Genomic DNA, 288,358 nt, shown 5'->3' on the forward strand with positions numbered 1-288,358 from the left:
TGGCCCCCATAATGGTAGGCTACTGCGACTGTGAAACAACACAAAGCCCAGTTGTCAAAGAAAGGTGGGAGGTGCTGCTTTTGGCCATGCCCAGTAAAGAGAACATTTCAGTTGACATACATGGCTCAGAGAAAAAGGCTAGAGAGAGAATAACAAATATTTATAAGTACAAAGAAGATAGAAGAAAAGAACGAGTGGCGATGTTCTAGAAAAGGAGAGATGATTGAGAGAAAGAAAGGAGAGTAAATAGAAAATCCAAGAAAGAGAGAATGAGAGACAGGAAAGGGAAGATAGATGCAGCAGCAAACAGAACGGAATAGTGGGGAAAGGGTTGACGAGGCAGTGGGGAGAGGTTGGGGCAGATTAGAGAAAATAAGAGAGAGCCTAAAGGAGCAAAATGAGAGCCAGGTACATGCAGAGAAATGGCAACCAGAGATTATAAGTGGAATTTTTATGTTATCATGTTTTGCCCAATTCACCTCTTTCAATGTGATTTTAAAGGATTTTATTTTCTAGAAGGGATCTTAGTGCCAGATCCAAAAACTCACCTTTGTCTTTAAAATCATAATTAGGTCTAACCATTGTTACTAAATCCATATTTCTGTTTTGCAAATTGATTAACAATGGCACCCCCTTGTTATTTGTTACTCTATGCTCTTCGCGAGAGAGGTTAGGGCACTTTCTCTTTCAATGCATATCAGCCATGCCTACATGTAGTGCTGTAGTCACTGGAAAGGACAACCCAGTTGCTCAGAAGTTCAGGTTTTCTTACTGAGGTGATTTGGCGTTCTGGTGTACATATAAAAATGTCAGTCTCTTCTGTTTTATGACATGAATTTTGACTTTTATCTGCACTTGTAGCAATGTCGAGCAGAAGGAAATATTTTTAATTTCTAGTACAAATGGCAGCTTCCATGTTTTCTACATTCATAACTCAAAAAAGTACATGCTTGTTCAGGCAATCTTAGCCACATACTTGAGGATTCTATGCAGGACACCTTACTGCATGTGAAAGAGTGGAAATTATCATAATTATGCTGCTGACTACTAATCTATAGCTCCTCCAATTGGAGATGAAGCTAATGTCCTCAGTCAGGCCACAGGCCTCAAATGGACCCATCTCAGGCTCATACAATCACCTATCCTTTACCATGCTTACCTGTCTTGCTGGTGGACGTCTAACGAGAGTCTCCTTTTTTACAACACCTTTCTCACAACCTGCCTGGAACAATGAGGGGTGTATGCCAATGTTAGAGACTTCTTCACGTCCATGCAGTTTTGACTGATGCTTTTGATCATATATAATTAAACTATCAATCTTTTGTCACAGTCTTACAGTGAAATCCATTATGGGGCCTTCTCAACATCACCTACGAAATGACATTTAAATTCTACTTAGTTTTCACCGCTGTTGCATCCCTAAAATGTTTGAAACACACTGTTTACGACTAGTTTCCCAAATTGTTCTGGATGGATATGCTCTAAGCTCTCTGTAAAGTTAGTTTAAAGAGTGGAAAGTTGAATTAAAACTTTGCCAGAGAATTTGGTCACAATTATTAACGTCCACACTTTACGACTCAAATGAAATTTCCTATATTTACTTGAGGTAAGGTTTATCCTTTTGGGCCTTCCAGGTGTGATAATTTCCTAAAGTAGAATATCCCGGATAGGACATCCTCCAGCAAACCAATTTTGAGTGTGGTTGCTGGACAACTACCAGCAAGGCCAGAGTAATATTTTTTTTAAAACGGAACTTGATAAGCTTTGTATTGCACAAAGCTTGAACAGTTTAGAAAATATACAAAGTTGTGGGTCAGCCTACTTTACACCCTTCTACTTTAAATTCCATCTAACTGTTAGAATTTAAAGTTGGATAATGAAAAGTTGTTTGAGTGTGCTTTAATATGTAACTTACAAAAAGCCATGTCTTTCCTTCACACAGAATCACAAGGTGTGCCCCAGAATATCGAAGGCACAGAATATCGAGGACAGTCCAATGAATCTAAAATGCTGTCAGGTAGTATAGTTGTTTCAATACCCACCTCTACATATATATGTACCTACGCAATATATATATCTTCAAGGTATGTGGAGTTAGGAGTAGTAAATCTATACTTCCCTATATATACTTACCTTTCAATATTTTGTCATCGATATCCTTGTACCACGATATTCTGAGGGTCGATATTTAGTGGTGCAACCAATATTTGGAAAAGAATGCACCTATAGAACACAGGGGCATATTATCAAGGACAGGCGATACATTATCGCCGCTTTTATCGGCAGGAAACTGCCGATAAAGCGGCGATAATGGCCTTGATAATATGCTCTATGAATTCCAATCGAAGCCCATGTTAATGTATCGCCTGTCCTTGATAATATGCCCTACAGTTTTAATGTTTGTTTATAGCTGTGGGCCATGGCCCTCTAAAAATATATTTTTGCCTATTGGCCTGGCTGGGCCCAGTTACGCTAGCCACCCTGAGCCTTCCTGGGGGAGTGGTTGTCCAAGTTGATCTTTAGGCAGATGTTCCTGATCCAGTTGCCGATGCTCGTTGTGCATTTGTGGAAGTTGGTCCTGGTGGTTGTGGAGTCCTCGGATAGGGAGAGAATGAGCTGTGTGTCCTCGGCGTAAGAGATGATGTTGAGCTCATAGGATATGATGATGTTGGGCAGTGGGGCCATTTAGGTATTGAAGAGGTTAGGGCTAAGCGACGAGTCTCGGGGTACTGCACAGGTAATTTCTTTGGGTTTGGAGGTGAAGGGTGGTAGGTTGGCCTTTCTGTGTTCTTCCGATGAGGAAGGAGTTGATCCATTTGAGGGCAGCTCCTTGAATGCTAATGCTGTGCAGCCTTGTGATGAACATGTGATGGGAGAAGTTCTTGTAGATATTGGTGATCTTGCCATGGAAGAAACTGGTGAGGTTGTCACAGAGTGCCTGGGAGGGTATGATGTCAGTAGCTGCGGTCACGGGGTTGGAGAATTCTCTGCTGATATTGAAAAGTACTTTACTGTTCTTGGAGCTGGTTTCAAAGCACATGGCTAGTGCTGTTTTCTTGTTCTCTCGTAGCTGCCTCTGGTAGATGTTGAGGGCTGCTTTGAAGGAGGTCCTATTGGTGGTGTCCTTGCTAGTGCGTCATCGCCTTTCAAGTTGTTTGCAGCAGCGTTTGGTTGTCCCTAGGTTTTCAGTGTACCAGGTAGCTTGTTTGGTTGCTCTTTTGTGGTTTTTGTTGCAATGGGGGTGATGCTGTCTGGACTGCTTGAGATTCAGTTGTTGAAGTGCCTGACGTTTTGTTCTAGGTTGTTGTACGAGTTGTGGCGGGTGGTGTTAAGGGCGGCGGGTCCAAGTGAACTCCGAGATTTTGCTCCATCAGCAATGTGGGGTACTGGATAATGTCCAGGCAGTGGCCTGGGGACTGGTGACATTGAAGTGGACGATGTAGTGGTCAAACCAGGTCTGTTCGGTGGTATGGCTATTTTTGATGCGGTCACTGGAGGTGAAACTGGGGTCCAGTGTGCGGCCTGTGGTATGTGTGGAGTCACAGACTAGTTAGTAGAGGCCAATATTTTTTATGTCATCGAGGAGGGTGGAGGTGTTGTAGTCCTTGAGTGTATCGAGGTGAAAGTTGAGGTCCCGAGGAGCATGTAGGCATAGGAATTTATGGTAGGGGGCACTTAAATCTGTGATAAAGTTGCAGAAGTTTGATCTCAGTCCCAGTGGTCAGTAGACCTGGGTGCCCCTGGTGTTAGACTTGCAGTCCATATGGATTTTTACCCCCTGATATTCTGGATGGATATCATTTGGTTCAGCTATGGTAAAGGACTCTATGTAATGCTGTGTATTAAAGATATCAATCTTGCCTATAGATATTTACTATGTACCAGAAGATGTCAGCATCTGTAGAGTAGATGTCAGCTTCAAGCACAGTGACGAGCCAGAGTGGAGATATCCAGTGTCTCTGTCTCTCTCTTTATCCCATTTCATTTTCATTGGGCCTGCTGCTAACCAAAATATCGCTGCTGTGTATGGTTGACTATGGATACAGAGAAGTGTAGAAAACTAAATTGCTCCATTTGGATACAGAATTCAGGTTAGTTCATTGTGACACCAGTGGCTAGTTGGATGCCTCATCTTCCCATACTTGTGCCAATTTGAAGTTTGTTTGTTGTCTGGTTATTTGGTTTTGTTTTTTTATCACAAATCAGACCTACTAGGGAAGCCACTATCACTGGTGGGAAGACGTAAGGAGTCTGAGTGGTTGGAGAAGCTTGATGAAATGCATGTATTGTTGTTTGCGAAACTCTCCATGATGAACACAGTTGCTTTGTTGTGCCATTGCTGATTTGTGGCAAGATACCCCTGGCATCCAGAATTGCAGTGCCAATCAAGAAGGTCATGAAGCATTTCGAGTATTTGTGCGTCCCATATCAACCAATAGTTCATGCAATAATTAAGTGAAGCAGTTGAAGAGGGAGGGGTATTTGGGAGGCTTTGTGACTTCCCAATACATACAATCAAAGGTTTGCCTAAGGTGAGGAGAAAGGCACAAATGTCCTCAGAGCCCCTCTATCACTGTGATATATGTAGTAGTGTCAGGGGAAAGATGATGTGCTGAATGTACACAGTGGGGTTCAGGTACATCCTGAACTGCCATTGTGGCTTGCAGGTAGATGGCTGTTATAGGCCAATTACATTTCTGGTGACTCTCTGGAGCGAGCAAATGGTATAGTATTTTTTGCACATTGCAGCATCCTTTTGGCTAATGTGACATACAGCACATTTTTCAGGGAGGAGAAATGGGGCATGAAGCATGTTCATAGCAAAGTACTTTCCTAGTTGAGATCCCATCTGGCCGCTGGAGTCTGTATACTCAAAGACAATTGGACCAGATGTAATAAGCATTTTATCGGTCACAGATGCTCTAATACTGCAATTGTGACCATTTTAGGAGTCTGAAATTTTTTTCGGACTCTTAAATCGGGATTCTGAATGGATACCAATTTGGTGTCTGAAATACGAAGGTTGCAGCCATCCCTTCCAAATTTCCAAATCTGTATCATATGTATCGATGGGCTGTGACCAAAATCTAGTTGCACAACACTGAAATTTCACTGACACCTGAAAGGAGGTGGTAATTAATGCATTTGCAAAAGGGAAAGGGTCCTCTTCCCCTTTGTGACTGTAAAAAAAATGTTTTATTGAAGAGTAGGCAGCGGTACAAGTGACCACTGGCATCTGTGCAGCAAACTGATAATAAATTATTTTAATATGCAGACCCATTTCCTTTATGGAAAACGGGTTCCATTTAAAAAAAACTGTTTGGTTTATCTACAACTGGACTTACACATGATGGTCTGCTAGCACCAACAGGCCACCATCCATTTGGTGGTCTGCAATCACTTCAAGTCACAATCCCAATCATTAATATTCATGAGGTAGGCCAGATTGCGATCCACTGCCACTTTTTTAAGAACCGATCTATTAGGACGTATGCGGTTCTTAAAAATCTTTACTGATCGTGACCATTAAATAGTACATTTGGCTCATTGATTTTTCCACAAACCAGCTATTCCATGAGAAAAAGAGCGAGTTTGAGCTCTCTTGCAAGTGCATCACCAACGTGGTCCATGAAACTTCCGTCGACTGGGAGTCGGTCATTTTGGAAATATTTCATATTGTTCAGCAGGAGAGTGCATGCAGATGTGTATCACCTTGTGGCTTCCCTGGCGATGGTTGTGATGTTGCAGGTGTAATCACTGAGGAGGCATCCATCTCCCTTGATTAGTACTCACATATATGCCATGAGCTGGAGCAGTGTAATTGCAGGTTCCAATTTATACACGTCATTTATATGTAACCTATATATTTAACATGTGCTTACCTTCATTAACTTGTGTGAAATACTCAAACAAAATCATAGAATGTAGTCATTTTAATTGTTGAGTTCACAAATGTGTTGAATTAGGGTGACTAATAAACAAATGTAACTAATCATATTTACTGCAGATTAACACTCCTTTCGTTACCAAAGGCTAATAATATTGAAATAAGCTTTATATTAGGCCTGTTTTAAACGTTGCCAGTATGTGTTTTTCTCTCCTCTTAGGATGCAATAATGGGATTGGCTACTGAGGATGTGGATGAGACATGGAAATTCTGGAACCTTCGGTTGTGTTTTTAATTGGTGTTTTATAGCTAGTTAGAACAGTCTTTATCCTGACACTGAGAGAGAGCAGATCTCTCACCCTGCTAGGTTACCCTGAATGGAGCAAGCTCCATGATTACTCTTACATTTTCTTCAAACTTTTGCTGAAGATCGAAACCATGCTGGCACGGTCTATGCTTCCTCTTCAGAAATCCCCTGCTTATTTGCGAAGTTAAAAACAGAAAGAGAAAGTTTCTTTATGGCATCCCTGAAAGTTTCCTTTATGGCTGTTTCTAAATTCTCTTTTATTATACTGAGACGTAAAATACTGGAACATTTTAACGTTGTCACTGTATTGATATATTTCTTAAATTTGTGCTAAATGTCTTCCCTATGTTTGGCCACATACTTAAATAAACCTTCGGTTGAGAAATGCTTCTTTATCGTTATTGTATGTGCTTCTGCGTCTATTCTCCATTACTTCTTGTGAACTTCTTTGTGGATGTTTATTTTTCTTATAAAACGTGTTTTTTTCTGCAACTGCGATTTTACAGGTATGAGAATAGAAGTATGGTTTTGTGAAGAAGGTGTCTGATTGTATTTTGTTTGTTCTATAGCACCACCTTTCATGACTGGGAGCGATTATAAAAATATGGTTATCTTTGAAGGACTTAATACAGTATTTATTTTGACCCGTTATTCCTTAAATAAAATGCTAAAATACAAATGTTTAATGATTCGTTCCTTTCCACTGCAGCCATTTCCATTGTAAAACACTCTAATCCTTAAACTTGGGGTCAGTGTACCCTGTTTTTTTTTACATTTAAGCTGAAACAGTGCATTACTGCTTTACCCACCAGGGGAGAGGATATGAGGTTAAGAGCCAAAGCTGCTGACAAAGGAACTGGGGAACGAGGTTCGAGTCCTGGCGTCAACTCAACATCTTGTGATTCTGGACAAGTCACATGCAGCCAGATTCATCAAAACAAAATCGGCTCGCAAAGGGTTGCGAGCGCTATTTTTGCATTTGGGATTCATCATCCCAAATGCAAAAATCGCAAATCTAGAAATCGCTAAATTGCGAATAATTGCATTTAAGGAATCTCAATTTGAGATTCCTTAAATGCAATTCATGAACAATATTAAAATTGCGAATTCGCAATCTGGGGCCGCTATTTACCGTGAAGTCTAACTACGTGGTAAATAGCGAAAACATAGAAAAATGCACTTAAGTGCATTTTTCTAAGTTGTATGTTACACACACACATGTCCTTTGGACATGTGTGTGCGCAACACCAGTGTACATGAACATTTCAGGGGTGCTACAGGGTGTCCTTTGGACACCCTGGCACCCTTGAAATCGCTTCCTTATTTGCGATTCGCTAATTGCTAATCGCAAATAAGGAATGACTCCCCATTCATTCTTATGGGCCTTTAGGCCTATAGGAATGAATGGGAAAGCCATTCCTTATTTGCGATTAGCAATTACCGAATCGCAAATAAGGAAGCAGTAGAAATCGCAAAAAATATTGCGATTTCTACATGCATCCCGTTTTGCGAGTCTTTAATAGCGATTCCTTAAAAATCGCTATTAAGGACTCGCAAAACGGGACCTTGATGAATCTTGGGGTTTGTCTCCACTAAAAATGCACAAAAAACATGTATTTGTCCTTGTGTAATCTAACGGGTGCACATATAAAGCACTCCAATACCTTCGGTTCGAGTTTGTGCTTTATAAAAAAAAAAACAATATCCAAATGTTATGGCAGATAACAGGGGCCACTGTCCAGTACACATGGCCATATCTGAATTGATGATGAATAGCTGTGGGTATAACTAGTGACATTGAATTGTTTTTCAGAACTGTATACATTGAGCATCATAGCTGGTGGATAAGAAAAGGAACACAAACAGAGACTATGATTTGACTGGGGAGGAACAGAATGTTCATTTTATAATACTACGGGTGGATGCCCGAAAGAGGAGTCCCTAGCCTGCATCTGAGACTGACAGACTTCGCAGGGTTGGGGCAACAGCTCAGGAACTGTAGACCCGCTGGGCAGGATTGTCACAGGATTCAAGGGAGAGGCTTATAACACAGGATATTAAACACACGCCGAGGTCTTTTAACCTGCGATGGGAACAAACAACTAATCCAGGAGCTGGCAACGCTATAATACAATAGAGTGAGTTACTGTAGCAACTACCATGGAAAGCAAGCAGCATCAGAAAATATTACGGCAGTGGCCTTTTATTGTTGCTATGTCAAGTTACAGATCATTGCCATATCATTTACAAAGGACATGTACATGTACTAGACAGGAGCAGCTGGCTCAGGAACCTTGCATGCACCATAATACTGAAAGTATAGTGCATGTTTCAAATTCTACCAGGGTCATTCCTGGCTATTCAGCTTCCTACCAAATGGTCAAAAGTAAGGGAATTATTTCCTAGTCCCATGCAGAACCCATAAATATAGGTTCATTTTGGCTTTCAGACCCCTGGGATAGATCAGAAGTTAATTCAGAATGGCCCACCCTCTGGGGTGCAGGGGGAATCTAAAAAGGGAGAGCATGGAGGTCCTCAAAGCATGTTGGATGTGTTTGCTCAGCAGATAACCACAGGTTCACGTCATAGACCCACCCATGCTCTTCTATGAGACACCTGGATATTGTGGTTCGAAAAAGATGCTGGATTTCATCTAAGTCTACAATCTTTTTGTTTAGGGGACAGTACTGTGTTGGTGAAGCACTGTGTGCGTCACTATCCATCTGCAGGTTCCCTGTCGCTCAAAAGCAGGCTGATGTGGAATTCAGTTGTTTTATTCCATTTACTCATCTGTAACATAAGGATACCGTAGGCCATTAAAATCTGACTGGCCAAACACAAATCTGTCACTTGTGGCATAATAATGTTGTCACAGACTTGTATGTATGCTAGCTGCAGTGCATTTCGAGCAACTGAAAGTCAGGCCCTTTCATCAGCACCAAATGAGCCATATCAGGGTGCACTCAGAGAAGTATCACTCAAAAAAAAGATTGTTGCCTATTCCACATCACTTTATCACTTGGAGAATACTTAAAACATGCTTATCTCTGCGTACTTCCAAGCGTTTGGTACGGTGGCTGTTGAGATGGAGGTATTGAGGAAATCTTTGAGCAGACAAGCAATTACTTCTACTCCCAGGTTGTACATATGGCCCGGGCAGGGATCGGTTGTGGATTCAATGTGGCTGGAGTTCATGATGGAGGTGGTGTTTTCGAAAAAGTACTGCTTACAAATGGTGATTCAGAGCGAGTACGGGGGCATTGGCTTGGGTGCGTAGGTGGTTGAGGTCCATGAGTTGAGGGAAAAAGTTGCAGTAGATGTTGTCGATCTTGTGGTGGAAGTGGTATACCAGAGAGTCTCAGAAAGCTTAGGAGGTGTGGCTCGTGTTCTCAGTGGCTGAGTGGCAAGAGAATTCACAGACGATACTGAAAAGTTCCTTGGTGTGGGTGGCGCTTTTGACGATGCGGGTGTTGAGGGTTTCTTTCTTGGTCTCTCCTAAAAGGTGGTGATAGCTCTTGAGAGTAGCTTTGTAGGTGTCGAGGTTGGTGGGGGTCTTGTTGGATCACCAGTCTCTCTGGTTTCTTGCAGTTTTTTTTGAGGATCTGTAGTTCAGGGCTGAACCATCACGCTAGTTTGGCGGGTCCCATGTTGGAGTTGTTCGTCAGGGAGGCTAAGGTGTCGGTGACTGAGGAGATCCAGTTGGAAAAGGTAGGGACGTTGAGTGGTTGGAGGCAGGTCTTGATTCTTTGAGGGCGGTGGTTCTGAGGGGTTCAACGACCTCGCCCCAGTTGCGGTGAGGGTAGTTGGGGAGTTTCGTCGGGGTGTCTCGTGAGCCACCGAAGGTGAAGTGGACGATACTGTGGTCTGTCCAGGTCAGCTTAGTATTTTGGGAGAACTCCCGCTATGTGCATGGGGGAGGTGACAAGTTGTGATAGGCCAATGATGCTCATGTTCTCCAGTAGTGTGGTGGAGCTGGTTTCAGGCGAGTCTTCTAGGTGGAAGTTCAGATCCCCCAGGGAGATGTAAAGGTTGGAGTCGATTGCCAGGGAGAGAAGAGGTCCGGAATGGGCTTGCAGAAGCTGGGGTGGGGGCCAGGTCTGTAGGTGAGGGTTCCTCTAATAGTGGTTTTGGTATCTGGTTTGATCTGGAAGTTGAGGTGCTCCATGATCGGTGTCATGTGGGCGTCCGAGGCGATACAGTTGAGGGAGTCCTTGTGGATGATGGCAATGCCTCTGCCCGGCCTGTTCAAGCGGTCGCAGTCGACCATTTTGTACCCGGGGGGAGGAACGTTACAGTTGCGAAGTCGGGACCTGACGAGGGGGTGAGTCAAGTTTTGGTAATGAACATCATGTTGGGGGAGGGTAGTTATGGTGTCCCAGATTTCCGTGGTGTGTTTGCATAGGGTCCGAGGTTGCATAGGTTGCAGTGATCCTGTTGTCTCTGAAGGGGTGACTGCTGCTGGTTGGTGATCGTGATGATGGTTCTTGCATCGCAAACGTGGCAGGTGAAGGGTCCTTCAGTGGAGCGTGGAAGGTGAGCAGCAGTTGTTGTCTCATGGCTTGGTTTTGAGGTGTTGGATTTCTTCAGTGGAGTACCGGTGGCGGGCTGTAGATCCAGGGGTCCTGGCCCTAGGCGCAGTCTAGGCCCGGATGGGTTTGCATCCAGCACGATGCCGGCGCAGCGACCTCCATTAAGTAGCTCTGGGAGGAGCAGTCAGGGAGGCGAGGGAAAGGAGCTGGGCTGGAGCACGATATGGGTGAAGACAGCAGGAACCGGAATGAGTAGGCACAGCCCACGGGCCGAGAACAACACACAGGAGCAAGTAACTAGAAATATGCTGATTCCACGGGGAAGCAAAATAACACAAAGCAGGCAACTAAAATAAGATAACACAAGGAAGCAACTAAAAATACAATTACACCAGGAAGAAACTCAAAATAACATTACACAAGGAAGCAACGAAAATAAAAACTGAGCAAAGAAGGCAAATTATGCTGCACAAGAGGGCACAGAGCCGGGCTTGAACCAGTAGACTCAGTGCTGGCAGGAGGACCAGATGTGCCTCTCTGCTGGGAGGCTATGGTAGGTGGAGTGGGGACCAGCCCAGGAGGTCGCCTATGAAGACATAGGTGACTCTAGCTATTTTTACATCTTTTCTACCAGTTTTCAGTAATAGTTTCAAGATATTTTAAGAGATGATTGGACTAAAGTCGTTTTTTAGGTCTCGCCTGAGCCAGCGCATGCGTTGCTCTGCGAGACATTTAGTAAGCGGGTTTTGAAAGTGCTTCCACAGGCTTTTGGTGGCCTCAAGCTCAGGGCTGGACTGGCCGTAGCGGGCACCGGCAATCCCCCGGTGGGCCGAACGGGTAGCTGCAATATCGGCCCTGTAACATAATCGGCCGAAAACCGGCCCTGGTAAAGAGCTCGGCGGCAGCCCCAACACCCCCAGGGGGCAGGGTGGCGGCCGAGCACTTTGCCAGGGCCGGTTTTGGTTCCCAGTCTGGCCCTGCTCAAGCTTGCGATTACGCGCACGTGCCATCGCGCAGCCGCCATCTTTTTTTCCTCCTCACGGGTCATTAAAATGCGTTGCTCACACTTTCGCTGCGGCGGGCGCTCGCGCGTGCTCCACTTTTGAGGCCGAGCTTGTCTTGTCTTTTACTTTCACGACTGCACGAGCATTCCTCGCATCGCTCGCGGGCTTACTCTCCCAAACGCGCACTTCAAGACAGCCGCTGACCGGACATGACCCCCTCGCTACACATGCGCAACATCCTTAATTTTTCTCATACGAGGGATTGCTAGAAGGGCTTCCAAACACGGCAGAATTAATACTCGGGAGCACTGTCCTGACAAAGCCTGGCCCCGCCTAAGAGAACAAGCTCATTCATTGCAACCATTCATGTGCTGGATCCAACCATTCCAGACGCAGACGGGTGTGGCTTCCTAACTCCTCTACATGGCCTTCCCCCATGCCGTGCTCGAGGCCCACAACTTTGCCTTCCAACCGTAACTGCATGTATTTTTAATGCAGCCGTACTGTAGTATGCAAATGCGAGTCTAGCATTAAACACAAATCGAGCTTGAAGTTGTTATAAAAGCCACCATGCTCAGCCACAATTGTTAAAATGGAAGACCGTCCGCATCCCCCATGGAAGGAAAGCATAGCGCTTGTTACTGCCCAGCTTTAACATGCCGCCCAACTGGTCATCCCCCGCATGCCCTGATCTCATTAATCGAGAAATTCCTCCTTTTGGACCGCCTTATCCCCCCAATCCGGTCCCTCCCTCCTTTACCCTTGAAATCCGACCCGTTGCCCCTCTTCCTAGCCACTTAAATTGGTCCCCCGGTGCGCTTTTGTCGCCTTATAACCCTAGTCAACGTGTATGTGTTTTTGATTTTTTGCATTACCCAGCCTTGCCTACACACTTGTCTCCTACCCTGAGACAGCACTCCCACCCACTGTTACCTGCTACCTCGACCTCTTGCTCCCGACCCCCCTCCCAGCATTCCTTCCCTCCATTGAAATCTCCCGTAGTCTGGGACACAATCCCCCCTATTGGATACCCCCTGTGCCCATCCCCCCTTCCGCCACCTCTCGAGCCATGCGAGTCACCCATCCCTAATTTGCCTCCCAAACCCCACTCCCCCGCTCACTGAAACCTTCCTTCTCAACTCTCCACAACTAGCCCCCCGCTAGCAGGACGAGCCTGGAAACACCTCCATCCTCCTGAATGGCAACCAGACCATGCCACCACCCTCCATGCGCGCCGCTGCAAGGTCCGTCAGGTGGCCCTGGGCCCAGCCTCGGATGCAGCCGCACCCAACTTCCCCTTGGAAAGCGCACACCCTCTGCCCCACTGCCCCCAAGTTCCCTCCAGCCAGGCTCTATTACCTTCCACCTTTGAGCCAGGCTCTATTACCTTCCACCTTTGAGGGTGACAGTATGCCCGGCACCCCAGCACCCATCACCCTCGGCCCTCCCCGCATGCTCCCTTGCAATACACCCCTTCACCCCTCCCATGACCATGCCCGGCCCCCCATGTCTCCCGAGCACCCGCAGAAACTGTAAGCAACCACACAGGGCTCGGAAGTACGTAAGGCTATGGCATGAAGACTACCTAACTCATGCATACGTCCCCTCCCGCAAGCCCCCCCCCATGTTGCTCCTGCGCTCCGCCGCTTTCCCACCCGGCATTCCCAGCGCTCTCCTTAACTTCGCAATGAAACCCCTCGCTGCCCCTTCCCCAGGCTGCCCAATCACGGTGTCCCCTTCTTGCCCCCTTCCAGCTGAGCCCACCGACGAGACCAATCACCTGGCCCAGGAACCCAGGACGTTGAACCACGCCGAGACCCAAACCCAGCCCCCCCCCTCCAAGATCGCCAGCTCCGAGCATAACCCCCACCCGCCCCAGAAACCCCGCCATCCCACTGTCTTGTTACGCCACCCTGTGCTTCCGAGCCCCAACATCTACGCCTCCGCAACCCTCAACTGAGCATCTCACAGCCCGAGACCCACCCCCTTTATCGAGCGCCCTTTCCTGCACCCAAGTATTCCTGTGTGCACCCCGGAGCCCACCCATCCAAAACTTCACCCCCAACTTCACTGTGGTCCTCCTCATCCCTCTGTCGCATTTCATCCCCGAACGATTGCATTCATACGCCACATCCAAGCACCACGACCACACACACCCACGGCCCCCCGCAACCAGATGCTCACACTCCACACCTGACTCCTCCGACCGGCAGAGGCGGCCGCAACTCATCAAAGAGTAAACCACATTGTCGCTAGGAGCCGTGTAATCGTTCATTATTCATTGGTAATACCAAATCTTTCAAAAGCCACTACCAACCGCGAATGGAATGAGGACGCTATTTTTGTATTGTGCTAAGCCGCACCATTGTTCAGCAAGACACGCATCTGTTCCAATCACCGTTTAAGAATGCATTTGTCATAATCAAATGCAAGGTGGCATCAGGGCGCAACCGGGGTTGGATCCCCATTATGCCGCTCCGCCCTGACCATCCGCTCCACCCCCACAAACCACATCCGCCTTCCCCAGCATTATTTCCCTTCCAGTGTTATAAGTGTACACTCATAATTGTTTAACCATGTAACAGTTGATGTTGTTGCACCAAGGCTATTCTGCTGCATAACTAATTACTTATAAGGTCCCAAAAACTAGACCTATTGGCTATGCCTATGCTTGTTCTATTGTTCTTTCTTATAGAATGCAGACTTGCAGAAAACTTGCGGAAACTGACAATGATCCGATGAGGAAGTAAAAAGAGACTACATAGTGCTTAGCTAGCGCAGAAACATATTTAGCTACACCAGCATCTTATGACCGCTCAGGATTTGTCAGCTACAGGTAATCACAACAACAGGGAAAGTCTGGTCACAAAGGTAACACTCTGTGGGCTGAGGAAATAAGATGACTTGAATGCAATAAAGACCTACTCACACACATGCCGGTCTGGGACCACAGTTGCTGTGAGAAGAAAGGGTGCTTTTTTTCGGGTCAAGGTGCAAGTGGTGTGTGGAGAGCAGCTAGGGCTGTTCTGCCACACGTGCAAATAAACAGGCGAAATGGTTGGTGGTGTCCTACCAGCATTGTCATGGGTTGGTAGCAACGCTCCAATCAGGATTCTCAGAGAACGTTAGGTTCTGCCAAAGCTGAAGTAGCTGAAATGGTTCATTCGTCCCGCCCGAAAGAAAATAAATGATGCAACAAACTGAGGTTTTTTCTTCTTCTGAAATCCACCTGCACTCGAATTGGTTTATTTTTATGATAGAGGTGTATGGAAAATATAAAAGGTTTTTATGAGTGGTAGTGGGGCTATACCTCCTTGTTGGCTAATCTTTGCGCAAGGGCGGCTCTTCATTCTGACCCCTATGTACAACAAATGGGGAAGAGTTATTTCAAAATAATTTAGGTAAAAGGGAGGGGAGCTACTATGAATTTTTAAATTGTGGAAACCCTCACTACAACCTGTTGGCAGGCACTACTTGGGCATTTTATGCATTTGATACACACACACACACACACACACCACCCTATCAAACTCTAAGGGTCCAGAAATCATTACAAGGAAGTTCTCTCCCTTCCTTTTTGCTTTGTGGCCATCCAGCTCATTTCCACCAACAGACCTTCAGTCAGTCTGCATATACCAAGGAGAACATAAAAAAAAAAAACCACATCTCTATTTGCGTACACACTCTTCTGTAACTACCTGCAAATCAGACTACCACATCTAAATGTGTTATGTAAAACCGACGATCCAGTACAAATACATTAAGTGTAAGTGCAATAGTGTTACTATTTATTTATTTTATGTATACCTTTTTATAAAGAGTATTTCTATCAAGAAGGGGTGCTGCATACATCAACAACACATTCCAATAAAGATCATTTGACTTGACTTGACTTGACATCAACAACACATTTCCATGCAGGCCAACCCTTACAAGGAAACAGCTGTAACATCAGACCATCAACTTTTAAACAGCAGGGAAATCGAGGTCTTCCTCAATATACTGCATAACACAGGACAATCAGTGGTCATCATCAAGGCGGGAGAAAGAGAAGACTAGGGAAGAGAGGGGCTAAGAGGCTAGATGGTACAGCAGTCAGAGAAGGAAGAAGGGGGGGGTTAACTTGCCAAAATGCAGCACTTGAGAGGGCAAGAGAAGGGTGGTTAATAGGGAAGAGAGAAGAGCAAGTTGGGAGCAACAATATTCAAACTGGTCAAGGAGAAAGAGGAGGTGTGGGAGGACAATGGCAGTAACTGCAAAGAGGCAGCCATAGTGAAAGAGAACAGAGAAGGGGCAAAGGAAAGTAGGCTGACACCAAGGGATGTTTTGGGGCATGGCAATAAAGTTTCCAGCGTCTCAGGGCGACTGGAAGGAATTTCCAGAAGGAGGGGCTGCCCCAGAAAAAGAAAGTGCTGCTACTTCATTGGATTTTTTGTTGTTTGAGGCTGTGTAAGCTTCTCAGCCTTGTGCTGGCTCAAGAGATTTTGAGAGATGTGAAAATGACTCTAGCTGTTGCACGTTTAGTGCTTTAAAAGTAATGCATGACAGCTCGAACTTAAAAACAGATTGAGATCCCTTGAGATCCTTTACAACTAGAGATAAGACGTTAGACCTTCTTGGGCCCAAGATGAACTAGGGCATTAAGTAAATTCTTATGTAATTGAGATTAAAGAGCACATTTGATTGCCTGAAGAAGACACTGTCGATATATACATCAGACAGCCATTCTTTCTAAGCATTTTTGTGGTCTGCAGATAAGATTGAACTCTTGAATTAAACTTAAAAGCTTGAAAAGGTGCGAGGACATTGATTTATACAAGGTTTATGGGCATTGTTTTAGAAAATTGATAACACAAATTGAATATATCTTAAAATTGATCTGTGCATCATACATATCGTTGTATTGCAACACCTGACGGGGGTAAATTCGAGACCACTGTGCCTTTGACTAGGCCGGGTCACCCCTCCTGCTGCCGCCACCTTTCTGCCTGCTGCCGCTGCACCGAGCGACCCAGCCGCCGCTGAGCCGCCCGGCTGTGCAGATTTCCCGCCGCTGCCTCCCTGCGGCCCCGCCCACCAACAGCCCATTGGAAGACCCGCGCCCGCCTCCCAGCTGACCCGCCCTCCCGGCTCCAGATTTAAGGGGACTACAGCGTGAGACCAGGAGTGACCACTGTGCCTTTGACTAGGCCGGGTCACCCCTCCTGCTGCCGCCACCTTTCTGCCTGCTGCCGCTGCACCGAGCGACCCAGCCGCCGCTGAGCCGCCCGGCTGTGCAGATTTCCCGCCGCTGCCTCCCTGCGGCCCCGCCCACCAACAGCCCATTGGAAGACCCGCGCCCGCCTCCCAGCTGACCCGCCCTCCCGGCCCCCCTCTTATGACGCCCCCTCAGCGACCGCACCGATTGAGCGCCGAAGGTGCGCCAAAGGTAAGCCCGTCTGCGCCCGTCCGCGCCTGGACCGCGCCCAGTGCCAGGACCCCTGGCCCCCGCAGACCCCAGCCCACCCACCGGACGTACGACGCCGCCACCCTCAACGCACTCAACGCCGGCCGAACCCCTGGATGCTACCGAGCCACCCCGAGACGCACCCACGGACCCTTCATCTGCCAGGCCTGCAAGTTCTCCTGCACCCGGACCTGCACTGCACCAGCACCCACCAAGCCGAACTCCAGCAGCAGCCACCTGAAGTGCATCCTGCTCAACACCCGCTCCGTCCACAGACACGCCGTCGAGCTCTGGAACCTGCTCGACACCACAGCCCCAGACGTCGCCTTCCTCACGGAAACCTGGATGAACGCCTCCTCAGCGCCTGACATCGCCATCGCCATCCCGGACGGCTACAAGATCATCCGGAGAGACCGCGTCAACCAGACAGGAGGAGGCATCGCCATCATTCACAGGAACACCATCCGCATCACGACCAACACCGACGACACCATCGCACCCGCCGAACACCTGCACTTCCAGATCCACGTCAACCCCAAGACCACCCTCAGAGGCACCCTCATCTACAGACCCCCGGGACCACGCACACAATTCAGCGAGGACATCGCCGACTTCATCAGCCCGCTCGCCCTCCCCTCAGCCGACTACATCCTCCTCGGGGACCTCAACTTCCACCTGGAGAACAACGACGACCGCAACACCACCACCGTGCTGGAAAACCTCGCAAACCTGGGACTCAAGCAACTGGTGACCACCCCCACCCACCTCGCCGGACACACACTCGACGCCGTCTTCTCATCCAGCAAAGACATCGCCTTCAGCCACGCCACAGGACTCCACTGGACGGACCACAGCTGCGTCCACTTCACCTTCAGAAGAACGACGACCCACCACCACCAGCAACAGGTTGCCCGAAGAAGCTGGAACAAGATCACAGCCGACCAGCTCGCCGCTTCCCTGAGTCAGCACCCTCCCGCCAGCTCAGCGAACCCCAGCCAGGCCGCCGACAACCTCACGAAGTGGATCAGCAACTGCGCGGACGAACTCGCCCCTCTGAGGATCCCGCCCAGCAGACCCGGCAGCAAGAAAGCCCCATGGTTCACCGACGAACTCAAGAGCTCCAAGAAGAACTGCCGAGCCCTCGAGAAAGTCTGGAGAAGGGAACCTACACCGGACAACATGACCACCCTCAAGCTTGCCACCCGGAAGCACCACCAACTGATCCGCGCCACCAAGAAAACTGCATTCAAGGACCGACTGGACAACAACGCACACAACTGCAAGGAACTCTTCAACATCGTGAAAGAGCTCTCCAACCCCAACGCCGGAAACAACGACATCACCCCATCGCAAGACCTCTGCAACTCCCTCGCCTCCTACTTCCACAACAAGATCGCGGACATACACAACAGCTTCAGCAGTCAACCATCGCACACAACGACCGCAGCAACGCCACCCACCACCACCCTCCGCGCCTGGACTCCGATCAGCACCGATGACACCGTCCGCATGATGAACTCCATCCACTCCGGATCTCCGACCGACCCCTGCCCTCACCACGTCTTCAACAAGGCCGACGCTGTCATCGCACCCCACCTGCGGGACATCATCAACACCTCCTTCGACACCGCCAACTTCCCGAAGAGATGGAAGCACGCCGAACTCAGCGCTCTACTTAAGAAACCAACAGCAGACCCCACCGAACTCAAGAACTACCGCCCCATCTCGCTCCTCCCGTTTCCAGCCAAAGTCATCGAGAAGACTGTCAACAAACAGCTGGCCGCCTTCCTCGAGACGAATGGATCCCTCGACCCCTCACAGTCTGGCTTCCGAGCCAACCACAGCACCGAGACCGCCCTGATCGCTGCCACCGATGACATCCGAGCCCTGATGGACAACGGAGAAACAGCGGCCCTCATCCTCCTAGACCTCTCCGCGGCATTCGACACTGTCTGCCACCGCACCCTAGTGCAGCGCCTCAGCAACGTCGGAATTCAGGAGAAGGCACTGGAATGGATCGTCTCCTTCCTCGACGGAAGAACACAGAGAGTCCGCCTACCACCGTACAAGTCAGAGGCCACCGAAGTCATCTGCGGCGTCCCTCAAGGATCCTCGCTGAGCCCCACCCTCTTCAACGTCTACATGAGCCCCCTCGCGCCCATCGCACGCCAACACAACCTGAACATCATCTCCTACGCCGATGACACCCAGCTGATCCTCTCACTGACCAACGACCCCGCCGCTTCCAGAGCCAACCTTCACGAAGGGATGAAAGATGTAGCCGAATGGATGACGACCAGCCGCCTGAAACTGAACTCAGACAAGACGGAAGTCCTCATCCTGGGCTCCTCGCCCTCCGCCTGGGACGACTCCTGGTGGCCCCCCGCCCTGGGCACCGCACCCACACCGACAGACCACGCACGCAACCTGGGCTTCATCCTGGACTCCTCCCTCTCCATGACCAGACAAGTCAACGCCGTCTCCTCGTCATGCTTCAACATCCTGCGCATGCTACGAAAGATCTTCCGGTGGATCCCCACCGTGACCAGGAAGACGGTCACCCAGGCCCTCGTCACCAGCCGACTGGACTACGGCAACGCCCTCTACGCCGGAACCACCGCCAAGCTCCAGAAGAGACTCCAGCGGATCCAGAACGCCTCAGCCAGACTCATCCTCGACATCCCCCGACGCAGCCACATCTCCGGACATCTGAGAGACCTGCACTGGCTCCCCGTCAACAAGAGAATCACCTTCCGTCTCCTCACCCACGCACACAAAGCCCTACACGACCAAGGCCCGAGCTACCTCAACAACCGCATCAACTTCTACGCTCCTAAACGCCACCTCCGATCAGCCAGTCACGCCCTCGCCGCCGTCCCCCGCATCCGAAGATCGACAACAGGAGGAAGGTCCTTCTCCCACCTGGCCGCCAAGACCTGGAACTCCCTCCCGACCGACCTGCGCCTGACCCAAGACCACCTCTCCTTCAGGAAGAAGCTCAAGACCTGGCTGTTCGAGCAGTAGCAGCACCTCCCCCCCCCCAAGCGCCTTGAGACCCTCCGGGTAAGTAGTGCGCTATATAAATGTCCATGATTGATTGATTGATTGAGGGTGACGCTACCAAAACTGAGCAGATGCATTTAGTTTGCCAGGGAGGAGAATTAGCTCAGGACTTCCCTCTGTATTAGAGGGTCTGAAGGAGTGGAAGAGTCTATGGTGATTAACATTATCGAAGGCTACTGACAAATCAAGAAGAGACTGGCATCACCATTGTCTAAAATGCTAGTGTATGTCATATAGATCATTTTTTAGATTAATTTGTTTATTGCAAAATTACTTAAAATCATTACAAAAGTTGCACTTCATGATAAAAAAATCTCAGCAATAAAAGTGTTTCAATACACATTTTTAATACATTAGTGAAAGCTGTAAAACAATACCACAATATTTTAAAATCAAGTATTTAAATCAAAGGTCCATACGGGAGTCATATAGGATTTTAGTGTAGCAGTTTCCATGCTGCGGCCTCAAGTATATGCCTGATTGGAAGGTACTAATAAGTTATATTTTGTGAGAGTAGCAAGTGTATTAGCCGCACATTCCAAATACTATGCCTAGCTAAGGTAGATTTGACAGCGGGCGATGGTTAGTTGCCAACAGATACTTTATCAGGGGCTCAATTGACCTGTCTTTGGGGAATCCTGAAGATACCTTCTTTTAGAGAGGCATTTATTCGTTGGCACCACAAACAACATAATAGTTCAAATACTATTTAACCATGGAGACTGGTATAATATCTTAGTGGTAGAAAGCTGTATTTAGTTCTTTAATTGTTTTGGCAAAATGTTCGTCAAAGAGATGTGCAAGAATTGACCAGCACTTTGGAATACAGTGGGAGCAGATGAGTTTCCTGTTGTGGTAGGTCTGTTGTGTAGATGGAATTCCTGATTAAAGTAATCTTGTTATTGAAATACTCCATGCATTGGGCTGTCACATAAATCACTTCAAGCCTGCACTTCGTCGTAGCGGATTTTTAAATTTATAAATAAATGTCATTTTTACTCTACACCTACATATAAATTTTACTTAACCCACAATGTAGTTTACTCTCTTGTTCCACTATACATATTTACGATGAATGTATGACGTTACAACGAATTCCGTTGCAACGCATGCCTTTACCACGCATGCGTTACAACGGAATTCGTTTTCCACGCTTAACCTTTACCTCGAATATTCCTTTACCACGCATACATTTACACCGTTTTTTGTTGTAAATGTATGCATGGTGAGAGCATACTCTTGATAAAGATTAAAACTCTCCCCTTACATTCCCCCAGCCTCATTCCTTATATTTACCCTTAACCCTTAATATATATATATATGTATTTTACTAAAATACCCCTTACCTTTTAACTCGCCTTCCCTCCATCTTCTCTGGTTACGTGGTCGTACGTCGTTAAGAGGAAGCGGAAGTTACTTTCCGTTTCCTCCCTAACGACGTTGATTGCTTCAGCTTCGGCTTTAGCTTCGGCTCCTCAGGTTAGTTTTGTTTTTTTGGGGGGGGGACCCCCCCAGCCCCCCTTTTTATCCCAGCGCTTTATTTTATTTTTTATGGGGGAGACCCCCCAAACCCCCCTTCGCTTTTTTTTTCATTTACCACACATGCCTTTACTACGTATTTCGTAGTAAAGGTATGCGTGGTAAAGCCTTTAGTTGTAACCACGCATGCGTTGTAGTGCATGCGTGGTAAATGATTTCGTGGAAACGGCTTCGTTGTAGAGGCCGTTTCCCATTTACGCTTGTATTGGTTATTTTTTAAACAACTGTTATTGTGCATAATTGACAAATCTATAAGCCCGCGTTACTGTACAGAGAATTGCTACTGTGCACAGAGCTGTTACTGTACAGAATTCTACCATCTTCTCACGTACACAATTTTAATTACATTTGACAATTGCGTTACTGTGCACACAGTAGTTATCCTGTATAAAATGGCTGTCTGGCTGTTGTGTCTATACACTGTGGATCCCACTCATGAGATATGTTCACACGAGAGTGCTGGAAGCCAAAGTTCTCCATGGCAGTGTGACATACCTCACCTTGCCGTCACATGGGCTTCACAGCTGTTCTTATGGGTGAAAGGTAGTTGGGCTGGGACAGTGGCATTTATGCACTGCACAAATATTTACATTTAAGAAAAACACTTTAGGTATGACATTATTACTCATTAAAGTTGGCAAGAGAGACTTTTATTGAAAGCACGTAGCACTTTCATCCATCTTGTGCAAACTCCCCTCATATACAAAGAACATGTACAGCATAGACAGCAGCAGATCAAAACAAACACACAAAAGCAGACATTATTGTTTGCCCACAGAAATGATACAGCATAGGCAACAGCAGTGTAGTATCTGACAAGTAGAAGATGTACGGCATGGGGATTAGAAGTGAAAGCTTCACACACACACACACACACACACACACACGAAGCAGCAGTGCAGACTTTCCTTGCACACGCTTAACATATGCAGAAGGGGCAATAGCAGCATTAGATTCTCTCACACACAGAACAAAGGCATGCATAGAAGCACACAGTCACAGAGGATGACTGCTGCATAGGAACCAAGAGAGTAAGATGTTCTCAAACAAAAGACAACAAAAAAACCAGGCTAGAAGCAGTGGGCGTTCTTTTGCGCAAAGAGAAACAACACAGATATCAGTACTAGCTTCCACCACACACACATATGCACTTACATCACAAGCACAACAGTGAAAGCTTCCCTCACACACTAAGAGGAGATATAATAGTGCACTCTTTCTTCACACATACAAATCAGGTACAGCAATAGTCACACTTATACAAAACAGACATAGCCTGGGAAGCAGCTGCATCCGTTTTCCTGTCAAACACAACCCAGGCACCGGGAGTACAAGCTTCACTCACACACAGACACAGGTGTAACCTACAGAGCTCCAGCGCACTCTTGCACCACAAAACGGCTACAGCATGGGCAAGAGAAATGCAACCTGCCCTCAAACAAATGCAATAAACAGTGACTACGCTGCAACAGTGCCGGCTTCCTCTCACACACAGAAGGGGCAGAGCACGTGCAGCGGTGGCGCAAGCTTCACTTGCTAATACAGGTGCGCATCATTTCAGTCAGCATTAGTCCAAGAGTCACCAGGACAGACAGAATATTTATAACATACGCAACAACAGTACAAAGTCGCCTCACACGTAGAACACATTTATTGCACCCAGAAGCAGTGACACTTCCCACGCGCACGTGACAATGGCAGCAGTTGCACCAGATTCTTCCAAAACGCAGACAAGCTTCCCTCTGGCACAAGACTGGCGTGGGCAACAGAAGCAATGCAAACACCATTCATGGGGTATGCGCAGCATGGATACCCGCACAGCACACGGACAGAGCAGATATTGTAACTCCGTATATATAAAGTTCCTGCGGTGCGTAGAGTTTTGCTAATTGTTAAGTTGTGTCATCTGCAGACTCAACATGGTTTCAAGGGAAACCCCAGTTCAAGCCCAGTTAGCCCTGGCAGGCTCGATTTCTCTGTGGCTTGTCTTTGTTTTCTGCTACCGCCAGCAGTCACTTCCGAAACCCTTCGTCGCCGCTTGCCTGCTACAGCAGTCTCCCGCCCGACAGTTTCCGTGGGAGTGGATTTGGGGCGGGGGGAGCCGCTGTCTAATCACTCCCGGGCTCACCTCTCCTCAGGTGTTCTTCCGAACGAGCTCCAAGTTTGCGCCTGCGCCACCAGCTCTCCAAAAAAAGTGACTAACTGACGGCGAATAGATACTAAGGAAAGGAGCGGAGGAGGAGGAGGGACCCAAGGAGGAGGACGCACGAGCGGATTGGGTAAATGAGAGAGTTGGCGATGAAGGCGGTGTGAGAGCCTGACAGAGAGACTGCGGAGTGCAACCTGTGAGTGCCATGCGTGTCCGCGCGCTTCCTGCCTGAGGAGCGCTGTTTATACAACGCCTCCTGGTCGCAGCCGGCGCTGTGTGTTGAAGACATGAACTCCGCAGAAAGTTCAGGGCTCGGGGAGTGACTTCCGCCTCTGGCTGCTGCCTGCCACCGAAGCGGGGCTCGCTTGTTTATCCCGCAGGTTTCCTGTCCGCCTCGGCCAGAGAGGTCCCCATGGAGGAGGCGGCGGCGGTGGCGGCGCCGGGGCCCGGCTGCCGGATTAGGGCCACGGACAAGAGGCAGGCCTGGGCGCAGAGCAGGGACTCCTGGCAGGCCTCCGAAGACCCGCCCGCCTGCTCGCTGCACCCGCGGGAGCTGGCGGGCCTGGCCGCCGAAGCAGGTCGGTCTGATTCCACCCCCCCCTCCCGGCCCCCCTCAAGCGCTTCCTGTCACTAATGCCCAGCTCTTTCTCTCCAAAGGGCACGTACCCAACGAGAAGATCGCCACCTGGCTGGAGGACTGCAGGTAAGCCCCGACTTTGGAAACTTTTTTGCTGCGCAACCCTGACGCGCCAGGGTATGGGGACAGACATCCTTCCATCAGCATAAAAAGAGGAAGACATGTATTGACACGTGCTTTGCGTGACATGTATGCAAGGAGGAGGGAATGAAATGCAAACCGCCTTCAAAGTTTTGCATAAAAAGAGTGTGTGTGTTTGAAATAAGTTTATAATGCAGTCGAGGTTGTCTTCTTTCTTCGGGCATCCCTATAGGGTGCAATGCGTTTACACGTTTTACCTCCCTGCTCTTTGGGTAATGTCAGGAGCATACTCTAACTTTCCCGTGGGTTACTCACGAACCGCCCTATCTGCTTGCGTAGAGGCTTGCATTGGAAAAAGTAATCTCTCACTAACCTGAGAAGTTACATTGGCTTCCTTTAAAACAGTTAATTTTAGGTTGCAGTCCATAGGCTGGCAGATGTGCCCACTGATGTTTTTTTAACCATTTATGAGTGTCATTTTGTAGAACGTCTTAGCTTCCGGAAACGTGGGCTTTCGAACAGTTATTTCCCCTTATGTTTTGTTTCCATAGATGTGAGGCGAGTGTTGCTGTTATTAGGCCCAGCATAAAAAGACCATGTTACTGTAGATTAACTCGCCCGGGGAAGAACTACCGCGAGCGCATCAGGGGAGGTCGTTTAGATAGGGGTGCGAGGGACCCATTCCACCTCGATTACATTTGTCTATTACTTAAAAGGATGGGAGAGTCCACTTGTTATGCCTACGCCCCCTACTGCGCACCACCTTGTATTATACTTGCGTCACCTCGTTTGGTTTTGTCATAGCTACTTCTTGGGGCAACTTGTCTGGGCATTAGCGGGAGCGTCACCTCCTCCCTCGGTGTCTAATCTAGATGAAAATGCCGATATCTTTAAACCAAAAAAGGTCAAGTCCTGAGAGAGAGATTCCAAGCCAGAACAGCGGTTTTACCTGGGGCAGGAGCGCTTAAAGGCACCCAGTGTTTATTTCTGCATGCCTTGACTGCAGACCAAGATTCCCAGACAGAACATGCACCCTCCCCCCTGAGCCCTGTTTCCGCAGCCCTGCTGTTGGCTCACACACCTGAAAGGCTTCTGTCGACTGTAGGGTTACATTTGTTGCGTTCTAGGGGCTTGGCAGGTGGTTGCAACCAACGCACCGCGTCACACAAGGACGCTCTGAGCTGTTGCTCTGAGACCGATGCCTTTCTAAACGTGCTGGTTTCAGTGTCTAGTTCATTTTGTGGGTCTGTGTACAAGAATCTGCTTGTTATGGTTTTGCTTTCAAAAGCCAAGCTTCGATCTAGCAGCTCTAATTTGGACCATCCCATATATTTATCTGGGATTACAGGTTGATTGAAGTCTGATTTTCAAGGTTACAATCCACCTTCCTTTCCACTGAAGCAAAAGTTTCCTGGTTGGGCGCATCTAAACACAACAAACAAGAAAATGGCCGCCACCTCTCCTTCCTTAGAATTGTTAATGAAGAAAGCAGTCCCCATCCTAGATATACATGGCTTGGTCACCCTTTATCTCAACATTGTGAGGTGCTTTAGGAGTATTCCTTATTAAAGTTGATTTGTAGCGTGTACACTATAGGACACATATTCTCTGAACAGGTGAACAGAATTTTGTAGCAAAACTTATTTTCTTTAAAATTACCGACTGCCTGATTTGTATCGTTTTAATGTGTTTTTACTTTTGATTGATTTCCTTATTTAAACAGTAAAATACAACCGTTTGGATAGCGAATATACAGCTAACAATAAATGTCACGTGATGTACAAGTTATCAGCTCCTCCAGTTATGGTCATTCCATGCGTCAGTACATTTAATTACTGGGCCGGAAGGAGGCCAATTTTGGTAATGTTAGAAGCTTTCATTATTAGCCAGTTATATATATTTTTAATATCTTTATAGAATCCAAATAATCCTAGTTTACAATCATGTTCGCAATCAAAGTCAACACCAAGGTACAATATGCAGTCTTAATGGGCTCTGTATATAAAGCGATATTTATTATACCATTAAATGTAAACAGAAAGGTAGTCGAGGGCTTTATAGGGTTCTTCTCATCCCAGGCTTAATAATAATCAGTGCCACTGGAATCCGGCAGCAAGACAAAACAAATAATGCGTCAGAGTTGAGTAAATTATGCAGCAAGAAAAGGCCAATTATGTGGCAGGATGCGACACATTTGTGATGGTTTTACTTAATTATTTTGACATTTTTTCCCTGTCTGTGCAAGGGTTGCATCTCATTAGTACGAGTTTAAGACCTAAATATAGCAACAAGCAACAGAAAGGTCCTTCGACTGCAAGGCAACATGTATCGCTACATTTTTAGTAACTTTTGAACTGTTTGAGCTAGAAACAATTTGTTTTTGGTAAAATCTGCAGATTATGAGCAGAGGATGGATTGTGTGTCAAATGCAGCAAATCTATAAATATCCAGCGGCCCTAATAGTAATATGCTCTATAGAAAACATTGTGGTATCAGGACAGGAGGACCTCCAGTGCTTGAGGATATGAAGGTTACTGAAAAACCTAGGCCATGCGGTCGCAAATATGTATACACTGTCCAAGCTGCTGTAGTAGGTGATACCGCACCTGTGTTAATTAGAAGTGCCCATACCTTCCACTTCTAACTCAGTCCAGGGAGTAAGTGCGTCCGCTTTATAGTTCTCAACCAAGCGAAAAGGGACATTGACATCTCTCGGATCATTATTCGGGAGCTCAGACCTCGCTGTTCTTGATATTTGCCCATAGTCGTCGAGATCGAACTGCTTTATTACATGAGGGGTGTCTATGGTGCGTGCAGGACAAGAAGTTACCATTGTCTCAAGGTCCTCGTCGGACCTTGTTATCTAAAGCCTTTCCTCATAAGACCCATTCACTTAAGGCTCGATGATGGGAGTTGGACAGGGAGAGGCAGGATGCGTGCACGTTTGTACCTAGAGGAACATGATAGGATTGGAGGGCGGTGTTATTACAACTGACGAGCCAGTTGTTCCTATATACCAGGGTCGGGGTATACATGTGGCGCTGCAGTGCTGTCCATGGCCAGCACATCCTGTTACACAGATAGATTTATCAGTTTCTGAGTGGAGTCCAGAATGGAGTCCTTTTTATAGCCTGATGTCGGACAGATATGCACCTTTTTGTTGACTCTATGCTAAGTATTATCGTCAAGGAAGAGTGTACAAATCTGTAAGTAAGCCTCTACCTGGTCTTATGTGTATAATCCTTTTATAGGAGGCAATCTTGTGCATTTCCGTCAGCACTGTGGATAAGCGGTGACATTTGTGGCTTGTCAGGTCGGTGAGGTCATTGGTATTGTGAAGCTTGCTTGGGTGTCGTGGGAAGGTTATGCAGAAGGTTAGGGATGGACCTGTTAAAAATGGTCCCTGTCGCAGTCCACAGGGCAAGCCTGTCTGGACAATCATGTAGAATGTGGAAAGTATCACACTGTAGTTGACCATAGTGCGAACATTTCGAATGGTGCAACAAGTTCATTTTCCATATCTTCTCAGGGCTCAGTACTATTTATGGATTTATTTAATGAGACTGAAAATCATCTGGGAGTTCCCTCCCCCTGCTCCAGGATCTCTTTTCATTCCTCCTCAGTATAATCTATTTGCAACTGTTCCTACCATTCAGCCTGGCTATTTAGGGTTCAGCGTGGTGGTGTCTTATCAGTAGATTATACAAGTGTGACAATACTCCCTTGTATTGTCCCTGGTTTCAGAGATGACACTGTTGGTGAAGTCTGTAGGTCCCATGACCGTGCCGCCTAGTCGGCTGGGTAGGCTCATTCTCCCTATAGGACGCCACCATATTTGTTCTTTAAGCCCCTTCACCTGACTCTTGAGAATCAGATGTGAATACTGCCTTCGAGAGGCACCTAAGCAGTACAGTATCCTATTCCGAACATTAAAGGCCCAGTTTATCTGCTAGATTTGAACTGTACGAATGCTGCTGCCAAGTTTCCAGACCTGGGGACTATATTGTATTTTTAGCACTGTCTTAAATGTCTAGGAACAAGGCTGCAAGGCAGCTCTTATTGTCGGAGGCCTTGACAAGCAGAAAAGGGGGAAATACATGCAATCTATGACCCCAGATTAAAAGCATGGCACCCACGTGCAGGTTCTAAAAGAAATCGAACCTCTGTGGAGGTGGCCTCTGCTGAGACCTGAAGACCATGCATATAGAAATGTCTGCGTTTAAACTACAGCTGGACACATGGGAAAAGAGGCTAACAGACTTGGAGAATAGGGTGTTAGATGCCCCGGACTGGGGATCTGAGCTATGGAATCTATGTAAAAAAGTTATTCGACTAGAAGATAGGAGTATGGATTGCAATGTACACCTCCATGGCCTAGCAGACACACAAGATGGTGATTCTTACCTTTTGTCACGCTTTACACTTACACTTATAGAAATTGATTTTGGTGATGCTGTTGAATTTCAGAGGGCACTCGGAATGATACGCAGATGCCATGATACCGGTGATGGCCCTGGCCAATAATGCTGTACCTCCTTCTACAGCATGCTAGACTGAATCTTCAAACAGCTTTACATCATGGCCTGTTTGTTTACAAAATGGGAAACTCGCCTTCGCTGCAGATGTTTCATATGATAAACGTACTGTAAAGAGTTTTTATCTTTGATTTCTTTGTAAGCAGACGGGACTCAAATACGGACTCTTGAATCCATCAACAATGTTGATTATGACTGATGGAAGAACAAAAGCACACTATGACCCGCAAGATCTTAAAAGCTTCCTAGAAATGTTCGAAAATTCCCTGATGGATGCAACTTCCCCCAAAGATGGCCTTAACCTTCTTCCAAAAACAACCTGGAATTCAAAGTAAAAAATTTTTTAAGCACCTCATTCTCTGTGTTCTCATTGAGTTTGGGCAATCAAGTGCTTTCATGTCAGAGGCGTTAATATGAAGGCCCCTATAGAAAATATTTTACTGCATATGAACACGAATGTCGTATTATAATCTCTACTAGAATATGAGTCTAGTACAAAATGGTTTCAGTCGGGCAACGTGTACGTTTATTGCACATTTAATGATTTTATGTGGCTTTTAACCCAGTTTGCTGGCACATAAAAGTAACCTGTTGCCTTATTGGTAGGTGACCAAGAATTAAATGAGACTGGCATGTGAACATTCAAAAGTCGTTTTGCAACACTTTTGCTTGTACTTTGAATAAAAGTGCAATTGGTGCAGTTTTGTTGAGCACTATTTGAGGTGAAGTTGGGGAGTGTAATTCTCAATGTGCTGTTCCTTGATACTACTTTGGAATAGTTCTTGTGTCTGCATCAAATTTAGATTTGTTGCAATCGATTGAATACCAACTTGTCTAACAAATTGAGATTTAAGAAAACAAGTGTTCAGGTGTCTTTAGCTTAAAAGCAACGGGAGACATTTCCAGTTGGAACTTTGAGCGAAAAGCGCTCAACAAGCACTGAATGATGAGCAACATTGGAGGGTAATAACTCAAACAAATTAGTACATACCTTTTTCTTCAGCACATTAAGAACAATTTTGCCTATTGGTACAAGACTTTCGAAGCAAATTTGCCGATCCTTATGTTTTGCAGGTACAATGTGAATTTTAGGTGGGCAGGACATTTTTTCCAGCTGAGGTGGCTGGCATAAGGCCTTCTTAAGTATGCCTACTCATTGTAAAACGCAGACTACAAAACAAATTAACTGCAATGTTCTTGTTGCAAGAAGAGCGAGTTTGGTTGCATGTAAACAAATCCCACTCAGTAGTAAATTATTTTATTGCCAATTAATTCAAATCATTGCAATATACACACATTAATAAAATGTATCATTTTGCATATGATAAATAACGACAGTAACTTCATTAAAACATTTACAAAAAACACAGCCAAAGGGGTCGCTGTGAATCAAGTTTAAATCAATTAGTTACATTTAAACTTTCCCATATAGTGTTCATAATACTTTTAAAACGATGAAGGCTGGGAACAATCACCAATTGTTATTTAAGGGGACAGAGCTTGCTGTGTAAACAGCCTTTTTACTTGGAGCAAAAACCAATTGGCCTTGCAAGAAAGCTGTATACTGTGATCATTCAGGAAAGCCATCACTGCTGGGCGGCCAGACCTAATCTTGAGGGCCCTCAAGGCTGGGCATAACAGCTGCTGTCCAAGGTGTAAGATGGCTGGACAGAAGCACAAAAAATGAAGTAGGCTTTCTTCGCTGTGGTCACCTAGGGATATTGAAGATTTGACCAAGACTGCTCCCAAGCGGGAACCAGATCTTTTGATGGAAATCACCCATTCGAAATAGTAATAATGAATGTTGAGTGGGCTCTGCAATATGGGATATTAAATATGGTTGCGGGCTCCAAGAAGTATTGGAGTGCAGAACTGTCCATGCATGATTTTTCCGGGATAAACTCTGCCTTATTGATGGATTGTAGTTTTGCAGCCCTGTTGGTGATGTTTTTAAAGGCAATGAAGTCCAGTTTTGAATTCACAGCATTATCTAGGTTTAGGTTGCTTAAGGCCGGATGAAGGGCCCTTGGTCACGAATTTCTGTGATTAGGCTGCCGCCTCATTTCTGACCAACACAAGGCAGCCAGTGAAGCTTGTGGACTGCTCTAAGCTTTCAACACAGTTTAATGACCGTGCCTCTCCTGACCAGGATTTGATGGAACAGGCCAAACTCCAGCCTCACCTGTGATTGAAATATCTATAGCGGAAGCCGGAAGATGCGTTTAAACAGGGTCAGTTGAAGCTGGTTTATGTTGTTGCATCACCCCCCTTTAACAATTCGGAACCATACACAATGGTGGGAGAAACTTTGCCTTAATGACCTGTAGCAGACAGTGAGTGCTGTGATGTGCTATTGAGCTCTTTTTGCAGTAATTTAAACGCAAACCGTAGTTTGTTAGCAATGTCTCTTTTTGTAGGTGCTCCCTGAACGATAATCGGGCATCCATTACGGCAGCTACGTATTTGTACTTTATAACCAGGTCGAAGGGTTTTCTGACTGCTTTTCACTTGAAACTAGGATAGCAGCATGTGGAGTTAGCTGAAAAGCATATCACTTTTGTTTTTTTAGGACTTAATTCCAGCCCCAACGTTTGGGTGTATTATACCAAGTGGATGATTAAACGCTGGCGCTGATCAGGGTTTGGCTTAATAGAATAATGTCATCTGCTTATTTGAGACATCGAAGTGGCTCATCTGCTAGTTTAGTAGGGTCGCATGCCACTTTCAATAGTTGTCATTCAAGATCGGCCATGTAAATGTTACTTAAGCAGTGGGCTACCCTGCATCCCTGTGGTACGGCCCGTATGGGTGGCAATCTTGCAGGTAGTTCTATGGCCATTACAATTTTAAACTGGACCTAAGTATCTGAGTATAGATTGATCACGTCCTCCAGTAATTTTGGTGGTGCTGGCCATCTTAGCCCAAAGAAAGTCCCTCCGTACCCTGTGAAATGATGTTTTCAGATCCACGAAGCAGGCATACTGTTTTGAGCTTTTGTGCTTGAGCTTTTCAATAAGGAGGCTAACTGCAAGGTGGTTGGTTGTCGTATTCAAACCTTCCCTAAAGCCCGTTTGCATTTTCGGGAGGATGTTTGCTGAAGAGACCCAGGCTTCCAGGTTGAGTAAAAAATTGGAGGCGAAGATCTTTGCTTCAACATCAATAAGAGCAATCGATCTGTAGTTTGCTGGATCGGTCCGCAAGCCTGATTTATAAATGGCATGCAGGATTCTGCCTCGCCAGGATGCCGGTATGAAGTTGGTGAGGAAGACATGATTGAGCAATAGAGTGAGATACACAACCCAGGGTTGTTGGTCATGTTTGAACAAGGCATTTGGAAGTCCAGCTCGGCCTGGAACCCCTTCAAGTCGAAGTTGCTGAAGGGTGCACAGGACCTGCAAGTCATTCAGTCTTTTAGGTGTGTGCGCATGTAGTGAAGTAGCACTTGTTTACTTTTAAATGTTTTTTTTAATTTTATTCTTTTTTATTTCCCTCCGGTTGCATTTTGTTCATTGTCCTAAATTTCAATGCCTGTACTTTATACCATTCCTGACACAGCTTTCACTGTCAATTGAGCTCTTCAGAAGAGTCAAACGAGTGTTACAAGCTTCTTTGTATTCAAAAGTTTAATGCTGACGTACCTGCTCAACAGAGGTTTCTGCAGTGGGCGTTTTTCTTGCAGTCTCAGCCCAGTGTCCCCATTAGACGTCCATGATTGTGAACCTCCTACAAATCAACATTCCTCTTTTTGCATTTATGGTGCTGTCTAAATAGGATAAAACCGTAATTGAAAAGTTACAAAGACTGCTTTACCATAAACCAATAGGAGATATAAAAAAAGGCTATCCAGTCATTGTTTCCAAACCCATTGAAAGAGCATGACTAAATGAGATAGGTAATTGCTTATTTGTTTGACTGTGATCAACCCTCTCAACTTAAGCTGATCACTAAAGTCCATTGTTCTCCTTTTTTGTTTCTTTTATTTTGGTATCCAAAAGAATGAAAGGCTGAGTTGACTCTGCAAAAATATTAATCTGTGCCTGGAAGTTCTATGGGCGGATGCCGTCATATCTAATTTGAGGGGGATAAAGTCCAAATTCTTAACATCAAACAACACTGGGTGAGCTAGTCTGACTGTTTCGGGACTAAGTACTGCAACCCATAGTCCATTTTGAGCTGCATGTGATTTCTAAATTTCTTTAGTCACCTTAACTGATTTTGGTTTAATGTCTATCCACTTGTTATTTTGCCCGTGATTTATGGTGGCCTACATAGTAGTTTGTAAAACGTCCATGAAAGGCATCGTAAAAGAAAATGAAAAACAATCACTTATCCATAGTTAATTAACATTATTAAATACACTTTACATAATAAAACAGGGGTACTATTGATCCCCACTTAAGCATTCTTTCAACAGTTCGACAAAGTGAACAGAATGGGTATGACTATGCAGTCTCCTAAAGATATCCTACTCCGAGGTTATTGCTTCAAAAATTGATCAAATTCCATTGGTTCAGCAATCTTTCCTTAGGAAATGGTATTTCAAGGCTGCTAACCCAGAGCATGCACATTACATTTGTGTAATAACTCAGTGGCCAAAGTATATAGTCAACAGCAATACTTCTGACTAGTCTTGTTCTAGATCTTTAAGCTCTGTGGTTCAGAAAGGGAAGTCTTCAGTCTCAGCTGTGCATTCTGGGCACTTAACTGTTACATGATTTCAGCATCACAAAAAATAATTTAACTGGCGGCAAACTATTCTTTTAAATTCTGGCTGTAGTCTTTGCTTCATAATCAGATTGGGTAACCAGTTGTAAAGGCAAGAAGATGCAAGATTGTTTCTGACCAGCACGTATGTAGATTTATTTATTTACTGACATTTATAAAGCGCGAACGAATACCCGTAGGCGTCTCGGCGCTAGACCACAGTAATGTCCCTCCCCAATGGTGAAGTTCATGCGGGCTGGTGTGCTGTGTTATTGGTTGAATAACCACGTCTTCAGTCTTTTCCGAAACTGTAGGAGTGAGGGACTGGTTTTTACGTGGTATGGCAGAGTATTCCAGATTTTAGGAGCCGCAACTAGAAAGCGGCGGTCGCCTCAGGAGACTGTTCTGCTACGTGGGACCACCAGTTGATTGAGTGATGTGGATCGGAGCTTTCTGACCGGGTTGTAAGGTATTAATTGGTCTTTAAGGAAGCGAGGCCCTTGATCCTGCATCACTTTATAAACCGTGCACAGTGATTTAAACTTTATCCTGTTTTGGATGGTCAACCAATGGTAGGTCCTCAAAGTATCTGAAATGGGTGCGAATTTAGGCTTTTTAGACAGCAAACGTGCAGCCGCGTTCTGTACAGTCTGCAGCTTTTTAGTGACTCTGGTTTGTGCATTCAGAAAGAGTCCATTGCAATAGTCTAATGATGGATTACCAGAATACATATTGGGTTGATACCTGCCATCCCACAACTGGGCAGAGCAGTGGTACAATTTGCGAAGTGTTTGAGCTTAAGAAAATAAAATGTGACAGATTTATCATCTAGCATCCTGGCCACAGCTTGTCCCAGCTCTAATCCAAGTAGAGCCTAGGGGAGGCATCTTCCATCGCATAGAGTCCAATTCAGTGTAATACGCTATAATTAATGAGTTTTCTAGAAATAAGTTTGATATATAGCATGTCTCGTGGTGTGTTTTATTAATTTTGACAAAAGTGTGCTTGCACAGTGACTCGCATACACTGTTACGGCCTCTAATTGGTAGCAGGGCTTTAAAGATGTTTGGCTTGGTTTTCTTGGTGTATGGTGTTTCACACCATGGTATTACTGGTGGCTTATCTCAAAATTGGATTTTGCAATGTTATATCATTGTTATTTTTAACTTGGTCTTTTTATTTTTTTTGCTTTTAGCTACAAGACCCATTGGCTTAATTAAGTGGTCTATAATATGAATTATGTTTGACTCTTTGTCCTGATGATGGTCTCAAGTACTGCTTAGGAGGCCGAAACTTCAACGCATTGGCCACTACATATTCACATGAATGGGCTTAAAAAGCCAACAACTAGGAAAAAGATTCCAAGAGGGCTTCTTAAAAAAACATACTTGAGATTTGTTGAGTGGTCTCCAAATTGTTGAAGGTCAGTACTGGGACTCAAAAATATCACTGTGACCCTTTAAGACAGTGTGCTGGTGCGGTTTCTAGACCCTAAAGAGTCTTGGAATAATAATAAATGTCATATTCATATTTTGCATTTGAAGCACGTCTTGACATCATTGATTAGATTAATTGTGATTGTAATTATTTGAAGACTAGCCACAATTAAGGGTCGGGTTGGATATTGCATTTACCAAGCCATTAACTTTGCGATTTTGTTTTGGTGTAATTCTTCCTTTAGGAGTCCTTGTTTTTCTTGGGTGTGTATATATACAGCAAGTCTCTATAGGGATTATTGGGTTACCTTATTGTGTGTAACTGATATATAGGAACAGCTGACCTTGATTGTTACTGGCCTTCTCTCCCTTTGTTGCTAGTGCTGATAGTTGGGTGTCAAAGAAGTAGCTATAATATTGCTTAGTAAGTGTATTCATTTTTAACCTGCTTGAGTGACTACCCTATGGCCCGCACCTAAAGAAGCACCACCTCAAACAAATTTCATTTCTGTTGTTTTTTGTCTGTTAAAATTGTTTTTGTATTGTGCATGTTCAGGATGATTAAAAGACTGTAAGTGCACATCCGTGTTTGGTGTAAACAGACCAAATAGTCCGTGTACATCAATGAGAGTTAACTCTAACCAAGTGCTTAGGGAAAGCACCTGTTGAGCTTTTAAGTTCGCCCGTATAGTGATGATGATTTGGAGCCAGCATCGCAGCCTTTATTTAGGCCATAATGCTAGAAAATGCTGGTAAAGTTGACCATAGCTGATCTTCATTACTATGTTGTAGTAAGAAGCCATTGTTCACTGGTCTTCTCGGACACTTGGTCGAGCTAGGAAGAAAAGGTTCTCAATTATTTCAAAGTACTTCTTTTCAAGATGCAAATCCTGGACATCGAATAGTTTTTTTTTGTTTGTTTTCTTTGTGTCCAGCACTAAGACGTCCATTTTCAGCCCAGGAATGTTGGCAGTTGATCAATAAACGGTATACCAAGCTAATAAAACAATTTTCAGACAAAGTGGCCTTGTATTCCAAGGACCCTGCTTGTTATCTTTTTGCACATACAAAATCTGTACTATGGCTTGGTGGCTGATGTTTAGATTTTAAACATCTGGCTTCATCTTTGGTGTTAACTTTTTGTAGCTCCTGGTAAGGCCAATTGTTTTGTGCATATTTGTTTTGCTGACTTGTCCCCATTTATGCCGGTTCACATTTACCACGTTGTCCCTCTGTGTTCTCATTCATTTAATTCTGTCAATTTTTCCATTTTTGTTCTCTTATAGGTGGAAAAATGTGCTCTAGTGACTCCATTGTTAGATGTGGAGCTAGCAGACTTGGTTTCCAATCCCTGCTTCACCAGTTACTAAATGATGTGGTTTTAGCTAAATCTGGTTACCCTGGTGTTCCCACCTATCAAAATTCCCTTATTTAAATAACAGGCTTACATCAGCCTTAAGCTCACGCTAAAAAAAGACTTTTACCCTACAAGCTAATTTGTGATACAATCATTCTGAGCTTGTGTGGTACTTCCAAAACTATTTTAAAATCCTTTTAAATGCGTTCTTTGGCTTGTCCAGAACAAATGTTGTAGCTAATGAATGCTTGTCTATTGATTAATGCAAGCACTTTTAATTTGCACCCACCACTTGACTAGCACAGTCCATCCCAAAACAAGTTGAAGCAACCTTTTGTAATCCATGACTAATGAATTTGCTGTCTGTGTTTCTCTTCGTTGGGTGTTTTCCTTTCATAGACTATATATTTGTTATTCCCTCACCTTGCCAATAAAAAATTATTTTGCTGAATGAACCTTTGCTGATAGTAGAAGACGCAACTGTATAAGATTTATTCCAGTATTTTTTTTTATTATTTAAGCCTGTTTGCCTAAGCAAGTGATCGAGTCTGAAAAGGAACGGTAAAATGAGAGCACAGTTAGTGGCTCTCTTATTTTTAATGTCAAGTCACGTCTTTGTTGTGTTTGTTGCCGTCATAGGTGGCTCTTGTTTCTTCGCCCACGGGTGATTGCATTCTTTTCAAGCCGCAGAATTTGCATGCTTGCTCTGTTCTGCGGATCGTTAATGATCCTGTTCAAGGAAAAGTGCAGGCATGGGTTTGAACTAGGCTTGTGTAACCTTTTGGGCAGGAATGTGTGATAAGAGATTGCGTAAAATTGCATGCGAACGATAGTGTTCACACCCTTGTTCGTTTAAATGATTTAAGGGATAAAAGAAAAACGCCCCATTTTCAGCAAACGGCAAAACCTGCTGAACATTTGTACAGCTAGTATTCGTTTAAATTGTCTCTCTTGCCCTGTGTTGTGCATTACATTTTCCAGCTCGTCAGGTGTACACAGAACTATAAAAATGTTTGTTTTCAGCCTCTGTTGGTGTGCTTTGTACTTGACTGGTGTTTACAGTGCCTTTCATTGAACTTCTTTTATTCTATAGCTGCAGAACAAATGTTTTTAGGTGGGTTGGCGCGAGCACCCTCTGTTCATTCCTTGCATGCAGCATGTTGAAGGAGAACGGGTTGTTGCTTGTTCCACTGGAAACTTAAAGAAGCAACTTAAGTTTACTCGTCTTTCTTTGGTTTTAGAACCCCCTTCGGAGCCTCTTTGGATGAGCAGAGTAACCAAAAGGGTAAGACTGTTGTATATGTTTTGGACTCTTTGTTGGGTATACGATGTTTCCTTACCTATATCTTGTAATGGTTTATAGTAAATCTGCAGCTTCTCTGTTGCTAGGAGGATTACACGCAGAATAGTTTTTTGCACAGTGTAGAACTGTAAACTTCATATACTAGTGGAGTACGCCAAGGACTGTTCCACTTCCGTGCATCCCATTTGGTTATACTGTACACTGAATACTGTAGGGCTCCTTCAGTTCTGGCTGGCATCTTGGGAGTGACAATATTTAAAAACAAAATAATTTACCTCAGCCGACGTCATCCACTCCAGACCTCTTCTGAACAGGATCTATTCTGAACTGAATGCTGGAGCATGGGCACCAATCCTAGCCCTGATCTCATGCAGTGGGAGCAGCTCCCTGATTGGACCAGCAACCTCACTCTGCATTCCCCAGCGCCCCTGGTTGCTTGCACTTACTTTAACTCTGCTGTCTTGAGCCAGCGGTGTTAGAAGTTTCGAAGTGCGCATGTCTGGTTGGCTGTCGCAAGACTTCCGACCAAAGGGAAAAAGTGCACTTTGAAAAGTGCTCGAATATCCCACCCTCCTCCCTGCGGCTGTCATTCAGCAGCAGCCCCATCCCCGTCCTGACACAAGGTTCAGGAGAGGAGGATGAAAAATAAAATGGTAATGTATTACCATTATATTTTTTATCTTTGGGGGTAACTAAAGGGGGGCAACGATCCTCCACTCCAACGGAGGAGCCGCCCCTGCTCCTTCATACACTTTGGACCCAGTCATAATGGGGCCAGTTATGCCTTTTAGTAGGTCACTGATGCCACCATTTCCAAAAGTAAATCGTATCAGCAAATAACGCACATTTTCTGTTTGCCCACCTTGGAATAAAGATTAAAAGGTTCTATTTCCGTGTTACGATCTGTTACGAGGTGTGAAACTTTCTCTGGTGCCATTTACTGCTTTGATAATTTGTACACCTTGCTTCAATGCACATTAGCTGAGCATGATTTACATCTGCATTTTGTGCAACCCATCATAATCCTAGACTTTTGCAGGGTTACACAGTACACTAAGGCCCTAATTACGAGTATAGGTGCTATTTATCACATGTGATAAATAACGATGCCACTCAGTACATTATCAGGTGCCATCAATAGCATCTATTGCGAGTTTATGGGGACTATCATGCAGATTTTAGTGTTTAATGCACCAAAATCCACATGAATAGGTAAATACCATATGTTTTTCCTCTGTTAAATTTCAGCAGGTTTGACCTGACGAAATTTGCGGAGCCTTGAGATATTTAATGCATCCATTAATTATCAGATACGTTAAATACCTTTTTTACCTTGCAGTTTTAAACCGTGCATAAACAGGTCTTTACGCACGAGCCGGAATACACCGACCACAGCATAATCGGACCCTAAGGCTTTTTTGCCCCTAAATGTTTAGTAGAAATGTATTCTGTTGTGTCCTACCAGGGCTCTCCAACTTTTTTTGTAACCAGAGCGACTTATGTTAAATAAAATTCATCCTGTACTACTAATATTGTAAGTGTTATAATAGTGAGCAGATCAGACAAGACTACATTAGAAGCCACTCTTGCAAGATTATCAGCAGTGATCACCTCTCTTCATCAGGCAGGATTGCAAGCAGTAATGTAAACTAGCATTGGCATAGGCAGTAGGTCTTGCCTTTGAGACCTTCGAAGTAGTTTGCCATGTAGTACGTAGTTTCACTTTCATTTGTCAGGCTCTTAAAGCCTGTTTATTTCCTCGCAGACTGCTTATTACAACGGCCTCCTAAATATTATTTTATATCGTGGTTTAGTTTAAATACATTTTATTACAACAAACCGATTGGAAGAAATGCCACAATTTAATCCATATACGCACTGGCAGAGAGTGGTGGCGTGGTATTGGTTACCTTTATCGAGGGAGTGAAGGGATTAATAGCCCATTCTGAGATTGGCTTCTTCCGAATCATGTCCGCTCCCCCCACTCGAGAATGATCATAAACTGCATATAACACAGTGAGCATCTTTATATATAATTCTAATTACTGCTCTAGTGCTGAGAATAAAGCTAATTTGGAGCAAATGCAATAAATATATATATTCACAATTGGATCACTAAAGTGGAATCATGTTCTCACTAAAGCAGAGGGTAACTTGCTTCAGAAAGCACCGCTGTGTCCCTTCAGGGTCACACACCAGATGTATCACTGTACAGCAGTGGGGCAGTTAGTGGGGTTATCTCGCTGAAAGCATGGGTTTACCCCGTGTTCGTCTACGGGATAAACACCCTGGTTTACAACTACTGCACATATAGATATGGCACAGTGTAACCCATCCATGCAGGTCAGCAGGGGATAATAAGCTGTTTATTACATTGTCGAGGGAACTGGGTGCGCACAGCCCACACTCGCGTATTGTCACCAATGGCAATAAATGACAATACACGCTGCGTATCTTCATATAACGTATGTTACATATGGACAGACTGACAGAGGGGGGTGTGGGGGGAACTTGGCCTCTTTCGTACTGGGCACCGCTCCTGCACCAGATAGACTTGCAGGTGCAATCTGAAGGGTTTCCTATATTCTCTCCCAAACCCTGCATGTCGTGCGATGTACTCTACTTGTGTGGAAACAAAACAAAAAACATGCAAAAAGACAGGCACATCCGACTGATGTAAAAAGGCAACTGGGATGCACACTGAGACTCCTCTCCTTCTAAAATTTTATATAGACAAAGTCAAACAAGAGGAGCATGTGGGTAGGCTCTTGGGCCGAAGCTTTACATACACAACGGGAGGGAGGGTGGGCAGTGTGAAAAAGGCACCAAAGCACGTCCGCTCACTCCCGCAGGCAAAATGCAGTGAGAGTGAACATTACAGATAGTAACCTGACCCACGAGGAATCCAGCTGCCACCCTGTGCGCCGCTGCTTGCTCCAGAGAGCAAAATGCAGTGGGAGTTAACATTAAGAAAGAGGTGGGACATGCTCCCGCCTTTAGCCATTGGCGTGCTTTCATTATTGAAAGACACACTCAAAAGCCAATCTGTAGTGATTACATCAGACAGGTAAGTGTAAGAGCACATACTTTATTGACTCTTCGTCTCCACAGCTTCCAGGAACTGACAACCTCCTGGGATTCAAACCATAGCATTCCATTGTCATGACCGTGACATCATAAGAATAAGAAACTGGAAGAACAGCATGCTCATAAGCAACTACTACAAAATCTTCTCTCTTTCCATAAATACACAAAGGAAGAGAGAACAAACAAAGGTAGAGGGAAATAAAGAAACTGAGGAGGAAAGCAGGAGAAAATACATCAACGAGCAAAAAGAGGAGAAGGGCAGAGCGTACCTTCTTAGAAAACAAAAAGAATGAAAGATAAAATGAACAAGGCGTCCACTAATGCATTTAAGTAAAGTAGGGCAAATATTAACCCATTACAGAAATAGAATAGACTAATGATTTTAATCATTTCGGCGGGACACTTGTCCTACCACTCCTCCATGGAGGAACATATCTAAAGGAGGATTTTCTGAACTGAGAAGGTTGGGAAGACCTCCGCATACTCTCATGAGCATTAGCCCCTTTTGGAACAGCATCAGACTGAACGGGTTTGCTCGTCTCACGACCCAGTTGCAAAACAACATTCATTGGAATCTTATAAATCCTGGATAGATTCCACCAATTTTTCCCATCGACTCTTACAGCAAACCGAGAGGTAGCATCCACCCTAACAGGAGGACCAAACTTTGACAGACCTTCGGGAACATTGCGAGGGGACATAATCCTGACCCAATCCCCCCACAGAGACGGAGGATTATAGTTGGCCACATCCGGAACAGGCTGTGTCGGGAACATGGTAAGGGATTGTATGTCTCTGTCTTCCTGTGTCTCCTGGCACCTTGACACCAAACCCCACTTCTTCATCCAAGCAGGACACAGGTGGAAAGAAGCTTGTGTACCCCCAAATAAAGCAAAAGGACTAGAACCTATGATGGAACTAGGGGTAGTGCGATGTGCCTACAACATACTTTGGACAGCTTCCTTGATGTCAATTCTGGACGAAACATCCCACCAAACACACTCAACCAGAATGCGGTTGCTGCGCTCAATGAAACCATTGGCCTGTGGATGATATAAAGCCACACGCAGGTGGGTGATACTGCACTGAGACAGAAAAACAGACCACTCCTTGGAAGTAAACTGTACCCCATTGTCGGATACAATCTCCTTGGGGAAGCCTTCTCTGGCAAACAGACTCTGAAGAAACCTGATAACCTCCTGTGAGTTGGGATCTGTCATGAAATGGACCTCCCACCACTTGCTGAAAGAGCAACCACCAGGGCGAACTTGTATTTATTGCCCAGCACATTAAAAGGTCCCACAAAGTCGATGACCAATCTCAACCAGGGACCATCCGGTGCCTTGACCTGTTGTATTAAAAGTGAAACAATTTTTACAACCTTATCACTTGTCGAACAAGTCAGACACATCTCCACACATCATTGATTTGACGGTCCATGGAAGGCCACCAATAAACACTGCGAACCCTTTTCTTAGTGTTCGTCTGCCCAAGATGTCCCTTATGGCCATATTCGATGATGCAACCTCTGAGAGATTCAGGGGGAACAAACTTATCCCCACGCATGATTAGCTCTCCACCCTCCAAAGTAAGTTCATCAGCGACCTTGGCGAAAGCATGAAAATCACTGTCTAGATGCTTTTTCTTGGGCCAGCCTGAAACGATGAATCCCTTCACCTTCTTAAGTAGAGAATCAGACTCCATTCCACAAAACTAATCGCGTTCAGTAAAACAACCCACATCACAGGCATCAACTGTAGCAATCAGGCAATCTTCATCTGCATCGTTGTCATGATCACATTTCCCTGAAGGGTAAAGGAGATCTAGAGAGATAATCAGCTCGTGTATTTCGCCCACTGGGAATATTCGCCACCCCAAAATTGTATTGCAACAACTTTGAACTCAACCTAGCGATTCTAGGAGTGTGGTCTTTGACAATCCTACCCCCTGGATGAGAATGAGAGGCTCATGGTCTGTAAGGAGTGTAAACATTTCCCCCCACAAAAAATGTCTGAAACGCTCAACAGCTTGCAAGCAATTCTTGCTGAATTGTTCAGTCTTGAAATGTGCTGTAATGTAGACCCCTTCCCCGATCCCCCGGTAGGAATAACAGCAGTTCTAAAGTTATTTATTTTGTATGGTTTTTTTTTTTTTATTATATAAGCAATAAAATTTTGAACACAAATAGACGATGGCGAAGATCAATTTTGTTTATCATATCCCTCCGATCATGGAGGGGAAAAATGTTAGTTGCTTTTTACCCATCTTTTATTTTCTCTGACCCACACAATCATCCACCTATTTTTTCAGATGTTGTTCAGGGACCAAGAAGTAATGGGGGAGACATGTATAACATAGCCCCTCCTCCCTGGCCCAAATAAAATAGTCACTTGCCCCAGCACTCTTTGTACCTTCCCTTTCCTCCACCCTCCATGCCTTGTCCTCCCTTCTTGAAGCTGTGCTCTCTGCGCTCTGTAAGAAAGAACGAATGCTTTGCCCACCCTACATTTACAATGGCTTCCATGAGTTGCCACCTTTCCAAAGACAAAATACTGACCATTTGTCAGTTTTAAGCGTCTGCAAAGGCCCAGCCGTATACTTTAAGAGAACTTGAAAAAAATGTATATTTATATGTATCATGATCTTTCTGTTTTTGTTTACTTCTCAGTCAGGCATCATGACAGCAGTTCATGAGCACAATTAAAGTGCTTTTTTAATATTATTTGCTTATTTCATGGGTTGATAAGGGTGAAAAATGTACGTGCTGCACTTTCTCTTCCTTTAATCGCACTGAGGTTTTTTTCTTCATATTCAGCACCAACTCGTCACGAAGGTATTGTAGCGCTTTACATGAGCACCAGTTACATTACAGAAGGTCACAATAAAATGTATTATAATTTTTTTTAGGTACAGGGGAGATTACGCATCTTTTGCAGAGACTACAACCTGGTCCCCCAGTTCCAAATTTGGCAGCTCTGGCCCTAACACCACAGTGCCTCCCCTGCCGTGTTGGTATTTCTAGAATATTGGTACTTTCAAACATTTGTCCTGGGGCCACAAATTATGGTCTGTGGTTTCACTGAGGGCCGCACTGATGCCAGCATGGTGGCTGTAGGGGTTCTGGCTAAATCAGGGATTCTGTAGGGAAATCTATGAAAAATTTAAAGAAAATCATTTATTTACGAAGTCAACTAAAGATAAGTGGTGCATGACAACACCCTAGTTACTTCATAATTTCATTTAACCTGCAAATAAATGCTTGCCTGTTTATTTAAAAATAAATTGTGAATATTAGTTCTCGACAAGGAACAGTTCATGCTGCTGTTCATCAGGAGGGGCCACATATAAAGGTCAAGAGGGCCGCCGGGCATACTTTGAGTGTCACTGTTCTAGAAGAGCATAAACACAATGCTGGTTTTCACAATGCTAAAACCAACATTGTGTCAAAACTGTAAGAAACCCCAACACTGTGCATTGTCTGCTGGTGAGAGGGAGCACGTGTGCATCGCATCGCCTGTTGGACAGGGACCATGCCTCTCAGCTTGTGTTGATTTTCACAGACACACTTCCTAAGTGTAATGGGTCGGACTCTGATAGTGCTGGGCTCTGGGGTCCACGAGGACTCCCAAGCCGGAGACCGGCATTTGGCGTGAGCTAGGCTGGAGCTTTCATGGGCCCTATAAAATATATTATTTGAACGTTCCTATTATGTCTCTATGGAGCCTTCATCCGATACTGGAATATCTATCATTGTGTGCACTAGTCTGTATTGGGTTTAAAAGTGTATGGTGCTTTGTGTGACCTTAGTTATACTGAACGAAATAAGGATGGCTGACCAATCACTCTAGTTAGTCGTGGCAAATATATGATTTCCGTAAAAACCTGCACCCTATATTGCCATATGCAGCTTTGGCTAGAGGTAGCGCTTGCTGCCCTGACACTATGGATATGTGCATTATCATGGTTACAGTGAGAGAGAGTCCCTGTTACTTTGGAGATTTCAATCAAACCCAGAAAAAAACGCCCTGTAATTAAGTTGTACTTCTATTTGCTTATGATTATCTGAAACAACTAAAACGGCTGTTTCTCCTCGAGAAAATACATATTTCTGCCTAAACTTCTATTCTAAACTAAAACCCCTCAAAAAGGTGTCCGGACGCCTTTTTTACAGTTCGTTCAGTTTCACACTTCAGTTGTCATGACCGTGATTGGAGTGCATTAGCAAGGCATGCTTTTTTTTTATTCTTATTAAACTGAGCAGGCTTTTTGTTGTTTGAATCCGAGCTGTTTTTTCCGTTGGTTGCCACACCTGGTAAACGTTCCACCTTCGCTTTTGATAACAGGTTCAAAGTACAGGAAGATTATGCCTGTGCTCCCAGTGCAAAGAATCCACCTTTCTGTGTTTCGCAACCTCAGTTAACATTAAATAAGATGTTTGTTTGACAGCCTGTCACTTTGAATGATGTTTACCTGATTACGCTGCACTAACTTTCTTTGAGCAGTAAGTTTCAAACTTTTTAAGATCTGTGGACTTGTCCTACATTTATATTAAGCACAAGAGGCTTGAGCGATCGCATTACTTTTCTTAAATGTTTTTTTGTCGATTCCTCTGTATTTCTAGGCATGCTTCTGAAAAATGGTGGAAGTTTTGAAGATGACTTATCTTTGGGAGCTGAAGGTAACGCACTTCATCTTGAGTATAACGCTCGTTCTCCTTACTTTGGTTACATTTTTTGTCTGATTTAAATTCTTGATGAATATGTGCACTTTGTGGTATCCCAGTTTTAAACTGCACCTGACATTACATGAATATTATTTTTTTTAAAGAACAGCGTTGTAGTTTTCAGGTGCTATGGATGCTTGATTGTTCGCTTTTTCAGATGACATTTTTGGATTGTTTTGCTCTCTCATTAACATAATAAAACCTTTATTGTTATTTCCCCTCATATCATAGTATTAACGTGAATTCTTAAATAGAGGTTGTAAGCAGCCGTCTACTTTGGTCCGCAGACATTTGTACTCTTTAATGCATTTTCTGTTCCTCTACAACCTCATTCCATAGCAGTTCCTTGTTGGCCTAGTAAAATGTTTCTTCACTCACTTTAATTATTTGTATTTCTGGAGAAGCAACTTCAGGTCCTTCAGGGTGACTGTTACCTGATGAGGTGATTGCTATCCAGCACAAGGTGCTTGCTGCCTGTGCACTTGTTTTGTTATGTGTCAGGTGGTGTGCAATCAGTGTCCGATGGCGTGATTGCAGTAAATCTCTAGGCTGGGTGCACACTGGTGTACGATTGAGTGAGTGTACGTCGTGCTAATTGTGCAGCATGATGTTGTCAGACTGAGTGATGCACACAGCTATATATCGTAGCCAACTGTCTGTGCCTGGTTATTGGTCGGAGTAAAGGAAGTTATTTGGTGTTCTGGTTTATAGAAATAAGATTTTCAACTGTGCCAACTGATTCACCCTCGAGCACACGATGATTTAATTTTTGGTGGAGTTTATTTTCCTGAAAGTTTACTCTGCCCACTTTGCTTTTTTTGTCAGTGATTATATCGATGTTTTTGTGATTTTTTTTCTGCTGAGTTTTTTTTCGAATGTTTCCAAAATGGGTCTATTCTTACCGAGTATTCAGTCTCTTCCTACAGAGATGTAGGAATTTCTTCTCTGATCCATGCCACAGCACTGCACTCAAGCCTTAAATTAAACAAGCCAACAAAAATGGCATTCCTGCGTAGCGACAGATTTTGTGTCCTGAGCCCATAAAGCTGTCTTCAGGCCTTCATGCAAGTTTGATTATGCAACGAAGATAGTTTAGAGAAATGCTTTGTTTAAAAGATTCCCTGTATCTGTTAAAGAAAGACTAAAAGGCTGTGTATTTTAATGGTGCCAGGATGCATCAATGCTAGTACTGACCATAGAGTTTCATGGTGCAACACTTGCTGTTGGAGCAAAAATACAGCTTTAGTCAACGTGGTGTTGCAGTAAACTGAGGAATCCACAGATGAGGTGGGCCTGGTGGTCCATGTTAGTATTCATTATCTAGCTTGCTGTGTATTGCAATCTACAATGGCTTGCATAACCATGCACGTCTAGTCGCCAAAATACCAAACTTCGGCTTCCAGAGACATCAAAGATTTGACCCCTTGTTTACATCCCTAGTCTCGTCCCTCAGCAGCCCCTTAGTTGGTGCGACGAAACAAGGTTTGGAAACTAAAAGTATACAGGGTTCATTGAGGATTTTCTCACTTTGTTTTTGTGCAATTAACTTCCTGAGACCATGGGTAACCAGTGTGGCTTCTGCTACTAACTGATGGACCATGGGTAGTGGCTGCTGCATAACACTGACAACCTCTAAATGCTCTTTATGATAAGAATCCAATCTTGTTATATTATTAATGATACGTTTTTGGCATTGGAGAGTTGCAGTTCTCTACAGCCTTTACAAGCCTGGGCACCTGTGGTTCTTGTCTACTGGAACACTCCTCTCTGTCTCTTTGGACCACTTCATTGATTCAATGCATACTTTGTCTGTGCCCTTTTCAGAGCAAAGCCTTTTCTCTCATATCGCTCTTTTGACCTTGCAGCACATCTCTCCTTACTGTTTCAAGAATGGCAGAAGCTAGAATCTGACGCCTCTGTCTTACTACCATTGGTACTACTGCCACCTTTAAGAGCACTGCCTTGTTAGTACTGCACTCATAAAGGGCTCCGTATTCTCCTGTAAGGCTTTTGGAAACTTTTCCCAGGAGGAAGCCACTCTCTTCCATCCTTATCCCTTGGGGGTCCTGACATTTGACATTGCCAAGCTCTCATGCAGATAAATCCATTGCCAACTGAGGCATGAGTGACTGAGTCTGGGAGGGTTTGCATTCTACATCTTCAGCCACCCTTAGCCCTACTCTAATAGCACATTGCACAATCTGCCCATCACATTGCTGGTATGGGCTTCACCAAAGGCCCCTTAGTCTTTCTCTATACTTACCCCCTTTTTTTCCCCCATTTTTTTATTTCTCATTTTGAGCCAAAACTTGAAGTTCAGGCACCTTGACCGGTGTCCGACAGTAGATGGCCCTCTGATCACTCATGCCAAACTCCTAGTAGTAACCGAATCTCTCGGCTCCAACCTTCAAAAGTCACCCTGTCCTACTGGCCATCTTGCCTTGGATGCTGTATCTCCTTCACTGCAAGAAGGAGATACAGAAGGAGAAACCCTGTGAACATTATCTAACTCTATTTTACAATGACATTTTTTTTGTGGTGACACTGCAGCTGGACAGAGCACTGAGACCCAGAAGAATACATCTTCAACTCCTGTTTCGTGACGCTTAATCCCTCATATGAATTGTGGTCAGGATACTTTAACATTATTATTATTCTCATGCACAATGCATGCTACTCACTAAAAACAGTTATCTTCTTCTCTAAACCAAGCTTTTCACCGACCCCACTTCATTTACAACAAGCCAGCTTGCTATCAGCAAAAAACAAAGCTGTCCCAATGGTCTTCGGGGATTTCAGTGGCAGTGGCCACACTCTATCCTTCCCCACGTCCTCTATCTCACTCACATCCTTACTTAGTATGAGCCCTCCCCAAAAGTTTGATCTATTAATGACCGCTTCCTGGCTGTGGCCAAATCCTCACTCTCCCCCTCACCCTCCCTCCGACCTTCTAGCTTTTTTGGTATGCTTTGCCTCTGTATCTTGGAAGTAATTTCACCCTTTGCCCATTCAAGGCTCCCTTAAACTTTTATCAGATTCAACTTGAAAAAAGCAATAATAAACCGCTCCTTGGTAGCTTGTGTTTATGAAAGGTTTTGTAACATTACCTTTAATATACCAGATCACCCATCTTCTGTAGATAATTATTAATTGTATTTCTGGCATGCAATATCTTCCTTCTTGAGCCATGCCTAGTCGCCACCTTCTAAATGTTTATTTCAGTACCAGATATCTGCTGCTTATGTCTAGACTGGCAAAACCGCCATCAGGGCCGGCTTTAGGCATGTGCAAGCTGTGCACCTGCACAGGGCCACCAAACCCCAGGGGCCACCACTCCAATATATATCCTTAATATATTAATCCTCTGAGGATGGATACATATTTGCGTGGTGGCCCCTGGCAGGGATTTGGCGGCCTCCGGCTCTGTTCCACTTCTAAACACCCTGACCCCCTCCCCTCTTTACTGGCCTGCGCGCTTCGCCCCGCCCGGACCCCCTCTTCCGGGCCCCCTACCTACGCTCCCTGCCCAGGGCCACCATGAGCCTAGAGCCGGCCCTGCCGCCATGCACAAGTCCATCTAAAAGTGCACAGGAACCGGGATGCAAAGTTGCTGTCAGTTGGTTTTAGGTGTGCATAGAAAGTATTGTACTAGGCCTTCTGCTTAACTGTCTTTTCACAAATTATAACCCCATAGTTTTCTGTACTCTAGTATAGCGTGTAGAGCAAGGTAAATTATTGCATTAAGAGAATCCGGAGTTAACCGTGATCTAAAACAGTCGCCAGGTGCAATAGGTAGCGCGTAAGACAATTAAGATGAACATTAATTGAACTTGCAATTATTTGAACCTGCAGTTCAAAAGATATTTTGGAAACCAAATTGTAAGACGGTAGCATTTGCATTAATCAGATTCTGTAGAAGCCTTCACAGATTCAAAGGAAAATATTTGTTTTATTATTTTATTTAGTACGCAGCGGCCCAAGGGACTTTCCGGCAAAATAATAATCATGATTCCCCTTTTTGTTTTCACTTTTTATGCACTACATGGGACATTTGCTAAATACTGTTTGTTAGATACCAGATATTCTACCATTTAACGAAGCAGAAATTGATTTTTGAATCTTGGGTGTTGCCAGGGATACTGCAATTGTAGTGAAGAACCCAGTGCACACAACAGGCGCCATCTCTGGATTAACAACTTCATTTGGAAACTATTATCGCTACAAAGTAAACTTGGATAACATTTAGGCAATAGCTGCAATCTATATAATTTCCTGTCAGTGGCTCAGCAGATGTCCAATATCTACGTTGGGAGGGGGGGGGGATGGGGGGCAGAAATCGCACGATGGCTAGAGGGCTAATTATATGCAAATTCTAGCGAACACTATCTTCGATTTAGAGAAATGGCATAATAGTCTTTCTCGCTCATTGATAGAGTAAATCTGCATTCTTCCAATATTATGTGTTTTTTGTGGGCCAGTCACTGTTTCATTCCCTTTTCTTCTATGGAGTTTGTTTATATGTGAACACAGAAGAGCAATAGTCATTGAGATGGTTGAAGCCTAAACATTCAGTGGGCGGGCTTCTTTTAGATGGTACTAATAGGCATCAGTGCATATGCTCTGCTTCAAACTTTAACCACCGTATTACATCCATTATTTTTCTAAACTATTTTAAAACTGTCTATTCAAATTGAGCGAGCTAACCTTTTACAAAGAAACTCTGGTTTAAGATAAACAAATGAGCATAGACTTACTGATGCAAATGCGCAAAGTATGAAGATACAGGGCATTTCTTTAATTGAACATCTATGTGAATAAAAACAGTATGACAAATTTTGAGGGCATCCAAAAGCAATATCATTTTTCAAAAATGAGGTTTAGGTACTAACAGGAATATTCAGGTTTCTAATAACATTGGTGAGACTTTGAAATCTACGGGTGAACCTCCAGAAGAACTTGCACTGCTAAAATGGCTCTTGGAGGTTGTATTAATTGCTAAAAGCCATCTCCCCAAAAGATGTGGAGCACAGAGTTACAGTGTCTGGTGGCCAACTGCTCCCTATAGCCGTGGCTCATGTACATCAGACAATACCTCTTGCTGACCAAACTCCTACATCAAAACACAATCGGATGATACGTCTGCTTTATTGAACCATGGACACACTTTTGAATTGGGGCAAAAGGCAGGGGAAGGAAGGCATTTTCGAGATCTTGCCCTAGATGTGCGGAGCCGCTGCACAATTTCGAGCACATGTTTAACATGACCAGTATTTTAAAAAAATTGGGAAGTTGTCATAAGATAAAATTGAGGAGATCTAGTGATATTTCTCAAGATCCTCTGAGCAAATACTGTTTTGGGCAGTTGTAGATGAAGAGATCTGTGTTTATCTACAGCTGTGTGTTGGTGGGGCAGTTTATTGCAGTGAAAATTGGGTTGGGGAAAAACGCTTTCACAGTTTATTGAAACTGTGAATAACTATATCATGGAATGGGGTAGTAAGATGGGCACCAAAGGAAAATTGAATGGAGGTGGAAGCCAACTTGAGCTTTTCTTGCTATCAAGTTAGACATAAAATCAGTTCATATTGTATCCACAACTGATTAAAAGTATAAATGCTCAACTATCATGATACTTTCCTTTTTTATTTTTATTTATATTTACCTTTGTCTTTTTTTCCATCCTAAATGCACACTTTAACCCGTTTACTGCTTCGAACGTTCAGCGCCAGTGCTGAACGTTCGAAGAAACGGGTGCGTCCGCGTCGGCCAACGGACGTGCGCAGCACTGGCAAAGGTAGTGCTCGCGACGACCGGTGGCCGACGGCAGCACTAAAGGGGTTAATTCTCTGGGCCTGGCTATGCCTTTATTATGATCTTTTCCTTCTGCAGCTAAACAATAAAATAAAAAACAATCTGCATTAGGAACATACCTAAAATCAGGCGGCCCTAATGTAACAATCAAGTGTCTTATGTAATACTTAAAGTAAGTCAAAGAATAAAATATCCCTTGGGTAAATCAATCAAGCTCCTAGTCATATATACTGAACTCGCACGTTATGAATGTGTGAGTTCAGTATATATGACTAGGATTGATTTACCCAAGGGATATTTTATTCTTTGATATAATCTGGTACCCTGTCCCTTGGATAGCTGGCCATTCCCTTTTATTTCTGCAATACTTAAAGTAAGAACTCTTTTATATTTAGTGTCCATACAAGGCATTACATTTGTAGGTAACCAAGTGGCAGAAGTGTTAAGGCAGACACGTCGAGCACCCAACATAAGAGATGACACTTAGAAATGTGGGCATATTTTAGGACTGCTGTCTGATGGCATGAAACTTAACGCCCCCAGTTTCTTAGGCACACCATTTTTATACGGCATGTTTGTTTTATTTAGAAACAATGTTACTAGATACAAGAATAATCCTACGCTAAGATAAAGAAAAGGCACTGTTTTAGAAAGCCCCATGTATCTGCTCTTCACCTTCATGGATTGCAAATAAAAATAGTTAATAAAAACGTTTAGGAAATAAACCTTTTTTTACATCTAAATTCATCAGTAATCGGCACTTTATTGCTGTAATGTTCTATTTCCTGAACCTCCATGACACCGGTGTATTCTGGGTTGTCATGCTGTGGCTTAATGCGTGATCAATGGCAAAAGGAAACTATGACAACTGTTGTCTCCTAGGAAATGTAATCTTGCAGAGGCACACAGAAAGGCAAATAAAGCTGAGTCAGTGGCATGCCGAGCAAATACAGACATGCAGCTTTTCCTGCCTTTCAGACACACTAGCCTGGAATAAAATATCAATTTCTCTGGAAGTCAATGTGGTTCCATAATCCTTTGTGTTCCCAAAAATTGATATGCACCAGTATCCAATGCATAAATCTCCGTGCAGAGAAATGGAAATCGGGGCTGTGCAAAAACACGCTATAATTGTAAAACCTTCTCAACCGCCACTCGATGAGATGCTTTGTACAACACTAGAGTAATATTTGATGCCAGTGTGGGGACAGGCACACGCGCATGATGTTTTAACATTTGAACTGTGTTGATTGTTAAGATCATGTTTGTATTTTATGCACAAATGGCAACTCCTGGATATTTTTTTTTCCCTTGGGGAGTCGCAAAGTGATGCAAGTGAGTTGTCGGATGCTGGGAGGTGAGGGAGTGTTGGCCGAGAGTGAGAGAGTAAAAAGAGGGTGCGGTATTGTAGGTTAAGTTTTGTGAGTATTGAGAGATATAGAATTGGGTTGACAGTTAATCGGCGTTGAGAGGAGATGAGAACAGACCTTGTGAGTTACTCTGAAATTGTTGACAACTGAAAAAAAAATTGATTGACATTACCACTTTTTGGTTTGGGAGTCCCTGGTTCTTGTAGTGTCACGTTGGTATGGAACCTTGAGCAGTGAGGGAGAACCGAGTCCAGCCCTCGCAATGTAGTTATTAATATGGCAGCCAGGCCTGCACTACTAGCGTGTGTGGGGGGGAGGGCAGCCTAGGTGGACATTGCAGACTTGATGGTATTTGAAAACTTTAGCTGTTCTGAAACCGTATGGATGTTAGGGAGTTGTAAAAGATTGGAAAGGAAATTGCGAAAAAACTATAATTTAGACCCCAAAAGAGAATATAAACAATCACTTAAAGGCCATTATAAGAAAGTCTGAGGCCAAAAAAAACTATTTTACAAACAAAATAAAATCGTCCATATCTAAAAGTAAAGAGTTGTTTAAAATTGTAAAATCTTTAACTAACCCGGCTCTGGAGATGAAGGTCGCACCCTCCACTGCAGATTGGCCGCTACTATTAGCAACTTTTTTTCATGAAAAGATCAGAATGATTCAAGAAACTCTGAGGGCAAAATCGTCTTGGACGGACGAAACCTCATCTAGTCACGTTGTGGAGTCGGGGGATGGTCCTATGTACTTGTTACAGCAGTTTGCCCTGATGCCTCGGGAAACTTCCCTAGCTAGCATCAAAGGCCTGAAGTCGGGCTCCCCTTCCGACCCCTGTCCTGTAAAGGTAGTAGTGTCAATTGCTCAAGTTAATAATCCAGTTGTAAATAAAATCTGCAACGCCTCATTAGAATCTGGCACATGCCAACGAGATGGAAGCAGGCAATAATCCTGCCACTGATTTAAAAACAGACCACAGACCTGAAATTGTCGGATAGTTATAGGCCCATCTCTCTTCTCCCCGCCTTTTCTAAGGTGGCGGAGAAATATGTGAACTCGGTCATTACTACTTACGTGGAAACGACTCCACAATAGTCAGTCGGGGTTTCGACACAATTATAGCACCGAGACCGCCCTCTTAGAAGGATCTGAATACATAAAGGAGACCTTGGACGGGGGTGGGAAGGCCGTTTTGATTTTGTTAAATTTATCAGCGGCCTCGACGCCGTGCCTCATGTTAAACTACTGGACAGGATTCAGGATCTTGGTATCGGAGGCTCTGTATTAAAATGGCTAACCTCCTATTTGAAAGACTGGGATCAGGAGGTTTGGTGTCCTGCCTATTCAGCCAAAATCCCTAAAATGGAGGTTGGAGTCCCTTGGGGCTCCATTCTCAGCCAGACATTATTCAATCACTACATGTCCCCTTTAGCTGGACTGGCTGAGTCTTATGGAGTGAAAATCATCTCATACGCTGATGATACTCCGCTCCTCTTCTCCTGTGACAAAGGGATGAATTTTGAGGGTACCGTGATCAAAACCTGCCTCTAAAGTGTTTACGTTGTTAAGATCTAACCAGCTGAAATGCAAGCCGGGAAAGTCGGAAATCATCTTTTTTGGCACTCAATTGCCAGTTGACTAGAGACTCTACTGACCTGAATATATGTCGCCACCCTCCTTGCCTCAACAAAAAGTTAAGATTTAGGCATTTTGATAGATGATCGCCTATCAATGAAGGCCCAAGTCCATTCAGTGGTAAGAACATGCTTTGGTCTCCTCAGAATGTTGAGGAAATGTTTTCCTCTCCTGTCTCTTGAACACAGGAAATCTGTGGTCCAAGCACTAATCACTTTTTTTTTTTGCAGAGTTTTATATAGCCCGAACTAGACCCGAATCAGGTATCAGAGCGCTTTACATAGCACCAGTTACGTTACATGAGGACGGACACACATTCATTTTAGGGTCGGGGAAATTAAGTGATTTGCCCAGAATCACAGGAGGTTTTGGCGTCGTTACCGAGACTCGAACCCAGATCCCCAGGTCCGAGGTCAAGCGCCCTAGCCGTTAGGCCAACTCCTCTCCCCAAATCACCTCATTCTGGAAGGCCGAGATAAGAGTGTATTCACATAGTCCAATCACTTAAAGATTGGACTATGTGAATACACTGTTATCTCGGCCTTCCAGAATATTATCTCGGCCTTCCAGAATATCTTCTCAAACGTCTGAAGGTGACACAGAATGCCACGGCTAGAACCATTCTCAGGCTTAAGGTGAGGACACACATGTCCCCCTACCTTAGAAAACTTCATTGGCTCCTGGTAACAGAATCTGATTTAAAGCGATAGTACTATTCTTCGAATCTTGGCACGGAACAGGAGCCAAGTATCTGTGTAGTAGGATCTCTCATTATGCCCCTTCCAGATTGCTGAGGTCTTCCTCAATGAAGCTAGCCAAGGTACCCAGAATTTTCTGCGTGCAGTCTGGGGGATCCTGATTTGGGCTTCTAGGCGCTCCGGCCTGGAATGCGCTCCCCGCCTCACAGAGCGGGGACGGATTGTACCATTTTCAGAAAGCGTCTTAAAACCCTGCTTTTTAACCAAAAACCGCGAGGACTTCTTTTTGCGCGTTTTAGGTTTCCTTATCTGTGTCCTTCATGTGCTTGGAGGTCATTGGGCGGTTCTATGCTGGGGGGGCCTATTGATGCGCCCGGACACACGATTGAGTAGCTGTGCGCTATGGAAATGCCTTTATATTCCTATTCAAATTGCTGAAATCGACTGGAACGCTGTTAATTGTCTTGACTGGTGCATAGCTTTCTGTTCCTTTTGATCCTATACATTTTGAGTGATGAATGTTAGAGGTATTTAAAAATCCTCTTTTCTTTGTGTTGAGATCGGTTACTGTTCTGTTTGCTTAATCCAATCTGTAAATCTCTATTACTATTTTGTGGGAGGCATCGGTTTGATGTGGATACAAAAAAGGTCGTCTAATGGATGGGGGGGGTGAGTGTGTGCACCCCCAACCCCCAAATCTGTAAATCTCTATTACTAGTTTGTGGGAGGCATCTGTTTGATTTGGATACAAAAAAAAGGTCTTCTAGTGGTGGTGGGGGGGGGGGGGGGTGATAGTGATGGTTTCAAAGCCTTCTTGGTGGGAAAGCCCTGCCTTGTTTTTCTTTATTTAGCTGATTACCTAACACTTGTGTATTTTGGTAAAAGAGGAACCCCTGTCGTACCTTGTCTTAAGTTACTAGAAGAGTCTAGAATTGATTAGCACTCTAAAGAGTGTGACCTGTCTAGAAGGGAAAGCGTCCCCTATAGAATGCTTTGAGTCCAGCTTTAATCTTTTAATTTTTTTTGTAAAGGTCTGGTTTAGATATGGGTTTCGTTGTCTGAGAATTGCATATTATTTAAATAAATAATAATAATGGTAATACATACATACATACATACATGCATACATACAAGGGCTTTGAGATGACTCTCGTCATCCATTGGTTTAATATACTATCATTCACATTCTGCCCACCACAGCCTACGGCACTGGATCTGTTCACCTTAGCCATCAGCACTCCTGCATTTGAGTGGCAGCATTTGTTCCTGATCACATGTCGGTTGAAAAAGTAGTACTTTTCTGCATCACGTCTGGTTGGCCCATCTTTATTTCAATTTTTGTTTTTTGTTTGCTGCATGTTTTACTTTGTATACATATGCTTGCCATCTTTAGACCGTGGTATTTTTGCTTATTTGGTTTTCATGCTTATATTTGTAATTCTAATTGCATGTGCTAGCAAAATATCATTTAAACAGAATCCCACATATGCTAAAGACAGACCTGTTGGCATTGCCTATAAATATTTACACACATATATATCGAGTCACAGAGGTGGTCCAAGTCTGGGTAATGGCGGCGCACTTGCTGGCGGTGCGTAGCTCTGCGGCAGGACCAAGCCGCTACACATTACAACACTTTCTCCCCCCTTCAAGGAAACGATGAGCCGCGCACGCAACACGGATTTGCGTTGCGTGTGTAACTCATCGTTTCCTTGAAGGGGGAGAAAGTGTTGTAAAAAAAATATATATTAATATATATATATATATATATATATATATATATTATTTACATTATACACACACACTGATGGCGATTGAGCTCACTTGAGCATGTGGCACTGGGATTTCTTTTCCAGGGGATTTAAAGGCCTGGCCGAGCAGGAGGTCCCAATATATTCCTTTGGCAAAGTGGGGAAGCCATAGAGAGTGAGTGTGAGCTTTATATGCATGAATTATATGCGCATAAGTTTAAAGAGAATGATGGGTTAGTTTGCAAGAAGAAGATGGAAGAATGCCGACTGTACGATCCAGAAGCGGAACCAAGAAGCGGAAACCAGAAGCGAAACCCTGTAGCTTAGGGCTTGCGATACCCTGTGGGCAAATAGGGAAGCAAAGCAGTCTGTAATTTTATATCCGCTTGATGTGTTGCAATGCTTAGAGCATATGCAGAAAAATGATTGGGATCATCGCGGAGTGAGGGAGTGACTAAACTGAAAGCGTTTTCCAGGCTAACCTTTAATCTTCATAGGGTCTAATCGGGCAGCCATCCAAATTTTGGCTTAATTATCATTCTGGGTGTGGGCAAATCAACCATCTTACTGGTGCAAGTGAGTTAATTCTTCGAGAAACTGAACAGGGGTAGTGTGATTTCGTTAGCTACTAAAATCAGTTCTTAAGCTGCAAGGAGCTGTTCATACTGATTGTTTAAAAAGTCATACGCGACCTGCGTACGTGGGCGGGTTGCCTCACATTGGGTTAGAGATTGCTTGCTATTGGTAATGCCATTTATAACGAGCGTTCTTGAACTTTTTTTCCAGCTGATCATCTTAATCACAAAAATAAGCAGTTGGACTCAACATGGTAAGTAGTCTTTGTCTCCATGTTGTCAAAATGATCTGATGATTGGGTTGTACAAGATCTACCATCTATCTCTGTGCATTTATGTTTCATAGCAATGGGATGTCGGCTGAGGACCGGAGACTTCTGTTTTTCCAGAAAGGTCGAAGCATGAATTCCACTGGGTCTGGGAAAAGCAGTGGGACAGTTTCAAGGTAAACACGTCTTTCTGTGATATTTAACAGGTCCCATGAATGTTTTGGCTTAAAACTTCAGGAAACTGAGCCACCTTTTTACTTTAACTTGGCTTATCTTCATGTCTTAATATCTAGACAATACATTTTATTTTTGCTTCTGCTACCTGGAAATATGGAAGTTTTTTTACTGCACTTAAAGCCGCTGAGCTAGCCGAAGATCACATTTAGACTTTATAATTTAAGCATTCAGAGCCCTGTTGATATGTACCTGCTTAGTATTGAAACACCACTGCAATTTAATGGCTTGTGTTTAGCGTTTCAGAGTTATTGGAGCTTTATGAAGAAGACCCTGAAGAGATTCTTTACAATCTTGGATTTGGGAGAGATGAGCCGGATATTGCTGCCAAAATACCTCCAAGATTTTTTAACGCCTTTTCATATGCTAGAGGGATTGATATCAAAGTGTACCTGAATGCGCAAATGCAGCGAATGGAGGTGGAAAATCCAAACTTTGCCTTAACAAGTAAGATTTGTTCTTTTACAAGGTGTTTTTGGGGACTTTTGAGAATTGAACTTTGTTCTTGAAATTATGTTTGTGACTTGGATTACTGACTGTTGGATATACTTCCCCTTCACCCAGGGCCAAAATACTATGCTAGTTATGGCCATTTAGTTGTAAAACCTGAGCAGAAGGAGTTCAATCTATTCACTTGGAGAATATCCCTGAGCAAGCCTGCATGTATGGTGATTTGTTAAAATTAGTCCTGTTGTCATCTGTTCAGTTTCTCCTCAATCACACTCTTTCTAGAGACACTCTCCTCTCTCACCCTAACATTACATTGTTCTAGAATAAAGGTTGCTTCCTCTCTATTTCACTTTCCTTTCATTGCTAAGGCATCTGAATAAGAATTATTTTTACAGCTGGTCACATTGAATTGTTTAACCCACCCAAATGTGGGAAATTCCACTGATGTGTAGATGTCACTCTCTTTTTACCGCTTTTCCTCTTTTCCATGAATCCCACCGCTCCCTAGTCCACCACTTCTCCCACCTCCAGCTAGTTATCATCACTATCTTTCTCCGCATTCAAACAGGACCTCTTTTCCATTGTAATCGCTGTACTCCCTCCTTTGCCATTCCTAACCCCTGCATTCTTTCCCACAGTAGGCCTACTTCTGCCTCTGTTGCACCCTATATTTGAAACCATTACATGTGCAGCACACTGTTGCTTTCACACCATTGCTCTGTAAAAGTAGCACACAAAAATGGTTTGCAGTCTTAATGGTTAAGGGTGCAAAAGCGAATAATGTTAACCATGTTCAATCAAAAGCACGTTGTTTAAGTTATATGTTAATTGTGTCTAATATTTTTTTGTTTTGCATTTTTGGTTAACACCAATTCTGTTCAGAGGCTTTATGAAATGTGTATGTAGGACTCTTTAACTGTTTGTCAAAAAAATAATTTGGTGTATTGGGTGGTCGTACAATAAAATACATCAGTTGTGCAGTTCTGAAAGAAAACTGAGGTATTGGGTGATGTTGGATGGCTCTGTAGGGTGTTTTAAGTAGGTGGTGATGTTTGAGAGCCCATTGGAAGGGGATGGAGAGCCCAGGCAGATCTGTGGCTAGTGACGTTTTTGTGGAGGAGTGGCTTGAGGACAATGATTTGAATCTATAGGTGGTACATACATGGGGCTTTAAGGGTGGTAAGACCATGTTTACTATGTGACCAAAGGGGCAAGATACTCTCCCATTGGTCAGGATGTATTTTTTTAATAACTTTTTATTGAAAATATAAGAGACCGCAGCACTGTTGAAGAAATAAACAATACAGTATACCTCAGCAATACACAGATTGCAAATCATCAAAGATATCACACAAAATAGGTAATTCGCATGGACTCGAGGATAGGTCTTCATGCTCAATTGGTACCAAAAGTGCTTCACAGATGTCACCTCTGTAGGAGTTCCATGCCCCCCAAATTGCTGTCCACTTTCTTGGACAACCCCTTGCAGTGTATACAGTCTTTTCTCGAAACATACACCAGTCCATGTTTTGTTTCCACTTGATCAATGTGGAAGATATGTCCGATCCCCAGTGTTGCGTGATATCCCTTTTAGCCGCTGTAAGACCCAGAGTAACCCCGGTCCTCTCGGATGTCGTGAGGTCAGTAGGCTCCCAAATGTTAAGGCTGCAGCGCTTCGCCTCAGGGTGAATGTGTTTGTTCAGGACAGACCTAAAGGTTTGGTGTACTGCTTGCCAAAACCGCGGAATACGGTCCCGGCCCCAGAGTATGTGCATAAATGTGCCCACCTGCCCACACCACTTACGGCACTCAACCCTGCCCTCCCCTTCCCATGTATACCATTTGTGGTCCGGTAATGTAGGCCCTATGGATGATCTTAAGTTGTACTAGCCGTAGTCGAGAAGATATACCCACCTCCCAGGGAAACCCCATTGCCCCCCACCATTCGTAATAGTCTATTTCAAGGCCGTCCGCCATCCATTGCCCCTGAAGTGTTTCGAGGGGGTCAGGGGTATTGTGGAGGAGCTTTTTATAAGTGAGAGAGATTGCCTTTTCCGGCAAGTAGCCATCCAGGAGTCTATCGTCCAGCGGGGAGGAGTCGGGGAGCGGGCTGCCTTTTTGGTATAGCAGAATATAAGGCATAAAGGATTTGCAGATATCGAAAAAACTTTGAGTCCGCCATTTCAAATAGTTGTTGTAGTGTTGAAAACTGCACCACATCTCCCCTGGACCAAAGATCACCTATTCGTGAAATGCAGATTAGCTCCCATCTATCAAACCCTTGGAGGTCCTCATCTGGCCTAATTGTTCGGAGTCCCACAATGGGGTGGCGAGAGTTAGCCTGCCACTCCAACCCATACCTTTATGAACGTCATGCCAAATCCTTACAGCATGCTTGATAAGGCCAGTGAGTGGGAGTTTTTCCCGGGGGGGAGTAAAGTGCAACGCCAAAGGTTCCGCCTGGAAGTAGCCATCTATCCATTGCATATCCTGGATCATGAGGGCAGTGGTAGGTGGCCTGATTGATGGCTGCCAATTGAGCGGCCCTGTAATATTTCTTTATGTCCGGGAGGCTGATGCCTCCGTCAAACCAGTTGAGGACCAATTTCTTGGGCGCTATGCGGGGTCTCCCGTTCCATATCAGTTCCATTTGAAGACTCTCAATTTCCCTAAAATAACTAGCTGGCACCGGGTTGGGCGCGTTTTGCAGTGTATACAGGAAACCGGGTAGGGACATCATTTTAAATAAGGCTGCCCGTCCCAAGAGTGAAAGAGGGAGCGTTGTCCAATTGTCGACATCTTTCCGCAGCCTCTGTAGAGGTGGGCGCAAATTTCTCTCCATATGCAACTTAGGGTCAGGAGCAACAAAAAATTCCCAGGTAGCGAAATCCACCCTGCGCGATGTGAATGGGGCAGTCATCGAATAAACGAGGGGGAGGCCCTAAAACACAAAGTAGGGATTTGTCCCAGTTGATCGAGAGCCTGGAGTACTGCCCAAATACCACAAAGATGTCAAGGATGCTTCTGAGTGATCTACGGAGGGAAGCTAAAAAAAGGAGTATGTCATCGGCGTATAAAGAGATGCCATCCTCTCAGTCCGCGGACCACCTCGGTCTCGAATGACGGGACCCTGTCGGATTCAGCCTGCCAGGGGCTCCAGGGACAATGCAAATAATAATGGTGACAGGGGACACCCCTGGTGGGTGCCCCGCCTGAGTGCAAAGGCCGACGAGCCTTTGTTATTCACTACTACCTGCGCCAGTGGTGCCGCTTATAACAGTCTTACTCAGGAAATAAAAAGGAGGCAGAAACTCAGCTTTTCAAGCACCGCCAGGAGATATGGCCATTCTACGTTGTTGAATGCCATTGAGGCATCCAATGAAAGTACAATGGCGTCTTCCTGTATCGTGTCAATTCTACCCAACACGCCATGCACTCGCTGCAGGTTACGGGCCGTACTCCGCCAGGGCATAAAACCCGACTGATCAGCATGCACCAGACCATTAATGACCTTAATTAATCTAGTTGAAAGTAACTTGGCGAGGATTTTGGGTTCCGCATTGAGAAGGGAAATGGGTCTATAAGCTGAGCAGAGATTCTTAGGTTTGCCTTTTTTGTGAATGACTACCAGCCTGACGCTGGTCCGGTGGGGGAGTGCCTATGCGTCTACTGTCCTCGTACATTGTCTTCAGATGAGGGGAGAGCAAGTCTGGGCACATTTTGTATAATTCGATGGAGAGCCCATTGGGACCCATGGCTTTCCCTGGTTTAAGACTCCAAATGGCCTGCGCTATCTCTGCGGTCGTAATAGGGCTGTCTGAATACAGCCGGTCAGCTGGGGAGAGCACTGGCAATTTGATATCTCGCAGTAGGTCTCTAGAATCCTCCTCTCCCAGGGGTGACATGGAGTTGTAAATTGTATGAAAGTGTTCGGCAAATGTCTCTGCTATTGCCAATGGGTCCCTAATTACGCTGCCTCCATTTCCTGTCAATTTGGTGACTAGTCTGCTAGCTTTTTCCTTCTTGTCAAGCCATGTGATCAGTTTGCCGGCGTTGTCTCCCCACTCGTATATCCAACCCTCTCTTTGCGCACCCCATTCATTGGCTTTATCCGTCACCAAGTGTTTATACTCTTCCCATTTGAGGTGTAGGAGGAGAAGTATATCTGGAGATATAGGTCTGAAAGCCTCTCCGGGTCCAGAATGTCGGATTCTATTTTCTCCAATTCCCTAAGCTTCTCTTTCTTGGTGCCGGCAATAAGAGAAATGGCGTTGCCCCATACCACGGATTTAAAGGCCTCCCATAGTATCTGAGGGGAGTCAACTGAGCCCTGGTTCTCCTGAAAATTCAACCGGATAGATTTCAAGAGTTCTTTCCTGACCTGTGGGTTTCGTAGATACCATGGGTTTATAGGCGCAAATCCCCCAATCTGTGTTTCACCAAACCCCATTTGTACCCACAGGGGAGAATGGTCTGAGATACCCCGGGCTAGGTGTTTGACCTCCCGGATATACGTCGTCTGCGTGGCGGGGATGAGCACATAGTTGATGCGAGAGAAGCCTCCATGTGTCTGTCAGACCAAGGTAGTCCAGGAAATCAGGCGGCCAATGGTTTGAGGAGTTCAAGTAGACTGAAATTAAATTGAGCATGTGTCCCCCCCCCCCCCCCCCCCCCCGCATCTTCCCGTAACTGCTTCGTATCTCTCCCCTCGTCAGTTCATGTGTGTTGCAGGGTGAAGGGACATGTAGTTTTTAGGAGGATACCCACCCCCGTGAGCTGGTGGTAAAGCCCGCGTGAACTATCATTTTGTAGCCCCATCGATTGAAGGCCCTGCAGGTAAGTCCCTTCAAGTGGTTCTCCTGAAGGAGCACCACATCCGAAGAGTGTTGTTTGAGGTACTGTAGGACCAGTGAACGTTTTAGCCTATCTCCGAGTCATTAACATTCCAGCTAAGTAATTTTTGTTGTGTGAGCATGCATGTGTGGAAAATATCCAGCTTCCTTGTCTGAATTAAAAAATAATCTGTGAAAGAAAAAACCTTCGAAACAGTACCACCCCCTCCCTGCTACCCTGCATTCTGAGCCCCCAGCTGCCCAAATACAACAACGGCAGAGCGCCTGTTACCCAACCTGTAAACCATAAAGAAGGTAACTGGTAGGGAGTAATCGCTCCCGCAACCTGCCCAACCTTCAAATTAGTAGGTCTATATCATGTCCTCAGCTGGTTCACTCGCATGTCCCCCAGTGAGAGTACACCCTGACTGGGTTCAGGGAAACAACACTAGAGTCTGGCATCGCGGCAATCTCCCTACACTTCAATTGGTGAAAGGGTCAAACAAGCCTATTACCAGGTCGGTGCAGCTTCTCCTCGGTCGATTTGAACCGCATCCTTACATGACATTATTGTCTCTCGCCTCCCACCACCCCTCCAGCCTGTCCATCGCCTCCTCAGGGCAGTCAAAGAACCAGGCCTTCCCGTTGGCCTCCACACGCAGGCGCGCCGGAAAAAGCATTGAGTACTTTACTGCCCTGTCCCGGCGCTGCTTTTTAACTCTGAGGAAGGAACGCCTGAGCTTCTGAACATTTTTTGTGAAGTCTGGGGGGGGAAAAGGTGATCGTAGCATTATCATACTTGAGTGGCGGGGCTGCCCTGGCGCTCTGCAAGATGCCATCATGGTTCCTCAAGGTCCGTAGCCGGGCCAGGATCTGTCACAGAGAAGCCCCCGGTTTTGGTCTTCTGCCGGGGACCCTATGGGCTCTCACGACCACAAATAGCTGAGACAGGCCTTTGGGGCAAAGGTGGTTTGTGATGAGGTCTTCAACGAACAGGTCCACTGCCTGCCCATCCGCTTTCTCCGGTACCCCAAGAATTAATGCGTTAATTCTCCTAGAGCGCCCTTCAAAATAGTCTAGCTTGTCCTCTGCTTGTTTCTTAAAGGCTTGGGGACCCCAGAGCTCGTTTTGCAGCTGAGACATCATCCACTAGGCTGGATGAAGTAACCACGAGTTGCTTAACTTTGTCACTTATCATGGCGAGGTCCGCTCTGATGATGGTGACCTCCACTGTTATGGTGTCTGTGCGTTGCTCCATAGATGCTCTCACCCCTGCGATGACGTCCATCACATCCTTCAGAGTGTGCTCAGGAGGGTGATTACCAGTCTCTGGATTTGGCCTGTCTTTGTGCGCTGCTTCAGGGAAGTTAGATTTATGGTACTGGAAGCGGTCCAGTCTATGCTGTGAGAGAACCTTGGAACCCTTCGCATTGGACATCCTGTGAGGCCTCCGGATATACACCCCGCGCCGGACTTCTTTTGCTCCCCACACTGTAGTGCCTGGCCAATGATGACGGTGAACTGTGGTAGGCAGTCTGAGCACGCAGGCTGATAAGTTGGTGCGATCACTCCAGGCAGGGCTCTCCCGCTGGTCACTGCATCATCACTGCATCATCAAAGTGGAGCGCCTCGTGAGTTTACTGGGTAGTGGCAACGCAGGGGGTACATGCGCCTTGAGTATTACCGAGTCCCAGTCGGTGGCAGAAGGTAGATACCTGATGCGGATCGACGTCTAAGCGCCAGACGGTAGAGTCTGCTATGACTGGCGCGTGTCGCTACAGGGTCGGTCTGAGGCGGTAATGGCGGCCGCCCCACCCGGCAAGACTATGGAGAGAAGCTGCCCAGGACTGTCCCAAGATCGAGGGAGGGTAGGCGACTAGTAGAGGTGGAAGAGCGCGCGCGCCCCACTCACTGCTCGTTACTGGCTGGAAATACTCCGGTGGGCGTAGGAGCTGCCGCGCGTGTATCCCGGTCGCTCCCACCGGCGCAGCCCTGGCATCCACTGGAGGTCCCGGCTTGCGGTATCCCACATGCCTCTCGTCTGGCGATCCGCGCCCGCTATGCGGTCAGGTGTATGAGGCAGTCCTGTGTGCTCGCCAGGAATAGGGGTTTCTTTCCAGGATGTGTATATATTTTTTTTTTTGCTGAATTTCCTAGTAAAAGACCTGGAATGTAAACCGTTTCAAGCCTTTCAAGTGCATAAAAAGTGTTGTTCACTGGGCTGAAATACGTCATCCTGTGTCTCAGCTATGGATGAGGGCCTCGCCCTACAGAACTTAGTCTATGAATCTACTCTCTGCTTTGACACAAGTCACAATTGGGCGTAGAGTTGAGAGGTTCTGAAGCTGAGATGAGAAATGAACTAGGGTCATTCTCTGCAAGTGGCTCGTTGGTCTCTCACCAGAACTATCTGTCAGGGAAATACTGATTGATATGCTCTGGCAAAGAAAAATCAGACTGAGTGCACTTGTTGGAACCAATGGATGGCAGCTGAAAATAGAGTACCAAACACGTACTTTAGTATCTTTCACCGCCCATTGTTTTTGTGGCATACAAGAGGAAAATGCTTATCTGAGAGAAATATTCGTACTAGTGAAAGTATAATAAGACCTAGGGGATTATTTGGAGTTTGGCTGTTGTCAAACATCTGTCAGAAATCAGTGGATGTCCTTTCAGCCCTCTTTAGAGTGTATACTCATTTTTACCCTTTGAATAAGGCCAAGGGGATATCCGGCATTTTTTGACAGATGTTTGAATCTGCCAAATACCCTATAACACCGCGTCCCTCATTTTCAAAAAAACAGACCCAACTTTTCTTCTGCCACTTAAGATTTTCAGAAGAGGCTGCCCTTTTCAAGGCATTTGTCAATGGCATGAAAAGCCACTGTTAACATCCCAAAAAAGGTCTCAAATAGGATGGTGCGGATCATTAGAGGAAGGAAGGCTCAATAACATAAGTCTATAATAATTTGTGTTCACTGCAGGCATTTTTATTTTCATTTTATTGATTTTATATACATAGTACACGCTTGTTACAGGGGTTTTCTGCAGCAGGTAAATACAAAGTATAAAAGTCAAAAGTACATTTGCGCGGGTCCCCTTTTGCTGGTTATACTTGCACAGTAGGTCTGAGATAGGAAAGAAGAGAAAAGAGATAGGGATAGGTGGAGGTTAAGGATAGGACCGACATCTAGATACACCCTTCTGGTTTGGAGAAACACCCACGCCAGTTGGAAAGAGACACAACACCAATTACATTCTCAGAGTTGAAAACAATCTACCAACTAGAAGATCTAGACCTATATAGATTTCTAAAGATAAAAGCAGCCCTATCGAAATTGGCAAATACCCATCCCTCAATCTTCCAGTGCGTAGCGAGCCTAAACAAAATGGGACACCAAGTCTCACAAATATAGAAAATACTCCGGCCACAAAAGTCCAAGCTCAACACTAATACAGCCCCCATTAAACGAACAAGAGTGGGACAGGGTGTGGGCCACCACCACCAAAAATAAGATCACCCCAGTCCTTGCTCAAACTAAATTATGGCTGCTCCACCAAACATTCTGGACCCCAGATCGACTACACAAACTAGGAATCAGAGACAGCCCAGCATGTTGGAACTGTAACAAAGACAAGGGAGACCTAGAACACCTTCTCTTCAAATGCCCAACACTCTGGGTTTTCTGGGACAAGGTGTTTGATTTCGTAGACCATGTTTTTAAACGCAAGAATGTAAGAGACTTTGCCTCGCTCACCACTGCATTTATATGCACAGACGTCCCATCAGAAGGGGAGAGAGAGCTAATGGAATGACTCCATCATTAATCTAAATTTGTATGTGTTTTGGACCGAGACTATTCTACTACAGAAAGCTAGAGATATGCTTTTGTTTGAGTTGCATGTGTGGTGAGAGGATACGGGGTGAGTACATCACATTCACGGTCTTTGTCCAGGCCAGGAGTATGTGGTATGGGTGCTCAGAAGCCTGCTCTATTTATTTGGCTTAACGACCCTTTAATGTGCCGCATCTGGGACTACTTGCATTTCGTTTAATAGACTAAGTGCTCAGGCAGTTTATGCTGCACTGATCTTTGGGGCAGCTCCAAAAAAACAAACTGTTTTTGACATAGGTTTACACATAGTTGCTCCCCTGCTGTATTGTTTAAGAGAAACCTAAAACAAGGTAAATGAATCGCACTAAAAAAAAAAAATTTAGGTGAGAAACAATTTCTTATGCATTTCTATACAAGACTTTGCCCACTGGATGCTGGCCCACATCCAGAGCTGAGTCAGGATTTTAGGAGGAGAGCGAAAAGGAGGGCCTCGCAGAGGGGTGTCCAAATAGAAAGGAAGTTTACTCTCCCATGTCTTGAAAGCACATAGACAGGGGCTGTGATATGCATGACCACTTTCAATCCTCCCCAAGACAAATAGATGACAGAACTGCATTACCAGTAGTTGGAGGAGGACTTCCGTGGGCTTCTGTGGCAGATGACCCCAGTGCCACAGATACGTGCAACGGGGTATCCTGTTTGCTACCTTTTCCGAATACCTGGTATTCAAACCTTTGTTGCCTTGCCACTTACTCCAGACCAATACATAGGCCGAGTCTTGCTTTATATTTGCTTGCTCACTCACAAATAATGGCGAAAGCATCAGAATGGTTACACCTTACACCTGGCAGTAAATGTTGACCTGAGATAAACTGAAATAAGGCTCTTATTGTCCCTAGAATGGATTTTTCCCAAGTCTGTAAAGTAAAGGCACTTACAGGGCATTAACACTCACTCGATTTGTCCCTGTTGGGCACGTGAAACTCTGATCACCGCTAGCCTCCCTTGTCTTGCCCTTAAGATGCAAGTTTTTATGTAAAGATAACCTAGAGTTCCTGTTTCCCCCCTGTCCTAAACTGACTGACCTGGACCACAACGGTTTAGATTACTTTATTTTAGGGGCACCAATTGGGGCAAGAGAAAAGGTGTTTTGAAATTTCTCTCTATTTATGACTGAAAAGCTTTCCAGGCTTGGAGACTAGAAATTGGTCCTTGTGAAGTACTGTTCTGTTTGGGACTTAATACCGCCTCAAAACCTCCTTCTGACTACATGAGTATCTTAAGCAACAATCAATCGGCATTTGTATAGCGCAGCACTGTCATCCCTATCGTATCTGGGTGCTGTGGAATCGACATTCGAATAAAGATCAGAAACGTGCAGAAAGAGTAAAAAAGAGCAGAAAGAGGCTAAATAAAGGTCCGCAAAGAGCAGAAAAGGCAGAATAAAGGTCAGAAAAGAGCTGAAAGAGGCACAATAAAGGTCAAACGAGCAGAAAAAGGGCAAATAAAAGTCAGAACGAGCATAAGAATGCAGAATAAAGGTCAGAAGTGAGAAGAAAGGGGCAAAATAATAGGCAGAACTAGCAGAAAGAGGGAAAATAGAGGGCAAGAGCGAACAGAGAAGTGGCAGAAAAACGAGCAGAGGAGGCACAAACCAGCAGAGGGTAGCAGACTACGGGCAAGCTGGCCAGGAGGACCATCACAGGGGAGCTGGCACGAGACCTATGGTGGTGGCATGAGTGTTTAGCGCACACTTTTGGGAGCAGGAGATTTGCAAAGAAGCTAGAGATTGGAGTCTTGAATAAGCCGTGTTCTGTTTATGATGGGGTAAGGATACCTGTGTATGTGTTACTTATAGGGAACTTCTTTTTAAGCCAGTGCTAGCTAATAATAGTCTAGTCCACCGATCGGAAAAGGTTCTCGGATTATGAAATATTTCTAAAATCTGCAAATATTTTTACCACATTTTCATCTATGCTTCTTGCCTGTGGCTAAAACAAAGGACCGCCACCACTGTTTACTGACCCTTACATTGGCACAAGGGTGTTCAGCTTAGTCCCAGGAAAACTTGATCAATGTCGGAAGTACTGGTAGTGAAAATTAGTTAGATACTTTCCCTCAATGCAGAATGTTCTAATCTGCATATTCTCAAAATCTGGCTTGGAGATGGCCCTTCAGGACATCCCTGCTTCAGCAACTCCAGAGCCACGTATCATACAATGTTTATACACAATAGAACAGCATGAGCTACTACAGACCCACTTCTACTTAACTGTCATAAAATCTTTGTTAAGAATGTGCCATTGACTTGTGAAAACTTAGCCCTGTTGGAGCAATATGTTTCAGTGAGGCAGTATATCTTCTGAAAGCACATTTTGGGAACTGCATTCGAGCTTGCGTGGAAGATAAAAATGAATTTATGAGAAAATGGCTATTTATAATAACAGGAAACCCCACAGGAAACTGTGCCACAATGACAATCCTGAATGCCAAAAAACAAACGGAGCTCAAAAAAAGAACAATATACAATAGTTAAGCAGTACTCTTTTTTGTAGAGTTGCTGTACTGTAAATAAACCCAGAGTAAACTTTAACGCCTTTTCCCAGCAAAGTAATTTGTTTATACTCCTAACCTGATTTACATACTTGACTGACCCAATTCTGCTGCTTGGTAGTGTGCATTGCTTTAGTCTTTGACAGTTTACTGGTGTTGTAAAGTGATCTATTTACAACAAGGGGTGGTGATGGACAGAGTCTCTGAATTAAGCAGAATACTCTCACCCAGTCAAGAGATCAGGGCTAGATCCAACACCGTTTTTTAGCTCATTGCACCATCCCAGTTTCAGAACCTGGCAGTATGCAAATTAGTCTGTCCCTGGCCCAGTGCATCATGGGAACAGGGCAGACCAGACTACAAAAGCCAATTCTTACACTGGGAAGGAAACAAGCTTCCGGGGACCGGTTTCTGGCATTTCAGCCGTCTTCGGCCCGGCTTGCTTGAATCCTGATGGTGCATATATGCATTGCAGATTACTTTTGTATAGTTCGTGTTTCCTGTTCTTTTCAAAAGGGTCCATTTTATAAACTTTGATTGTAGGTTATGGTCCCTATTTCATAGCACTTCTAGTTTTTCCATAATAAGGGTTGCTGATACCTTGATGATGTCTTTACTACGTGCCATATGATGGTTTCTTCACGTGGAAGTAGGCCATTACAAATGTCATATTGGTACCAGTGTTCAGCTGGGCCCTATTACCCAGTGTGTTGAATCCTGCACTACTAAAAACCGGGTTAAAGCTGACCAAGCTCTCTTCAGAAGTGTTGCATGGTTCCCTCTAAAAAGTAGAGCCTTCTTCCAAAGCTACCTTGTACCCTCAAACTAGAAAACACCCATCCCCCCTCCAAGGTAGATGAGTTGGGGTAAATCACACTTATCGTAAAGATTGCCATAAACCTGCATTGAACTAATTAAACATTGGAGAGCCAAAACCTACGGCTGTGTATTGTTTTTCAAAGCCAACTACACCCTCAAATAATAATTAAAGAAAAAAGAGTATGCAAAGCGTGCTGAGGAATTCATTCGTCCCAGAATGTTGAATTGTGGCTTCTTGTTGGTTTAACAGTCCATTAATGCATTTGCAATAAATGCCTTCATTGTTTGCATTTGGCTGTGTTGCTGGAGAATGTAGGCATGAAATGAAAGTTGAAGGCGTTTCAGTTTGTAACATAAGAAATGTTGGCCCTTACCCTACGTTCACGGCATACCACATCTGTGGATCTGAAAGATGGCCAGCAACAGGTAAAGGAAAATCTAGATTGGTGACAGCCAGGCTTTGACCTCTGTTAGAAAGCATTTTTTTGCTGTGTCAGATGAACGACACTGAGAAGTTGAGGTGTGGCATAGGCCCATAGGTTTCAAGCACACAAGGCCAGCGATTTTTAATCTTCCAGTCCCATGACCGGGTGTGATAACCTCTGTCAGCAGGATTTGGGGTCAAAGCATGATTGTTCAAAGTGAATAGCATTCCTTTCTCATTATGGACATAACTGAGACCATCTCAATGACTCATAAATGTGATTTAGTAACATAGGAATACTTTATTCAGAAAGGACACAGTGACAGTGAATAATATGGATGGTAAGAATCTGAAGTATTGAGTTGAAGCTCCTGAATTGCAGCACGTAAAGGTATCAAGAGGCCTATTGGTAGACACCATGCATTGGACCTTGCTGTCTATTGGAATTTTGAACATTGTGTGTGGACCAAACCTGAATACATTTGTTGACCAGATTTCAACAACAGTGGACTTGTTGGCCTGAACATTCCTTGGACAAAAAAAGCTCCTTATAAGACTTCCTTAAGTTCACCAGCCATTCCTCAGATGGCTTTTAAAAGACTTGAGTTGGAGCAATGTAGGCAAAAAGAATACATTAGAATCCCTTGTGGTGCTTCTGGTGCAGCATAGGCGATTTCAGAGATTTCTCGTATAAAGTCATGGATAAATCTTTTGGAAAACAAACATTTCAAGAATATAGCTGTATGATTAGCAGAAGCTGAAAAATGAAGTCAATTGTTATTGGAGGTCTACTCCAACATTGGAACGGAAAAAGCCTGTTGGATGGAGTATCATAGAAAGGGCGCATGCAAAAATATTTTTTTAATATGTACAAGGTATCTTTTGAAGATGTAAATAAGGATGCATATGTGCAAAGAGTGCTTAAGTGATCCAAACAGATGTAAAATTGCATAATCCAAATTGAAGGCCGTTTTAGATGCACAATTAAATATTCTTTTGGGAAAGGAGAAAAAAATTGAAAAAAGATTGGCAAATGGTGCATTTTAAAGCAAATTAATACAGTGAGAAAGCAAGTTTTATAATCCAGTGGGGAAGTACAATCTTTAAATATTAAACAAATTAAAAGTGCCACATATAGTAATGCATTAATATCACCAACCGCTACTGTAATATGTAAATTATACAGCGTGATAACTTCTGGCCCTTTAAAGTATATGCTTGCCTAGAGTCTTGCACTGCATGCATCATCGACTTTCGAGGAAAATACTCTTAACTAGGCTTCGGGAAGCATCTACAGCTGCTTTGCTGCAGTCAGTCATATGGAAATATGTGCAGACCTATCTTTAAATGGGATGTAAAAATTGGGTGTTCTCTAAAAGGGAACATGCTAAATAATTTCTGTGATTACCATAGTGTGAAACTTGACTGATATTTTGGTTTCTCTCTGAGATGTTTTTGTATTTAGATATATAACATAACAGACATACACCTAAAACCAGCCAGTACTATTGACTTTGCTAATGGTTATTAGCTGTTTAAGATAAATAAGTAAGTGATTTATTATAAATAATTAACATTGGAAATATTCCAGTTTTGAAATTGTGAGGGTGAACTAAATACTAATGATGCCTGTGGAGGTTATATGGGCTTCAGTTATATGTGCTTTGTGTCGGATATGTATTCCCTTTTTCTTAACACAACTCCACCATCTGCACATCTTCAGCCTCATATCTTTCCTCTTCAGCACCATCTTTTCACTGTCGCCTGAATGTGCTTCCTTCCGTCTTCCTCACTTCACCACCGCAAACATACCCTGCTTTCTCTCACATTTATGATCTTTATTTTCTTTTACTTTTGCCTTGTAAATATTTTGAGATCGCTGTACCCCTTTCACACACACATACCCAGAATTGCATCATCATCCTAAAAACGTTATTTCGGCACACATGGCCATAAAAGCACAAAAAAAATACAATAAATTACATACAACTCATAAAAAATAACCATTGATCTACATAAAGGAGCAAATGGCACGTTATTATATAAAAAAAAAAGTTCCAGTCAAGATTGCTTTGCTAGATAGACTCTTCCTCTCACCAGCCTTGACCCAGAATTTCAACTGTATGGAATACATGACCATTGTTTTGTGTGCTCTGCAGAGATACCAACCGACTGATGGCATTCTGCTTTCCTTTCAGCCTCCGCACCAGAGATCTCACTCAAAGTCCCACATAAACACCTGGCACAACTCAAAGTATGCACTATGCAAGAGTAATAAGATGCACGAAAAAGTAAAGATTCACTACATCATGAAATGGCTAGCACTCTTGGGGAATGCAGGATTGAGTAAAACACAAGAAATAAAAGGAGGACTAAATTGCTGACCTGCATTACTTTAACGTTTTTAATATTGATTGTTGTAAATCAAACCATGTTTTTGGCATTAATGTTAAGGAAATTAAGATATGAGTTTTAACGCTGTAAAGAAGGTAACTTTCTTTACTATACGCACATATTTCTCCCTTTGCGCTTGACTGATCAACTTCACAAGGGAACAAAACCCCTGCTTGTTTTTTGGATCCATATCGTGGGGGAAGAAAATACATCAAAACCACTTCTAAAGGGGCCAATGACCTGCAGCCATGGCCTGGGGTGTCACAGTGGTGGTGATTAGCTTAACCAGGAGTCTCCACACGATATACGTAACACAAGATTAGCATTATAATACTTACCTATAATGAGGACAAGGTGCCAAATCAGACATGCTTGCATCCAGTCCTACAGTGTGAAGAATGGGAAAGGGTGGGATCTATGTCTGTGAATGATGGACATCTGGCCTCAGTCAGGGATACAGACTCCGATGCCCGAAAACGTGATTGACCGCTTCAGTGGCCTACAGTGGATACCACCATAGACAACAATGTCAATGATGGTCTTTAGAAAGGTAAACCCTGCTTTGTGCATCGTTTCGCAGAGAGTTGAATTACTACCTGGCTTCATCCTCCTACTTCAGATAGAGGCGGGCAGCAAGCCTGGGACAGACAAATCAATGGTTTTAAGATACGATTGGATCTCAAAATAAGTCTTATCTATTTAATATTTTTTCTGGTAAACGTATAAGAATTTCAGAGGGGTGCAACCTCAGAGCCCTAATGGAGAAACAGCCCCTGTGACCGGTGTTGCTTTCTCACTTTTGTGCTTCTCCCCATCCCTGTGTAGCTCACCCCTGTGTGCTGGTTTTGCTTTTCTCCTCATCCATCGCTTTCCATTGCTTCCCTCCTGCCCATTCCACTGTTGCCTCCCACATCCACCAACGTTTCATTTTTTTTCTTTAGGTATGGGGGGTCAAACTGAATTGCTCATGGCCCTCCACCTTAAAATGTTTTTTTAATTTACCAATCCATTTATCCGTAAATAAAGAAATATACCTATGTGGCACCCGATGAGCATTGATAAAAGCCAGTATGTCCCAAGGTGTGACTTGTTGCTTATGAAATGTCATTAATGCAGTTAATTCACTGATGGCCACATTCTTGTATGTAAGCTTGTCTGAATCTGCTGAATGTGAGACTTTCTTATTTGAAATCAACAGTCACAGGCAGCAGTGGCTGATATAGACCGTGGTGAGCTGGGGGATGTGAAAATAAAAAATTGAAAATCACACTAACCTGCCAGAGCGCCGCAGTCCTCCAGCATTGACTCTTCTCGGAAAGCACCTATGCTCCCTCAAGCCAATCAAGACCCTGCTGTCACCTTCAGCAGCGTCATGATTGGTCTGAGCGTTGTGGTTCAGTGCTCAGACCGGGACTGTGAGACTGGGCATGTTCTCCACCCAGACTGTGATTTACAGCCCAGTGGAGAATACGCGAAGTGCACAAGACAGCCGGCCAAACAGTCATGCACACTTAAGTGCATAAACCACTCCACCCCTTGCTGGATGTGAGACAGCTTACGGGCAGGAGGGGGGTGGGTGAGGGGTGGGGGGGGCAGGCGAGTGGTCATGAGGAAAGGGGTGGGGGGTCGTGTGGGGAGAGGGGGGGTTTAAATAAAAAACGAACAAAAAAAAGTACCTGTCAAACGTCTTCCCTGCTCGGTCTGCTCCTGCTTTCCAGCCTCCACAGGAGAAGGGAGAAGGGAGAAGGGAGAAGGGAGAAGGAAGCAGGCAGCCTGCCTCTCCTCCCCTAAGCCAATCACAATGCTGCAATGGCCACATTGTAATTGGTTGGAACTCCGACCACACAGGCATTTATGGTAAGGTCATTTTCTCCATGTAGGCTGCATGCAGCCCTGTCCTTGAGCAGACCCACCCGCCCCCAACCAGACCCTTCTGCTTTCTCGCAGTGCAAGAAGCAGAAACATAAAATGGTATTTGTAATACCTTTTTATGTTTCTGCTTCTCGCACTGCGAGAAAGCAGTGGGGCGACGATCCTCTGGTCACATGGAGGAGCTGCCCCTACAGCTATATCCTGTCCATTGCAGTGGTGCTGGTTCAGAACACTTATTCCTGCCTTCCGTAGTGCTCAGTGGCCTAGGTTGTATTCCTTCTAAGCTCATTTCCTTGTACACATTTATATTTTCTTGTTCTAATCTGATTTTCACTTTGTCAAGTAGCTTAAGTCAAACCCTCCGTTTTTTAAGGCCTACCATTCTACTGTGGAAAATAAACACTTTTGACATTGTGAGTAAGTCAACAAAATATTTGGTCACTAATGTTACCTTTTTCCTTTTTTTCTCGACACACGTTTTCAGCTGTATCTTGGAATGCCTCTTTATTTCCCTGGTCTCTTGAAAAAATTTCAGGAAGGAATCCATGCCACATCTCTTTGTAGCAGAGAAGGCATCCTAAGACAGTGTTATATTTTAAGGATCTGACCGTAAAGGATCTCTCCTTTCCTATGCCTTCTGACTGAGACAGAAGAAGCACTATTGTCCGTACCCCATTGACTGCATTGACTCATTGCTCTTTTCAACGTCCATTCTAGCATCACCATCTCAGCCAAACCGAATGCTGTCACACTAATTTGAGTTCATGCTCTCACTTTATCCCGAGGCCAACTTACTCAGAAGATCCCGAAGTAGCAACTGCTTGTATTAAGTAGGTACATTTTACTCTAGTGCTGATTAACCAAGGAATTTTACTAGGCGGACAAAAAATATGCCTTGGGAAATCTTTACTGGCAGCACCCTGCAGTACTGACCAAGACTCTAGATTTCCAGAAGACAGAACATGCTTTAATTATTTTGTGAATGTAAAGGTATGGTGTACAGAAACTGTCCCCCTCTTCTTTTGAATCCTAGCTATTAACTATAGGTGTATGTAATTGGGTGGTTGGTGCAATGAGAAGCGTAACCGTTGAATTTCTTCACACAGATTGTCCTATGAAAAGTAATAAAATCTCTTTGTTTTAAGGTCGGTTTCGTCAGATCGAGGTTCTTACTACTGTGGCCAATGCCTTCTCAAGCTTGTATTCCCAAGTTTCTGGAACACCATTGCAGAAGATTGGCAGTTCTGCTTCTGTCAGCAAGGAGCCCCCTAGTCCAGCTCCTCTAAATAGATCGCCGACTGTCGGACTTTTACGGAAAACTTTGTCGAAACTCAATTTACTTGCAGGACAACAAGGTGAAGAAAATAGCTGCTCTCCAACTTCTCCATCGACTGAGAACGAAGGAGGTATGAGTGGTGATCAAAAGTTGCTAAAAACTGTGAAAAAGAGAGATGCTTCTTCACTGGCTACTGTGAAGGAGGAATCTGGCCACATTCCAATTATGGATGCACTTGATGCTAGGAGTCCCATAGTGGAAACACCCATTACTGTTGACCCTTTGAATACAGACACGGATGCAACGTGGCAGGCTAATAAACCCAGCCTCGATAACCGAGTTTGCGAGGACTCGATTATTGTAGACTCCTCTGTTCTAGGCATGTCATTAGAAAGCGAACTTGAATACAGTGACAAGCGAGAAGCTGAAAATCCAAAAACGTCCACTCCGGAGAAGGAGCCCTGCGGTCCAGTTGTGAACCCATCAATAGTTCAGCTAATCTCGCAGCAGCGGCAGGATTCCTATGAAATGGAAGAGGTAAGGTCAAAGAATGTTATTGCATGTTGTTGTTCAATGATTAATTAGGCGGTGGGTTTAAGTCCACAGTATAACAAAAGCTTGCAGTAAGGAAGAAACTTGTTGTCTACAATGATCACGAGATGAAAGGAGGATCCTTTTTATTGTCTGGGAGGAGGGTGATAAAAGATGATGACCTTTGGCCCATCCAGTTCCATTGATGCTGGATTATGTTACTCTGTTCTAGTTTGAGCTGTTGTATAAAATACGCAAATATTTTTGATATTTGCATATAACCTGATGTCCGTTAGTATAAAATGTTGTCCCTTTTCTGAATTTATCTAAACAGGTTTTTGTGTATTCTAATTCTAAAGAAAGCATTCATTTGTATGAAATCTCCCATGTGCCTTATCTGTGTTGAGATTTAAAAGTAGTAAAGTACAAACCGCCTAGTTAGTATCCTGTTTCTTGTTGTACTAATTGGCACTGTAATTCATTACTCTATGGGAAAGATGTAGGATCATAGCATTATGCGAGTCGCAAATTGTGAGTCGCAAAATGTTATGTACAACAGTTTCTGAGACTGTTTGTGATTCCCGATAGGGTCGCAAATTGCATGCCTTATGAATATTGAGGCTGTCGCAATTGCGACCCCATTGGGAATGGTTGGCACTCCTAGGGATGGTGGCTTACTGGGGTCAACAGACCACCATTTCTGGGACTGCTTTGTCAATAAAATAGAAATAAACTCTTCCGTTTTATTTTTTTAAGGGCCGGCAGTGGTCCGAGCCACTGCCTGACTTAAAAACTATTTGTGCATGCATTCACAAAGTGGAAGGATTCCCCTGGGGACCCCTTCCCGTTTGTGAGTGCTTTACCACCCTTCTGAGAAGGTGATAAAACTCCTTTGGAATGCCCCTTCCTAATAGTGTGGCGCTAACCCTATTTTGGGAGTAACAAATTGTTTGCGACTCGTAAGCTAGGGTTGGTACATGGCCCACACGTGTTTTGCGGTCACAAATGGGCCTAAAAGCCCTTTGCGACCTCAAAAGCAGTTGTACATCTGGCTCTATATCTGTATTCCTCTTTACAAATGAATGCTAATTTCCTAGCTATTTGGGAGGGTGGCACATTTTGTATTCTATAAATTCACACCTGGGAGGGGGCGCATGTCTGATTTGGTTCAGTGTTTTTGGCGGGGGTGGAGGAGATGGGGGCAGATCTGAACACAAAGTATGTTGTAACATCTGTTTTCACAGACATCACTGTGAGTCTAGTTCAATCCACTTCTTTGTTTGTAGAGAAGGATGTTTATACTGCAAAGTTGTGATGACAGTGCTTTAAATAAGTACTGTGTAATAGACTGAGTTTAATAGGCGACAAAACTGCCTACAGGTTTTACGTATGATGTGTACCCCCTTTTTCAGTTATGCCTGTACACTATTTAAGAGCCTACTGATCTTTATGTTTATAAGATATTTGACAAAATTCTAGGACTTGCTATCCCAAAATGTCTATCCCTTCTGTTTTGCTACCTTATTTATTCATGCATAGAAGCAGAATGGAGAGTTTGTCTATTAGAATAGTGGACTTGCAGCTATGTAAAGAAATGTTTGTGAAAAAGTTCCATACGGGCATCTGCTGTAGTTGTGCCATGGCATGATCTAGACAGAGAGGCAAAATGTAAAGTGCCTCCTTTGTGGGGTCTTTGTTAAATGCACATTTCTGACACTCCACAGACAATATCTTGGTGGTTAAACTAGTTCTCTGAAGAATTTTAGTACAACTTGAGGCAGTTTTGGCAAAATATAAAGCAGTTCTAGCGAACCCATTCACGTAAGGCTACTGTGCCATGGATGAATTGATTGGAAGCCCAGCCAGTTTGCAATCTTAATTCCTAACCATTGCAATGTTTTGGTTCAAGTTGAATCTGTGATGCTCCTGCCAAGTCGGATACATTTCAGGAAAAATACTTACATTATGCATTACCACTTGCACTGGAAGTGACATTAAATCTGCGGGGGTGTATAATTTTATAAAATATCTACTTGTCCACAGGACGTTTCATACATCTACATGTCTTGTTTAAAAATAATAAAACGCGTCCCTTTAGTGCTTCAGTGCGGTGGCAATTTGTCAGTGCTCCTCATTATATCAGAGCTCTGATCATAACCTCTCTGATTGTCCAAGGAAACATAATATCCGGGTGTTGATTTTAGCAAATGCCATCATTTTCCCACTCTTCTGCAAATCTAGGTGTATGGGGCCAGGAAGTAGTGGTAAACTATAGGTCCAGGGTTTGAATGACCTTTGAGTCTGTGCACACCAACACATTTAAATGTTTGAGTTTTCAGCAAACCTTTTAGCAAACAATTCTCTTTTAATCTCTTCACACACTGGGAAAGGTTGGAAATATACTACTGACAGGGCCAGAAGTAACTCTTAATCAAGGACGGTGAAAAAAGGGTTTGTAGGGAATGTAAACTTGCACAACCTCCACATATAGTTAGAATGAGCAAATCTAAACAAGCATGTAAAAATGCAGTTCACTAACTTTTTCTAGGAGTATCTTTTCCAGGCCTACATCTGCAAATTCTTGAGAAAGTCGTAAATCTGCACTAATATATGGATATATGGATATATATATATATATATATATATATATATATATACATACACACACCACAGGTGCACTTTTGTGACTTTGTACAATGATTGGGCCCCTAATTAAGCCTGACGTTAACCAATACCTTTTTGATTTTATTTATCCATTGATTTATTGTCATTTACATTTTTCTTCTATCCACTAAAGTGAAGGGCAGTGGGTCCATCTACTTCAGCCATTGGCTAACTTGGCTTTGCACGAAGGCATTCTGCTCTTTCACAAGAAGCACCTCCATACACAAAGTAGTTCCCTTCAGTGCCTGGGACTATTGTGGGCACAAAAATATATTTGCTTTTAGCTTATGTTTTTATTATATTGGTATGGGCCTGGTAGCTTCCCCAACAAAAGAATTTTGCAAAAAACTTTTTTAAACAAAACCAGCGTTGACAAAGTCAAAAGGCTGGCAGCCAGTGCCAGACCTATGGGCTTTGACAATGCTGGTTGATTTCATGTTTCCCCTAATCTTTTCAAAAACAATTTTCACTGATTTGCCAATATCAATTTGTTTGGAAATACCTGCGTTCAGCATACATAATTTACTAAATGATACTTCAATTAAATAGTATTTAAAATTGCACAATAGTTTCGCCCAAAGATTTTCTTTCAAGATGCATATTTTCATGTGAACATTTTAATTTGAAGCTTCTGCAAGTATGTACATCTAATCATGGAGCATTCGGGGTCATTATAAGTAGCTTGCGATGGTATGTCCGAGGCTTCTAGGAAACAATTGATATAAGAAAAGAAATGTTACATTTACCTACAGAAACAATTGTTCATTTATACTAGTAGTTCCCCAGGTTCTGGGGGTCACTGGAACCCCCCATTGATTCTTGATGATCTGTTGGTGTCTATTAGCCACATCTTTTCTGTACCCATTACTTAGCTTCTAGCCCCGCTCATAGCAACTGCCACATCCCCAAGTTAACCGTATCTTATTTTTCTCAGATGTGTGGAATGTTCTGTAGATATCGATACATTATCTTTTGGGTGCTTGTAGTTTAAAAGTAACTCGTTGTCCTAGGATTAATCATTTTTGGTGAATGCAGACAATGTCGTTCACTAGTTGCTGGTAAAAAAAACATCCGCATCAATCCTAAAGCTGGACTTGGATAGATCACCTTTACTGATAGCCTAGTTGGGGGGAGCGACGATTGTGAATCATCTCAAAATGACCCCCTCTCTCCTTCCAGGCATGTGATACGGTTAGGAGGTATTGACCAAATGTAAAGCGTTCTTTTCACCAGCAGTTCTTGAAAAGGATACACATTGCAATGTTGCCCTGCAATAGGATCTAAAGGGTCCTGGATGGTTTCTTATCTAGTCCAATTTTGTTATGCCTGAAAGACTTTTTTTTTTATCTTAAAATACGTAATCTATAGTGTGTGGCAGGCCCTATCTTCCTCTTGACGGGCTGTGTTTTTGGAAAAATACGCAATGCTTGACAGCCCTTTGTGTTCAGGATAATTGTACGTTTTTGTTTAACGTGGCACTGTTATTGCATCTTCAGTTGGGACTATCTATTCTGCCATTTTGTCGAAATTTCTGTTTTCCTTCAGTGCTTCTAAGTGGTAAGGATGCCTCCAACACAAATGTGCGTGTCTCACTTTCCAAGTCAGTTGGATGCTGACCCTTTAATTTCAACTGTCCTTCATGAAAACTGCCTTCTGATATGCGTTTGTGGCATTAAATGTCTGAGTGAGATATGTTTGTATGTCCAAATATAGTGGTATTTGGGTGAAACTGAGTTCAGGGAGCATAAAGGTAACTATTTAGTGGAACACAACATTGCATCATCTTAAGAAATTGGTTTTAATGTTGAGGCAAAGTAGGAGTATAGAGCTACTACTTCATTGCATGCCAAAACAACCGTTGTCTACAGTCCGAACTTTTCACCTACAAAGCATTATTATTTTCACGGGTGTTAGTCTAATAAGTTCAGTGGATAAAACAAGTCAACACCACCCAGAATGCACTAAAAAAATCATACGTAAGTCCAGGACTGGAAAGGAGAAACTTGGAGGGAGGAGGTGAATAAAAACAAGCAAGGTCTTCAAGCTATGCGGTAGAAAAAGCCTTTGTCGAGGATGTTATTGGCTCAGTTAAAAGTGTTTCTGAGTGACATCTGCACAGACTTCTTTGCCTGCACAACAGAGGAATCTGATACTTCTTGTTACAAATCTGAAGGTGCAGAGTGCAGGACTTGTTGTCGCCCTTTGTTCCCTTTATGATGACCGCCAATCTTCATTAAGGTAACAGTGTATCATTTCTTACATGCACTGTAAGTGGCCTTGGTGACACATTGCGCATAACAAATATGGTGAGCAGACCAGTATTCTGGTTTGTCAATATTTTTAGCATGCTATTGTTCACAAAGTTCAATAGCTACATACTTGGTTGATACAAGCATAACAGACTTTTCTCCAAAATCATCAGTGTATCAACTCAGTGTCATGTTTAGCACTCCATTTAAAGGCCATGATCCTTTTTTATCCTCCATAATAAGACTTTAGAAGGAAGTCATTAATTATTGAATGCTTTTCTTTCCAGCTACTAGACCTAATTGAAGGGTTTTGTATGTAAAATCTCTGCAATCACATGGGGACATCTGCTTGCATTCAATGTTGTCCCCTACTTTTATCTTCAGCAAGTAAAGCAAATCTCAGCCTGACCTGGAGTCTCGTTCATAGCACCGAGTATCTTTTGACTCGTGTGTTCTTATGGAGTAGGTTCCTGGCAGAGCTAGGCATCTCCCTATTATGAACAAGGATCCCATGACTGCCAAAACCAAAGATCGTTCAAAGCTATATGAAACCACTGCAGAACATACATAAAAGTCAAACAGAAAATTGGGAGTCATGAGACTCCTGGGGAAAAATAGCGCTCATTATCATTACCTCTGCACGTTTCACACCAATATGAATTGAGCACAACAAAGAGTCCCCAAAAACAACTAATCTGTAGCTGGTAACAGTGTTAGCTGTGTGGAGAGGGAGTCGACGCTCTTAATTGTTTTGTAGGGAATGAGGTAGTTTAGCATCTTGAAGAGTAGTAATTTCCGAAACCCTCTCATCAATTATCAGAAGAGCATAGTATGGCCTGATGTGCAGAAGGGAAGCGTACGTGCTGGTTGGGACGCTAGCCAAAAGATCAGGCCTATTTCATTGCAAAGGAGATTCTGACTACTGAAAGAACATACTTGAAAGACTTGGAAGTCATCACTGTGTGGTTCCGAAGTGTCGTTAGAGGATGCTATGCCTGAGGGGCGGATGATGCTGCTCTTCTCCAACAGCGACCCAATGTGCAAGTTCCAGAGAAGCTTCTTAAACAGAATGAGCAATGGTTAGCCCTGTGAGGGATTCAGTTCACGAAGGGGAAGCTTCCTAAGAGGACTTCATAGTCCAGGATCCTTTGCTGTTGGTGTGGGGGTGAGTCTCCAAGCAATAACTGTCAGCTCTTCAAAGCAACTGTCCGCTGCCATTAAAGGCTGATCTGGGCCACCCCCTTAATTCCTCGGCAACAGATTACTTAAGCATCAAAGTGTTTTAATAAGCCATGTTCCTGTCTTCACTCCCCTTCGGTGTTTTGCCCGAGTGCTTGTTTGGCCAGGATATAAGCTCCTTTGTTAATTTCCCTAGGTGGTTGGTAAACCTGCCTGCTCGACTTTGTGCTGTCTGTTATGTGCCTGTTGTATGAAGCTTGTTATTTAACTTTGTGGGTTTTCTAACCGTAAGTTCAGTCTTGGGGAAGAGAAAATCCCCTAGTTCACAAGGCATTACGGAACCTCAGGGCTCAAACCTAGGCATGTTTTTCGCATGAGCTTTTGGAATCAGCAAAGAAATCTAATTGGCTGTAAGACGCCTTTCATTAAACATAGGTGACCAGCCTTTTTCAGCTACTTCTACCGATTTCTGTTCACCTGAGTAGCCGGGACTACTGGCCAGCTTGAACAAGCATTTGCAATGCAACAGGTCTCATTTATGCGAGTTTGAGCTATTGGCATTGTAACTGACAATACCTTTTAGTTACGTTTTAAAAACCAAAACATACATAAAAGGCATTGTCATTTACAATGCCAATAGCTTAAACTCTTGCAAATGCAAAACCTATTGCATTCTAAATGCTTGTTTATAAGAGCCCCCCATGCTGCGCTTTCATTCAAATGGCACCTGCGCCCCTTTCTTTAGATGAACCGCGTATAAAGAAAGTTTAGCGGCGGCCATTAAAGTGAAAGTGCGGTGTGGGGCGCTTTTACAAAAGAAAAAAAACATTTGTTTAAGTTGTCAAACAAATGTTTTTGTTTGTTTTTCTTTATAAAAGCGCCCCATGCTGTGCTTTTACTTTAATGCCGGCCATGCCCCCATCTTTAAGACTTGGCTCGTCTAAATAAAAGTGCATCCGCCACTAAAGTTAAAGCGCGGTATGGGCTGCTTTAAAAAAAAAGAAAATAATATAGCTATAGTTTAGACCATTCTAAAATAATTTTTACATATTTTCTTGTCTTGGCATGTAAATCCCAGCGACAAGTAAAATATTGGTCAGGTGGCAACACTTAACTCGTGAACGTACTTTTGTGACTTTCTTTGAGAATTTGACCGTGTTATCAGGTTGCCCATAATGATATACACCCATTTTCCATTAAACTATCTTTAAAATAATGACATGTCAAACACGTTTCACTAAATGATACCATTGAGAAATACTATTTATAGCTGCACTGTAGTTTATTGATTTCTTTTTTTTTTTCTTCAAGTTTCAAAAATGTTCATGCATATTTTATTTGGAAAGCGATACCAAAGGGGATGATGGACGGAGCGTTTGAGCAAATCAGGGAAGACATGGCTTTGCAGTTCGGGCTGGACTATTCCCATGAGGCACAGGGTCAGACTGATTTGCATATGGCCATGTCTGAACTGGGGTGGCGGAGTGAGCTAAAGAATGATGGTGGATCAAACCTAGATCAGTTGACTGGGGGTGAGTGCTAGCATTGTTCAACACTCCGTCCATCATCCCCTTTGGTATTGCTATTTTATTTGGAAGGCAATCCCTAGGCTTGTTTTAATGCTCTCGTGTATTTTCATATAGATGTTGAGGTAAAAGAAGGAAACAACTGAGCAGAACCTCCTCGACAACTAAAGTAACAAATAGAGTAGTGCCTTAATGGTGGCAATACAAAAACCTTGTGTATCATATGAGGGTGAACTTATTGGATATAGGACTGAAACCATCACCCAACTAGAGGTGTCATGCTTTATCATATGGCCCCTCCTCATATTGGTGGACAAGACCACCAATTGGGCACCTGTATGTGCTACTATCCAAATTTTGCAGGGCAACTCTTGCAGGTGGAAAATGATCCAACGTATTGGCAAGGAACCACAATAAACTAGTGTGGATGAATTGGTAAAGAGGGGTGCTGATAAAACAATCTCTCGGCGGATCCCAAATATTTTTATTAGGGTTCCAGTGTATAGAAATAAAAATAATCTTGAATGGGATTATTCAATCCTTCTCGGGCAGGTCGACATGTTTCATCCCTTTTTAATGTCCTTTGTCAGATGCTGTGGGCTTCTTTACAACCAACCCTCTATTGTAATACCTCAATAGATGTATTCTGTGCTGTGAAGTATAGGGAGGATATGCATATAAAACCTAGATCTCCATATGTTAGTTCGTAATGTTCAGTATTGTCTGGACTCTGGTTGAAGAAAACATACTGCCCCCTTTCTTGGAATAAGAAGTGGAGTAGCCTTTAACGTGTCTTGTCCTTCCTCAGGGGGTACCTTTCGCATCACAAAAGGTTTTTCAAGCAGCAACTTGTATTCATGTTCGTCATCTCAATTTGTCAAGGAAAAAAAGGTATATGCCATCGGGAATATGCTAGCGCACTGTTGAGAGGCAGCGGTCTTTGTTGGCTTCTAAGCCAATATTTAAAGGTGTCTATTCCAAGATGCATCCATCCATCGAGTAACATGCTTATAATTACTGTAGTGCTGTGTGTTTATGTTTAAAGCTCATGGTTTGTTTGTACCATGCACATGATGGTTTCAGGCGATACTTTCTGTAACCAGAAACACTGTTTACTCTCTCCTGCCTTTAATGGGCAACTATGTCTAAAGTTTCATTGTCAAAGTATTTGTTTCTGTGGCTTACATCAGGGTAACTTCTGTTGCAACCCCTTCGTCTTTCTGGTTTTGCTCCAAACCATCCTTTGTTAGCCTTTGGAGACACTCCTCTCTATACTGAAACAAGATCATTCTTGCATTATGTCAAAATGTGCTGCAAGAAGGAAAGTTTTTATAGATTGATACACATTGGGATCCTACAGTGGTGATCATCTGTTGTCCAGATAAAAAATAAGCGCAAACATTTGCATTTTCCTTCAAGAATTGGTACTGCATTGAAAATGCTGGGTTAGCAGTATCTTTTAATTTAAATTTGGAACTGCTCCATTTTAATTTCTATTCAAATAGCATCCAAATTTATTGTTCCCTCCATTGCGAATATCTTTTTTTTTTTTTTTTCTGTACTTCTGCTTTGATTTTGGTTGCAATTACGCTTACTCGTTATGGCAGCTACCATATAGCTAAAATATTACTGATTGAATATGGCTGTGTTCTAGACATGGAGCCTGTTTGTTTGCTCTCCTAAGTTGCAACTCGCAGTTTTATTTTACCCAATTTTGCGCATTAATTTCTTTTATTAATTTCTTATTTTATAATGCTATTATTAATCCTCACTGAATGCTGATTTCTTTGGGTTGCCTTGTTTGAAGTCCGTGTTTGAGATCATGAGAACAGTAAACATTTTGGGTATTGTTCTTATGCCACACATTAGTATGAATTTGCTTTATAATCTTTCTCTTAAGCGAATCCGGTAATTATGACATTGCAAGCCATCTACCTAGCTTGCGTTTTGACTATAATCTTAAATTGATGTGCTGAAACCATTGTGATGTTTGCGGTTTTCTCTAGCAGTCAGCATCTTGCTTCTGTCTGGTGTAATGCTTTCTGAGATCTGGCACTATGCTCGGAGGTATTAATATAAGTAGTTAGACTTCCTCCTTTTCTTGCCTGTACGCATCCCTAAGGATGTGAAACATCTTTACCTCATATGCCCACAGGCAAAGATTACCAGTGTGGGATTAAAGACTGAAAATCATGTTGAAAATGGTTTCTAGATACTTAAGAGTGCATGTTCTAATATAATTCACCTACATCTAATGTAAAGTTGAAGTTTGTAAAATTACATCATAGAACATTAAATTTCATTACTACCTTGAAGTTTTAAACTAGTGTTTTGAACCTGTCTGCCCCTCCATTTCTTTCTGATTTGATGAATTTAAATGTTTCTGACACCCTTTCATGATAAGTTAAATAATTCATAATCATGAAGGCCTTGTATTAAATTGCACACAACCCCTCAATAGATACCTGTAATACGACAAGTACTGCCCAATCATGGCCTGATCACTTCAGGGACTCTCAAAACCTACCGCTATTTTGAGAGTAGAGTCATTCACACTCCAGTAAATGCACAAGCCTTCATCAATCTTGACTCCATGATATGGAGGGTTATTTAACACCTTCTCTGGCAGCCAGTCTACATCTGCCCACTGAGCCATGCTTGTGGGGCTCATGATCTGCACACAAAATCCTTAAGTACAATACAATTTTTTGTACAGGGGGAAAATGTAAACATTGTGATATCTATAACAGTCGGGAATTGATATGGGTCATTTATAAGATTCTGCATTGATTTGCAATTACATTTGTATAGTGCATCATGGTTCTTGGCTTATAATGTATCCGTTTTAATTGTGGTTCTACCATTCTGCATATCTCAATCTTCAGGAACATAGGCCCCTAACCCAATTGAAAAGCCCACCAGGAAGCTGAGCGTGCAGGATTCTGTTATTGTGCCTTTTATTGTAAACCTAAACAATCTTAGCTTTGACCCCCCTGGTCTTCCAGGCCGAAGAACTGGGCGCCAAGATTATGGCCTACGCCGATGACACCCAGCATCTGTTCACCTGGGACGACTCGAACGTAGGTACTGAAGCGGCGCGAAGATGCCTAGCCGCCGTATTCACCTGGCTTGCCCAGGCGAAATTAAAATGTAATGAAGGGAAATCTGAAATCATATTATATGGGCAATTAACCTCTCCGTTTACAGAAGCGCTGTGGCCCCCCGTTTACAGAAGCGCTGTGGCCCCCTGATTTCCCCCGCCCTCTTGCTGAGGGAGGCCCAGCCAAGAATTTAGGCATCTGGTTCGGAGAAGACCTGAGGTTCACAGAACACATAAAGACTCACGGGTGTCTGCTTCGGGACCCTCAAGTCCTTAGGCAGATTTTTCCCTTTGCTCCCACAACCGGCTAAAGAAATGGTTGCCCGGGCACTTATCTTGTCCCGCTTGGACTATGCCAATGCGCTTTTTCTTGGCATCCCGGCATATCTGGTTAATACGCTTCAACTTATCCAGAATCCTGCGGCAAGACTTCTCCTTGGCATTCCTAAACGAACCAGTATAAGATCGCAAATGTCCTCACTTCATTGGCTGCCAGTGGCTCAGAGGGTACAGTTTAAAGCCCTGGTCTAGTACATAGAGCCTTACATGATTCTGGCCCCGCCTACATTAAGAAGAGAGTGGCCTTCTATATCCCTCGACAATCTTTAAGGTCGGCTGCCCAGCGACTGATGGTAATTCCCTACTTTCGCTGAGCTAGGATGGGCGGCCAGTCCCTCTCGGTTAAAGCAGCCTTTCTTTGGAATGCCCTACCTATAGCGCTGCAGCACACTCTGGACGTTAAGTGTTTTAAAAAAACTCCTCAAAACCCACCTTTTTAAACAGGCCTATTAAATCTTTTTTCGCCATCTAGGTTGTATTGCTTCGCGCCAGGATACTCAGGAGTAGTTGTGCGCACTACAAATCCCACCATAACATAACATAGCATGCTGTAAATTATGTTAATCTGAGTTGGGTTTTACACCAATCTGGTCCAAGTGTTCATCCATCAGAACACTAGTTACACACCCATATATCTTGGAGTTATCATTTTGGAAACATAGAGCTTTTGGAACATAGAGCTCCTGAGGCGGAAAGCCGGGAGTTGGGACCCTACCCTCACTACATTTCTCTCCCAGGCCAAGAGGCTGCGGAGATTTTAACAACCACTTATTTTTTCATTTTCTGAGTAAAATTTTAAATTGTACTTGCTTTGCTGGTTCAATCTGTGGGCACCCATTAATCTTCTGTTTGGGCTTACCGAGGGCCGATTTAGGGCTCTGCTCGGTTCTCAGGCAGCTTCCCCGGGGGTGACGACTTCGGCCGCCATCTTGTGGTGGAAGGCTAGGTGAGCACACTAGTGGTCGGGCCGGAGGCGCGCCAGAGGCAAGCCCGTCTGGGCCCGTCCGGGCCAGACCGGGCCTAGGGCCAGTTATTATGCCGGACGCCTCTAAATCGCGAATTACTTATCCTAGGGAACATCTTATGAAGCTTCAAGATAAGGGAGACTCATTGTGCTGCCAGTTCGAGAGCTTTGATCAACTATACAGGAGGTGTAAGTTGTGTACCAACTCCTTCTCTATTAGGGATACTGGTAGGCAGGCCCATAGCAATCTTTGCATGGCGCTCCTGAATTGCAGGTCCCTACCGAAGCATGCCATCGAGATCAACCTTATGATCCAGGAAGGCAATCTCGATGTGCTGTTCCTAACTGAAACGTGGCTTTCGTCATCTTCCGAGTTCGATATTGCTGCCGCCCTCCCGGATGGATTCCTTATTCAGTCCCAACATAGACAACAAGGGAAAGGAGGAGGACTTGCTATAGTCTATAAAGACAAATTTACCTGCAGATTCGAAGACTGTGAAATATCAGACTCAGAAAGTGTCCGTTTCAGTATTCAAATAACAGCTAATAAGTCCCTCTCGGGATTTCTTATTTACCGCCCTCCGGGCTGTACTAGACAGTTCATAGGATCCTTATTAGAAACTACTTTAGCGGCAGCTGCCTCGTCTTCTAATTTCTTGATATTAGGAGATTTGAATCTGCATTTTGATGATCCTAACGCTAAAGCTGCCACTGATCTCTGTGCGGATCTTAAATCTTTTGAGCTGAAGCTTATAAATAAAGAGGCAACACATGTTAAGGGACATCTTTTAGACCCTATTTTTTCCAATTGTAATCAGCTTAACTCTAGCCCCCCCTTCCTGTACCATGGTCTGATCATTTTCTAGTTCCATTTTCCTGGAAAACCTGCACAGAGGTACAACAAGCAGCTCTGCCTCGTACTCTAGAAAGGGCCTGGCCCAAGTTATCTCTGGAAGAGTTGACTCTGGTACTTGAACAAACTGTCCCTAAAAGTGAATCCGATCCATTGGCCGCAGATACTAGTTTTTGTAATTCTCTGAACAACGGCCTGGATGTGGTATTGCCTCTTAAAACAGTTACAAAGAAAAGTAGCACTTTTAAATCACCCTGGTACACGTCGGAGCTCAGAGACCTCCAGAAAAATCTGCAAAAAATTGGAACGCAGATGGAGGAAAGACTGGGCGGTTAACAATAAAGCGGCCTATCGATCTGCCCTGAGACTCTATAAAACCTCCTTGAAAAAAGCACAGGTGACCTTTTTTGAGAATAAAATTCATTCATCATCCAACTTCTCGAGAGAAACTTTTAAGATAGTTAAACAACTACTTAAGGTTCCTTCGCCTGTTAGCACCCTTGATTGCACAGAAGAAAGATGTAATCAACTTGCGGACTTCTTTGATTCTAAGATATTCAGAATCCTTGACAGTCTTCCGCAGAAGGTCTCTGCTGCTTATGACGACATAGACCTCGCCCCCAATTCTGGCCCTCGGCTGGACTTCTTCAGTTGTATCACCAGGGAGGATTTTTGTAAAGCCCTATCCTCCATGAAAAGTGGTTCTCCAGCTGATCCTGCGCCCATGTATATCCTTAAGAGGATCGCAGACCCGATCGCCCCATTGGCTACAGAACTTCTTAATGCCTCTTTTTCCTGCGGGGTTGTGCCACCCAGTTGGAAACAGGCCAGGGTCAAAACCCTTTTAAAAAAACCGGGGCTTGATCCCTTGGACCTGGCCAATTTCCGTCCGATTTCCTTGTTACCCGGCCTTGGTAAAATCGCTGAAAAAATGGTTAATAAACAGCTCTCAGGATTCCTTGAAAACAACCAGCTGCTGAGTAACTCTCAAACGGGTTTCCGTCCGGGGCAAGGCACGGATACAGCCCTTATAGTGGTGGCGGAGGAGGCAAGGTGTATCTTAGATTCAGGAGGATCCGCTGTTGTGATCCTCCTGGATCTGAGTGCTGCATTCGATACGGTGAATCATGAAATTCTAATCCACCGTCTCGCCAGATTGGGCGTAACAGGAATGGCCCTGAAATGGTTTACATCTTTTCTGAATAACCGTTCTTTCAGAATTTGGGAAGCTGGTGTACTGTCCAAATCCACCCCCCTCCAGTGTGGTGTCCCTCAGGGCTCTTCTTTGAGCCCTACTTTATTTAACATTTATATGGCCCCACTGGAGGAGGTAGTGGCCCCCTTCGGGATTAAAACAGTCACTTACGCGGACGACACACAACTAGTCGTCTCGCTAACCCAACAAGAGGGATGTTTGGATAATCTTTCCGCTTGCCTTGCCGGAATATTTTCCTGGATGTCTGGTTCGCGGCTCAAACTTAATGGAGCAAAAACGGAGATCATGCTCCTGGGTCATCACTTTACATCTCTCCCCAAAGATGGGTTTGAGCCTGACCTAACTTTTAAGACGCAGGCACAGAAAGTTGCAGGTATTTGCTTTGGCCTGCTGCGTTCAGTGCGGAAAGTTCTCCCTCTTCTGCCCCCCCAGTCCAGGACACTTCTGATCCAGGGGTTAATACTATCCAGACTGGACTACAGTAACGCCCTGTTTCTGGCAGCCCCTGAAGCTACCATCAATATCCTTCAACGGGTGCAGAATGCTGCAGCCAGGATGCTTGCGGGTGCCTCAAGAAGATCGTCGGCTAGACCAATCTTGAGAGCACTTCACTAGCTGCCAATACGCGAAAGAGTCATCTTTAAATCGCTATGCATCACCCATAAGGCTCTTCAGGACAAAGGACCTCCGGTCCTCAGGAGCCTGATCTGCCCTTATAAATCATCTCGGGCTCTCCGGTCGGAACTTGGAAATTTTGCTAAGGTTCCCAGAGTTAGGAAGGCACGAACAGGGGGTCGCCGCTTCTCCGTAAATGAGGCAAAAAACTGGAACTCTCTTCCCAGTCAGATTCGTACTGAACCCTGTTATTTTAAGTTTCGAAAGGCCCTTAAAACATTTCTTTTTCCCAAGGATTCCTAACTATTGGTACCCTCTTCAGTTTGTTTTCTGTTCCTTTTGTTAGCGCTGAGACGCTCCCGGGCAGCCATGCGCTTTATAAATCAAATTTCATTTAAGGACATCACAACAATTGAGAATTAACGTGGATTAAGAGGTTTGTCGTGTAGGCATTCCAATCTGACTCATTACAATTATCTTACATCTAAGTGGGACCTGAGCTCCCACGACCAGGATTCATCCTGGTAACCACAAATTACCAGATTGTGGTAAGCAGGATGGCCTTTGTCCTTTAGTCTTAAGTGTCTTTTGTGTTTAATTGTATTATTGTGGAAAGCATCCAAGTATGTTTTCCAAAGTAGATGTGCAGATATGCTATTTATGTTTAAATTTATGTTATTGGTTCTCAATTGAAATATACAACATACAACATTAAACCCTATGCTTTACTTATTGTTCTATATTTTTTCAAGAGGAATGGCTGTGGTAGAAAGACAAATTCGGAAACTCAGTGAAAAACAAATCCACCCACCCCCCCCACCCCCCACCACCCTATTAATGGCTTGAGCAAGTACAATGTATTCTTTCAATCTCATCTGTGGTCGATTTATCCCAGAGGGATTTAGGCCTTGTGCTATGGCTTATCTGGCGTTGCCTTTTGTGCTGGGTCTGCTAAGCGAAATAGTCTCAAATATTTCGGACCGGTAAGTTCTGTAAACTTACCTGTATAACCGTTTTAAGAAGGGCTCCCATATGTCCTGAAAGGAAGTGCCAGGGTTAGCGAGTAAAAGGGAAATTTTCTCCATCCCAAGTATCCCCCACAATCTATGGAGCCACCCCAGGTGAGTCTGTGTAGTTGCAGTACCCCAGTGGGAGAGGATGTTTCGCAGAGCTGCCCCCAATGCTAATGCCATTTGTCTGCCTCTCCGCACTCTAAGTGGGAAGGTGATTGGGTTGAGAAGACCCAGAATAATGTAAGCTGGGAAATAAGGTATTTGGGTATTGAAGTGGGAATCGATGTTGTCTAATATCTGCTTCCAATAGCTCGTCAAGTGGGGACATTCCCACAGCAGGTGGGTCAGGGTTCCCAATGAGCCACATACCCTCTAACATTGGGAACTTTGTGTCGGGTTGCCTCAGTGGAGTCGCTGGTGAGTTAGGTACCAATAAGTGGCCGTTTCAATATTCGCAACATTGCGAGCTGTGTGCCGGGCTCTGTGATAAAAATCTGCCCACTCCTTCTGCGACAGTGACCTGCCCAGTCCCCCTCCTCCCATCGAAGCTGTCCGGGTGATTTCCCTGGCCAAGGGGCGCGATTAAGGAGTTTATACAGATCTGGTGTCAGACACGCATCTGTGTGCCTCGTGAGTAGCCACTGCTCTGTGAGGGATCTCGCTGCACCATCCCGCACCTCCGGTTGCGCCACCTAGTGTCAGATCTGTAAGTATCGCTAGTGTTCTGTCTCTGGGAGGTCATGTGCCCTACGAAAGTCAGAGAAGTTCAATGGACTGTCCGTGTCAAAGTGATGTCCTATTGAGCGGCAGCCTTCTTTCGTCCAGTGTGTGAGCCCAGACGAGTCCAGTCCTGGTGTAAAGTCTGGATTGTTAACTATGGGTGTAATTGGAGAGGGAAAAGTTTTGATTCCCCGGGGGATGGCTACCCTATCCCAAGCTGATAAAGTGGACTGTGCCACCTTGGAAAGATATAAGTTCCGGGTCTGGCAGCTTTGGTAATTAAGGGGATACCCCAAGGAGGTTGTCTGGCAAGAGCCCTGTCCATAAACAGCCAATGTTTTTCGGACTCCGGCCGGGACCACTCTACCAGAGGCCTCAACTGCACTGCCCACAAATAGTCCTGCAGGCTGGGGATTCCCAGTCCTTCCTCAGCAGGGTAGGTCTGCTATTTATTGCCACTTTTTTTCTACCCCACTATACACTCATTAATCCTCCAACAACACAAACGATTTTCATTGTTAAACACCTATTGGCCTTCCTCTTGTCAATTTTCCGGATACTTCAATAAAGGGTTCTGTTTTCTAGTGGCACCTCTGTGATGCGTGCAGCCAGTTAGCAGTGGTGACAAGGTTATTGTTTATACTTGGATTCTCAATTAAAGGGTTCCCAAATTGCAGTGAATGTTTAGTAATTCTCCCATGCAATTTAAGTAATTTGGCCCATTTCTATCACATTTCAAATCTGCACATTATATCGAATTGTTTGGTGTTTGTTCCTTACTGCTTAGGGGCGTATTAAGAGTCTGGTGGTATATAGACTGCCAGACTTGTGGGGGTGCAGTGGTCTCCTGACTGCCCTATTAAAAGTCTTGTGGTCAGACCACCACAGCACGCCGCAGCCGCCAGGGAACTGGTGTTGCAGCGGTGTAAAGGCATCAATATGCTTGGCAGGACCGCTGCGGTCCTGCTAAGCATATTAGGAGTTTCCTCTCCGCTAGGGTTTTCATGGTGGATCCTGCTCCATGAAAACCCTGGCGGAGAGGAAACCAAGGGAGCAAGACATGGACTTTTCAGTCCATACCATGCAGGAACTTGTTTTGTCATTCCCATTGTGGTGCCCATTTTAGGGGCACTGCCATGGGAACGCCAAAAAAAGCCCACCTGACAGGAGGGACCTCCTAATTTGGACGACGGTCTGACCATAGCTTTGACGGTGCGGCAGCAGGGCGGACCCGGCGCTGCAAGATCAAAGTTGTATCAGGCTCTGTGAAGCTCAATCTAATTTTGCAGCAGTGCATATCCAAGAATACACATACCCGATAGGTGATCTATGCAGGAACACATCTGGCATTTCCTTCCTAAATCAATATATTAATCTCCTTGCACCTCAAGTCCTGTGATTATCTGGAATCGCATGTTTCTGAGGTGACTCCACCATATGAGCATTATACCCGCAACTTGTCCCCACCCGCCCAGAGCAGACTGGAGGATTGTTTCTTTCTCTGTGACAGGCATGTACTAACCGCGTTGATTCTGTGCCGTTTCTAATTACTTTCCTATATAGTCCCATAAGTCTTTGTTTAATCCCTTCTGTGAAGTCGGAGTATTTTGCGTATTGTTGAGTATACCTTTTTTTAAACCTCTGCATTTATTTCCCAATAACAGGTTTGCTAGTACTTGAACCCATTGCCCTTGAATTATTCTTTAAAATGCCTCTTGGACTGAGAAAGCATAGGTGTATTCCATAAGAAAAAGCCTCATGTACCAACCAGCTCCATTTGTTCAGGTAGCCTGCTGACCGTGGATACCTCACACCTCCTTTCTAACAAAGAAAATAACGATATGGGAAGAAAGACACTATGGGGATAAAATACTAAGGCACAAGAAGAAATATATATAAGTAATGTGAAGAAAAAAACAGGTGTAACAGACGAAACTGCAAATTTTAAAGTTATACATCTAAATATTCCTTAAAAATAGCAGCAATATGAAAAACATTCTTACAGAGGATATGATAAACAAGTAGGGCATTGATTATATTTTTAATTTTACAAACTAGGTACGACTCCAATTCCAAATCGGACCGTGCTCTAACTTTTCTGCTCCCTCATTGGTTATCTTGAGTAGCTTACAGAGTGTTGAACCACCAACACTACCTTTTGCCATTTTTACAACAAGATTACTTCTATATTAGATGCGTCTCTTCTTATGTCATAGTTGAGTTGGCGTTGATTGTCCTTGTGCAAATCTTTCCTGACTAAGGACAGAGTCAGACATTCTTTGTTTGATGCTGATTGGCTTTACGCCCATTTGTCTCCTAATCCTTACCTCAGGCCCAAGCACTTAGCCCCTTTTCACTGGCTTCAGTAATTAACAGGGCACCTGTGGCTCGAGACTTTGTAACTTGAGAATGTTGTGCAAATATCCCTTTTAAATGTATAAACGGAATTTCCCAAGCCACACTCCACTAAAATGGTACTCCTTTAATAATATACGGATATTAATAGTTTTGATTGCTAAATGTGGTACAAAATGTGACTATAGTTCAGTCATACCTGAAAAGGTGTGAACTTCTTCTTTTTGTCGGGCTTGCCAGGTCTCGACTGTCCCTTACCAAATCATTTTAGATTTAACTCCCTCATATAGCTTTTACTGTTTTTCGTTTTGATGTGTACTATTGTAAGATTTTAAATAATCAACATAATAAACTACTTCTGTACTTTGTACTTTTTTTTGTACTTTTGTACTTTTTGTAACTCCCTCATATGATAACATGACCCAATTAATCTATTTCTGACTTGACAAAGATACTTACTAGCTTTTAGAGTCGAACCATATTCATGTAGCATTGCCAATATGCTTTTCACTCTGTTGAGATGTCACTCCAAGTTACTAATAAATATCAAATACCCCGATATCTTCTTGGAAACATTTTTCTCCATTTATAAGACGCAATAGGTTGGATATGAGCGTTTTAAGCAAGATGTTGCAGAGCATAAGCTGAAGGGCATGTGGTTAAATGAATGCTATTCAATTTGCAGATTCTTCACATAATTTGACTTGATAGGCCGAGGCGTGATCAAGTGTTAAATGACTCGCCCCAGCAAGTGTGCAATCCATTTGAGTGATAAGTACAGGCCACACAAAGTAGTAGGGAAGCATAGGTGTATTGCATAAGTAAAGGCTCTATTCACAGCTAGCTCCAGATGTTAAATACATTGATTTACAATATTCATCTTTGCTTGTTTACAAATATTCTAAGATGCAGTGGAACACAACTGAGGGCCCCAAGGCCCAGCTAGACTGCTGACCCAGGATACCATATATATGAGCCCACATCCATATGCTTTTAGCAAACATTGCTGCTGGAGTCGAAGAGACTATTTGTATCAGGGTTTAGAGCTATTTGTGCACCAGTTGAAGGGAGCTAGAGTACCGGTTGGGGTCAAATAATCGGGTAGTTGTGTAGTACATCAGTGGGAAGGCAAGTAGCTGTAGGTCCCTGGTAAATTTGTGGGCAGAGGAGAATCCACAGTCTTTTGTCAACTGCTTCCCTGCTGAGAAAAGAACTTTGCCATCTATTAATTGTTTGCTGGCCTGAGGAGCTACTCTGAATTCCTTTTATCCATCTATTTTCCAATGAGAACGCAATGCTGCAGAGGTTCCATTTAAGGGCTATTTCCCCCATCAGCCAAGGTGTTGGATGCACTGTTGATTATTTAGCTGGATCGCGCTTTTGATTCAAGATCATATTTTGTGTGACCGAATGGTAGGCACATGGGTCGAAGTTGACTGACCCAGACTAGATCAATGTTCTGTGACCATGTCTTCTGGAATGTCAGATCGTCCGATTTGAGTGTGTGCTGGCCGACCACCACCCATTTGAGCAAAGCTTTCATCTGCTACTCATGAACTGGATGCTGAACGGCTATGTCTCTGCCACCAGGAGTTCTGAAGGAGCTAGCAACTGACATGCACATTTCCAGATATTGTTCTGTATAGGCAGCATATTCTTGATATTAGGTTTTTAAACGTCATTGACTGATGGTTACTTGTTGATACAGTCTGTTCCTTCGCTACACAACTTGCAGCCTCTCAGGCTGTAAGGGAGAGATTGTGTTGAAACCTACAGTATTGGGTTCTTCGCAGCATTGCTCTTCTGCAGTTTAGCACTCTAATGACCAATCAAGTAGCTAAAAGTTCTCATCATAAGATTTGCCCTGCTTTTAACAGACTTTGTAGCGCAAACCATATGGAAGAAGTAAATGTTCAAGTGCTGCTGCCCAAAGTAATATTATAGTGGTAAACATCTAGGAGAACTATATCCATTCTAGAACCAGAAGTCATTCTGGAAGATTAAACTGTGCTGACACAAAGTCCAGGATTTGTGCTTGTAGTATTTGCTACTCATGGCATTCTATGCATCTCTTAAGTCTCTGGAGGAAGAGCAGTTGTAACCTCTTGATATTTCCATATCCTTTCCCATCTGTTTGGTACAGACTCTCGATTCTGCATTTCAGTAACTGCAGTATTCGTGAGGGAGGAAGTAGGTTTGCATCCTGAGTTAATGGATCAATGTGGCCTTTCAGTGAAATAGGAGGACCAAGTGAAGTATGCATGTGCAATCAACTCCTAATTGAATTCTGATAACACAATAAATTCAAATGTAGACAAACATTGAGTTTGCTTGTTCATTTGAAGTGAGTGGAAGCTCATGAATTGCCGGAGTATATTCTGGACGTAAGGACTATCTCCCGGAAATAGATGAAGTGCTAATAATTTGATCTTAGTGGTAATGTTTATTAGATAGATTCCTTATCTTTGCCTTTGCGGCTCTTGCTCCCTACTGCCTTCTGTGTGTCTCAGGCTCTTATCTGTGTTGGTTGACTTGATAGACCTGCAGACCATGGAGGCGAGTGGAAGGAAGTTTGTCCCCTAGGTGGGAGGAGGTACATTACTTAAGGAGAAATGGAGGGACCACTATGGTGGGTTGTCTCCTCATGAAAGAAAGATTGTGGCAGAAAAGATAAACATCGGGACAGTTTGCAGTAATGATTCTCCTTTAAAGTTCATGGAAGAATTTTGAAATGCCTAAACTTTATTATTTCTAAAAGGTAAAATTATTGGTTCTAATACTTTACACAGAATGTGATTGCGCAAATAAAATACCAGCTTATGAGCACAAAAGTAAGCAGATGTGTGTGTGCTTGACTGAAAGAAAAATTTCTTACAGGTTTTTGACTTAGAACCACGTTTTTAAACAGAAAAGCAAATATTTAAAGCCGACTCTTTCAGCCTTGGCTAAATGTAGATGTGGGTTATGTAACCACAAATGTATGCCTAAGCACGTACATATGGTTTAGGATAATCCATTGTTTTCTAAGCACCCACCTAGATCCCTTTGAGGCAGTTGGCAGTAGCTATAAAGGCTCTGAATACATTCTAAAACACATTCTTAAACCGTCAGATTGACAAACTGTCTTGAGAGACTGTTTTCTGAAGAGGACTAGATGCAAGAGTTTTCCTGGAATGAGTAAATTGTGTCGGTTATTCCAGTTCAAGTAAGAGTTTCATATAAACAGGGTGTTTTGTTGTTTCCAAAGTGTCAATTTGTTTGCTTTCTGAATCTCTGACTTTCCAGGCACAGGAAGTAGTTTCTGTGAACGGAGTGGGTTCGACCTGAGGGGAGTGTTTGTCATCAAGCTGAATGCCAATGGATATGAGCTTGTTGTTCAGGCTTCCTTAGACAGGGTACACCAATACATTGATTACCCCTACATTAAACATAAGCTTCCAGTTGCAAAAGGATTCTTGGAAACTCACAACTTTGAATTCTATTTTCTTGCCGTTCAGTTAGTCTATAGAAAACTAGACGGGGTTTCCCTATGGTAGATGGGTCTCAAGAACAAAACCTATAAGGGCATGCTGAGATTCATGTACTAGTAGATAAGAGACTGGCTAAATGTCTTAATGGTGGACCTAATTCTTGGAGAGCAATTTGGGGATCTAATGCATTAGCACAGCCTCTGGGACCCCCAAGACCTTGTCACCTCTAATCGACAACACAACTGGATTTTAGTGGATATATTAATAGTAGGAGACTGCTGTACCACTGGGAGCTTTAAATCTTTCAGGCTCCTCTAGGTGAAAATAGACTCCTGGCAGGCCAGTTCCTAAAATAAGGAGCACTGAGACACTTGTTTTGTCTGTTACAGAGCAACTCTGACATGGAGTCTCAAACACATGAGCTCCTGCAACTACACAGGGTGGTCAGGGAAAACGCTTGTTTGCCAGATTTTATAGAGTACTTCTGAAATCTACTAAATCCTCCTTAAACGTGTATTATACAAAATGAGACCCAGACATAGGGGGAGAAGTGGGGAAGAGAGAATGATGAAAGGTGCCTAATTATGCCCATAATGTAACTAGAAACACCCTTTTGAAATACTCTCCCTTCAGTGATACCCTTGGCACTTACTTAATCCCCTGTAAGATCAGTACTATCTAATTGACTATACGGGAGAAGACTCTTGAGTTTTACCACATGATCTGGGATTGCCCTGTGATAGAGCATAATCGAGAGGAGTTCACCAACAAACTCAGACTGAAGTTAGAGAGGACTGACCTAGACTCACACCAGAGGGGTGCTGATTTGGTTTATTCACACACACTTAACCTAGAAATTATTTGGTTCCTAGGCTTGTACCTCCAACTCTTCACCATAGCAATCGCTATGAATTGTAAATCCCCCCTGCACCATCCCTAGATTAGTGATACAGTGGGTCAAAAAAATGGGCGGAGGGCGAGAGTGTGGCTCTATATGAGAGGAGAGTGGAGATTGTAAAAAACAGTAGTGTATACATGGGACGAGGAATGCAGTTGTTTCCTTCGGAGCTGGCAGTGAGTGAAGTCCGTAGGAGTAATCACTCGCAGGCAATGTTGCACTTTGACTGTTGGACAGAGGGACATGCGTGATGGAGTGGCCACCTCCCAAAACCGGGTATCCATCCTTGGCTCACACCCTCTTAATCCTGCCTTTTCTACACAACAACTCTCTCCTTACCTTACGACTGACCGACTCATGAGTGAAACATGTGGACCCGGTTTAGGGCGTGCTACTCCAGAAGAACAACCGCTAAGACCAAGGTAAAATCTGTATGGAATGAGAGGCCGAAACAAGGAAAAACTTGCAGATTTATTGATTATTAAAAAGACCTATTGCAGAACATAGAAACATCCAAGTTACTTTTGTCATCCATCCCAGATCTGTGATCAGAACAGCTCTGTGAAATTATGACTCCAAGATTCAACATAGTTGTGTTACCGCGCTATTATTTGCACCACATTTCTGAAACAATATAAAATGGAAATACCAATAAATTTTGACAAAGGACATATTAGCCTCATTTGGAAGTCAGTGGTGGGAAATCTGGATTGGGCATAATGTAGTCATAATTGGCATATCTAATATGACATGCAGCAGCTGTTTATGAGCGCATATATCTGTTCTTCGGTAATTCGATCAATGGACCCTTCCTGTGGTCTAGACTGAACAGTATGTACCTGAATGACTGTGGGGAACCTCTGTGACTATATGTTCCTTGATTTTACTATTAAAGCAAGTGAAGTTGGAATTGAATACTCTGTAGCTCTTCATTTCCAAATTAGAACCTTAGCTCCAGTGTTTTTTTTTTTTTTGGGGGGGTTTCTCATTCTGTTCATTCAGAATGTAGACCACATCGTAGGTGCTGGAGGTAGGGGTGCTGCAAAATAATATTGTGGTTCAGAAGGTGAATGCACAATATGGATGCTTTTATATCTTCTCATTTCCTGTTCATTAAAAGACGTAGGTCCAATTACAGGCTATGTATTCTTATAAATTGTGGCTTATTTTTTTAGCATGGATATTTGTGTTTACTTTTCTTTCTCTGACTGCAAATTGAGAGGCGTTTGTGAGCTGGATTATGGTACAGTTTTAAAATACCACAATGAAGCAGTGCCGTATTCAGTAATCAGTATTTGTCAATCAGTATTGATGAACTGTCATAATCGTTGTGGTAACATTATCCTAAAGTGAAGTGCAATACATTATGGATCTGTGGATTCAAAGAAATCAGTTTTTTTGATTGAATCAGTTAGTAACAAATTTGCATTTGCAAATAATGATTACTGAATACGGCGTTCCCTTCGTTGTTTTATTTTTCATTGGAGGTGGTCCTGCAGCGATGGGCTACTGAAGGTTGAGCGTGATTGACTGGATTAATAACATTGAATTGGTATAGCCATAATCCTTTCCTGTGCACACCAGTTGGAAGCCCTCACCGCTAGGGATTATTAATGGTACAGTTTTGCAGGTATACTTGGAGTGGGAAAGAATTGGCTACAGGATGTCTTTTACATTTTGTTATGAGACTGAACTATCTGTAAATGAACTGTAGCAATATTTCAGAAAATAGCAGTTAGGAAAGTACAAAATAAACAATTTTTTCGTAATTCTGAAGTGTGATGGAAACGAAGATCATAATCTGATTAAACCAAATCAACACACTTTACTTAGTGTTGAACAAATGATAAATATTAATTGCAACCCAATTTACAGACATTGTCTTTTGTGCGCTGTATAGTTTTATCAGTAGAACTGCATGTTTGTGCAAATTTTGTGGCTATTTACATGTAAAATGTGATGCCTTTAAATGACTGTGCAACCACAACATGCTTTAATAATGTTTGCAACAGGGTTCTTCAAAATGCGCCCCCGGCTACATACTACACTCTTACCACTCTCCTGCTGAATGGGCGTGGTTCATTTGCCACACTTGTTCTTTGTGTGACGCTTGGATTTTTCACAGACCTATGAGTTTGTTTATTGGTGGCAGCCCGAAACCCCCCCAACCCGTCGCGCCCCCTTGAAAATTGTTCCAGCACCACTGGACAAAATCTAACAATTTTCATTAATAAGATAATTTCTTAATAGCTGTACCTGGTGTGGCAAACAAAGCTTTTCACTGAGTGCTGCAGTCTGAAGCTGTAACGCCAATCCCAGAGGCTAAAGTGGTGTGACATTACTTACGGCTACTAGAGTTGGAGTTTTGGCAAAATTAAAGAAATAAACCATCTTTGTTCACGGACCCAATTTTAATAAATCTTGGTAGCAAACATTACAGCTGTGCAAAGCGATATTCAAATCATTATAAAATCTAATCAAACCACCATCGCCGGATGAAAGCTGTTTCTGCTGTTTCACATCCAAAATATATTCTCTCGTAAAACTGTTGTCACTCTTACGTTGACAAGCTGTGGAAGGAACTGACCTATCTGCTTCCTGCTATGAATTCCCTTTACGGAAGCCTTTTATTATTTTATTTTTTTATCTTTTCTACAATTGCTGTCTTTTTGTGCCTGTGCTCTCTCATGACTTCAGGTAGTCCCCCTTTCTCTAGACGTTCTGTTTTATTTTTCATTGAATGTAACTTCTGCTAACTTTATCTCGGCTCTGCCATGCTTCCTGAAGGGCACCCGGCGCCACGCTGCGCAGCGAGGCATTTTCTTTAAGATCTCTCACTTGGAGCTGAGCTAATCTCAACCGTACGTGGGCAGGGCTTCCGCTCACCAGACATTTTATGTCTCATTATTTTGTGATGGGGAGACACCTCCTGGTTGCCCCCTCGTGTAAATGTGCAGCTCCAGAGACTTCTAGCTAGTACAGTAATATTAAAAGGCCTTTTTGGGTGCTAGAACCTGCACAAGTCTAAACACGATGGCATCTCCTAAACATTTTTTTGGGGATTAGACCGATAATGTAACTAGAAGAGGGCTGAAATGGCGGTGTAAAATGTGGAACTAATGACCACAGATCAGGACAGAGAAATAAACCATTGCAGGACCGCTCCAGTGAAGACTTCCAATACCATAATTTTGCGGAAGAACACAACTGTGTATTTTTGTGTACTACCTCACGGCTGCCTGGTTGCTGTGCTGCAGTCCCTGGTGCCTGAGCGAACACATCTTGTCTTCTGGTGGGGTGCCTTCTGTACCTACTTACCTACATTTGTACTGGGTCAACGGATCACAACTGGATGTTGTCCACCAAAGGCAACCGCTATGTCCAGGTGCTTTGATCTGTTCACTGTTGAACTTTGATACATTTCTCTTTTGAAGAATAACCGTTGTATGATTCACCATCCCATGCTTTCCTTCCTCCTTGCAGCTTCTTCCTGTACCCTCCTAGGATTGTAACTTTTCTTAACGTGCATTAGCTGTGATTCTACTGTTTGCATGTTTACCTTTACCCCAACTCTGTGTATGCTCGCTGGATCTCCTTGCGGGATCACCCCACCGGTAAAAACATCAATATCTCATCAACAAAAAATTCGGCAGCTATGGAGAAGCTGCCTTAAAACTGAATGGATAAATAAAGTATAATTTTAAAGTTAAACGGCGGTCATTGATTAGTAAGAATGTTTACTGGTATTCCATGTAAACATTCTCAGTTTAATCGTCATCCCCTTATTACAAACTCCGCCTGATCCATCCGTCTCCTACTCCATAGTCTCGCGGTCTCAAGGCCTTATCCCCAACCCTCTCTTTTTCCACAGACTCCCTCTTTGCTTTAATTTTTTTGTGCATTTTGCACGTTTTGTTATTCTAGTGAAGCATGAGTGGAGCACCTTTTCTGGAAAAGCCTGCCTTCTTTGCTTCTGTTACTCCGACGAGTCTCCCTGAACTGCTCATCTCACATTGAAGTTCAAATTTATGGATCCATGCGGTAATTCCATTTTTTAAGTGACGATGCAGAACTGATCACACCCCTCCAGATACACATTACATGTTACCCTCTGCGCTTAGGGTGTGGCTGTACGCTCCCCAGCCCCAGCTCCCACTGCACCAACCTTCCATATTCCTAACTAGAGCCCTCTTCATTGTTTTCCCCCATCCACTTTTTCCCCATCAGCACACTCGGGCAAGGACTCTTCTTTCTACCCCATCCTTCTTTGTTTTTTGTTCTTTTCCATTCTCCATTTTAAGCCTACCTTCTCTCTTGATTTAATTGCCGTATTCGGTGTCCGAGTCCTTTTTCAGAGTTTGTATCTGGCATATAATTACTTTTCCAGTTGAAAAGGTTGGGCCCCTGGTGTTTGTAACCACCAGTCACTAAAACATGTCTGGATGCCTTTAGTATCGCCAAGGGCTACAGTTAGTTTGAAATCTTTCACTGAATAATTGTTACACTAGTTGCAACATTTCCAATTTGGGGCACCCGTGGTACCATTACCTTTCATTGACATTTGTTTGCTGTCATGTACGTGGAAAAAAATTGTAAACCATTAACTTCCGTGCACTTGGGTCTCTAGCGGAGCCTCATTCTGCGAAAGTTGTCCGAAATATCACAATTTTGCACTCTATGGCACTGTGTGGCTATCTGATCCAAGTGGATAGCAAGAAGTGGTTAAAACCACTGATCTTTTGAACCGACCCCCCAAAAACTGCAGGATTGGAGAGTGTTGCTATCTCGTTTATAAGATAAAGTTCCCCTAAAGCAGTGGATGATGTCTCCTCATATTGAATTCTCGAAACCCTTTGTAGAATTGCACATCTGGGTAAAACATTTCTAAAGTCTGTGTGTGCTTATACTGACCTGGAGTATTGTTAACTGGTGCTGTTGGTACTGTTGATGACAAGATTTTATGCTAACTGTCTCTCCGTTAAACACAAAAACACTTCTGAAAGTCACATTGTCTGAATAACAACTTGCTTAAGATAAAATGTCAGCAACGTTTAAGTGCCCGTTGTTGGCAGAAACCCCTCCACTTTGTCTCCACCATATCAGCTTAGCCAATGCGGTCCTTTTCCCACTCCTAGTAAAAAAGTTTGAAAGCCTGGGAGTTGAAATAGACTGAGTTCCAAATGGGCACCCAAGTCAGTATCGTAGTGCCAGTCAGTGCTTTTCGCATGTACAAATAAAAACCTAATCTTCCTCTCCTTACTTTACAGGACAGAGGGCAGTGAGCTCTGTGGTGATTGGGCAGAGATTATACTACTGCGCTTCAGTCTGCTTAGACATTAATAAATCTTCAATCCAACTTCTTCAAACTTTCCAAAACGGGGCAGGAAGCCTTTCCTCCTCTGCCCCTCACATAGCTAGTTGACTGGCCTACTTTGGCTGCTCTTACAAAAGAGAATCGATTTCCAGACACTTTGTCTTGTCCATAAATGTATTTATGGATGAGTCCTGGGCTTCCTTGTCTCACAATGTCTGAGCTCTGTAAATCACCGTGATGCCTCGGCCTTCTGCCTAATTCTTACTTAATATCAACATTCAACAGTTCTGGATTTTTGGGAAAGAATTTTCCTTACTTGCCCCCAAACACAAAGACTCTCGCCCAAAAAAAAAACCAAAAAACCTCCCATATTCCATTTTGGAAAAAAAGCTGAAGACCTTTCTTTTTACCAAGTGAATTGCCTCCTCTCTTGGTTCCTTATGCTTTGTAGCACCAAAAGAGCTTTCCTGTAAAAGAGTGCTTTATAAAGTCAATGTAACTAAGTTGTTGGTACTGCCACAAGATTAACTCCCAGTGAGGGTTTTTGACACTAGGGCCTTTCAAGTTCTGAATGGTAACTACACCTTTAAACTTAATTTTCAACAAAAGCAACGTATGCAGGGGCTAAATATATTATCTTTGCAATTTCTTATGACCTATCTGTACTGTAGGAGAACCCTGAAACAAGTTCTACCTAAGGGAAAGGACCATGATTTGAGAGTATTTCATTTTATTTGGCATGGAAAATGCCAAAAATCGTAAGTGGCCACATCGTGGGAATACTTTGTGGTGTAAAATGTGCGTGTAAGTGTACATACTCAGTCCTGCTGATTTGAATAATGTACAAACACGTGTTATTACAGGTTCATATGAAACGGTGCATGAATTTTTCTAAGGCGTGACTTTGCCCCTGAGTTTTGCGCCTTGGGTGTCAAAAGCTTATTGAAAAAATGCAGTTTTCAGGTGTTTCTTGAAGAGCTGGTAGTTGACTTGCACACTAAGGGTGGAGTCTTGGGCATTCCAGAGCAGTAGGTCCTGTGCCCTAAGGGGACTGTCTCTTACTTTGATATGTTTGACCTTTTTCTGACAGACTTCATCAACTATGTAAATATCTTTGCTTTGTAAAGTATTTGCACGCAATCCGATCATGTTATGTTTTTTGAAAATGCTTAGAAAGCAGAAGTTTCCGCATGATTTACACTGCACACTCCCTGCATAAAAGGTAATAGTAGATGTAAATGCCTTTGGATTTCAAAAGTCCCAACTAAGCTAGGCTTTAGAAATCCACGTAGGACTAGGGATAATGTGGAGCACAACTCTAGTGAGAACATCTTATATTGATCATCAAATGAGCATGCATAGGCTTCCTTGCATAACCAGAGCTGCCTTGCTTTTTGATGACCTGATTTATGTGTGAGCAACTCTAGTAATTATTGCTGGAACATCCTCTTAAGTAAACTGTTTTGAGTGCTTAGGAAGAAGCAAACACACGTGTGTCCTTCTTTCTTGCCTTGAATGAACCTCCAAGCACAAAAAGAGAGTCGGCACTACAGTCCATGGAAACGATACCATTTTATTTCAGTTTAACTTTCCATAAAAAGTGCATTGCATGCAAAAAGAACGACTCACTTGTTCCGGGTTTGCCACTCACTTTAGCTGCTGTCTTCGTCGGGTTGATCCGTCAAGCGGGACCGACAAAAGCACTTTTTCCCTTGTAATTTCCCATAGGGATTATAGACCTAACTACAGCCCGAACCACTGGACCGAATTGCACCAAATGTGGCAGAAAGCTAGCTCTTGCTCCAGTAAGAGCCCTTTTTAGGTCGAGCATTCAAGACCTCTTGTGTATATACTTTAGTATATAATTCTATGTGTATGTACTTTGTAGGCTCTAGAGATCACCTCTAGGACTTGTCTGCTTCCGCTTAGGGACTTTTATTCCCTGTTCAACTGCCCCTATTTTAACTGTTTTGATAGAAAACGACCAGTAGAGGTCAGTGAAATACCATAATTGCTTTCTGCTTGTTAAACTGCCTCTATTTAACTGTCTTTATAGAGAACGACCAGAAGAGGTCAATAAAATACCAGAATTGCTTTCTGCTTTCCCCTAGGCCACATACGTTCTAGGGGACCCAATCCCCCGGGGCACGGATGTGCAAAGAAAAGGGAGGGGGTCTGTGTGGCCCATCTCCCTGAGGCATTAATGGCCTTGGGGACCACATCCCTCAGTTCCGGGCTCCTGCTATATCACGGGGAGCCCACCCCGAGACATAGCAGTTTCCCTGTTTGCTTTCACTTGGCGGGAGCAATTTAAAGCTCCTCCCAAGCAAGACAAACAGTAAGTCCGATCCCAGCTAGCGGGAGCTTAGAAAATGCTCCCTTAAACTGGGTGTGGACTTTTCATATGTTTCACTGCTCGCTGTTAAGCAGGCAGGGAAACAAATGAAAAAAATGCTCCCACACCCAGGGAGCACCATTTTTTTGGTGCTCCCTACATGCTGTAGAAATGCCGGCTCCCTCTGGGTGCGGGAAGCCGGCGGGGGGCCTGTGGCAATTTGGATTCCTCTCCCCAACCCCCTCAAACAGAGGCGTAGTGGGTGCCCTGGGTGGGTTCATGGTACCCACCGTTTACTAGCTGGGCCCCAGGGGATGGGGTCCTTAAGCCAAAATTGACCCAGGGAGGGGGGCGACGCAGCGGTTATCCTCATTTTTTGATTGGCCCGACCTTGGTGGATAGTCTCTGGGCCAAATTGACCTGGGGAGGCGGGGCACATATGCCCCTACTCATGTTTGATGGCCAGGCCCGGGTAGATGGGGGGGTCCCCGTGGCAAAAATGAGCCCGGGGGGGGGGAGGGAGAGAGTTTTGCATGCCTCTTCCCATTTACTATATGGATGGGATCCCCAGGGCTGTATCCAGCTGAGGGAGGGGGTCTGCGTACCCTCTCCTGGGTTGCCTGTACGTGAGGGGGTTTGCCAAAGAGCCTGGCTAGGCCCTGCAGCTAACCCCCGCTGAGCATTGCTGAAGGCCGTGCACAGTCCGGAGTTGGGTGGGTGGCTGGGGTTGGATTAACCGAAGGTAATTAAATATTTCTTTAATGTTATAAAAAAAACTAGAAATTCACTAAATTACCAAACATTACTGGGACGCTATAGGTAGGGTCATATTTTACACGCACTAAACCATAGGAATTCAACGGTTATAGTTACACTTATCTCAAGAAACTGTACCTCATGCCCTAAGGTAACTATAACTTGTGTCCTTGCCAGGCACTGCTAATTACCCCACATAGGACATCCGTGATAATATCACTGCAACATGTGCAATAAAATTATTGATAAGAAAACTTTGCATGGCGGGGGTGCAAGTTATAGTTACCTTAGGGCACGCTTATTCATTTCTTTAGATAAGTATATACACAACTGTTGATATTCTTTGGTGTTGCATGTGTAAAATTTGAACCGAACTACAACTTTCCGGTAACTTTTTTTTTTTTTTTTTTTTACTATTACGTCCCTGTAACTTTTTCCCCCCCAGTGCGAATATATATATATATATATAATATATATATATATATATATATATATATATATATATATATATATATATATATATTGGTTTCTGTTTAACGAAAACAACAGAAGTTATAGTTAAGGTGGCAATGGCAGTTAAAACATCGTTATGAACTAAAACGAGTAAGCATGACTCGGCCATTAAAGTAAATATACCTGGCGCCCCCCCCAATGCACAGTTTTTAATGAAGGATGTCATTTCAAATGTTGCAGTAATATCAATGATGCCAAAGGAAATCTGATGAGTGATGTAGTATGGGAAGTAATTCGCATTTCATGGCAGTGGCACGAGTTAGTTACTTAACTGCTTGTGTTATAGTTACTTGCGATAACTGCTTAGTTCCAGGTTTTTTACATTTTAAAATAGTAAGTTTTAACTGACATTTGCACCAAACTATAACGTCCCTTTAACCTTTGTTTTTTTCAGTGAATTTTAAAGATTTTTTTTAAAGCGAAGTAAGATATAATTAATATTCTTAACCATAACATTTTAACCATTGGTTTTTCAGTGAATTTCTAGTTTTAATTTTTTTTTAACAAAGTAATATTTTATTACAGTGTGTAAAACGACCCCACACAGGTTGGCTGCAAGTCCAACCACTGTGGGAAGCCAACACTCACCCGCCGGGCTTTAGGGCCTGGCCTTTGACCAGCCCCTGTGGCCAACCCCCGTAGGCAGCCAACTCACCATGCGCTGTGCATGACCTTTGTCGCAATTGCATGGATTTGGCCGCAAAGACTGATGTACTCCCTCCCCCACACTGCTCACAGCCTTTTTCACTGCAGGACTCCAGGGTCTCACTGGGTCTACTGCAGAACAGCAGCCGACTCTCCAAAACAGCCTCAAAGTTTGAGGGCACCCCCTCCCCTGTCCCTCTCCCGCCCCCCGGACCCATATGGTCCAGGGGCATCAAGGTACCCCCCTACTCTGCCCCTTTACTTTATTTTGTTTCAATTTTCAGGACACAGGTCCCGAGTCCCTTTGTACTGAAATGGCAGCTGTTACATTTCTTTTCATGTTGTGAAGGTCAATCTGAACGCTGGAGTCGTGGGAGCATGATGGCCCACAAACAATTAGATGGCTCCAATTTTGAATTCGCGCAACCGTTGGACACTCGTACTCGCCGTCCTGCTATACAAATAGTTTTAAACCGTAATTACTCAAACTACTGAACAGATTTATTCCAAATCACAAAAAGCTCTCTTTCTGGTTCAAGTTCTAGCTTCCCACCAAATTCGTTGCAATTTCGTTCTCTGGTTACCTATTGAGATACATATAAAGATGCATATTCATGGAGAATGACAGTGGAAGATCACAGATTTAGTGGAATAAGCAGAATCGGGTCCAGTGGATGTATTGCCTGATAATTGGAAGTGAGAGCCATTGTCTGGGCAAGCTTGGCACCAGTGATGGAGTACGAGATCTAAAGTCCTGTCACTAGACGGGTGAAGGCCTGATTTAAAATACCTTAGATTAATTATTTTGGGCTTTGGGGCGAAAAGTTAAAGCACATTTTTCTCCTCCATTATGGAGTTGGGTAGTATTGCGTTTATATCTAGGTTAGGGAGGTGAAGCCCTGCTTTGATGCCGGCAAAGTGAAAAGAAGACTTAACAAAAATCATACCTGTGCAGATAGAAGTTTGCTGATTTCAAAGGTTTCGCAACTTGGACACAAATGCTTTGAATATAGTGAGAGACCAAGGATTGGCAAATTAAGCAGACTCACTGAGTGAAGGGGTGAGTGGGAAAGAATAAGACATCCAACTCAGACTTGTGGTGGTTCTTTGCATGTAAGCATAATTGTCATTTTAGAATGGTGGGGGTCCTGAAGTGTTCTGTTGGAGACAGGCAATATTTTATTCTAGGAATTTCATCACAATATAAACCCACTGGTTAAGGTGGGTACTTTCTCTGTAGTGGTGGATGACGATGCCTTGATGTGTGTTAAACTTCATAATGGCCTGTTTTAGATGTTCAGGACCATAAAGGACAGCATTGATCCTTTGAACTTCCACAGGTTCTGTTAGGGCAAGGGGAAGAGCTTGAAAAAATTACTTGGACTCATTGGTGCCTGTTTAAAATGAGATCAGGCCTAGACCAGGCCCGTAATCCGGCGTGAGTGGCCATTGTGGAGAAAATAATCCCTTGGCCTATTAAATTAATCTGAAGAGAGATCAGGGACTGCTTGAGGTCACACATCTCCTTGGTCTAATAGATGCAGGTAACCTTGAGAGTGGCACACTACATGATGTCTTTGTCTGAAACTTGTCATAAACAGTAAAAACTGCACATTTAAAGATCTGCTACATATAGGATAATTATGGTGCTGATTTTAATGCATTGCCTCTCTATTACTACCTAAAATAAGTTTGGCTTGCAGGCACCAAAATAAAACATAAAAGGTTGGTATACGATACACTATATGCAACAACAGTGGTTTCGAAGTCTATAAACAAACATTGTACTGGCCTGTGTGATTCTCTACAAACCATATAACATTGAAAATCCCTGTTCTCATTTTGAACTTAAACGCAGGTCAACATAAATTCAGAGCTTGACCTGCCACAGCTCATGTATGCTCACCTTCTTGACCATTGTTACACAAAGTGTACTACCACTGCCCTTCAGGTTTCCTATAACTGCAAGCAGCCCTGTAGTACTTGGGTAAATTAATGCTCAATTTGCCATTAGGGTCTCATGGAATTTAATTGCCACTCCCAACCTCAAGTAGCGCTATTTGTTACTTCTCACAAAACACTCTTAGACATGCAAATAGTATAGTGTTATGATAGAGCTGAGTAAGTGATAACTCAGTTTAGCTAACATCCAGTGTCATTGCAGTAATCATTGTGGATGCATGTTTCTATGAAAGCTTTGTAGTATTCTTTTTTTGAGCTTCTTAACCCAACATCAGCTTGTTTGACTTATATACTGAACACCTAATCAAATCAAATCGGGATATTTATTGAGTGCACATATCACCCAAAGGTCTCATGGCGCTGATGGACAATTCTTACTTTCCGGCTAGAGAGAAGATCTTGCTGGTTTAATGATCGAACAGCCATGTTTTTAACTCCCTACGGAAGGAGTTGTGATCAGTGACAATGTGTAGGTGGGGGGGCTATTCGTTCCAGAGGGTAGGCACCAGGAAGGAAAATGATTTTCTGCCATTTTTTTGACAGTATGGACTCTGAGAGGGGTGAGGAGAAATGTATTCCTGGACATTAATGGCCTACGCGGCTGGTACCAGCTGAGTCTCTTTGCCAAGTAGCTGGGGCACCTACCGTACATAATCTTGTATGCCAGGCAGAGTTTTAAACCTGGTTCTTTTCCTTACAGGACGCCAGTGAATGAATTTTAAGCTTGGTGCCTAGGCTGATCTAGACGGGAGATTCAACACCAACCTGGACGCGGTATTTTGCAGGACCTGTAGCCTGGACAGCAGATCTTCATTTACTGGTGTCAGAAAGGCATTCCCATAATCCATCCGGCTGATGATCAATCCCTGTACTAGAGGTTTCCTAGCTTCTATCGGGATCCATTTAAAGATGTTGTGCAAGCTGCGCATAATGCCAAAGCAGGTGCCTATCGTTTGGTTAACCTGGCTCTTCATTGATAGTTGGTCATCAATAAGAATACCAAGATTAGGCACTGCCTGCCTAGGTGTTGGACAGTGGCCCAGTTTGGGAGGCGACCAGTCTTTTGACCAGTGCTCATGTGCCTTCCCAAAGAGTATCTCCTCTGTCTTGTTACCGTTAAGTTGCAGATGGTTAGTGCTCATCCAACTGTCAACGTGCAGCTTGCAGTTAATAAACCGTGTTTTTGTGTCCATGAGATCAGGACCAAGGGTGATCAGAATCTGTGTGTCATCAGCGTGTGACATTACATCAAAACCATATGATCTGATCACCCTGGCCAGTGGAGTTACCTAGAGATTGAAGAGCGTTCGGCTCAAAATAGAGCCCTGAGGTACTCCCATCTTTACTCGTCGACTGCATGAAACCACGTTGCCGACCTGGACTGTGGTGGCTCGACCGGTTAAATAACTCTTGAGCCACTTCAATGTCCTCCCTCTGACACCAACCTCCCAAGATCCGTTGTTCCAGAATGCTGTGGAAGATGGTGTCGAAGGTAACTGACAGATCTAGCAGTACAAGAATAGATAATTGTCCCTTATTCAGTGCCAGTCTGATGTTGTCCACGGCTTCCACCAGCGCTGTTTCAGTGCTGTGAGCAGCCCTAAACCAGACTGTGATGGATCCCTTGGGCCATTACTTTCAAGATGGATTACAAGTTGACTCAAGCACCTTCCCAAAATAGGGAAGTACCATCTTATCCATTCCACCCAGCAATGTCCCTCAATGTATTGCATCTTTTATCATAGTGTTTCATTCCTGGTGTTCCTTTGTTTTCACATTTTTGATCATTCACTGTGGTCATTGCTTTAGGTGTTTGGCTTGGATTGTACAATTGTTTTGGTTTTTCAGGTTTTCTTTTAATTGTAATGACATTGGTTTAGAACCATAGTAATGGCTGCAAATTCTAATTCCCTTCCTGTTGTGGGTCCATCAGTACCAACAGGGTAGCGAGTGACCGCTTTCATCTTTCATATTCTGGAATGCCGCAAGCCACAGCATTGACCACCCACAATGGTATGTTGCCTGGTGCCAGCAGTCCATGTTAGAAATTCTGTTCTGGCTCAGCCTCCCTCATTTTAATTTCAGCTTCTGACATCTACAACATACTGCTCTCATCACTTCCCCTTTTGCTATGTGGCACGAGGTACCATAGGCTTTCAATAGGGGAGACTCCAGATCCCCATGAAACCCCTACCACACACAGAACTCATAGGCCTCGCTCCATGCCCCGTCTTATAGAATTTTTAGAAACCCTGCCAAGGCCACATCTAAGTAGCAGTAAGTAGTGCAAATGACTACATGTAAGAGCAGATGCTCCATTTATTCTTTAAATGTTTGTGCCACAGATTGTGGAGGGGAGGGGAGGGGTTCAGACAACCTTGATGGGCAAGATGGAAGCCTCTGTTTCTGTAGAATGAGCTTTTATGTCATAGTGGACATTGTGTTCTAGTTCAAACTAATGATGTGGTGTTTAATGGCATCCCGAATAACTGTGCAAATTTCATGCTGTAAAGTACCAGGGAGTAGCAGCTATTGTTGTCTTGGGGAATCCTCAACGTTTTCCGACTGAGTTAGTTCCCTGGTGTGTGCTATTTTAACATCTATTGAAGAATGTGTTTATATAGCCATTCTGCCTGCTGTCATGATTTCTTACTATGCGCCATGAGCACTGTGTTCAGAGCCCTACTTGGTTTCAGTAACTTGTTAAATGATCTTTATAGACTTGTAGAAAGGTGAACTATGCCCGATTTATGAGTAGTGTGATTTAGACCTGTTCTGGCTGCTTGTTTGCGGCGGTCTGCTAATTCCTAATTTTATCGGTTCATAAAATGTTGCGATTGAACCGTTTTTGAGAAATTACCCACTCTCGCGGCTTTCAAAGCATGCCATTAATGTACTATGCATTAACATGCATGCTTCTAATTGCTCCTGTTGCAGATTATGCAACGCTATCCGGCTCTAATCCATCCTTTTAAGGAAGGATTTGAGAGGTATTTACAAATGTGGGTTGCAAATAGTGAAAGGCTTTCTTTGCTGATTGTGTAGGCCTCGCGCCTTGACATAGCGTGTTACAGCAAGTCGCTTCGCTTTCATTGCTTTCAGCAGCAGTGGCTTTCCGTGCCCAACGCGCTGTGCTGGTGAGTGGGACGTGTGACGTGTGTCCCCTGACCCAAGGGTGTGTTTTTTAAGTGCTCTCTATCGTTGTTGCTGACCGGACACGTTTATGAGGCGTAAAATGGTTGCTCACTTCACATAACAAAAGATGTGCTGTTATTACAAAAAAAAAAAGTGGATGAGCTGTGCACACTAATGAGCATTCTGACCGAACAAGTAGAACCAACCGGTTTGTCAAAGACTTAGCATAACGCAAAAACAATTAGTGTCAACATGTGGGTGGTAATGACAAGACGACACAGTAGATTGCATTCCTTACTGCCAGGGAGCGTGTAATACCTTTTTATTTGAAACGGAGTACATTGTTCTGATGTATTAGTCTTTCTCTGTATAAATCCCTACCTAAATATTTTCCACTGTGGATGATTTGAATTCAGCGGCAGTGTATTGGGTGCTCCTCTGCTTGTGTTAAGACTCTTCTTGTCAGTTTGCATCAGACATTAGTTTGTGTGCTGTGAGCAGGACCACGATTTGTCATTCTGCAGCGCGTGCTGCATAATTATGGATTTACCACAATGGGCCCACCATGTGCCCGCAAACTAGTAAGATTTCAACCAAAATGTTTTTCTGGCTCACACGAATCAAAAGTTACCAAAAAACACACATAATGTTGCGCCTTGGCAGAGGTTTGCAGGTCACAAGATTTTAGTTGCATAGGTACTGTGAATTAAAATGTCAAACGTAAAATAATATTGTCACAAAACGTGACTCGTTATGTGGCAGAATTTGCCTTTTCTTTCCACATAATCGAGCCAACCATGCCACCCAATCTTGCCCTCTATTGCTGCATAGTAGTCGCCCTAGGATCCGTTTTCTGGGGCGGTGCAGCCTTTCTAAAGTGCCTTCAAGCATTCATCTTCTCCATTCGAAATTTCACCCGGGTTCTTGACACCTGAAGGTTTGGCCTAACCACATGTGGACTTGCGGAAAACATTTTGTTGTTCACGGCACGCTGCTGACCTGTTGTAGCTGATCTTCCTGAAAATGTGTCCGTCTCAACCCTAAATTATTAACTTCTCAGAAGTCGAAATGCGCATTGTGTATTTTGCAGTATAACACACCATGTAAAGAGTATTTAACCACTACATTAAATGCATCAATATTCATTAATATGTTATATTGATTTGTATAGCGTACTAATCACCCAGGAGGGCATCCGGGCACTTTGGCAGGTGTGGGGTATCTAAGGTGCGAATATGAAGTCAGTTCTTCAGTTTCTTGCGGAACTCAAGAAGTTGGGAGGAGGCTCTGATGTGTTGAGGAAGATCACTCCATGTCTTGGGTGTGATGTAGGAGATGAGAGCTTTTGCGGATGAGAGGAATGAGTGCAAGTGAGGCAGAACGCAGGGGTCTGGTGGGTTGGTGATGTTCATTCTTTTGTAGGTGGATGATGGGAGATCCAGTGATGTCACTTCCTGGTCTGATGGAAATTCATTGTCTTGTCTGCATTGTTATATTGGGGTGAATATAAGATGTCCCATGTGAAAGGCCTAACTAAATGGCACACATCTTATGTGGAAGGAAATAAGAATTGTGGAGCGCTCTATCACCTGAGAGCCTCTTGGCTTCAATAAACTGAAATTAGGAAGAGCTCCATGGATATGTTTTAAAATGGTCACAAAAGAGGATGGAATGAGGTTTTGTGGAGAGCTTGAATCAGCTAGTCAGTTTTTGGTGACTGTACTGAAAAAAGAACATCCTCTCATGCAGCATATCCATGGAGGAGAAACTGACTGGCAGAGCAGAGTTTACGATGAGGGAAGTATTTATTAGGCTTTTAGTTTAATACAGTATATATATTTTTGCGGAAGCAGCTGCAGAATCTGGGGGCCAATTTAAGAAGACTGGCTGCATGATTTTACATAACTTGCATTTGATGAGGAAGCAAATGGAGACATAGATATAATTACCGTGCTCTAACCTGGAGTCAGTCATGACTGAGATGCCTGCCCGATATCCTTCAAAAGAGTGCGCCTGACTTTACTCAGATGAAAAGTGCATATGACACAACTGCTCAGGGCCAAAATCAGACTTACTGTGGGAACACAGCCATTGGAGATCAGCACTTCCATCTATTCAAGATTCATGTTCATACATTCTCGATCGTCTGTACTTTGACATCTTGCATGCACCTAGTAGTATCCCCAGTAGTTTCTGCTGCTGACGAATCTGTAGCCTAAATACCCTATTATATCTGACTGGGTTATTGTTACCCCTTGTTCTTGTCAGAGCCCTGAGACTCTGCTGTAAATGCTCCATGACAGTCCATGTGATAGTAGAGTTTCTTCCTCCGAACCTCTGAAGATCAGACTTTTAGGGGACTCACTTGTTTGGGTGGGATTGAAGTCTGTGGAACACGGGCCAGTTTTTGGTCAACTGTGGATGTTATGGAACCAAATGATGCAGGGAATTCGTTTCTTGGACATAGGACTGAGATCTAAGCCCCCTCTTGGTCTCACTTACCTATTGTAGCCTGAATGAAATGTTTTAATCATCATAACTGGCAGAATGCCAGGACCGAATAATCTCAGAGACTGACACGGCCCAACCAGCTTCATACAGATTTCATGCCGCCTTACTGAGGTTCATCTGACCTGTTGTACATGTGCACACTTATAAAGGGTATAGACCATTACGGCCCTTAGATTCTTGAATTTCTCATTCTAGAAACACTTTAATTGCATGAAATCAGAGGGCTCCCGAGGGTGTAAAGGTGAAGTGCCAACCATCAACTGTTCTAGTTTTGAGCTAATTGAAATAGAAAATATCTTCTTCTTTAGAAATAAATGCTGAGTGAAACATACCCTATGCCCCCTCAAAGTTCATCTCCACTGGAGTGTCATTGGCATACATCTAAAACTCCTGTCTGCCTTCCATTGGATACATGTATCAGTTTTCTGGCACATTCATTCAAAAAGTATGAGAAACAAGATCTGTGAGGTGCCCTTTGACATTTTGCGTGGCACCCTGTTTTCTAGCATGTGCGTTTTAAACCTTGGGCCAACACTGTATTCAACAGAACTCATGTCTGTACAACGTAAATAAATGAGGATTGAATACATTGAAAATTGCTCCACTTGGAAATGTTAGCTGTAGTACTTGTCAGTTCGTGCTGCCCACAGGAGATCTGTTTTAAAGTATGTTGAAAATGAATCGTGAGTGTTTCAGAAATCAGTAACCAAGTTAGTTGTAGATCCAACATGAACTTTAGGTGAAGGCTATGTGATTAATATGAGAAATCAAAGTAAATCAAAAATAGTGGCGTTTCATCTCAAAAGGTTTGGATGTATAGTCTTGCTGCATGTTAACAAGGTAGTCTCGGGCTATTATTAAAAAAATCAACGATTGTGGTATTGCAGCCAAAGCACAGAAACGTCAACCTTTTGAACCTTGATGCATCAAATAATGGGGGTCTTCTTCAGGAGTGTATAACATAGTTCATTTGGTTGGTAGCCCTCCAACCACTAAGTAATTTATTGGAGTGGTCAGAAAGGGCATACTTGTCCAAGGTCTGGGTTAAAATGCTTTATTAAAGAGAGTAAAGAACAGAACAGAAATAAGTCAATCCAAGCTAATATTGAAAAATAAAGAAATATGAAAAAATACACCAATCTGTTAAATTGAAAGAAAAAACCCCATATATGAACCATTTGATATAAGCATAGCATATAATAATAAACGATGAATCTAAGAACTTGAAATATATAAACAAAGGCTTAACAAGTGCATTTTAATCTTTTTTATATGGAGAGAAGGAAAGGAAAAACTAAGGAAAGAAAACAGAAGGAAAAAGGGGGGAAATTTACTTTAAGTTAATTTGTTAATGTTCTGTTTAGTGACACCCATCATTGCGTTCCGTAGATGGCCATTTAGGTACCCCATATATTTCTGCATGTGGTGACGATCCGCTTTCATGATCCATTGCTGTGCAGTGCTTCATGCTCCCACAAATTGGGATCGGAGACTCCTAGACCAGAGAAAAAAATGCTACTTAAATAGACATGTATTTAGTCAGAGGCTCTATTTATCATTGCAACTGTAGCTACTAGTTGTGAAGATCTATGATGTTGAGGTATTCAGTGGGTTAAAGGAAGAAGAGATGGTTGTGAGTAGACCCACCAAGAGTGAGTTACCATTTTCAAACCATGGAACATGCTCTGTAACTCAGTTGTGGCGGACCGTATATAGCAGATAGAAGCCATTTGGGAATAAGTCGAGTACAGAGTTTGCAACAGGTGAGTACATTTTCCTTTGGTAGCGATGACCATCCTCTGTTTATCACATATCCATAATTTTGCCATGCTTCATATAATATAATGCTACAATTTTACAGTGGTTGTCTACTTTTTAGATTCAAAGTACCGAGGGGGAATCGACACAGGGACCACCTTGCCATTTATCGCGACACAAGTTGGCCAAAGGTAAGCAACAAGATCACTGTACATTTGACTTTCTATAACTTCAGTAGTCAAAATAGATTCCAGTTCAACTCAAAATAGTCTGCTCTTCTTGTAGGAGATCCATAAACCTTTACAAGTTAAATACAATATTCTAGAGTTAAAATTGTATTTTGTAAAATATAAATAAAATATCCACTTACACTGATAAATCCATTTTGTCCGTTATTTGCAAATATTTACACTTGTTCAGAATCATTTTTCAAGAGCTACCCAAAACTCATTAATATCTGATTCTCAGGTCTTACTATCAGATGTTTGTGCAGTATGTATCTGTAACCATTCTTCACAGTATGGAGGAATGGCTTACGAAATTGTGATTCCTCAACCGAAGATTACTGTGCAGTCTCAAAGGCACAAGCTGTTGGAGGCTTTATTTGCCCATCCGCCTTTACTCAAAAACTGTCTTTATGGTCCCTTCGATACTCCTTGATCTCCCACCTTTACCACTTGTTGAGAATGTTACTTACTGTAGCCGGCCAGGCTGTAAATTGCCTCCAGGTGTAGCTTTACCTTTCAAGAGGATCACTACAAGTTGCCTCTCATGCAAACCCACCCCTCTTCACCTCTGGTGCCTCCTGCGTCTATTTTCTGTTGCACGAAGGCCAAGTCCAGTGCGATGTGGTCCCACATATGTTAAAATGGTGGCTATATATATATGTTGGAAAGAAGAGCAGGAACGAAAAAAAGGAGAACCTCTTAAACATCTTTGAAAAGATGCAACATTCTGAAAACTGTGTGAACAAAGCTGGTTTTACTGGAGGTAAAACCAACATTCCCTTATGAAAATCGATAGCCAGTGTTATTGTGTGGTGCTCACATTAGTAGTAAAACTGGACGATTCTCCCAACACTCAGGGATGAATGCACTACACTTTTCATTGTGTGTTTATTTTTTTGGTCCGATCTTGAGGAGATCTAGTAGGTTACGATTCTTAACATGCTTTTCTTGCTGTGGAGACCAAGATATGTGGATAGAAATGAAAGGTGAGCCTTAAAGATATGAGCAATGAATTTGAAGTGGTCTGGTTTTACATATTCGAAATATCATGTATCCTATTGAAATACCCCTTCCTTATTAAAATGATGAAGAAGGTCGAGTTAATCACCCTATCCTCATCAGCTGTTAAGTTTGTTCATTTGAGTAATTGCACCTGCCTTGATAGGAGTGTTTAATGAGTACTAAGTGTAGCTGCTGACAGGTGGTAAGGTCACTGTTCTGAGGCTCACTGGCCAGTACTTGCATTAGTCGTCACTTCCTTGGTTGATGCCCAGTGGGTACTGGGCTGAAACGCTCTCTCAAGTGGGACATACATATTGAACAGGTTATTTAGCTAACATGGAAATTGCTATTGAAGACTTGGTTTACAATATTTGTTAATCTAGATAACAAAGCCATCACCTGCTTGTGAAGAGGCTAGACCAATTCCCTTTAACTAACTAGAGTCTGTAGAAGTGTCACTGACCTCTTCAGATAAAATAACATCTTGTTAGTGGATTTAACAAATAAGTTTGAGTAGAGAAAATGGAAGCAAAACATAAAGGACTAACAAAGTTATATGAACTGGTGAGATGGAAAATAAACCTTGCCCAAGATCAGCAATTCACCCACAGCAGGGTGATCACTCTACTGAAGATGCGAATGAGGTAACTCAACCAGAATAGCCTGATCAAAAGTGGTAGAAAGGACCCTTCTTACCAAGAGACCCTATGAGCATTTATCTGTTGGCTGAACCATCTGCTTTTTTCACATCCAGAAGAGTCAATTCTGTGCCTTGAGATGGCTTGATAATGCATTGTTCATCCCCTAACAAAAATGTTGCTGTCAATGTAGACAGAGCTGAGACATCGACATCTTCTCAAAGAGCCGCCTGCAGTAGGGTTGTAGTTATGAATGTATTTTATGGTTTGTAGTGTTCCTTTGAATGGATAATTAGAGATGAAAGTCTGTGAAAATATTCCTCCCCACCAAGCAGATCAGCAAGGACCCAAGTCAAACTAGAAATACATTTGATATTTGCCAAAAAGTATCTAATCCCTCCCACCCAACACTGTTTTATGTATGAATGAATGATGAGTTCTTCTGAAGCGCGGCTACTCAAAGAGCATCCCAGTACTGTTTAGGCGACTCATAGCGGAACAGAGGCAAGGATCAGTGGACTCCAGTCATCACTAAAGTCTGAATAAGATAGTTTTCAGTGCTTTTTTAAATTTTTACTTCATCCGAAAGGGACCTCACATGTTCAGGCAGCTGATTCCACGTACTAGCTGCTTTTACAGTGAAGAAAGAGCTTCCCCTCCGTTGCCTTTTAAAACGGGGAACTACAATTACTATGGCATTTGCTAGAACACCGGGATCTTCCAGGGCTGTATTCCTTAATTCTTTCATTAAGGTACATGGGTCCCTTGTTATGGAGGGCTTGGTGCGTCAGTCAATGTTTTGTAAGTTATGTTGTCCAACTGGCAGCCAATTAAGTCTCTCCTGAAATAGCGATCGACTTGTATTTCAGTATTTTATACAGTAGGCGGACAGCCATATTCTGCGTTACTTGTAACTGCTTTATCAGATATTCCGGGAGACCCAGAAATAACGCATTGGCGTACACCAGTCCTGAAAGTATTAGTGACCTGAACACTGTGACTTGGGCACCATATGGAAGCAAATGAAGAAACTTCTTCAGCATGCAAAAGATCCAGAAGCACGTTTTAACTGCTGCTGATACCTGTACCCTAATTGAAAGTTGGGCATCAATCATGATGCCCAGCTTCCTAGCTAGTGCTGTTGGAGGGGGCAGAGGGGGAACCATGTCAGGCCACGCTCCTGCCCATCCCGGGAGGGGATTCCACCTAAACCAGAAGATTTCTGTTTTGTCAGGGTTGCACTTCAATTTATTGGCCTTCCGCCTGTCTTTACATTTATGAACTCCCCATCATACGTGTGCAGGAGTTTGGTATCGCCTACATTTGAGATGACCTTGATGTTAAATGATTCAACCAAATATGCCAGAGGTGACATGTAAATGTTAGTGTGGGACTTAAGGAGGAGCTTTGCGGCATTCCCCACTAAAACCATTTTCATCTTGAGGCATATGACTTCATCAAGACCACCTGCCCACTCCTCTCGAGGAAGGAGCCCAGCCAGCCTAGGGCAGAGTCTGTCATACCTAGATGTGCTGACCTGTACAGCAACATGTTATGGTCTACCATATCAAATGCAGCTGATTGGCCCAACCTCATCAGAGCCACATTAACACCAGATTCCAGACTGGTTTGGATGGATTCATAAACCTCTAATAATGTGGTCTCGTTGCTGTGGTGTGATCTAAACCCTGATTGGGAAGGGTAGAGCAAGTTGTTCTCAGTCAGAAAGGTGTTAAATTGTTGATTTACCAACCTTTCCAAAACCTTTGAGGCTGCTGGGAGCAGAACGACTGGTCAAAACATAGCCAGGGATTCAGGGTCTGCGTTAGCCTTTTTAGGCAGAGGAATTAAATGTAGTTCTTTTCTGGTAAAGCACCTGAATGGAGGGACATGACACATAGCTTCCGATATAATGGAGCAATATTATCAGAGATGGACCTCGTGATATAAGGAGGTATAGGATCCATTGGAAACCCTGACTTGCAGTATGCAAAAGAAGCTGTCCCTTCCCCCCCAAGGACGGGGCTTGGAAGGACGACAATTTAGTGTGTGGAATGGAACCGGCTAAGTCACGTATTTCAGGTCCCCCGGGAGCATTATTCACCCCCATAAAATTAGACCACATTTTGAGGAGTGTATCCTCAAAGTCACTGAGACAGGCGCATAAAGACTGGCTAGGTTTCAATGCGGGAGGGGGATATAAATTCGAAGTCCTTAACATTGGCAACAATTTTTAAAATCTCCTTCCCGCCATTGTCAGCCTCTTTAATACTTTGCGTATAAAAGGTGTCGCAGGACCTCTTAAGATTTTTATAGTAGTTTTTCAGAGCCATTTTTTGTGTGAATTTTATCTGATTCTTTATAGCAACACTACCAGACTCTTTCCATTTTCTTGCACGCTGCTCTTTCCTGAGCGAATTCCTGCGAGAACCAGCGTGCTGAGCGGGTAATAGTAGTATCCTTTTTAGAAGCCATAATGGAAGCTGCAAATCAGCCGCCCTCTTAAGCCAAGAACTAATGACCTTATCCAATAATCGATCTTCTATCCTGTTGCCAACGGCATTCTCCACTCAGTCCCTCCAGACCCACCGTAAAAAATAATCCTCCCTTCGCACACAGTAGTAACAAATGTTCGGTCCAAATGTTTGAATTATAAGGGGAAAGGGCATTGTATTGCTTTTTTTTTAGGCCAGCCGGCTGTACTTTGGAAAATCCTCCACTGCTCCAGACACGCCATTGGGTAAAGTTGGCATGACCCATAGTGAACTGTGAAGCTTCTGTAACATCTACACCAGGCAGAAAAATTCATTGGCCAGCAAAGTAGGCCTCAAAACCAAGCAGGTTAAATATGCCCCACTGCCACAATTTTCATTACGTACAACCAGCCTTAAAAGAACTCTACTGGCTCTGGTTGAATGCAGCATTCAAGTTGAATGTGGTCTGCGCTGGGCACAAAGTCCCTTTGGGCTATGATCTAGGATACGTCTAGAAATGGATGACCTTCGGTGCTCTATTTGTCTTAAATAAACAACTTAAAAGCGAAATCTTGATCAATCAGTGAGCCTTTCAGCACTTCAACCTAAAGGTAGACCCTAGAGACCTCGGGCCCCCAGCTGTCTAATGCACTTAAACCTGGCCTGAGCAAACAGTTGGACCATATGTGGTTCAAGAAATCCCTAAAAAAAAAAAAAATTATTGAAACTTGTTTTATTGCATCAGTTTGCTCTGAAGGAACTGCTTATGATATAAATCATTTAGTGCTGGAGTATGTAAGAAAATTGCCATTTATGTTTTCTTTATAGAAATGTCAAAATATGTATTGCAGGAATCTATATTCTAATAAACCTAGTTTGACCACAAAATGTTACGCATTAGTGCAGTCTTCTCCAATGAGTAGCTCGTGAGCTACTGGTTGCTCTCAAGCTAACGGTACCAGGCTCTCCTGGGTGCAGTCCAGCCTATTAAACCTGAAGCTTTAGCTTAGTTGAAATAATGTATGTATGCCAGAATTGGAAAGCATACGTTTGAGATGATAATGTGTGTATTTTCAGAACTCATAAGCTGATGTTTGAAGAAGAATGGTTGAATTTCCAAAATAGGTTTATAGCTGATGGTTCAGTGGTAAATCATGTGGCGTTGCAGCCATGGCTATCCTGTATTACAAATGTAGTCATAGCACATAAAGCCCCACATTACTGCTGGCAAACATGCCTTATTCATTCTGGTAGTAATCCTGCATATTCTCATTTTGCCACTAATATTAGTAGCTCTGGATCATTTTCATTAAACATAAGTAGCTCTTACAGAAAAGGTTGGAGAGCCTTGCATTAGTGGCTCTGTGGGGACCACCGTTTCTAAGGTCTGTGTGCTTGCGCATATCTATCTGTCTGGGTGCGTATCTATTTCTGGATAAACATTAGAAGAAATATTAGGGTCACTGGAATTCTGTATCTGAGCATTATCTGCATAGTTGTAGATGTACCTGACCTGCCTCATATTATAGCAGTTTGTGCATAATTTGCATATTTCATCAAAAAATAGTTTCTAGATGCAATGAGCAAAAGTTATTAAAATAAAGCACCAGCTATGGTACTGCATGGTAACCTGTCATCTATTGGCTTCTGATTACAATATTCAGTTCCACTGTATTTATCAGGTGAATGGTTTGCAGAGAAAGTATTAATGTATGTTTAAATGTCAATATCACAAAATAGTACGGTCAAGAAATGTGCAGCATAACGCCACATGATTAGCCTTTTCTTGTTACATACGTTAGTCACACTGCCACATGATTTGGTCCTATTGCTGCATGATTTCAGAGGCCCGGAATATAACTCTGGAAATTCCACCCCACCATTCAGTGTTAGTTTGCTACAAGACTAAATAGCTTCGTGGATAAGCAGTTTTCTAAGCAAGGTCTATCCTTTCTCACTGAACTCTAGCCCTCCATCCAGAATAGTAGAACATACCCCTCCATTAACAGTACAAAATGTACACGTCTGCTTGTATTAGTGTATGTTTGGGAAGTACAGTAGGTTTGGCATTAAATGTAGCTTAAAGCATGTTTTGTGCAGAGAAAGTATTAAAGCAACTTCAGTAGAAAAACAAAAACACAAAAAGTAATATATACAACTTGTTTCACAGATTATTTTTCTGGTGCAAGAACTGCCAGCCAGCACTCTGATAGCAGTGGCTTTGCTGAAGATCCCTCAGCTGACTACCTGTCTTCAGTTCCGCCCCAGGTACAGTAGTATTTATTACAATGAATATGTAACGCTGTACTGCATATTAATGTTGAATGTTTTGCCACAGCACTCAGCAGAACGTTAATGAACCATATATACATAAGTCATGATAAATATGCTTGTTTGTACTAGGTTTTTCATAGACTTTGGAAATGCCCAGTGAAAACAAAATAGTCAGTTTGCCTTTTCACATTGACTGTGAGTACGATAAGCAACTTGGCCAGATTGAGTGTTAGAGGGAAGAGTGTGACAAAGTATTGGGGCATTTGAGAAGAACAAGTAAAATGAGGTAACTGAGAAACCTAAGGCAGCGTTTGATTGAAGTAGCCTAGTCGGCAGGGTATTCCATTTAAACTAATTGTAGGAAAATAGTGGCTGTGTGCACAGATCAAGTCCACCTTTCGAGGATGTGAACAATATAATTTCAGCTACATTCTCATACACCGAATACACATTTAGAACTACAAAAGTCTGAGTATTTTCTGTGAGAAAGGAGTTTCTAGACTCTGTTATAAAGGTGTCAAAGAAGACATTTTACTTGAAAAATTGTTTTTGAATGATGGAAAAAAATTGGAAATCAAATGGAGCGCAAGCCCATTTTTACATGAATGGTTTAAAAGTGGGAAATTCACCTGGTATCGAGTTAAAACTACATATGCTGTCACACAAGTCGCTTTCTACCTTTGGACAAAAGGCATGTGAATACCAAAAAGTCTTCTAAGTCTAAGGCTGAAGTACACTTAAGCCTACCTTCTCAGATTAGCAAATTGTTACAAACTTACCTCTGTGTTTTTCTGTATAACCAGGTAAGAGCATTATGAAATGAATGTCCTGTTCAATATGAGCGCAGCGGACATAACTCACATGTTTTTCTCCTGCCCACAATTAGGTGAATATTGGAATGATGTGACTGAAGTTATGTCTACGAAATTAACTTGCTCTATTGATTTGACACCTGTAGACGTGCTTGTCGGTTATTCCGGGGGGATAAAACTAACACTGACTTACTTAATATCGTACTCGCATGTGCGAGATTAATAATAGCAAGGGCTTGGATACAACACAACCCGCCGACAGTTATGGAATGGTGGAGCCTAGTTAGGAAATTTATCATATGGAATCTGCTTTGGCTACAACACTGGGTACTCCGGCTAAGCTGAAAGTGGAAAGGATTTGGGGATTGATAATGTCATGATATCTCCCTTTTTCTTTGTCTCTCTTTATGTCTTTTGTTATAGTTATGCCCTCTTCTTGAAGATACGTTTTACTTTGCGGAAAAATTGATTATGGTTGCTTTGCTTTCTCCTTTGATGGAATAAGTGAATTTATTATGTTTTTTCTGATCAAATTATTATGTACTTGTCCTATGAGATGCAAATAAAAATCTTTAAAAAAAAAAGAAAGAAATGAATGTCCTGGTAGCATAGAGGAGATATGAGTATCGATCTAAAGTCAAACGTAGAGAAAATGTATTGGTGACCTAAAAGTTAAATGGATGGAATTTCCATATAATATAGAGCATGCAACATGTGTGAATTGATGAACTGTGGGTAGAAAAAAGTGAGCAGTCACAATAACAGGGAGGATTTGAGAATGCGAGGATGGAAGTGAGAGCTTAAATGATGGAAAATAGGCATGTGACAGGAAGAACTGTATTTTGGGCAAGGGTAAAAAAGCAGGAGGGGACATTTGTGACAGAGTTCCTAAGGATATCTGTTTGCAGATTATCTTGATACATACAAGGATCGACTGGACAACAACGCACACAACTGCAAGGAACTCTTCAACATCGTGAAAGAGCTCTCCAACCCCAACGCCGGAAACAATGACATCACCCCGTCGCAAGACCTCTGCAACTCCCTCGCGTCCTACTTCCACAACAAGATCACGGACATACACAACAGCTTCAACAACCAACCAACGCAAGCCACAACCGCAACAACGCCACCCACCACCACCCTCCGCACCTGGACCCCGATCAGCACCGAAGACACCATCCGCACCATGAACTCCATCCATTCCGGATCCCCGACTGACCCCTGCCCTCACCACGTCTTCAACAAGGCCGACGCTGTCATCGCACCCCACCTGCGGGACATCATCAACACCTCCTTCGACACCGCCACCTTCCCGGAGAGCTGGAAGCACGCCGAACTCGGCGCTCTTCTCAAGAAACCCACAGCAGACCCCACCGACCTCAAGAACTACCGTCCCATCTCGCTGCTCCCGTTCCCGGCCAAAGTCATCGAGAAGACCGTCAACAAACAGCTGGCCGCCTTCCTCGAGACGAATGGATCCCTCGACCCCTCACAGTCGGGCTTCCGAGCGAACCACAGCACCGAGACTGCCCTCATCGCTGCCACCGATGACCTGCGAACTCTGATGGACAACGGAGAAACAGCGGCCCTCATCCTCCTGGACCTCTCCGCGGCTTTCGACACTGTCTGCCACCGCACCCTAGTACAGCGCCTCGGCAACATCGGAATCCAGGACAAGGCACTGGAATGGATCACCTCCTTCCTCGACGGAAGAACACAGAGAGTCCGCCTACCACCGTACAAGTCAGAGGCCACCAAAGTCATCTGCGGCGTCCCTCAAGGATCCTCACTGAGCCCCACCCTCTTCAACGTCTACATGAGCCCCCTCGCGGCCATCGCACGCCAACACAACCTCAACATAATCTCCTACGCCGACGACACCCAGCTGATCCTCTCCCTGACCAACGACCCCGCCACCGCCAGAGCCAACCTGCACGAAGGGATGAGAGATGTAGCCGAATGGATGACGACCAGCCGCCTGAAACTGAACTCGGACAAGACGGAGGTCCTCATCCTGGGCTCCTCGCCCTCCGCCTGGGACGACTCCTGGTGGCCCCCCGCCCTGGGCACCGCACCCAAACCGATGGACCACGCACGCAACCTGGGCTTCATCCTGGACTCCTCCCTCTCCATGACCAGACAAGTAAACGCCGTCTCCTCGTCCTGCTTCAACATCCTGCGCATGCTACGTAAGATCTTCCGGTGGATCCCCACCGAGACGCGGCAGACGGTCACCCAGGCCCTCGTCACCAGCCGACTGGACTACGGCAACGCCCTCTACCCCGGAACCACGGCCAAGCTCCAGAAGAGACTCCAGCGGATCCAGAACGCCTCGGCCAGACTCATCCTCGACATCCCCCGACGCAACCACATCTCCGGACACCTGAGAGATCTGCACTGGCTACCGGTCAACAAGAGAATCACCTTCCGTCTCCTCACCCACGCGCACAAAGCCCTACACGACCAAGGCCCGAGCTACCTCAACAACCGGATCAACTTCTACACTCCCAAGCGCCTCCTCAGATCAACCAACCACGCCCTCGCCGCCGTCCCCCGCATCCGAAGAGCGACTACAGGAGGAAGGTCCTTCTCCTACCTGGCCGCCAAGACCTGGAACTCACTCCCGACCGACCTGCGCCTGACCCAAGACCACCTCTCCTTCAGGAAGAAGCTCAAGACCTGGCTGTTCGAGCAGTAACGGCACCCCCCCCCCCCCCTCACCCAGCGCCTTGAGACCCTACGGGTGAGTAGCGCGCTCTATAAATGACCTGATTGATTGATTGATTGATTGATCACAAATTTGAGGCTCTCAAACACAAACAACAATAAACAGATCATTACATTTAATGCATTTAAACAAAAGTACATAGTTACACCGGCAACAGTGAGTCATTTACAGAACGATGCATCATTCAAACAGGGTACACCCTGTTCCAACAATCTATATCCTTTATAAACTATATTTGGAAGATTGCATAATTTGTTTGGGAAGTTGATGTAAAAAGCTGCCAGAAATGTTTGCCTTTCAATACTGCCCCATGCCCAGTTTGTTCCTTTTGAAAACTTTGAGAAACACGAAGAGTCACGTTGGTTCCTTTTTGTAATGCTTACTGTTCCAGACCCAACAATTATGAGCTTTGATAGATGGTCTTATCCTTACTAGTTCTGGAGGGAAAGCAAAAAAGCTAAGAAATCTGTAATTGTGCTTGCAGTCAGAAAGATAATGTATTATCCGACACTTGGACAAAGCTTAAATAGTTAGACGGGTTAAAAATCATGTGCAACAAGAACGTCATCTTTGAGGACATCCTAAAAAGGTATTACTTTAATTCCTCCTAGATGAAGTGTGAAATTATGTTCTTTTTTGCTGAATAAGCTGAGAAAATGATTAGGTTCGAGTTGTATGAAAAAATCTGCTCTCTAACTAGGTGATTACGTTGTCTGCTGGTTTGTCTAATAGACTTGGCATATGTCACAGTAGTGGATTCCCCTTTTTCTTCCTATTTAATTATCTTTGATACCCAAGCAAATCACGAGAAAGAAGAGAAAATTACACTCAAATGTTGTTTTGTACTGTTCTGTCCTTCAACGGTATATCATTCTTTTTATATTGTTAGCCAAGGTTTTCTCAGATTCGTTCACCACACTGGTTTTACTTTCCTTCAAGGCAGAAGGAAGCATTATTTCATCATTTCTAGAAAGAAGTAGCAGCAGCATACACTAGTCATAGGGCACTCCACCAGGATTTACAAATGCCAGTTACTTTTTCTTTTATCCTCTCAGAACAGCACCTCGGTGAAAGGGTAATCTACGTTCCTCTGGCATGAAAGAAAATAACTAAAGTTCAGATAATAAAAGTTCTTTAAGAATTTCACACAGTTCTTGGTGAAAAAGCTTATGTTAAGAAATGCACCACCAGGCCTATAATAAAACCTTAAACATGAGAAATAATTGGTCAACAGACCAGTTCCTTATTCACTCAGGACGCAAAAAAATCTTCTCTGCCAAGACAAACCGTGAAGTACATACAAAGGTATTAATCGAATAGAGAAACATGCATTTTTTTGCTTTAATTGTCTGTCCCTTCCCTGTTTTTACTTTCCGTACAAATATGACCATTCAAGTGGCATGCAGTTCATTGGATTAGAGCTTTACGTTTAAGAAGACATAGCCTCAGTCAACCCATATTCAGGGCTCATGGTTTAATGTTGTGCATCAAACCCAGGCAGAGTTTCTAAGGTTTGTTGATGGAGGCTCGACAACATCAGTCGAGTGGGGCCTTTTACTGTTGGGAGAAAAGTCTTATACCTTTATGTTTTCATTATTTTAATACTAAGCAGACACAGGGATGCTGTATAACAATGATTTTTGTTTTTTGCTGATCTTTAAGGTGCATTACTAAATTGGATACCATTACTCCTAAACACTTGGAGACAGTATGTCAGCTGTTTTTTAGTTGCATTTGTCTGAATGACAAGAGAAATTGCTTCAGGGGCCTAGATTCTCTTAGCAGCCAGCGAGGAGAGAGTAGGACTGGTGTTGTATGTACGGGCATCTGCCAATATCTCCGTGCAGAACAGTGTTCATAGGTGCAGTACAACATTTGGCCACGCCAGCTTAGGCTGCATTTCCACCATCCAAAATAGAGTAGAACATTCCTTGTGAAAATGTTGACCGTATTTTCTAGGTGAGCTTTCTCCTAATCATGTAAAAGGTGGAGGAGCAAAGGAAAATGCTGGGTTCGATATTGGGGTGTGAGTATGTATTTTCTCTTTGAAATGAGAAGGTCTTAAGGTTTCACCAGAACAACCAGTTTCCAGAAAATTCTGACTCCTTTAAGGTTATAGCCATTTTTAGGTAAAACCTGTTAGATTGTGCAAGCCGTCTAGTTGCTAAAGACCTATTGAATGCTTACCAAGAACTTACAGGGGGCATACATCCTGCACATTCCTTACCATTTGTTGGCTTTGGCACTCTAATTTACCTGCTTCTTTGATAGGTTGCTTTGTCCCTCTTATGTTTGTCCTTTGCATGGACCATGCCTCTTTACTTGTTTCCTTCCACATCCCATTTTTAGGAAACGAAGTATTTTTTTTTGCGTACGCACTCCCTGAGAGTTCATATGTTTTCCAGTTGTCTCCCTCATGTGCATCTTTCATGTTGGTCTCTCTCCTCTGTGTTTCTCTCCCCGCGCTCCATCACCCATACCACCCTTTACCACTAACACCTAAACCCTACAATTACCATTAACTCCTCTTAGCACTACCCCCCCATTACTCTTACAATCACCCTTACCCCACTTTACCTCTACCCACCCTAACGTTACCTCTATCACAACAAAACCACTTTTTTTGTTAATTGACATAAACTGTTCTTTGAAAACATTTGTTTTACCTGTTTGAGGAAAGTCCTGCATGGTAAAGGTACAAAAACGTACCTGTTTGCTAAAAGATTCCTGGTAAATGCTATTTCCGTAGAAATTCTAATAGCTATGTAAAACAGCCAAACTGCTACTGCACATGACTAGCTATAAATAGTCTTACATTGACCCATGCTGCATTTCATACACTTGCCTTCCATGCCATTGATCTGGGCTGGTCTATTTGATCTTTGTCCTTAATTAGATTACATCTACTGGCTGTGAAGGTCCATGCGTGACGCTCATTGTTTTCTGTCTACTGTTACAATGTGTTCATGGTGAAATGTTTATTATCTCAGTTTCTCTTCTTGTTTAACAGTCTGTAGCTGTTACATAACATTTTCAATTGTGCATATTTCTCATTGATCGTTGGTGCTTTTTAGATACTTTTAGTCATTTGTTTAACCTTTTCTATTACAGTGGCTTTAGAATCTCTTGTGACATTCAAAAGGAAGTGTTCTGGTGTTTCTAAGCTGACTTATTTGCACGAACACTTTCGTTCTGCTTCTTCCTTTTCTTTCCCATTTCCTACTATTTCTCTTGAGGAAATTGTCAAGTGTTGCTTACTTAACTTTCTTACATAAAGAGGTTGATGATGAGCAGATTTCATGCATACTACTTACTTGGAAAACAGCTACATTATTAATGTTGGTTTAGAAGTATATTGTGCTGATCTTTCATAGATAGACTTTTCATAGTTTTCAGGACATGTACTTTAGGGGGTTACTTAAGGTCCATGTTGCAGAAAGGTAGACCAAGCTTTAAAAGTTACTTATCTGCCACTTTGAAACCATTTGTTTAGTTGATCCCACTTAAAATTTTAAGAAATGCACTCTAAAATGTCTAAAACATGTTCTCTACTTCCAGATCTGTGGTTTTTCTAAAGCCCCAAATTTCGGAATCATAAACTTCATATGCTACCTGTTAAGTTTTTAAAGAGTTGGTCCAGTTTTATTTTATGATTGTGTTAGCTCTTTGTATATCATGTTTTTTTGTGTTTGCATACAGAAATCCAATCTCTGATTGGCCATAGCTTTGATATCTGGACTTTTTTTCACCATATTGTTACCTCCAGTAAAACCTAAATTTGTTCCATCGACTTGCAAGTTCTTGCCTTGAGTCAACATATTGAACTTAGCAAAGATCTTTCACAGTGTATTTTCTATTCGAGCTATCTAGAATGCTTTGTTGGCAAGCAGTAATGTGGTATCGACCTTCACTCATGTGTTGGGTATTTGGGGCTGACCGTTCAAGGGCATACTAACTTAATTACCATACCTGGCAGGGTAAAGCTGGAAGTAATCATTCTTTGGCTAGTCTTCACTTACTTTGAAACTCAAATGCTACACCTCCGTGCCAATTAATGTTTTGATATATGTAACAATCTAAATTCAAAACGCCATACAACCAAAACCTATCCAACAATACTGGTCCATCAAAGGCGTTTCCATCAACTTTCTTAAGCACAACGTCACCACCTGTAACTGAAACCATGGCCTATAGTTACTTCCTAATTACTGACTGACATTCACAGGCCTCATTTGAAAGCTAGGTTCTGCACTTGCAACATCATCACAAGAATCTAACTCATTGACTCTTGTTCGAGTCTAAATGTTGAACTCCTGTCTTAAACTGGAGCCATTCTAGACTGAGGTTATTACCAATACTTTCAATGAAGCCCTGAGTCAGTAATGGCTTACCTACCTGCACTTGGGCAGAATCGCACCACAAACATTCATTAACACGCTCCTTAAAGTCCCATATATGCAACGAAATAAAGTAATGCATTAAAGAAAAAGTACACTACCGCCTATTTCTACTGCAGCAGTTCAAAAACACTCTTACAAAATGGACATGGGAACCACCATGCAAGCCACCACACAATTTATCAAAGGTCTAAAGAAGCCCAATTACATTACTGTAACCCTGAGAGAGCTACATGGGTTCCCACTGATAGTTAGGCATCATATTAAAAGCTTGTTGTGTCATCAGTAAGGCAGTATCTACTAGTCTCCAGGGTACCCCTACTGCACACGCAGCCTATACATTGATAGACTTCATACTGAGAGATGCAGAAAACTTAAAGACTAGAAGACCTGCTTTCTCCTCATATACACTAGGATATATAATGATATATAACAGAATGGAGTTGCCCCTTAACTCAAACACATTTACAATTTCTAGTGCCAAATTTGACTCCTTTATCTTTGCCAATCATACTAAAGGGTATCCATCTCAACTATCCCACCTTACTTCATCTTACCAGTGCCCCATGAAGGGCAGTCAGTCTTTCTTTTACCATTTAAGTTTTGCTTTTTACCATTTAAGTTTTGCTTTAAGTTGAAGACCTTTCAAAAGTGTATTGGCACTAATTTCTTAGCCTGGAGTTTTAAAAGTTGTGCTTATTTTCTGCTGCATATTTTTTTCAGTTTGGTATTTTGGGTCCACTGACCCAAGGAAAGTGAGCCCACCATATGGATGTCCTTTTTGCTTAGTTTCTCATATTCATTGTACTGGACTCCCTACTAGAGGTAGTAAGACCTACGTCTTCTGCAAACAGCGTGTGACATTCTTCCAACTAATGCCTTTTACACTAGCCCTCCTCTTCTAGCCTTTAAATAAGCCCTGATACTTGAAAGCTTAATACTACCAAATTAGCATGATGACTCCACTTCTGCGTCATGTCCTCTAGCCTATTGGTGCTCCGATCTCTTCAGAGAAAGTCATAATTTTTCTGGCTAATTGAAAAATCTTCATGGTACTCCATTTCCTTTCGATTTCTTTCTTCTTCTGGACATCCTTTTCTATAGCAGAGGTATTGCTACTAGCCCTAATGCCAGTGCCTCATTAAAGTGCCCTGATTAGTGGAAATAATAAACACTGGTGTTTAATCTGAAAGAGCAGATCTTCTACATGCAGAATCAAAACGTTTAATCGGAATATGCTTCTTTGATTTATTTATTGTTTTCAAGTGCAAACTCGTAGTCTTATGTTGAGAGCCAATTCATGACTGTCCTTGTCGCATAAGAAATCTTTTGGGATAGCTGGCATTGTTTGCATCCGAACCAGTGCGTAACTTTAGAGGTTCTATCCTAGGAGTCGCCATGTCCATTTTATCAACTGTAAGTCCCACCTTTCATGCTGATTCCTGTCGCTAACCCCATCTGTGAGTCTGATTAGTTCCCTGCTAATATTGAATGACCTTCAGGGGTTTACATTGAGGGTAAATCCCGGTGCTTGTCACTGTATTTTACAATGTGAATCAGTTTAACTCATCTTGCTAAAAGCCTCGGGGACCATTTGCAGTGAAGTATGCACATTGGAAGTTCTTCTACTTTCTTTTAATGTGTACAAGCTGAAGATGCTTGAAGTCAGTCCTCTTGTCCTCCGCTGTGGCTTTGCCCATATTTCCAGGCTCTTTAACTGGATTCATTCCACTTGGCACTTTTGGCAATACATTTTGAAACATCCTGGAGATATTAACAGCTTTTGATCTTGCATACGCCAGAAGTACTGTACCTGGATTAGTCATCAGGAAACCACTCTTTTTAAGACCTCGCATACCACCTTAAATGGGAACTCCAAGTTCTTTGGTTCCCTTTTCGTACATCAGTCTGGCTCCCAACATTTAGAAGTTAATCTTTCGACCTTGACTCTACTGAACGTTGCATAAGAGAGAAACTATTCTTGGATTCAAACATTATCTTCTCTTAAATTGTTTCTTGATCACACACTGCTTTCTCATTTTATACTGTTTTCCTTATTGCATTTCCTGTGAGTTGCTGTTAGATTACCTGGATATGTGACCAGGTTATCCTACCACCTTGTCATCTTGGTGCATTTTCACGTACCTTGAACAGCATCTTCTGTAACGCTTTTCAAGAATGTACAGGTGAATCTTGATTGGTTTTTAGTTTTTCCTTCTAAAACAGTCTTTTTAGCACCCTCATCATTACCTATGTCGTTCTCCTGATGTAGGGATTTAGAAATCTTATGTGGCAAATGTTATGCTTCATATCGTCCCAGCTACTTTGTGACAAAGTGTGAATAATTCTCATCTGGTGCAACAGTCCATCTATGATATTGCTTATGGAAAAGAAGTTTCTGATGGGATAACGTAGTAAGCACTTACTGCTTTTAGTATTTCTATCAGTAACTTCTTTGTAGTATTCTCTTTGCCGGGAAGCGTTAATTAAGCCAGCTTTTCAATCTCTCAAGTTCAAGGTTTCCTAAACCACTTTAAAGGGTTGGATTTTTTTTTTTTGCACTACCAAAAACTGATGCACTTTGGCAAGTTTGATGCATGTCAGTTAAAAGCCTTTAGGGAGCACTAAAATAGCATCTGCAGTACACATTCTTAGAACAAATCGTTCTAAAACAAAGGTAAGGTGGCATGAGCATGTTTGGGCAGGAGGATTCTTTGCCGTTCAAAGCCTGATGCAGAAAGAAGTGCTTCAAAAACAAGCCCCATAGAACTGTGAAAAACAATATCTGTTAATTGTAATATTAAAGGACAAAATGAAGTTTCCATTGGCCACTTGTAGCTATATCACTGCTGGCGCCTATTGCCTGTGTGGCGCAGGGTGTAGAGTGTTGGCTGAGTTTGTCGATTTACACTCGGCTCTGATCAGTTGCTCCTTGATTAATAAGGTCATACAGAGCTGTGATAACTTGATTTGATTAAGTCTTTTTGGCACCAGTACCTAATATATATTTGTTCTTTTGAACCCTAATGAGACTGCACCAACCTCTTTCTCAGACTTTGCATTCTGTACCCATGCTGTGCTTCTCAAACTATGTGCTAAAGCAACGACTACTCTTAAAACTCTCAAACTTTCACATCACATGTCAAAATAAGGTGAGCCGAGATTTTGCTCACTTTGGCAGATCAAAGGTCAAGCTTTTTCTCCTGCTCCTCTCCCCTACCTCAAACAACTAAACCGGGACCACCTCAGATACCTCCACTTTCACTGATGTAACTCCTTTTTCTTGGTAGCCTGGACAACTCATCATAAAGCTAGAGATGCCTGATAGAACCATGTATTCTCCATGTTGACATGGACAAAGCATTCTACAACAGGTTCTTGCACAACGTTTATAAAGATGTCAAAGTATACTTTTATGTAGAAGCATTTATTTCGGGTTCATTTTGCACCACATGTGCTATATCAAAATGGATGTGGAGTTAGAATAGTAAATGCACCCTTCAAGGATGTTGATGGTGGTTTCTCATAAATTCTGACTGACTTCCATCTGGTATGTGTCCTAAAGCTCACCTGCCACCATAATCACCGTAAAATGGTGCTGACAACTGCTCGCACAGTATAGAATTATGTAATGGATTTCATTGACCCCAAATTGTTCTGCTTCTTCCAGACCTCTGACTAAAACACAAGACCTACTTCCTAGACGTTAAACTAAATCCACCCATTGAGCTGTAGCGTTTGCCACATTCTTAACAATTTCTGGTGTGGGCTGCTGAATTGTGTGCCTGTTTAGGAAATGACGGCACAAGCGCTGCACATCCGCATAGTGGCCTTCCTCCTATCCATATATATACACCCCTACATCTGACATTAACTATATTTCTCTGGTGCAAATAATCATCCCTCCTGTCTCCTACTTCTCAGTACATCAACTCTCCCTCCAACTTAACCTTGCCCTAGAGTGAGACTGAGGCGTTTGAGACAAATGCAGCTATTTTGTGTGTCAATCCACATACCCAACATTTTATTTGGATTGTTTTTCAGCTACCTGCTGTCCAGGGGTGGTGGAGGTGTCAGCCAGTTCTTCTGGTGGTTCTAGAAGTTGGACGTTGACTACTGGGCAGTAGCAACCACCATGTTACGAAGTCCTAAGTGGTAGCAACAAAAACATAGAAAATCCCGACCATTAAGTCTACCCTGGGTTCTTCTTTGGGCTTGAGTATTTTTTGGAGCCCTGAAAGTCCCTTTGGTGTCCCATTCTATCACAGTCCGCTTCCTGCGACGTTAAGGAGGCATCACAGGCCTCTGCCTGACAGGACAACGTCAGCAGGCCCAGCCTAGCTCAACAACTCAAACCGCAAAGGAATGCTGTACCCTAGCAATGAAATTGTAAGAAAGACATTGACGACTTCTTCAAAGAGAATCAAAACCAACATTCCTAGATGCTATGAAGTAAAGCAATTCTGTATGAAACAATTGAGGCAAGACACTGAAGAAAATCATACTTTTTTTGTAGGATATATCCTGCCGGGTGTGGGAAGAGAATTCCTAGCATCTAGAGTATTATGTCTGGTACTGGGCATCCTTCATCTTCCCTAAGTGTTAATCATTTTTTAGCATTTCTGCAATGATTTGTCTATTGGGAGACATAATCCTTCATTTAATGCACATTTGGACTTTAAGATTTTAGCATTATTTGCTCTTTGATTTCTCTTCCTGTTTTTATACAGAACGTCTTCAAAGAAGTACACGGAAAGAGTAGGCTTTGAGTCAGCCCCTTCATCTATTCACTTTACTGTTTTTCTTTTTTACTTTTACCATTTCTTGGCCGGCTGATACGTCAAGACTATAGCATTTTGTGGCTGATTAGGTTTCCGTTTGTGTTTCAGTTAGGCTTTAGTAATGGGAAATAAAGTAGTCTGTTTTGCGTCATGACAATGTAAAAAATAAACGTGTGTGTGAGAGATATATACTAGCAGCCCGTCCCGATGTTGTCCGGGTTCGAAAAGTAAATTGTGTAATCTTGTTATAGAAAGTTTCCTCTAGTTAATGTTACTCATGTTTCCTTGTTTGTCCTTGCCCCCCCCCCGTGAGAATGTTGTTGCTTCTGCCAAGACGATATTTTATGTAGCACTTGGTGATGTTGGCGAGTGAAATATTTGTTGAAGCCCTGAAGTCATGTTTTCTTCTTAGCGCCGCAATAAGTGGGAGTGCTACAGTGGTAACACAGATAGCGGCGAGTGAATCTGTAGCTTTGTTCTTAGGTTTAGAACGCTAGTACTGTGGTGAACGCTGACTCGCTTAAGGGCCATGCGAAAGCCTGTTTTTTTTATGTATGATATCTCCGTGCGATAAATATTGCAGCTTCAGAACGGCAGAACGCTTACTTGCCTAAGCCGTGAAAAGCCGTGTAAGCCGCACCTCTTTTGCTTGAGGTCATCCCCCTGTGACAAACAGGAGCGTGAACAATGGTGAAATCGTTTATAAAATATTCCTCGCAAGGCTTGCATGTGTTATGCGAGTTATGTGGCGTGATTGGTCGGCTGTGAATGCAAGCCGCGCCCCGTCCCGGATGTCAGCGTACAATGGTAACGCCCAGGTCAATGAATCTGCCTACCCGAAGATGTGTGTGTGTGTGAGTGAATATTTTGTGTTTGCAATATGCTGCACTGTGATTATTGCGCGTTTGAAATACGCTGCATCGGGAGCACGAATGGTTGAAATACTCTGCACTGTGAGCGCGAATGGTGTTTTTAGTTTTGCACCGTGACATCTCCTCGCATCTCAATGTTCTCCTCACCATCTAACGCCCACAACTTTTTTTTTTTTTTTTTTTAAACCTTTTTATTGGAAGACAAGCAAAAGACAGTAGTGCAGCATACACAAAGCATAATAAGAGTCAGAGAACAGTGCAATGCAGCAGCGTACATGGGAAGTCCAGGCACCAAGTCCAGATGGGGAACATGGCAGGCAGGAGCGGGAGCACGATATCAGCAATACACGAGGTGGAACATAGCAGTACAGAACATATAAGTGCACCAATAATGTGGGTATCAACCGTACATCTCTACAGGAAGAACAGCACCAGTAGAGTGGGTGCACATCCAGAGTTCATCAGTCCATGAGTCGAGGTATTACAAGCATCTCCAAAGAGGAGCAGGCAATGCGGCCCCTCCCCCCACACAATGATTATTCAGTGTAAGCCATACACGTAAAGAAGCAGTAGTATAGAGAGACCTTCCCGGACACTGTCATATGGAGCGATGTAAACAGAGGCGTGATCCTATCAAGCGAGACCCCGTCAACCCACCCCAACCCGATCCTCACTGTCCGAATCAGAATCTTGCACAGCCCTGGTAAGTAGGTACACCTGTAGTGGGCTCCAGAAGTCCCTGGGCCTACAGCGCACCGGCATCATTTCTGCGTATACATTAAATTGGTCTTGACAATAGATGATATCCTTCAACCAGTCCCCGAACCGCGGTATCCTGCCCCGCCCCCAACAACAGGCCACTCGCCGTTTCCCTAACAGTAAAGCCACATCCACAAACCTACGATAGGGTGCCGGCACCTCTTTGGTATAACCTAGCAATAGGACCATAGGGTCGAATAGCACCCCATCCTCAGTCATGACCCGAAGGGCGTCATGAACTTGCACCCAGTACTCTGAAATGGGCCCACACTCCCATGCCAAGTGCAGGAAGTCAGCACCCGCCGCATGACAACGAGCACATCTATCGTCTTCCGCTAGCCGGAACCTGAGTTTCCTAGCTGGAGTGTAATAGAATCGTTGTATGAATTTATAGTGTATGATTTTCAAACGGCAGCTAGAGGATATATTGGCAGTCACACCACAACAGTATGCCCATTGTTCATCAGAAATAGCAATTCCGAGCTCAACATTCCACTGCTCACGTACCAGACTAGGCGACGCAACCTTTTGTTTCCTGATGGCACCGTACAATTTAGCCACCAAATGACGCCCATCGGAGAGTAACATCACATGGAGTGGTAATGCCACGCCCTGCTCCCTGGGGAACTCAGGCAGCAGCGACCTCAGGCCTTGCCGTAGTCGGACATAATAGAACATTTCCAGCGGGGAGTATTCTCCACCCCCAAAAAATTGCTCAAGGGTACGGAAGGTGCCCCCACGAAAAAGGTCCCCCCAGGTAAGTATCGCAAGACGTTTGCATAGGCGTTGGAATCCCGTCTCCTGTAACAAGGACAAGGCAGGGTGATGCACCAGGGGCAGTACAGGTGAGTAGAGAAATGCAAGATCCAACGTCTTCGCAACTCGCTTCCAGGCATCAACCGTACACGTCACCGTCGTCTGGTGAGTGTCTATTTCCTTAACATGCCCCAGCACCATGCCCTCCAGTGGGAGAGGATGAGCAACCCACTGTTCAGCAGCTAGCTGAGGCATAAACGGCGTGGGGCGCATCCAGTGATACGCATAGTGCGCCTGGGCGCTAACATAATAAAGTTCAAATTCTGGGACGTCAAAGCCCCCATCGACATACGGAAGCGTCAATGTAGACCATGCCACTCGCGCCTGTTTGCCCCCCCAGAACAACCGAATCAGCTCCGAACGGAGACGCGTGAAAAAATACACCCCAGGGTGATATGGAATGTTTTGAAACAAGTAAAGGAAGCAGGGTAACACAACCATTTTTATCAGAGACGCTCTACCCGCCATGGAAAGAGGCAACGACATCCATCTAGTAATGTTATCTGCTAGTTTAGTTATAGCGACGCCATAATTCAGCCTGATCGTCTCTTCCTTGTGCAAAGCCACAACAATACCAAGATATCGTAGCTCCGAATCACACCATTCCAGGGGGTAGTCAAGTGGGAAGCGGTGAACCGCTGCAGTGAGCGGAAAGAATTGGGATTTCTGCCAGTTGATATGCACTCCAGAGATACCGCCAAAGGCGACAAACTCACGCAGTATCGCGTTAAGGTTCAACTGCGGATCTTTTACATAAAGGGTAACATCATCCGCATACAGAGATATCCCAATTTGCCGCTGGAAACAATTAAACGCACTCTGTTAGTGTAATTGGCGAACCCTACATGCAAGAGGCTCTATCGCGATGGCAAACAGGAGGGGAGAAAGGGGACCTCCCTGTTGGGTCCCCCTCGTGATAGGAAAAGGGGAGGACAGTACACCATTCACAACCACCCTTGCCACCGGATCGGTATACAGCAACTTGACCCAGGAGATAAAAATCCGAGGAAAGCCCATTCTGCACAGAACATCTACCAAGTAACCCCACTCAACTGAGTCAAACGCCTTCGTAGCATCCAAAAAGATAGCAGCTACTGGGAGCTCAGGCGCTATTGTCGGAATCAAGGAGAATAACGTACGAAGATTATGAGACGTTGCCCGGCCAGGCACAAAACCCGACTGGTCAGGTAAAACTATGACGGGCATAAGCTCAGAGAGCCGAGTCGCCAACACTTTGGCCAGTATTTTGACATCGCAGTTGAGCAATGAAAGAGGCCTATAGGATCCCACATCCAGGGGATCCTTCCCAGGTTTAAGCAACGAAATGATAGCAACTTCCCTCATAGACCCCGGCAGTCTCCCCATCTCAAGGGAGTCCTCGAACACCTCCCGAAGCACCGGAGCCATAATATCCACATAACATTTATAAAATTCGGCGGGTAGCCCATCCAGTCCTGTAGCCTTTCCATTATTAAGGGACATAATGGCACTTCTGATTTCATCCACCTCAAGGGGCCTACCCAGAAACGCCCTATAATCGTCGGATAGCCAACAGAGCGCCAAATCATCCAGAAACCCCCCATACCTCACATCTCCTGATTGCTGCGTGGTGTATAAGTGTGTGTAATGATGTATAAACGTGTCTTGAATGTCTTTCGTGTCTCTACAGCGGGTACCATCAGGTAAGACCAATTCCAACACATCTGAACTGTGCCTTTGATGCCTCGTAAGCGCGGCAAGCACCTTCCCTGGCCTCTCACCCTCACAGTACCTCCTCGCCGTCCAGTATTTCCCCCTATGTTTCGCCTCCCGTGCCGCCTCCTCCTCGTACTCTGAGAGTTTACCCCGAAACTGATGCATGAGGTCAGGATCAGGGCCATCCAGCATCCCACGCTCTAATTGTCGTAAATCAGCCTCTAAGCTCGCAAGCGTACGAACAATAGTCCTGAGTACCCCATAGCTCTTGGATATCGTGACCCCACGGATTGTAACTTTAAATGCCTCCCATATCACTTCCACACTGTCTACAGATCCCCTATTCCTCGGGAAAAAGGCTTCCACTTCCTCGCCGAGCTCCGCCTTAAAGACGGGATCCAACAGGGTAGATGGAAAGAGTCTCCAAGGTGGTCGCGGCCTGTGCAGTCCGGGCACCGATAACACAACCCTAACTGGACAGTGGTCCGAGTACGTCCTGGGGAGGTGCGCCGCACCCTGTAGTCCCGCCACAAGTCCCCTGGATAGGAAGATATAGTCCAATCTCGCCCAGGTACGGGCCTGCGCTGTGAAATGTGTGCCTTCCCTCCCCGTGGGGTGTATATACCGCCAACTATCAAGCAAGCCTGCCTCCTCAACAATGCCCCGCAAGACATCCCTGGCCTGGATATTGTACTGAGAGCTCCCCTCTGACCTGTCCTCGATAGCCCGCAGTGCTAAATTGAAATCCCCCCCCCACACAATATGCGAGGCATCTACCTCAAGAATATAGCCCCATAGTGTAAGAAAAAAAAGCAGGTGTATCAACATTCGGGGCATAACAATTCACAAAAAGCACAGTAATCTGCCCAATCCTCCCCCACAACAGTACACATCTCCCGTCTGCATCTATTCGTGATCCCAGCTCCTGGAATGTAAGTGATTTCCTGATCAGTATAACAACCCCACGTGCGTAAGAGGAGTACGATGAAAACTTCCGCACTGAGGCCCACCTCCCACCGAACGCATGTGCAGGTGCTTGGCGCAAATGCGTTTCCTGCAGCAATGCTACCTGTATGGCATGCCGATCAAGATATTGCAGTACATTACGACATTTCCTGGCATCATTAAGTCCCCGCACATTCCAGGACAAAATCGATATCTTATCTAACATCACGACTGGCATCACACCCAAGGAATGTACGACAGTAATCGCTGAAACACTGCACCAGGCACAGTCCCCAACTCCATGTGGCGATACTCCACTGCTGCATACATTGTACACCCCGTGCGCCGCATACCACATTCATCCATGCCGTCTTCCATCCTCAGCAACAAACCCCCCCCTCCCCAACACAGAGACGAACATCTGTGCAACAAGCACGCATCACATTCAAAGAACAACGTGCACCAAGTACGTCCGCCAAGTGAAAGAGAACCTACCAGGGCATTCCCCCCCCCACCCCCCCTCCACCCACCTGACCAACCCCAACCTGTCAGGACCCCCTGCCACCCCCCCTCCCCACATTCCATTCATTCACCCAACCATACAGAAAATCAGTAGCACAAGAAAACTTAACAATGGTGGGGTATTCCCGTTGGAGTGCCCACCAGAGGTGCACATTACCACTCTCTCACACTACGCCGATCCCTCAGCCGCAAGGCGAAGATACGACTCAGGCACAGTGTGGGAGAGGGTGCCCAGAGCAAAGTATCATCATCAACCATCACCTCAACAACAGTCTCAACAAGCGGAATCCCGGAGTAAACCGGCGATCCACACATCCGCTCCTAACAGTTATGCCTGAGAAGCCCCAGACTCCAAGGGCAGCCATAGAAGCGTCAGAGCAAAGTAAGTAGCTCAGCCTGTGTGCCGCTAGAAACCTGGTCAGGCGTCCTCCTCCTCTCCCGCCGAGCGGTGGCCATCCTGTCCCGCCTCGTCCTGCCGGCCAGCAGCAGCACGCTCCCTCTTGAGACGCTTTACAAAGTCTTCCGCCTGCTGCGGATTCGTGAAGAAGGTCTGCTTCGCTTGATGAGTCACCCTCCGCTTCGCAGGGTATAGCAAGGCGTAGTTTACCTGTAGGTCCCTAAGCTTTTTCTTGACCGCCAGGAATATGCGTCGCTGCTCCTGCACCATCGGGGTGAAGTCCGGATAGATGGTGAAGTCGACCCCCTCAAAGGAGAGTGAGCGGGTGGTGCGAGCCGCACGAAGAGCCGCATCACGGTCCCGATAGTTCAGGAGGCGCGCAATGATAGGGCGCGGTGCCGCGCCTGTGGCCGGACGTGGCCCAAGGGATCTGTGTGCCCGCTCCACAATAAACTGCGTGGAAAACTCCTCCGCTCCGACCGCACCAACCAATAGCCTTTCCACATACGTCTCCATTTTCCCCACGTTTGTCGTCTCCGGCACACCTACAACGCGTATGTTGTTACGCCGACTTCTCGCCTCCAACTCCTCATTCTTGGCGGCTATTACCCTCAGTATATTGTCCATCCTTGCCAATTGAGTGGTATGAGTGGCCGCAGTGTCGTCGTGATCCGAGATGCGCTGCTCCGCCGTGGTCAGGCGCTCCTCATGGACATCGAGTTTTTGCACCACTGCGTCCATGCGCGAGGATAGTTTGTCCACTTTGTCCACAATGGTAGCGAACCCTTGCCGCATCTCTTGCATCATCTGCTGGAAATCCGGGGCAGTGGACTGCGGACTGGCATCAGCGATAGGTGGGGGGGGGGAGCGGGAGCTCCCAGCCTCCTGCACCAAGCGGGCGCCTCTCCTAGAGGTCAAAGAGTCAAATGAGAGCTTAGGCTGCTTATTGTCCGGCTTCCCCATGGTCATGCACACAAAGCCTGTCGCAGTTCCACAGTAAGAGGAGGCGGGGGGGTCACCGGGTACAAGCCCTCGTACCCCAACCAATGTTGTAGAACAGGCAGCAGAGCAAAAACCAAGAGTGGGGCGCAGTAGTCGCGCAGCCACGCAGTATCGCCAGAATCTTCCAATAGTCACACCATGTTGCTGCCTCCAGGAGGGCAGGGGGCAGTTACAACGACAGCAAGCGAGGGGAGGCTGAAAGGAGACAGCAGCGGTCCACCACAGCACAACACAGACAAGTGAATGTAGCGCCGCTTACCGAGTGCGACAGGATCAATGCGCAGGCCCCAGCTCCTATGCCGGTCACCAAAGAGCAGAACAGTCCAATCCAAGACCGTATGGCCCAGAAAAGCACTGTAGGGGGCACCAGTAGATAGCGCAGGCAGATGGGACTGGCACCAGGGCAGCCAGCACAGCGCTCCGCCCCAAGGTCCAGCACGGCAGGCTCCGCCACACAGCAGCTGCTGCGCCGATAATGGCGCCAAAAGGAGGAAAAAGCGGGCCCCCAGTAACGCGACCAACAAATCCTTCTCTAGACTGTATCACCAGCCACAGTCCGCCTCCGTTCGCACCTCGCAGAGCCCAAGCGTCCAGGAAATCACCACAGACGGGGGCACGAGCAGGCAGTCATGCCCCACCACTCCCTCCTGTGTATCGGCCGTATCTCAAATCCGGGGGTGAATCGGTGCCCCCACCGCAGCTTCGCCACCGCAGTACAGGGTGGCACCTGTGTCGACGCCGCACACCCTTCGCCACCGATCACGAGCCCCCTGCACAGCAGCCAGTCGCGTCCAGGCGAGCAATCTCGCAGAGTCCCTGAGGGGGGAGGGGATCAGGCCTCCACCCCACGTGTGAGGCAGCGGGCCACAGTGAGCCGAGTCTCCGGGCCGCGGAGCGCCTGACCTCCAGAGTGCCCGCCGGTGAATCCTCCGGACCTCCTAACTCCGGCCAGGAACCCCCGATCGGCTCGGGAGTTGGACCGAGTGCAGTTCACAGCCTACCAAGGGAAAGTCCAGGGTTAGATTAGGGGACGGTGATGGTCAAAAGGATAAATGACCGGATGAAAGCTCCGGGCTGCAGGAGCCTCACGGCAGTGCGGCCATGCTGCAGTGCGCCCTCTAGCGCCTCCCTAACGCCCACAACTTGCCTCTCTGAATGTTAACGCCCACATCTAACGCCCACATCTCACGGCCACATCTCCTCACTGTTTGGTTTTGCACCATGAACTACAATGTTAACGCCCACAACTTGCCTCTCTTCTGAATGTTAACGCCCACATCTAACTCCCAGAAGGGACTACTTTACCACTGATGGCGCCCCCCTTTTTAGTGTATATGGTGTCCATTTATATAGCCTATGTCCATCTCCTGGACCTCCCCGTTCCAACGCTGTATTGGGTGTTGTGATTGGTGGTGTACTTTTCGAGTTTACCTGGCTCAAAGGACACAGTTCTCTCTTTATAATAGTAGTATAGGTGTGTGTGTGTGTGTGTGTGTGTGTGTGTGTGTGTGTGTGTGTGTGTGTGTGTGTGTGTGTGTGTGTGTGTGTGTGTGTGTGTGTGTGTGTGTGTGTGTGTGTGTGTGTGTGTGTGTGTGTGTGTGTGTGTGTGTGTGTGTGTGTGTGTGTGTGTGTGTGTGTGTGTGTGTGTGTGTGTGTGTGTGTGTGTGTGTGTGTGTGTGTGTGTGTGTGTGTGTGTGTGTGTGTGTGTGTGTGTGTGTGTGTGTGTGTGTGTGTGTGTGTGTGTGTGTGTGTGTGTGTGTGTGTGTGTGTGTGTGTGTATATAATATATATATATATATATATTATATATATATATACCTATGCTTGGAGGTCCGTGCGCCTCTCATTGTGAAGGTCCAGCAGGAGCGTTGAGATGTATGTATATATATATGTGTGTGTATATATATATTCCACAAAGTTTCTCCCCCTCGAGGCAAAAAACATGGAGTCGCACTCAGAAAACCAATTCCAGCGCAGCGGTTATAATTCCTTCATGGTTTTATTCATCCATGGGGTCAGAAAAACAAAAACCAACGCGTTTCGACAGCGTCCGCTGTCTTGATCGACGCTGTCGAAACGCGTTGGTTTTTGGTTTTCTGACCCCATGGATGAATAAAACCATGAAGGAATTATAACCGCTGCGCTGTGCTGGAATTGGTTTTCTGAGTGCGACTCCATGTTTTTTGCCTCGAGGGGGAGAAACTTTGTGGAATAGAGAGCAGTTGGGCTCAACTGCAGGAGCGACGCGACCACACTTGTAGCGCCGATTTGGGAAAGGAGGGAGCCATGAGGATATATATATATATATATATATATATCAAGTACGAAGAATTTCCCAAATGTCAGAAAACAAACAACGCGTTTCACCAACAGGCTTGATCACGTGATCAAGCCTGTTGGTGAAACGCGTTGTTTGTTTTTGCTGCCTGAAATAAATCTTTGAAGCACAGCAACCTTTGTGTGTCGTCGTGCATTTCCTGACATTTGGGAAATTCTTCGTACTTGATATTTGGGCCGCCGGAGCCCCAACGACGACCCGCTCGTGAGCAGGTACTGGCTGGACACCGGGAGTGTGAATCTGCAATATATATATATATATATATATATATATATATATATATATATATATATATATATATATATATATATATATATATATATATATATATATATATATATATATATATATATATATATATATATATATATATATATATATATATATATATATATATATATATATATATATATATATATATATATATATATATATATATATATATATATATATATACTTGCTTTTTGTCTTTGTTGCACTGCTTTTTCCACGTAATTAAATACCCCACACAATTTTCTTGATACATAAAACTACTATTTACTAACAGCCATCCTATCCTAGGCAAATAGACACACACACACCATGCATTTGTCATCAACACTAACTTAGTCTTTGTTCTGGATTTGTTTTGGGGTTGAAATTTGTCATTAATATTGAGGTGGTGGAGCAGTAGAAATACCAGTGGAGTGGAAATCTGTCTGAGCTTCAACTGTTCAGCACAAACACATTTTGTTTCATTTGCTTAGTACTTGATTTCTTTCTGTGCATCTGGCATCAAGACTGTCTGCTTTTAAAATACAATGATCTGTCAGTTTTGCACATGATGTTCGATATCCAAATGATTTCATTGCAACATGGTGTAACAAAAACAGGGCTGCTGCAAATGAGTTTTTACAATCTTTTCTGGCATTTCTGAAGGAGAACACGAGTTTGTCCTTTTTCAAATGCTATCGCTCTGATATATACACTTTTAGTCAATGTAATGCTTTCAGTGCAAAGGCACCAAACTAAAAGGATTATTTGGAAGGTTGGGATGAACTTTAACCAGCTGTGAAGGCAAGAGCAACTGTGAATGCTTGGGTTATGGTTATTGGTCTGAGATCTGAAGTCTGAATTCCTTTAAGCATGTAAAGAACTGGCGATGAAGGAATGGGGTGAAAGCGGATGTGCACAAGATTTAAAGTTTGCCGACTTAGTGGTTTTGTCATTTCTGGTTTCTCTAAGGTGGAGGTGATGAATATGAAAGAAGAGCTTTTTCCACAAAGCCTTGTCTTTATAATGCAGTGCAAATCTGTTGGCTTTTTCAGTGCCGGTTTATAAAGTATTTCCTAAACAATCGTAAGGAATTAATCCAAATGCTGGAATAAAAGCAAACCTATTTTAAGTACCACAAAACTGTGCACTGAATTCAATATTTTCAATCTTTATTAACTGTTTTAAATACTTTTCACACAACAAACTGACCAGAATAACAAACAAAAAAAAACCAATAAGGCAGTGTCAGAATTTAAAGGTAATCGCGGGCCAATGCCAAATTTATCTTCAACTGGACTTCGACATTTAAAAATGCTTCAGCCTTTTGATGTCCTGCAGCAGGTCCAGGCAGTAAAGTTCTGGGCCTCCAATAGAAGAGACCTCTGCTTTCTTGTCATGCTAAGTATACCTTCAGTCTCAAATGCTAGCTGGGTGTGTGCAGTAGCCTATGTGAACCAAGGGCCTTATACAACATGTGGAATGCAGTAGATAAAATAAACCAACCCTATAAAGTCTGGTCTTTAGTCTAACCCCAGCAAAACTATACCTCTTGCTATGCTTTTACGGATGTCCTGGGACGGGTGGAGAGCAGCACTGAGATGAAGGTTGTGATATAAGTGGAAAGCAGCGCTTGGGGGAGAGATGGCAAGAAGAAACATGCACTCTTAATAGAGTACTCCAAAAAAGTAGTTCCCTGATGTTGGCTGTTGAAGGATAGCCATTAAATCAAAAGGATGGTAAAGAATCTGCACACCAAGGGAAGGCACACACAAGAGGCACGGAAGCCATTAAATAGGAAGAAAGCAAATGAGATTGACTTTGAAAGACCCATGATCAGCAATGGGTAACCCAAAGCCCGCACTTTATATTGGTATTGAATGCAATAAGTCTTCGACGTCAGACAGCTAGGAGCTCTTTGTAGGTAAGACCTAAAAATGGACTTGGGTTTCCCAGGCTATAGGTGAGAAAAATGCCTTGTTCTAGCACCACTAGGTTTTTAGATCTGCTCAGACTTGTGTTTTTAAGATGGTTTGTAAACTCCTTTTCAATATTAAAAGCCCATGCATTGTTTATTTTGAATGGCATGGGCAAATTTTCTAGGAAGATTTATTTTGCGCCGATTGACTAAACATAATTGGACAATCATTATTTGTCCACCAAATAAGCTGGGAATGTCTGGTTTCTATTTGTGACGTGAGTCAAGTTCTTAACGTAGGTGGGTAGATGAGTTAACATTTGGAATAGAGTGTTTGAAAATCGTCAATCGAGGGACATCTGAAAAGTTAAATTTTAAAGGGTACTGAGAAAATTCTGTTTTTGGTGAGGCCGGATGGAGGGAGCGTAATGTAGGCCCAAGTCTTCTCTTCCTTTGAGCCTGAATGTAAAATCTGTCATTCCCTCTAAAGAAGAGGGGTTGGGATTGTGAGTGAGCAATTTACCACATCAGTTTATATACTATTATTCTTAGGATACTTACAGGCTGTTTGGCTAATGTGTGTTGAGGATATGCTTGTGATGTTGGAAAAGTGTAAGGGAACAAAAGAGGATATAAACAAATGGAGAGGGAGTGGAAAAATACAGCAGCTGCTACTTCACCTTCATTATAGACAACTGCCCAGTTAATGTACGCCATTTTTAAAAAGGATAAATGTACATCACTTTAAGTAAAAAGATGTTAAGAAATCGCATGGTGGTGAATTCAAGGCTTACAAAGAGTTTGCATAAAGTGAAAACCTAAAAAATGATTTGCTGTTACTCTGAACTGGAAGTGAATGACATCTCTCTGTTCGGAGGATATATTAGATGCAGTGTTTGTCATAGAGGTTAGATTGATACCAGATGAGAGCCTGATTGGATTAGTTGAAGCATTTACATTTCCATTTCAAGTTCCCAAATGGGAGAAATAGTCCACCTTAATGCACTTTGTGCACACTAGCAGACCAGCTGGTAATTTCTATGCTGCTAGATTGACCATTTGTATTAACCAGGCATCCCACTTTCTGTTAATGTTTTTTAGGGTCATGATCTCATCAGGGATATGGGAAGCAGTGCAGATAGCTGCGACAGTGAAAACACAGTAACATCAATCGCAGAGGACCTCATGACGCCTGTAGCAAGAGAACAGCCAGACTTCCAGGGATATGAAGAAGAGGAGTTCTTAACGCCTTATGCCACATCAGTACAACATCCTACTTTTTTTCCAGGGTCTGAAGCTGAAGGTACAAATGAGGATCAAAGTAAACCACCCATGATATCGAAGGTTGCCGAGAAAAATGCTGAGGGTCCCAAAAGTGAAGGGGATTCTCTGGAGGGTGAAGGTTCTGACTTCCAGCAAGAATGTGCAGACAAGAACGATTTAGAGAATATCTTTAACTCTGAAGTTGCAGCATATGCAACACATCATATTTCTGAGAACACAGATTGCTTTTCTGATTTTATGAGCGACTGTGGGGCTGGATCCGCTTACACAGAATCTTCTCCTTTGGAGCGTGTGGCTAATGCTTTGCACAGAGCTCAGTTGAAGGTCAGCACTGCATCGGAAACATCCGGTTCTAGAGTTGGGCGCAGTATGATTAGTGCAAAAGACCTCCTGAGAAGGAGAACTCAGTATGCGGAGTCTGGGTATCCGCTAAGGAGGACTCAGTCTTTGCCGACTGCATTACTCAGTCCTGTTAGGGTTGTGTCTTCAGTCAGTGTTCGCTTATCTTCAGGGAAAGCTACTCTGTGCAGCCCCCCTTCTTTCACGTTTAAATATACCCCAGAAGAGGAGGAGGAGGAGGAGAATCCTGATGTAGGACTAATCCACGATAACCCACCTGAGTATAAATCTACAAAGGTGGCCTCTGCACCTATAAGAAAGCAGAGCTCTGTTAGCACTGATGAGATCAACCATCTGGCGGAGGACCAATCTCCTCAAAGATCGCAGCCATGCTCTCTTCATGCACCATCCCACAGATCACACTCATCATGCTCTCTCCATTCTGTACACTCTGACTGGCAAGACCGACCCCTCTGTGAACATGCAAGAACATGGAGCGCCCAAAGCATCCCGGGTGCTTCCTGCAATGCACTAGTCTCTCCTTACAGCTGTCCCTATTCACAAAGGTTAAGTGGACATCTGCGAACGTGTTCTGCCCATGGTTCTGTGAATCCACCCTCTGCGATTGAAATGCAGCTGCGAAGAGTACTCCATGATATCAGAAATTCTCTTCAGAACCTTAGTCAGGTAAGACCTCATTTTAATGTCCGAAAAGTAATTGTAACACAACTGTGATTGATTGGTGTAATGTCATAGGAGTCATGGATGTATCGTCCTACAACCAATATTTTTAGTGGCAGGGACACCGGATTGTCAGATGAATTTTGTTGGTTTTCAGACCTCTATTAAAACAAACAAAATATCTTCTCTGGGCTGTGAAAAGCAACAATGTTTGATATTCTTTTTTTTTTTTTTAATGTTAAATAAATTGACTTTAGAAATTGATTGGAAATGCTTGCCGTAGGAGACTATATCCACCACATAAAAAGAAGCCTGCTTTTCCTAGTAGCATTTAGAGTATACCGGGGCCCTAGTGTTACAACAACCTGGAGATTCACTTTCTTAGCTTTCTTTCCCCTTACACATTCCTTACACAACAGCGCTAGTCAGTCAAATGGTATGCATTCAGAAAAAATTAAACCACTATTAATACAATAGGTATCGCAGTTTCATTATCTTTGGACACATGTTACTGGTTGTTGGATTTCCGGATTCAGCTGCTACTAAATCTCGTCTAGTATCCCGGAACAGCGGTGATCCTGCATGGTATTGCCATTGATCGGCATCAGGAGCATTGCAGCTCAGACCTCCTCGAACTTCCATATTAACCCCACCTCTTTATATGGGACCAATAATTCTGTGATGCTTAATCTAGCAGCTGTCACTTGATTTTCCTTAAACCCTGATGACATATTTCTATCTGCCAGAGTCGGTAGGATGATCAAGTCTGCTGTACGCTGTAGTCTCCAATCATTCGGCATTCGAGTAAAGTGTAAAGTAATACATTTCCAATTCTCGAGACATTTGAAAAAGCTCTTAGGGGAAACCTGAAATTCCTGGAGACACCATGTAAAAATGTAACTAATGCATAAAAATCAAGTCTGGCCAAGATCAGTAGATCTGCATTATCCCAGTTTCAGAAGTTAACATTATGGAACCTACTATAAAAATTGGAGATTTGGCCGATGGGAGTATAATCGTGTAGTGAAGACATTATTCACTCTATCGGCATATTCCACCAATCCTGGCACCCATCCTGAATAACTTTTAAAAGTCACCTATGTGAAATAAATTGGTTTTCCAAATTTCTTTAGATATTGCCTCTAACCCATCAACCGTAAAATATCACAAATGGAAAATTACACACTTCTTCCTCCTGCGAGTTGAAGTATTCACCTCCTCATTGTGACCCATTAATAAAAATGTTACATTTGTTGAAAACCTGGCCATTAGTGACAAGTGGGAGGTTTCCAAATTTAAAAACGGGTCAAGTATTTTTGTTGTCCCGGCTAAAGAAGAAGATGCATGCGTAACTGCCTGAAATTGTAAATGAACCTAAATCGCCAGTGCCCTGTTTAGGTAGAGAAACTATGGGTGAAAGACCATCATGTCTTCGTTACAATGACCGATTAACAAGTGTGGGAGATTATTCCATTGCTTAATTACAGATGTACACTGACTGAGAAAGCATTCATAACTCGGTTGTTGAATATGGTTAATACAGCTGGTGATATAGAATTCATGTGTGCTTCCTCAGCTGCACCTTGTTAGGGCCACAAGATATACATGTGGAATATTATTATTTTGCCCAGATTTTTTCTTTTTCATTATTTTATTTTGAATCCAGTGCTTTTTCATGTGTGTGCAGGTTTATAGCAGCATGCATGTCATTGTATTAAAGCCCACTGGCAATATGGGGTTGGGTAGTATTAACATTTCGAGACTATCCCGGTCAACCTCCATCCAGACCACCCCCGCCCAACCCACCCCTCAACCACCAGAAATGTTGTTTTTCCTATGCAAATTGTAGGAGTATATAACCCTCTCGTAAAAACTCCTGCTGCGTCTGCGATATTCTTGTCCCACTTTTATCGGCAAGCCTGTAGCACAACATCCAGATGTTGCGGGGCTTGCATTATTCACAAAAGGGCCTACATGCATTTTTTGAGGAAATGAGTAAATGCAATAGCATTCAGTGTGAATGTCTTTCTCATGGTGGTATAGCCCAGTTCGAAAATGTTCTCGTCCAGAAATTCCCAGTTTCATATTCTTTAAATACTAGTTGGAAGTCTTATAGCTTACAAGGATGACATTGGCAAGATGTTTTTCTTTAAGCGTAGAAGCTCCTACTCCCATACTTTGCTGCATTTGACTCTAGTTGTGATAAGCTTCCTTATTGCTGTAGAGAGTTACTGGCTGGTTGGTTAGTGAGCCTGTATGTTTTCTGCAGCCTGGCTCTTTCATAGATTCAAATGCTTTGTATTGTTCTGCCACCTTGTGGATTGATCTAGAACGACTCTTGTCCAGTTGAGAACTGACCTTTTAGTTGTCATTACTTGTGTCCCTAATCCCGAATACCCAAAATCCTTTCGTCTTTGGTGTCACCTTTTTCCTTTACTTTTTTTAGTGTCTATTCTTAAGTAGTTTTTCTTGCGCTTCAACAGATGAGTGTTGAGTATCCCTAACCTTTTGATTTAATGCAGCAGGTGATATTTTAATATTTTTCAAATTACTGTGTATTGTAATTGGATGTATAGAGATGATTTATTGAGCACTTGATACTCCTGACGAGACGTTGAAGTACTTTATGGTGAGAAGAAAGCGACTCTGCAAACCAAAGGTATTTGTTACTTCCTGGTTATTGATTATTGTTGGTTATTGGTATTCAGTTTGTGCTCTCAAGTAAATTATTCCACTTATTTGTTCTTCCTTCTTTCCTGTAGATTGGATTAATAGGATTTGGGTGTTATCAGTTGAATCTAGCGTTTATTTTCTGCCAGTAGTTGATGATGAATAGATGAGCTAGATGAGATTAGGTGTTATGCTGAATGGATAGGGTTTCAAAGAGGGGGGGGGGGTTGTCAGTAATGAACTGAGGTGCAGATGATTTGCAGACATACAATGTAGCAGATTAAGGGAGACCGGCATGCAGCTTAGAGTAGGGGTATACTCCGAATGAAGATGCAAGCAGGGGATGGAGGTATGGATGGGGTCATTCGGAAGAAAGAACAATTGAAAGTTGTCATGGTCCGCTTTTCATGTAGGGTATCGGAATATAGCGTGAGGAGGCTTTCTGGGATCGCATGCAATCGGAGCATGTAATACTTAGCCCACTACAGCATGGGGTAGTGGGTCAGCCCACTTCAGCCATTGGCTGACGTGACTGTGAACAGTGCTCTGCCGTTTTACAAGGAAGCACATCCACACAGTTACGCTCTTCAGTGCAAGGGGCTGCTACAGCAATGGGCGCTTTTTTAAAACAAAAATATTTTTGCCTTTGCTAGGTGTTTATTTTTTTTCTTTTATATTCATGCTTCCCCAGCAATAAAGTAAAAAAAAAATATTGGCAAGCGTGTATTAACCATGTGAGACGTACTGGCTTTGACAGCGCTTGCTTACTGAATTTAATGCAGGTGGAGAGCCTGCCACTTAGTTCTCCCAATAAGGAAATGGAGTCATAAGAAAGTACAATGCATCAGCCCAGGACACCTCAATGCTCTATTGTGGGGAACCTGGTACTCCTGTCATTTACATCCACCTCAGGTACCATTTTCACCCCTACTCCTGATGCATTTCAAACAGACATGTCACATGGATGATTTCTAAAGCATACTCATTAGTTTGCTGGCTTACCTTGTCCCCAACTTGCCCATCTTGTTTTTGTGGATCCCCTTTAGCATAGGCTTTTTTACCATCTCTGATTGGCTGACTCCTATTCTTCCAATGCTTACTTTTAGGGTACTACTATTTTTTGCTCAGCACTGCATTAGAGTGCATGCTTTTTCCAGCTTCCTCCTTGTGCTTCTTCCTCCCTCCCCCAGCCCCCCCACCAAATATCTGGTCTGTCGTGCTGCGTCTTCCTTGTGTGCTCACAAACTCTGTCTTGTATGCTTCCCCTTGCTCTGTCCAGCTTTCACCCTTGTGTGCTTCTTCTGTACCTTCTGTGTTTCTTCTCTTTGGAGTGCTGTTTTTTTCCCTACCTCACCACTCCACATTGCTTCCCTCAACCACCCGCTCCCTGTTGTTCTCCTTGCGCCTTCACCCGCTTGGTCCCTTTTTGATTTATTTATGTATGTATTTATTTTTAGAGGGCCAGGCAGTAAATTGCTGCTGACCTTTCTGCCTAAAAAAGCACGTTCACACTACTTTGACTTATCTAATATGGATTGGTAAATTAAAAAAAATATTAAATCAATTAAAAATAACAAAATAACAGTGCCCACGTCATTTCATAGGCATGTACGAGAATGATGTGTGCACTCGCAGAAAATTAAGTGATCAGCAGCGTCATCGCCCCTTTATAAATGTATTTTTATTTAAAATGTTGGCCATGTAGAATCACCAACCGGCATAGGCAAAGTCAGTAGGTCTAACAGATGACCTATTGCCTTTGCCAGTGCTTGTTGGTTTTGTGTGTCTGCTAGTGTAATCCAGACAGTCAGCTAGGATTAATAATATTGATTTCCTCCTGTGAAAGGTTTTTCCTTGATCGGTCTGGTCTGGTTTATGATCACCGGTACCTTCTATCTCTTTAAATCCAGAAACTGATGGTAGCCCAGTACAATGCCAACAGAAATCTGTTGGACAATTTGGAAAAGGCATGGTGTCTGCTTCAAATTCCTGAAACACTAGAAACCTTGTAGAGCCCGCATCCTGTAAATAATTTCACAAACTCCTAAATAACCCCTCTTCCCCCCCATGACTTTGCTTAACTATTAAACACTATATGAATACCCTTCAAAATCTACATTGTCCTCATCAAAATGTCTGTCCCAGCTTTAATGCTGCAAAGTCCTTCTCAAACTAAGTGCAAACCATACATTGAACATCAGCTTGAGAAGTTGACTTAGTCTCTCTGGTTCACTAATGCTGCAATGTTTCTCTCCTCGATAAAATGTATTCTACGTGAACCTGTCTACTGCAGACATCTTAACAACATAGTCATGCTGCTCTTCTGTGAGTTCTCTGAAGGATTCAGAGTTCTAAATGCTTGTAAGCAATACAGATGCATTTTAGATTACCTAAACACTTTAAACTGATAATAGGTTTGTGTCTGTCTTCAATCACTTCCCAGACCTGCACTTTACACCCATTTACTTGACCAGTTCCCCTCACCTAGGAAACGTGATGGTATCTTTACAGAGAGCTGGATGTGAAAGTAATATGTCAATATAATGGCTAAAATGTAGACATGTAAACCTCATCTCCCTGAAAAACACCGATCATATTTTAAGCTACTTATCAACCTCATTTCACTCTATAAACATTAAACAGATGAACATAGAGTTTCAGGGAGGAACTGAATGCTGATAAAGTCAAAGACATCCCAATGTGTTGCCAAGTCTGTAATTGCAGCATTATTATTTAAATACTTTGCCTGTGAACATAGCTGGTGGCAGAAAACAATCATTGACAATCTAGGTAAATGAACGAGTGCCATCGCCTCTCTGTAGGCGAGCATCTGCGTGTAACAGCGAACTCCACATTCTAAACATGAACTCTGTTGCCCACACCTGAGCCCTTACTTCACAGTTCTACAGAGTCCTTCAGGGTCATGTCACTGCTATCTCAAGACACTGCCGCACTCAAGCTGGCATTTGTTTCTTTGTGCTGTTTGGAGGGCATGGTTGAAAGTCATTGATTGTAGCATGTATGGGCTCATGTTTGGTGGGGTCCGTATGATTTCAGCGCAATGATGACTCATGGCGCACTTATAGTCATTGCCCATAAACATGGTATGTGTCAGTGTGTGAGGCTAGAGCGTGTCTGCTGCACAGATGCTTACCAACTTTCTGGTGGCCTGTATTGAAATATAAACAGGATTTGTAGAGTGCAGCTTATGTCCCAAACATGGCCATTTGCTATGGAAACCCCTCACCTTTAATGTGCATCAGTTGAGCCCCCAACGGTGTCTCAAGTGTACTCTGTAACATCAACGGATTAATCTCATTGGAGACTGTTCAATCTCAAAGGGAGTATTGAGTAGAATCACCTAGACAAAATGGTGTCTGGCCATAGGGTCTTCATAACAGGTGAGTAGACCATGCAGGGATTCTGGCCATTTCCAAGTACAAAGGTCAAAGACTCTGTTAACGTCTTCAACCCTCGAATGGACATCGAATGGGTCCATCTTACCAAAATCGAAGAGCAGGTAGGAGAGCCTGGTCACTGGAGGCCTGGGATGCAGGTGGGGCCACAGTTTGAATGGAGAAGTGACAGAACTTGTGAAAGGAAATTGAGAGCAACACAAGCATGCACTCACAGTTCAAATGCCAATTCCAGGCCCTCCCACTGTTTTGCACTATAAGTGCAAGTGCCACTCAAAAGCATTCCTTTGCGTACCGTTTGAGACTCCGACAGCCTCCGTATTCTTATTTAAACAACTGTTGAAAGGTAGGGCCGATGTCGACCAAGAACCTTCAGTGTTTGCCCGGCGTTAGCCGCCTCTCATACCATTCAATATTACCAAACAAAGAGGCAGGCGCTGGAGACAGGAAGGCAGGAAACAGGAGTTTATTCCGACGGAGCAGAACACGTCAAATCAGACAACAGGGTATCTTCTCGAGGTGCTCTAACCGCATCTCTGAGGCCTGGCCTCTTATACACAGGTTTATGGCTTTATTGTATGAAACATGTTCTTGTCACTACTTTGAAGTACGGAAAGGCATCCCCGGAATCCCTGCTTCCAAACCCGTTCCCACACATATTTACAGTGAAAGTCCCCACCCCGATCTCAGTAGGTGATGACTATCGCGCAGCTGGATATTCCGCCGGTTCCCGGAATGTGTGTGGCTGATCGGATCTCATGGGGTGGGGGCTTTGATCAGTCATAGATTCTTTGAAGAGGGACAGCTTCCTACCGTAAGGGGCAATAAACTGCATCTGCAGGGCAAGGTGATGGCCTGGGATCGGGCCGGACAATCGGGCACAGAGGAAGGGGGTTCATCAAAGGATGTGTGATCATCAAAGGGACGGAGGGAGGTGTTAGCCGGGTACGGGATGTGGCTCCGAGGCAGGGCCACGCTGAAGGGGTGGTTTATGGCCCAAGCATGTGAGAGCGTGGGCTGTCAGCACGCGGGGGATGCTTGCGGGGTCAGAGAGGGAGAGAGAGAGAGAGAGAGAGGCGCTGGCTATCGGCAGTGGGCAGAGAGGCCATGGCATTCAAAATGGCTGCTACTTACGCGCACATATGAGCCTAAAAGGGGACAAGATGGCGCCGATAATGTTTACGTCGCAATCTAGATTTTAACAGTCCTCCCTTTTCAACATATCTAGCCAGCTTGTCAATCTATGTCTATCCCCATCATATTACGGATTTCTACATCATACAAAGCTTTCATGCGTTCAGCTTCAAAGTTCGGAGTCTTAGGGCAAACACAGTTAGCAAATAGTGAACACAGAGGTGGCAAGCATTGAATACCCAGGCAGAGTCCACATATTACGACGATTGGTATCAGTACAATCATGAGCAACCTCCATCCCCAGTCCTTTACAGCACTCCAGAACCAACTCCCAAGCGACCATCCTTCTTGTTCCTGATGAACTTCTGAGGAGCGTCTGTGGAGGTGTTCAATGGCCTTGTAGACGGAGGGTGAATTGTCTGGTATGTAGGTACAACAGCTGGACCCGATGATACGACATGCTCCTCCACGGTCTGCCAGAACCACATCTAGAACAAGGCGGTTTTGAAGAGCCACCAGACGGACCGCCTGAAGCTCGGCTGTATTGTTTGTGAGGATACCAGCTGTAATGTTCATCGTTGTCTCGACTGCCTGGGATAAATGTCGAATGGCACGACTGTTTGCCATCGGACCCCAAAGTGGAACAAGTCCTTTCATTGCATCCAAGAATTGTGCTCCAGTGGAGTCGGCCTGCTCAATGTCCTTTGCTCGTCTCCGTCGGTGATGGTTTGCCGGAGCCACATAGGTTGGAGGAAGGATGAAGGCAATGTAGCAGGTACCTCCCCAGCCCTTTGGGAGCCAGGTGTAGGCTTTTGTTCCACAGACGAAGTACATGTTTGGAGAGGTGACAAAAGAGGGTGGGTCCGTTGAGTCCAAAGTTCTGGTGATGCGACAAGTGCTGTGGCCCACCATTTGTGTCCCATGGCCTGTGATGCATACAAGGCCCGAGACATTGACGACAGATAGGGCCACAGTCAGGGTGGCAGCTGTTCGTTTCCAGAGGTAGGAGAAGGTGGGTCTGGCTGGATTGTTAAATATTTGCATCTCCACCATTTCTTTGGCGGGGATGTCCATGTGAACAGAGGCATTGGAGGATAGAGGGCAAAAGGGAGCAGCAGTTCTTCCGGTTTTGTTCAGCCAGACTCCATGATAAAAGTGTGACATAGTTTTGCTGGAAGTGGCATTGTCTCTGTAGCTCTCTTGCAAGAGGATCAGCCAAAAAAGGCAGGAGCCATGAACAGAGAAAGGTGAAGGGATGAAGGGGATGGAATGTCCGGTGGCCTGTGGTATCAACCCACAGATCCAGCAATTCGTGGCATTGGCAGCAAGGTTGTGTTGGTGCAGCAACTGTACGAAGGAGTTGTTCCAGAACTCCTTACGCCTTTCTTGGATTTGAGGTGAAAGAGAGACCAGGTAATGTTCTTTCATGGTGGTAGGCCGTGCAGTCGTTAGAAAGGTCTTATGAGCCGGTGCGTTCTCTTCCACGATCCAGAAGGTAGTCATGAGGAGGAGGCAAAAGAGAAGAGTGATAAGAAGAGCAATAGTCTTTGAGCTGTGCAACCTGTCAGTTTTCGGGTTTCTGTAGTGGGTCTTCGGATGTCCGGTTGCTTCCATCATCTTCGTATCGGGCGCTTCCATCATCTTCAAGGTGCTCGGTAGTGGGCAGAACCACAGACTTCGTTTGGTTTCTCTCCGGGCAGCCTTTGTAGTGTCAGGCCGCCGCTCTGAGAATGGTAACTTTAGTCAGTGGTTTACTTAGCCGAAACTCCCTCCTTTCGTCGCAGGTTATACCCTTCTCTGGATGGCACAGTGGTATCAGGGAATTTCGCCAATTCGAGTGTCTCTGTTTCAGGGTAGCAGCTCAGGGATGGTCGGTCTTTGTGCAGGAGCTCTTCTTGGGTGGTCACGTCTTCGGTCGACCTCAGGGTCGGAGAGATTTTCTTGCAGTGATGTGCATGCAGCCAATTTCGCTTCCCCTCCACTCGAAGAGCTGTTTGGGTGGTGATCAAGACTTCCCAGGGGCCCGTCCAGCGGGGTTCCAGTCTCTTCTCCCGCTGGAAGTTCCGAATCAGGACGAAATCTCCAGGCTGGATGGTATGTCCGGGGCCCCTGGAAGCATCAGGGATGGCCTGCAGCACCTGATGATGAATAACAGACAGTGTTTTAGTTAGGTTATACAGATAGTCAGACATTAGGACGTCCGGGACGTCGTGAATAGATGTCGGTTTCGGTGCGGACCAGATACTCATGGGCCGGCCGAAAACGACCTCGTAAGGGGTCAAGTGGTGTTTGGTGGGGGTGGAACGCATTGACAGCAATGCTAGGGGAAGAGCGTCTGGCCATTTTAGTTCTGTGGTAGCCACTATTTTCGCCAGTTTTAGTTTCAATGTGGCATTGTGCCGCTCGACCAGTCCAGCAGATTGGGGGTAAAAAGCTGCGTGGAATTTCTGTTGTACCCCCAGTCCTTTCAGGATAAGCTGGATAACCTCGGCTACAAAATGGGGGCCATTGTCACTCCATAAAATACGGCAAAGGCCGTAGCGAGGGAAGAACTCTTTCAGTAGTACTTTTGCAGTGGCAATGGCAGTGTTGTCACGCGTCGGGTAGGCTTCCACCCATTTGCTAAAAGCACATACAACAACAAGTACATACTTCAGTCCTTGACATCTCTCTAACTGGATATAGTCCATCTGTAGGACTTCAAATGGATGGTTGGGGACCCCAAACCCTCCCCGGGGTACGACAGTTCCTTTTTCAGGGTTGTGTTGCAGGCAGACTAAACATTGCTGGACTAATCGTTTGGCTGAGTCTGCAATTCTATCGTTATGCCAAACTCGGGAGACAAGTTCGGTCATAGGGGCAGATCCTATGTGTGCAGGGGAATGGGCCATCGTCCGTATGGGGATCAGATACGAGTTGGGTAGCAACCATTTGTTCGTGTCTTTTGTCCGCCAGCAGCCTTCATCGTCTTTTAATCCCACCCGTGCCCATTCAGTCAATTCTTGTGGTGAGCTGGCCATTTGGATGTCCCTAATAGTTTCCCTAGCGTCCGTCCATTTTTCTGCTTGTGACCTAGTCACGTACATGCGAGTCGTCGTCCTGTTCTCAGCTGTGGTTCGGGCAGTGATGTCGGCCAGTGCATTTCCCTGTCCAATGATGTCTGTCACCTTTTTGTGTGCTTGGCATTTGATCACGGCAAGTCGTTTGGGGAGGAGAACCGCTTCAGTCAGAGCGGAGACTAGATCTCCGTGCAGGATGGGTGTGCCATGAGATGTCAGAAATCCCCTCTCCTTCCATAAGAGCCCAAAATGATAACCACCCCGAAGGCATACTGGCTGTCCGTGTAAATGTTTGCTGTCGTCCCCTTTGCTAGGATACATGCTCGTGTGAGGGCAATCAGTTCTGCCGCCTGGGCGGATCGTTGCGTGATGCGGGCGGTTTCAACTACAGTTCGGGCTGTGGTAACTGCATAGGCAGCTGAGGTGGTGCCGTCGGGGAGTTTAATGCAAGAGCCGTCTACCCATAGCTCTCCGTCAGGGTTTGGGAAGGCAGTGTCTCGGAGGTCAACTCTACTCCTAGTCTGTTCGTCCGTGAGGGTCACACAGTCATGTATTGGGGGCACATCAGGATCGTTCTCAGGCAGAGGCAGCAAGGTGGCTGGGTTCAGTGTGGTGCATCATTTCAACGTGATGTGGGGTGCTAGCAGAGTCAGTTCGTACCCAGTCAGTCGTGCGCTGGTCAGGTGTTGTGTCTTGGTCTGGTTTAGGAGGGTGTCAACGGCATGAGGCACTAGTACCGTGAGAGAATTCGAGAGTACGATTCCCTCACTTTGTCGGATAGAGACAGCAGCAGCGGCTACTGCTCGAAGGCAGGCAGGCAAAGCTCTTGCTACAGGGTCCAGAGTGGCAGAGAAATAGGCACATGGTCGTTGTTTGGGGCCAATGGTTTGAGTTAGGACAGACAAAGCGCATCCCTCCCTTTCGTGAGTGTAGAGAGAGAAGGGCTTTGTATAATCAGGGGTTCCTAGGACGGGTGCTGAACAAAGGGCGTCTCGTAGTTCCTTGAAGGAGGATTGACATTCAGGGGTCCAAGGGAGCGGGAAGGGGACATCTTTAGCCAGTAGGGAAAGTAGTGGTTTCACAATGAGGCTGAAATTTGGCAACCATTGTCGACAGAAGGAGGTGAGGCCTACCAAAGAGCGGACTTGCTTCGGGTTTTAGGGATAGGGGTCTCTAGAATAGCCTGAATTCGATCGGGTGTGAGTTTTCTCCCGTCTTTGGACAAGAGGTGACCTAGGTAAGTGACTTGAGGTTGGCAGAATTGCAACTTCTTCTTGGAGACCTTGTGGCCATTTTCCGCGAGGAAGTGCAGGAGTTGGATGGTGGCTGTGACTGCAAGTGGAGTGGTGTCGGCCGCCAAAAGGATATCATTGACGTACTGTATCAACACCACTCCGTCCGGCAACTGGACTGCATCCAGCTGTCTCTTGAGGGCCTGGCTGTAGATGCTTGGACTTTCAGTGTAGCCCTGGGGTGCTCTGCAAAATCTATATGAGCGGGATTTTAAAGTGGAGCCGAAAAGGTAGCGGCTATCTGAGTGAATGGGGATGGAGAAGAATGCGTTTTTGAGATCGATTACCGTGAAGGTGGTGGCAGTGGAAGGAATCAGGGTCAGAATGGTGGTGATGTCTGAGACTACAGGGTACTGGGGTACAACCACTTTGTTGACTTCTCGTAGGTCGATGATGAAGCGGTACGCTTTTTCATCTCCCTCGCCCTGCTTCTTCACAATGGGTAGGATAGGGCTGTTGCAAACATTGCTAACTACTTCTACCACTCCTGCGTCTACCAGGGACTGGATGATTTCTACCAATGCCTTCTCGCCTTCGGGCGATATCCGATACTGTGGGAGTTTTGGGAGTACTGCGTCCTGTCGAACAGTTATGTGTACAGGGTCTATCATCATGCGTCCTACGTCCGAGTCAGTCTTTGCCCATAGGTACAGAGGTAGGGTGTCAAGTAAGGACAAGTCAGCGTCAGTGATGGAAAACATGCGTTGTGTGTGACAAGATCTGAGCAGTGTTGGGTTGTCGTACAGAATGACTCGAACTCCGTCTTGTGAACACCTAATAGTAGCTCGAAAATGTTTCAATAAGTCAAGTCCCATAATGGCGTCGGGGGTGTTGGAGGAGAGCAAAAACGTCGTGTCAGTGGTGTTATTGTCCAAGTTAAAAGAGATCGGTGTGGACAAGGGATTAGTGGAGGGCGTTCCATCAAAACCTATTGATGTCACATGTGAGCCAGACAAGGGTGCCCTGGGAATCAATCGTTTAGACAACGCACTACGTGTTGCACCAGTATCTACCAGAAATGGAGACTTCGTACCTAGGACCTTAGCAGTGACATAAGGACCTTGCTGGTCAACCTAGAGCTCAACTGGATCCCTTCCTTGCCCTTGGCAGTCCTATGCAAAGTCGTGGGCATTGTCGCAGTCAGACTGTTGGCACTGATTCTGTCAGGGAAGGTCAAACGTGTTCGGTCTGCCAGGTCTGTCATTGTTGGAGTCGTTTGTGTGCCCTCGTCCCTGCCCTCTATTTCTCGGCCCGCCCGCTACGTCTCTCGTGTCTTTATTTCTGAGTGCTTCTTGCAGAACTGGACATTGAGACTTCCAGTGGCCAAATCCTTTGCAAAACGCACACTGGTCCTCATCGAGGTCTGTTCGTGGAGCGCCGGGTGCGGGTGTGCGGTCTCTAGGGGGTGGATTTCTAGGAGCATTCGACTGGTAGTTTCCTCTATAATTTTCCCTTCCTATAGTCACCCCTTGCAACTGAGCAATCATCACCCTCTCTTTCAAGTCCTTTTTCTTCTTCTCAGTCGCTTGATCGTTCTCGTTCTTTTGTCGCTCATAGTATTGAGCCATCTGAAGGATAGCTGCGGGCTTGGAAGGCCGCCCAACTACTCTCGCTAGTCTGTAGTTTCTGCGAGACTTCTGGTGTCAGGCCTTTCACATAGTTCTGGACAAACAAGTGATGTCCGGTTGCAGTGGTCATGTCCTGGCCGCTGTAATCGGAGAACACCGTTTCAAACCGGGAGAAGTATTCTGATACGTCTTCCTGGGGTTTCTGGCGACAGGCCGTTACTATCGACCAGTCCACCTTCCTTTCTGGAACTAGGGTTTTTAATTTCTGCACGATCTTATCTGGTAGGTCTAGAATGGCCTTCAAAGGTTTCTGTCCCGGTTCCCGCTGTTTGTCAACATTACCGAGTTGTATCCAGGTATGTCCGAACAGCTCAAGGTGGTCGACTTTCCGGATTTGCTTCCACACATCAGCTGGCAGACATAGCCCGAAAAACAAATCGATATCCGCTAGGGTCTAATCGTTGAACCCAAAGCGGTGGCTAATTCTGTATAGAAGGCTGTGGGGTTCTTTCGCAGATCAGGCAAGGACTTTCGGAAAGTCAGGATGTCTTGCCGATCCCATGGTTGGTAAACCCAGTTGTAAACTACCCTCCCTCTCGCATCTTGGTGGTTAATATCGTCGTGTGTTCCCTGTCCTCGTGGGGGAACCCAATAGGGAGCGGCCTCCTTTATGGGCATCATCGTGTCAATTTTTTCTACTCCGGCTTCAGTTGCTGCAGGAGTCGTGGTGTTAGTCTTTGGTTTCTGTTCCGTCAGGTGGCGGAAAACTTCAAGCGTACGCGTGAAGAGGTTCTTCACATCACACTCGTCTCCATCTCCGACATCAACTTTCCTATACAGAGTCGTTAGGTTTTCAGGGCCTTTTCCTTGGTATCGGTCTTCATAGGCATAGGCATTAAGGGTATGGTAACAAAGGCGTACGACAAAGTGTCGTCTGTGGCTATCGGCATATGTATTGTACATATCCGTTATATAATCCTCACTTTCCTTTCGCACCACCAGTGTCTTTACAATCTTATCGATCCCAGCTCGTTCATCCTTACTTAATCTATTCGATCTAGCAGGGTCTTTCCTCCCAGCTTCGGGATCATCCGAAGTCGCTGCTCGTGCTGCGCTGGGTACGAGGGGCTCGGTCGGCGCAGAGGCCATGAGGACCGAGGCTCCGGCACTACTCTCGCCTGTCGGTGGGGGTTGCGGGTGCTGCGCTAAGGGTTGGGAAGGGGCGTATGGAGGGGGCATGTAGATGATCGGGGGACCTAATAGTAAATCATCGTTCGTTCGCTGTTTCGAAGGTAGCTCGAGGTAAAGTGTAGAGGGTGTCCTGACGGGACACTGGCCAGATGATTTGGAATCTTGTTTTAGCTTGGTTTCCTCTTTCTTTTATTTCTTCCTTTAATTTGTTAGCGGCCAGGTGAGCTGCTTTGCGTAATTCCTTTTCTAACCTGACCTCATTTCTCTTCTTCCGCTGTTCTGTTTCTTTGCGCCACATGCCGAAGCTATCGAGCATAGTGGGTGTTGTCTTATTGTTATAAAGGGCTGTTTCCAGCGCGTTTATTTTATCGTTATCAAAGGACCCTATCAGTGGCCACTGACTTTCCCGATCCTTTCTCGTGTATTTATGCCACAGCTTACTATAAGCCACGGCGACTAGTCCATATTTAGTAAACATGTCCTTATTAACAAATCAGCTTTGCAATTTATGGCCAGACCACTGCACATATCTCTGTACGCAGATGATATGCTGCTATATATACGCGATCCCGAAATTCATCTGAATAATCTGCTCAGAGAATACATTAGATTCGGGGGTCATTCAGGACTGGCAATCAACTGGTCCAAATCTTCTATAATACCCTTAACGGACACTACCACTCCCTTTGACATAGACTACCCGCTGGAATGGCAACAGGATCCCATTCGCTATCTAGGGGTCATGTACCATAGAGATCCAGAGGAAGTCATACGTGCTAATTACGGGGTAGTGTTATCCAAGCTGGAAGACAAAATCCAACGCTGGATTCACTTGCCACTATCACTGGCGGATAGGATAGCAATAGTAAAAATTAATATATTACCTAAACTGCTGTACCTTTTTAACAATATTCCCATCACACCCTCCGGGGAAGTATTTCGCCGCATCAAGTCACTAGTACTGACACTGATATGGGCTGGCAAACAAGCCCGTATAGATCTCCAAACGTTGACGCTCCCATATATACATGGCGGTTTTGGAGTACCAGACTTCCTCCTGTATTATCTTTGTGCCCAGGCGCAGTATGCGGCCTATTGGTATCATGAGATACCATATCTCACTCACAGGGCCATTGAAGAGGGAGACGCGGATCCTGTCCCCCTGTCAGCAATAATATCACATGCTAGATCACCACTGCATGCGAAAGATATAAACACCATAGATACTACAGTGAAAGCCTGGCGTAAGCTCAGACAATTCGCCCACAAGCTCCCGTTATATGCACCAGCAATGCCCTTACATCACCACCACGCGCTGTCAGTCACTAGTGAAAAGGTGGGCATGTCTCTCCTGCGGAGCGCAGTCATAGATAAGATGGGAGACCCGTTTCAAGAGGGCACATTCCTGGACATCGAACATTTAACATATATTCAAAACAAGACCCCCATGTTCCGCTTCACGTATTATAGATTAACACGCGCACTGAAAGAACACTATCTGTCATTTCCTGGGGAACCGGATTGTTTGGCGCCGCTACAGCTAATTATCACCACACAAGACTTATCACACTTGGTGTCTAGATTGTACGCAGCAGCACAGTCCGAGATAGCAAGGCCTACCACGAAGGCTAAGGCACGATGGGATTCAGAGCTAGAGAATACGTTATCAGATGAGGATTGGCAAAGCACCTGTGCATTGACACAAATACTCACGCCGAATGGAAATCTGAGAATTATACACTACAAATTCATTCATCAGGCATACTATACCCCTACAAAACTGCTTAAATTCGGACTCCAAGACGAGGATAGATGCAAAAGATGTAACAGGGAAGGTGCGAACTTTACACATCTAGCTTGGTACTGCACCAAGATATCAGAGTACTGGGCGGACATTACCTCCACGCTCACTGTCATGCTAGAGGAGGAGGTGGCATGCACAATACAAACCTGTCTCCTTGGCATTGTCCCACAATTTCGTGCACTAAAGCGGAAGTTCTGCGTTATATCTTTATAATTGGCTAAAAGACAGGTTGCACAATGCTGGCATAGCCGCAAGGTACCTAAGAAATCCACATGGCTACATGACATGTCCGTCTGTAGAGATAAACTAATGACATACGAGGAGAACCTCCCTGCAAAATCTAGGCCCAAAGATTATTGGAGCTTCCTAACAGACTGTCAACTCCCTGGAGGTGAAGACAGAGGGGTAGCTGCCTACCGTTGCATTCAGGGGTGCTAATATATCCAGTGCAGGCTGGACACGTTTATTTAATAATCCTGGGGAGAGAACCAGATCAGTTAGGATGAACGTACATTCCAAAGTAGATGGTTTCAATGTCAGGTCTTTAAGTTGAGTTCTTTCACTGTTCCTATCTATAAAATTACAAAATGTAAGACTCCTGTTACAGTGCTATCTGCGAGATCTGCAGAGGTTGGGCGGGGGACGGCTCCAACTATTGACGAGACAGATCTTACTATTATTGTCCTTTGTTTACTGTTTGCTCACACTCTGCGAGCCGGCCCCCGGGTTGTAGGCTCTCTGCTGTGTACAATTGACTGATGCTAATAAAGGTCTTACACAAAAAAAAAAAAAACATATCCTTATTAGGGGTGCCCTCCAGTGGAGCCGGATGGTTCACCTCTAATAAGCGGTCCGGGCTGAACCAACTACCAACAAACGGGGCAAAAATAGGCATGACGGGTTACAAAGGGGACAAAAGTCTGCACTACCTATCCTTCACTATTCACAAGGACTAAACAGAGTATTGCGACTCTGTGCTTATTTGTAAATAGAGAATAACCCAAAGAGAACCATTCCGAACGATCAATGTTCGGACAAACAATCAATCAAATGAGGGATAAAAATAGGCACGACGGATTACAACGGGGGCAAATGCCTGCGTTACCTATCCTTCACTATTCACAAGGACTAAACAGAGTATTGCGACTCTGTGCTTATTTGTAAATAGAGAATAACCCAAAGAGAACCAATTCCAAAACAGTAAATGCTTGGATAACAATCAATCAAATGGAGTGGGAAGTAGGCACGACGGATTACAACGGGGGCAAAAAACCTGCGTTACCTACCCTTCACTATCTGCAAAGACTAAACAGAGTATTGCGACTCTGTGCTTGTTTGCAAATAGAGAATCTCTCAGAAACAATCAAATGAGTAATACTAGTATTTTCAAACAATCAAACAATCAATTCGCAATTCGTCGTGTTACACGACCTTACCCGGACCGCATGGACGGTTTCTCGTCTTCCGCTTCCAGCGCCTGATCGTCCTCTATTCTCCGTAATTGCTGTGGCACTCCTGATGGTTCCCAGTCAGGACCGTAGATCACTCGAGAGAGGTCTGCTCGGAACCGGTGAAGTTCGGATGATTGGCTGCCAGACGAGGGTCTATCGGGCAGGCGCTCTTCCCGATCGTTGCAGTCGTTCACTCTGTCGTTGGGACCTCTCCCACTGGATCCACGCGTCGCTGATGGGCCCCACGTTTGGGACGCCAATTGTTGAAAGGTAGGGCCGATGTCGACCAAGAACCATCAGTGTTTGCCCGGCGTTAGCCGCCTCTCATACCATTCAATATTACCAAACAAAGAGGCAGGCGCTGGAGACAGGAAGGCAGGAAACAGGAGTTTATTCCGACGGAGCAGAACACGTCAAATCAGACAACAGGGTATCTTCTCGAGGTGCTCTAACCGCATCTCTGAGGCCTGGCCTCTTATACACAGGTTTATGGCTTTATTGTATGAAACATGTTCTTGTCACTACTTTGAAGTACGGAAAGGCATCCCCGGAATCCCCGCTTCCAAACCCGTTCCCACACATTTACAGTGAAAGTCCCCACCCCGATCTCAGTAGGTGATGACTATCGCGCAGCTGGATATTCCGCCGGTTCCCGGAATGTGTGTGGCTGATCGGATCTCATGGGGTGGGGGCTTTGATCAGTCATAGATTCTTTGAAGAGGGACAGCTTCCTACCGTAAGGGGCAATAAACTGCATCCGCAGGGCAAGGTGATGGCCTGGGATCGGGCCGGACAATCGGGCACAGAGGAAGGGGGTTCATCAAAGGATGTGTGATCATCAAAGGGACGGAGGGAGGTGTTAGCCGGGTACGGGATGTGGCTCCGAGGCAGGGCCACGCTGAAGGGGTGGTTTATGCCCCAAGCATGTGAGAGTGTGGGCTGTCAGCACGCGGGGGATGCTTGCGGGGTCAGAGAGAGAGAGAGAGAGAGGCGCTGGCTATCGGCAGTGGGCAGAGAGGCCATGGCATTCAAAATGGCTGCTACTTACGCGCACATATGAGCCTAAAAGGGGACAAGATGGCGCCGATAATGTTTACGTCGCAATCTAGATTTTAACACAACAATAGTAAATAGTGATAGTTTGCCTTTTACAGCACCTTTCTCTTCAGTGCCATTTGTGTTGGCTAGATTGTGTTTACTGTTTTGAAGCTGCTTGCTTAGTTTGTAGACTTATATTTCGCCACCTACCCAAACTTTGACTCCAGGGCATTCCAATGAGTCTGTCCCAACTCCAAACACGTTTTCAGCAGAGACGGTTTCCTCCCATATTAGTGATTCATCTGCAATACCTGTGTGCTACTAAGAACCACTCCCACAGTGTCACAGGCCATATCGCTTGGAATGTACATCAGTCTGGTGGATGTCTTGAGTCATGTGCGACATTCAGCTAGTTAGTGGCTGTTGGCTGGGGAGAGGGGATGTGGGGGCGTGAGTTCCTACTGGATTTTAGCTACTGCTTTGCCATATTCAACATGTACTTACAAGTGCTGTGAGCTCTGATTCCAGAGGAGTAGTGATTAATTTGTAAAAGAAGTACTGGGCCCAAAATGTAGCTTGGAATCTGGGGCTGGCACTTCAGGATATAGGGAATGCCAAATGCCAAGGCTGTGTGGGAGAGAGGATGTGGCGTACCAGAGCTACCGACTTCAGAGCTGGGGATCCCTGTCCGAGCCCAACATCCTGTGATTCTGGTCAAATCACTTAATCTACCCTGCCTGTGGACAGCACCATATGGGTGATAAGCTGTGCTCTACAAATCCAAGTAGTATTGGTAATGTGTATTTTTTATTCCACATCATGCCTTTTTTTTCGCCTGCCACCCTACACTCCTACCCCTTATCACTCTTGCAGGTTGCTTGCTATCCCTGCTTTTTCCCTTAGTCAGTTTTTTTTCTCTCCGTTCCTCCTCCTTTCTTCCTTTTGTATCTTTCTATCTCCTAGTAGGCAAAAGTCTGATGATGGAAAAAAAATGGTCATCAAAAACGAGTACCAGTGAGCCCCGTCTGCAACCACTGGCTCAAATTAAGCACTGAATTTTGCATCCGTTTACCAGTATGCAGACAAGCACCCAGCTATACATTATGATTGCCTCCTATGATGACCATTGTAAAGCTAAAATCGATGCTTTACCTTCACACCGAATTTATGTTCAACCCACCGAGGACTGTTTTCTACTACCACATGCTGGCAAGAAAGAACTAGACGTAAACTAGTGTCTGAAAGAAACTTTACAACAAGAAGTAAGACCTGCATTAAAACCAATCCACTCTTAACTGCAGGTCCAACTCACTAAATTAGCCACATTTTAACAGTACTATTTGCACTTTCTAAATCAAATATGGGTCAATATCTTCAAACACGTGGAAAAACAGAAACTTTTAGCTCCCTCAGTCAATAAAAAAAGCAGTGTGCCCTAAACTTCGATTACCCATTAAAAGATCTCCCATGCAACAGCAAAGTCACTGATAGAAGCCAAAAAGAGTGAGTGCTGCTAGAAGCAACAGTCCGATTCAAATCTTCCTCTATCGCCCTACAGCTGCCTCACCCATCATATCTGCAGGTCAAATTAAGTGTCTCGAGGGCTCGCAGAATATGGCAAGCAAGTTGTTAAATTTAAAAGTAAAGATTGCCAAGTAAATCTTTTCCTGCAATACGCCCACCTCGTAACACACCCTACTCAAGCATTTAGAATTGGTGTCTGAGCAGTTTCTTTCAGAAAGTAATTATACACTTTTAGGTCAGTAGGTCCTCCTACTCTCAGGGTGTTCGGATTAGCAGCTTCAAGTTGAACCCTTAGATAAAATATTGTTTTTATCTCTCAATAAATGGACAGTGCTCCAGCACCTTTCCGTTAAGTTTGCGTGTAAGATTTTTTTTACATAAATTAAATGGTTAGAAAGCTGGGTGTCTGAATGGTTTGAGAGGGGTTAAAGCTGGCTGCTTTAAACCAGAATGACCCTACAGGTTTGATTAGCCCCCACCTTTGTGACGCCAGTAATCTGTAAATCAGTGTGGTCGTACCCTGCTAAGTAAGAAGAAACGTGGCTAGACCGTGTTGCCCATGTGCTCCTATCTTGTCTAACGGGACTGTGAGACTGTTAGTCTGCCTGTTTGCTGCTGAGAAAATGATGGTTATAAAGGTGATTGGAGGCATGTGTGATATTTTTTGATACAGGGGAGGGGAATTGAACGGTTAATGGGTAGCAACGTGACATTCAGCTAAAGGATGAGCTAAAATGCACTGGAAATTCTGCTGGAGCATTTTTTCAGCAGTTTTTTGTATTTTCACTCTATTTGCTTTTTGCTCTTCCTCTCTGGCATTGCAAGGCGGTATGGATGAAGACCAAAGCTACATTGATGCTCACACCCTCCCGTCGCCTCCCCTCCAAGAGAGTCTTGGTCCAGAGGCCAAACCCTGCAACCAGGGTTGCTGGGCACAGCCAAAGTGGTCTCTTCTCTCAGCATACCTTCTCCTCCAGGATGATATTTGGCAGAAGGAAATACCTTTCCCACAGCCCCTTTTGGGGGAGCATTGGGTTCAGCCCCTGCGGACTGTATGCTGCAGAGTCCTTGAGCAGTTTCAGCAATACCATGGGCCACCCAACGTCACCAGAATAGTCTTATGTGAAGTTGTCTGCTAGGTCACGAGAGATGCATAGATGGAGTTAAGTTTGCGAATTTAAATTTGGGGCCATTCACTTGCTAATGATTCAATGGCTTGCTTGTCCATTTCAATTCCTGCTTCTGGATCAGAATATTTCCTGCCTATTCTTGTGTTTGTCCTATTCTGCCACCAATTATGCTTTACCCTGGTTTGAGACCGGATGAGCTTTATTCTAATTCTGCTGATCTTATGGAACCTATTTCCTCCACCTTTTCTTCGCAGTTTGTGATTGCGCATGGTACTACCATGAAGTGCAAAGTCAGGAGTACATTTCTTGCTCTCCTGTTTCAAGATCTTGGAGCACTACCGCAGCTCGTTGTGCACACTTTCATTCCTCTGCCTCTCCCCCCCTCCATCTTTCCGGCCACCTTTCTCCTACTTCTCTTCTGTTAGCTTTGCCAGTGCAACGTTGTTTTCAAATTGCACCAGCATTCACCAAGCCAATCACGGTGGTAGACTATCTTGGAATTTTATTTTTTGTACTTCTAAGATGGCCTTCAAGTTGTGTATAGATATAACTTGGTGTTAAGTAAATATTGTTCTTAGAGATGACCATATATTATTTTCTGTACTTCTAATAAGGTGGCCACATTGTCCAGTTTTAAAGGAGTTTGCAAGGCAAATGGTGGTGAGCTGAGACCATTGGCAAAGCTAGAAACATTTCTTGCCTTTTGTCTCGGACAGTATACCATAACTGATCATTTAGAAGGGTTTCATCAATGAATTTAAATTTTTATATGCACTGTCTCCTCGCCCCCTCCAAAAAAGGCCAAACTCACTGCCTTTGGCCTTGAGCAGTGATCACAGGGTCTGCGGTTAGCCCTTTGATTAGAACCTACACCCAGTTCATCTGCATCCAGAGTACAGTCCGCTATTCATAGTCTTTTTCCACTTGCAGTGTTTGCTTGGCACAGGATCCCCAAGAGTAGACAACTCCACATAGTCTCTTGGTATTTAGTGACCATACCTGTGAGACCATTCCTTGTGGTTCCACTGTGTATTGCTTGGGCGTCTTCATACCAGACATTGGGCTGATGGAATGGGTTTGCCCTGTGCACAGTTCACCAGCTCCTAAAACATTGGGTGCAGAGCATGTCCTTTTGCCGTGCCCTGCATCAATTCTCCAAACCACTTTGAGCTTCAGTTGTGTGGATCGAGCACATGCCTTCAAAACGACAAAATGTAGATGCACACCATAGGCGCTGGGTGTGGCCTTGAACCCTGCTCTGCAACCTGACCTCCACACCCGAAAGCAGAGGTCACTATATACATTATTCGGCAATGTGCATTGCTTGGCTTCTTCCTCCTTCCTTTAGTTCTGTCTAGCACAGAGACAATTGGACCCGGAGTGTGGTAGTCTGGCCCTGCCTAGCTCCTAAAAACCCTCTATGAATTAAGAGCATATCCTTCCCCATAGCCCACTACTTCCTGCTCCCAGAGCACAGCCTACTGCATGACAGGCTCTTGACCCAGGGGATGTCTTTCCTCCACACACTGTGCCATTGTTCTACTCGATTCACCTATCCCTGGTGTAAAACACGCAGTGCACGTCTTTCAACAATGATCAGTGGGTGCTGGGAGTAGGACGTTGACTAATGGGATGCCTTGTGCCTAGTCTTGCTGTCCTCAATGTCCATTATTGTAATAAGGTTTTTTTAAATAAATAAAACGAAGCTTTTTTTAATTTCGTCTGCCATTTTGAAATAATTGCAATCCTCTAAAAATCATGGTGACTCGTCAGGTTTATTTTTTGTTCTTGAGATGATACCATCGGTTATGTAACAGTTCAGTGAGTCATAAACTATTTTCAGGTTTTTTTGTTTTGTTTTTGTTTAATGCCTTTTCCAGCAAAGCTACTGACCAGCAGAGCTCAGCGAAAAAAGAAACATCTACTTGTGTACTTGTCGACATGTTTTCTTCTTCTTAAATGTAGTGGCGTTGCAAAGCATTTCTTTTAATCTGCCAGTTTGGATGGGTCCCAATAGTGTTTTTTTTTATGTATTTTTTTACACCATGGAGTAAGCCAAGACCTCCCAGTTTTTTCCTTTGCAAGTTATGAAACCACAATTTGGTTACTAGTTTTATGCCGCTATGTCTATTGACTGAGGAAGGGCCAAGTCTGGTGACTACTGCTCCTGTTTAGACTAGGTATTATTTATTAAGATTTTTTTATTTGGCACCCAACGGTAATTAAACCCTTTACATGAAACACACTGATATATAGGTCAACCAAAATTCCCAAAACTTTACTTAAGCAGGAAGAAATTAAACTAGACCATGTCCAAGAGCAAACCATTATATCTAACAGGTTAGGGAGGTAAGAAAGGGGATTTGTATGGATGAAATAACGTCACGGGTGTGAAGTAACGCAGTGGACCATGCTAACAACTAAAGGGCCTAGATCGCCAAGGAATGTTCTGAAAAGGTGAGTTTTATTTTTGAAATACTAATCTGCCTGATTCTAGCAGTACAATTAACCAACAGAGGAGCCAAAACTGGGGTTCCAATAAACAGAACTGGTTTCAATGAGGGTTGTTTTGATTAAATCAAGTAACAACCGGTTGACTTGTTAAACCGAGCAATTTTATTTTTTGCAAGCGGTCATAATTTCAAATTTTAACACATTGTTTGTTGTGCGTGGAAAATACAAAAATGAACAATGGAATACGTTTTATATACAATATATACAGACATATAAATGCAACATATCAAACACACTTGGCCATACATTCATACACAGACAATAAAAAGTGAATACAAAAGATACAAAAAACGCTATGTCCAAGCAACTGGCAAAAGATCAGTAGACAATATTTTCTATTTTACAATGTCGTTGTGATTGTCATGAGATCCCTCATGAAACCAAATTTATGAATACTCGATTTTGACAAAATACTGGTAGCCAGAAGCGGGACAGAAAAGCTGGTCGACGCGTTTCAAACCCCTAACAGTAAGTGGGGTTCTCCTCAGGACCGAATGTTGGTTCTCAATCCATAGGTTCAATCGACACCTTGAGAATATTTAATCAATGTTGTGTTTCCCAACGAGGTCTCCAGACGTTGGATCCGTACACACCAGCGAGGGAGAAGGACTTCTGCCTTGCTCCAGCCTCGATTAGGAGTAGCCGCTAAAGAAAATAACAAAGCAGCGCCATTGAATTCGCCCGCTTGCAGCTGCTGTTAAAAAACCTGTTGGGAAACACAACATTGAGGGATCTCATGACAATCACAACGACATTGTAAAATAGAAAATATTGTCTACTGATCTTTTGCCAGTTGCTTGGACATAGCGTTTTTTGTATCTTTTGTATTCACTTTTTATTGTCTGTGTATGAATGTATGGCCAAGTGTGTTTGATATGTTGCATTTATATGTCTGTATATATTGTATATAAAACGTATTCCATTGTTCATTTTTGTATTTTCCACGCACAACAAACAATGTGTTAAAATTTGAAATTATGACCGCTTGCAAAAAATAAAATTGCTCGGTTTAACAAGTCAACCGGTTGTTACTTGATTTAATCAAAACAACCCTCATTGAAACCAGTTCTGTTTATTGGAACCCCAGTTTTGGCTCCTCTGTTGGTTAATTGTATTAGTTGGACTCAGCCTCACTGAGTAACGAGTCAAGGCCCTCTTTTGATTCTTTGATTCTAGCAGTAGGCACAGTAGACTTTTTGCTAATTCTAGCGGTACATGGACAGTAATCTGATGTCCGGGTTAGTGTTGGACATTGCAGCAATATTGCAATGCCTCAGTACTCCTGCCTCCCTTCATCGTCTGTAGACAATTTGGGGAGGAAAAGCTTAGGGGAAAGCTGGCCTGTGCCTCTCTTGCCTATTGACAAGGCTTGCAAGCGATTTGTCCTACTACTTCCTACACCTTTGGCAAGAATAGGGAGCATTAAATACCTGCCCTCGCCTCAAATCCAACCTCTGTCTTTTGCCCTCACACTGAGTCTTGGTGCAGGCTAGAGGGTTGAGGTACTTAGCTAATTTTTTTCTTTGCACTGTTTATCATCACAGGCAAGGAGAGTGATCATGAAAAGGTAGGTGGTCTGAATGACCTTGCCACTTATTTGTAAAGTGCACGTTCACTTTGAGAGGTATCTTGCTGAATATCCTTTTATTACCCAACTCAGAGGTACTCTTGTTATCAGCCTCATATCTCATATTTAAACCTGTGAATATGAGCTCAAACTTAGATGCTTGCAGTGGATGCATTAGTCTACTGACCCACCAGACCCGACTTAATGTATTATACTTCTCTTGATCTTTTCAAACAGGATAATGGAGATCTACATTCATTAATGGCTATGTTTTCAGTTTTTTCTCAGAAATTGTTGGAGCAAAATTCACTAAACCTGGCAAAGGCATTGAATACAGCCTCGTATTAGTCTCATTTTTTATTTGATGCCCATTCATTCTGTCTTTTTAAGTCATCACAGAAAATGTCTGACCCCACTTTCTATTGCCTCCTTAGCGTAATTTACGACCTGCCCCATTTTCCAGTGCTGATCATAAGAACTTGTACTTGGCTTGTTCTGTTGAGCATCCCTCCATTTAACTTGTAGTTGACCGATAGCTTTGTTAACTAGGATTATTTAAATGACCTCTGCTTCACTTGGTATGAAACTGTTAACGTAATGTGGAATAAACTGTTCTGTGCCAACTTAGATGATGATTACGTGCTTATAAATACATGCATTCTCTACTGAGGCAGGTAACATTAAATCAATTAATGCCAATGACCTTCTAATGATTCCGACTGTTACCCATTTCACTGGTATCTTTAGCTTTGAATCTTTTTTAAGGTATTTGTAATTGTTGAAGTAATAATGAAAAAATAAGCATTGTCTGGAATTTGAATCGAAGTGTGGCATTCCTTTAGAATGTAGCACATTTTAAAAGATGTATTTAACTAGTGTGCTAAAATAATAGTTTGAACGTTGGAATTAAACGAATGCAGTTAAGGCCAACAAAATATCAGACTGTAATGGCAATCTTGGCCACAGTATTGCGATGCAGGAGAGAGTTTAACATTCATACCTTCAGCTGTTAACATCGCTTTATAGTCTATTCCTTTCCTGCAATGTAGTACAGTTGATTTAGATATTGTTCACTAAACTCAGCCAAATTATGACTTCTTGTACGTGCTAAAGTTGTTTTATTTTCCTACTGTTCACCCAGGTAAAATTGGTTTCACTTGTTATAGCCATGTAGACCGTCCGCTGGATTCAAGGCGAGTCATCCGTGTTTGACCTATGTTTTGTTTTCTTTGTTAACATTTGTATTGTATTTATTTTTTAGTATCCTATGATGAGGGGAAACGAAGTGGTGAATCCTGGTTTTGTTCCTCCGAGACCAGCTATCTTGCCTCTATATGAAGTAAGTTTTTGGTAGTGAAACCCCAAGAATAAATTTCAAGCTTTCAACGATCTATTCTATTTAAAACACCACTTTTGTATTTTTTTTTCCATAAGAACACATTTCAAGAACTGCAAATGATGAGAAGAAGCCTGAATTTGTTTAGAACACAAATGATGGACTTGGAACTCAGTATGCTACGTCAGCAAACTATGGTTTATCACCAGTTGACCGAAGAGGAAAAGTAAGTGTGTGTGTGTGTGTGTGTATATTGAGGTAGGAGTGTATTTTGTGGGTATCTAAAGGTGTCGGTGAATAGTCACAGGAATCTACTAGTCTTCTTGATGTATGTTCTATATAAAGCCTGATCCCATCTAAAAGTCAGCTGAGCGCTTATAGGCGCAGTGGCTGACTAAAGAGGAACAACAAGGAGTGGGAGCCGCTTTGGGATGGAAATGTAGGGGAACTACATTAGCTAGGTTGGTTCTCTCCAGGAGATGACTGGGTGGTAATAAAGTGACAAGGTGATGTTTGAAGAGATGGCTGTTCTGCCCAGTTTGTCAGTAAACAAAGGATAAAGTCTCCCAAATCTACTCTTGTATAGTTGCAAATCACACATGTCTGGTCTTCTCCTTGCTGCAGATTGTGGGCTTAAGGAAAGCAGGATTTTGCTTCAGATATCGCTAGACCTATACAAGATCTTTTTCTTGGCTGTCAGGCATGGAGGAGTGCTTGAGTTAACCACCTGCTAAGTGACACAGTTGGTCATGAATAGCAGAACATGTATTTACTAATAGATGCATTAGTTCTTTGAGTGGGAATACAGAGAGAATTTATTTATTTTTGTTTTTATTTTATTTATTTTGGAAGTTTTGTATAGCGCTAGCCAGACCGCAAGGTATCGGAGCGCTTCACATAAGTACAAGGCGGTGCAAAAGAAAGCCAACATAGCATAGCAAAGTACAATACAGTGCAAAGAGACATTTGAGGTGCACTCCAGGGTGAACCTATCTGATAGTTAAGGAACGATCAAGGAACAGGGTTTTGAGCTGACTCTTGAATTTAGGGAAAGAACGAATAGTTCTGATGTCAGGGGGTATAGAGTTCCAAATCGTGGGTGCATTCCCGGCAAAGGACCGATTCTTGGTTTTTTGTTTTCGAGTTTTTAGTGGGATCAGGAGTAGGGTGTTAGAGCTTCTGAGGTTCCTGTTCTGACCTGCTTTTTTAAGTTTGGATGCCAGATATTCAGGTTTGCCAGTGTGAAGGGCTTTGTGGGTGAGGCAGGCTGTTCTAAAGTTCGCCCGCAATTCAATTGGTAACCATTTGAGTTCTTTTAGTGCCGGAGAGATGTGGTCAAATTTCTTTGTTCCAATGACCATTCTGGCAGCCGTGTTGAGGGTTGTTTTCAGAGGAGCCAGATGTATTTTGGGTATTCCAGAGAGGATTGCAATCCCATAGTCAAGCCTTGATAGTACCAGTGCTTGGGTGGCTTGTTTGAGATCACTGGGTGGAATGAAAGGTTTTATTTTGCTTAGTAGCTTCAGATTAAGGAACGCGCTCTTAGCCGAGATCTTGATGTGTTTGGTTAGATCTAGTTTGGAGTCAAGTGTGATGCCAAGTGATTTGACAGTCCGCTAGGGAGAGATTCTTATTTAGCGCGTCAATATCTTTTAGCCATTCGATCATTTGTGGGTTCTCTTCTTTGTTCGAGATGAGGAGTAATTAAGTTTTGTCAGGGTTCAGCTTTAGATGGTTGCTAGACAGCCAGCATTGGACTTCCTTTAGTGTTTCGTTGAGTCTGTGAATGTCTTGCGCCGAGGAGATTTCCAGATAGATTTGGGTATCATCTGCGTAAAGGTGGAAGGGGATGTTAGCTTTTCTAAGTAAGGTGGAGAGGGGTTCCATGTAGATGTTGAAGAGTTGAGGGGAGAGCACTGAACCTTGTGGAACTCCTCTAATGACTGGATGAAGGTCGGATTCAAAGCTTCTCATTTTGATTCTTTGTGAGCGATTATGCAGGAAAGAGGAGAACCAATTGAGTACCATATCATCTAGTCCAGCCCTTTCTTCGAGGGCTTTGAGGAGAAGAATATGGTCAACTGTGTCGAATGCTGCAGATAGATTGAGGAGAATGAGGAGGCAGCATTGGTCTTGGTCCAGTGATTTGTGTATGTCGTCAATTATGTTAAGGATTGCAGTTTCCGTGCTACACCCTTTCCTGAATCCTGACTGATGTGAGTCAAGGAGGTTGGTATTGGTCAAGTGCTGTGTTAGTTGTTGGAGAACACACCTTTCTAGTATTTTGGAAAGGAGAGGAAGATTGGAGACGGGTCTGAAGTTATTTAAGTCGTTTGTATCAAGGCCAGGTTTCTTTAGCAATGGAGTGACTTGTCCTACTTTCAGGCAATCTGGGACATTTCCGGTTTGTAAGGAGCTATTAATGATCCTGCACCACAGTGGGGCTAGGGAGAGTTTCAGTTTTTTGGTTAGCAGAGCAGGAAGGGGGTCAAGGGTGTGAGATGAAGGTTTCGAGGTGGAGATAAGTTTGACTATTTCCTCTTCTAGAATGGGCTGGAAGAGTGACCATGGTTTAGAGTTTGGTGGTGGAGCGCTACCAAGCACCCTCCCCCGGCTGCTATGGGGTTGTGGAGCGCAGTTGATGACCAGAGAGCGCTCGATTTTGGAGACCTTGTCATTAAAGAAGTTGGCGAAGTTGTCGCAACGTTCTTTGGAGGCCTGTCCGAGGGAGGAATCCGGCTTGGAGGTTTGTTGTTTAATAATACTGAAGAGCTCCTTGGGTCTGTTCTTTGCGTTGTCTAGAGCTGATCGGAAATACATGGATTTCTTGCTCTTGATATGGTTGTTGTACTTCTTCCGGATGGATCTAAGTTTGTCTCTGTGGGAGATAGTAGGTACACTTCTCCATTGTCTTTCTGCAGCTCTTAATTGTCTCCTTTCTTCATTGGTGTCGGAGTCGAACCAGGATCTAGATGGAATGGCTCTGTTCTTTCTTTGTTTCAGTGGTGCTAGTTGGTCGAGGAGGTTTAGCATATTGATGTTGTAGAGTGAGGTAAGGTCGGTTGTGGATAGATTTTTGTCGTTCGGAAGGAGTAGCTTTAGCCTATCTTCCATGACTTCCAGGGGAATCTGGGAGAAATTCCTCGTCCATTTGGGGGGGGATCCTGCACCGGAGGCAGAGATAGGACTCCTTGATTAATGTGGAATAAGATCATGTGGTGATCCGACCAGTCCACAGGGAGGATGTTGTCGATTTTAATTGTGTCTTGTTGTGCAATGATGACATCCAAGATCGCTCCTTTGTTGTGGGTTTCTTCGGAGCAATGTTGGAAAAGGTTATTGTCACAAAGGAGAGAATTAAGCGATTGGATTAGGGCGTTGCTGGATTCATTCCAACGTAGGTTGAGATCACCCAGAATTATGTGGTTAATGTCTTTGAGTGCGCAGTTGGCAATTAGGTCAGAAAGATGTTCCCCAAAAGTAGGAGTGTTGCCGGGTGGGTGATCGAGAAGGTGACCAACTAAAGGGCTATTGTCCTTAAGCTTAATAGAGACCGATAGTCATTCAAAGGAGCTATATTCGCAAGGGTCCATTACAGTGATAGAAATATCCTCTTTGTGGATGATGGCTATCCCTCCCCCGCGTTGGTCTATTCTGTCTTTATTGATGAGTTTGAAACCCGGGGGCACTAACATGTCGAAGCAAGGTAGGGAGCATTCCTTTAGCCAAGTCTCCGTGATGAATGCAATGTCTAAGTCTTGAGTGAGGATGGCTTCGGCAAGTTCCGTTGCATGCTTGATGGCAGATCGACAGTTAATGAGCATGCAGTTGGTAGGAATATTGTTTTTGGTCGACTGCTTTTCTAGAGGCGCCCTCGGTATGAAGGTGAGGGCGGGTGGGGGTCTGGTAAGTGTCACAGGTGTGAAATCTCTTCCAAAGCCCGTGATTACTTGTATCTTGGCGTTGGTGGCAGTTGAGGGATGGGAAACATAGGTGGAGGCTAGTTCCTTAGCTTCTTCCTCTGACATTGCTGCTGCAGATCTGAGAGGCCTATTAGATTGGGTCTCCACATCTTTATTTGTGTATGTCTGAGCTTTAGATGTGGTGGATAAAGATCTTGAGGGAGAGTGAAGAGGGATCCCCTCGTCAGTTCTAGGGGGCCTTGGCGGTCGTTTCTCGGGAGTAGGTAAGTTTCCAGCACAGAAATTGAGAGTAAAATAGTCAGTCGAATCGGAGGCCCTGTGTTGGACATGTCGGGGCTTACGAGTTTTATCAAGATTGGCAAGGATGTCATCTAGGCCACTGCATATCATTTCAAGCTGCCTCTCTAGTAGGGACAACCGGTGCGCCATATTATCCAAGGCTGGTGATGAGCAGTTTTGGGTAGGGGCATCTCGCGAAGAGGGGGGCCAGATCCCCATTAGGGGATTAATGCTGGGCAGGTCAACCGGGCTGTTCGTATAAGAAGCCCTAGGTCGGGGGTTAGGTCTTGAGCTCATCCTCCGAGGGTCGGTTGGAGTGATGGGTGTGTCCGTAGACCGGGCTCTAGGGAGGGAGTAATGATGTTGGCGTGGGCAAGATTGCTGGGGTGGTGGGGCTTGGTCTTCTCTGGGTTGTTGCTGGGGGTAAGTGGGCTGCTCTCGTGGGAAGCTAGAGTGATGGCGAGGGAGAAAAGATAGCGGGGGAAGCGGGCGTTGGTCGTCTTTAGAGACCTGAAGGATAGGGTTCTCAGGGAAAGCGTGATTGGGGGAGTTTCTGAGGGGGGGGGCTGGGGTGTCCCATCAGGAGGGGGGAGGAAGGTTTTTCCGACTCCAGCAGAGGGCGGTTACTCGGGGCATTAGGATGGGGTGGAGCAGGGCGCCGTGACTGAAGGTGTGCTGAGCACAGGGTGGGGAAGAAGGAATCGAAGGCCTCTAGGTTCTCATTATTGGCCTGTACCAAAATTGTGCCATTTGAGTAAATGGTCACTGAAGTATTCCCTTTTCTATTTGCTTGATTAGGTAGGGAGTTTGTCAATTTACAGCTATGAGAGGTGGTCGTCGTTTTGGAAATGTGAAGTTGTATTCTCAATACGGAGTTCCAGCTTTCCGAACTATCTGTGTGGAAGATGAGGTCCATTTTTAACTGGCCTTTAGAGGAGCAGTGGTATGTGTCGGCAAATAGAGTTTCTGGATGTTGTCTGATTAAGTTGGGTTTGTGGTTTCTTCTCGCTTTGGGGGAGAGATTAGGCAGGAAGCTAATCACGAAGGAGTTAACGCCATGCGGTTTCATGTGGGACATGGTAGGAGGTAAGACAGAGGGTGAGGTGCCTGGTGGTATAGTTGCGGGCTGGGGAGGGGGGGATGGGCTAAACGAGGGGACTGGAGGGTTTGTCTTGAAAAGGGGCCGTGATTTAGGAGACAACGAGTAGACTAGGTGTAAGGTTGCAGGTGTTGAATCTGCGTTCACTGTCAATAGTTGGGATTCTGTTGTGTTTCTGAAGACTTTTTATAAAGCAACGCCCTCAATGAAGGATGCTCTTAAAGGGAGGTTGGAGTCGGGTGAATCTTGGACATGCTGGCCAGTAGGATGTTCCATCTAGATGGGATAGGATCAGTGCTTGAATGGCAGTTCTTAAGTGTGGTTCCAGTTGAAAGGTCTTTACTTTGCAGAGTGGGAACTGTCGATGGCACGAATTGTAGATTTGAAGCTGAAGTTTGTTTGCTTTAGAGCTGTTGGAAAATGGTGTCATTACTCAATCTAGACAGATCTCTGAGCACCAGCCATGTATTTTTTTGTCAATGGCAGTAATTGGTAATGGATGCAAATTAAATCAATGTCCGCATATTCCTTCTCCATATGGTTTTATCCGAGGTAGACCTGTGACAACCATGCTTGATTTGTTTGGCGAGGAAGATCTTCGAGTGATCATAGTCATTGCCAGAACAGACCATCCGGTAATAAGTGATTTCTGCATACTGATGGATCTAGATGTCATTTTTCAGCATTTACACAATAAGGACCTGCATGTACTGGTTCAAGATCACTGGGGAGATTAATATGTGATTAGGCTCAGTAGTCCAATTCTTTATTGTTGTTCTTGTGCTGATGGTTGAGTTGATATTGAGAAGGGTTGAATACTGTACAATGTTAGAGTGGTGCATCATCTTAGATGTTTATACTTCTGCTGTTGATTACACATTAGCAATAAATTAACTCTATTTAAATCATGGAGCAGAGAACTTGACCTTCATGGACTGAAGCTTGAACAGGCTGTTTCCAACTGTATGTGTCGAGGATTGTGTGAAACTAAGTTTACTGTGGATCAGATTGACCAAATCCTTGAGTTCTGGATTTCAAGATTTAACAGTCTTGAAGTCTGCAATAATCTATATAGGGCAGCGGTTCTAAACCTTTCGAATTTTGTAGACCCCCCACTTAATCCCTACTGTTAAATTGGTGACCCATCCTATTCAATTTCTACTATTTAAACCTCAAAGCAGAACCATCAAATAAATAGACAAATTATGGAATATTGCATCAATATATGCATTAAATATATAGACAAACTATGGAATATTTAATTCACAATCAAATTATATACGCATTTTACTGGAAAGGTTAATTTTATTTCTAAAAGGTGAAGCAATATGCTATGCTCTAGGAAATCATTTTTTTCTTGTTTTGCTCATGAATCATGTTCTGTTTTTTCATTGTCACCTACCAGTGCTTCGATTGACATCGCCAATCATTCATATTAAATTCGGTTTGCTGTACTTGTGCTGCTCCAAGAAATCAAACCAAGGAGACAACTCTATCTTTAACTTCCAATTTTTAATTGTCACATTTTCTGACCATTTCAATTTTGCATTTTGTTTTTCTATGTACACATATTTTTATCAATTGATTATATTGAAATTTCTTTACAGTACCTGAATGTGTCAGACCCACATTGAGAACCAATCTTTATTTAGATCCAGAGTATAGCAAAGGTTCTCAGTGCTTGTATTAAGAACCAAGTTTTCATTTATTTCTAGTGATTATTTGTGGCTGATGTGTTTTTACGTGTTGTGCCCGTTTCTTCTAGATATGAAGCTGATCAACTTCAGGGTCTGAGAAATAATGTGCGTATGGAACTTCAAGAGTTAGAAATTCAGCTGGAAGAACGATTGCTGTTTCTAGAGGAACAGCTTAGAAATTTACAAATATCTTCTCCTTCCAGATTTCAGCCTGTGATGGTAAGGTTCAAACATTGTTATGATTATAGGGTATTTACATGTCTTATACTAAAACTTATAAAACACACTTTTACTTATAATATTTTTGAAATGCTCCCTAAAATTAAAATTGTATGCACATTTAAATTGGGGAGATCTTATTTTTTGTGAGTTTCTAAAACTGTATTAATATACAGCAGTGAAAGTGGAGATGAGCCCCTGCTTTTAGTGTACTAGGAAGTAAATTCTTCCTTCCATTCAGTACTTGCTTCCCTCCTGCCAAGTCCTAATCCCGTTTACAGTATGTGACCCTCTGTTGCTGCAACACATGACAAGAAAGTGAATGCTCAGTGTGTCTACTTATGTGCCTTACTCTTTGAAATGGACGTTGTCCAATCTATAGCCACTAGGTTTTGCACCCAAGGGTTATGTTTTTTTCTCTCTACTTAACTGTTCTGTATGACCATTGGCTTGACACTGTCTGGTAGGATCGCTGCACCTTTTCTATTATTCCTCCCTTATCTCTCTGCTATGCTACCGCTAGACGCAATTAAACAGGACCCGAGAACAGGAGGCAAGATAATTGGTGATGGAGTAGAAGGCATGGATGTTTATGTTCTGAAGAGTATATCTTAGTACTTAAAGCCTACTTCTAGAGAAGCCACGTTGAAAGAGGCTTCTTTATAAGTAAAGGAAATGAATAGTGGTTGTTATTGTCTGCCACAAGATTGACAACTGCTTTATGCATTATCTCTTCAATACCAGAACAAGTGAGTTATACTGAACAAATGTGATATCCTGAAAGCAAATGTTTAGTTGGGCACATTTGTTAGTATTAGTCCTTTGCCTTTAAGGGCAGTAAACCGTAAACTTTACTTGGTTGCCTTAAAGGCATTATAATCCCACCTTCATTTTTACCCTCTGATTCGCAGTCCTCACTTGAAGAACAGGTTCAGTTTTGTCATCAAATGCCAAAGTGTTTCTCTAATACAAATGTGCACAGTTCACATTCCCTTCTTTTACCTCTTCCAGATTTTTAACAAAAGCATTCTTGCTACATGTTAATTTATAAATGCTAGAACTTTATCCATTAGTTGTTGGCTTGTTATGTGTGGAGAGTTTACGTTGTATTTTTGTCTGCATACTAATCAGTCTCTAATTCTTGTTTTATTGGTGCATACTTGTTTTCCAGTGAGGTAATTTATCAGACCTAATTAACTTGATGATTTTGTATCTCATATTTTAAAGAATTAATCAGGCCCTTAATTATACTTTAGGCTGCGATTCCTTTGATTTTTATTTGATAATCCACATGTTTCTCTGGGGACAAGATCTTGCTGTTGCTTTGTTTTGTGGTGTATATTTTGCCCCTTTGCATAGAGCTAGCACCAACCTATCAAGAGGCGAGAAAGATAGAATTAAAGTAATGACATCCGATTGTCGCCAAATTTATGTAATTTTACTCCAGTTCATTTATCTTGGGTACCCCAATCCATCATTTCCACTCTGAATCAGTGCAGCTATCCCAGAGCTTGTGAGTTGTGAAAGGGACATTAAAGAAAAGGGACGTTTGTTTTCTTGTGGTAAATCTAAAATCTTTCAGAAGAACCTTTTTCTTCTTGTATTATCTTCTCATAATTCCAAACAACCTATGTATAGTATATCAAAAAATATTTTCTACCAATAGTCTTACTGAAAGAACTGAGACATTGAAGAAAAAGTTAATCCATTATGCCATCCAATACAAATTTTGTGTTGTAGATCAAGTATATATACATTTATATTCAGGATCGCAGTCTGCCAGAGTAAGCGCTTGTCTTTAGTGTCTTTCAAGTTCTCTCGCTGGAATGGACAGGGGGACTCCAGGCTGCAGCAGGATGAAGTGCTGATTCATGCAGGCTGAAGGGCTGCAGACGGTCCAGTCCTGTGCAGTCTGGCCTACCTGTGTCTGCTATCAAGACAGGATAAGATATACCTTCTCTGCGAGGGCAAGACTAGGGCAGAAAACAAACCATGGCAACAACATAGGTGGCTTTCCATTTAACAAATCAAGCAATTCAAATGTAGCCCACATTTGCGAATGAAGGCAGTTTTGTATTGTCAAGACACGATGTATAGTGGTTTGTAATGTATGGGAGACTGAATGCAATTAAGCTTGCTGCCTTTAATTTTTGTTTCTAATATCCAGGAAATCAACATTAAAATCCGGGGCACTAAGCCCACAAACATCCAAATAAAATAAGCCCACACACTTACCTGTCTCATGATACCCTTCTGGGCATACATTGGCGGCTGGCCGCGTGTCAAAGAAAAGGAAAGCTGCCTCTCGTTCCCAAACCTCAGCTTAATACGTGTTTTGCAAGGTAGAGACTCCTGGCATTTAAGCTCCTGGCACTTAAGCTCCTGGCACGATGTCTTAATTATATCAGGGAGAAGAACAGCAAAACCCGGTGTAGCACTCCAAAACTAGGATGCCCGGCCTCAATAGCAGAAGAAAATCAGTCCACTCACAGACCTGTGATAGTGACGTCATCTACAACCTAGGAAGGGACTGCACTGGAGCCAGGTGCAGCAAAAAACCAAAAGCTGCCGCCCACCACATCCGCAGGCCTGCATAGGTATTGTGCAAGGTAGAGACTCCTTGCGGTTGAGGACCAAGCAAGGTTTGCTAATGTCAGGGAAATCAACAGTAAAATCTGACGCTGCTCACGGAACACAACAGACCCTCAAACAGCCCAAAAATATTAGATAACAATCTTACCTGTCAGACCTTCCCTCAGAACTGCACTGTCTGTGGTACAGAAAGGAAAATTAAGCTGCCGGCTGCTTCCTTAACATCTCTGTTGCCAATCAGCTGCTGCATGATCATGGCGGGTGGCGGCTTCCTCAAAAATAACAGACAAGGCACCACCCCTGGATCCATGTGAGGGCATTGCTGGGTCCTCCTGATTTTATTTTGTATCACCTCAGGTGGTGCTGACAGACCATGCGGTATGCTAGAGCGGGGGTAATGGCTCAGCTAGTTTAATGAAGCCATTACCTGCTTGTGCAGCACCTACTATACAGTTCAGGGCAAACGTGTATTTGATGCAGCAGGCCTGGTCCCTAGACCGCACAGAGCGCACTCACTAGCAGTGCACTCGCTGCTTAAATGCAGCTTTAGGCTCCTTGAGTGCGCCACTCACGGTGTGGCCATGGGGCTATAAATGCTTGACAAATGCATGTCAGTGCAGTGATGCAAAGCACCACACTGAGATGCGTTAGTCTATCGCCTGATGCGTGGTACTTGGCAGGATTGCCTCATGAATCTGGGATGTATAGTCTGGTGACACAGGATTATTGGCGGCACCCACTTAACCTGTGATATTGTTCCTTGTAATGAATGTTTTTCATTGCCTCCAATGAGTACAACGACCGTGTCCCCCAAAGGTTCAGGAAGTGAACGCTTGATGCGCGTGTCGCAATGCTGCAGGGCTACGAAGATAAGCAACCAGCTCTTGCCAGAGCCTAAGGGATGTCATGCACATCTTCTCTCCCTCTACAACCATTCAAGCCTTTAAACAGATAGATCCTAATGACAGGAATTTCCTGCCCCTCCCAAACCTATGAGACTAGTACACGCAAGGAAGAAAGCTAAAGTGATACTAGGCAACACTGATGCTCAAAATATCCGCTGTACTATAATAATACCCAGACCCAGGGTGCTACAGTGCATAAGCTGTACAAAGTACTTAATGAAATATTGACGACTTTCCATTTTAGAGGGCTGAGGAGCACTTTAGGCGCTTCCATGCACAGTGTGGATGAAGACATGCATGCGTGATGACATTCACATCCTTCTCTAGCTGTATACATGACTTGATGCACATATGGATACCAGAGAAGATGAATCATTTGCCCATCTGGGGGAATGAGACCAGTGTGGGGAAGAGAATAGGTGAGAATAAACAAAACTGTGCATAAACTGGAAGCAAATTCCAAGCAAGAAGAGAAGTAGAGCACTGATGGTCATGGGAGAGGGATTATGAAATAGGAACAAACATGAATAGAGAAGTGAAAGTGGATAATATGACGAGATAACATTAAGATGATTTTGAGAGACTACTACATATGTAGGTAGTAGAGAGATGAATGACAAACCAATACTGGGAGTATGCAAGGTAAATAAGCCAATGACTTATTGGGGAGATTAAAGGGAAATTAGAAAGAAGGTGAAGTTAGCAGAGAGAATACATGTAACTGAAAGAAGGTGAGCAAAAGTAAGGATAAACAGAAAAAATAGCTCACAAAGAAAGAATTTAAATTTAGAGCAAAAATAACAGAATTAAATGTTTGTTTACCTTGTAAAGAACTGAGGAAATTGCAGGTACTTGTAGGCATTAAGAGAACGTCTCCCTGTACAAAGTAAATGCTGAAAACAGAACTTGACACAAGCGGCTTTGTGAAGAATGTGTGAAATTCAGTGAGTCATAAGAGTATTAAAAGAGGTCAGAGGGCCCAAAGACTACAATAGATCTGAACCCTCAGTGATTCATTATCAAAGAGACTATATTCTGATCAAAAGACTGGTAGAAGGTAATCGTCAAAACCTGCCCAGATCTAGCAAAGCACTTAGATCTCAAAATTCAGCACGGTCAACGCACACCCTGGCCCTTTGATATACACTGGCATACCAATAATTTGAGCACAATAAATTACATAAAAATAAACTAATTGCAAAATGAAAGCATTGGGCAATACATAGAATGGGAAGTTCGAGGCATGTGGGCTGCTAAATTCATATCTATTGCATAGATCGCCGCCTAGTGTTGGGTCCGGATGATTGCACATTGTTGTCCTGGAAGAGTCTTCGAAGTATCACGAGATAGGTGGCTCCTCCCCTGGACTACAGTGCGCATGGGCATCGACTCCATCCCCAGATTGTTTTTTTCCGCCATTGGGTTCGGATGTGATTTCGACGTCTCCTTGTCTGAATCGAAAAAACGTACTTCTTAAGGCCAAAAGGCCTTCGTTACTTGCGTCGGTATTGTTAGCGTGCGGTCTCGATCATCATCCCACTCTTCGAGTCGGAATTCTGAGGAGTCGAGTAACTCTTCGGACATCGAGGCCCTCTCGTCGCAGCAAGACCCCGACGATCTTACCATGGAACGGAGTCCGTTCAAGTTCTGCCCCGTCTGTGGGTCCAAGTACCCACATATCGACGTGCATCCAGTCTGTAACAAATGCCTCTCGCCGGACCACAACGAGGACAACTGCATGGCCTGCTCAAAGTTCAGGTCCAAGAAAACGCTCAAGCTTCGGCGCGCGGCGCGCCTCGAGGCCCGGCGAGCGGCTCCGGCACCCGACGACATATTCGACGACCCCGCAGAAGAAGGCCGCTGCCATCATCTTCAGATTTCACCACCGTCGACGGAGGTCGAGGCTGATCCCGAAGAACACGTCGAAGGACAGAGCCAAGACCTTGAATACGTCGAGGAGGTAGGGGACGACGAAGAAGTTTATGGGGCCGCGGAAGATAGCTCGGAGGAAGAGCTATGCCCCGAAAGTTACATGATTCAGGCTCAGGTCACGGGATCGCCACTCGGCCTTACCCACGACCCTGCACCGCTATCCCCGGCCCCGCCTTCTGGCCCGGCCACGGACACAACAGCGGAGACGCCATTGCGCGTATCGAAACCGAAACCTTCGGAATCGACTACACCTAAGATGGCCGACGTCCCATCGAAAACGAAACCGCAACCTACGGCTTCGACAACACCTAAAATGGCCGACGTCCCATCAAAAATGACGAAGCCTGCTCCCTCATCGACTCCGTCGCCCTCCGGCCCTCTGAAGTCGAAGAAGGCTGTCGAGTCGTCAGCGCCGCAGAAGGTGCCCAAGGACCCGTCCTCAAACGGTCGTCCATCATGGGTCGGGCACGGTTACGCCGGCAAAATCCACTAAAGCCGTCGGAACAAAGTCTGCACAGGCCCACGACACGGAGTCCGGAGGCACTATGCATCGGCACAAAGACAACAAATCTAAAGCAACGGCATCGGCGCCTAAGCCTATAACGGAGGCACGGACCGTCGCAGCCGAAGATTCGTCGGCGGCCACCGCTTCAATGCCGAACGCCTCCGATAGTACCGGACAGGAGGCATCGGTTGCCAAACCCTCCGCTTCCTTCACAAAGCAGGTCGCTGACTCCCTCAAACGTATTCGGGAGAAGACTTCGACGTCGACGACTCACCCGCCGTCGGGTCCAAAACCAGTGGACGCACCTGCGAAGATTTCGACCAAGCTTCTGTACACACTGCCGCCGAAGGTGGCACCAAAGGCATTTGCACCCAAATCGGTGCCGAAGATAACTGAAACGTCAGAACCTTCGACGCAATGTGGCCGATTGGATCGACATCAAGCCTCAGAAGAACAATCTGAGCATTACATCGATGCAGAAACAGGGAAATTGACCCTCTATAAAAGAAAGATCACTTCCCAACCATTGCAATCCTATGTCATTCCACTAAAAAAGAAAAGGCCAGCACATGACATTCCTGCCCTTGTGGAACCTATTCAGCCTACACCAAGGAGGAGTCCATCACCTTCACCCAACCAGTCAGGGGGAGAGGATGATGACCAGGATGACCAGTACAATTTCCCGGACAACAATGACCCTGATGTACAACAGGACTCATATGACGACACTGGTGACCAGGGAGGCCATCAGGTGGTACAGGACCCACAGGTTTTTGGTGCACGTACATCCCCAACTGAGGATTCTGCGGCATTCAATGCCTTAATAGAGCGGGCAGCTGCAAATCATGATGTGGACATGCATGCTGACCCAGTGGAAGAAGATTTCTTGTTTGACACTTTCTCTGTCTCAGAAAGAACAGTTAAGATACTTCCTATGCTGAAAGGTGTCCTTAAGCATGCCCCAGAGATCTTTAAGGAACCTACCAGGGCGAGAGTGGTGAACCCACGTATTGAAAAAAAATACAGACCAGCACCTGGGGACCCTGCATATATTCGGGGACAGTTGCCTCTGGACTCGTTGGTCGTTGCCAATGCCCGAAAAAGGGCGAACTCCCAAACAACGGGTGAAGCTCCTCCCCCAGACAAGGAGTCGGAAGTGCTTGAGGCGGGGAGGAGCCAAGCTCGCGAGCGTGATGGTCGCCTTTTAGCTCGGCTCAGTCAGCCCTCCGGCCTGACTCGTAGATCCTGATGCATATCCTGCCCAGAGACGACACGTTTTCGAGGAAATATGATCGCAACACTTCGCTCTCACTTACCGTCTGACCTGGAAGCTCCGGCGAGCTGAGAATCCGAAGTTGTGCCCCTCCGAAGGGACCGGGGCCTCCGTGGGGCTGGGACCGGGGCCTCGCCTATGAGATCCGGCCAGGCGTTGCTGTGACCACAGGCCCCGGCCGAGAGAGTGAACCGCTGGTGAGAGCCATTGTGCGAACATCCCGGTTACCCTGATCTGGGCCTGCCTTGGTGGCTGTGGGGCTGTGCGGGGCGCGGTGCTCCGGGGACTGATGGCGTGAAGGGGACCCCCCGCCGCTGCTCCGTCCGGTGGCCCTGGACCCGCGCGCTCCGACTCTACTCGTGGGGAGCGCCGGTGGTGGTTCGGGCGGGCCCCCGCGTTGGGCGGTACTCCTCTTTGTGCCAAGGCCGCTACTGCTGGGACCCCCGGGACATCTGTAAAGTCCTGCATTTGTGAACTGTCCCGAGAGTTGCGGAGGGTGGTGAGGAGGCTTAACTTACAAAATGGCTGCCGACGGTCTGGGCTGTGGATCTCCTCGTGATGGCGGACTCAGGTCACTGGAATGCACGGGGGCTTGGACGTGTGCACGAAAATTTACTATTGGAGACGTTCTTGGTGTCTTGCGATCCTGGCACGCGTCCTTGGCCCCGGTGCCCCTGGAGACTCGTTGCGATCCGCCGCCATCTTGGGTGGACGCTTCTTCATGGCCCCTTCTTGTCCCGGTGATGCCACTGCCTCGCCCCCCTCGGTCGCCATGAGGGTTGCTGCCGCTGTTCGTCGACGGGATTGTGGGCCGGTGGCTTTGGAACTTCCTGCTCTTCTATGGTTGGAGTTAGGGGACCTGGATATAGAGCGGAGGCCTGTTCCTCCCCGGATGCCTGAGAAATATGGTGGACTGATTCCTGTTGCTGCCTTGACGAGGTTGTCTCTTTCCTTTGCAAGTACACCACCGCTTTTCCGACCTACGAGACTGAACTCCTATTTTTTGCTGTTTGTGTTGCTATTGCTGAGACATTTGAACTACCTATCTGAACTTTTGTTCACTTGCAGATCGACTGCCCTCCCTGGTCTACGTCTTGATCGTACTTTCTTTCAATTGTGTGCTTGCCTCGCATCGTGTTGCTCACTTCAATTTGTCATGTGGTGGGTGGGAATTGTGGTTAAGAAAGGATTGGGGTGAGATGCGCGACTCCCGGTGGATTATTGGTGTACGGATTCATGGCGCAGTTGTCTATATTCATGGCGCTGTGGGAGACCCCCCTGTCAGTTTTTATGGCGCTCGAGATCGTGACGTTCTGGTTCACATGTAATATGATTATGGTTGGGCGGAGGGCTGTGGCCGACCGTATTTGTTTATGCCCTTTTGCTCCTCCCCCCCCCCCCCCCCCCCCCCATTCATTTCTTTGTTTTTTCTCTCCTTTTTGTCTCCTTACTCCTTTCTCTCTTCTCTCTACTGCATTTCGGGTTCAGGTTTAGGGCGACAGGCACGCTGTTTGGAGGGTAGGCCGTAGCCTTCTGCAGGGGTGCAGGGTGGGATGGGTGGGATGGGTCTTCCATGATGTTTCTTTTTCCTCAGTTCTATGGCCCTTTTGTGTATCTTTATTGGAGTGCTGCGTCGGTCTTGCCTTCCGGGGCGTGATTGGGGTGGGGCCTGTCCTGTCGCTGTTCTTCTTCTTGTAGTTCTGCTGCTTTCTGTCGCGACTCCCATACCCCCCTCGTTGCTAATATTCCTGCTCTCTTCTGTATTCCTCGCTACGGGACGTTTTTTCTGCGCGGCACTCCTTCTTTCGTCTGTGTTCTTCTTTCCCTTTCTTCTTTCCCTTTCCCCCCCCCTTCCCTCCCCCCCCCTTCTTTCTCCTCCAAGGTTAGTATGATGGGCTAGGATTGGTGAAGTAGCTCTTCCGGCCCCTCTTTCCTGGTTCCGATGTGCTTCTGAGTGGTGGGCGGGCGAAGTTGTTAATAATTGCATATTGATTGTATTTACTGCACCTGTTTTCATACCGATGTATACAGTGCTGACACTCCTGTATTATGGCCCTTTCCCCTCTTTGTTGCCAATGGTTTATCTGGGGACTCCGGATTCTTCTATGTTGTCACTTAGCCTGTCATACCCCTTATCCCTATATTATAAAATTAACCTTCTTTGCTCCTGTGTGCTGGCCGTCTAGATCTTCTTTTCTCCTCCCCCTTTTTAAGATTGTGTTGCTCATGCTCCGTTATGATTGATTCTGTACTGTTCTCTCTGGATTTTTCGTCTGCTTTTCGTATTGTGGCCGGCCAGCTTGGTTGTAGGCCTCGACCTGTGTATCCTTTTTGTACAAATAAAGGTTTTCAAAAAAAAAAAGTGCTTGAGGCATCGGGCAAAAGGGTGGCTGCGCAGGCTGCCAATATCTGGCGTATATCAAACACACAGGCACTATTGGCACGATATGATGGGGCGCATTATGACACCCTAGAACAGCTCCTTCAACACCTACCTGATCAGTTTAAGGAGGGAGCCGAAATGCTCATACAAGAGGGAAAGCTCATCTCAAATGCTGCAATAAAGTGTGCACTTGATGTGGCTGATACAGCGGCTAGGGCGATTAACACTAGCGTCATGTTAAGGCGACAAGCATGGCTTCGCATATCAGGGTTTAAACCTGACATTCAAACAACAATACTCAACCAGCCCGTTAATCCTGACAGACTGTTTGGCCCAGATGTTGACACCACCCTCGAGAAAATTAAAAAGGACAATGAGACAGCTAAGTCCATGGGGGCGCTTCAGTCTCAACAATTCAGGGGGAGCACTTTTCGTCGCTCAGGTGCACGTGGTGTTACCAGAGGACACTTGGGTCAACAGACACAATTCACGAAGGGTGGCACACAATCCTCGTACCCCAAGCAGGGTAGAGGGGGTTACAGAGGTAATAGTGCCAAGGGCAGAGGCAGAGGAAACAACAACTCCCGTTCCTCTGCCGCCAACAAACAGTGACTCTCTGTCACTGCCCCCCGACCATACAACACCTGTCGGGGGGAGACTCCAGCAGTTCCTGCCAGTCTGGACATCCATCACCACAGACAGGTGGGTAAGACAGCTTATCCAGTACGGTTATTGTTTGGAGTTAACATCCACTCCACCCAACATTCCCCCAAAACAACGTCCTATGTCGGCAGAGCACTTGCACTTATTGCAGCAGGAAGTAGTGGTGATGCTGCAAAAAGGCGCGATCGAGCTCGTACCAGTGGAGGAGGAAGGCACAGGGGTCTATTCCCTGTACTTCCTTATCCCAAAGAAGGACGGATCCCTCAGACCCATTCTGGATCTACGCCCCTCAACCTGTATATACTGTCAGAACACTTTCACATGCTTACACTGCAGCAGATTCTTCCCCTGCTGAAGGGGACTTCCTAGCAACCTTGGACCTCAAGGATGCTTATTTTCACATACCACTCCACCCATCCCACAGAAAATACCTCAGGTTCACCATCCAAAACGGGCACTATCAGTTCAAAGTCCTGCCCTTCGGAGTGACCACTGCCCCCAGAGTGTTTACAAAGTGTCTGGCGACAGTTGCGGCACACCTCAGGAGGCAGAACATACATGTCTACCCTTACCTAGACGACTGGCTCGTTCAAGCAAAGTCAGAACAACAGTGCGCCGCAGACATGTCCCACACCATTCGCCTCCTTCACAGTCTGGGGTTCTCGCTAAACTACCCAAAGTCGCACCTTCAACCAGCCCATGTGCGGCAGAATCTGGGCGCGACAATAAATACCCTGACCTCTCATTCCGCTGGTGGCAAGAAAGCTAAAGCAACACTCGATGACACTCATCCTGGTTGCTCCAACGTGGGCACGCCAACCATGGTACACCACGTTTCTAGAACTTTCCGTGGTACCGCATCAAAGGCTGCATCTATCTCCAAGCCTCTTGATGCAGAACCATGGCGACATTCAGCATCCAGATCCGCAACAGCTCAACCTGGCGATCTGGCTCCTGAGGTCCTTGAGTTTGGCTACCTCAACCTGCCTCCTGAATGCATGGATATCATACGGGAGGCAAGGAAGCCCACTACCAGAGCTTGCTATGCAGCAAAATGGAAGCGGTTTGTCATTTACTGTACAGATAACAATATCAACCCGCTAGATGCATCCATTCCTAACATCATCTGCTATTTGTTACATCTTTACAAATGCAATCTAGCGTACGCTTCCATTCGGATACACTTATCCGCCATAGCGGCTTATCTCCAGAACAGGCAACATCTCTCTGTCTTCAGAGTGCCTGCCATTAAAGCCTTCCTGGAGGGACTGAAACGAGTCATTCCTCCGAGAACACCACCAGCTCCAGTGTGGAACCTCAATGTGGTCCTCACTAGGCTGATGGGCCCACCGTTTGAGCCACTGCACTCCTGCGAAATTCAGTTCCTGACATGGAAAGTGGCTTTTCTCATTGCTATTACATCGCTCAGGCGTGTTAGTGAGCTGCAAGCGCTCACAATCCAGGAGCCATTCATACAAATTCATTCAAACAGGGTAGTACTACGCACTAACCCAAAATTCCTTCCGAAGGTGGTGTCAGTTTCATATCAACCAAACTATTGACCTGCCCGCATTCTTTCAAAACCCACAAACAGTAGCGGAAAGAATGCTCCATGCATTGGACGTTAGGAGGGCGTTGATGTACTACATTGACAGAACACAACACTTTAGGAAAACACAACAACTTTTTGTTGCCTTCTCAGCACAGCACAAAGGCAACCCTATTTCCAAAGCAGGAATAGCCAGATGGATTGTTAAGTGCATTCAAATCTGTTATCAAAAAGCCAAACGTACCTTAACAATACCCCCAAGGGCGCACTCCACACGCAAGTTGGGGGCCTCCATGGCTTTCCTGGGGAACATTCCTTTGGAAGACATTTGTAGAGCAGCCACGTGGGCTACACCGCACACATTTACCAAACATTACTGTGTCGATGTGCATTCCAAGCAGCAAGCAGCTGTAGGACAGGCTGTTCTCAAGACACTTTTTCAGACTTCTGCAGCTGGCACGGGCAACCGCCGTTAATGGAGAGACTGCTATGTTTTCTATGCAATAGATATGAATTTAGCAGCCCACATGCCTCGAACTGAATATGCTACTTACCAGTATGCATCTGTTCTTGGCATGTAGGGCTGCTAACAATCATATCGCCCACCCTCCTCCCCGGTGCCCGTAGCGGCTGCAGATACTCTCTTGCATTCAATCATTAGCATGGACATCCTTTACACTATTTCACTCCATCTCTGCCACAATGGCTAAAAACAATCTGGGGATGGAGTCGATGCCCATGCGCACTGTAGTCCAGGGGAGGAGCCACCTATCTCGTGATACTTCGAAGACTCTTCCAGGACAACAATGTGCAATCATCCGGACCCAACACTAGGCGGCGATCTATGCAATAGATATGAATGTTAGCAGCCCTACATGCCAAGAACAGATGCATACTGGTAAGTAGCATATTCATTTAGTCACTACAGAACAAAAGAATGTAGTACTTTAGCAGATAAAGTCCACATTTCCCATCTATTTAGATAAACGGTAGAAAGGCTGGGTTGTCATAGTGGAACAACTTCAAGAAGCGAGTAAAAAAGAATAGTGCTACAATTACACAAATTCCATTTTTCACTTTACAGGACCACAACATGGAGGAACGTTCAGTAACATGTTTTATTGGAAATTTGAAATGATTTCAGATCTGAACAAGCCTAGAATTCTTAAGACACCTCAGCATAACACTTGATCAACACTGCCATAACTCCATAATCTGAAACTAGGAAAAAGAAACCAAGGTGGATGCATGCCAGAATGACCTATGAAGACTACAAACGCCCAGCAAATAGTGCATTATCTTGTGTACACAGCATTAGCACATGGATAGGTTATTTCTTCATCTGATGCACTTGCACAAATGACTGGATGTTTCTTGATGTAGACAGGACGGGTTTGTGTCACTGCACAGTGCGAATAATACGGATTCTGGTGAGAAAGAGGAGTCAGACCTGATGACTAAAAACACATAGGTGATCAGTATGACCTACATTGGAAAACGTTATCGGTGCATATATGGGACATTACTTTAGAATTGTCAAAATTTCTGCTCCAGCAGCCTGCTATTTAAGGATAGGTAAAGTACATAGCTGTTTTGCGAAGAAAAAGCTGAAGTTAAGATACTTCCCGATAACTACATTAAGGAGAAGAATAACCTAGAACATTGTTAAAACAACTAATAAAACCGAATTACACAAGGATAGAATGTAGCCTGTGTGGGATTAGGCAACAAGTGAACAAACATGCTGACAGCACAAAAACTTCTATTGACATCCCAACTCAAGACAGAAGCTTTGTCAATTATACATCTGCTCTCTTCAGGTAACGTAGAAGAATGAGCAAATCCACTAGCTAGCATGCATGAATTTACAAAAAACGTAAAATTAGAAGCACTGGGAAGAAGGCCTCCATCCTTTCGGTAGCTCTGTCACACTAGATGAGACCACTAGTGTAAACATTAGCTATTCAAAAAGAATTAGGTGAAACATGACTTCACTAGTTGAGTAATGTTTTCTGCAGAGGTCTCAAACTTCAACTTAAACAGTGGCGTTTTACTTGTGCACTATGCATATAGGGGAGCTGAATACATAGTTTTTTATAACAGACCTGTATTTGTAATTGCCTTGTCATACTGAAACAGCAGCACATGCATAAACAAGCGAACTCAAAGTCCTGGCTAAAATAAATAACAAGGAAAGAAGCCTGTGTTGATTCCAGGGTCGCACATTGTTTTTCTAACCGGGAGAGCACCCAGAGATTGTCCTTTTCTTTCTATTACTTGTCAGAAGGAAACTCTGGTGTAGTCAGAGGTAGCCCCTTTTCAGCCCCTTATCAGAAGCCTTTCTCTCTTCACTGATGAACCGGTTTCATTTTTAGGAAACTTAGGGTATGTTGCTCTCTTCTTTTGACTCAGTCCAAAGCAGGCTTTTACAGTAACAGTATACAAAGTCCTTAAACACATAGTTTCTCCTCTGATTCTAGGCGCTGGGAGAAGTGCTCTTTTGCATGATCGTGAAAGAAAAGGGCAGACAAAAGTGAAAAGAAATCAAAGATACTCTGGTTGTTTCGGATAAATATTGTTTGGCTCTGGCAGTCTCTCACTGCGGTCTATTGTCTATTTTCGAGATATATCCTTGTTCTTTATCAAAACGGGAAAATGCCTATTTGCATCTCCCAGACGTACAACACCTTTTTGATCAGGTGCTGAATAGTAGTATGCAAGCATTAAAGAATATCCCGAGTAATATCACTGTGGCAGTCACAAGGCGTATGCAGACAAATGTGATCCTCTGACGCAATTTTTGAATGAGGTATATTTTGTCCTGGTGTGGTGCAGTCTTGTATCATTAACTTGTCTCTGTAGAGGGTGAGGCAAAATCTCAGCTTAGCCAAGTTGCTCTCCTGTCCACCAATGCTTTCTAACAACTAGACAATTAAGGGATTACTGATACTGCTCACTTTAAAAACAGAATGAATATATCCCATAAGCTAAATCAAAAACAGTTATCTTGCTATGGGTAGAAGTTCTGGAAACGGTTGGAGGTAATCTATTCGTTTCAGATTCACCAATTGCAGCTAAACTTCTTTAAAGGGGGCACTCTACCTGCAGATGCTTACTTAGCCTTGCATTTTAAGACAGTAGCCCGTTACCAGTGGTCTTGCAGATACTGCAATTTAATTGCTTACTATTTGCCTGGAAACCCCATTCAGCACCAGCTCCTCCCATTTTATTTCTCCACGTTTAAAAGCCTTCGAAATTCATAAATGTACCACAGACGGGTGCCAAAGAGCATGTGCTGCTCAAAGAATTCAGTAAGTTGTGCTTTTGTCAGATACTTTCCTGGTTCCTAGGACGGATGTCAGCGTCTGTCCTACTCTGTATCTGAGATGCTCTCACAAGTTCACCTCGCCAACCCCCAACCAAAAAAAAAAATGCTTCCATACAGTTGCTCAAAGACGTGAAGTTTCGTCTCGATACACAGCTCACCTTATCTTCAGTCTCTCAAATTTTTGATGCTCATTATTTAATTCCTTGAATATGTTACATCATCTAAGTTCTAGGTCGGTGGAAGGTTTCAACCCTATCAAAGTTACCGAAGCACTTTTACATCACAGAAAGTTGGTAATACTAACATGTTTACTAGTATATATTTCACGTGTACAGAGATGCTGAAATTTCAGAACGCACATGATTTTTGTCTGCAAGGTTGTTGGCAGAAAGGTAGTTTCGCACATGTTCTACCAAAGATGCACAGATTTTAGGATGAATTTAAAGGCCAGGTTTGCATGTTCATTTAAAAAAACCTTTCTCAAATCAGCATCTGCACTCGCAGAGGGCGGCACACTGGTCAAGCAAATGTGTGCCTACCGTAGGAGAGTCTGCCCTGACCAACGGCTCGATAATGCAATTTTTTGCCTGTAGCAGTCCTACTACAGACTGTAATCACGTTTTAGTACTTAGGCTCAGCCACATTTTGGCAATTGCTCTCCTGCATCACCAGGTGGTACCATGCTGCTTCAGCCGCATCTATGTCCACCTATGATGTGATGGCACAGTTCCTCAGACCTGAGTTTTACCTACTTAACATAGGTGTCAAAATGCCATTGATTGTCCATAGACTTGCTGACCCCTCCCATATTAACTTCCTTTTTGAGTCATAATCAGACCGATTCGATAAAAGTCAGAGCGCAATTTGCGACAACTTTTTCTAAATCAAATCTTAATGCATGAGGGCCCAAGGTATTTTTGCACATGACCTGGTGGGATCCCCAAAACTGTTTGTTCTCGTCAAGAGAGTCACCTGGTAGGAATGATCTCCCAAGAGAACTTTCCATAAACACAATAAATGCCATGGGTAGGAGAGGCCTCGTTTCTCGAGCAGACTGCTTTCTGGACCGTTCAGAGACTTGGAGCCGTTCCCAGATACTAGTCTCTTCCTTGTCATTGGAGACTGTTTTGATATTGAAACTAAATCAAGCTGAAGTTCAACATACTTCTACTGACTCCACGCAGGTTGAGGTACTTCTCCTGGATGGAAATTATCAGAATGGCCTGCTGTGCTTTGGGAAACCCGCTACAGGTGTCATCTGCTCCTCTAGGTTAGGACATTTCTACAGCCACCATTTAGTGCCCCCTCAGTTTCTTGTGCTGACATTGGGTAAGCCAGTGACTACTAAGTTGCAGAATCCTGTGCTCGTAACTTCACCTTTGACAGCGCCACAACCATTGCCCTTAAATCCGATGTCACTTCCACCTTCAAAGTCAGCCGACATCTGAGCAGCAGCAGGGCTTCAGGGTTGTGCTTGTTTTGTTGATTAGCTACCATGTAGGAAAGTAGGATCTGCTTCTTAAGGTTACCCCCACTTTTTGCTTCATGTGTTTCTGTTTTTGACTAGTCTGACTGGGATCCTGCTAATCTATCTGCTTTCTCCCAAAACTGTTCTGTTAACACCAGATTAGTGTATGGTACCCATGTACCCATGGCATAGGTACCCCAGAGGCCTTCCATGGGCTGAAGCATGTATTGTGCCACCCATGAGAGGCCATGCAAAATGGAACTATAGGCCTGCTATTGCAGCCTGTGTAAGTTGGTGCATGCACCATTTACTTAAGGTATAAGTTTTAAGTGTAGTAGTGACACTTAGATATAGTAAACCTATAAGTCACCCCTATAGTAGGCCTTAACAATCCTGAAGGCAGGGTGCTTGGTTCTAAGTGAGAGGGTGCCACTTCATGAGCAGGACACCCCTGCAGCCTACAGAGTCCATTCTCCCGGGTTGTTAGTGCTGCAGCCATTTACGACATATAGTGGTATTATGCGACCGCGTGAAGACTTACTCTAAAACGGCTGAAAGCAACCCTGTCGTGTTTGGTGTCAAACATTGTGTAATCATACCCCCATACGGGTAACCAGTGTGGGAGGTATGATTCCACCTCTCAAACTAGTTTTGTGAGGTCCCTGGTGTTCCCGGTACCAATCTTCTAGTCCCGTGCAGCCCACTACATCCTGACTGACCGGTCTGCTGCTGCTCAGCTCCTCTGGACTTTAAAGGCTTCAGCAACACAGGACGTGGTTTTCTACGTTCCTCGAGGTTTGAGCTGCCCTCTCACCAAGTTTGAGTTCAGAATCCCTCGTGGGGGCTGCAATACCCGTACCCCTGTGCACACCGTTCATTTGCAAGTGCATAAGCTTGTTGGCGTTTCCAGAACAAGTGCACTGGGCTCTTAAGTAGCCCCAACCTCTGGCACCATTTCCTACAAAGAACTCCGGCCTCCTCGCACAGAGTGCTCCGTGGGCTGATGCTTTGTGAAACTGCTCGAGGTCCGCTTGCGACTCCTGTGCCTCTGGCCTGTGGCTCACTGCTTTTCTTGGGCTCCCCTGGTTGCTCCAGGCTTGCCCTGACTCCCCTGTGTTTGGCGAGTCTCCTGGACTTTGCTGGTCCGAACTGTAACCTTCCTTGACCTTCTGCGTGGGTTGTCGTTACCAAGGCTTGTTGGTGCTCCTGTCGGACACCGACCCCTCCGCACTCAACATCCTTTGTGGGACAGCTCGCATCTGGCTCCTGGTCATCCTCGACCTCTCCTGGTCCTTGTGGCTGCAGAGTCGAGAACCCCTTCAACGCACCTGAAGCACCTGACATCAGTGGGCATTTGTCTACCGAGCCCCTAGTCACTCCTGAGTGACCCAGACTCTGTCCCCTCTGCTTTCAGGTACTCTTCTTCAAGAATCCACCTTTGGATTCCAACTGACACTTTTCTTCCTTCCAGCAGCGGCTCTTCTTCGAAGTCCTCTCTTGGGTTCGACTGCAGTTTCCGACGCCACTACAGACTTATGCACCCAGCTTCCCTGTGATAGGTAACTGGTACTACGGTATCCACGGGTGGGGTGGCTCTCCAAACTCCTAAGTTCTACTGGGTTTCTTCTAAGTCCACTGGGAAGGGTCCTTAAGCTTTAAAACTGCAACAGTTTTAAAACTGCAAGTAGGGTCCCTACTTACTCACCTTGGGTGGTTCCTTGGATCCCCGCGATTCTACATGCTCTAGACACTGTCTTGTCTCGAGTCGTCGTTCTTATACCCCTATTTTAGTAAATGGTTTTGTCTCCTCCTGGAGTCCACTGTGTATTAGTGCTGTTTACTATTGTTTCTGCGCTACAGTAGTGTGTGCTTTTTGATTATATGTGTGTAGCAGATACTTTATCGTACTAGAGTGTGATAATTATAAATACACATTGTATGACTACTGTCATCTTTGACCTCTTAAATCACCATAAGTGTGGTTTGGACTGGTACAGGGTGCCCACTTTAATCAGTGGACAGCATATACCAGGCCAACTTCTCAAATACCAGCAGAGCACCTTCCTTGAAAAAGGGAACTTTTTGGATTAAGCTCAAATGTTGCTGTGCTGGACAAAGTCTATGGCTCCTCGTAACCTTCGCCTATCTTACTATAAGAATGCTGGCCTTTGCAAATGCTAGTGGCCTTGATACTTCCCTGCAAAACCAAAGGGGATGATGGACGGAGCGTTAAACATTGCAAGCACTCACCCCCAGTCAATCGATCTGGCTTTAATCCATCATCATTCTTCAGCTCACTCCGCTACCCCAGTTCAGACATGGCCATATGCAAATCAGTCTGACTCTGTGCCTCATGGGAACAGTCCAGCCCGAACTGCCAAGCCATATCATCCTTGGACCGGAAACGAGTATCCTGGAACCGGTTTCTGGCTAATCAGCCGTCATCCGCCAGGCTAGCTTGAATCCAGTGTCAAAGTGAGCAAGGGACCCACATCTGGCGATATCCTATACCCCTGTACGTCTCCATCAGAGGAAGTCTGTTTATTCACTTTGATAATAATAAAAGCTGTAGAGGCCTTAGAATTGTCCTAGCCCACTACTGAGGTCAAATCTTCTAGTTTGACTGACATCTTGCATCTAACCTCATCAGTCACAAAACCGCTGCTACTGTTCAATGGAGCGCTCTTGAAGCTGGTTCGAGCTGTCCAGCAAAAACTCCTCTTAGGCCCAGCAGTCCACAGAGACCGTGCATAAAGATATAGACTGGTGCCTTCATAGCCAAAGTTTCTGTGGCATAATAACTTCCCAACAGCCCTTTCAGACTGAGAATGTTCCGTACCTGATTTGATTAGCTTGTTTTTGCAAATTAAGTAGAATTACTTGGGAAATGTCTCTCAACCGTGTTTGATCACATGACAGCATTTCGTTATATTGCTGCCTTCCTCTGTGTTTTTCTGCTACCATTCAACTTTTCTTGTCACTGTCTTTGTTTTAGGGGATGTATGGAAGCCGAAGTACTGATAATCTGTCCTACACCTCTCCATTGAGTGTTATGGAACCAGTAAGTATTCTAAACAAATAGACCACAAACGTTATTACTGATTAGGTAAAAAAGGATAACCTGACATTTGTTTAGAGAAGTTTGGACGAAGGGGTTTAGAGTAGGAATACAATGCCTTTTTGAAGAGAGCATTGCAACACATGCAGAGGAGGAGGGCAGGCAGTTGGCCTTCATATTCTTCCGAGGTCACCCTTGGCCACCCATCCCATTGGCTTGGGGCAATTGGGCAGATATTATTTGTGTGTGGTGCCAGATGTCAGAAACTCGTGCTGCCAGGAAGCAATTAACCTTGTGGCATTTTCCTGCGAAAAAGTTTGTGCAATCAGGGTGCCTTGTTCTAGGAGCAGAGTCCTAAATGACTCAGTCTTCTGAGGGGTGTCTGCAGCTAACCTGGGGTGAGAGATTTGAAACTGGTTAACAAAGATGTTCATTTGTCACTCAGAACATAATTTGAGTCATTGTTCAAGTGCTCTTACCATGACTTCAAGTCTTTAAACAATATTAATCAGACTCAACATGCCCAAGCACATTTGAGTTCAGACAGGTTTTTGATACTTGCTAGGCTTTGGTCCAAGGCAAAGGCTAAGATTCTGGGCAAAGCAGGATTTTTTTAAAATTTATTATAGAAAGTCCATTGTGAAAATTAACCATAATGGAATTGCTGTGCAGTTCCCAGACTGGTTGTAAAAAGTATTCTGGACTCTTTATAAGGTAGCCTGTTGATTATGCTGCTGATTAAACTGCAGCTGTTTGCACATCTCTGGTGTAAAAAGCAGGCACGATATTGAATTGATGAGTAGCACAAGGTTCTTCGACAATTTGCCCTGAAATGCCCTTTAGCTAATATGTAGTAATTTTTAGGTTTTGTGAAGCACAGCCTACAGCTTTGTGGTTGCTCAAGTGCACTCTTCTCCAATCTCTGATGCAATAGGTCATTGAAGTCAGTTGTTTCATTTTCACTAGTGGTGTCCTGCATACTTGGGCATAGATGCATCAATGTAAAATCCGCTCGCAAAGGGGCAGATTCTAAGAATCAGCCCCTTTGCGATCGGTATTTTTGCATTTGGGATGCATCATTCCAAATGCAAAAATCGCAAATTAAGAAATCGCAAAATTGCGATGACTTGCATTTAAAGAAATCTCAAATTGAGATTCCTTAAATGCAATGCATTAAAGTTTAAAAAATAGCGATTTCGCTAATGGGGATTGCAAATTACCATGAAGTTGAACTTCATGGTAATTTGCAAAAACTTTGAAAAATGCACTAAAGTGCATTTTTCAAAGTTTCATGTTGCGCACACATGCCCTAAGGGCATTTGTGTGCGCGACATATGTGCACAGATCAATTTCAGGAGTGCAACAGGGTGTCCTTTGTACACCCCTGCACCCTTGAAATCGCATTCTCAATTTGCGATTCGCTAATTGCTATTCGCAAATTGAGAATGTCTTCCCATTCATTCCTATGGGCCTCTAGGCCCTTAGGAATGAATGGGGAGGTATTCCTTAATTGCAACTCGCATCATCCCAAATGCAAAAATCGCAAATTAAGAAATCGCAAAATTGCGATTACTTGCATTTAAGGAATCTCAAATTGAGATTCCTTAAATGCAATGCATTAAAGTTTAAAAAATAGCAATTTCGCTAATAGGGATAGCAAATTACCATGAAGTTCAACTTGCAATGGTAGTGACATACAATTGTTCTTGCAGAATATACTTTTTTGGAGGTGGAACTCCTGAGGAAGGCAGCGTGGGCTGCCGAAACGCGCGTATAGACAGAGCTTGGAAAACCACCCGATAAATTGTTGTTCTATGGATATTGTTCTTAACAACTGCTGATCGTTTAAATGTTTTTTATCCATATGAATTATCATATTTGAAAGGCTGAATCATTGACTGAATTACTTAATATTGCTCATGTCAATTCTTACCTGGAGATGTATAATCATTATAAATCTTTTTAGAAAAACTGCCATGTATAACAAATACATTTGTTTTTGTACTTTTCTATATATTCGTGTCACTATTGCTTCTCTGTTTAAATATTATGTACTAACCTGCTACTGTTGAGTTATTTAATTGAAGTTGCCCTAGCTCATTTACAGTAAGTAACAAAGTGATGTACAGTAGTAGGAATGCAGTACATAAAAGGCAATAAAGGGCAAGGGCAGGTTGAAGGGGTTTTCTGTCGTGTGAGATGCATCTTTAAGTATGTTCTAACAGAACAGCTTTTCTACTAGACCATATGCATTGAGTATGGTTTTTTGACAAGGATGGACACCCTTGGTTACAAACCCAGGCACAATGTTGAATGTGTTCTGCATCACCGATTTACAGATATTCATGGCTTGGCTATCTCCTTTCATTCTGCCCCAGTGTCTGTGGAGATGGTGTTGTTTACTCTTAATGTTCCAAGGCAACTCGAGTACAGAATAAAATACTCATGCTCCACACTATCAAATGTAGTCACCAAATGAGAACATGGATTGATGTATTTGTTGTCAGTGTCTTTTTTTGTGTGCTTTAGCATTGAACTCTTACGGCAACTTCGCACTTCATAAATTTTAAGCAATTGAACTAGTATTTATGGTTTAAACATTTTTGTTTTATCTCTAGGTGTCCGAACTCATAAGAGAACAGTCGTATCTAAAATCTGAACTGGGCCTAGGTGACATCTCTTTGGAAGCTGGAGCGGAGGCCACAGAGTCAGTCTACTCTCATTTAGCTTCTGATGCTTCTTCAGTGTGTTCCAGTATTTCTCAAAGGAGCAGAAAAATAAGACTTGGCTCTTCTGACCAGAGTGGAAGAGCCAAGACGTATTTGCCACAACACAAACCCACGTTTCGAGCTTCAGTTGCTTTAACCCCAACACCACCTATGCGAGCTGGCACAGTGCAGCAGCCAAGAGCTATTGAAAGCCTTGAAGAAGAAACCTCAAAATCCGAGGAAGTAAAGGTTCCTGTGTCGTCTACCAGTGAAGGTAGCGGGAGGGCTGCGGCTGACAATGAGGAGTTGCAACAAGTTATACGAGAGGTTAGTAATTATTGTCTACTTGTCTTCCATAGGACTAGTAGCCAGATGTGTTAGCAGGTTCTACACAAGGTTAGAATTGCAGAAGCTTGGCGTTACCGTGAAGGAAGGGCATGATTTAAGACTCCTTTTTCCAGTGGTGCATATGAGATTATGCACTTTTTGAATCTGTGGTTTAAAATTGCTAGACCAAAACAACCAAATATTTTGTGTGCTGCTTTGTTAAATTTACCGAAACTCATATTTTTCTGGACACATATGTAAGACTTTGACAGTAAGGTTATCAGGCCACATTATAGCTGACCTTTGGAATCGACCACTAAGTATACATTTGTTTCACTCCTAGTAATTGGTTTCTTTATTTCATCAAACTGATAGGTTCTCTTCTCACATCCTCATTTGAAGAACAGTGGTGTTCTGAACATTTAAACATGAGTAAATAAGTATTCTGGGAAGGGCACAATCCAAATTATTTCCAATCTAAATTGCTACTCAATTCTTTTCCCACTTCAGTTTTGCAGCACCTCCTACTAAACAACTGTTTGAGGCCCGGATGCACATAGGCTTAAGCCTGATTGCAGGCTTAATTATGCTCTTAACCTACATACCTTTTGTGGAAAAAAAATCCCATATTTTGCTTGTTTACTGCTTTCTTGTGTAGTAAAATTGTGTGAACCAGGCATTGCATTCTAGGACAGCTCTCACAAGTGCAAGTACAAGACCCTCCAGTAAGGTGTGCAGATGGAATATGCCTCTTTACTCCGCAAGTAACTAATCTGCATGCTGTCACAACGCGGTCGTTACAACGACCGCGTTGTGACCACGCATACCATTACTCCACAAGTCATTACAATGACTTGCGGAGGGGGGGTGCTGGATGTTGGAATAGTAAAATGTACTATTCCAACTCCAGTTTTTGCGGACTTTAGAGAAGGTGTTGGATTTTAAATCGAACACCTTCGACCCCCCCCCCCCCCCCGCAAGTCGTTGTAACGACTTGCCGAGTAATTGCATGCATTGTCACAATGCGGTCGTTGTAATGGCATGCGTTGTCACAATGCGGTCGTTGTAACGACTGCGTTGTGACAGCATGCGGACTCACGGATGCAGGGTAAAGGTGCTTCACCGCCCAGATTTTCGTCTCTACATATTGTTTGGCCAAATAGAGAAATATAGTAAAAAGTAGAGTTAATTGCTAGTAACAGAACCATAGCTTGACTTAATATGATTTATGTAGGGTTATGTGTATAGTCTTCCTCCCCATGATAATGATCCCTTTTAGTAGAATTTCTTGGTGTTGTAAATAAGCTTTCGGAAGACCTGGGCTTAATACAAAACAAATGTAGGAACCTGGACTCTGCATTTATTCTGTTAAGTGAAACGAAAGAGAACGTGAAGGTTAAGAGCATGCTTAGCAAATGGTGCAATCTTTTCATAAAACTACCGCCCTTTGGTGCTACCTCTCTTCCTACTGCTAATCCGAAATAGCTTCTGACTGTAGACAAGGAGACTGAAACATAGAATAGATCATGAGAAAACCAACACACCAATACTTATCTGGTACTTCTTCAAAACATTATTTCAACCAACTTAATGTAAGTCACTTTCAAAGCTGACCCTCTGTGTTAATATTTAAATAAGATGTGTGCTGTTTAGAACTCAGCGGTGAAGTAAATATAAACACCCTGCCTCCTGGCTTTCCTTAGCAGCTAGTGACAAATTCAGTTGGACCACTAATTGTATAGTTGATAGAGCACGTTCTGCTGAGGATGGAGCTGCTTTTCATGCCAAAGGCTGGCAACCGGTATTTTGGCTGACCAGCTCCACTGTAATCATTTATTGTTGGGAACTTGTGATGCATTTTGATTTTATTTCAGATGTGTAGTTATATTATGACTAGACTTAAAGTAAATTGAAAACTGGTTCCTCTCAAAGTTCTGAAGGTTATCCGAAGTGGTGATATCCTGTTCTCGCTGAAGAACATGATACAGTGCATGTTCTGCTTTAGTAATTTCCTGTATTATATTAGTGTAGGAAGTTGGGTGTGCTGTGTTTGCAGTGCACCAGACCAGCTTATTGTGCCACCGTTTAGCATCTGCCATTGCAGTATGCTCACTCTGTGTGTTAGGCATTGACTGGTTTGTTTAGCTGTCCCAGTGTGATCCCTTTTGGATTGGCTCTGCACTGCAAATTCTGTGCTTTATCACTGTACTGGTCCAAATAGAATCTTCTCATTTTGAGAGAATAATCTTTCCTCGTAGATTTGGGTTTTCTTCCTTGACATTCATTTGGAAAAAGGGGGACAGTTGAGTTTGCAGTGTCCATTATAACATCTAATCTTCCTAGGTGCCTCTCTTCAGTCTTTCTCGTTGGGATCACCATTGAATATTTCAGATCAGTCCAGCCACTTTTTAGATGGGCAGGATATCATTGATTGCAGTCATCTTGCCATCATCAGGCAAGGCACAGGTAACGCATACTTGGCTGTAGAAAATATTCAGTCGTTTTTTTTCTCCTTGGTGAATTTTCAAGATGTTTTGCAAGGACCCACTGGAAAACTAGAGAACCACTCTTTCAATTTACATTAGGAACTTTGGTGTCTTACTTGAGGAAAATAAAGGCGACCGCCTCCTCACCTGTATTGGAGCAGAATGACTAGGTAGTATAATTGGTTTTGCTCTATTGCAGTTCCTCACTTGGTCTAATATGCACATAAGGGCTCCAAATTCATGTGGTGCATACGTGGACGTACCCAGGCGGTCAACTTTTTTTCTAAAGATACAGGCCCATCAGACTACTTTGAAGATAGGGTCTATATATAACCCAATTGGAGACAAAGGCACATTCTTTAAACAAGTGACCGGGTTGCTTCTTTCCTTACTGCATTCCAAGTTTTTGCTCTGTGATTTTTTTGAAACCTGATTCTGGATCCATACCTCAAAGTCACAGCACTACTCCACTCTTTGAACTAAAGAAAGTCTTCTCACTCGTGGATCTGGCAGCTACACCATCCAGGAGATGGGGATTACACCTTTATCTCTTGTGTTAATGGTACCCACACCCGTCTTGATAAATATTTATCTAATGCACAGATACCAAAAATAATGCACACAGATGTAGTACCATGCAGCATATCGGATCATGACATAGTCCCCATAACTATAGATTTTTGTTTGCAAAAGCCGACTAGAGGGTCCTGGAGACTTAATATGGCATACTACAGGCTGACGAAAGATACAAAATGCCTCCAAACCTATTTAACTTCGTACTTGGACAGAACAAAAACAGTCAGCAATGCAAATGTTATGGGCGGCCGGGAAAGACTGTATTTTGGGGGACTTAATGAGGGACTCTGCCCAGCAACAGGCGTTGCTTGAAAGACCGATTAAGCACCTTAGTGACTAGTATAATCACAAACCGGATCTCAAGACTTTGCAATCCCTCCAGAAAACTAACACCAAATTGAACTCCATGTGGACCTCACAGACAAAAACATTTCATTTCATATCAGACAGCAGCATTACAAGAGGGGGAAGAATGCGCAGCACCTCTTGGCCCTTCTGTTGATGCAGAGGTAGGGAGACACTGCCATCCCAGTGGTCCGTGACACTTTTGACTCCAGGTATTCTGGAGATTTTCTGTGAGTTCTGTCACTCCTTGTACTCTGCAGAGGGAGTTTATGCTCAGGAGCAGGATGGCAGTTTTTTTTCTCACCTGGTACTCTGTGTACTGTCCCTCTTGATATCACTTCTACACTTTGCAGCAGAGAAGATGAGACATGCAATAGATGCACTACCCAATGAAGAAAGCACCAGCCTTCATGGAAACTTTTATAAAACAAAGACAAGATGCTTCCTTTGTGGCATATGTTCTATGCTGAATTATCATCAGGGACCCACCCCCTCCCTGTACTTTCAGCTGCATGCAACACATACTACTGAGGCAGGTATAAGTACCCCCTTCTGTGTGGGAGTTATCAACAAATACCACTTGTAAATGTAGACATTAAGCTTCCTGCCAAAGTTTTAGCCACCTGTCATGTGTGACTGCTCCAGACGTTGATTCATCCCTCCCAGGAGGGTTTTGTTCTTCTTCGCTCCTCCACATCCCATTTACAGTGTCTCTCGAATATACTATGGCAGCGTTGACATGATAATGATGAGATGGTGGCTGTATCTTTGGAAGCGGAAAACACTTTTGACAGGGTAGAATGGCATTTCATGTTCTGTGCCCTCTAGTGATTTGGGTCTGAAAAGGATTTCTTACAAAGCTCAAATGTCTGTTCTCAAATTTGACAGTGATTTGCAATGGTTATCACCATGAGTAATCAACATAGGCAGCGGAACTAGTTACGGCTGCTCTCTTTCTCGTCTTTTATCCATTCTCGCTTTAGAGCCGCAAGTGGCAGCACTACTGAGTGTTAATGGTCAAAGGTATATCAAAACCTGGTGGGGAATACAAAGCTCTGTAGTATGCTGACAATATATTGGTCATGCATGCAGACCCAAGTAATTCACTCCTTGTGCTGATAGATTTGTTATGAGATTTCCAACTATCGAATTCACTGGGGAAAATGCGAGGCACTCCCTTCCACCCCTACTACGATAAGGAAATCGCTTGAAAGCTTAGTTTCACTGGGTTACGCTACAAATTGAAATATCAATGGATACACTTAAATGCAGTGCTGCAACACATTATGCAGGATAACCTAGACCAATGGTTTATTAACTTTTTTAGTCTGGGGCCCCCTGGTTGGTCCACAGTGCCTACTCGGGGAGTTCATGCCTGCTTAGAAAATTAAATAATAACAGATTAATATGGCACATGTAAATAAAGAAGAAACATGTTAAAATATTACATTTATTTACTTTCTATAAATGTGAAGGAATTTGAAATTGGAGGCTAAAAAATAAGTTGGTATCCTCAGATTGATTCGTAGGAGAAGTAAAACAATATATAGTATGGGCAATGAGTGACCTCAATTAAATTTAGAAAAGCTACAACCTTCCAACTAAAATTTAGATTTTTGTTATATATATTTGTGGAATAGAATAATTCATTTGTATATTTATTTGATGAATGTTTGTTTCCACATTTTTTGTATTGATTTGTGGTACAAATCATCAGTCCCCATATTTCATTAATGGCTCCGTGGTGATCCCTGGATTCCAATGATGTTTCAGTGGGGGACCCCAGATTCTAGTATTAAGTGGGAGTCCACAGAAGTCAAAAGGTTAAGAACCACTGACCTAGACTCTCCAATAGAGAAGATAAAGAATTACACTGCACGATGGCTGTTTAATCGTTTAAACTCCAACCCAAGAAGGCCAGTTCAAGTGAAAATCGGGCTCCACATGAACTATTTTTTTGCAATGCTTAACTTTGTGAAACACTTTGAGAATTGTATCTTTACTGAGGCTTAAAATGACGAAACTCTATGCATCCACGAAATCTAGGGTGGCCTTTCTGGGTGAAGATTGGAACATAACGAGGGATTATAGTAGGTATACACTATGGTCCAAAAACAGAATGTTAAGATGAACTCTGTATTACATGCTGCTGCATATGCTTGGTATAACTTACTTGGAAAAGACCTCTACCTACACACGCAGGCGAAACTATGGGGTAATGCTAAAATTTGTATGGGGAGAGGAACCGCAATAGCCAGTATTTATTGCATGCGGACTGACCTCTGTTGACCGGCTTGTCCAGGGGAGTGGACTTAAAACACACTGATTCAAAACTAGAGTTTGGACTTCTCCCCAAACTCTTCTGGAGTTACCAACAACTGCTACACTGTGTCAGCAAAGTTTTGGGCTTGGGTCCTCTGGCAACACTGAACTCTCCTATCCTATGTTACTTGGTTACAGGGGGTACCTAAAAAGGAGAGCTTTCTGGCCTTTATTGGACCCTATCTGACCACACCTTCTCTCACCCTCTGGCCCAAGACAGAAATGGTAGACTGAGAGGCTTGGTCTGATTTATGAAATTGAGGACTGGGATGACATGCAATGAATGCATGAAAGGTTTTTGCAAAGCTAGACTGAAATGTTGTAATGTTGATATCTTGCACAGGTGGCACTGGATGCTGGTAAGGCTGCATACATTGGGCCTGAGTGACCACTCCAAGTGTTGGAGATGTTGCACCCCACTTAATGTCATTGTCCACATTCTATGTGAGTGCCCTAACCTCAGGAAATACTGGACTGCAGTTTGATCAAGAATGAACTGCACACTAACTATTACCGGCCTGTTGACTAATGGAGCTGCACTTCTACATGATACCTTGGGCTATACTGCAGTTATGGAGCGCAGAGGCCGTTGGTTGGCTTTAGCAGTAGCAAAAATGTGCATGCTACACCTCTGGTGAACAGAAAAATCCCTATTTGAGGAGACGTAACTAAGAGCAATGCGTCACATATCCTATATAGGATTATGGCAAATTCTGCTAAGTGATCAAGTGGAAAAATGTGCGGACATATGGGGGGATTGCCTGGATGACTACACCGTACAATATAAACCCTGAAGGCGGTTGTTATGATTAAGCTACCAGGAGTGAATATATATTTAAATGAGGAATTCCATGATTACCTCCACCATAGACTACTAATCCGTGTTCAATTTACTATCCATTCTCTGTAGTGTAACATATGCATGGTGGCATTTCTATATGACTTCAGTCTCTAGGAGAGTCTTAGCTTTGGGAGGGCACGGGTGTTCCATTCACCACTAGGTGAACTATGTAGCCGTGAATAGATACCTCCTGCAAAATGGCTTATTTTTAATTCCCTTTATCCTCCTCTGTCTTTTGTTACCTTTAAGTAGTTAGGTTATCAGGCTTCGTAGTGTATTAGCTGCTTTGCTCTCTCACAGGTGCCCTTGTCAAGACTGCTCATGGGCATGTACTTCTTTGTCATACCCTTAGCATTGTCTAATCTATGTATAGTTTGTTGAGACCTAACCAGTATAGAAGTATGGTTATTTTACGCCCTAGATGGAACTATATCGCGTTTACTGCATGACAAAGGGCAATTACACTGTGGTTGAGTTGGTATTCATGCTTAGACATAGCAATATGATTCTTTTCTTTTTTTTGCTTTTCATTTTGTACTCTGTTTGACCAGTCGGTGTAGCCACATAGGGACCTGTTTGCTGACATTGGTGTTGCTGATTATATTAATTAATTCAGAATAAGTAATTGAACTGCAATTGCTTATTCTAGCATACGCTCTTGTCCTCCCAGGTACATCAACATTTTTTTTTAGTTGATTGTCCTGCCATGTAGGATCCGTATGTATATCAGCTGCAGCGTCCTTACCTTGCTGAAGGAACAGGCTGTATTGTTGAATTAAAAAATCTATAAAGATGCTGTAAACAAAAAAAACTACACCTCAAAGCCACCATCCTTGCCACTGTACATCTATGCTTGGATCATGCCCCGTATTCCGGATTAATTCCACTGGCTACCTTTCAATTGCCGAATGCTGTTTTGAGTTGACCTGCTTCTACACCACAGTCCATACAAACCGATATTCTATCTGATTTGCAAATTAATATTTTGGGGTTTCTACATCCTGAATACCAAAGCTAGCCACTGCCCCATCTGTTCTCATGTTATGGACTCCTTTAACTCCCTACAAATTGAATTCCACACACTGCCAGACTGCTTTCCCTTTCCCTTTGCTCATCTCCAGTTTAAAAAATAATTTCTTCCCAGGATCCAAGAACTCACTCTAATGCAAGAACAAATCTTCCTTCTCCAAATGAAGGAATCATTGTTATTTTTGGTTTTGGGTTTCAAATTGCATTATTTTATAAAGGGGTACTATGATTCTACAGTATGAGGTTCCTACTGCCCTGAAATCATCCATAACACAGTTGATCACTTCGGAAGACACTCCCGAATGTCGCACCGTTGCCTTCAAACCTTTCATCAGATGAGGAATTGAAATTATTAGGAAAAAGATGGTGACAGTTTGATCGGCTCACCTTTTCTTCCAACACTCTACACAGAATATGCCTTAATGTGACTCATGCCATTCTCTCTTGTCATTGAACCCCTGTTAGCGCTTTGGTGAGCTCGTCCATCGCCAGATTTATTGGAGGTTGAAGGTAGATGCCCTGCTCAGAGTGTTTGCAGCTCTTTGTTTCTCTACTTAATGTGCAAATCCATTGATCTTTAATCTCCATCCCAGTAGTACTATTATGCATTCCAGACATCTCCAAGCACACCAACACTCATTCTGGCTGAGCAGTAGGGAAGAGATACACAAAAAAGGGGAAAGGCAGACAGTAGATTATAACGATGTCTTTAATGGTTAAGTCTCAAATACATATTTACATTATATACAGATTGTCCTGCTTTGCATTACTACACCCACTTGCTCTTACCTGTTAAGAAAAAAAGCAGTCTAAGGTGGAGTCTGAATCATGGTGCATTGTAGGTTTTGGGATAGGGTTCACAAATCACCTCTAAAATGAAACCTCCACTAAAAAAAACAACAACAAAAACAGCATCCGCACCCAACACTGTACATGCTTTGCATACTGGAGTGTGCAAAGTATGTGAATCTACAACCATACAGGCTGCAGATTGATTGTTACTTACCTATTTTCAGTAAGGCGACGCATGCCCTCTGGGCACTTTCTCCCGGCTCAAGGAGGTCTCCCTATGGTTTCCCAAATTGATGCTGGAATAGGCATTAGTCAAGCTCAGGTGCAGATAAAGTCTGTTGACCCCACTGGTTAGATGTGCACCTCCATTAACTGTTCTCACCCCAGACATTCATTCAGAGAAAAAGTGTTATGCCCTCATGCCATATTCCTCTCTGCACTTTTAATTGCTTGTTTCGTTCGCAGATTAAGTCCCGTTTTACCTGCTCTATGGTTTTTGCAGATCTAGTGGTGTAGCAGGCGAAGCATGCATGCCTATTGACAGCAGTAGCTTCTCATTGCAGGGGCCTAAGCAGTAACCTCCCTTTGAGACAGGAGATGGTGCAGCAGGTCCTGTGCTGTGGCATGACTTCTTTGGCTGTTGTGGCCCTTTGGGTCTAGGCAGGCAGGTACCCAGTCACTGCAGTTGCAGTGTCTGGAAAGATTCATCAGCATGATGTCTTTTACATTTGTGGCTTCCTGGCTGATTGATCACTTGCTTCAACAGTGGCATGTCTCCTCTTCTCGGGCACCAGCAAATGCAGCATCAACTCTCAAACCACAGCAGGATGTCAAATGACACCGTGGCATTGATTTGTGCTCTAGATTTTTCTAAAAGCACAGGTCGGTTTACTAAGCCCCCCCCGTGCATTAAGGACTTAGTATGTGTGCCAACTAGATTCAGAAGCCTAGTTATACTGCAACCATTACACAACCCACTGAACTGTTTGAGATGTGTTTCGGGTAGCTTTCAATCCATGAGACATTATAGGGATAGTTAGTGGACCGCCAACTCCTCTATCATCAAAAATAACTACACACTCAAGAACATTAGAACATGAAGGACATATTTTAAATATTTACTCAAAATCAGAATCCTAGTCTAGTGCGCATGATATGAATGGTAACCACTATGAAGACAAAACAGCAGCAGCAATGTTCACCAAACCTTTAAATAAGAGTAACCACTCTTAACAGGATTGTGTGATGCAGCTGTAGCAACTCTGCTCTCATTATGCTACTTGTAAGCGTGTATCTGATTCTAGCACAGCAGAAAATAAAACCCATTTTGAGTTTCAGAGATGGTATACTCCCACATACTTGTTTGATCAGTAGAGTTTATTTTCAATGGAGCCATATGGTCTGCTGTTCCCATCTCACGAGGCTAACTGCATTGAAAAGTGAGGGTTGAATGCCTCACGTGCCAGTAGCCTTTAATTGGCAACGGAGATATGATTCTGTGCGGCCTGTCCTAGTGACTCTTGGTGTGATGATTCCCCCTGCCCTTCATTCTCCGTGGTCGACATTTGTAACATAATCTTGTTATTGTTCGAAACTCTTACAAAAACAAGGCATAGTAATTCACCTGATACCTTTCAATTCTTTCATTCTACGCGATGGTCTTTTGAAATGACTACAGTATATTAGACTCGTAGTTGTCAACCTTCCAGAAACACTTCGAAATCAAAATCCGCATTCTAAGTAAATAATGCTAATATTTTCATGTACACTTGATTATAACATTGCAGAACTTCTAAACTAAATGTGTCACTTTTTGATTAATTGACTGTCACCTGTAATATGAGCATTGGAATACTCATAATATTCATAACGGTATTTGTGCTTACAAAGTCTTGGTGCAGTTCACAAGGTGACTGCTCAGAGAAACCTGAGGAACTCCTTGCAACAGCTGTCACTTCTGACAATCTCTGGGTGTTGCCCATGCTGGGAACATGCTGTGCCACTCCTTAACAGTCTCTCCTGCAGGACCAGGCACTCACCTTCTATCGCTTAACAGGCAGGCAGGCAGGCTTGTAGGTGCTAAGGCAGACCCTCGGTAATGTACCCTACCTCTGGGAGACTGGCTGCCATGCAGACACTAGCCTAATCACAGTAGTCCTGCAAGCACTCTCCAGAGCACATCCATTCTTGGTTATGAAGAACTTGGAAATGCTCAGGAAGAACAATTCGGCAACCCTTTGCTAAAAAGGTCCTCATTGAGTTTTTAAAGGTAGTCCTGTCTCCATACACTGTGCTTTAGTGCCTGGATCACCACCCTCTTGCGACAGTAATGCACGCAATAGATATTTGCGGTGTGGGAAAGCTATGCCATCCTCCATTTTATGCCATGCTAAACCAGGGACATTCAGAATGGATCTCACTTGCCCTGATGCTAAAAATCATACAACTGAGTCCTGCCACTAGCCAAATGTTTCATGAGAGGCACCAGTAACTTTGTTTCATCTTGACACAGAGAATAAAGTCCTAATACTGATTCACAAAAATGTACACTGTCACCATGGCTTTGTGATGCACCCAGGTCATGGACAGCAGTAGTATGTGGTGCGCCCTCACGGATCAAAAAACAAGTTCTGCACCTCTAATTACCTGGGACAGGCCTACAAAGTTGGGAAAGCAGATTCATATGCAAACAGGAACTAAGGGCATGGATACATGCTTGATTACCATTCCTATCTACACCATTATTTAAAACCAAATCGTCAAATCTACAGAATTTTCTAGGAGACTGCATCATATTTATGCGTATACACACACACACACACCGCCTCACTGAAAAGCGAACTATTAACAAATGGTACTTTTGTGTATATCCTTGCCATGTGGCATCTGAGTAGTGTCGTGGGAGATATTCCGCCTCCTGGCAAGCATAAATGTCCTGGATGGTCTAGGTTTCTTCTGCTGCTCGTAATGCCCTGTAATAGGTACATGATGGTAAATTATTGTCCGGAGAGGCTTACCGACTTGAAATTTGAGATTGTCTACTGATATCCTTCCAAACAAGCTATGCAAAGTGATTGAACACCTTTTTTTTTTTTTTTTGTTTTTTTTTTAAGAGTTAGTACTTGATCCCGCAAGATTAATTATAGCATGAGGTAATTGCATTTGCATTCCCTTGTATGTATGCTTGGTATGTTTCTTGTACAGTCTTGTAGATAAAGCTGCCTCGATGTCATACATGTCATACCGTAGCACATTAAAATATGTGCTAGAAGTACTATTTTTATTTGGTATGATTGCTGTACATCTTGTAGGTGAAGCTGATACTACACCGTACATTCTATCCATACCAACCTTGGAATTTGTAATGGGAGTGGTATTTTGTATCAGACTGGTTTGTGTTAGAATTTCAAGTGTCTAATCATAGCCTGAAAACGATAATGGTTTTATATTTTTCCAGATAAAAGAATCTATTGTTGGGGATATCCGAAGAGAAATAGTAAGTGGACTGTTAGCAGCTGTATCTTCCCCATTGAGGTCGGCTGATGGAAAGCAGGATGGAAAACTCTGAAGTAGCAGATGGAGGTAAGCACAAGCTGTAAAATGTGTGCATATCTTCTTTGCTTTGATTTAGTATTGTTTTCTGACTGCTGTATTTGAGTTTGAGAATTCTGAAAGCATTGGAATGAAGATGTATTTTGCATTTATGGTTGTCAGATGCATATTTCTCATTGAATTGTTGTCCTTGATACTTGCTTGATTTATCAGGGTAAAGGAATCCAATTTTTATTTTCTCCATCTAAGTTTGCCAGTTGAATTTTTTCTTTTGTAGTTGGTAATATGTATGCCTTCCCAGAAACATTACTTTAACTACTATGGAAATATGAATTCAGTGTTTGAAGCTTTTGTATTTATCGAAAGTATGTGCTTACATTTTTTTATGGCTTTTTCAATCTTTTGTTCAAAGTGAAGTGGCTCACCATGGTAAGTCACAGGTGTCCCTGGCAGAGAGCCATTTTGTCCTTCTGAATAAGCTAATGGGGAGATAAGCAGAGATCCTTTCAATCTTCTAGTGAAGCATCAAGGCTGTGCTGTTAGCCCACAATCATTATAGAGATGACATTATTAACTGTCACCAGTTTGCCCTTGCTGACCAATTTGAAGCTTTTTCTCTTTGTGGGAATGGCCCTTTACTTTTGGGGTTTGAGAGAGTTGTATTGGTGGGAGCGTGAACTTACTCTTTATGCATGTGGGTATAGGTTCGGGGAACAGGAAGTGACAAAGCATTGCGTTGAGGGACCTCCTTTTTGAGGTCTCGCCTACGCAGCTTGCACGCGTTGCATAGGATACCTTCAGCCGTCGTGCAGCTTTTTTTCAAAACACATACTCGTGCTTGTGGCGGCATACACCTCGCTGGAGTGCACAGCGGCGCACCACAAGTACGAGTATGTGCTTTGAAAAAGAGCAGACTGCTCTCCCTGAACGCGCACGCACCACTCGACGGGAGCACCCCTCAGACTCTCCCAATGCAGCCTGCACGCCTTTTTTAAATTTTTTTATACTTTCAGCGCGAGGTACGTGTTTGTCTGCTTTACAGTAATGATCCCTTTCTTCTCCACCTCAGCGGGAAGTCCGAAGTCTGCAGCGTGTTTGAGTACCAGAGGTTGTTCCAGATATGTATTGTCACTCTTTATTATAGTGGTCTAACTACAAGTTCCTGAATGCACTGGTTAGGACTCTCTTGTCTTCCATCAGTGTGTTGCACCTCTGCTATTTTTTCCTCACACCGGTCTTGCTTTTAGGTTGCTTGCAAATAGGTGTCACTCTTTGTTGCCCCTACTGTCCTGCCACTTCCTCAGGGCCCCCAACATGTTATACGAGTTCTTTTTATCTTGTATGATTTCGTCTTCAAATAACCTCAATTCCACACTGCTCGAATTGTTCTTTTATCAATCACCAACACAATTCAGGAAACATATAATTTCAGACCGGGCCACAATTACAAACTTGTACTCGCATGTGTTATCTTGCACATCTTCACTATCTTACATCGCCTTCACTGGCAAATGGCCCCAACTCTAGCTCAATTTAGAATCCAGCTCGTCTTCTCAGTGCCTTTTTACTCTGTTCATGTCCCATATATTTCGACTACCAATTGCTTGCTTAAAGACCGCTTGTAAAACTAGCATTGGCAAAGCCAACAGGTTTCACCTATTGAACATCTATGGCTTAAAGAAACAAGCATTGGCATAGCCAATAGGTCTCGCCTTTGGGATCTTACAAGTGTTTAGTTATCCAGCACAATTTCCTTGGTGCAACAACAGCAACTGTTGTATGGCTAAACACTTATACGGTCCCAAAGGCGGGACCTATTGGCTATGCCAATGCTTTTTTTTTTTTTACTTTGCTGCTTTTCTCTCCTTGTAACTCTACCTTTTCCATCTCATATCTTCTCTCAGCTGCATTTAAATCTCACCTGTAAGAGTAGCAAAGTGATTTTGATCTTAGTAATTAACATTGACTGAGTACTCTTCAGTTTTACAGTGTGAACCTATTCTAGAATTACATGCTGCACTTCATTCAGTCTTTGAGTGACAGGTTCTGAAAAGGTGCTGGTTATTGTGAAAAGGTTCTTATGTCTCAATAATATGCAGTCGGGACCATTGATAATCTTGATCCAAAACCCACATTACCCCACAGCATGTCCACCAACTTCAGATTAAATACTCCGTTGTGATGTTAATTTCCCACTAAGCTGCAATCCATTAGTATTCAGCCAACTATGTGCTCACTTAATTGCAAAGACTGTTGTGTAGTCCCCTGCTTCCCCGTAGTGACTGTGTGTTTGTTGGGCAATGTAAACATGGGGATTGTACCAGACTGATTCCATGCACCCCTGCATGATATGTCGTTCTGAAGACCAGTTTGCCCACTGTTCTCCCTATAGCCCTCCCTAACCTTAGATGGGTGGCAAACAGTTTTGACAACCACAGAACACGACACCCCCCAGCTCTCAGGGATCATGGTAACAGATCTAGAACCCTTTTGCTTAGTCACTCGTGCTCTCTTTCACTCAGAGAAGTAAACAAGGAATACACAGTGGGGTGTTTTCAAAACTTACTGAACCAAATCGGGAACTGGAATAGCTGAAATGATCACCAGTGAAAGGTCTCTGTTCGCAGTGTGATGACACATGTGGTTTGAGAACCAAGTACACCAGTTTTACTGCAGAGCGTTCTGGGAGATGGTGTCCATTCAGGAGCAAGAAAAAGACTGTCCCTAAACCAAGCATGAGAGCCAGGAAAAGTAACGCCTGTGTAATCTAAAGATGTAACCAAGGAGAAACAAAATAGGTCCTTTTCAGCCAAAAATAGAAAGCAAACTCTTTCAGCCTGAATGGTTGAGGCGGTGACGGTTCTGATGCATTGGAATAGAAGTCATCAAATTAGGTAAATCACCAGAGGCTGTTCGATCCATTTTTGGCAGCTCAGCAGGTTTTGTAGAACTGGGAGAAGACTCGATCTGTATTACATTGATGTGGATTGTGTTTTCAGGTTTCCAAATTGCAATCTGTGTTTCTGTACTAGTTGGCTGAAGACTCGCAGATCCTTTATAACAGTTTGTTATCAGCCAACCGCTGTGGCCATACCAAAAGGATTCGAAAGGGAGTCCACTGCTACCTAGATGTACTTTTAAGCCCCATCCAATGACAACGGGCCCCAGTGGTACAGGAAAACACAAGTCAGAGGCTTGTTTGAAATCAGAAGAAGTGTCTGTGGTGGAAGTGCCACAGTGGAACCCTTCATCTGCTGCCAGATGTTGCTTTTAAGGACAAAGGCCTTAGTCTATTTGTAAAGACCGGGCCATCAGTAACACTGCTGCAATAATTAAATTGTAGCAGTCGCCCCTGTGTGTGCAGATGCCAGACCCTAGTTTGCAGCTAGGATTAAACACATCCTGCAGTCTGTGTCTGTATCACTCCATCATCCCCCCTCCAGCAATGTGACCATATGGAATATCTTCTGCATCTAAATTGTGGAAGTACTTGAGTGGAAAGCCTTTCAGCAGATGGGTGTCATTGTGAGCAGCGTTGACAGCCACCTTGATTTCTCTGTGTAGCCTCATACTGGAACAAGTGATTGCAGCAATCGCAGCAGTACGAACTGTTGCTGTTCTGGTTTCATCAGTTATTGAATTCACTCGAATTGTACGCCAGCACGTTGGTAACTCAATGTGTGTTTCACATGAGTCCTGGGCCAGCAATTTTTCAGCTTTGTCATTTGTTCCCAAAGCAGCTTGTGCTTTATTGTGCAACCATTTAAGTCTCTGAATCCCTCCTGGTGCCAATAAGGTAAATATTCATTATAAGATTGAACACAGTAAAACGAAACACACACAATAAGTGTGGAGAATCCTAGATCCATGTTTTCTAGTGCCAGTTCTAGAGCCCTAAGGTCGGCCAGCTGGGCTGTGCAATCGCCACGTGACTGCATGTAGGTTTTCTTGGGGTGAAATTCTCCACTGTGCATGTGCCTTTTCACAATAGTGCACCCTGCCCAGTATTGATGCTTTATCCCTACGGCAAGATACCAACACAGGGTTTGGCTTCTGAACAGCAAGGCCAAGCATACTATACTGAAAATAACAAAACAAAGCACCAGTGCTGCAACTGTCTTTTGATTCTACCTTAAGTGCATTGAACAAAACAAATGTCACCACAACCACTTTTTCCGTTGGATTTAATCCAAATGTTCTTTCAACAATTTACATTAATTTTTCACAACATCACAAGACATTGCCTACAATTTTGAATTTTTATTTGACTGAGACAAACCACCCTTTCCCCCTCAACATACCTACAAACCTTATATAAATTGCCACTGACATACATTTGTGCATACTCTCCACACGCCAATCACTCTGTCAAAAATCAAAACAACATTCTATCCATCACCACACTCCTGTAATCACACTAACCACTTCCAAACATACACCCACCCAAGGCTGCTTCTACAGATTGTTTTACTGAGAAGACACTTTTTATCACAAACTTGGCACAGGAAAACTAAATCCAAGAACCAAAAAAAGGCCATCAACAAGATAAAGCTCGATTTCAAGTATCTACAACTTTGTCTTTTGATTAGCCTAAACGCCGTGGTCTACGCATTTCGAATCCCTCCAGATGTGGGGATTCTCCTCCGGACCAAGAATAGCTTCACAAACCTTCGAATCTAATAGTTCTTTATTTCCTTTTTTGTAATTTTTGTGATATTGGGCGAAAGGCGCCGGGTCTGACTGTTCAAAAGGCTTTCTACATATCTGATTGCGTGTTATATTTCACGCCACTCGAAGACAGACGCACCACTAATGTGGGCACGATTTTTGGCACTCTCCGAGTTAGTCTTAGATCTCTTCACGGGGGAGTCATTCAATTTCAGGTGTCTCCTACGTCCGGCTGGGCAGAACCATCAGTATAAATTATGTACTCGTAGCATTCTAGTGGCATAATTCCATTAGGTAGAGGATATTTTTTTTCCTACTGTAAAAAGCCTATGTTTGTAGTTTAGAGTCAAACTTGGTCTACATCTGTTGCAGTGAGCGAGTTGGCCCTTCGTATCAACGTGGATTTAATGCTTTGGCGTTTGGAACGTTTGCTCTGGAGACGCCTCCAAGACTGGTGCCCTGGTAACAACTATAATGCGTTTTCCCTGAGCTAGGGCTTACTCTCTTACCACAGCAGTCTGTACTGCTAACAGTATTTTTTCTGTAGCTGCAAAACTCATTTCAACATTGTGTAAAGATGCGATTTATATACAATTGTTACTGTGTCACCTTCATTGAACGTGGCATACATACATCCTGATGTCCCTGCAATGATGCAGATCACCAGGTTCATCGTATTTACACGTGTGTAAGTGTTGAATGTGGTCAGATATCTGCTTCCAGGTGCTATATTGTGGCAGTAAAATCAATTCGAGATATCAAGTGTTTTGTATTTCTTCCGCACTATTGTTCATTAGTGCAGCACTTTGTACATTTTGTACTGCAAATGTGCAAATAGCTATTTTTAAGTACCTGTAGTCAAAAACCGAATGGTATGAATGATCAGGTTTCATTACAGAAAAGAAGGAATTATTCATTGATGAGGTGCAACTTTCTGTTAAATGTTGGTATTCAAATTGTTAGCTTCATGGTTTATTGGATATTTTCTTTGGGGTTGTCCTCTGTCGTATTTCATGATAAAGGAAACGGTCATCCCATCCCAGATGGTTGCAGTATAATGCAGGAGCTAGGGCTAGTGCTCACTCCTTGGCCTATGAATATTTTACTAATACTGGAACGAGGTTGGAGAAAGCAGGTAAAATTACCATTTCCCTGTTTGGGTGCTCCAAATCAGGTATGATATTCTTTTGGCTGAAAAGAATTGGCTGACCTTGCGTTAAGTTCTTCTAAAAAAGAAAACTGATGCTTCTGGATACGTCCTGACCCCTTCCAATTAACTTATTTCATATAGGCGATGTGGCAACCTGGTATGTCCATCGTGATATACTCCCTCAGAGCAACTCCCAACAGACAATCCATTAGGTGATGGCGAGCTATCAGGATTTCTGCTGTGCTGTCCAGCATGGTCACTGCTCATTCCCTGCTTAGAAGCGGAGTTCTCAATATATGGGGCAACCCAGAGCTTAAGTCGGACTACCTTCTTTTTTGATTGAGGCTTGGACGGCTTTGTTTTTTCTTCCTATTTAAATAAGTAGTCAGATGAGTTTTGCGAGTCCTGCTTTGGTTTCACATGCTCCTCCGATCAACGCCCTGACCCTCCACCTCCCTCCAAGCATTTATTGGATGAATCCTGAAAGGATTGAGAGAAACGTGTATCAATATCCTGATACCGGTCAGGCGATCTTAAATTGTCACGGTTTCGCAGGCTATAGTGTTTTTCAGTGGCTTCCTGTTGAGGAGGTCCACCCCATGACATAGTTTTGTCTTTGTTTTTCTTATTGCCTCACTTCTTTGTTGAAGAGACACAGGTGCTTGCTTAGTTATCCTTTTTAGAGTTGCTCTTTAATTTTAGTTTCCCGTGTCTTGCTCCCAAATTATCTCAAGCCATTGTAGCGTAGGTTTATTTAATAATTTTAGGTAATTTGCGCTCCTGCTGTGCAGGAGCTGAGTCCCGTATGTGCTAGCGTATAGCCAACGCTGAAGCTTCCCCCTTTAGGTTACTTAACATAATGGCAGATACTGCAGCAAAATTGCCCATCAGTTTCATCCCCAAGACTAGGGCAGATGCTGCCCCATACTCATTCTGGATCTGTTTGACCACTTTAGGCAAAACAGTCAATGAAGGGGTACCATTTGTTCTGGTGTAAAGGGCAGCGAAGACGGCACCCCAAGTTGTGAAGCCTACTACGGAGGGAGCCATCTCTATTGGCAAGCAAATAATTAATATTCTGTGTTTTTCCTGTGGGCCTGTATGAAGAAACACTGCTTCAAGCTCTCCTGTATTGTGTGCAGTCCAAAATGGAATCTCCTCCCGTCTGACGAGCTGTTGGCATGACTGCATTTAGCATTTGTGTGCTGATACCCGGGGTAGCCAATGGTGGTTGTGCAGCTTGAGTAGTCCATGCAGGGTCAAGTGTTAATGTTCGCATAACCAACTGTGTAAGACATCTGTATATCATTATGATAGTGTTCTAACCTCTGCTGCTGGTCATTTATCAAGAATAGGATGCGGTGTGTAGCCGGCTAAGACTAACCATGTTGCTTCCTTTTTGCTGAGAGTGCCGGGTCTAACATTTTTGGTTGTGTGTCGAAAGGTGCCTTTAAACCAATTTGTTGGTAAATTTGTGGTATTTCCATTTCTTCGTATAGTGTGTGATTGTCTGGTACTTCATCCTGTTTGTAAGTGTGAAATAACAGTATGGTGCAGTTTGCAGACTGAAATGTAACCCAGTAATAGAATTTATCTGTTCTTAATGCTTCATCAGCCTCCACCATGAAGACCACGTGCCCGCCTGCAGCTGCAAGACCATGTTGTAATAGCTTCTGAGTAACCGCATGTCTACAGTTCTCAGCGATATGAAGTGCTGCCACATCAGTCATTGTTAACATATAGAATGAATTACAAAGAGGGTAACACAATGGGAAATAGAACCTTTGATAAGTTTGAATGCCATACAGCCAATACATAGGGGTAACCTTCTCAGCTGAGGACTGTCCCTACCTACCAGCACGGACGTCTCCAGTTAGGAGGGAAGTAGAGTCCTCTGAGAAAGCATAATAGAACTACTCGGCTGATGAAATGCTGACCGTGCCATGTTGTGCAGTCCCTTACTTTCCAGTAGAAACTATGTGTTTGTTGGGCACCATAAATGTAGGGAAGTTGCCAGACTGATTCTGTGCACCCCACAGGATATGTCCTCCTAAAGACCAGCTAGCCCACAGTGCCACCATTGGCCCCCTGAAACCTAGATGGGTGGCAAATAGTTTTGGCAACCAGAGAGTCAACCTGAGCTCTCCCAGGGATCGTGGTAACAGATCTAGAACCTCACTCGTTCTCTCTTTCACTCGAAGTATACAAGGAATACACAGTGGGGTGTTTTAAATGTTCATTGAACCAAGGTGATTCCATATGTGCTGCAACGATCAATAGACCGAATGAAAGTGATTAGCAAGATCAGGACAATGAACAGAATGAAAAGTTCCACCATCTTGCCAAACAATGTATTGTTATATAAATGCGATCATATTAAACAATCTCTAGATAGCGTAATCCTACTGTGCGCTCCCTAACCTAAATGGCCGGGGGGTGGGGGAGGTTGCCAAGTATCCCCCATCGGATGATCCAAACCAGTTACCTGTAGGGAAAGTATGTAGGTCCCTGTTGTGTTTGCTTTATTTGCCCTAAGTTGGCAAGGAATCAAGGTATGCCCAGACGTGGGTCCCTTGCTCAGTTTGCCACTGGATCCAAGCTAGCCTGGCTGATAAGAGGTGTTACCCTGAAACAGTTTCCTGGATACTTGTTTCCAGTCCAGTGAAGACATGGCTTGGCAGTTGGGTCTGGACTGTTCCCATGAGGCACAGGGTCAAGACTGATTTGCATATAGCTGTGTCTGAAGTGGGGTGGGGAAGTGAGCTAAAGGATGATGGATTCAACCCAGATCGGTGACTGGGGGTGAGTGTTTTTAAAGTTTCAGCGCTCCGTCCATCATCTCCTTGTGTTTTCTATGTTCAGGAACTGGACATCCCTCTCCGCAGAGAGATGAGCAAGCAGGTGGCCTGAGGTTTCAGCGTATAGTGACCTCACAAATAACAGCAAGTGCTCCTTTCCTGAATCTCCGAATGAATGCTTGTTTATTTTAACAAAAGGCATTCTTGTCCTTAGCCCAGATTCTAGTTAGACTGCCAGTTCGCTATAGAATATAAGAACTGTGGCCACATGGACGAACAATAAACAACCGCATTTGTACAATGTATATTCAAACCTTGCACAGAATGTTCGAGGTGTTGTGATAGTGTTGTTGCAAAGATGAATCTGTAAGCAAGTTGTTTCATGGAAATTAACCCTCCCTGTCACGCAAGCAAATGTCTGTCAAGAGGCAACTTTGAGAGACGTGTGCTTGTAAAATGGGAAACATGACGAGACACCAGCTTTGCGCAGGTCTCCAAAAGGAGGGATATTTTAGGTGAAGCATGAAAGGATATGGTATTGAAGGAGAAAGCACCTTGATCCGTGTAAAGGGACAGGGGCTCCGGCCCATCCCTCCTCCATGCCAAATAGAAGATTGGCCACTGGAAGGAATGAGTACAGATGCATATGCTACATTTCAATGTTTACATCAGAGTCCCGAATCAGGTGTCTGGGTAAATATGAGAATCTATGAAAGATCTTGAATTGCAGAAGTAGTTTTACTGGTAAGTAGCCTAATACAACTGTATTTGAATGTCTACACATGCGGTTATGTTAGTAAAGGTGAATAAAGTATCCTAGTCCTCTCACATGATGAGTATTTGTGAATATAAAATTAGCGTACCCATCTTTTGGTGAAGGTGGATTTTGTTTCCTTTTCTTGATGTATTACTACTTCAGTCTTTTTATGTAAGTGGGATAATTGTTCATCTCCCTTTTATTTGTAGGGTTGATCCACAGCTGTAAAAGCTGTTTCACTACTTAAACAATGGATGCAAGAGTGATCACACTGAACATGCCAAGCAATCATCAGCCTGCGCTTCAGGAAACACTATTGATGCTGGGATGGGCCACTGTATGCAATATCTTGTACGGATGCATATATAGATTTCCTTGGTACATAATGTGGGCACTTGGGCTGAGCTTACTGTCTTACTTTTCTAAACTTAAAAAAAACTGTGGAGGTGTGTAATGATTCATATTTATTTGTATGCCTGTTCTTGGTCTGATCCTGTGTGTAGCTATAACGTGAAACTTGAATAATTCACTACTTAATGTACATTGTGTAGTTTACTATGTTTTCGGTCTTGCTTCTTAAAAACACTGACCTCCATGAGGTACTTATTGTGCAATAATTAACTTTAAGAGCTTGAAACAACCAAAGACTTTCTCTAATTACTGTTTGTTGCAGCTTTGTAACAGAGTTGCTATGAGCTGTGTAGGATTTGCACACGTTTGCTCAATACTACTAATAGTTCTTACACTGAACGTTGTAGCTTTGTAATCTAGATAAATATTCTATTCTAAATACCAACTTTATTGGTTTTCAATATTTAACAATGTATGCTCATGTAATGTGCTCATGTATTAGGGTAAGTCTTCTACATTTGGATTACTATTTCAAAAATGATAATATTTTGGGCTTGTGACTGGAACAGGATGACCTCTGCTGTATTATTTGGGGAAACAATGCAGGTTAGCGCATTTTTCTCACATCTGTGGTATTGTTTCCCCCACTTTACCCAGTAAAACGACTCACTGACTCTGGTGACAAACATGGACTGCTAATTGACAACTTTCAATTCAAGAAGATGCTCTAACACGTGTTTTGAACTGAGAAGTTTGTTGAAAGCTACCAAAGTATAAAATACGTTTCCACCCACAAACAACGTTCACATTATATTAAATAAGAATTTGATACGTTTAACTAACTAAAATAATAAAATATATCCTATATCCTAATTTACACCAGCTTGTTTTGGACTACACAAGGGCTGAATCTTAAACATTAAAGTATTTATTTTGCACATGTTTCTTTCTTTGGACTATTTCATTGAGTAAACCAGCTGGTATTACATTCTTTGTATGTATGTTTGTATAGGATTTGTAGAGCGCTGGGGTATCTCCACGCTGAAGAAGAGTATGTCAGATCGAAGCACTTAATAATGGAATAGTTCTGTCTTTAGGAGTTTTCTAAAGAGAAGAAGTTTAGTGCACTCGTATAGCTCCACAGGCAAAGAGTTCCAGTGTTTCGGAGCCAAGTAAGCAAAAGTTCTGCCCCCGTACGAAGTTTTCTAATGCAGGGGACAATAAGAAGCCCTTTACCTTTGGAACGCAGCAATCTGCCAGGAAGGTAGAGCCTAGGTTTTTCCGCCAGGTAACTAGGGCTTCTGCCACGAAGTGCCTTGTGGGTTAGGCAGCAGAATTTGAACTTAATTCTCTGGTAGATGGGAAGCCAGGGAAGCTGCTTAATCGATGGCCTAGAAGATTTTCTGGGAGGCATATTGAGAGCGAGGCCGGCTGCTGTATAATCACCTGCGTTCTGTTCAGGAGGGACTCATTGACTGATGCAAGGAAAGTGTTACAGTAATAGAGATGGCTTATAACCAAGGCCTGAATCAGGGTTCTGGGGATGGATAAAGGAAGCCTCTAGAACACTCCACGGAGAAGACTCAGCGTGTGATAGCAGGTGCCTGAAGTGGCTTTGACTTGGTCTCTCATAGATAGTGATCCAGTAGGGACACCTAGGTTTTTAGCCATAAGTGTCGGGATAGGAGCAGTGCCCAGCAAGGTGGGGGGCCAGTTCTTCAGAGCAGTGCCAAATGGCAAAATCTCCGTTTTGTTAGCAGTCAGCTGGAGGAAATGATCAGTCATCTAGTTCACTATTGCAAGCATGCCCTCAGCGCAGAGATGTTTAGTTGAATCTGTCATTATCGAGAGATAAGAGCAGTTGTGTATCGTCTGCATAGGAATAGGGGGTAAACCCCTGTTCTCTGATCTTGGCAAGAGGGGCCATATACACATTAAACAAGGTGAGCTTCCTGGTGCGAGACTGAAAGGGACCCAGGTTAACAGTTTGAGTGCTGGTCCAAAAAGTTTGCAAGCCACTTAAGCACCTGTCCCTGTATACCAGTCTCTCAAAGTCTGTGAATTAACACCAGGTGCGAGACCGTATCGAAGGCAGCTGTCGAGTCCAACAAAACAAGCAGAACTCCCTTGTTATCCAGGGCAGATTTTATGTAGTCTGTGACACCTATGATAGTTATTTCAGTAGAATGTTTACGTCTAAAACCCGACTGAAAGGGATCCAGGAGGCCATGAGATTCAAGATATCCTTTAAGCTTGGTGTTGATGTACCCTTCTAGTAGTTTACTCATGAGTGGAAGGAGAGAAATGGGACGGTAGTTCGCCAACATTTCAGCGGGTATCTGTGCTTTTTTCCGAATCTGTAGCACTTGCGCCGCCTTCCATTCAAGTGGAAGAGCCCCTTCACTCATAAAGGCATTAAGAATGGAGCAGATGGAGGGGTCCAGTGGCGCTGCAAGTGAAGCAAACTGATAGGTTGGCATAATATCAAGGGGTGAGCCACATTTAGCTGTTCTCAACATAGCTTAAACTTGAGGTATCTGCAGGGCAGGGAAATGTTCAAGGCCAACATCCTCAGATCTCAGGAAATAAGTCGGTAGGTAGAGGTTGAGCAGGGGTTTAGGATCATTGAGGAATTGATTATATATTAAGTCAATTTTTCTTCAAAATAATTGCCTATATTGTCACAGAGCACCTGAGGGGGGCGTCTGCTGGGAACAAGCAATGGGATTAGTGAATGAATTGAGGACTTTGTAAAGCTCCTTAGTAGAATGGACCACCTGGTTTAGGCTTAAGATGATCACTTTCCTAGTCTTTTTAATATTCTTGTAGTAGCTTGCAAGGGTAGCTTTATAGGAAGATTTCTCATTCTCCATTTGAGATTTGTGCTATATTTTTTCCCAATTTTTTACAGTATGACTTTTCCCTACGTAGGTCAGGAGTGTACCAGGCAGTGTTTCTTCTGGGTATCAGTCCGTTGTTGCTTGAGAGGTGCAAGAATGTCTGTGACGGAAGTAATAGCCTCATAGAAACCCCTGAGTCTATTACTCATATCCAAGGGTTCTTCAAATGTGGAGGAAACAAAACCTTTTCCAAAGGAATCGGGAGTGATCTTGTGCCATTGCCTTCTAAAATTATATGAAGAGTGAGAGGGGGGACGACTCAGTTGGAGTCACTAATCTGAAAATAGATCAGAGAGAGATCCAACCAGGTCACTGAGCAAGAGGGTTCTGCAGATAAGCGGGGCAAGTTGGTAAGGATAATGTCTAGGGTGTGGCAGGCCAAATGGGTAGGGCATACATTGAATTTCACTAGACCTAAGGAGGCCATATCAGCAAGGAAATTAGCTGCATCGACATCTGCACTATCTTCACTATGAATATTAAAATCCCCTAACAGAAAGTGTTTGGAGGACATGGTGTGGGGGGCAATTTTCTCTGTAATTTTAAGAGTAAAGTCTTTAAGGGGTGCCGTGGACGGTAGATAAGCGTGCCCTTTAGGCAGTCCTGGGGAGTAAGTACAATCTTAAAGATATATACTTCCATGTCCATATCAGAGATGAAATCAATGATGGAGACTTTCAGTGTTTCTTTATACAAGATAGCACTGCCTCCCCCCACTTTCCTTTCCCTGTCCAGTCTAAGTATCTGGTACATTTCAGGAAGGGCTAGGGTAATTGCTGGTGTTGAAGGTTTGAGCTAGGTCTCCGTAAGGAAACCTAAATCAGGAGATTCTGAGTTCACTAGATCCCATAATTCAGTGGCGTGTTTAGGCAGGGGTCTAACATTTGCTAAAAACTTCTCTAACTAGGTGTAAAGTTAAAGGTTTTAGGACTGACTGGCTGCTGGAGAGGAGGGTCCACAAGTGCCACCTTGTTGTGACTAGTGTGACAAGCCCCTACCTCTAAAGAGCGCTGATACTAAAGACCGCTCTGAAAGTGACCGTGATTACATGTAAAAGGTCCCTCAAGGTTATCAAATGGGATAGTATCCTGGCAGAGGGTGCGCCTGATAGTAGCAAGCAGTCTAAACTGTTTGAGTTGAGGAGCAGAATAAATAAGCCTTCTGATGCTGCAATCGGAGGGGCGGCAATTTTAATCAATAAAAAATTATCTAGAAATACTAGAGGTAACCAGCGATCCCGGGGGTAGATGGATATGGGAAAAAACAATTAATAACATTTAACAGCTATTACGAGCCTGATGAGGATTCACCCCTGGCCCCACATATGTTTCAAAAGAGGCACCTGGTTTCCTGGTAATATGGGGCGATTCCAGTCTACTTCCCAATACCTTTATTGATTAGTCTATCCAGGTTCTAGGTATTTATTCGCCTATTTAGTAAGAGAATCAATAGACAGAATCTAGAAATGTTAAAAACGTAAATCTGTGTTGCTTGTGGTTAATGAATGTAATGCATCTTCCCCACTCTAGTCATAACATTATGCATATTGCCACCTTTAGACGTTACCTATGGAAAGTGCAGCTGCTGTTTAGCATATGTGTTGAAACTTATGAAGTTATAGTATTAGGCCCATATTGGGCCTGGGAAACTGTAATGCCTTATAAGCTCATCTGCTGCATTGTCACATCCAGTATCCATAAAAGTTGCAAAATGCATCGGTGGCTTGTGCGGGATTCAGAACAAGTGGGATTGTGACACCGCAGTAGAAAAGCTCTAAATTGTCTGCCAGATAAGAATAGGATCTAGTTTGATATGTGGACTGGTTTTTAAGTGTGTATATATAGGCTATCCCCTGTCTATCTTATGCTCTGTGTACAAGCTCCTGTGCCTAATAAAAATATAAGGAGAGTCCTCCTCCATCTGCTTGGTAACCCACATATCCAACTTGACTCTGAGGAACAAAAATTCATTCTCATATTCGCACCCCACCTACTAGAATCAGTTACTGCAACAACTGTGCCAAATCCCCTCCTGAATGGTTTTAGGGAACATTTTGAAGATGTACATTTCCTTTTATAAAAATACAATTGCTGATGCTGCCATCTTTTTTCGATTTGCCAACACCCAGAGACAGTGCTCATAAGGAGCCTTTCATAAATTGCAAATGTGGGCCCTGTTTCTAAATACTGAGCAACCCGGCAGTCATTCTTTTCTGTCCTTGCATCTTAGTGAACGCTTTCGGTCTCCTGTCACATAGTCCATTTTGTGTCAGAAATCCGATGTGACTCAAGATGGCTGGGCATACATCCGAGGCCTATTTATGTAACCATGTGAAATGCCTTATTGAAATTCTGGTTGAAAACACTCATTGCTGTTCCTTGAACTTAGCCTCTGTGGTACAGTCAAACTTTTTTTTCTGCAATAACCAATATCATGCAATCAAAACTTGTGACGCTGAAGAGTGTCATCCTGTGAATTAACTTTATTCACCTACCTTTTTTTGTTTTTCCTAATATTATCCAACAAGCAAAGCCACACTTACAGAGGTACATATGCCTGATTAATCCCTTCTTCCTCCTTTTAAAATTGGCAGTAAGTCTGCTCATCTCTTATTCTTCAGCACACCAGTCTCAATCAGGTGATAAAACAGTTCTCCAGTATTAGGATATCTTTTCATAGATTCACATGCCTGAATCATTCCCCGTCGTCGGGATGGGAGTCCCCGGTACATAAGTAAAGTAATGCCCCTTTAGACATAGAGAGTAAAAGGCCTAAGGCCTCACATTAGTAACATATCCAGGTCCTTTTGTAATAAGGACCAAACTCTAGAGAACAGCCAATCAGCTGTCACCACCCTCTGGAACCTTCCTGGAAGGAGCTCTAGTCCCTTAGATTTTCTACTGCACGTTGTGCTAAGGGAGTCTCCACTGAGCTCTGCTAAGGTTTTCCTTCTATCTTGGATTCAAGGTATTTTCTTCAGGATTATCTTTGTCTGAGTGAAGTCTTCATGTCGGGCACTCCTAAAAAAGGCCTTTTTAGGCCCTGTGGTACCTGCAACAAGAAGAGGTTACATGTCGACAACCAACATAAGGACTGACTCTGTCTTTATCCGGACCACTCACCTAAAGACTGCAAGGTATGTCATGCCTTTTCTACAAAAACGCTTAAACGCGAGGGAAGGCTTTTGACTTGGCTGCAAAGAAGACACCTTGTCCTCAGAAGAGGATTTTGATGAGCTCTCACACTCCTCAAAGACTTATCAAAAAAGGCCCAGAGATGTCTCTCCAGGTCCTTCTTCGCAGCAAACTCAAAAGTAGACACACAAAGTCTTCAGAGGCTTCACAAATTAAGGATTTGCCTGCCAGGGAGTCTCCTCCTCTTCAAAGTTTGCAGAAACCAGCTTCAGACCCTCTGAATCCTCTGCCGAGGGTGAAACTTACTTTTAAAAAGCCTTCCTCAGCCCCTTCAACTACCATCTCGTCGACGGTAGCCTCGACGATGACCAGATCTCCTTATACAGCTACTGGAGTGACCTCATCGACGGCCACTTCTACAATTTCAGTCTCGTTGGCATCTCTTTCGTCGTCAACTACGTCTTTGTCGACGGCACTTACCCCTCTGACATCGACTATCCAGATAAAGAAATCTTCGTTGACAACTCGCTCGATGACTAGCACAAAGACAAGCGCTTCGTCGTCAATGATGCGCATGTCGAGGAAGAGTGTAGCGTCGACTATCCTCCCGTCGACGACGACTTTGTCGCTGAAAGGTCCTTCATTGATGGCAGTGCCCCTTGTGACCATCGATGATTCTTCGTCGATGAATATTCCGGCGCTGGCCTCGTCGACGACACCTAAATCAAAGACAGAAAATACATATTTTCAACAAAATTCAGCAACCAGAGGCTGACGCCTTCCCTGACATTACCCAGTAAGGCCCAACCTTTGCTTCCCTCTGTTCTTTTTGACGAAGATGAGGATTGGGATGAGGACAGTATGTTTTGGGCTGCTAGAAGTCCTTCCGAACTCAATGTTAAATATCAGGAGGACTCTGAGTATAACGATCAGGATATGGATGAGCCGGCGTACTATTAAGACGAAAGCCATCATCAACAGCCACAGATGGTTTGCCTCCCTTCAGCTCTGGTCTCTTACCTGCAATTTGATTTCAGACTACAAGAAGAGGTTCCCTACCTCTGCTCCAGTTCTCTCTCCACCTCAGAGGGCGCAAGTTCCACCTCCACCGCCTCCTACCATTGAAGTCCCTGTGCCACCTCCCCCATCTACAGACAACGAGGAGGAGGAACCACAAGAAGGGGAAATTCAGGATACTCAGTCACATCATGACGAATGGGGCGACTATGTTATCCCTCTTCCAGCATCGCCGTTGCCTCCTCAGGCGGACTCTCCTCCTGAGGATATCGGAGGATTCCATAATCTCCTAGAAAGAGCAGCACAACGTTTTCAACTTCCAATGCTGTCTCACCAACAGGACTGTTTCCTTTACGACTTCAAGGATCCTTTCAAGAAACCTGTTAGATCTATGCCGATCATAGATTATATCCAGGATCAATGCATCAAAATAATGCAAAACCCTTTTTTAGTCCTCCAGTCTTGCCAAGATTGAATAAAAAATATAGAGCTCCAGACAACGCTCCGGCCTGCCTTAAAGGCCGTCCCAAGCCTGATTCAGTTATTACTCAGGCAGCTCAACGCAGATCAAAAAAACCATCTGCCCCACTTTCAGCACCTCCGGATAAAGAGGGCAGACGCTTGGACAATATTGGAAAGCGTTTTTCCTCCATGTCAGTTTTAACTGGGCAGGCATCTAACTCATTGGCGTTGTTGGGGCGCTACAACAGGTAGATGTGCGCCCTACCTAGAGACCCTGCCACAAGAGTCTAAAGAGGAAGCAAGAAAGGTGTTGCTGAAGGGCGAAAGATCGACTTCTGAAATTATCAACTGTGCGATGGGCATCGCATCCAGTGGTTTCTGCCAACTGGCTGGGGCGGCGGTCCTAAGGTGCCAAGGATGACTTTAGGCAACAAAATTCCGGCCTAAGATTCAGACCAAGGTCCTTGACATGCCCTATGATGGACAACTCCTTTTTGGAACTCATATCGATGAAACCCTCCAAGGGATCAAAAAAGATACAGATACGGCCAGAGCTTTGGGTACCCTTCAATATAAAAGCACCCCTTTTCGAGGCTCATGGGGTAGAGGGCAATCTTCTTACAGAGGAGGCTACCAGCAGTATAGGCCTACCTTCTCCTCCTCTAACCAACAATACAGACCACAATTTCAACTGAGGCAACAGACACAGATTTCATACAACATGTCTTCCTTTCGCAAAGGGCTGGACGACAGAAGGATTCCGCCCAACACCAATGACTTCTCTCTGCCGCTGATCTCCGTATCATCTCCACCTTCCAAAGTAGGAGAACAGATATCCCACTATCTTCAAAATAGGAATCAAATTACAACAGATTGTTGGGTTCTCCAACTAGTGCAGTTTGGACATTCTCTAGAATTTGTGCAAACTCCTTCACCGACAGCTCCTCAACCTATGGCTCACAAGCATTTACACCTCTTACTCCTGGAAATATCATCAATGATCCAGAAGGGAGCTATAGAACGGGTTCCTGTTTATCAAAGAGGACATGGTTTTTACTCCCGATTTCTTTCTGGTGCACAAAAAGGAAAAGAAATGGAGGCCAATCCTAGATTTGAGAAGTCTAAATAAATTCTTGAAGAAATAATCATTTCGCATGGTCACCATTCAAGAAGTCTTGCAGCTTCTCAATGCGAATGACTACATGGTATCTTTGGACCTCCAAGATGCCTATTTTCATATTCCTATCCACAGAAGACACAAAAAGTTTGAGGTTCGCTTTTGCCGGCAGGCACTACTAGTTCAGGGTCCTGCCCTTCGGACTCAAGTCAGCCGCACACATCTTCACAAAATGTCTTTCCCCAGTGGCTGCATACCTCAGGCAGCCGCATCACCAAGTCTTTCCTGATCTCGACGACTGGCTCGTCAAGGCACCCTCTCTCGACAGCGCGAAGGAGTCTTCCAGAGCCTGTCTACAGCTTTTCAAAAAATTGGGTCTTACCCTCAATCCAGACAAATCGGTCCTACAACCTTCTCAGCGGAGTACATTTCTGGGAGCTGTCCTGGATACGGTCCTGAAAAGAGCTTACCAGTCACAGGAACAACAACAAAAACTCCTGCAATTAGAGCACATACGGAAAAGAAAGTCTTTCAGCGTGCCTATTCAAATCCCTTCTCGGAATGATGTCCTCCTGTATTCTTCTAGTTCCCTACTGTCGCTTCCACCTGCATCCTCCAAGAGTCTCTCTCCACTCAGTGGATTCAAATTGATGGATCCTTCGACATCATACAGGTGACTTCTCAGATGGTCGCCTCTCTAAGCTGGTGGACTCATTCACAAAATCTCTCTTGAGGCCGCCTTTTTCGAATTGAAGCCTTTCCTCAAGTGATAACCACGGATACACCTCTAGAAGGTTGGGGAGCCTTCCTTCAGGAGCTTCAGATCAGCGGAAAGTGGTCATCTTCCGTGCGGAATCTACACATAGACTGCTCCCAGCTCTAGGAGGTTTATCTAACCCTCCTGGCTTTCCTTCCCAGGATAAAAGGTTCACTAGTGCCCGTCAGAACAGACAATACTACGATGATGCACTACCTAAACAAACCAGGAGGAACTTGTTCGCTGTCACTCTCTAAAGACTCTCCAAAAATTTGGAACTGGTCACTTTAACACAAAATTTCTCTGACAGCGGAGTATGTTCCAGGAAAAGACAATACATTGGCAGATTCGCTAAACAGGCTGCAGACAACCTGCCACAAGTGGGAGTTGAACCAAGATACACTAAACATCTTCTCTCAATGGGGCGAACCACTGTTGGATTTGTTTGCCACACAGCACAACGCCAAATGCCAACACTTCACAAGCTGGCATCCCCAACAGGGATCTCTGGGGAATGCATTTTCAATAGCATGGTCCGGCGTATTTGCCTACGCCTTTCCACAGATTCCTCTGATTCCCAGGGCCCTCAGAAAGATTAAGGCAGAGCCCTGCACACGGATTCTAATAGCTCCAGCATGGCCTCGCCATCATTGGTTCATGGAACTCCATTTCCTCTCCCTGCAACCTCCAATTCTGTTAACTGTTTCCATCTCTCCTCAAAATGGACCAGGAACAAGTCCAACACCCGGATCCAGCATCTCTCAAATTATCGTCCTGGCACCCGAGTTCTAAGAATTTCAGGGCCTAAACATTCCTTCAGATTGCAGGGCATTTCTATCTCGCGCTCAAGCAGATAGTACAAACAGGACTTATTCTTTCAAATGGAAATGGTTCTGTATCTGGTGTAGATCTGCTAAGGTGCATCCCCTCACATTCTCTCCGTAAGAACTATTACCATACCTTCTCCATCTAGCAACTTCAGGCCTCGCTCACGCTTCCATCAAAGTTCACTTGGCAGCAATGTCCTTTTTCAGGAGATTCTCTTTGGTCAAATAGACTGATAAAACTATTGCTCAAAGGTCTATTTAGGACTTTTCCACCCGTAAAGTCTCCACTTTCAACATGGCAGTTCAACACTGACCTTGCTCAACTTATGAGACATCCTTTTGAGCAGACACACAGAGCTGACCTCAAGTTCGTCTCCTGGAAGACTACACTTCTTCTAGCCCTTGCATCCGCAAGACTAATCAGTGAGCTTCACGCATTCACAATACAAGATCCATTTCTTCAGTTCAAGAACGACAGGGTAATTCTTCGGACTAATCCGAAAGTTATACCCAAAGTCCCGTCTGACTTCCACCTTAACGAACCTATTGTCTTAAAGACCTTTCCAAATCCTCAAACAGCAGCTGAAAGAGCTCTACATTCATTGGATTTGAAACGCTGCCTTAAATTCTACCTTGACCGGACAAAAGCATTCCGCAACTCCAACCAACTCCTCGTGGCTTACAGTTAGCCTAGGAGGATTTCCCCTTACAAAACAAAGTATTTCTAGATGGATCTCTGGTGGTATTGTCTTGTGTCACCAACAAGCTGGTCAACCTTTACAATCAAGAATTTGTGCCCATTCCACTAAGGCAGTTTCTACTTCTATGGCATTGTTTGCGGGTGTGCCTATCAGACATTTGCAGAGCGGCAACACTGAAGACGCCGCATACATTTGCCAAGCATTATTGCTTGGATACAGAGGTAATGAAGGATGCTGCAGTCGGACAGGCGGTGTTGCGTCATCTATTTTGATATCGGTGAGCCTTCCTTCCCACCAACCTTTTTCTCTTTTTAGACGCACATTTCTCTGTGACTTCTATAACTTTTGTCATAATTGCAACTTATTGCTTTGCTCTTTGACATTGATATATTAGGTAACTGGTGCATTTATGCCTTCTGTACAAAAGGAAATGTGCTTATCATTGCTTTCTATTCTGATTCAGGGATGTGAAACTATGAAAGATATCCTAATACTGGATAAGAAATGTGTTACTTACCAGTAACTGCAGTTATCCAATATTGGTATCTTTCATAGATTCACATGCAACCCACCCGCCTCAGTTGGAAGGGCTCACCTAGTACTTTCAGTTGTACCTCTATGTAGCACTGTGCTTACGAAAATCAGAGGGACTAGAGCTCCTTCCAGGAAGGTTCCAAAGGGTGGTGACAGCTGATTGGTTGTTCTCTAGAGTTTGGTCCTTATTGCAAAAGGACCTGGATATGTTACTAATGTGAGGCCTTAAGCCTTTTACTCTCTGTCTAGTGGGACATTACTTGTGTACCGGGGACTCCCCTCCCTATGACGGAGAATGATTCAGGCATGTGAATCTATGAAAGATACTAATACTGGATAACTGCAGTTACAGGTAAGTTAACGCATTTCTTATCAGTGATGCTGTAAAAGGAAGTCACTTTTTAAGTAGGTCAATGTTTTCTTGTACCTGCACAAACAGGATGAGCACAGGAGAAACAGATCTCTTACTGGCTCCAATTCACCACTGCCTCTCTAACTGCTGCTCTGGCCTCAAACATTACAGATTCCAAGCATGGCATTAGAACGTTCTAAACAGTTTAACATGCATCCCTAGCACTAACCCTAACCATAAGAAAGGCCTAACAAACGTTCCACCTTATAGAAATGTTCCAATGTGCAAATAGCAAAACATGCATCGATCAGGTTTACAATTTGCTCAAAAAAAAGTCCTGCAATCTTAGCATTTATTTTACACAGTGAGAAACTCTCATGCTGCTAGATGCCTTTCTCTCCTTGGCATCTTTGTTACATCCAGTGCCCACTCCCGTGCTCCTTTGTTCCCTAGAAAGAAATGACTATAGGTATTTAGTCATTATTAAACCATTTACCATCATCCAACATAATCACACTTTCTTTTAACCTCAGTAACTCACTTGGTCTCACAAACCACCTCCTTTGGCATGATCCTCAAGCTTTTTGCTCTCACAATCTCCAACAGAAACTTTCCATTCTCTCACCCTCTTGCTCACATATTTGGACCGGGCATGTAATTGTTTATTGGACACCTTTTGTAACTGGTCATCCGAAACTGAAATTTACCTCATCCAAGATTGCAACAATTTAGAGGAAGGACATCTGTCTTTAAGCAATACAAAAGGTGAGATGTCTGTGTTGTCATTGGGAGTTGTACTTTGTACTTAGTCCTGGTGAGATTCCTTAACTCCTGCACACAATCCATCACTTTGGTCTTTGCTAGTTGCAAATTCTTTAATAACTCTATTAAACCGTTCCACAAGGCCATTGCACCTTGGGTGGTATAAAAATGTCTTGGAGCGCTTTAACCCCAGATCACCCAAAAACTCTATTCAGGTGTAAATTGACTATGATTATCAGGTAGTATTTAATCGGGAACCCCTTCCATAGCAAATATGGACCCCAAAAATTTAAATCTGAGCTCCTGGCCTCCATCACAAATTTTAACATTCACCAATGACTAAACCTCCATCACCACAATTGCATACATTGGAATACTACCAAATAACACAGTGGGCCCAATAATATCCATGGCCAACTTAACAAAAGCTTTATTTGGAATGGGTAGTGCCTACTTTGAGCCAGCAGCTGCAGATGGGGTCCCCGGCAATCATTTTCCGTGATCATCACTTTGTTTTCCTCCTTAAACTTTGACCCAGAACAAGACGAAGAAGAAACATAAAAGGAGAAAGGAAGGAGGAAGAGAAAGAAGGGACAACTCCGGAATTAAAGACCACACCCAAGAGTGAAATAAAGGGTCAGAAAGACTTTGGTGGTGGAAGAAAAAAGGCATGAGGTGGAATCAAGACTATACAGCCTTGGTGTTCTGCACCCGAATCTTTGACTGTGCTGGCTGTGGCCTCCTGAGAAAATCTTTGGGCATCTGCTCTAATTTAACAAATTCTGGGACAGGCATTGCCTCAGTTGGACTAGGGACAGTGAATTGGGTCTTGTCACTAGCAGCCCCAGACATGCAATCTCACATAAAAAAGCTCAACACAATTGTCTAATCCTGGCAATTAAAAATTCCTTCATTGCCTCTTCATGGCATGAATGCCTGGTTGCTATAGCCAAAACACTATTGAACCTCTTGTACGCCGATGACTTCCTACTAATTAGCCGTACTCCAATCGGTCTCCAGCATCTGATAAACATCACAAGTACCTTCGCAGATAAAAATGGGCTGACCATAAATCTGGAAAAATCCAAAGTAATGGTACTAAACCAAGGTCCAAATAAACCCTACCTACAATGGTCAATGAACAATCGGCTGCTGGTCCCGGTAGAGGAGTACAAGTATTTGGGAATCATATTCGAAAGAAATGGCTCATTTTCTAAACCGAAAGCCTCCATTAAAGGCAGAGGAACTGTATTGGCTGTTGCTTTAAAAAACATCAAGCAAAAAATAACTGGCCCTAGCCTTCTCCCTTTGCTAGAAGTGCTTCGAGCGCGCCTCCTTCCCTCCATCACCTACAGAAGCGAAGCAATGAGAGGTAGAGATGAAGTCACCCTGGACATTGTGGTTGCTAAGGCCCTAAGAATAATATTCAATCTTCCGCAATTTACCTCACCAGAACAAATAAGATTAGAATTTGGACTGCTAAAGCAGGAAATCTCGCGGAAAGGGGCCTACGCCAATTGCTGGTTCAAAATAAAGGGGGCCGAGCCGGGCACATTGAACTCACACCTGTGGTTGGAAATCTCAAAGAGAAATGAAAGCCCAGCGAAGACCTACCTCCAATCAGCAATCAAGCTGTTAGCTTTACAGGACCTATGGGACTCATGCCCATCCCAGAAAAGTTTTAAGGTCCTGGTAAATAAATCCGTAAAGATCGCATCTCTCACAGAAGACAAAGCTGCCCTTAGTAGGAGATCCCATGGCTGGTTCGTAATTCAGAGCTATGTGTCAACAAAGCCCCAACCATATCTAGGAACAGGTTTCGCAAGAACAACAAAAGAACGGTTCCTTCATCTGAGGTTGGGAATCCTACCAGCAAAGCCCCACCTTCCTCCATGGAAACGCATAACCTCCACCAACTGCTGCAGACTGTGTGGAAATTTAAACGAAGACATAATACATCATCTATGCATCTGCAACGGTTTGAGAGCGGAAAGGAGACAGTCTCTCAAACAGCTCCTGATTGCAAGTCAGGTTCGATCTTGTAGGGAAGCAGTAAAGGCCTGTTTTGAGGGCAGCAACATCCGTCTTTCCTGCAGCCTTGTTCGGTTTATGAGGGAAGCGAACGCTATGCTAAGTCGGGAAGACCCCAAGTCATCGCTATTTAGCCTATGTTATCGTACTTATGAGTCAAGGTCAACAACCGTCTCTCCTAGCGCTTTGATTAAGTCTTATGAATACCTCCCTGGTTGCTAAGCTCCCAGCAGTCAGTATGGCCTGGCTGTGAGCTCATTGACAAATATAATTTCTTGGTGTGAATCCGCAAATGAGAACAAGCCCTATGCTGATTTATCTTTTTCACTAAGAAGAACTATTTTACCTACAAATTTTTACTCCTTTGCAATTTTAATTACCTACAACATATTTGTAATCTTTTAACATCTTTTAAAGAAGAAGCTGTATCTTGTGAACTAATGTTTTATTTGTTTGCAAAGGTTTTAATTAATCATGCAATAAAGTTATACCTACCTACCTACCTATAGCCAAAACTTAACTTCTCATACATGTGGGTATCGATCATTGATAGTTCATCTAGCACATGTTTATATCTTGACACTAACTCATTCCCTTATAAAGAGTTTACATAGTGCAAGGCTGGTTTATATTACCACCCTTGCACTATGCAGTCTTTAAGCTTCACTAAATCCTCATCCTTTTAAGAAGCTGCTAGCCAGTCTTGTTTTGTTAAAGCTCTTTCGGTGGGATTTTCCATAGTACACACAGATACTCTATCCTCTTGAACATCTGCATCACGCTATTTCATCAGAAGATTAGAGACTATCGGGCAATACATTTTTGGTACCCAGAACATACTCAATATATTAGTTGTACTCTTGTACCCTATATTGCCACCTGGCAATTCTCAGGGTGGCTCACCCAGCCCCTTTGGAACTAAAAAGGTAAATTAAATAAGTGGTTTATGATCAACCCGGACAGTAAAATTAGTACTCCACAAATAAGTCTTGAAATAAGTATTGCCTCCAGAAGCAAGCCTGCACTTCCTCTTCTGTGACAGAATATGAAGTTTCAGCACCTCTCAAACTCTTGGAAGCAAAACTGACTACTTGCTATATACCATTTCATCTTTGGATCAAAACTGCCTATAAATCCCTTTAACTGGAATCTGTCAAAATGATACTATCATCTGTATTGAAAGATTTTAAAGAAATGTCATGAGCAGTTTCCTTTTTCACCTTGTTAAACTCTTGTCCACTATAATCACTCCTAACAAATTTCTCATTTTAATTCAAAAGTTGATACATGCAAGTTTTGTTTGCACATGAATGAACCTGATGTCAAATTCTAACATGCCCTTGAATTACCTTAATTAATCTTTGTTCTCCAGAATGGAAAATTCCTCAGTGGCTTTGACTAAAGTACATTTAGGTTCAACTCCACTACAAGAGACCTTGTACTCAAAATAATCTATATCCAACACACCAAATGTGCACTTATCAGCACTGTCATACCTGTGTCCTTCAACATTGAAAAACACACCAAACTCTTTCATCGTGCTCCTGTTGGTCTTACCCAAAAATCTGGATGTTGTCTGGAAATGCTGTAATCCCTTTAGTACCTTTTGAATTCTTTTTTGATTCCTCTTGTCCTCATTTGCCTCGGGCTCCAAAGCAGCCCCATAGTTCCAATGCCACACCACTCTATAGAGGGAGCAAGAAGGTCAAGGAGGATTGTTCTATTTTTCGGGGTACCCTGATCCAAGAGCCACATAGCTTCAACCATAGCCGTGGCCGGTGTAATCATTGGACAGTCTGTGAACTTATCACAGTATTAAAAATAATCTTCATGATTCCAACCCCAGCACCTCAACAGGGGGAAGCAAAACCTTTTCCTCTTAAAAAGACCCCTGCGAGTACCATTCTAGATATGTTGTAAAGAGCATTAAGCCAATCTGTACACAAGGGAGGGACATCAGCCTCCCATTTCCTACAAATTTCAATTTGGACCAAAATAGACATATAAAAGAGCAGCTTGGACTCGTTGCTACGGAGTCTTGTCAACTCCTCTGCTGCCTTGACTATCCTCCGTCTGAGGCCTATCTTTAAGTTTATTCTCTATATGCTTGTGACGTCTTACACACATTCTCCCAAAATTGTTGGATCCCTGGGCAATCCATAAACATATGGGTGTCAGTCACTTTCTCCAGCCCAAATTTACCGCATTCAGCAGAACCCCCTTTCCCATCTTCATGATCCTACATGGCATCCTGTAGGCCCTTCGAAGGGAAAAAAGAATAATCCTTCTTAAAAAAGCAGACTTGACAGTACTATATAGTGTGCACATCGATACTTGCCATATATCTTGGAACTGCGTCTTGGGCAAGTATCGTCCCAGCCATCTTCTTAGAGGTCCTAATGACACTTCCTTCTTTCCAGGCAGTTTTTTTTTAATAGCTGTGCCTCCAAATGGTTAAAGGTTCTGATATCAAAATCAAAGAGTGGATCGAATATTTAGTTGCAAGTACTTAAACCTTGAGAGGTTGACATCCATTATGACTAAGAGCTCATGCCAGGAGAGAAACTTTGTCAGATATAAGTTGACCAGATGTTTGTATACCAGCGACTTATTTGGTAGAGCTAATTTGTCATTGAGGCACGCTGGGGTGCCTGTGGAATCTCAGATAGGAGAAAAGGTGTTACAGTATTCCAGTTTTATGGTACTTCTAATACGAGGATGAACAATAACGGGCCACTGTAACTTAATCCAGAGGTCCTAAGGGATATGAGAGGGTATATGGAGTACGTCCTCCCTACAAATACTTTATAACAAAAAATACTCCAAAGGAGACCTACTACGAGAACCACTAGCTCAATGTAGGTAGCGCGCATAGGGGTAAAAACCTATGTATGGGGTGGGATTAAACACTAACTCACTAGGGGTGTGTTTGATATGCTAACCACATCTATATATATGTAGTGGGAGGGGGCAACACTAGTTGTTTTTAGTTACCCTCACACACCCTAGTGGTGTCATGCTTCATCATCGGGTCACCTCGACTCCTACAGGTCGGGGTGGGCTCAACCACAGTGTTGGGAAGCTCTTGTGATAGTGAAGGCAAGTGGATATAAATAAAATACCTCAATCAGACCCCTGGTATCCCTTTATTCATGGGTCTGGTTGGGTTGTTAAAAAATAAGTAAAATGGGGTCTTACAAGGATTTTTATGGTCCTATGACCCTAGTGAAGTGCCAACATGTTTCAGTCCTTGAGTGGCCATAAAGGTCCCGGACTTTCTTCAGGGCAAGATTAAGTGACCCCCTTATGTGTGGGGATACTAAAGAGGGGATATTCCCTACTCTATCAATGTAGCGAGGGAAGAGTAGCTTCTCCTCGTGTTTGTGTAGTAATAATGTTTTGAGATGCCAGGCTCCACCTGCGGAAAAATTGTGGCAAAAAACACATTATCAAATACAGGCATTACTCATATTCTTGTGTGAAATCCCGTGCGTAGCACACTGACTTCTCAGTGAACATGCCAGAATTGTGGAGAGCACGAGTGCTCTCATTCTATGTCACTCAATCTTTTATGTAGTGGCATTTTCATTATGTGACACCCAGTAGTTAGTGTCAAATATCACACACTATTTTGCTCAAATGATGTGACATTGTGAAGTGAAATATCAAAACAGTGGTCGCAGTCTCAATTGCAGTAAAACTCCCATAAAAACACACACTTACACGTGCTATAATCGTGTATAGCATTCTCCAAACATGCATTCATGCATATCATGCAGCTTTTACATATTCCATAGTAGCACTTACCCAAATTATGTTGGGCGCAGGCTTCTCAGTCAGCAAGACGCTGGGGCATACTCTCCTAACTAAAGAGTAGTAGTGAGGCAAGTATCGGTAATGGTATTGGTGGAATTAGCATTAAAATAGAGAGAGCCTCCAGAGGGATAAAGTGCAGTTCGTTAAGGTCCGCGGTTATTGCGGGATGGAAACGGGAGTGCTACTTACTTATTGCGAGGACGCTCCCTACCGGCAAACAAACTGTCTCGCCTCCTGGCTTGTGGCTGCTGTTCTAGCCGGAGCCGGTGAGAACAATGTTTATTTCCGTGTAGTGCGTGACGCTTGTGACGTCACACCCGGAAGTGGTCCCGTTCCTAGCCTAAGTGGATGACGGGAAATGTAGTCTTTAGCTTCATTTTCGGGCTGAGTAACGGAGCTGCCTTAAACAGGGGTTGTTCATGCAAACTGCTGTTTATTTAGGCGCATATCTCTTTGTAATTGGTATTGACACCTGTGCATGCAGTTATAATAACACAATATAGCCTTTTACTATATAGTGGTATAATACACGTGATTCTTGCCAATTCAAAGTATATTTATGGTCTAATACGAGACCACAACCTAACTATAGCCTGTACTACATTCAACCTCACTTTTTTTGAAGAACTTAGTGTACCCGAATTTAGATAACAATTGGTTACTAGCGCCACTGAGATCTTCTAGCATGCCCTTGAACAGTGAACCTAGCTCTGAACCGTCACGGGGGTTAAAAAGCATTCTAATATTCTTCAGTTGGAAAGCCCAAGCATAGATCTACATATCGGGCAGCATCAACCCCCCATATCTGTCCTTCTGCAGAGCTTCTTCCACAATATCCTTGCTCCCCTATGTGCCCACTAAGAGTTCATAGCCTGTTGTATTTTATCTAACTACTCCTTCCTAAAGTGCAGGGGAATTGTATTAAAAGAACAAATTTGGAGAGGATAACTATCTTAACTAAATTGATTCTGCCAAAGACCAACAACGGTAGGAGACCCAGACCTTCATTAGTTTAATTGATTCTAATAGAACCTTGAAAATCATGTCCATATTTTGTGTAATATTTAAGCCCAAATCTTTCATCTCACTTTTGACTAAGTAATTATCACAACCCTGATTCCAGACCATAACCTGGTTTTCCTGCATTAACTGAATAGCTGGAGACCTTTCCAAACTCTAATGTCACTAGTCTGATAGCTGTAAGAGTGATCTGTAAATTCGAGGTATATAGCATGAGGTTACCCACATATATGGCAAGGAGATTATGGAAGGATCTTTCCTGAACCTACAGGCTATAGGTTCAATATAGAGATAAAAGAGCAACGGAGAAAGTGGGCATACTTGCCCCCTACCTGTGGATATCCTGAAAGCTGAGGTTAAGCTGCCATTCACTAAGAATCTTGCAGAAGGGTCTTTGTAAACCAGACACACTGCTCTACAAAAGTTTTTTCCCAGTTTATATTGCTCTAAAATGGTGGCCAGGTAGGACCAGTTAGCCCTACCAAACGTTTTTGTGGCATCTAGGGTTAAGACAGCAAGAGGGGCATTTTGGGTTGTGGCCAAATCTATAGAACCGATAAGGCCATATTTAAATTTGTGTAGGTATCTACCCTTTACAAAACCCTTTTGGTCCGTGTGTACCAAATCGCCGACTACTCCACTCAATCTTTCTGCTAAGCCCTTTACAAATATTTTATAATCACTGTTTAGGAGAGAGATGGGTCTATAGGAATCACATATGAGAGGGTTTTTCCATGGTTTCAGGGTTAACATAACTATTGCTTCTTTCCAGGATTGTGACAACTGAGACCCTTGCTTAAAAATCTACCCAAGCAACGTAGTCATAAAAAGGAGAATAAACTCCCCATAGGCCTTATAAAGCTGGAAGGTCATGCACGAATGGCCCCTTTAACCTCTAGCTGGGTAATACAATCTTGAAAAGCACACAGATCATCATTTACTGATAGTGTAGGTAAATCCTGTAAGCCTAACCTGTGATTAACCATCTCCTCTGTTATCTGCAAATCCTCAGTATACACATTTAAAAAAAAAAAGCTTAAAGACGTTCTCTGTATTAGCACTACTAGTCAAGATGGACCCAGTCACATCACTCTTCATTCCCTTAGTAGCGTTTCTTGCCTGGTCTGATTTAATCTTCCAAGCCAGGGGCTTCCCCGTGGTCTCTTCATATTCAAAATGGGCTAGCTTGCTCACTTCCCATCTCCTTCACTGTAGCCTCCGGTAATGAAGCCTATTGTTCTTAAAGCACCTGAAGCTTGCTTTCTAGGTCTGGAGCCTCCTTGGTTTTAGCTTTTATTACCAATAACCCTTCCACTTTCATAATTTCGGACTCCAACTTCATGATCTCATCCTTATAATACTTCCTCCTAAAGCTTGATAAACGTGTGGTCTTCCCCCTTAGAAAAGCCTTAAGTGCATCCCATACCACTGTCCCTTAGAAAAGCCTTAAGTGCATCTCATACCACTGTCACATTGGCAGTGCCAAAAAACCCAGTTGATGGACAGAATGTAGAACAATCTCATACATTCACCCCAGTACAAGGATCTGGGCCTAAATCCATCGTTTTTTTGCACTCCACACCACCCTGGGTTAGACACTGGCTATATGCAAATCAGCTCTGACCCTGTGCCTCATGGGAACAGTCCAGTCCGAACTACCAAGCCATGTCTTTCCCAGACCGGAATCAAGCATCCAAGGACCGGTTTCTGGCTATCAGCCTTCATCAGCCTGGATAGCTTGACTCCAGTGGTGTGGAGAGCCTGGGACTCACGTCTGAGCATCCCCAGCACACTCAGGGTGAAATTGCAAAAAAACACAGTTGATGGACAGAATGTAGAACAATCTCATACATTCACCCCAGTACAAGGATCTGGGCCTAAATCCATCGTTTTTTTGCACTCCACACCACCCTGGGTTAGACACTGGCTATATGCAAATCAGCTCTGACCCTGTGCCTCATGGGAACAGTCCAGTCCGAACTACCAAGCCAGCCATGTCTTTCCCAGACCGGAATCAAGCATCCAAGGACCGGTTTCTGGCTATCAGCCTTCATCAGCCTGGATAGCTTGACTCCAGTGGTGTGGCAGTGCCAACATTCAGCTTAAGGAATTCCTCCACCTCCACTCGAAGCTTTAACCAAATCCATATCTAATAGTATAGTGCTGTCTAAGGTTCACCTTCGTATCTCTGCCCTGAAAACAGGGTTTGAATTACATTAGTACTGATGAGTGATCCGAAAAGTGGGCTGCTACATAGGTTATTTCCTGAATCTGCTCTCTTAGATCAAAGGCTATTATAAAGTAATTGATCCTAGGAAAGTGGACATATTATGAAATGAGTAAGCCTGGATTATCCCTGCTCTTTCCTTCCAAACATCACACAGTGTTAATTTGTCTATCTTGTGTTTTAAATAGGCTTGAGACTTGGGAAAACCTGTAGCCCTGGATTTAGTTGAACTATCCAAATTATCATCCAATAGGAGATTAAAGTACCTTTGAAAACATTTTGCACCACTCTTGGGAAGGCAATGAAGCTGAAGGGACACATTTGACGCGATATGTGCCTTCAGGAGTTATGCGTGAAATGAGATGTCTTGAATCATGATGCAGATTGTTTTGCTGGTAGGCAGAGATCATATCCAATAACGTAAAAATCTTCCCTCCATTCAAAGTGGCCAACGTCTCTATAATATCTGGAAGAGAATGGCGGTCAGTCCAGAGTTTAGAATCTAGATCTTGCAAATTAACACATTTGTAAAGATCGCTTGGCCCTGCAAACTTACACAATAGATTATAACCAATTTTAACTTTCTATTTGGCTCTGTTATTTCTTTAATTCACTCCTCAAAGCTAAAGGTACCCTACGAAGTGTATGAACCACCAGTTGCGCATTTTCTTTAAGGTATATTTTGTGAGAAAAACCCTTGAAAATGTGCAATTCCTCTTGAAAAGCTTCTGGAAAAAGTATTTACCCACGTACAGTCCTTTACCGGAGAAACCATACAATTATCCCTTTCTCAAAATATATAGTTCAGGATTATTAGGTTTTAATACAAGCCCTGGGTTGCTTTGGTCCAACAGGCCAATGAACAAGAATACTCTTTGGCTACATACACTGTGCTGTTTGTTAATCAATCAATCATGGGTTAGTGAAGTGCGACTACTCACCTGTACGGGTCACAAGGCTCAGGGGGTGGGGGGTGCAGGTTCCAGTCCTCCAAGGAGGTGGTCTGTCAAAGAGCCAGGTTTTGAGGTTTCTTGCGAAGATTGGGAGCGATGGGGTCTGTCTGAGGTGGAGCCGAACCGCGTTCCAGGCTCTGGCCGCCAGGAAGGAGAAGGAGCGGCCTCCCGATCTGGTCTTTCTGGTGCGGGGGATCCCGGCGTAGGAGAGCTGGGCTGATCGTAGGGTCCTTTGGGGTGCGTGGAATTTGAGTCTGCTGTTTAGGTATGCTGGTCTGGTGTAGTGGAGGGAATGTGTGGGTGGATAAGCATCTTCAAGGTGACTCTAGCCTCAATGGGGTGCCAGTGGAGTGTGCGCAGGTGCTGGGAGATGTGGCAGTGTCTTGGCAGGTTGAGGACTAGTCTTGCGGCTTTGTTCTGGATGTTCTGCAGCTTGCAGGTGAGGTTTTTTGTTTATTCCGGCGTAGAGTGTTGCCTTAGTCGAGTCTGCTGGTGACCAGGGCGTGAGTGACGGTCTTTCTGTGTTCGAGGGGGATCCATTTTAAGGTCTTACGTAGGAGGCGGAGGGTGTGGAAGCAAGAGGAGGAGTCTGATTTGATCTGGTGGTCCATTTTGAGCTCGCAGTCCAGGAAGATTCCCGGGTTGCGTGCGTGGACCGTGGGGGTGGGCGGTGTTCGAGGCGGGGGGCCACCAGGTGTTGTTCCAGGCTTCTGGGTTCGGCCCCATGATGAGTACTTCTGTTTTGTTGGTGTTTAGTTGTAGGCAGCTCCTTTTTATCCATTTGGCAACGGCTTCCATGCCTTCTCGAACGTTGTGACTGGGGGTGTTGGGTTCGTGGGATAGGGAGAGGATGAGTTGGGTGTCGTCTGCATATGACACAATGTTGAGTCCGTAGGTTCTGACAATGGGGGCGAGCGCTGCCATGTAGACGTTGAAGAACGTAGGACTGAGGGAGGACCCCTGGGGGACTCCGCAGGTTGTTGGTGTAGGGTCCGAGAGAAAAGGGGGAAGTCTGATCCGCTGCCTTCTGCCAGAGAGGAAGGAGCAGATCCAGTCCAGGGCCTTGTCCTGGATCGCTGTGTCATGAAGTGCAGTGAGAGACTGTGTCAAACGCTGCTGAGAGGTAGAGGAGGATGAGGGCAACTGTTTCTCCTTTGTTCAGTAGGGTACGGATGCGTCTGTTTCGGCGAGGAGGGCGGTTTCCGTACTGTGGCTTTTTGCTGAAGCCAGATTGGGAGGAGTCAAGGATGTTGTGCTCTTTGATGAATGTGGCGAGTTGGCTGTTGACCGCTTTCTCTATGACTTTCGCTGGGAACGGGAGCAGGGAGATGGGTCTGTAGTTTTTGAGGTTGGTGGGGTCTGCAGAGGGTTTGTTCACGAGGGGGTTGACCTCCGCATGTTTCCAGTCATCGTGGAAAAAGGCAGTCGCCAGGGAGCAGTTGATGATTTGGCAGAGCATCGGTGCAATGGTGTTGGCGGCTCTGTTGAAGATGTGGTGGGGGTAGGGTTCCGTGAGGGCCCCGGAGTGGATTGACTTCATCGTCTTCAGTGTCTCTTCGGAGATGAGGGCTGTCCAGTTGTCAATCGCTGGCTTCATGGTGTCGGGTGGTTAGTGAGGGTTCAGTGTGTTGGTTGTCTTCGTCAAAGTTGTTGTAGATGCTCTTGATTTTGTAGTCGAAAAAGGTGCTGAGTTTGTCACAGAGGTCTTGCGAGGGAGGGAAGTCAGTCGACTTGTTGGTGAGTTGGGCGAACTCCTTGATGATGTTGAAGAGTTCTTTGCTGTTGTGTGTGTGGAGATTCTGTCTTCAATCGCTTTTTTTTCTTGTTTTTCTGATGAGTTGGTGTTGGCTTTGAATTTGTTGTGGGCTTCTGTGGATCTGGTGTTCCTCCAGGCCTTTTCGAGGTGGCTTCAATTGCTTCTGGAATCTTGAAGTGGGTGGTAAACCATCGGGATTTCTTGGCATGGGTGTTGTTGTTTTTGTTGAGGGGGGCTATGGTGTTGGCACTGTCAGAGATCCATCTGTGCAGGTTTCGGGCTGCGGTGTTGGGGTTGTCGTATTCCCCGATGGTTGGGGTGGAGTTGCTGAGTGAGGAGGTGAACTGGTTGTCAGTGATTCTGGTCCAGTTTCTTCGTGGGAGCAGGTGCTGGCGTCTGTGGATGGTGTGTGTTCTGGAGGTGAAGTGGACGCAGCGATGGTCAGTCCGTGGGAGTTCGGTGGTGTGGCTGAAGGTGATGGAGTTTCCTGTTGTGAAGAGTTGGGTCGAGGGTGTGTCCTCCTGAGTGCGTGGGTTCAGTCACAATCTGGCGGAGTCCAATGTTGTGGAGGTTGTCCAGGAGGGATGTGGTGTTGGGGTTCAGTTAGTTGTCGATATGGAAGTTGGGTCTCCCAGCAGGGTGTAGTTGGTGGATGCGATGGCCTGCGGGGAGATGATGTCCGTGATGGTGTCGTGTATTTCTATAGGTTCTGATTCGATCCCCCTATTCCTGACCCTATTCTGGTTAAACTTACTAGCTAGTTAACTAACAGTCAGCCCATGAGGCAAGAAAACCCCCATGATGCAGATACCGTTATCTGACGCAGTCACACTACGGCACAGGAACGTGTTATCTGATTAGGTCATAACGCTTGAGATCTAATTAGACAAGCGACATTCCTCCAGCCCCTGATAAGGCATACGACGTTCTCATAACAAATCAAACCTATGACAACCTGGATAATCCGTGCGGCCATTGTTTTGATTTCACAGAGAACTTTAGTAAAGAATGTGCTAACGAGCAAGTCGTATGACATCTTTATTGACGTACCTATGTCCATCCTTACGTCAATCCCGGCACCTTTAAGGTATAAATATTGCCGACCTTGCCCTATGCAAACACACGCGTGGTGACAAGACGGAGCAGCCATACTTGCCGAAGCCGAGAGCAGAAGCAGACCCCGCAGGCAGCAGCCCCGCCTTCCTGACGCGCTGAGAGACGCGCTGCTATCTCAAGCCGAGAGACCCAGCACCGGCGCTTCTGGGCAGCCCTCGCAGGCAGCCTGGAATATCGAGAGCAGAGAAAGAGATACCATTCCTCATTCATCCTAAATTCCAGGTACAGAACTGAATAACCCCTCCTAGAGAATTCTTTAGTTATTCACTTGGCAAAAACAAACTTAAACTAAACTGTAACTTTCTATTCCCGCCCACGCATTTAGACTTAGGTCAGGTACACGGGGTAGGCGTATTTAGAAACACCAGTTGAGTACGTTTAGTCAAATGTATATGTGTATGTAAATATATTTTAATCATTTTAAACATCATATGGCTCAGAAACCATATCAATGTTTTTACAGTATTATTTTATACTATTGCTTCTAATGTATGCACTTTACTTAACAATAAGTATTGCAATAATATCGATCCATTTCTCTTGTACGAGAAAAGAGACTGATCAATAAATAACATCTTTTATTGAACACGCCCGTCTCTTCCTTTTCTCTACATTCTGATGAGACTAAGAATGCACGTACTGACTGAGTAAAATAATTGCCTTGTGCTCACACGACTCTCGAGATTGACTCTTGATTAGGGGAGAGCAAAGTTGTCATGTTCTATGGTTGTCAGAAACTAAATCCCTTCTTGTCTAATCAGGGGAGTTCATCCTTCCTTGAACATTCGAGAAAGTTTCTAGCGAACTCTGAGCTTAGCTGGCAAACCCAAAAATTAAGTCTAGTTTCGACAGTAGTAGACCTAGTTAACGTCTGGCCTAGGCCTTTACTGCTGTAGGTACTATTCCAATGCGCAGAGCCTATTGGGAAAATAGGAGCTACACTACATGGCGCCCAACGCGTTTGGAAAGGGCGATAAAACTAACGTAAGACATTTAGAGTAACTCAGTCGTGCTTTCTCACTCAGACCCCTTTTTCCAAATACTCCAAAGACGTCTGGAGTGGGTGAAAGGTTATTATATCCTCCAAAACCTCGCAGGAGGGAACTCCTATGTATGGTTCTTGGTCAAGTCAACGTTGAAGGATAAAACAGTTCCAGAATATTGTGCACCTAATCTCTGTTTCCATAAGAAACCTGATCTGCAAACAAACATAATACCATCCTGTCTGTAAAATGGCAGAGAGTGATGATGAAAGAGAGGCAATTAGATTAGCTACTGAAATAGCAGCAGCTGATACTACAGCACTCGATGCAGACCCGGATATAATACTCATCCAGGTCGCCAAAAGAAGAGCTATAACTCTAAAACTTATAGAAAATGGACTGACACCTAGAGGTGGCACAGTCATATTCGTAATTGAGGCACACGAATATCGGCAGACAGAGGTATACTATACATGGATAAATTTTCCAGCAGCAAATGCTGTAACAAAGTACTTCCACTATTACAAAGTAGAGGAACCTCCTAATGAGTACACTCCTTTCGAGGAGGTGGAAGTACCACTCAAATTCCAAGAGCATTTGCTCTTATTTGATGGCGCCCTAATACATAACAATCACATTACAAGGCTCGGTCCTTTAGGAAGACCAGGAGCAACGTGGCCGGTCCTAGCCGGATACACACCACATCCAGACATCGAAAGAATGCCTGCAGCAGAGCTGTTAATACAGCTAAAACAACTACTAAAAATTCACAGACAATTAGTTCAGTATGTAATGCGGACTTCAACAATTCAGCCAGCGATTAAACTTCCACAGCTGACCCCTCACCAGGGGAACACAAATAAAATTACACCACAGAACATCCAATCCTGCCTAGGTAAAGTTCCAGCTAAACGGGAACAAATACCATTCTGGTTGGCACAGAAAATAACCCAAATAGAGGCGGTGTTTCCTGACACCACCCCATTAGAAAAACACAGGATTCTGACTATATGTCTCCCAATGGGAATCGCACCACACATTGAGGACTGTGACACTTGGGGTACAGTCTTTGCTTCCATCTACACAAAAACGCACGGTGTCCCATCCATTTCGGTGATACCAGATGTGCTAAAACAAATTCAAGATGAATACGGTCCAGAACCTGCTTTAACTCTTGGTATGAAATTACTGAAAGACTTCAAGCAGGTCTCGGCTATATTACTAGCCAACATAAAGGGTGAAGCAGCAAACGTGGCGATCCGCCAGAGGTTAAAAGAGACAGATATAGCAGACCAACCAGCTGAAATTGCCAGAATCATAGAAAAATCCTATGAAGAACTAGGCAGAGATAGTCTAGGTGGAATACCAGTAAAACCGCAACTGACTACAAGTCCAGAAAAAATATTTTTTAATAATAATTCACCAAAAAAGAACTGGGATGGAAATAAACAATCCAATCCTAAAGAAAAGAAATTCCAGTCCAGAGGAAGGTCTCCTAGGCGAAGAGAGAAATCTCCAAACCCGAGACAAAGGTCACCTCAGAGTGAACCCTCTGGGAATAGATATAACCTTAGAAATAGGGATAATATTAAAAAACCTGATAGATATCAAGACATTGATACACGTCCCTCTCAATCTTTTCAGAATTCCTCGCAGAAATCTGAAAGAAGAGGACGATCAGAAGAGCACGCCAAGTCCAAAGACAAGGAACCTGCTCAACTGAAAAAGAAATCACAATTTCCAAAAAAGAAGGTAGCCAGTATCAAGGTAGTTAACAATGCCGAGAATACTGAGGACACAACTGAAAAACGGAGAATGGGCTCAGACAATGCTAGACAGCGCAGCAGAGGTGAGCATAGCTCGCAAAGTCCTTATGAATCATCTGGAGACAGTGGACACGAATGAATACCTTCAAGTGGAAACTGCAGATACCAGAGTTAGCAAGCCCCACAAAATATACGAGATAACATTACGTATAGAGGGAGATAAGACTAGGAAAATTAGGGGACTATTTTGGGATAACCTCTCCAAAGGCTATGACATCCTTCTAGCTGAAAAAGACTGGCCACCAGAGTTTGTCAGGGAGTGCCCTCATGGCGAAGAAGTAATTATGCCTGCCTTCTCGAATCAAATGCCGATTCATAAAAAATATACACTTGCTAGAAAGTGGGCAGTGGCCTTAGCACCTGCTTTATACAAAAATCATGTAGGATGGGATGAGGATTCTCCTCCTCACAAAGTCCAGTTAAAATCACAACCTACTGCACAAAGGCAGTACCCAATTAAGCAAGAAGCTAAAAAACAAGTAAATGAAATACTAGACCAGCTAGAATACCAAGGGGTGATTGAAACTTGCACCTCACAAATGAACAACCCTTTGTTTCCGGTCTCCAAACCAGACAATTCGTACCGTCTAGTTTTGGATTACCGACACCTTAACACATGTTGCAAAACTTTTGCAGTGCAAAACTCACACAGTGCTGCACTAATGAATAACATAGTGCGCAAAAAATACAAAACAACCTTGGACATCTCCAACGGATTCTTTTGTCAAAACATAGCACCAGAGAGCAGATATTTAACTGCATTTTCAGTAAATGGCACTCAAAAACAATTCTGTCGGTTAGCCCAGGGGTACAAGAACAGCCCGGGGGTATTCTCAGCGAGAGTAACAGAATTACTACAACTATATGATGATGAAGCATTATCTTATGTCGATGACATTTATTTAACAGATGATGACTTGGAAACTCACTTGAAAAGAGTGAACACCATAATACTTGGTTTCGCTGCAGAGGGTTACAAATTCAACTTCAAAAAGTCCAGAATTGCCCATCTGAAAATCCAGTACGGAGGATATGAATTATCAAGTATTGCCTGGTTAACAGTCTTTTAAGAACTAGAAGAATTAAAAAATCTAAAATATGAAAAAACGTATCCTCTGCCAATCGACATTCTGCCTCTACGACATTACGCCTGTGTAATCTATACAGACGGACATGCTCAACCCTCCGTTTGGGGAGAACATGCATACAATCCCACATGTGAGATTACAAAAGAAGTGTGGCACGGAGGTAAACTAAGACCTCTATTAACAAAATCACACTCAGTAGAAACTAATTCAGAACTACAAACTGAAATATTAGCTTTGAAAATGGCGCTAGATAATGCGGATCGCGAATTCCCGACACTTATAGTGTCAGATTCATATTTCTGCGTCAAAGCATATAACAAGGATTTGCAGACCTGGATTCAGAACGATTACAAAGATGACACGGATGCACCAATAAAGCAGAGACTTCTCTGGGAACAAGTAGCTCTTTTGAAAAAAGAACTACCAAAGACTCACGTGACTCACTCACTGAGTCATCAGCGTGATGGCGTTCACGTTGTAGGGAATTCATTGGCTGAAACAGCCGCAGCGGCAGCCAGTAAACCGGCTCCCGTAGATCGAAAAAAGCGTACATTAAAATACATTGACGGCGAAACATTGCTGGCAGTAAAAACGTCATCAAAAGGCGACTGCTCGGCGTTACCGATCAACTATCCACTCAATTACACATACATCATAGATGCAAACTCCATTCCTTTTGCTCGAATCCCTGGAGTGGGGGATAGAGTGATTCCAAACATGGACAGGAGAAACTTGTTAATCGCAGACGCACACATGGGCGAGGGTCTCAGACACCTTAAATTAAAGGATTCTCTGGAAGAATTACAGTCACGGTACTGGTGGCCAGGCATGAGCCTGCACTACACCATGTTTGTAAAAAACTGCCCAAACTGCAACAGAGATCGCAGTGGGGAGAGAAGCAGTTTAATACCTCGTCGTATCAAGGCAGATAACATCACCACTAAAAAGAATGGCTTGCAATTAACATATACAGGCTAGTTCCCACTTATCATGTAGATCCACAACACTCGGCTGACGTCCGGACTGTTATACAAGATTTGCGAGTCTAAATGGCATATACGCTAAGAGCATGCTACGTTCGACCATTTTTTTTTACTTTTCTCAGGCAATCCAGCCTGGGGGGGGAAAGAATGGCCAAAATGAGCACAGCCCAGCGGGAATCTTCTCACTTCCTTCCTGAGGGTATGGGATGGTGTAAAGAAAAAACCAAGACAGAAAGCAATCTATAATAGAAAGGATATTAGGTTCGGGAGCTGGGTGGGTCAAACATCTAATAAGTGTCCAACGTAGTCTTAATAACTTGCCAAGAAATTCTCTGAAGGGATTCAGTCCGTACGAATTATTATTCGGAACTAGGATGTTGATCTCTGACCTTGATAGTCAGACTTCAGTGGTAACAGAAAAAAGCTTTGATGTCAAAGACCGTTTGGCTATTTTGCAGGACTTAAACAAGAAAAGACCTGAGCAACATACAGTTGAAACAACAGCCAACGACCACTGAAGAATCACCACCTGTCCCAGCAAGACCTGTCTGGATTCCAAAAGTCGGGGATCTAGTCAGGGAGAAGATCGCGGTAAAGAAGGAATTTGGGCCTTCTTACAGAAAAGCAGTTCCTGTATTGTCTGTCAACGGGACAAGATCAGTTGTACTACCGCCACTTGCTGGAAAAAAGGAGAACCGAGTTGTATCCATCGACCTGGTAAAACCACAACATGTGGCCGATAACCAACAGTAGGCCAAGTGGACTCCCAATAAGTAGCAGAACACCAAGGTTTGCTACCAGTACAGAGGTCCTATCAAAGAGGCTCATCACATTCGAAACGCCTACGGAAGAACAACAAGGACTATGCAACAATGCAATAGAACTTAGACCTCTGAAAACCCAAATAAAGACATTTAGCAGAGACACACCAATCTATACAGAAGTACCAAGTGAAAATGCAAGAAACAAAAATCCTGAACCAATTGGAACAATTGACAGAACTGCATCCGGTTACTTCATCAACTTCGATGATTCCTCTGACGGTTTCAGCGAACAAAAGACACAGCCATCATCAAAATCCTTTAAAGACAAAGCTAAGGAACTTTTGAAAAAACTGAAAGAAACATATCTGGTTTCCCCATGGATTGAATTTTGGGTGGGTTTTGGTGCATTTATCCTCATACTTTGGCTCATCATGGTATTTACTTTGGGACGCTTCATTGAGGGAAAATATGCTAAAATGGACACAGCAAGTCAGAACATCAACTTGGTCCTCAAACCACACACATCTTCACACGTCGAGAAAAGAGAACTTTCTTCAGAACTTTCTTCAGCCAACTTCACAGCAATTCCAATACCTGGTGGGGTAGCCTGGGACAACACTGACTATGAAATTTATGGTCCGGTCGAGATCCTGAAATATCCACACCAAATCAAGATCTCCTTGAGTGACTTTGCAAAACCAAACTCATTTGCTGATGATTGGGACTTTGAAAGTATAAACAATATGATGTCTGACTTAGTAATGTCTGCTAAATTTACAAAACATGATTATTTGCAGGGTTCTACAAATTATGACAGCATGTACTGCTATAACCATTATGGTAACCATTTCTTGCATAAATCTGCACAACCTAGAAATGTTTTAAATTTTAATCAATGGGAACATTGTGCTACACCTCCAAGAGGGAGCTCTAGAACCGTGTATGGCAAATATTCATATTTTTCAGGTTTTAACATAACTAATGCTGAAACATTTTATTACAAATTGTCAAACAAGACAGGGATGAAAACCATGATAACCAACACAAAATTGATATATTCAGATTCTTTCTTTGAAAAAATGAATACTTTTGGATTTGATTATTGGGACAAACATGTTGATTTGAAAAGTGTTTGGGGTACAAAAGAATGGCAAGTACAGGGTATAGAAGCTTTGTTTAGAGCCTGCATGATCCCAGAACAAATGATATTTTTAAATGACACCGTTCAACAAACCACCTGTCTTGGCTTAGCCAAAATCAAAGATTTAAATAACCTGTCTATCCCAAAGCCAACAATGTTTAGCAATAACTCTGAAACAGATGAATAAATAGACATAAACCATATACTTAACCAAAACAGAACACATCCTGATTGGAAACAATGGTTGATCTGGCCCACAGATACAAATAACTGTCAAGATAGATTCCTGAATAAAACACAGGGTTTCAAAATGAACAGGCCAGACCCTAGATATCCCCAAAGACATCACCCAGGGATAATAACAACCTACAGTGTGGGCAAATTATGCCTTCAATGGCTACAAACTTCCACACTGCCTGAAATTAAGCAACACCTAACTTTACTCACTGATGGTGCTGACTTGCGTGATTTCATAATGGGACCACGCAAACAGCGTCAAAAGCGTTTCATAGCAGCCTCTGTATATGCAGCATACAATGAGGCCTGGAAGGTTACTCAAATTGAGACAGCAGAGAGAATACGGGAAATTGACCGTATTAATTTGGAAAAATCACTTTCTGTAGTGGACAATGGGTTAATGACTCTGTCCTCCAGAATTTTTTCATTGGACAGCATTGTGTCTTCAGCAATCGATATATTATCGCAAGACTTACTGTTATTACAACATGGTCAGTCACAATTGCGTTCTATTGTACAGCTTGGCTGGACGTTACAAAATCTGCGTTCAGGCTATGTGCCTTGGCGTTTAATCAACACAACGTCACTATTCCAAATCTTTAACCTTACTGATAGACAAATCGGTATGGCTCAGAAGGGTGCTGATTATACAATCTTGAGCATTGAAAAACTAGAAAGATTACCGTTGACAATGTCAGAACGACCTGTCAGTGAATGGATAATCCACGGAATCATAAATATTCCAATCTCAACCTTCTGGTTTCAATACTGCCAAAAATATATACAGGCTGGCATGTACGAGAAATTGGGAAAGGGGTACCTTAAAACAACATGGAACCTGCCCTATTCACATGCATGTGTCAGTAACAAAGGACAGAAAGTGTTTCTTAGTGGCAACAATTGTGCTATGTCACTAAGCGGCACGCTTCTGTGTAACGGTATTAGTTTGCACGGAGCCTGTGAAGGGAATTCATACAACCTTTCATGTCACCAGCAAGGCGCACCTGCAACTGAAATAGAACCATTCTTTCAAAGACTCTATAATGGGAGTTACATTCTTATTGTAGACCGCAGATGCTGTAGTCTTATGCCCGGGACTCCTTATCTCGTCACTACGACGGCGAAGGTCAAGTGCTGTGGACGTTCTTTGTTTCCCAGCTCCTTTCCAGACAGGGAGGCAAGGGCATGGCCCGGTCTGAAAATTACTTCTATTCGAATAGACACTTTAAGCAGAATGAAAACAGTGCTTCTTCAGACGCCTACAAGGCTCACGTCATCTAAAGAAACGTATGATCTACAAGTCGCAAGGACGACTGCAGAGATACATACATTATTATCAACTAATTCCCCCGTACATTTCGCGGAAATCCTGAGCGAAATCTTAAATATTTCTGATACCACAGGGGTCTCAAAGGTATTTAAGACAGTATTTTCGATGGCATTAACACCATTCAAAGCCATACTGGGTATTTTTCCAGACTTCGTCCATTCGATTTTTGGCGGACTTCCCCTGATCCTAGGACTAATTGCAGGAATCCTATTCCTAGTCCTTATTTTTCGTTATGGCAACCCATGTCACAGATCAAACTCTCGCGACAATGGAAGATACGATCCTAGCCATTGGATACCGGGACCGGATATCAAAAATCCTGGGACTATCCCGGCTTAGAGACCTAAACATGACTTGGTTTCTATCATTTCGACCAATGTGGCAAAGGTGTGTTTTACCTGTACTAAGGTGTCTGCTATGCGGAGAAGAATGCGTGTTAGACACCTGTCTGACGCTACAATCGGATGCGCCGGTGGATGCAGATACACTGTTGGTTCCTACCAAGGTTCACGCACTGTGCTGCCCTCAAAGGCTGCCAATTCTGATGACGGCATTCCTGGAATCTTCACCACTGCGATTGAAGAGTAGTGAAGTTCAAGATGAAAGCAGCATCGAACAGGTACGACCTTCTGTCAGCAATGCAAATCAGAATGTCAATGGAGACAATCATGCGCATGAATGCATGGTTACCCCTATTTCCGACTTAGAGGAACTTTCCCATGAAGCTGTTGACAGTTTTTTCGAAAGCCTGAATGATATGATGTTCTCTCCGGAACAGAAATAGAGACTTTTGAGTAAACTCGCACACGGCGTTCCCTGAATTCGGCCTTCAACTTTAAAAATAAAGTCACATGAACAATTACAATCCAGTTCACGGACAGCAACTTTTTTCAGCAAGCCCCTAAAATATTTTTCTATATATTTTTTCCCGGGACACTGATTTTCTGCTTAAAGTAAGAGACTATTCCTAGAGAACTAAGATTTCTATTTTAGATACTTTGTAGACTTTATAGACTTTAGCTGCCCGCTGGTATGTTCGCAATAGATTTTATGTGATGAAATGGTTTCGACTTTTTTTCTGTATAGCCATATTAAGAGCCATTTCATGTGTATTTCTCATATACCAACAAGCAATAATGCATAACAATGCGTGTTTACTTTTGCATTTAATTCATAGCTTAAGTGCATACAATATATATGACTGCAATTTTTCAGTATATTTGAAAATTTCGAAATGCATTTATGTATTTTGGGGTGGTAAGGTATACACTATACTCTATAGTATGTTGTACTATGTTATACTATGCATAGATTAGTAGATATGACCATAGTTAGCGTGGAGTGGGTGTCGTGTATTTCTATAGGTTCTGATTCGATCCCCCTATTCCTGACCCTATTCTGGTTAAACTTACTAGCTAGTTAACTAACAGTCAGCCCATGAGGCAAGAAAACCCCCATGATGCAGATACCGTTATCTGACGCAGTCACACTACGGCACAGGAACGTGTTATCTGATTAGGTCATAACGCTTGAGATCTAATTAGACAAGCGACATTCCTCCAGCCCCTGATAAGGCATACGACGTTCTCATAACAAATCAAACCTATGACAACCTGGATAATCCGTGCGGCCATTGTTTTGATTTCACAGAGAACTTTAGTAAAGAATGTGCTAACGAGCAAGTCGTATGACATCTTTATTGACGTACCTATGTCCATCCTTACGTCAATCCCGGCACCTTTAAGGTATAAATATTGCCGACCTTGCCCTATGCAAACACACGCGTGGTGACAAGACGGAGCAGCCATACTTGCCGAAGCCGAGAGCAGAAGCAGACCCCGCAGGCAGCAGCCCCGCCTTCCTGACGCGCTGAGAGACGCGCTGCTATCTCAAGCCGAGAGACCCAGCACCGGCGTTTCTGGGCAGCCCTCGCAGGCAGCCTGGAATATCGAGAGCAGAGAAAGAGATACCATTCCTCATTCATCCTAAATTCCAGGTACAGAACTGAATAACCCCTCCTAGAGAATTCTTTAGTTATTCACTTGGCAAAAACAAACTTAAACTAAACTGTAACTTTCTATTCCCGCCCACGCATTTAGACTTAGGTCAGGTACACGGGGTAGGCGTATTTAGAAACACCAGTTGAGTACGTTTAGTCAAATGTATATGTGTATGTAAATATATTTTAATCATTTTAAACATCATATGGCTCAGAAACCATATCAATGTTTTTACAGTATTATTTTATACTATTGCTTCTAATGTATGCACTTTACTTAACAATAAGTATTGCAATAATATCGATCCATTTCTCTTGTACGAGAAAAGAGACTGATCAATAAATAACATCTTTTATTGAACACGCCCGTCTCTTCCTTTTCTCTACATTCTGATGAGACTAAGAATGCACGTACTGACTGAGTAAAATAATTGCCTTGTGCTCACACGACTCTCGAGATTGACTCTTGATTAGGGGAGAGCAAAGTTGTCATGTTCTATGGTTGTCAGAAACTAAATCCCTTCTTGTCTAATCAGGGGAGTTCATCCTTCCTTGAACATTCGAGAAAGTTTCTAGCGAACTCTGAGCTTAGCTGGCAAACCCAAAAATTAAGTCTAGTTTCGACAGTAGTAGACCTAGTTAACGTCTGGCCTAGGCCTTTACTGCTGTAGGTACTATTCCAATGCGCAGAGCCTATTGGGAAAATAGGAGCTACACTACAATGGAGGTGGCGAAATGTCTGCAGGGTCCGGGGGGGGGGGGGGTAGATGAGGGTTCCTCGGAGGTTGGTGTTAAGGCTGCCCAGTATTTTGAAGTGAAGGTGTTCCATCAGGTCTGTGGGCTCGTTGGGGAGTGTGCTCAGGCGGAGGGTGAATTTGTGGACGATGGAGATTCCTCGTCCCGGGTGGGTGGGGAGGTCTTTCCTGGAGAACTTGTATCCTTGGGGAATTGCAATGGAGCTCCCAAGGTGGTGTTGGTCCAGGTTTCGATGAGGAACACTACGTCCCATGTGGTGCTGTCGAGGAGGTCTCAGATTTTGGAGGCATGTTTGTGGAGGGATTCGACATTGAGGAGGATGCATTGCAGGGTCTTTGGTTCAGTTGTGTTCTCGTGGGCTGGTTTTGCTGGGTCCGTGTTCTTGGCGGTGCTGTATGTGTGCTGGCAGCGGTGACCGCTGAAGAGTCCGTGGGTGTCGGCCGGTGACGCTAGCCTGCATTTGTTGTGGCCTGGGTTGAGTGCATGGAGTGCCGCTGGGTCGTATCGTTGGCGGAGAAGAGGTCCAGGGTTCCTGGTTCCTGGTTGCGGTTGGGTCGTGGATGGGCACAGACGGGCTTACCTTTTGTGCGCGTGCCCGCCATTACGTCTGGGTCGGTGAGGGCCTGACAGCTGGGAGCGGGGCGCGCTGGGGGAAAAGGGCTGCGGGGAAAAAACGGACGGGAAAGGAGGAGTAAAGGAAAAGTGATTGGACATTAAATTCTCCAACTGTACAAACAGGTTTGTCATACAAACTGGTTTATCCTCCAACCTACCCTACTGGACAAATACATGAGCTCTTAGGGAAAATTCCTTTAGTCATTCCTGAGATTCGTTGATAAGGCGAACAACAATGATGGAACTGTGAGGAGACACCAGATCGAGGAAGTTGAACACATGCTGGGGTGTTGAGGTGTCCTGTGGAACAATCGTCCTGTGACCGTCCTGACACTATCAGAAGCGGTCGCTCCCTGGTCTCCACTGGTATCGTTGGGCTGCGCTCACATTGCTTTGTGCTTTAAAGAACTGCTGCCTGCTTTAATTCAATAGCGCTTTAATCCTCATTTATACATTGCTCGTTTGTGCAGTCCTAATTTGTATTGATCATCTGTGCATTGCTCGTTTGTGCAGTTTAGACCATAATTTGTATTGCTCGTTTGTGCAGTTGTTATCGTAGTGCTCGCATCACAGATTTGAAAACAATTGTTAGTGCCTGATTGAGCCGGTGCCACTGGCCACAGCGTAATCCAACTTTGTGCCCCAACCTGTTTCGGTTTTGCTTTTGCTGCCATCTTGTTGTTGTGCCTCGGAGCTCGTCCTCTCAACCCCGCTCCCGCCTCCCAGCTGCTCCTCCCTCGCTCCGCCCCCTCCACTATCCACTTATGTCAGATGCACTTGCGCGCAGCGGACTCGCCCCATGCGTGCCGAAGGTGCGCCTAAGGTACGCCCGTCTACGCCTGTCCGCGCCTGGACCGCGCCCAGTGCCAAACCCCCTGGCCCCCGCAAAATCCTCTCCACCCGCAGTACGTACGACACCGCTACCCTCTCAACACTCAACTCCGGCCGTCTACCAGACTGCTACCAAGCCGCCACAGGACACACCCATGAACCCTTCACCCGCCACTCCTGCAAGTTCGACTGCATCAGGACCCACACCAAATCCACAGACTCCAAACAGAGTTCCGACACTAACCACCTGAAGTGCATCCTACTCAACACCCGCTCGGTCCACAGACACGCCATTGAACTTTGGAACCTACTCGACACCACATCGCCGGACGTCGCCTTTCTTACAGAAACCTGGATGAACGCCTCATCAGCGCCCGACATCGCCATTGCCATCCCGGACGGCTACAAGATCATCCGAAAGGACCGCAACAACCAAACAGGAGGAGGAATCGCCATCGTTCATAAGAACACCATCCGCATCACGACCAGTTCCGATGACAACCTCACAACCGCCGAACACCTTCACTTCCAGATTCACACCGACCCTAAGACCACACTCAGAGGCACCCTCATCTATAGACCACCCGGACCCCGCACACAATTTAGCGAAGACATCACTGACTTCATCAGCCCTCACGCCCTCCCCTCCGAGGACTACATTCTACTGGGAGACCTCAACTTCCACCTGGAAAAGAACGACGACAGCAACACCACCACCCTCTTGGACAACCTCGCCAATCTCGGACTCCAACAACTTGTCGACACCCCCACCCACTTTGCCGGGCACACGCTCGACCCAATCTTCACCTCCAGCAAGCACATCTCCTTTAATCACACCACAGCTCTCCATTGGACAGACCACAGCTGCGTTCACTTCAACTACAAAAAGACTACGACCCACAACCAATTCCCCGGAGAAACTGGAATAACATTACCACCGACCAGCTCTCCACATCGCTTCAACAAAACCCCCCTGCAAAATCATCGGACCCAAACCAAGCAGCCACCAACCTCACACAATGGATCACCCACAGCGCTGACGAATTAGCACCCTTGAAAAACCATCATATCAAGCAAGGCAGCAAAAAAGCCCCCTGGTTTAATGACGACCTTAAGAAATCCAAGAAGATCTGTCGCACCCTCGAGAAAGCCTGGCGAAAAAACCCAACCACTGACAACCTGACCACCTTCAAGAACGCCACCCGCAAACACCACCAATTGATCCGATCCTCCAAGAAATCAGCATTCAAGGATCGACTCGACAACGCCCACAACAGCAAGGAACTATTCAACATCGTCAAAGAGTTTATCAACCCCACCGCCAGCACCAACGACATCAGTCCATCCCAAGACCTCTGCGACTCTCTAGCCTCGTTCTTCCACAACAAAATCACTGACATACATAACAGCTTTGGCGACCAGCCCACCCCACCTACCTCCGAACTTAAACCCCCCTCCAACAACCTTTGTGCCTGGAACCCAATCACCACTGAAGACACCATCTGCCTTATGAACACCATTCACTCAGGATCGCCAACCGACCCATGTCCCCACCACATTTTCAACAAAGCAGACTCCATTATCGCACCCCATCTCCGAGACGTCATCAACTGCTCCCTCAACTCCGCCACCTTCCCGGAAAACTGGAAACATGCCGAACTCAGCGCCCTCTTGAAGAAACCTACAGCAGACCCCACTGAAATTAAGAACTACCGCCCCATTTCGCTCCTCCCATTCCCTGCCAAAGTCATTGAGAAAGCTGTCAACAGTCAACTCGCCGCCTTCCTCGAATCCAACAAATCCCTCGACCCTTCACAATCGGGCTTCCGAGCCAAACACAGCACCGAAACCGCCCTCATCGCAGCAACAGACGACATTCGAACTCTACTGGACAACGGAGAAACTGCTGCCCTCATCCTACTCGACCTCTCCGCAGCCTTCGACACAGTCTGTCATAATACCCTTATACAACGCCTCAGCAACGTCGGAATACAAGGAAAAGCATTGGACTCGATAATCTCGTTCCTCGCCGGAAGAACCCAGAGAGTCCTCCTCCCCCCTGTTAGATCAGAGGCCACCGAAGTCATCTGCGGCGTACCCCAAGGATCTTCACTCAGTCCCACCCTCTTCAACGTTTTCATGAGTCCCCTCGCATCCATTGCGCGCCAACACAACCTCAACATTATCTCCTACGCAGACGACACTCAACTGATCCTTTCCCTCACCAAAGACCCAAACACCGCCAAAACCAACCTACACGAAGGGATGAAAGAAGTAGCCAAGTGGATGAAGAACAGCCATCTAAAACTAAACTCGGACAAAATGGAAGTCCTCATCTTAGGATCATTCCCCTCCGCCTGGGACGACTCATGGTGGCCTCCGGCCCTGGGAAACGCACCAATACCAACGGACCACGTACGTAACCTGGGCTTCAACCTGGGCTTCATCCTGGACTCCTCCCTCTCGATGACCAGACAAGTCAACGCCGTCTCATCATCATGCTTCAACATCCTACGTATGCTCAACAAAATCTTCCGTTGGATCCCCACCGAAACAAGAAAGACGGTCACCCATGCACTGGTCACAAGCCGACTAGACTACGGAAACACCCTTTACGCCGGAACCACAGCCAAACTACTGAAAAAACTCCAACGCATCCAAAACGCCTCAGCCAGAGTCATCCTTGACATCCCCCGACAAGCTCACATTTCCGGTCACCTAAAAGACCTCCACTGGCTCCCCGTCAATAACGTTCCGACTCCTCACCCACGCACACAAAGCCCTCTACGACCTAGGACCCGAATACCTCAACACGCGCCTGTCCTTCTACACCCCCACCCGCCAACTTCGATCGTCCAATCAAGCCCTCGCCGCAATTCCACGCATCCAAAGATCCACCATGGGAGGAAGATCTTTCTCCTACTTAGCGGCCAAGACCTGGAATTCCCTCCCCACGCACCTCCGCCTCACACAGAACCACCTCTCCTTCAGAAAACAACTAAAAACTTGGATATTTGATAAGTAAAACTCCCCCCCTCCCTCAAGCGCCTTGAGACCCTCTGGGTGAGTAGTGCGCTATACAAATTTAAACTTGGCTTGACTTGAACACCTCCTTGCCACTAAAAGGAAGTCACTCTTCAGGTAGGTTAACTTATTTTCATGTTCAGGCATAGACCGGATGAGCTGGGGAGGAACATCTCTCAAACTGGCTCCAATAAACCACTGCCTCTGTCGCCTCCCAACATTCTAAACATTAAACATTCGAAGCATGACATAAAAGCATTCTAAAACAGCTTAACAATCATACATCACACTAACCAGAATAAAGGCCCATAATGCCGCTACTTTCTCCCTAACCATCCTCCGAAGCGAAGCATGTATACCATATGACCTGCTTGCTTTATGAGCCTTACTAAATCCAGTATCATTTAATCAGACAGTATGTTTAAAATGTATTCCCCTTTTCATTGCATTAGTCATGCCGATGTAGACATGCAGCAGTATTTTCCTTGTGAATAATTGAAAATTTTTACCAACTCATCATTTCCTGGTTCTTCATCCTATGTTTCTGTTCCTTCATCCTATGTTTCTGTTCTTGCCTATGGTCTTTTAATGTCACCTTCTTTCTGTTCTTAACCATCTTTTTTTCAAGCCATCTTATTATTTAGACATCAGCCGGAATTACCAATTTATTTTTCATTTTGCAGATGCTGCACTGCATCAACAAAAAGCCTTCGCAAAACCAAAAGGCAAGAACATTTGGCTTTCTCAATGCTTTTTTCACTCGTCAGTAATGCGTACTCGATATCTTACTTTGAGAAATGTGTATATTAGTTGTGCAGGATGTGAGTCCTGCTCAGGTGCCCACTTTTCTCCTTATTGGGAACCAAGTACCACATTGTGGCACTTGACTCTCAAAGTAGTGAAGCAGAGCAGTCCGAGCTACATACTTGGGGGAGGTGGTGTGGGCTAGTAATCTCCATTCGTTGGCACGCAACAGCAACACTCCAATCGTTGTCCAGTCATTATTTTCTCTTTGAAAAAGAAAAGTATATTTATTACACCCACATCAGGGATTTAATGACATGAAGACTACGCCATCTCCAGGGCCATGACCTACACAAGGGGAATAAACTTAGAAGTACGGCTGAGCACACTCACTCATTTTTTTGTCCCTCCGGAGATTCAAAGGTCAAATCTCAACAGTAAACCCGTCATTGTTGACTGTGCTAAATCCTTTGGTGTCATACTTGACAACAGACTCAACCTAATCTCACACATCAACTCCATTGCCAAGAGCGCACGTTATCAGCTGCGCCTTCTATGGAGGATTCGTCGGTTCTTCCCGGAGAATGACCTAAAAACCTTGGTCCAATTGCTAGTTCTCTCTAGACTGGGTTATTGTCATTCTCTTCTGACAGGCCTTCCCAAATCTCACCCCCCTCTCAAATCTGTCCTCCATTCAGCAGCTCACTTCATTTCAAACGAAACAAAACAAAGTGACCACATCACTCCTATCCTGTCTTCTCTCCGATGGCTTTCCATCGAGGCTAGAGCCATTTACAAAATGGCGTGCATCACCCACAAAGCTTTGCACTCTTCCTCCCCTCGCTATTTGGCCAATAAACTGAAATTGTCTGGAGGCTCAAGACCACCTCGGAATGCGGAAAAGTTCCTGCTTGAGCCCCCCCTCCTTCAAAAGGTAAAAAGTGATGGCCCAATCGTTCTCCGGTAATGCGGTGAGAATCTGGAATTCGCTTCCTCCTTTGCTCCGTGCCATCCCCTCCATCCGGACCTAAAATCTCTTCTATTCTAGGGAAACTTTCAGAACTAATTCCCTCCTTCTCAGACCCCGCCAGGAAGTTCTTTAGTCATTGTAAATTTGTCATATACATTTATATTTTTGTTTGCACATTCTGTGTTTGCTGTGTTTGGTATTGTGTTCCTTTTGCCTGCGTTGTTTTGACTCTATGGCCTGCTATTTTTCGCCAGGAAGTTCTTTAGTCATTGTAAATTTTTCATATATGTTTATATTTTTGTTTGTACATTCTGTGCTTGCTGTGTTTGATATTGTGTTCCTTTTTCCTGCATTGTTTTTATTCTATTGCCTGCTATTTTTGTTAATCCATTTTTGTAACAGTTGTCTCATGTAACGTAACTGGTTCTATTGTACAGTGCTCTGACACCTTCGGGTAAAGTCTGCGTTTTATAAAAATGCATTAAATAAATCTCTGGCTGATTTTGAAGATCTTCGAATTGTTTTGCTCCTTGGTGCATTGTCTAGCCACCAAGAACATTTTCAACAGGCCTCCTGATGCACTTTCTGGGAAGCTAGTTTGCTTGCTAATTACACCAGTCCTTTCCTCTCCTGGTGCTCCTCTACTGCTGGTAGGGGCGTCTTGTGCAGCCCCTTTGCTACCAGCCAGCAGAACACCTCCTGTCCACAATCCCAAGCCCCAGATCCTCCTGGTGTCTTGCAGAGCACTTGACCTCCTCCAAACTACACTTCAGCGAGGTTAAAGGAACCACCAACACTGGCCCTTGAGATACCCATGTAGTTCCTGGGGTTAGCTGCAGACAGTCTTCAGCAGGGCATCAGGCGGGTTCTCCTTCCAGTTGAAATGAGTCTGCTGATGTTGCCATCCAGAGTCTTCTTCACTGTCTCTCTCTTGTGCAGAAGTGTATAAGTTGAGGTAGAAAGTTCTAGAATGCTGCCACCCCTAGTTAATCCTAAAATGCCACGTCTGTCCTCCACCTTGTCCCAACCCACCTACACAGTATTCTGAGATGATCCAAAGTGGCGCTGTCAAGAATTCTCTGGGAAGAGCTCCTTTGAGGGCCACATCTCCACCTTAGCTGACATCACTGCGAGATACCTTTCCACCAAAACTTCAGAGGGGAGCCCCTCCTGTGTTGGCTTCAGATATTTGGGCGCCCTTCTTTCTTCAGTGGGCCTTGCCTGACGCAACCCAGGTTTAGTGATAGTCTATTATCAGATACAGATTTTCCCCTCCTAACCTCTTCCTTCTCAGGAACTGAGTCCATCATTGATTATTGACCTCTTTGTATGGGAAGGCCTTTTGTTCCCTCTGCTGGGGAGCAAAGTAATTAACTTGGCTCAGTATGTGTAAAAAAAGGTCTGGAATCTGATTATGAGCTAAGCGAGATAAATATGACAATTCTTGATGACCTGTACACATATATTGGGACCTGTATAGTCAAACTGCATACATGTTTTACCCCAGTTTGACACCTCGCTGGATTGTGTAGGTTTAAGTGGAGCTAAAATGCACTTTAAGGCAGGTTTCACCTGTGTGTATAACACAGTGAAGTACTATATATGTTCCTGGTGAACCCTACTGTCTTATCTACAAATCCTTACAAATATAATAAGACCAACCCCAGAGCAACACATATCGTTGCATAGTCCCTCCTGCGCCTGCTCAATTACGATGCTGGTCATAATGGTAACCTCCAATGCACACCTGCACAAGCCCATCAGCTAAGTGTCCCTTACCCTATCTTGATGGCAGAGGCCTCATCTTAAAGGCAGACACTTGTGTTAAACATGCTCAGCCCAGTTACCGTGGGCGAGATTCACCCACACTAAAGGTTCAAAAACTAGGTGATGAATAGTGAAATATTCTGGTGGAAACCATTTTGCTACACATTCATATAACGTTTTTTTTTTATTTGTAATGCAAAAATAAACTGAAAGCAGTATTTTGCTGTGCAACTGTAATGATCTTTTTTGCTATAGTTGCTCAGTGGGTGAAAAATGATGGGCTAGAATGTTGCCTGGACAGTTCCCAGGAAGTGAGACTTTTGAAAGCATTTCACCTATCACCTTCGTATTTTGATTAATGCAAGGGTTAAGTGTAGCAGTTATGCCTAGGCATGGGGTTTGTGCTGACTGGGGTCCAGACACACGCCTTGCTGATGACTGAGAAATGGACTGAACCGGGTCTGACGTTGTTTGTACTCTGTAGAGAAATTTGCCGTGCAGTTTGGGCTGGACTGTTCCTATAGGAGCAGGACATAGATTTGCATATTCCTGGTTTCTCTCTGAAGTTGTATAGTGAGCAAAAAATGGACTGGAATGCACGTGATTGCCAGTGGTTTAGAATTTGAAAAAAAAAGTGATTAATGGAATGTTTACATGTTTTCCATTCAGCATTCTATAAACATTTTACCGTTGTAAGATGGATGTGACGTTTGGAAGTAACGTGGTGGCCATATTGGAATGCAAAAATAATGTTGCATGTTAAGCACTATGCCGAGTTGGCCACACTGTACTCTGCATATGGAATGAGTGAGTAGCATGTGATCTGCTAACATCTCAAAGCTGCTGGCACGTGGCATTCTGGTAGAATGCTGACTTGAAACATATTGTTCAAGTTCAGCATTCCATTGAATGCCATTTGAGGTGAGTCCCCTCTCGCATGTGTAGCTTTTCTTATATTGGAATAAAAAAACAGATTTATTAATTCACCTGTGTGGGATTCAATATGGCGCTCTTAAAAAAGTTTTACAGGCGGATGTGCATATGTGATCAGATAAAAAAAATCCATCACAGAGCAAGACAGCCGGCATGAGGCCATTTCCATGGACTCATGCTTTATACTTTGGTGGGGCTTCCCATTTTGTCAAGGTGTCCTGAATAGCAGTCTAACAGCACATAGTGAGCGGCTGAACGCTTCTGCATATCCTATAATCCCCTGTGTGTGTGAGGCTTTCACTGCATCCTTCACATAAAGACTGCCCACCTCATCTGTCCTTGAACAGAGCACTCTCTGGTATTTCAATGCCCCGCTCCACTTTAAAAGTGCACCATTACTTTACAATATTTTATTCAATACAGTACCTTCTTAGCATCTCTAACTGCATATGTACAACTCGTGAACTACCGCAGAAAGCTTCTCTTGTGCTATCCTCTTGGCATCCAAATGCATCTGTGTATTGTTTGTCATTTCATATTTGAACTATTATTTGGGTGATCATTACAGTTCCTTTTGTCACTGATGTTGGTGTCAAACTCTAGTAAAGCTCTGTAGTTTGAATGAAAGCCAAGTGCTGTTGCAGATGACGCTCCAAAATCTACCCTGTTCCAAGTGTCACCCTTTCCTTCGAGCAGAAGAGAGGTGCTCTGTTATATCTGATACGGTATTGTAGATTTTGAAGGAAGTCCATTGCTCCTATTCACAGTCTTGGCTTTTCTGCAAAAAACACAGTCATTATCTGTCATGTGAATCTATGCCCCTGGTGATCATTAGCATAGAAATGTGGTGCAAAGTACAATAGTACATGGGCATTGGGAAAGTAAAAACATAAGTAGCATTTTTTTTAAAAACAAGAAGAAGGCCCAGATATTGGTGAACATTGAAATTCGATATAATTTACTGTTTAAGTAATCCTCAGACCCAAAGAAAACGGCTCCAACACCGGCAAATAATCTGCAGTTCGGATTGATACTTCTACCTGCAGAGTTCGCACTTTCTGAATCTGCTGCAGGCACCATGCTGGATCTGGAAACTTGAAACAGCTCTCCTATGCAGAGTGGTGAATCCTCTGCTCCTCTGTTTCAGGATTTATCCCTGCATAGGAGAATCATATAATGCACTACCTGGGGAAACAGTTGAAACACTGGGGCCTCAGCCATGCTCATTCCAACATCACAAGCGTAACTATGCTTGCCTAAACCACGTATATGCCTTAACTGCGCATATGCGTGGTTAAGGCAGTAGCTGTCTAGCTGCAGGGACGGAAGCAGGAAGACCTCGCCATGAAGAGAGCCGTGGTGAGGTAAGTGGGGCTGGGGAGTAGTTTTCAGAGCTGGGGGAGTCCGAGGTAGTTTTCAGGGCTGGGGGGGTTGGATGTAGTGTTCAGGGCTGGGGGAGGATCCGGTCGTTTTTTTAAATTAAGGGTTAGGGTATTGGGCCTAAGGGCTGTGGAAGTGGTTGGGATAGTTTTAGGGATAGCACAGGGGTGGTGGGGGGTCTGGTTCATGTATGTTGAGGGACAGGGTTTTAGGCTTCAGGGCAGGGGGAGGGGAATGAGTAGTTGGGGTAGTTTGTAGGGCTTTGGGGAGGTCTGTGTAGTTTTAAGGCTCAGTTGGGGGGGGGTCGTTTTTTTAAAATCCGGGTTTGGGCTTTAGGCCTAAGGGCAGTGGAAGGGGTTGGGGTAGTTTTAGGGACAGCACAGGGAGATGGGAGGGGGTTGGGTAGTGTTTGTCAAGGGTTAGGGACAGCTTGGGGGTTGGGAGCGGGTCAGGGTATTTGGACCTTAGGGTGCAGGGGGCCGGTAGGGAGTTGGTAGCTCAGGGCGGGGGAGGGAGTCACAATCCTAGACCCGCATACCCCTTTACCATTCATGCCTTTGCAATGTAATTGCGTGGTAAAGGCATGCATAGTAAAGGCATGCGTGGTTAAGACGCATTCGTGGTTTAGGCTGCATTGTTCAGGCACTTGAGGTTTAGCCATGCATGAATCTATCATACTACCGCACCACCCTGGCTTTGGTTCCTTTTCCCCCCCTCTACCCGTTGACACCTATCTAGAGTTGCTATCCTCACCACATGTCATACACTAATAATGGCCTTGCCTTGCTATCAGAATGGCTGTCCTGAAAGTTTCAGAGTTTAAACCTTGTTACTGTCCGAACAAGATGTGACTCTCCTACCCTCTATGTGTGGCCCGAACACGGTTCTAAGTTGTGTGCAAAGTGTGACCTTGTGCAACCAAGACGCTTTAAAAGTGAGAGGCCCAGCTCTTGATGGTGTGAGCATGGAATGAACATGTGGTTCATTGCTGATCCAGACAAGTGTCCTGCTCAGGCTAAACCTCTGACCAGCAGTTCCTCAAAGAGGTCACCTTTCAAACTCAAGGGAAGACACTATTTGGAGGATCACAATAAGCATTTTAAGAGGGATTCTTTGGCTTCTTAATTTCACTACCATTGAAGGGTTGGCCTTCCAGTTGGTGACATCTGCTTTGGTAGAGCTGGGACCTAGTACCAAATTTGGCTCCGGATTTAGCTCTGGAGCTTCCACCTCCCTTCACTTAGTTTGCAGCCACCTGCACTGACCCCGCACAGATTGTGGTTTTCACCCTAGCTAGCCTGGACCTCTTCCACTACACTATGGCTTCCTCTGATGCACTTGAAGGCACGAAGAACACTTTACCTACCAAAAGAGCTTTGTTAAAGGACTGTAAGCACCTAAGAAAAAGGCATTCGCGTTCTCAGTATATCAGGTTAAGATATTGTGTGATTACACTTGTGAAGAATGCAGAAGTCTGTAAGTGTGCAACTGTATAACTTTGTTGTGGTAATAGCTATCTGAAAGAGACATGTTAGTAATAGATTCCTTACCTTAGAATTACCCCCAGGTGTCAGACTGGATTCTGAAAGTTTTCATCAGCAGTACCCCTGGGCGTCGGAAGGTGGCGTCGTGCGGCTCCGCGTCTGTCGTAGGCGTGATCGCCTGGATGACGTTGCAGTAGCAACTCAGACGCCACCCTCGCACGCTGACGTCAGTTTTTTCTTTTTACGCGCCAGCAAGCACAGATCCAAAGAGAGCGGTACTCCAGTCTTTGACTCCTGCTGTTATAGGGATACCCTGTTTCAAGTCTTGCAAGGTTTGCCCCCGCATGATGTCGGTGACGAACCCGCACTGCGAGTGTTTCTATTGCCTGGGGTGCGACCACGACCCCACGTCGTGCCCCGACTGCTGGGCGATTGCTCTGAAAACTTTGCGGGAGCAGTCCCGAATGTTGCTTGAAGCCTCGGAGTCGGTTCCGCGCCGTTCAAGGTCCTGGTCCCGTGGGAGGTCGAGGGACCGGTCACTGTTCCGCCACCATCGTTTGACGAAGTCTTCGCACTCGGAGTCAGGTAAGACAAAGTCGAAGAAGCGTAGTCGCTCTTTGCCTTCCACTAGCCTGTTGCGCAACACGGCGGAGGGTGCGGGTGGTGCCCCCCGAGGCTCCGGCGGGGCCTACGCAGTTGCCAATGGCCTACCCACCTTTCTCTGGTCCATCGGCGACTCCGGCCCAGCTGCAGGAATTTCTGTCAGCCATGGCCGTATCTTTGACCCATCGGGCCCCACCACCGTGCCTTCAGGCCCCGCGGGTCCGACTGGGTGTCCTTGCCCTCGATGGCTCCAGCTCCAATATCGTTGATGGCTCAGGTCTCGGCGCCGCGAGACCCCCATGGATCAATGTATTGATCCCAGCCGATGTCGGTTGATCTCGTACAAGCTCCATTGACGTCTACGGAACAGCCGCCGGCGTCAGCCGGCTCCCTGGCCGATGTCGTCCCCGGCTTCCACCCCGACATGGAGAACCGGTGTCGCTCGACGCCGATGAGGAATTTTTATCCCTTCCTCCATCATCCTCCTTCTTTCCCACCTGCCCAGCAAGTTATGGAGGTCGGGGAGGACTGGGAGGGGTCTGAAGTCCCGCTCGCAGCCCAATGCAAGTTTTTCCCGGACTGGGCAGAGGATTTGGAGGATGCCTGTGATCTGAATTTCTCTCCGGAACCTGCCGCACTGTCTCCTTCTATCATGGCTACAGAGGAGGGTGGTACTATTTCAGTGGTTTTGCGTATGGCAGCAGAGGCTCTCCACCTCGAGCTCCCTCCAGTGGCCATCAGGACTAACCTCCTGACTGAAGTGCTTCGGCCGGCGGCTTCCTCTGCGAGCGGCGCTGCCCTTTAATGATGCACTTTCAGACATTCGTTTGGGCACCTGGTCCAGGCCCAACACAGGGACTCCTGTGGATAGGAACGTGGCCCAACGCCATCACCCGGCCCTGGGCGACCCCATTTTCCTCTCCCAACACCCTACCCCTGAGAGCTTGGTTGTCCAAGCCTCTGCGTCTCCAAGCGCATTCCCTTCCACACCTCCGGACAGGGAATCAAAGAAACTGGATCAGTTTGGGAAGAAGTTTTTCTCTTCTGCCAGTTCAGGGTTGCAGTCTGTGAACACTGCATGCCTCTTGGGCCGTTATTCCCACTCTGTGTGGGATACGGTGGTGCAGGTGCTGCCTCAGTGTTCGGAGGTGGCCTTGACGCCGCCGACTCGCTGGGCAGATTGATATCCATGACAGTGGTGCTACTCCGCAATGCCTGGCTGAGGACGACTGGATTTCTGGGGATGTCCAGAAAACTCTGATGGACATGCCTTTTGATGGCACTCACCTGTTTGCCGACAAGGCAGACAGTGTGTTGGAGCATTTTAAGGACTCAGGCTACGGCAAAGTCTTTGGGCCTTTCGGCCACATGCACTCCTTCGGCTTCTGCTTTTCGCTCCTTTTGTGGCCAAGGAAGGGGCGCCCAAACACGTTAATTTCAAAGCCACAGTCCTGCGCAGCAACAGTTCTGGTGCAACCGCGGATGTGGGACCCTAAGAGGTGGGTCACGGGGCCAGTGGGCGGGTCAGTCCACCACCTCCCCTGCCACCACTGCCTCCAAACCTTCCTAGTCTGGTGTTTCAGGCCCACCAAACGCCAGTGGGCGGCAGGATTTGCCATCACCTCCCCCACTGGTGCACCATCACTTCGGACAGGTGGGTTTTACAAATAGTCCGAAAGAGCTACTTCCTCCCCTTCGAGACTACTCCTCCAACCATGCCACCTCAGTACCACCGCATGTCGGGGGATCACTTCGCACTTCTCCAGCAGGAAGTTGCAGCCCTCCTGACCAAGGGAGCCATCGAGTGCGTTCCGACGCCAGAAGTAGGTCGTGGTTGTTACTCCCATTACTTCCTGGTTCCAAAGAAGGACAGGAGCCTGCGTCCTTTCTGAGACCTTCGGAGTGTTAATCGCTTCCTCCGGAAGGAGAAGTTCAAGATGCTCACACTTGCTCTGATCTTGTCTGTCCTAGACCCGCAAGATTGTATAGTAGCATTAGACTTGCAGGACGCTTACTTTCATATCCCCGTCCTGCTGGCCCACCAGCGTTGCCTGTGGTTCACGGTAGGTCACGAGTTTTTCAGTTCACCGTGCTCCCTTTTGGCCTTACCAACGCCCCTCGTGTGTTCACAAAAGTGAAGACGGTGGTTGTAGTTCATCTGCGCAGATCGGGGGTTTCGGTCTTCCCCTATCTCGACGACTGATTGTTGAAGGCGGGCTCGCCCATCTCCCACCTCCCAAGTACGACTGACCTCCTGCATTTGCTGGGGTTCTCCATCAACGGGCTGAAGTCACACCTGATTCCCTCTCAGAAGCTCCTCTTCATCGGAGCGGTTCTGGACACGGGGCAGTTTCGGGTCTATCCAACCGAGCACAGGGTCCGGAACATTTGGGTTATGATTCCGATCTTTCAGCCCTTGTCCTGGGTTTCGGTCAGGATGACCTTGAGGCTGCTGGGCCTCATGGCCTCCTGCATCCTGCTGATCAATCATGCCAGATGGCATATGCGGGCTCTCCTGTGGACGCAGCATCAGGTGAACCTGTCCGAGTATGTCCAGATCTAGGAGGGCACTGCACTACAATTTTAGTGGTGGCTCAAGAACCAGCATTGGGTCAGCAGCAGATCCCTCTCACTTCCCCAACCAGAGCACACAGTGGTGACTGATGCTTCCCTCTTGGAATGGGTCTGCCACATGGGAGAGGCGGAGATCAGAGGTCTCTGGTCTCCGGTGGAGTCCAGGCCCCATATCAACCTTCTGGAGCTCCGGGCAATCCTACTCGCTCTGAAGGTATTTCTTCCCTGTGTCAAGGGGAGAGTAGTGCAGGTGTACACAGACAACACCACCGCCATTTGGTATTGCAACAAGCAAGGCGGGGTGGGATCGGGGATCCTTTGTCAGGAGGCTCTGCACCTCTGGACGTGGCTGGAACACCAGGGCATTTTCCTGGTGGTTCAACACTTGGCAGGCTCTTTGAATGCCAGGGCGGAAAAACTCAGCCGCAGGTGTATGATGGATGACGAATGGCGTCTTCACTCGGAGGTGGCGCAAGGTCTCCTTCAACAGTGGGGAGAGCCTTGGTTAGATCTATTCGCCACCAAAGAGAACGTGCAATGTTAGCAGTTCTGCGCGTTGAAATTTCCAAGGCGGCAATCGCTCAGCGACACTTTTTGTTGCAAGTGGAGTTGCAGTCTATTGTACGTTTTTCCGCCTATACCACTTCTACCCAGAGTGCCGAAGATCAGGCGCATCTGGGCCTACATCATTCTTGTGGCTCCGGACTGGGCTCGAAGAGTTTGGTATCCCGAGTTACTCAGTATGAGCGTAGATCCCCCGATCCGACTGCCTCTTCGGGAGGATCTTGTGTTGCAGCAGCAGGGGACGGTCCTCCACCCAAACCTGTCCAGCCACCACCTTCCTGCATGGAGATTGAGTGGTGACAGTTGATTACATTTGACCTGCCTCCTGAAGGCTTTGATTTCATTCTGGCAGCAGGTGTCCATCCACTACATTGGTATACGTCTGCAGGTGGAACAAATTTGTGGCACAGCAAAAGCTGTGGATCCCCTTTCTGCCCCTCTTTCAGAAATCCTTTTGTTCCTTCTTTCTTTAGCTGGGCAGGGCTCTGCTCTGGGCACTATTATGGGCTACCTTTCTGCAATTTCAGCTTTTCTCAGGTTCCCTGATCAGCCCTCTCTTTTCGAGTCCCCAGTTGTAAATAGATTTCTCAAAGGCATTACTCACCTTTTCCTGCCTATTCCGATTGTGATGCCGCAGTGGGACTTGAATCTGGTTCTTACTTATTTGATGTGCGCTCCTTTCGTTTACTGACTTTAAAGACTGCTTTCCTGGTTGCCATCACCTCCGGTAGGTGCGTGAGTGAGCTCCAGGCTCTTTCCTGTAAACCTCATTTTACTCTCTGTTCATCCGTACAAGGTTGTGCTCCGCACTCGTCCTTCCTTCTTGCCAAAGAATGTGACTGCCTTCCACATCGGGCAAACTAGCACACTGCCCACTTTCTTTCCTCCTCCGCACCCTTCCAGAGAGGAAGAAAGGATCCACTGTCTGGACCCAAAATGTGCTCTCTCGTCTTACCTGAATCGCACACAACAGTTGTTGGTGGATGACCAGCTTTTTGTTGGCTACGTAGGTGGCAAGAAAGGTAAGGCTGTTCACAAGAGGACTATCTCCCGCTGGGTCGTCTTGTGTATAAAAGCCTGTTGTTCTCTGGCTAAAAAGGAACAACCGGTGGGGATGCGCGCCCATTCTACCAGGGCGACAGCAGCTACTACTGCATTGGGACATGGTGTCCCCCTGCAAGACATCTGTCAGGCAGCCACGTGGGCCTCGCTGAACACTTTTACTAAGCATTATTGCCTTGACAGCCAAGTCCGGAGAGACGGCTTCTTTGGCCATTCTGTTCTTCATGAATTTCTGGTGTGATCTTGGTTCGCAGACCCACCACCGGGGTTGGTATTGCTGGGGTATCTATTCTAAGGTGAGGAATCTATCACTAACATGTCTCTTTCAGATGCACAAGTTACTTACCTTTGGTAACAATACATCTTAAGAGACATTAGTTAGTGATAGATTCCTTACCGCCCCACCCATCCTCCCTGTTCTGCGAACTTATTTCTAGGGTATAAGTCATCCCTTTCAGAGCCCTAGTTTCAAGGCACCAGTGGTCAGTATCTTGCATGGCTCTGCGTTCCTGGCCCGGAATGTCGTGTATAGAACTGACGTCAGCACGCGAGGGCGGCATCTAAGTAGCTGCTGCGACGTCATCCCAGTAGCTGCTGCGACGTCATCCCGGCAATCACGACGCCTGTGACGGATGCCACCTTCCGACGCGCAAGGGTACTGCTGACAAAAACTTTCTGGATCCAGTCTGACGGCTGGGGGTAAGGAATCTATCACTAACTAATGTCTTTTACAGGTATATTGTTACCTAAGGTAAGTAACTTGTGCTTTTCTACTCCAGTCTGATGATACATGAGAAGACGGAGAAACTATCACCATTATTGAAGTAACTTCTGCTTGAGATGGGTGGATGACAAAGTGATTAAAACCTTATGATTTGTTAATCAGACATGGGGAGAAAGAGAAGTTGTAGATACGAATGCTGTATCAATAGTTGCTTTGGCCTTTTGCTGCTCAGGAGAAGAACCTGATGATATTTTATACAACTACACTAAGGAGTGAGAGTTTATATAGGGTGTACCCTCAGATTCCCAAACTCTAATCCAGAATATACACAAAAGAGAGTTGTCTCCACTCTCTTCAATCCTGTCTTGTACCCGGTTGTATGTGTGTCCTTTCAAATATCTCAAGCGAGTATACAATAAGCATCCGGGTAAATTAGTGTTCTCACCTAATTTCTTGGAAAATATATATCCAAGAAATGTGGCAAGAGCATTTATTTACCCGGGTGCATGACAGGATTTGAGAGATGGGTGTAGGAAAGGGCCCCTTTTTGCATGGTTGCCCCCCACTTTTTGCCTGATGTTGATGCTCTTTGGCTAAGTGTGCCCTGGGTTCCTGCTAACCAGGTACCCAGGACCATTGTTCTTTCCCTAAAACTGTACCTTTGCAACCCCAATTGGCAATCCTCTGGCCACATGTAAGTCCCTTGTAAAAGGTACTGTGGATACCAGGGGCACTGTGACCAGAGAAGGACTCTAGGGACTGCAGTACCTATTGTGTCTTCCTTTAGAGGGCCTGTACCTTAACAGAAACACACTGCCCTTGCAGACTGCGTGTTTTGGTGCAGAGAAAAGTGAAAAGTCGACATGGCTTTACTGAATTCTGGTTAGTTTGATATCTAACTTCTCAGCACATTAAACCCATACTGATGCCAGTGGTCCCGACCGCACATTAAACCCATACTGATGCCAGTGGTCCCGACCTGTACCTACCTGAAACACCCCTTAAATTTAGGATTATGGGGCATACCCGAACCTTGCCTCCTCAGGCAAGCAAGAAGTACCAAAGAGCCGTGCTGAAAGAAGACACCAACTGGCTTGGCCCCAGCCCTACTGGCCTGTCCCGACTTCAACCTGCTTCAGCCGAATCCCGGTGTGTCCAGGAGCCATCAGCCCCACCAGAGCATGGAGGACCTGCCTTGCCTTTCCTACAAAAACTTTGCCTCCCATGAGCAGCGGACTTGCTAAAAAAAAAAACAGACTCTAGCTGAATCTGCACCCGATGCCCACTGCGCAAGTTAGAGTGGCCCAACACCCCAAGGATGTCCCCCCAGAGATCCTGACCTGGGCCCTGGTGATTTCTGACCTGCCTCAAGCGTCCAGACAATGCCTGCAGCCTCTATTTGGATGGTCCCCCTGACCGCAACTAGAGCTGATAAGGAAGCCCGACTCCTCCAGACACGCCTGCACCCGATGCTCCGCAGCCCCACAGACTTGGGTGGCCCAACCAACAGGGTCCAGGCATCCCCCTGCATCTAACTTACCTCACCAACCGGTGGTCACCTTCAGGAAGCCTCATCACCTGAACCTGCAGTGTTCGTCCTGACCGGAGATCTCCCACTGAAAACAGGGCACCCAACGCCAATCCAGCACCCTGCACCCGGCCGCACCTGTCCCACTGTGGGTGCACCTTGTGTGCTAACTTGGATTCCCATTTGCCCTGAGCTTAACCCTCAGAGCTTTGCTCCCTCAATCCTGTGACTTGTCCGAGAGCAGCCGCCAACTGAAGGCTCCCTAGCCCCATAGGTTAACATTGAGCCTCAGCACTCTGCACCCGACCTCCCTAGTGCTGCTGAGGGTGCTTTTGAGTGCATCCTTGACTTTGGGGGAACCCTTGTTCTAACCCCAGAAACTCAACCCTCAAGACCGTTTATTTACCTGCAAACCGATAACCTAATTTTTCTCCATGGGATTGCATTGACTGCTTTCCTCTGAAAAACTTCTCTGTGTTGAGTGTTTTTGTATGTAAACATAACAATCTGTGTTTTGATAAACTGTTTTATCTGGGAAATGTCCTAGTGTGATATCTAGGCATATCACACTGAGTAGAAAAACTAATCCAGAAAAGTAGTCTGAAAAGTAATCAAAAGTAATACAAAAGTAATTTCAACTGTATTTAAATATTTTACAAACCTATAACAGAAGTCATTCTCATCCAGCTTGCTTGTTGATCAATCTTTCTGCAAAAGTACAATTCTATTTACCTGAACCAAGTCCTGCTTGGCTCTAAAAATAAGATATAACTAAAGACATATTTTTTATATAAACAATTGGTCGGAGTTCAGTCTTTGAGTGTGTGACATAATTTCTTGCCTGAGTGTGTACAATAATTGCTTAACACTACCATCTGATAAAGCCTTACTGCTCGCCCCCTCTACAACAAATCAAGAGTAAGGTATTATTTACTTTTACCTCTGTAAGCCTTTGGGGATCCACTGGACTCTGTGCACACTATACTCTACTGTGGTATAGTATATACAGAGCCAGCATCCTACAATGGGTCAACCCTCTTTTGTGTATTTTCTGCTTGTATTATACCAGCCTAGAGAGATCCTCTTAGTGTCTGTTCATGGTGGGCCTCATCTTGCAGTGGGAGGGGCATGCCCCGAATACTAACCTCAAGAGCCTTTATCTTCCTGCCTGTCGATTGAGTGGGAGAATCAGATGTTCTTTGGTTCCTGTCTGCCCTCTACCAAATAGGTATATTATGTGTATTTTTCTCTCTGGTGTACTAAGACTGAAGTGTCCCCCCTCACCCTTGGCATGCTTATCTGGTTTGTAGCACTTTGCACGTTCCATGGCCTGGCAAGTCTTTGCTGTGGGCACTGCTATGGGCTATTTGTTGTTACAGTTTTTCTTTGTTTGCCAGAACAACTATCACTGTTTGGCTTCTTTTATTCTGCATTTTCTGAGGGGAATTACTTGTTATTTTCACTCTTCTAGCTGTGTTATGCCCTGTGTGGGTCTTTACCTTGCTACTTTAATTCTCAATGGGTTCACCCTTTTAGCCTATGCACAGTAGTCATTTGTGGCTTTTCACTTTAAAGATTGTGTTCTTGATTGCCATTATCTCAGTCAGCATGTTAGTGAGCTACAGGCTTTGTCACACTTTTGCCATATCTTTTCCTAGAAGGTAGTCACCCCTTTTCATGTGTATTAGTACATCACTCTGCCAACATTCTACCCGCCTCCTCTTCCCATCATAGATGAGGGGAGACTGCACTACCTGGATACTCATTTTGTCAGATCAGAGTTGCAGGACTTTCTATTAGACCATCTCCTCAAGCCCACCAAGAGCTAAGGAATCTTCAGGTAAATGTATTAATCATGAGAATAGGTTACTTATATTTGGTCATTATAGTTCTCTTGAATCCTCTACCTGCAGATTCCTCATCGATCATACCTGCCTCCCTATTCTGATGAGTTCTCATTTTACTTTATTAAAGTCCCAAGTTAGTTTTGATAGACTACATTCTTATAACTCTCATCTTTATCTCTGCCTATGAATGTGTGAAATAAAGGCGAGTAACTGACATCAGTGAACCAGGATGTCTTAATTTTATGACTATGTGATGCCATATATGAGGTGGATCTTGGAGCCGAGCCATCACCTACTAGCACAGGAGATGTATTACCAGTTTCTGAATCCAATATGGCACCTAGAGGAGATTCAAGAGAATAATAATCTGCTCTCAGATGCAGTGTCTAGCAGAAAAATAGTTACTGATGGTTAGTAATGTGTTCTTTTACTCCGGAGAATAGTTAAAATCAGAAAAGGATAACCACCTCTCAGAGAATTGAAACAA

General features: G+C 44.3%; 1 protein-coding gene across 1 annotated transcript; it reads left to right on the top strand.

The window, feature by feature from the left end:
- Nucleotides 1-23,901: 23,901 nt before the first annotated feature.
- ITPRID2 (ITPR interacting domain containing 2) lies at nt 23,902-231,574 on the top strand. The gene is made up of 18 exons (XM_078681472.1): nt 23,902-24,502; nt 24,582-24,627; nt 37,916-37,959; nt 45,686-45,742; nt 57,839-57,881; nt 57,974-58,072; nt 58,369-58,577; nt 76,456-77,123; nt 119,329-119,398; nt 125,719-125,816; nt 151,161-152,369; nt 178,983-179,060; nt 179,156-179,283; nt 186,124-186,274; nt 205,868-205,933; nt 208,549-208,965; nt 220,814-220,938; nt 230,491-231,574. Exons 1-17 carry the CDS (start codon nt 24,337-24,339, stop codon nt 220,922-220,924), a joined length of 3,660 nt encoding a protein of 1,219 aa, XP_078537598.1. The 5' UTR covers nt 23,902-24,336; the 3' UTR covers nt 220,925-220,938; nt 230,491-231,574.
- The last annotated feature ends 56,784 nt before the right edge of the window (nt 231,575-288,358 follow it).

The sequence above is a fragment of the Lissotriton helveticus genome, chromosome 3_1, assembly GCF_964261635.1.
Source record: "Lissotriton helveticus chromosome 3_1, aLisHel1.1, whole genome shotgun sequence".
NCBI classification, from domain to species: Eukaryota; Metazoa; Chordata; class Amphibia; order Caudata; family Salamandridae; genus Lissotriton; species Lissotriton helveticus.

Bases quoted from the DNA above. Each gene is read 5' to 3' on its own strand.
- ITPRID2 (XM_078681472.1), top strand. From the start codon at position 24,337: ATGGAGGAGGCGGCGGCGGTGGCGGCGCCGGGGCCCGGCTGCCGGATT. The intron at 125,817-151,160 runs GTACAGTAGTAT...AATGTTTTTTAG, and splicing joins TGTCTTCAGTTCCGCCCCAG to GGTCATGATCTCATCAGGGA. The intron at 186,275-205,867 runs GTAAGGTTCAAA...TCTTTGTTTTAG, and splicing joins CCAGATTTCAGCCTGTGATG to GGGATGTATGGAAGCCGAAG.